The 288,358-nt window shown below is 43.9% G+C and overlaps 3 protein-coding genes across 17 annotated transcripts in view; 1 reads left to right on the top strand and 2 right to left on the bottom strand.

The window, feature by feature from the left end:
- The window catches only part of STRN3 (striatin 3), a 200,768-nt gene extending 136,266 nt beyond the window's left edge, over positions 1 to 64,502 (bottom strand). For 3 of the 4 annotated variants that reach the window (XM_075844282.1, XM_075844283.1, XM_075844284.1), the window contains exons 1-5: positions 63,981 to 64,502; positions 34,584 to 34,687; positions 30,967 to 31,040; positions 3,871 to 3,952; positions 2,366 to 2,542 (exon numbers count right to left, since the gene is read on the bottom strand). In XM_075844282.1, coding sequence (XP_075700397.1) covers positions 2,366 to 2,542; positions 3,871 to 3,952; positions 30,967 to 31,040; positions 34,584 to 34,687; positions 63,981 to 64,205 — 662 coding nt within the window. In that variant the 5' untranslated portion in view covers positions 64,206 to 64,502. Of the gene's footprint in view, positions 1 to 2,365; positions 2,543 to 3,870; positions 3,953 to 30,966; positions 31,041 to 34,583; positions 34,688 to 58,666; positions 58,756 to 63,980 lie in introns of all 4 variants that reach the window. The other variant, XM_075844285.1, reaches the window with a different exon arrangement.
- Positions 64,503 to 96,136: 31,634 nt separating this feature from the next.
- AP4S1 (adaptor related protein complex 4 subunit sigma 1) lies at positions 96,137 to 143,708 on the top strand. The gene is made up of 6 exons (XM_075844286.1): positions 96,137 to 96,269; positions 105,379 to 105,538; positions 111,616 to 111,702; positions 118,971 to 119,039; positions 126,014 to 126,025; positions 142,980 to 143,708. The coding sequence occupies exons 1-6, from the start codon at positions 96,196 to 96,198 to the stop codon at positions 143,106 to 143,108; spliced, it is 531 nt and encodes a 176-aa protein (XP_075700401.1). The 5' UTR covers positions 96,137 to 96,195; the 3' UTR covers positions 143,109 to 143,708.
- Positions 143,709 to 145,718: 2,010 nt separating this feature from the next.
- On the bottom strand, positions 145,719 to 251,303 carry HECTD1 (HECT domain E3 ubiquitin protein ligase 1). Of its 12 annotated transcripts, none has more exons than XM_075843666.1 (43): positions 251,169 to 251,303; positions 224,804 to 225,032; positions 206,161 to 206,395; positions 205,406 to 205,633; positions 205,025 to 205,306; positions 204,662 to 204,932; positions 202,696 to 202,772; positions 202,523 to 202,621; positions 201,937 to 202,051; positions 200,199 to 200,373; positions 199,379 to 199,517; positions 199,069 to 199,248; positions 198,542 to 198,764; positions 198,182 to 198,445; positions 197,849 to 197,917; positions 194,913 to 194,989; positions 194,677 to 194,811; positions 193,673 to 193,819; positions 191,303 to 191,397; positions 190,477 to 190,582; positions 189,860 to 189,994; positions 187,426 to 187,565; positions 185,359 to 185,682; positions 185,043 to 185,209; positions 183,999 to 184,175; positions 182,665 to 183,462; positions 182,218 to 182,436; positions 181,937 to 182,070; positions 181,697 to 181,853; positions 176,903 to 177,125; positions 176,461 to 176,515; positions 175,747 to 175,929; positions 175,135 to 175,345; positions 172,531 to 172,616; positions 160,576 to 160,703; positions 156,348 to 156,549; positions 155,631 to 155,768; positions 151,013 to 151,620; positions 150,642 to 150,720; positions 150,120 to 150,213; positions 149,637 to 149,787; positions 147,366 to 147,510; positions 145,719 to 146,808 (listed from the first exon to the last, which is right to left on the bottom strand). In XM_075843666.1, the coding sequence occupies exons 2-43, from the start codon at positions 224,941 to 224,943 to the stop codon at positions 146,671 to 146,673; spliced, it is 7,749 nt and encodes a 2,582-aa protein (XP_075699781.1). In that variant the 5' UTR covers positions 224,944 to 225,032; positions 251,169 to 251,303; the 3' UTR covers positions 145,719 to 146,670. The 12 variants fall into 12 exon arrangements, with proteins under 12 accessions (XP_075699781.1, XP_075699786.1, XP_075699782.1 ...); XM_075843671.1 differs by having other exon boundaries at positions 182,665 to 183,321; XM_075843667.1 differs by having other exon boundaries at positions 199,078 to 199,248.
- Between the last annotated feature and the right edge of the window lie 37,055 nt (positions 251,304 to 288,358).

The following is a 288,358-nucleotide window of genomic DNA, read 5'->3' as shown; positions in this document are numbered from 1 at the left end:
TTTTTTGTAAATTTTCTCTAAATTTTGCAATTTTTCACAAATAAAGACTGAATATATCGACCAAATTTTACCACGAACATGAAGCCCAAAGTGTCACGAGAAAACAATCTCAGAATCGCTTGGATAGGTTTAAGCATTCCGACGTTATTACCACATAAAGTGAAATATGTCAGATTTGAAAAATGGGCTCTGAGCCTTAAGGCCCAAACTAGGCTGCGTCCTTAAGGGGTTAAATTGGAAAAACGTCCCAAAATCGTAATTTTTTTTTACTGTATACATTTGATTTAGGTTTCATGAATATATGATTGCCACATAATTCAGGTCCCTAATTGATAGACAAAATTCCATCAATTAAATATAAATGTGGATAGGTTACCGGGGCTCTCAATCAGAATGGAGATCCAACCCCTAATAAAATGTAGTGCAAAGTACCATGGAAACTTAAAGGGAACCTGTCACCAGCATTTTAGCTATAAAGCCAGCAATACCTGGTGAAAGTGGGTGAAAAATCATTGTCATCTAAGCTATAAATATCTTCTAAGTAAGCTCTGTAGCTTTAGTATTCCGTTTTTCAGTGGTCCCGAGCCGTATGCAAATGAGCAGAAAAGAGTCAAATCTTCATCCGAAAAGAGTCAGATTTTCATTCCTCCAGCATCTCAGAGTGGACTCCACCTCCTTTTTGATTGACAGCTCCTTAGCCAGTCAGGGCCCGCCAGGTGGTGGCGGTGGGCGGGGTTAACAAGCTGCGTCCCAGAGGGAAAAACAATTACCATAAAAGGCGGGAAGAGTTTAAACGACTACATTTACTGACAGAGGAGGACTTCAGGAAAGAAGTGAACAGGAACGAACTCTGGACAGCTGCGGCCATTGAGGGGTCAGGCGAGTTTAACAGGTAAGATGTTGATGACAGGATCCCTTTAAAAAGGAAATCTATAGCTAGTGGTACACTATGTTTTGTTGTGAAAGTAAAAGCAAAATATCTTTCATCTTGGAGGACAATTTACAAATATAGCGGTGACCACTTCTATTATAAAGAGTACACCAACAAGCTGCTTCCTAGCTCAGGTCCCTATATGTTCTGCCCTATGTCCAGAAAACAGAAGACTCGGTGTAAGACTGCCTGCAAATATTAATCTTTATTAAGAATACAACATATATAAACTCACAAATGCTGGATGGATTAAAGACTAAAAACTTTTCATTGAACAGTCATACAGAATTTTTCAAAAATACTTAAGAAAACCAAGCTTGTCCAAGAAATTCTGCCAATTTTCCTATAAAAGCTCACTATTTGGCAACTCTGCTACATCCAGTGGGAATATGTGTCCAAAACGGGAGACAGGACTACTGGCAGAGTAGGAGAGACCTTTTCTTTCTTTCTAGGTAACAAATCACTATAGAGGTATCCTTCAAGAAAGATTCAACCATTCAATCTTTTTCCTAGGACACCAGATCTCAGTCAAGTGTATAGCTACCATTCGATTATCCAAATTATACTTAGGCCTTGATCACACAGCGCTAAAAAAAAACGCTGACTTGTAAACACGTTTAAAACGCTAGCGTTTTTGAAAAGCGCTTTTTAAAGTAGGGGCGTTCTTGCTACATGTTACGCGTGTTTTTTGGGCGCGTAATTAGGACTCCCACTGATTATGGGAATTAGGCGAGTTTTACGCACTTGGAATTGACCTGCTGCTTCATTTTTTTAAGGAACGCGTTTTTTAAACTCGTGCGCGTAAAAAAACACGTCGTATGCACGACAATGTGTTTTCCCATTGATGTCAAAGGGAAGAATAAAGCATTCAAATTTTGACGCATTTTTCAGCACGTAAAACGCAGCGAAAACACTTTGAATAAACGCCGAGGGAACAAGGCCTTAATGTCTATGGTAACCTTCAGGTTATATTGATTTATAGAGGACCTGTCACCTCTACTGACATGTCTATTTTAGTAATTACTTGTATCTTTCATGAAACAATTCTATAACATTATCAAAGAACTCCGATTTGTGCCATTCCTGTTGTTCCTCCCAGACATTTATGAATAAATTTACAACTGGATGTTCCCCTTGTCAAAGGGGTGAATGTTTACAGTTCCACTGTCAGAACTAATTGAACAGTGTCAGACTAGGGACACACCACCAACTGGTAACACCCAATTGTCAATTTATTCATAAACTTCTAGGGGGAATAACAGAGGAACAGAACAACGTAGAGTTCGAAGAAAAGAAGCTCCCAAATTGTTATTTCATGGGGAAAACATTTCCTAAAATAGACACGTCAGAAGAGGTCAGGTTCTCTTTAACCACATTACAATGCATGTGCATAGATAGATAAACATGAATGAGAAGACAACGTTAGAAGGTTACCTTTTGTTTTCCTGTCCCTTTTGTTGAAGTGAAGCATCTCCACCATTAAGGATCTGTTCTAGGTTCTTCGGTTCCACAGAGCCATTTGGTTCAAAACCTGAAAGTCCGAGCAGGGAGCGTACCCTTTGTGACCGAACATCTAATATAGTGTCTGTATAGCCAACCTCCTGAAGATACCTGCACAAGAAGAGCACAATTAAAAGCTAAAAAAAAATCAAGAGCTGTCCATTCTTAAGTACTGAATATGACACTGACAACAGATGCATTTGTGGAACATCTCTCGATACAACTAAAGCTGCCCACAGAATTGAGATTTTGTTTGGCCGAAAAGGACAATTCAGACCAGTTTCTGCTGACTTCATGACACAAAGGAGAATGACAGATGCAGCCAAAAACCAATATCTTTGGAAAAGTTCATCTGCCATGTTGGATTTTTTGGTTCGTTGTCGGGTGCAGTCTTGTTCAGTTGTTCATGCCAAATGACAGGTCTGCATCCCATCAATAGAAGCCCAGACGAAGCCGCAGAAAACTGGGGATTTGTCATTTTAAGTTGTTATACAAAATGACAACCTTCACAGACCAACCATGAACGACAAGTCATTGAGAAAACGGCCGCCTGAAATCCCTAATGTATAGCCAGCTGGAAGATGAGAGACAGATTATTTTCCTCAGCAGCAGGTGTAGGAGGCCTGTCTGGCTGGCACATATGTACTTTTAAATAATACCCCCCCCTCCCAGAATAAACAAAGTATGAGATATCATTTTCTATGAAGTATTTGATATTCTATTCAGATGTCTGCCTCATTTTGATCTCCTATATAAGAAACATACGCTTTGGGCTTTGGAGACAGACATTAAGGGCAACGATTACAGGGACCATAAATCTGATTATAGAATGTAAACCTGTACAACAATACAGATAAAAATGCCATTCAGGGTAAGTATAAAGCTGGGTCACAATCCCTAAGCAAACTAATGCTGCTTATTAGTGTAATTTATGTAGGAGACAAAAGTAACAGAGCATCTGAATATTATAAGGCTTCGTACAAGGGGAACAAAAAGAAAATTCAAAAATGTTCTTTCATTCATGGTAAAATGCTAGTCAGAAGGACAGGAAAAGCCATACTATATTAAATATAACACGGTCAGGAGTAAAAGTTCAAGAAAGCTCGATCCGATGACATATTGCTAAACAGCTTCACCTGAATGATAGAATATCTCTGCCACATCCTTCAAGAAAAGATGAATAAGCACTCTCTGGTTCATACAGCAGGTCTGGTGTGCAGAGTCTGATTTGTAAAGCTCTGTTTTACTTCACTACCTCCTAGACTTTGTTCCTCTGGAATAAAACCTAGACTTATTTTTCCAAGACATACAGCTCAATGCATATAACATGGTACAATGCAGGAAGAGCATTTGGCAGCTTATAGCCCATAGCTCTGCTTCCCGACCCATCAAGAACAGTATTGAGACGGTAACCAAATCTGCCACATGTCTTTACTTACTGTCTTAACAGCTGCCGGCCTTGTTTCCAGGTCAGCTGACTATTCGCAAGCCCTGGGGAAATATCGGATTCTTTGGTTTCTTCTGAAAGGCAAGAATAAATAAAGACGGATGTCAACAACAAAGACATTACTTATAATACCTTATAAAGACGGTCTGTCAGATCACAGGATAAAAAGGGGTTGTCCCCTTTTGACAATTCTTTTTTTGTTCGAAATGTTCCCTGTCAATAAGCTGAAATCACTTGAAGAAGCCCGCCGCAGGGGTTCAATTTCCGTATATCTCCACCCGAGGAAGAATAAAGCACTACAAAAGTTACCATTGCTGGGATGCAGGAAAAGAGAGAGTCTCCAAGGGCACTGCTGCACTGAGTAAGATGTTTCAATACATGAACTGAATGAAATCACGTAAGCGTAGGAGTAATAAAAGGTTAATTTATTGATAATAAAGCTACGCGTTTCAATGCTGCACCGGCATCTTCATCAGGCCATGGAAAAGTATAAAAACTTCACTGCTTAAATAACCATACTATTAGAAAAAAACCTGCCAATGTGACCGGGATCAAAGAACTTCAATGACGTCATAGGTCAAAGTTTAAACTTAGAATATCGATGTTAGTAAAAACAATAAGCGGTTATACATATGAGGGCAAGAAAAACAATCACTAACAATGCTAAGAGATAAAAACATGAGATATTAGTAAAAAATGACATAATATAATAAAACTCACTTACAATTGTAGCGCGGCACGCTAAACATCCAAAAGGATGTTAAAAACAAAAACATCCATTTGGATGCCAGAGTAACATCCATTAGGATGCTAAGAGACCCATGCGTCCGTTTGGATGCATAATTAAATATAAGACACCCGTTTGGATGCCAAAGTAACATCCATTTGGATGCTAAAACCACAACATCCATTTGGATGCTAAAAGTGAGAGCAACAACTAAAAGCCTAGCCAAACATATTAGACATACTTTAGAATAGCAGAACACAACGGGTCACATAAAAAAGCAGAGAGGGGGGTGATTACACATAAAATAAGGTGTTAATAGGACAATAATAACAAACCGTATAGAGGCTAAACATATAATTTAACAGATTATGATAATACATTATTAAAATTATGTAAAAATTATGTAAAAAGGATATGTATATAAAAATTGAACTAAACAGGGTTATACATATAAAAAATATTACAGTGGGATTTCATTAGAGAAGATATAATAAAGTATAAGAAGTGTAATAATGAATTGATATTGATTCAATAGAGAAACGGAAAAACGGAAAACTGAAATTATGGGGAAAACGAAAAAAAGGGCTAGCTGAATGCTAGAAATTCCTGAGAGATGGTAAATGAATGGGTAGGCATACCTAAATAGGAGACCACTTAAAATTCATATGGAATTGACACAGAGGAAAAGGGGAACAGGACTTCAGAGTGTCGATTTTTCAATTGAAACGTAACATTTATATATGATTTTCATTTCCGGGTTGTTTCCGATATATCGTTCAGACCATCTGGTTGCAGGGTTTTGAGCTTAAATATCCAGTAATTTTCACGCTGTTTCAGCCTGCCAAATCTGTTAGCAACATTAAATGGGATCTGTTCTATAGGTGTAATAAGTATGTCACTAAAAAGGCTGTTATGTACAGAGGCAAAGTGACGGGAGACACGGTGCTTCATAAAGCCCGTATTGATATTGAACCTATGGTTATTAATCCTAGTACGTAGGCATTGCGTTGTGCGACCAATATACTGTAAGTGGCAGGGACATTCCAACATATAGATTACATAGGAGCTTCCACAGTTAAGGAAGCTCTTAATAGTAAAAGATTCCTTGGTTACTGTTGCTATATAAGTGGTTGTTTTGTGAGCCATATTATTGCAACACATGCAACGTTGTCGACCACATTTAAAGGAACCAATTGTCTTAGGGAGCATGGTAGAACTAGGAATCACGGGGCTCCTTAATCTGCTGGGTGCTAGAATATTTTTCAGGGACTTGGAACGTCAAAGTAATAATTGGTCTGTCTGGTAGTTCTGCTTTTAAATAGGGGTCCCTCTTCAGGATATGCCAGTGCTTGTCCAAAATCTCCCTAATGCTTTTATTTCCACTGTTATACGAAGTAATAAAATTGTTACTAAAACTACGGCTCTCTTTTTTATCAACTTTTTGCTCAATGCAGGATGCTTGAGATAATTGGGCAGCCTTAGAGCGTGTTCCTTTAATAAGATTTGAAGGGAAATTTTTTTATTTAAATCTCTTTTCTAATAAATTACATTCTACGTTGAAGTCAATATCAGTAGTGCAGTATTTTCTAATCCTTCTGAACTGTGTCCGAAGGGGACATTTTTTATCCATGGAGGATAGTGGGCACTGTTAAAATTAATGTAACTGTTAACATCCACAGATTTAAAGTGTGTCTTTGTTGCGAACCTATTGGTAGTAGCGTCAAAAGTGATGGTCAAATCTAAAAAGTCGATGGACGTAGCAGAGAAAGTGTGGGTAAAAGATAATCCAAAAATATTCTGATTTAAAAATTCAATAAAGGACGCAGCCTCTGCCTCATTACCCTTCCAAATAAAGAGACGGTCATCAATATAACGTTTGTAAAATAAAATATTATTTCTAAAAGGGTGATCACAATAGATATACAGATCTTCCAAGGATCCCATATAAAGATTGGCATAAGAGGGCGCAAACCTCGAACCCATAGCACATCCTTTGATTTGGTTAAAATATTTGTTGTCAAAACTAAAAGAATTATGGTTAAGAATAAAATCAACACATTTTGTTAAAAATTTAATTTGACTGTCGGGCATGCGGGTTTTATTAGATAGTGCAGACTCAACCTCAAGACCTTTAGAATGGGGAATATTGCTATATAATGCTGTTACATCTGCAGTTAAAAAATTAACGGGGTACATCGAATTGGTAATATTAATTGCGTGAAGCTCCCTTATCACTTGTGTAGAATCTTTTAGGTATGAAGGTAGGCTAACCACTAAAAGGTTGAAGGTGAAGATCGATAAAGTGCGAAAGATTGCTGGTCAAGGACCCAATTCCAGAGATTATTGGGCGTCCAGGAGGATTAGTAATAGATTTGTGCACCTTAGGAAGGTGATACATGAATGGCATATTTGGAAAAGGTACATTAAGAAAGCCCTTTTCTTTTTTGGAGATCAAACCCTCATGAAATGCTGTATCAATGAGATTGACATATTTGAGTGTGTGCGCAGGTAGAGGATTTACTGCTAATTTGAGATAAAAGTTGCTGTCACCAAGGATCCTAAATGTCTCTCCTAGATATTTGTCCCTATCCAGGACTACAATTCTTCCGCCTTTATCGGCAGAACGTATCACGATAGTGTCATCCTTTGCTAGTAGTGTGAGGGAGTTTCTCTCCTGATAGGTAAGGTTGTCCGGTTTATTAATGGGTCCGTCTAAAGATCTGAATTCATTCCCTACTAGGGTGGAGAAAGTTTCCAAAAAGGAACCCTGATGATGCAAAGGGTAAAAACATGATTTGGGCTTTAAATCCGTGGTAATTAGTGCAGAGGATAAATTTAGTGCGGTTGGCTCTGGGATAAGGGTTGATGCTGGGAGAGTTTGAACTATTTTAGAGAGAGAAAAATGCTTGGTTAGGGTTAGCTCGCGGACAAACCTGTTAAGGTCCATGAACAGGTCAAAAGTATTAGGTGGTGTGACAGGACAAAAAGAGAGACCCTTACTGAGCAGACTAATCTCATGTATATTAAACTTGTGTGAAGATAAATTAAACAATTTGGTCGTTACTGGTTGGTCCGATATTTCTTTAGATTTGTTGAAAGGGGTCGTTTTGTTACGCTTACGACCTCCTCTTCTTCCTCTATATCTAACTTTCTTTTGGTCTATATTTTTTGGACCAATGGGAAGAAGTGAGTAATGGTTTGTACTTTGGGGCTTACGAGATATGTTATAAGGTGATCGTTGCTGTTGATGGTTGGCGTGACAGGTGGCATTGTTAGTTGAGAGGGAAGTCCTAAAAAGAAGTGGTAGCATCCATAAATGATGTAGGCGCTAAAAGAGGGGGATCAGATATGATACATGATGAATCATTAGGTGGTGATATTGGATGAGCCCCATCTATGTTAGAAGAAAATTGTCAAAAAGATTAACTGAGGTGTTATGGATCGATAATTGTAGTAACGAAGGAGATAAATCAAGTTCTGATAACGTAATTGAATCGTTAAGAGGTGGTGGTATTGGAGTAGGAATGAACGGATTTTCCAAAGATGATTGGAATTGTAGGAGACGTGTCTCTAGTTCGGAGGATCTAAAGGCATTAATCGGTACTTTAGAAAGACAATATTTGGAGGGTATAGGATCAACCTTTCTAAAGACAATAGAACGGTACTAATCGGAATTGATTGGATGATCCAATCAATGGGCTGTCCATGTATTGGATGTACATTTCAGTACCTTCAGAGTGAGAGATGCTCTTTGTTGCCTCTCTCTGCTCTGGCTAACAGATAAGGGTCCTGAACAGGGATCAATATTAGTTTAGAGATTCCTGATATGCGTTTGAAAATGGGTTTTCTAAACCATACAATAACCTTACCCCTGGATCTATAAGTGTTCTATGACCATTTTTAATGCTCAACAAAGAGCCCTTAGATTTATATGCAGTGTATTTAACCAAGAACTGAGAAACATGATTTTTCTCTACTTACCAGTAAAATCCCTTTCTCAATTAATTCACTGGGGGACACAGTACCATGGGTATAGGCCGCGGACTATAGGTAAATATAAAAAAAAAAAAAAAAAAAGTGTGGCTATGCCCTCTGCTGAGAACTCATCTCCTCCATTTGTATCTAGAGCAGTAGGAGAGCAGAGAAGGTTTTACACAATAGTTTTCCAATGAGAAAAGCAACCTCAAGAAGCGAAAAATATAACAAGAAATAGGGCGGTACCAGTGTCCACCAGTGAATTCAATCAGAAAGGGCTTTTACTGGTAAGTACAAAAAGCCTGTTTTCTCATTAGAGTATTCACTGGGGGACACATTACCATGGGACGTCCTAAAGCAGTCCCTTGGGGTGGGAAAAAAAGAATCATAGCCACGCGAGCAGCCTAAACCACGGCTGATTGCAACACCATCCGAACCAAACTGGCATCGGCAAGGGCCAAAGAACTTATCCGGTAAAACCTCAAAAAATTATGTAACGAGGAACAGGTGACGGCTTTACAGACCTGAAGGGCAGAAGCCTGATGCCGCACCGCCCAGGAGGCCACAACTGCTCTAGCAGAATGAGCAGTGACCTGGAAGGGAGGTTCCATTAGAGTAGTTTTATTTGGGGGGGGGGGGGGGTTTAACAGCAAACAGTATACAGCTGTCAATCGTGGCCTTTGAAGCCCCGGGCCACCCTTACGATGGCCCTCAGCAAAACAACAAATAGGAGGTCTGACTTCCGGAAGGACTTCATAGATGCAATGTAGACTCGAAGGGCTCTAGCGACATCCAAGCAATGTAAGGCACATTTTCATGGATGAGAAGGTTTAGGACAAAACGAAGGAAGAACATTGTCCTCATTAAGATGAAGGAAACCACCTTAGGAAGGAATGAAGGCACCAGACGTAGCACCACATTGTCACTAAGAAAAGCTGTAAGTGGAGGTTTGCAGTACAAGGCTGTCAGTTTAGAAACTCTACGGATAGGGGTGATCGCCACAACGAAAACTACCTTCCATCATAAGATCCTGAGAGAAACTTAAAGGACAGGTGTCGCGAAAAATAAAAAATTTAATATAAATTTGCTTTTAGCGTGTTCTTAACATACTTTTTATTTATTTGTGTTTTAGTTTTTTTTCTTTCTTCTTACTTGTACTTCACTATGGGGGATGCCATTTTTTTTTTCATCTCTGTATGTGTCGATTAACGACACATACAGAGATGGAATATGGCACATAAATCCCCATAGAGAATGCGAACGGGAGACGTTCCATTCACTATAGTGTACGCCGTCTGTGCTTGCGCCGCTCCCACAGAGTCCAAAAGGAAGGTCTTCGGCAGAGCGACATCCGGTGCCATTTTCATGTGGAGCCGAAGCCGCGGCTGGACAGTAAGATGACTACTTCCGGTCGCGACTTCCGGACATATGTTCCAGGCTGCGAAGACGCGAGGAGTAGGATCGAAGGCAGCAGCTGCGGCAGGAGCAAGTAAGTTATGTTTGTGTATGTGATGTGTGTATTATGTTCGTGTTATACTGTAGGATTACCACTGTATCTAATCCTCCTACACTGCGTGCCGCCATTTTCTGAGCGAATGCACTGTGTAGGAGGATTAGAAGATTCAACCACCTCCTTCTACTGGCACTAGCCAGGATAAGGGAGGGGGGGGGGGATTGTGTGAGCTCACTAGAGCATGTGTCTCTACACCAAATTTGCAGCATAAAGCAATGAGGTTGCTTTACCACATTGCAATGCTGCAATTTTGGGAATTGCTCTCTCTAGTGACCAGCACATGGAAATGTTATAAATTAGAATTTAATTTATAATAATATTTCCTGACTTGTGAAAAAATTAAAACAATGTTTAATCACTTAAATACTAACTGTTTAAGTGAAAAAAAAAAAAAATAAATTCTAGCGACACATTCCCTTTAAAAAGGACCAGATTGAGATCCCAAGGTTCCAGGGGAGACGGGTGACGAGGAGTACAATGTGCGACTCCTTGCAGAAAAGTCTTAATTGGAGAGCAGAAAGCCAAAATGCATTGGAAAAGAATAGATAGGGCTGAAACCTGCCCTTTCAGAGTAGCCAATCTGAGTCCCTGATCCAAACCCACACGGAGGAAATCCAGAATTTGCGGGATGGAAAAAACAGAGGTGGTGAAAATAATGGGATTCACACCACCTAAAATAAGCCAACCAAGAACTACGGTAAATCCTTTGGGATCGAGTCTTCCGGACCTTAATCATGGTGTGAATGACTGGATCAGGGAAACCTTTGAACTTCAAAACCACACAGTTTCAACAGCCATGCTGTTAAACGCAGCCGAGGTAAAGCAGGGTGGAACATTGGACCTTGGGAAAGGAGGTCTTGCCGCAGAGGAAGCAGCCACGGGGCGTCTGCTAACAGGTGCATGAGTTACGCATACCAAGCTCTGCGGGGCCAGTCTGGGGCCACCAGAATGGCTGGAACTCCTGCGTCCATGACTTTCTTCAGCACTCGAGGCGAAATAAAGGGGCGGAAAAAGATAAAAGGAGGTTGGACGACTAGGAGAGAACCAGAGCGTCGACTTCTATGGCCTTAGGGTCCCTGGTTCTGGTGACGTTGTTCAGGCATTAGTGATTTAGGTGAGAGGCGTAGAGATGCATGTCTGGGAAGCCCCACCGAATGCATTTTGTGGTGAAAAATCTCTGGCTGAAGAGACGATTCTCCGGGATACAGGCATTCCTGGCTCAGGTAATCCACTTCCAAGTAGTCTACTCCTGGGATATGCACTGCTGAGATTGCTGGGACATTAGCGGATTCCTTCCATAAATCTCTGGCTGAAGAGACGATTCTCCGGGATACAGGCGTTCCTGGCTCAGGTAATCCACTTCCAAGTCGTCTACTCCTGGGATATGCACTGCTGAGATTGCTGGGACATTAGCGGATTCCTTCCATACAGTCCTCCTTGTACCTCCCTGATGATTCAGGTACGCCACTGCTGTAAAATGGTCTGTCTGTATTCTCACTGAAAGAGCCTGGAGACAAGACGTCCAGTGAGACAGGGCCAGGAAGATGGCCCTAAGCTCCAAGATGTTGATCTGGAGCGGAGCTTCAGAGTCAGACCAGGTGCCCCGGACTGTGAGGCATCTGAAGTCTGCCCCCAGCTGGACAAACTTGCGTCAGTTGTGATGACTTGCCAGTGGAGAGTTGTGAAGGGTTTCCCCTGAGAGATGTTGGAGAAAGACATCCACCACAGCAGCTCCTTCTTGACTTCATCACATCCAAGGAGTCCGAAGACTTGCCCAAACTATAGAATCGCCAACTGTTTTGATCAGGAGTAAAATTGAGAAATGGGACGGCTTCGAAGGTTGAGACTTTTATGCAGAAGTGGATGCAGCAACGAGTATTCTTGCTGAGTACGGTCACTCCCAGTCTGAGAGTGGTGATCTTGGCCTGGGTAAGTAAACTCTGACTGCCCGTGTATCCAGGACCATCCACAGAAACTCCATTCTCTGAGAAGGAGTGAGAGATGACTTTGTGATGTTGATCAGCTATCCGAATCTGCGAAGACGATCCAGTTAAATGTTGAGACTGTGCAAGTTGTTCTGTTTGAAAAATGCCTTCACCAGAAGTTCAAGTATGTGATAACCACTATCCCCTAGATCTGAGGAGAGCCATGGTGCCACCATGACCTTAACCCCTTAAGGACGCAGCCTAGTTTTGGCCTTAAGGCTCAGAGCTCATTTTTCAAATCTGACATATTTCACTTTGTGGGGTAATAACGTCGTAATGCTTAAACCTACCCAAGCGATTCTGAGATTGTTTTCTCGTGACACATTGGGCTTCATGTTCGTGGTAAAATTTGGTCGATATATTCAGTGTTTATTGGTGAAAAGTTGCAAAATTTTGAGAAAATGTGGAAAAGATAGCATTTTTCAGAATTTAAATGCATCTGCTTGTAAAACAGACGGTTATACCACCCAAAATAGTTACTAGTTCACATTTCCCATATGTCTACTTTGGATTGGCATCGTTTTTTGAACATTCTTTTATTTTTCTTGGACGTTACAAGGCTTAGAACATAAACAGCAATTTCTCATATTTTTAAGAAAATGTCAAAATCCTTTTTTTTTTAAGGTACCTCTTCAGTTCTGAAGTGGCTTTGAGGGGCCTATGTATTAGAAACCCTGATAAAACACCCCATTTTAAAAACTAGACCCCTCAAAGTATTCAAAACAGCATTTAGAAAGATTTTTAACCCTTCAGGCATTTCACAGGAATTAAAGCAAAGTGGAGGTGAAATTTGCAAATTTCATTTTTCTTGCTGATTTTCAATTTTATTCATTTTTTTTTCTGTAACACAGAGGGTTTTACCAGAGAAACACTACTAAATATGTATTGTCCAGATTCTGCAGTTTTTAGAAATGTCCCACATGTGGCCCTACTGCGCTCGTGGACTAAAACACAAGCCCTAGAAGCAAAGAAGCACCTAGTGCATTTTGAGTCCTCTTTTTTATTAGAATATATTTTAGGCAGCATGCCAGGTTTGAAGAGGTGTTGAGGTGCCAAAACAGTAGGAACCCCCCAATAGTGACCCCATTTTGGAAACTACACCCCTCAAGGAATTCATTTATGGTTGTTGTTACCATTTTGACCGCACAGTTTTTTCACAGCACCTATTTCAATTTGGCTGTGACATAAAAAAAAAATGACATTTTTTCCAATAAGATGTAATCTTTAATCAAAATTTCTTATTTTCACAGGGAACAAAATACTCAATTTTGTTGCCCTATTTCTCCTGAGTGCAGCAATACCCCATTTGAGGCAATAAACTGCCGTTTGGGCCCATGGGAGGCCTCAGAAGGGAAGGAGCGCTGTGTGTTCTTTGGAGTCCAGATTTTGCTGTATTGGTTTTCGGGTGCCATGTCGCATTTTCACAGAACTTATTTGAATTGGGCTGGGAATGAAAACAAAATTATTTTTTTCAAATAATATGTAGTTTTGGCTGAAAATTTCTTATTTTTACAAGAAATAAAATACCCCATTCTGTTGCGCAATTTGTTCTGAGTGCCGCAATACCCCATTTGTTGTGATAAACTGCCGTTTGGGCCCATGGGAGGGCTCAGAAGGAAAGGACCACCATTTGGCCTACTGGGGATTTTCTAGTGCGAAGTCATGTATGCAGAAGCACCTGAAGTACCAGTACAGTTGAAACCCGCAAGAAGTGACCCCGTTTTAAAAACTACACCCTTAAGGCATTCATCTAGAGGTGTAGTGAGCATTTTGACCGGAGACCTACACCCCATAAACTGTAATGTGGGTTCTCCCGGGTATGGCAATACCCTACATGTGGCTGTTATCAGCTGCCTGGGCACACAGCAGGGCTCAGAGGGGGGATAAGCTGTGCGGAGTACATCAGGGTAAGTAAAATTGGGGTAAATTATAAACCAAGGGATGTATGATACATTTTAAAACACTTTCATACAGAGCTCTGGTTATTCGGGACACGTGTCACATTGATATATTGTGTCATCCCTTATCGCCCTCTTATAGCAGACTTTGCACCTCTTTTGACTTTTTCCCTTCTTGCCAGTTTGGGGAACTACTCCTGGAAAGTGTTGCCGCCCTGGTACGATGCGTGTGGCCCCGCTTCCAGAAGTACTGGGTGCCCCCCCTTCTTGGTCCCTAAAGATTAGGTTCTTGAATATCACCTCTTGAAATTCCAGGAAAGTTCCCGTCTGGCCTGCACATCGACGCAGCACGTACGCATTATACAAAGCCATCTGTATGATGTGCACGGCCAGAATTGATCTTACAAGTCCATCCCTCCCATGTACCTATTGTAGTCCAGGATGCAGTCTGGTTTGGGGGTGGCCTTTCCTTCATATATCCTAAACCTGTAGGTATACCCTGATGCACTCTCGCACAGCTTATACATCTTCACGCCATACCTTGCCCTCTTACCCGGCAGGTACTCGCGGAATTGAACCCTCCCTTTAAAATGTATCAGGGACTCATCAATAGAAATACACTTCTCGGGGGTGTATGCTTGGGAAAACCGGGCACTGGAACAGTCTAATAGGGGTCTCCGTTTATACAAACGGTCAAAACTGGGGTCATCTCGGGGTGGGCACGGCTCATTATCAGTATAATGTAAGAAGCGAAGTATTGCCTCATTTATTTATTTTTTTAGGTTACAGTTCAGTTCTGAAGTTGCTTTGAGGGGCCCATATATTAGAAACCCCTATCAAACACCCCATTTTAGAAACTAGACCCCTCAAAGTATCCACAACAGCATTTAGAAAATTTATGAACCCTTTAGGTGTTTCACAGAAATTTAGAGCAAAGTAGAGGTGAAATTTAAATATTTTTTTTTGTCAGAAAATCCTCTTTATACCATTTTTTTTATAACACAAAAGGATTTATCAGAGAAACGCAACTTAATACGTATTGCCCAGATTCTGCAGTTTTGAGAAATATCCCACATGTGGTCCTAGTGCGGTAATGGACTGAAGCACCGGCCTCCGAAGGAAAGGAGCACCTAGTGGATTTTGAGGCCTCTTTTTTATTAGGCACCATGTCCGGTTTGAAGAGGTCTTGTGGTGCCAAAACATTGGGAACCCACCAAAAGTGACCCCAATTTGGAAACTAGACCCCTTGAGGAATACATTGTAGTTTTCTTGGAGTGCATGCAGCTTTTTGATCAGTTTTTATTCTATTTTTAGGTGGCGTGGTGACTAAAAAACAGCAATTCTACTATTGTTTTTTTATTCTTTTTTTTTTTTACAGCGTTCACCGTGCGCTATAAATGACATATTCACTTTATTCTGCGGGGCGATACGATTACGGCGATACCATATGTTTATAGGTTTTTTTTATGTCTTATGGCGTTTGCACAATAAAATACGTTTTGTAAACAATCATTCACTTTTTGTGTTACTTTATTCTAAGAGCCATACCGTTTTTATTTTTCAATCAATAAAGCCGTGCGAGGACTTATTTTTTGCGTAACGAACTGTAGTTTCGATCAGAACCATTTTTCGGTACATGCGACATTTTGATCTCTTTTTATTCCATTTTTTGGGAGGTGAAGTGACCAAACAATTGTGATTGTGGTACGGTTTATTATTATTTTCTTTTACGGCGTTCACCGTGCGGGATAAATAACGAAATCATTTTGTAGTTCAGGCCGTTACGGACGCGGCGATACCAATTATGTATAGTTTATTTGTTTGTTTATATATTTTTATTAATAATAAATGACTGATAAGGGAAAAAGGGGGATTTTTACTTTTAAAACTTTTATTTTCTTATTCTTACACATCTTTTTTTAACTTTTTTTATACTTTATTACTTTGTCCCACTAGGGAACTTGAGGGCAGGAGGCCCTGATCGCTATTCTAATACACTGCACTACATGCGTAGTGCAGTGTATTAGAACTGTCAGCTACTCACTGACAGCAAGCATAGTGGGTCCTGACGTTGTCAGGACCCACTAGGCTTCCGTCTATGGCATAGCCGGACACCATTGTTTGGTGTCCGGTTGCCATAGTCACCATCGCCGGCCGCTATCGTGTAGCAGGCCGGCGATGGCAGCTTAACCCCTAAAAAGCCGCGATCTCTATAGAACGCGGCTTTTAAGGGGTTAATCAGCGGGGACACAGCGATCAGTCCCCGCTGTAGGAGCTGTGAGAGCTGCTGAACAAGACAGCAGCTGTCACATCTCCTGTATGTGTCGGGAGGACGGCCGAAACGGCCGTTACTCCCGAGACGTACTATTAGGTCATGGAGCGCGAACGCTATAGTTACCATGACCTAATAGTACGTCCAGGAGCGGGAAGGGGTTAATGAAGACCCTTGGAGCCGTGGCAAGCCTGAAGGGTAAGGCCACAAACTGGAAATGCGCTGAACCTACTGTAAAGCGCAAAAAACACTGATGTACTTGAGCAATCAGAACATTAAGATAAGCATCCTTGAGGTCTATTGAGAACAGGTACTCGTCGATCTATAAGGAAGCGACCACCGATTGCAACGTCTCCATGCAACACCTTAGAATTTTCACATGTCAATTGAGACATTTTAGATCCAAAATTAATCAAAGAAATCAGTCCTTCTTTGGTACTGTAAAAAGGTTTGAAAAGAACCCCTTGAACAATTCTAGAGTTGGTACTAGGACAATTACTCCTTGATGGAGGAGGCTTTGAATGGACTGAGAGAAAAACCTGGGCCCTGAAGGGGCACCTAGGGGGCGTTGATAGGAAAAAATGCCCGGGAGGGTGAGCAGAAAACTGTTAAGCACACAGGCTTGGAGGTTTTTGAGCCATGTCTCCTGGAAGGAGAGCAACATGCTGCAAAAGAGGGTCTGCCTGAAGCCGCGGCCGCGCTGAAAGTGGCTTTTGCCATAGACTCCACTTTGGCATTAACTGGATCCTTTAAGGCGGAAGTATCTGCAACCGGTAAGTTAGTATTTTCATTAAGCCAGACCTAGGGAGAATCTACCTTGAGATGAGCTGACCATTTGGTAGTAGACTCAGAGAAAAGAAAAAATATAGTCCGCATAGACCTGTGAGGATGTTTCCATGCATCAGAAAACAATTTTTCAAAACCCTTATGATCTGGAAAGAACAGAGAGGGTCGCCTATGGCGATGCAACAACAACTCATTCTGAGATGATTCAGCAGGATCATCCGCAATCTTTTAAAGTGCAACTAAACGTTCGACAAACTTCTGACATGTCATAGTGACATGTCATAAGTTTTGATTGGTGGGGGTCCAAGCACTAAGACCCCCACCAATCGCTAAAACATAGCAGCAGAAGCGCTCGTTGAGCGTTTAGCCGCTTCGTTTCTGTTAGACTTTTTCCAGAAATCAATGTATCGGAGTACGGGCTCAATAGAAAGTCTATGAGCTCATACTCCGATACATCAGCTTTCCGGAAAAAGACAAACGGAGGCCTCATGCACACGACCGTATTTTTTCCCACCCGTAAATACTGGCGTAAATACGGGTCCGGTGTCACACGTATTCCACCCGTTTTGCACCAGTATTTACGAACCCGTGCTCGTAAATATGGGTCCGGTGTCACACGTATTCCACCCGTATTTACGAGCACGTTTTTGGCGGCAAAATAGCACTGCACTAATCGGCAGCCCCTTCTCTCTATCAGTGCAGGATAGAGAGAAGGGACAGCCTTTTCTGTAATAAAAGTTAAAGAAATTCATACTTACCCGGCCGTTGTCTTGGTGACGCGTCCCTCTCTTCACATCCAGCCCGACATCCCTGGATGACGCGGCAGTCCATGTGACCGCTGCAGCCTGTGATTGACCTGTGATTGGCTGCAGCGGTCACATGGCCTGAAACGTCATCCAGGACGTCGGGCCGGATGTCGAGAGAGACGCGTCACCAAGGCAACGGGCGGGAGACCGGACTGGAGGAAGCAGGAAGTTGTCGGTAAGTATGAACGTCTTTTATTTTTATTTTTTACAGGTTTATACTGATCGGTAGTCACTGTCAAGGGTGCTGAAAGAGTTACTGCCGATCAGTTAACTCTTTCAGCTCCCTGGACAGTGACTATTTACGGACGTCGCTTAGCAACGCTGCCGTAATGACGGGTGCACACATGTAGCCACCCGTCATTACGAGAGCTCCATAGACTTCTATGGACTGTCCGTGCCGTTATTACGGCCTGAAATAGGACATGTTCTATCTTTTTCAACGGCACGGGCACCTTCCCGTGAGAAAACGGGAAGGCACCCGTCGCCAATAGAAGTCTATGAGCCCGTTATTAGGGGTCGTAATTACGACCCGTAATAACGGGAGTTTTTACGGTCGTGTGCATGAGGCCTAAGACAAATTCGTTTTAGCGATTGGTGGGGTTCTCAGTACTCCGACCCCCACCAATCAAAACTTCTGACATATCACTAGAACGTCAGAAGTTTGTCGAACGTTTAGTTACATTTTAAGAGGCTCTGTCACCAGATTATAAGTGCCCTATCTCCGACATAATCTGATCGGCGCTGTAATGTAGATAACAGTGGCTTTTTATTTTGAAAAACGATAATTTTTGAGTAAGTTATGAGCAATTTTAGATGTATGCCAATTAGTTTCTTAATAGACAACTGGGTGTTTTTTACCTTTTCACCAAGTGGGCGGTGTAAAGAGAAGTGTATGACGCTGACCAATCAGCGTTAAAAACACTTCTCTCCATTCATGTCCATTTGTACTCAGCACAGCGTGATCTCGTGAGATCACGCTGTGCTGTCACATGTACACCCACATTAACTTTACTGAAGTGTCTTGAGAGTGAATAGACATAACCTCCACCCAGGACACTCCCGTCACTTCGGTAAAGTTTCTGTGGGACCTACTCACACAGCACAGCGTGATTTCGCTGTGCTGTCATTCACAGCGTGATCTCGCGAATGCGGAGTACAAATGGACATGAATGGAGAGAAGTGTATGACGCTGATTGGTCAGCGTCATACACTTCTCTTTGCAACGACCACTTGGTCAAAAGTAAAAAAAATGCTCAGTTAGGCATCTACATTACAGCGCCGATCAGATTATGTAGGAGATAGGGCACTTATAACCTGGTGACAGAGCCTCTTTAAGTATATCTCTCACTGCCTGAATGAGATCCTTTACAGCAGGAGAAGCGGTTTCGCTTCTATTACACTCACACTCCGAGTTGGAGAGAGAGACGTCCCGTGAAGAAGCTGGTTTAGATATATCTTTTAAATTAAAAGAATGAAGTACGCCTGCAGTATGTGTGTCAAAAGTGGAATCAGAGGAAGAATGATATATCCTTGATTTCCTGGGCCGCTGCATTATGCACTATGAGAACTAGAATGAGTACAATCCAGGGAAGAATGTCTGGGGGCCTGAACAGAATGTGGTGCCTGTGAGGGGTCAGAAAAATGGGACGCTAACTGCTAAGAAATGCATTGTAAGGCATCCGTCGTGGGCGAGATTATCAACCGCCTGGGTGAGGGAAGCCGCCCATTGGGGGGGTAATATGTTCACCAACAACGGGAGCTGGGGAATCCTGTGGTGGTCTAGACAGAAACTTTGTACTGCACCGAGTACTTGCAAAGTGCGTCTGGGTTGTCGGGGGGCGGGGGGGTTGGGTTTTAGGAGCTTTGCCCTTTGGAGACTTATTATGAGTCTTTTACAACAAAAAAAATTAAACAAACACTATAGCCTAGGGCTGGGAGATTAATCTAATTAAATTGATTAATTCGCAATTTCAAGTTGGCACAATTCTCACAAGGCCCTGCCCCCATAGCAGGAGAGAAAAAAAACCTTTATTAACAAGCAGACACGCTGCACAGCGCATCTACTTTAATGAATTCCGATAGTGAACAGGAGTAGCAGGACTCGGGTGTACACTTCCGTGTTTCAGTTTCCGAGAGGAAACTGAAACCCGTTCACACTATGTACACGATATTGTGTGTGCCGCACAAGCTATTCCGTGTCCAGCGGTACTCACTGTCCAGGGTGCTGAAAGAGTTACTGCCGGTCAGTGCAGCCCTTTAACTCTTTCAGCACCCTGGACAGAGACTACCGCTGGACATGGAATACCATGCACGGCGCTCCCAATACAGATAAATGGTTCATTAAAAAAAAAAAAACACAACAAAAATAAAGTTACTACTTACCCAGAACTGCCTGCTTCTTCCACAAGTTCGGCCTCCTGAGATGACGTTTCAGACCATGTGACCGCTGCAGCCTGTGAGTGTCACATGGACTGCTGCGTCATCCAGGGAGGTCGGACTGGATGTCAGAGGAGGGACGCGTCACCAAGACAACGGCCGGGGTATGTATGAACTTATTTTTTTTTTAATATCGCTGCGTTCCAGCACTGATCAGCAGCCTCTTCTCTCTATGAGTGCTGACAGAGAGAAGGGGCTGCCGATTAGTGCAGTATCTGTCCGTATGTGTACCTCTGACCGCCCGGTCGTCGCTAGGCAACGGCTCCGTCACACACAGACGGCACACGGATGCCTTCCGTGTGCCTTCAGTTTTTTGACGGCCCCATTGACTCGCATGGGCCTCACGGTCACGGAATCTCAGACCAAAGTAGGCCATGCTCTACTTTTGTTGGAACGGAGCAACGGGACCGTCAAAAAAAACTGAAGTGTGCATGACCCCATTGAAATGAATGGGTCAGGGTGCTAGCCGTCTGAAAAACGGCTAGCACCCTGAAGAAAAAGACTGAAGTGGGAATGAAGCCTAAGGTATGTGCACACGTAGTGACTAAAAACGTCTGAAAATACGGAGCTGTTTTCAAGGGAAAACAGCCCCTGATTTTCAGAAGTTTTTTGAGCAACTCACGTTTTTTCACGGCAGCCCAGTCTAAGTCCTGCAACGGTGTCCCTTGCAGGCTGGAGCCGGGGCTCGGCTGTCTGAGGACAGCCGGGCTCCTGCACCAACGACCACGATCGAAGTTTACTTCGATCGCGGCCATTTAACCCGTTAAAAGGGAGCTCCCTCTGTCACCCATCGGTGGCCCACAAATGCTATCGCTGGCTTCGGATGGTGTGCCATGGCAGCCGGGGACCTGATAAAGGACCCCAGGTCTGCCCTGGGTATATACCTATTAGGACGTGCCGGAGGCTGACAGGTACGGACAGGCAATAATGCCCTGGTATACTAAGTATACCAAAGCATTATAGCAGCAATCTAAAGATCGCATAATAAAGTCCCCCAGTGGGACTTATTAAATTAAATTAGTAATAAATGTAAAATCAAAAACTAAGTACAGTAAAAAAAACTTCCATAAAAAGTGGATTTAGTAAAAAAATAAATAAAATAACTACACATATATGATATTGCCGTGACCGTAATGACCCAAACAATAAAATTAATATGCAATTTAAACCGCAAGGTGAACACCGTAAAAAAAAAACGCAAAAAACAAAGGCGAAATTGATATTTTTTCCCATTGCCTCCAAAAAAAAGTCATAATAAAAAAGTTAAAGGAGTCCCACGTACCCCAAAACAGTATGAATCAAAACTACGTCTCGTTCCGCAAAAAAACGAGCCCTCATATCACTACATTGACGGAAAAATACAAAAATCACGGCTCTTGGAAAGAGACTATGCAAAAAGCAAATAATTTTAGTTCAAGTGTTTTTGTTTTCCAAAAGTAGTAAAACATAAAAAACCTATACATATGTGGTACCGCCATAATTGTACCGACCCACAGAATAAAGGTAATATGTCTACACCGCACAGTGAACAGCGTGAATTTAAAGAGGCTCTGTCACCAGATTCTCAAATCCCTATAGCCTGTTGCATGTGATCGGCGCTGCTATGTAGATAACAGTAACGTTTTGTTTTTTTAAAACTTTCATTTTTGGCAAAGTTATGAGCCATTTTATATATATGCAAATGAGGTTTTAAATGGACAACTGGGTGTGTTTTTTATCGTATGTCCAACTGGGCGTGTATTGTGTTTTTAACTGGGCGTGTTTACTTGTTTTACTAACTGGGCGTTGTGAATAGAAGTGTATAATGCTGACGAATCAGTGACCAATCAGAATCATGCACTCCTCTCCATTCATTTACACAGCAGCATCACGTTCTTACTAGAACACGATCTGCAGCCACATACACAGACATTAAAGAGGCTCTGTCACCAAATTTTGCAACCCCTATCTGCTATTGCAGCAGATAGGCGCTGCAATGTAGATTACAGTAACGTTTTTATTTTTAAAAAACGAGCATTTTTGGCCAAGTTATGACCATTATTGTAGTTATGCAAATGAGGCTTGCAAAAATCCAAGTGGGTGTGTTTAAAAGTAAAAGTCCAAGTGGGCGTGTATTAGGTGCGTACATCGGGGCGTTTTTAATACTTTTACTAGCTGGGCGCTGTGAAAAGAAGTAACATCCTCTTCTCTTCAGAACGCCCAGCTTCTGACAGTGCAGATCTGTGACGTCACTCACAGGTCCTGCATCGTGACGGCCACATCGGCACCAGAGGCTACAGTTGATTCTGCAGCAGCATCAGCGTTTGCAGGTAAGATCGACTTACCTGCAAACGCTGATGATGCTGCAGAATCAACTGTAGCCTCTGGTGCCGATGTGGCCGTCACGATGCAGGACCTGTGAGTGACGTCACAGATCTGCACTGTCAGAAGCTGGGCGTTCTGAAGAGAAGAGGATGTTACTTCTCTTCAGAGCGCCCAGCTAGTGAAAGTATTAAAAACGCCCCGATGTACGCACCTAATACACACCCACTTGGACTTTTGCAAGCCTCATTTGCATAATTACAAAAATGGTCATAACTTGGCCAAAAATGCTCGTTTTTTAAAAATAAAAACGTTACTGTAATCTACATTGCAGCGCCTATCTGCTGCAATAGCAGATAGGGGTTGCAAAATCTGGTGACAGAGCCTCTTTAACGTTAATCAAGTGTCCTGATAATGAATACACATGACCTCCAGCCTGGACGTCATGTGTATTCAGAATCCTGACACTTGAATCTTTTCTGTGAGATTTCCAGCAAGGGAAAACGAAATCTCGTTTACCACGTAATCTCGCGAGATTACGCGTGGCTTGCTGGAATCTCACAGAAAAGTTTCAGGATTCTGAATACACATGACGTCCAGGCTGGAGGTCATGTGTATTCATTATCAGGACACTTGAGTATGTGGCTGCACATCGTTCTAGTAAGAACGTGATGCTGCTGTGTAAATGAATGGAGAGGAGTGCATGATGCTGATTGGTCACTGATTCGTCAGCATCATACACTTCTATTCACAACGCCCAGTTAGTAAAACAAGTAAACACGCCCAGTTAAAAACACAATACACGCCCAGTTAAAAACACAATACATGCCCAGTTGGACATACGAAAAAAAACACGCCCAGTTGTCCATTTCAAAGCTCATTTGCATATATATATAAAATAGCTCATAACATGGCCAAAAATGAACGTTTTTAAAAAAAATATGTTACTGTTATCTACATTGCTTGCAGCGTCGATCACATGCAATAGGAGATATGGATTTGAGAATCTGGTGACAGAGCCTCTTTAAAACGCATGGAACAATGACCGAATTTCTGGGGGTTTGCTCCAATAACAAGGAGCTATGTATGGGTACAAGCACTCCTTACTCCGATCGCTCATCCCCATACATCATCATGTCGGCAGATGTACTGCCGACAACGATAATATTTCAGGCAGCTAAAACGATACGATCAGATGATTGAGAGTCTGCTCGTTCATCTACTGATAGCTGCCCTGTTTATACAGGGCAATTATCTTCAACGAGCGTACTAGGAACGCTCGTATGCCCGATAATTGCCCAGTATAAAAAGGACATTAACCCCATAATGACCAGCCTATTTTAGACCTTAATGACCAAGCCATTTTTTTATGTTTTTCCATCGTCTCATTCAAAAACACTTTTTTTTCCAAAATTATTTGTTTTTGTGTCTCCCTATTTGAAGAGCCGTAACGCTTTTCTTTTTTTAGCCGATGCAGCTGTATGAGGGCTTTTTTTTTGCGGGACGACTTGTAGTTTTTATCGGTACCATTTTGGAGTAGATGCGACTTTTTGATCACTGATCACATTTTTTTTAAGGCTTGATTCAAATAAAACAGCAATTTTTGCATGTTTGTTTTATTTTATTTTTTACGACGTTCACCGTGCGGGCTAAATGATGTAATAAGTTTATAGTTGTGGTCTTTACGGACGCGGCGATACAAAATGTGTAACTTTTTTACTTTATTTTGTTGGTTAATAAAGCAGTTTGTAAGGGGGAAAAGTGGGTTTTTCATTTTTTTTTATTAAACTTTTTTATTTTAACTTTTTTACTAGTCCCACTAGGGGACTTCACTACGCGATTATCCGATCTCATTTATTTTGTATTGCAGTGTATTACGGTCTGTCCGTGTAAAACGGACAGCCATCTGCTAGGTCATGCCAGGGGCATGATCTAGCAGGCATTCGCTACAGGCAGACCTGGGGGCCTTTATTAGGCCCCGGCTGCCATCGGATACACAGACACTCTGCGATCTTATCGCAGGGTGTCAGTGGGATGAGAGGGAGCTCCCTTAAACAGGTGAGATCGATACTAATATCGATCTCACACGTTCAAGCAGGGACGCCCCCAGCCCTCAGCTACCTCTGGCAGCTGAGAGCAGGGAGATTTGACAGCTCCCTGCTTTGTTTACTTATTCCGATGCAGCGACGTAAAAAGTCTATTGCATCGGAATAAGGCCCGTTAGTGACCAACGTAAAAACACTATGGGGCGGTCACTAACGGGTTAAGTGTGTATGTCTGGATCTTTCCATGCGTACACGTTAACCGTAGGAAAAAATCTTGATTCTATTTTTGGCAAAATCCCCCAGCCCTAACTATAGGCAATGGCTATCCTAACAGACCCCCTAGGTGCAGTGTCCCCCCATGAAGCAGGAACGTTTCCAGCGCTGTAAGACCTCAGTACACCAGCTCAGTGTACTATGGCGTTCACTACTGGTGATAGAGTGAAGAGCTTCTAAGGAAAGCAGAAAAACCCCTCCCCTCCAGCCAAACACATGCCACGCTGGTTAGACAGGGCAGGGATTTGACTCAAACAAGAGAAACGGCACGGGAAAGCGGCGTCGCCATCTTGCAGCATAGCAAAAAAACAAACTAGGGCCTAAATTAATGGCGCGGCCAGCGGAGCCCCGTGGCTTGGGTAAAAAAAAACAGGAGATAATGCTGAAAGTATGTCTGCCAGAACATAAGCGTTAGAAACGCCATAGAATGGACAACAAATCAGAATAAAAATCCCCTAATAAGGAAACGGATGACCAAGGCGGAGAATATCCACCAGAGAAGTGGGCATCCACCAAAAAGGTGAGCATCCACTGAAACAGTGGGAATTCCTGCTGCCCAGTGCCCGCAGGGGAGTCACCAAGCGGAACACACGAGGGACTCGCTCCATGCACCCAAAATAGAAATGAAAACAAAAAATAATAATTCTAGCAGAATTACCTGCAGTGCAGAATATGTCTGCCTCCTATGGATACTAGGCTAAAACGGAGGCGGTGAGTGCTCAGCAGAGGGCATAGCCCACTGGGTGGAGCCAAACTTTTTTTTTTTATGTTTACCTAGTGTCAGCCTCCTAGTGACAGTGACCTATGTACTCTGTCCACCAGTGAAAACTTTAATGAGAAAACGATGTAAAATGATAAGACAAGACATTATATCCTATGTCTGAGACAACAGGATTTTTGAGTACTCATCGTAAAAAATCCTCCTCTCGTCCAGTTCATTGGGGGTGACAGACCATGGTATATATTGTTGCTGCTAGAAAGCTTGACACTAAGAAATAAAAAAAAATGGCCCCTTCTACAGGATATACCCTCCCACAGACCCGGAGCTATTCAGTTACTCTGCAAGCAGTAAGAGAAGCAGATACAAGGTAAGAGATGTATATGAAACACTAGAGGAGAATCCAACAAACTGACAACCATGAACAAAAAAACCTTGACAATACAATGGATGGGAAGCTCCAAGTGCTCTGGTAGAGTGGGCCATGACCTGAAGAGGGGAAACCTTACCCCCGAAACCAATAAGCCGCGCAAACAATCATTCAAATCCAGCAAGCAATGGTGGCCTTGAAGGCCAACAAACCATACATAGGAAATACGGGAAGATGAACAGGGAATCCGACATCCGGAAAGAAGCAGTGTTAGAAAGGTAAGTCGGCAAGCGCGAATGACATCCAGGTTGTGGTAAGAATGATCCCTCAGAAGACTGGAAGATAAACAAAAAGGACAGCAAAACTATATGCTCGTTCATGTGGAAAGCCGAAACGATCTTAGGCAAAAAAGAAGGTACCATGCGTAGCACCGCCTTCTCTCAATGAAGAGTCAAAAATGGACAATGATATGTGAGCCATCAACTCAGAGACCCTCTGAATGGAGGTCACCGGAAGCATAAAAAATACTTTCCAGGACAAGGTCGTGATATATGTAAATATATGCTAAAAAGTTATTTATATAAAAGAAAATAACTTATTAAATTATCTCCTGGTATTTTATTCAGTTTATTAAACAGTAATAAGAAAATAGAGATTCAAAAATCGAAAGATCTCCCATAGGGTTGAAAAAAGCTAGGATTCAATTTTGGGCAAAATCGCCAAGCTCTACCCGAAACCTTTGGTTGGAGGGTACCAGAATGATGATCCCTTGAAGGAGCAGAGTAGATTGCTAGGGAAAAAAAGCTGAGGCCCTGGAACGGAAGCCTGGAGCAGCAAACAAAAACGCTCGGGAGGTAGGCTGGCAAATTCGATCTTGTATCTTGAGGATACTACCTCCAGGACCCAGTAATCCGAAATGTGAGAGATCCAGAAGTACTTGAAGCGCAGAAGCCTGCCCCCCACCAGAGATGAATCGAGTGACAGCGCAACTTCAGGCGGAAGTGGCCTTGACCGCTCCAGTCTTTTTAGGTGGAGTTTAGGGTTGCCAGGAGGGGCGAGCCTTAAAGGAAGGTTTGGTCTTCAGGATCCTGGTGAGGCTGTGGTCTGGAAGACATTGAGTTGGAGAACCCACGACAGGACTGAAAATGAGCACCCACCCTCTTGACCTGAGTAGTTTGACCCCGTTTTGAGGAAGATGGGTGCTCTTGCCAACCGTAGCTGCTGAGATAATTTTGTTCAATCTAGGTCCAAAAAGACGGGAACCTGCTAAAGGCAGCACAGTCAGGGACCGCTTGGAAGCTGTATTAGCAGACCAAGGTTTATGCTATGTAGTCCGGCAGAAAGCAATGGAAGAGGCTAAGACAAATCAACTAGTACCTCTGGAGGAGGAGGTGAGCGCAGGCCATGACGCAGTTTGTGCGCCCATTCAGTGATCGCTCTGCTAACCGACACAGAAGCAAAAATCGGGGAATCTTTAAAGGAAGTAGAGTCTGCCATAGGCTAAGTAGTAGCCTTGGCTAAACGAAAAACAGGACCACCCACTGCTGGAGACCTAACCCATTTGGAAGAATGCGCTTCTCTCCATCTCCCAGGTAAACAACCACCAGCAGAAGCACCCACTCAGTGTTACATCCTTTACAGAGGGGACACTGGTGGGAGAAAAGCGAGAGGTGATCCTTAGGCTGATGGTTGACTGGGGATCTGACGCTCTTGTCCCACTTTACTTCATAGGCAGGTTGGACAACAGTGCAGTTTTAATAGGACACTGTGTGCCTGCCAAAGAGGGCACACACATGGAGACTATGTCAAACATGTGTCCCATCTTCATGCTTGATGAAAAAACCATTGCTGTAGACCAAATTAATAAAACGGATATGGAAACGTATGCATACAAACGTCAAAACAACTATTTGTTTGGAGCCACTTTATTATATTAGAAATGTTGGCTTCTTTCACACTAGCTTTACTATATCTTTACCTCTCTTCCGTCAGAGTAAGAGAGGATCGATACATTAGAATTACCATTGATTTCAATGGTAATTCTTTTGCACGAGTTGCTTTCTGTTCGCTAGATTTGCGTTTGCATCACTTTTGTTTCCGTTCAAAAAAACGTACACCTAGCGAACGGAGAGAAACGCAAAGCAACTGATGCAAAAGAATTACCATTGAAAAGAATGGTAATTGTAATGGAACAGTTGCTTTACATTTAATGTATAGATCCTCTCTTCCTCTGACGGAAGAAAGGTAAACGGCAGTGTGAACTAAGCCAAAATCGTATTCTAAACTATTCCTTAATATGCTATCGGAACGGATTCCTCTATCAGCAGTAAAATTCGAATTAAATAACGATCCAGTGAATTATTGCAGGCGTCGTTCACAGCAGTCTATCTTGTAAATGGTGTTTTCACAAAGTATGTAGCAATGTGCTAGCAACGCCATGCATAAAAACAGTTTCACAGAAATGGTGCCTGTATTTTGCCAATGGCACCTGCATTGAAGCGGGAGGAAATAGAACTTTCTTTCCGTTACATTATATTAACCCCTTACATCAACAGGACGCACCGGCATTTCCTGTATTGCAGTGCTTTAAAGGACGGGTGTCGCGGATTTATTTTTTTTATTATATAATATTGCTGTTAGTATGTTATTAAAATAATTTTTATTTATTTGTGTGTTTGTGTTTTACTTTTTTTCTAACTTTTACTTCTCTATGGGGGCTGTCATTTTGTTTTTCATCTCTGTATGTGTCGATTAACGACACATACAGAGATGGAATACAGCAGCTACAGTGCATAGGAGTCAATGAACGGGAGCCGTTCCATTGCTTCTGCTCTCTGGCTCTGTACTGCGCAGACGCAGGTCAGAGTCACACAGAGCAGAGGAGCGGTTTGCAGGGAGAGAGCAGGCGCCATCATGAAGACCAGCTGCATTGCAGGTAAGATGTGTGTTTCTCTGTCTGTCCCTCTCTTTCTCCCACAGACCCCCGCTCTCGTGACCCCTGATGGGCCCCCACCCCTAACGTCCCCCCCCCCCCCTGTATGAAGGACACACAATGCAACTGTACAGGGAAAGCACTGAACGGTAAATCTCTCTAGTTGTGCTGAGACAGAGGTTCATTAGTCACATTCCCAAACCGTCTCAGCACAACTAGAGAGATTTACCGTTCAGGGGTCTGGGAAAGCTGGGTGACCACCATTACCCCTCCCACTGGAGTGTGAGAGGTTCATTAGTCACATCCCCAAACGCTCCAGTAGGAGGGGTAATGGTTGTCACCCAGCTTTCCCAGAAGCAGATATAACCAGGAAAGGGCTGGATGGAAGGGCTGAGGGTGCACAGGGTTTTTGGTGATCCCCCCTCTGTCATGTGATCGGACCTAGGTTACCGGTTCATCAGACGGGGTTTATGTGACTATAAATCTGTCCATAACAAGAGACAGTGTACTCAGGACAAGCCCTGCCCTCATGCCGTAGTTGTGTGGTTCTGTCTGCAGTGATGGCGGTGGGTGGCTCTGACACCCACCTCCTCCGTCGGGTCATCTCAGGACAGAAGGGGTGTCCAGATTGGGGAGACAGCGCCAAAAAGCATTCCGGAGTTGTTACCATATAAAGTAACACGTTAGATTTGCAAAAATCGGCTGTGTCCACAAGGCTACAACAGGCTTAGACACTAAGGGGTTAATTACTTGATACGGGAGCCATTCTGATAACATTATATTAAGCGGTTCATAAAACAGTTCCAAACTATTGTCTGTTCACCTCAAAGGCTTATTAAAAAAAAAACGGTGGGTTTATATAAACCATAACAATACAACAGGAATCCCTAATTTGCGTCGTGTTGGGGCGAGTGTCTGCCTTTCGCTAACAGCTTCCCCGCCTTGGCCCCATACCTATGCAGCTTGGCTTAGTAGTCATGTCTATGCATGGCTTCTTTCTGAAACACCCAGTCATAGAAGTTTTGTTTGGCCTGTATCCAAGCCGGTTTATTTTCTACCGTCGGGTGTGTGAGGCATGTGGTGAATGAAAAATCCAGAATAAAAACCATCTTCTGATATGTCAGGAGATGTCACGAGGGGGACTGTGAGCTTGATCAAAAGTCGACATCCTAACTAATGAGAACATATTGTTAAAGTGGTTTGCCGCTTTAGGAAAATCTTCAGTAATGCATTTTAAACATAATTTTAATAAACTTACTAAGTTGTCTGAAACCACACCCCATTGTTATGACTGCTGTACCTTCTATCTGTCCGCTGCTCCTGTGCAATATTATGGCCGCAGATAGAGGGGCATGTGACCAGACAATTTTGCATCCTCCATTGTAACACACTGCATCTGCGATAGCAACACTGCGTTACAATGGAGGATGGAAAGTGACATGTCTGGTCACATGCTTCTCCATCTGCAGCCATAACATTGATGGGAGCGGCGGGCATCAGGGAGATACCAATTTCATAACAAGGCGGAATAGCTCATCAACGCAAAAGGGACAGAACTTTAGATAGAGATAGTCAGTTTATTAAAATCAAGTTTACAATGCATTACTGAAGATTTTCCTAAAGCTGCCAAACACATTAAGAATCGCGTTTTAGACCTAGTATGACAGAAGGGGTTCATTCTCCCATTTGAACGGACACCATGTATAGAAGAGGAAAAATTTGATTGTAACAATCAATTTGAATCTTATGGAATCCCCAAGGAGGAGGAGCAGGACAATGAAAAAAACAGAAGCACCAGATTCGTTGTATGAAGAACACCATCGGCAGCCGACGGAACCCACTGACTTTAATGTGTTCCGATGGGGTGTCCGTGGTTTTACCAGAAACAATTGTGCAGCATGCTGCGCTATTGTTGCTGGTATTTTCTTCCGGATCTGCAACAGAGGCTTCTAACGGAGATTCCAAAGCAGATGTGAACTGAGTCCAAGCCACAAAGTAAGATAGAAAACAAAACCCCCACAGCTAAAATATTAATAGAATAATGTGCTTACCCGATTCAGTTGATGGCATCTTCATATCTCCTTGACTTAACTCCGTTCCATATTTTAATTTATGATATTTTGCCCTACAATAAACATTAAAAGGCAAATTAAAATAAAATGTCCCAACAATCAAATTTGAAAATTCTGGACCAACTATAATAACTTATGATACACGGATATAGTTTTCAGACCTCACAAATGACTGAAGTATGGGCCCCTTTACACTGGCAGGTTTTCCTCATAGAAACTGCACAATGATCAGAAATGTATGGGGACAAACTATTGTTACTACGATCTTTCGTCTCCATACATTTTGCATCTTGTCGGAAGCATACCTACCGGTTTACACAGGAAGATGCGCTGTAGACATGCATGAAGAATACGATCAGCTGACAAATTAACGGTTCCGTTTGTCGGCGGATCACTCACCCATGTAAGGCATCGTTCACATCTGCGTTGTGGTGTACGTTTTAGTGGTTCCGTTGAAATTTTAAAAAAAATAGACAGACTGATGCCAGACCGAATGCAGCAGATTGTAAAATATGTTTGTGTTTGATGGTTCGGTTTACCAGATCCGTAAAAAAAAACTGACTTTTCTTTCCGTTTGTGTCAGTTTGTCATCAGTTAGGCCTCATGCACACGGCCGTGCCCATAATTAAAGGCCCCACTGATGGCCGTCAGCATTTTCGGGTTGTGCTCCTGGCCCGTAAAAAATACGAAAAATAGGACATGCGCCATAATTCCAGGCAAGGTTCTACGGCATGGACAGCCATCGGTAGCGCTACGGAAAGGTATCCGCGGCAAATAGAACCAATTGGGTCCGTAAAACCGCGGACCGTACTATAGTCCACGGTTTTACCGTCGTGTGCATGGGGCCTTATACTCAGTTTTTGTCTTTGTAGATTTCTTGCTTTAATTTTTAGTCTGCGCATGTGCAGAAATAAAAAAAGGATGCGTTAAACGTAATGCATAACTGATACAAACGAATGGCAAATCAGTTTGTATCCGACATCCATTGACTTCAATGGCTTTTTTGATGGAAACGTTAACTTCCGTTCTTGTGGTCCTCTGACGGACACGCTGGAACGGAAGCCACTATGCAGATGTGAACGAGGCTAAAAGGGCCTTAAGGTCCGAGAAAGTTTTTCACTCACTGCCTTCCAAGAGTCATAAGGCCTTTATTTTTCCATCAATAGAGCGGTGTGAGGGTTTATATTTTGCGGGAGGAGTTGTAGTTTCTAATGGCACCATTTAAAGTACTATATAATGTACTGGGAACCCGAAAAGAATTTGCGGGCTGAAATTGGAGAAAACCGATTCCTTCATTGTTTTTTGGGTTTCGTTTAAACAACAACTTAAGTTTATTCTGTGGCTAAATACGATTCCGGAGATATCAAATTTATATCTATTTTTTTATATTTTGCTACTTTAAAAGAAAGTTTTTATTGGTACATACGACTTTTTGATCACTTTTTATAAAATAAAAAAATTGGGAGCTTAGTTGACCAAAAAACTGCGATTTGGGCGGTTTACGGTTTTTTATGGCGTTTACCGTGCGTGTTAAAGAACTATATTGTAATAGTTCAGACTTTACGGACGCAGCGATACCAATTTTGTTTTTGTTTTTTACATTACTTGAGAGGAAAAATTAGCTGTCTGTCCATATAAGGTTTGTCCCTCGATCGCGGGAGTTATCTGTAATATACTATTGACAGCCGCTGCGAATAGAGCAGGCACAGCTCCGGCGTCCGCACCAGCCACACACCATACATTTATGGCACTATCTACACAGTGCAAGTGCTGTAAATGTACATCCTATGTTGGCAAGGGGATAAAAGGGAAACGCTGGTAAAATAATGTTTCCCTTTGCAATTCTTTCCTAATGAATACTGATCAATTTGCACCACTAGCACTTCTGGAACAGTTTGGTGGTGGCGGAGAAAAAACAAAAACTAGAAAGATACACACGAGGGGGAGATTTATCAATACTGGCACGAAGGAAAAGTGGAGTAGTTTCCCAAAGCAACCCATCAGATTGCTTCTTACATTTTTAGAACAACCTCTGTAAAATGAGAGCTTAAACAGGTTTCGTTTCTATTGGCAACTATTCCACTTATCCTGTGTACCAGTTTTAAATAAATCTCCCCCACAGCGTTTACGATGGCGCTTTGCTTTTTTTTTTTTTTTCAAAACCTGCAGCCAGATGTTACTTTAAAAGCGCACGCGCAGGTTTTTATTTTTTTTTACAAATACTGAAAAAAAAATTGTGTGTGAAGGAGGTCAACTACGTGGATAGACCACTGGCGCCAAAATGTGAGATAATCTACAACATATACAAAATAGTGAAAAGAATATTGATAGGCAACACCATAACAATGAACCGGTAGTGCATACAGAACTTGGTAAAAAAAACAAGACTTGTTAGTGACAGATGTGGCACTTTATATGCTAGATTCAAGTGGGAATGGATTGCAGAATTGGGAGAAGGATAACACTTTCCAAACCTGAGACATGTTCTCTTTTACTTTAAAGAGACTGTCACCACATTACAAGTGGCCTATCTCCTACATAAGGAGATCGGCGCTATAATGTAGGTGACAGCAGTGCTTTTTATTTAGAACAACGATCTATTTTTACCACGATATGAGCGATTTAAGCTTTATGCTAATTACTTTCTTAATGGACAACTGGGCGTGTTTTTACTTTAGACCAAGTGGGCGTTGTACAGAGGAGTGTATGACGCTGACCAATCAGCATCATGCACTTCTCTCCACTCATTTAGTCAGCGCATAGGGATACTGTTAGATCAGTATGTTCTGTCTTATACTAACACATTAACGTTACTGAAGTGTTTAGACAGTGAATAGACATTCCTTCCAGCCAGGACGCGATGTCTATTCACAATCCTGACAATTCGGTAATGTTTCTGTGGTACTTACAGCAGAGCAAGCGTAATCTCGCGAGATCACGCTGTAAATGACAGGTTACAGCGAGATTACGCTTTGCTCTGCTGTAAGTACCACAGAAACGTTACCGAAGTGTCGGGATTGTGAATAGACATCCCTTCCTGGATGGAAGGAATGTCTATTCACTGTCTAAATACTTCAGTAACGTTAATGTGTCAGTATAAGACAGCACATGCTGATCTAGCAGGATCCCTATGCGTTGACTAAATGAATGGAGAGAAGTGTATGACGCTGATTGGTCAGCGTCATACACTCCTCTGTACAATGCCCACTTGGTCTAAAGTAAAAACATGCCCAGTTGGGCATTAAGAAAGTAATTAGCATAAAGCTAAAATCACTTATAGCGTGGTAAAAAGATAGTTTTTCTAAATAAAAATCACTGCTGTCACCTACATTACGGCGCTCATCTCCTTATGTAGGAGATAGGCCACTTATAATGTGGTGACAGAGACTCCTTAAGCTGGAATCATACATGAAGTTTGTGGCAGTTTTTTGTTTTTTTTTTAGCCAAAGCCAAGTGTATCCCAAAAGCAGGAAAAGTATAAAGGAAAGACTAATATGACTTCTCTCTTTTGTATCCCTTCCTGTGTTTTTTTTTTTTGTTTTTTTTAACATACATACATACCAATACACAATGCCACAAAACACAAGGCTGCTTACCGCTCTTGTTTCAAAGCATATTCTAACATTTTTATTCTTCTAACTAGATCCTTCTTCAAGTTTTCTTGACCTTTTCTTTCACCTTGTAGAAAGGCTATACGTGCCTGAAAAAAATGGAAACTTTGTCAGCAAACATCAGTCTAAAAAAAAACAAAGACAAATGAGTACTCGGAGGCACATCCAGTTGTTGACGAGTCATTCCCGTCTCTGACTGCAGCGATCTCTGCTTGTGTGCTTAGTTTAACATTATACTGGATTCAGGAGAAAAAAAGTTCAATTGCGATACATATTTAATTCTTGCATAGTTAGCCCTTTTCTAGGTATAGTAGTAGAAGGTGAAGACAAAGCTAGGATGGCGAGATTTTCCCAGCATTCAAGGTTAGTGCAATGTAATTCAGCATTAAAAAATAATTTTTTAATTTGCCTTATGTTAAAAAATGCTCCAGGTGCAAGATATGACTCTTCCTTCTTCTCTGGGGTATAACGTGCATGTCCACCTACCGAGCTGAATGAGGGTGGATACGTATGCTCAGTTTTACTCTTGAACTCTGCCACCAGCCGAATCTTCTTGACAACCAAGAGAAGAAGCTTTCTTCTCTGCTGGTCAGTAAAGACCCTGACCATTTGTGACCTCTTGAGAGAACACAGCTTGTAATGTAGAAAGGGGACTATGTTTACGGTAGGAGTGGGTTGGGGGGGGGGGTGCAAGAGTACAGTCAAAGAGAACAAAAAGGACTTTTGGAAGGAGGAAAAAAAAAAAAAGGAGAGCTCACGCAATCCTACCCTAAAGCCCACAATAAGGTGGTTCGGCTGTGGAACAGAGGGGTAATACAAGATTCAAGCAAGTCCCCCTTCACATCACGTTTTTGCCCTACGCTAGGCATGTTCACCAAGGGGAGGTCATGACGTACAAGGCTAAACGTGTCCATAGGGCTCCTTTAGGCCAAAGGGGTTGCAATGGTTTTTTGTTTTGAATTGTTTGCAGTCACATCGTACGTGCAACTGCTCAATGTCATTTTGTTAGGATGTGCTGACCAACTATTGTCCTTTTGGCCTCCGTCGGGCTGGAATGCGTCAGAATACTTTTTTATGGAGGTATGAAACAGTGCAGTAGACAACAGAATGCCGTGGTAAAAATGTATACCGAGCGGTATAGATTTTTTTTCAACATGGGAGCCTATGGGAGAGCTATACCACATTATGGCATACGTCCCAGGAATCCGTTAAACGTATACGACAGCTTTCCCTGACATATACATAAGGCTTTATTCAGTGGAACGATGTAAAATTTATCAGGAGAGCTCAATCAGAATTGTGTCAGAGTGCGTTCAGTGTCTCACTTATGGGAAAAATGGAGCCTCTTATTCTTTCTATTCAGTATCTGCCAGCAACCCATGGCATTCATGTGCTGTCAGTTTTTTTTTTTACTGACCCATTGACCTGAATGGTCGAGTCTAGCGTGAGAATTGGACCAAAGTAATCCATTCTGCGATTTTCTCTGCATGGACCAACAGTTAGTGCAGAAAATCGGACAGGTAAATTGACCCATTGACTTTAATGTATCAGTGTTCAGTCAGTGTGCTGTCAATTCTACATGGACAGCATACAGACATGAACAACGCTCGTCTGAATAGGCCCTTAGACGGATGCCATAAAAGTCTATGGATGACGATGAACTGATAGGCATCCGTCAAGCCTACGTTTAACGTTTACATCAAGCGATTTTTTTTCACGTAGGTTACAACCATTATATATCCTATTTGAAAAAAAATTGCATTACATTTCCGGCCACTAGGTGTTTCTATCTTGATATCCAATGCCTGTTGTCAAGAGTAATCTGTCTCTAGCAACAGACACGTCAAGATGGATTACAGGAAGTAGGGAAGGGGCCATGCAAACATTAGACGTGCTCCCGGCCCCTTCTATCTTTTGTCTCTACTCTCTGAAATGAATCCAGCAAATGCACAGAGGAGAGGTTTAGCACGGTCGGCTGCCCATTGGACAATACATGTGCGTGCTACCGAGGAGGCGCAAAGAATGATGTGAAGTCAGGAATGAGTCACTCGCGCCCCCTGTGATGTAGTCAACGGAAAGAAGCTGAGCAAAACGATAATGTCGCTGGGAGGGGGTAGAATACAGGCACGCCCAAAATAAAGCATGGAACAGCATCAGCAGCATGTAAGTAAGCACATTGGGGCAGATTTACTAATGCTGTCTGAATTTTAGAGGTCAGAAAATGCTCTAAATTTATCAAAGTGCTATATGATAAATTTGGCACATCTTGCTAAATGCTTTTCTCTTCTTTAGGTCACCTATTAGGCCCTGTTCACACCGTGTCAGAAAACACGCCAAAAAAGCCTCCCATTGATTTCTCACGGGAAAAAGAAGCGACATGCCTTATCCTCGGGCGTTTACGTCTCTGACCTCCCATTGACATCATTGGGAGGCAGAGAAAGCTTTTTCGCTGCAGTTTTGCAAACAGCACTCAATGGCCGCAGGCGAAAAACACGGCAAACGGCGTGCAGGGAGATCCAAATCTGCCTCAAAATGACGGAATTTTGACGCAGAATTTTATACCTGCAAAAAGCTTTGTGTGAACAGGGCCTTAGTTGGCTTAGTTTACGCCAGTTTTTTTTTCACCAACATTTTGGTGCAGTCACATATTAAGCCAAGCCCTTTTTTCTAGACCATGTTCATTTTTAACGAAGCCACACAACCTTGTGCCCCAATATGTACTCTTTTTAGATTGCAATGAAATGACAGGTACTCTAGAAAAACTGGCTATAGACATTAGGAGTTAGGTTTGTTCACTGCCCCCTCTTATATGGTTGGTCAGAGCAGATATTTGACTTTTGTAGCTTATAAAATAGAGTTAAGACGTCAGGAGTTTGAAGTTGGCGTTACATATTAGATGTACGACAACCATACCCGCCAATTTCAGCGGGACCAGCCGAACATCTAATGTATATGGTGGTATCCCAACTCTACCCCAAAGGCAGATGTTGGAGGAGAGAAGGGTCAGGCATGTTGAATTTCAACATGCCCAATCCTTTTGTTCATTTGGAGATATGCCGCTACCAGAGTGGCCAGAAACTGTCTCCCTTCTTCCTTTTGAAAACACATGCATGCTCAGCTGAGTATATGGGGGTTAGGTATAACAGTTGGCCAAAGCTACCTAAAGTGTATGGCCAGCCTAACAGTCTGAAATAGAGGGAAGGCTATTCTCCCATTTTTCTTCTATCCAAGGCCCAATACCTGCACACATGGCAGATTTTGTGCTTGCTACAGAAACAACCGCATTCACATGAATGGCATCAGTCACAGAGATTTCTGCAACAAAAATTGGAGTGCGTGCAGGGGGCCTAAAGCTGGGCATACACCTCATTTAGCTATAGATAAATTATATCTTGTCCGACTTCACCATGTGCATGAGTGCTCACGTGGGCCGAGTATGCACGCCAACTGTCATAAGGAGAGCGGGTTAAGTGAATACCAGAGAACTCCGGTAGTGATTTTCTCTCACGGAAGCAAAGGTTTGGGTCTGTTGAATATAGCAGGTGTCCGGGATCAGCATGCTGCCCTCATTCACAATAGACTGTCAATAAAACTGGTGGAATTATCTGGGTAGAACCATCTGTAATTTGGATGTATCTTATCTTTTATGAATAATATCCTGGAAGACCCAAAAACCAGTCAGATACAAGATTTTGAAAGACCTACTCATAAAACAACAACCGGGGGACCAAAAAGCAGTTTTTATATGATTGGCGAGACACTATGTTACTCACTAAATTATAGACTATTTTCAAATTCTTCCCATAAGTTAATTCATTTTGGAGAATCATACAATACTTCACAAAATTGTTTATTGTGAGCATTAAAGAAAAAAATCTTCTTACATTAACCCCTTTAGGACGCAGCCTGTTTTGGCCTTGTGGCACAGCCGATTTTTTCAAATCTGACATGTGTTACTTTATATATGGTAATAACTCCGGAATGCTTTTACCTATCCAAGCGATTCTGAGATTGTTTTCTCGTGACATATTGTACTTTATGATCGTGGAAAAATTTGGTTGATAAATTCAATATTTATTCGTGAACACCACCAAAATTTAGAGAAAATTTGCAAAAATTTGCATTTTTCTAAATTTAAATGTATCTGCTTGTAAAACCGATAGTAATACCACACAAAATAGTCACTAGTTACCATTTCCCATATGTCTACTTTATATTTGCATCGTTTTTTGAACATCCTATTATTTTTCTAGGACGTTAAAAGGCTTAGAAGCTTAGAACTTTAGCAGCAATTTCTCACATTTTCAAGAAAATTTCAAAAGGCTATTTTTACAGGGGCCAGTTCAGTTCTGAAGTGGTTTTGAGGGCCTATATTAGAATACCACAATAAATTACCCCATTTTAAAAACTGCACCCCTCAAAATATTCAAAACAGCATTCAGAAAGTATTTTAACCCTTTAGGTGTTTCACAAGAAAAGCAAAGTAGAGGGGGAATTTACACATTTCTCTTTTTTTTGCCGAAATTCATTTGTAATAAAAAAGAAAAAGTGTGTAACACAGAAGCTTTTACCAGAGAAATACAACTCAATATTTATTGCCAAGGTCCTGCAGTTTTTAGGAATATCCCACATGTGGCCCAAGTGCCCTAATGGACCAAAACACCGTCCTCGGAAGCAAAGGAGCACCTGGTGGATTTTGGGGCCTGCTTATTTTTAGATTATATTTTAGGCACCATGTAGAGTTTGAAGAGTTCTTGTAGTGCCAAAACAGTGGAAACTTCCCAAAAGTGACCCCATTTTGGAAACTAGACCTCTCAAGGAATTTATCTAGGGGTATAGTTAGCACTTTGACCCCACAGGTATTTTGCTATATTTATTGGAGTTAGTCTGTGAAAATGAAAATCTACTTTTTTTCTGAAATAACAGACATTTTTATATTTACAAGGAATAAAGAAGAAAATTCACCCCAACATTTGTAAAGCATCTTCTCCCGATTACAGAAATACCCCATATGTGGTAATAAACTGCTGTTTGGACCCACGGCAGCGCTCAGAAGGGCGGGAGCGCCATTTGGATTTTGTAGCACAGATTTTGCTGGATTGGTTTTTAGTGCCATGTCGCGATTGCAACCCCCTTGAGGGAATAAAATAGTGGAAACTCCCCAAAAGTGACCCCATTTTGGAAACTAGACCCTCCAGGAATTTTCTAGGGGTTTAGTAAGCATTTATACCACACAGGTCTTTTGCAGAATTTAGTAGAATTAGGTCGTGAAAATGAATAAGATCGCTTACCGGTAATCTGTTTTTCAAGAACCTATGACAGCACCCCTGGAGAGACGTCCCATCCGCTGGACAGGAAACCTGAGGATATAAAATGTACACCTCTCCACACACCCAGTCTTTAGGAAGAACTCAGGATGAGAAGTAGTTTAGTTTATATGCGTGCTTTTTTTTTTTTGTGAAAGTCCCTCACACCTTAATATGTACAATATTTACAGGGATGCTCAAATTAAAGGTAGCGAGCCAGTTTATGAGGGTCATCTACTACAGACATGGGAGGGTAACAGCAGGGTGCTGTCATAGGTTCTTGAAAAACTGATTACCGGTAAGTAATCGATCTTTTACCTATTCACCTATGACAGCACCCCTGGAGATGTAAAATAGAAAACAATATTTTTAGGGTGGGACCACAGCTTGTAGCACCTTCCTACCAAAGGCCAAGTCAGAGGCTGTATGTAGTTGTAATCTGTAGTGTTTAAAGAAGGTGTGAGGAGAACTCCATGTGGCAGCCTTACATATTTGGTCTAGGGATGCATCTGCTCTTTCTGCCTATGAAGTGGATACGACCCTAGTGGAGTGTGCCCTGAAGAATTCTGGGGGTTTGAGTTTTTTATTTATGTAGGCTAGCCGTATGACCTGCTTGATCCACCTTGCTATGGTAGCTTTGCTGGCTGCTAAACCCTTGTTGTGACCCTGAAACTGGATAAACAAGTTTTGTGATGATCTCAGATCTTGGGTAACCTTTAGGTACTGGACTAGGCATCATCTTACATCTAGGCAGTTAAACTGTTGTTCCCTCTGATTCTTTGGGGAGTCACAAAAGGAGGGAAGGACAATGTCTTGGTTTAGGTGAAAGGGTGAAACCACTTTAGGAAGGAATTCTGGTAGGGTTTTTAAGATGACTATCATCTAGCAGTAGGGTATGTGGAGGAAAGGCAGAGAGGGCCTGGATCTCGCGCACTCTACGGGCTGATGTAATGGCTAATAGAAAGGTCATTTTGAGTGTTAGCATCTTCAAGGAAATAGAGTCTATGGGTTCAAAGGGTGGTTTTATCAAAGCCTGGAGAACGAGGTTTAAGTCCCAGGGAGGAACTGGGGACCTTATCTGGGGTTTAAGTCTGCAGGCGGCCGCTAGAAATCTTTTGATCCAGGGGTGTTCTGCTAATTTAAAATTGAAAAAGGAACTTAAAGCAGAAATCTGAACCTTTAATGTAGTAGGCCTAAGGTTTTTATTTAGTCCCGCCTGGAGGAAATCCAATATTAGGGGAATATCTGGTTTGGTTAAAGGATTAATATCCCTGCCTGCGAAGTTTAAGAATGCGTTCCATGACCTCAGATATATTTTTGAGGTAATCGGTTTCCTACTGGCAAGTAGGGTGGAGATGACGGATTCTGAAAATCATCTCTGCATAAGGATTATCCTTTCAGTTTCCATGCTGTCAAGTGGAGCTTCTGAATGTCAGGGTGTAACACTGGGCCCTGATATAGAAGATCTGGCCTGTTTGGAAGAACCCATGGTTGGTGTGACGACATTTTTCTTAGCCACGTGAACCATGGTCTCTTTGGCCAGAAGGGGGCTATCAGTATCACGCTGGCCCTGTCTTCTCTGACCTTTTTTAAGACTCTTGGGAGGAGGTTCAGGGGGGGGGGGGAGGCGTAGCCTCTCTCTAGACTCCAGCACTGGGAAAGTGCGCCTATTGCTGTTGGGTGGTCTGAGGGATTTAGGGAGAAGAACCTCTGGGTTTTTCTGTTTTTTTTTGGATGCGAACAGATCTATTGATGGGGTTCCCCATCTGAGGATGATCTCCTGAATACTGTGGTGTTCAGGCACTATTCGGATTGGTGAAGCCTTTCCCGACTTAGGAAATCTGCCACCAGGTTGTCCTTCCCTCTGAGATGGACGGCTGATGGAGTCAGCAGGTGGTGTTCTGCCAGAGAAAATATCTGTGTGGCTAGGCCCATCAGCGAGGCCAATCTCGTAACCCCTTGCCGGTTTATATAGGATACTGTAGTTGTGTGGTCCGAATAGATCTTTAGGTGCTGACCTGAGATTGCCTGTATGGATCCCCTCAGGGCCTGAAGAACTGCTGCTACTTCCCTGAAGTTGGAGGATCTGAGAGCGGTCTGTTGGTCCCACTGACCCTGAAGAAAAGATGAGTCGTAATGGGCTCCCCACCCTCAGGGATTCGCATCTGTGGTCATATTAAGAGTAGGGGTTAACCTCCATGGAATACCCCTTGTGAGATTTTCCCTGCTTAGCCACCATCTGAGGGACAGTCTTGCTGTGGAAGAGATGTGAAACGGTTGGTCCAAGGAGAAACTGCTCCTGTCCCATTGGTCTAGGATGTCCCACTGCAGTGGTCTGGACTTGAAGTGAGCCCATAGTACGGCTGGGATGCATGATGTCATGAGTCCTAAGACTGACATAGCTTCCCTGAAAGATGTCGTATGGCTCAGGTAGATCTCTGATATCCAGTCCATCAAGGGCCTGATTTTTTTCTTCTGGGAGGAAGGTCATCTGTTTGGAGGAATCCAGCAGGTTTCCTAAGAATATACATCTTTTCGATGGATTTAGATTCGATTTTTTTAAATTTATGTTCCATCCTAATTTTGTCAGTATGTCCCGGACTACCTGTATGTGTAGGGTCAGAGAGTTGGAACTATTTCTACTACCACCAGGAAGTCGTCTAGATATGGAATCAGGAGAATGTCGTTCATCCTGATGTATGAGGTCATTTCCGCTATCATCTTGGAAAATACCCTTGGGGCTTGAGAGATGCCGAAGGGAAGGGCTCTGTATAGTAGGTGGCATACTGACCCGTTGAGTGTTACTGCTACCCTTAGATACTTTTGATGACGATGACATATGGGTACGTGATAATAGGCATCCTCTAGGTCTATTGAGGCCATCACGCAGTCTCTGGAGAGGAGGTTTATAGTTGACGTGATACTCTCCATGCAGAATTTTTGTAGGTCAGATAGCAGTTCAGTTCTTTTAGGTTTATAATGACCCTGTGTTTTCCTCCTGGTTTGTTCACTAGGAAGAGGGGGGAATAGAAGCCCCGACCTATCTCTGTGTCTGGAACCTGGATTAGGACCTCTTTTTTTTTTTTATAAGTGACAGAACTTCTATTTCTAGGATCTTTTGTTGGACTGGGTTCCTTAGGTCGCTCGTGGGAAGGAATCTGTCTGGGGGAGGGTTGTGAACTCTAGTATGTACCTTGTTTTTATGATTCCCAGAATCCAAGGATTTGCTGAAATCTTCCGCCAATCTTTGAGAAAAAGGGAACCCCCACTGCCCCCTTGGCGTCATTCTTTAGAAAGTGTTGGGAGGGAGGCTAAGATTTGATCCCGAGGGGTCTTGTCTTTCAGATGTACCTCCAGTTGTGCGAGCCACACTTTCAGGGATCTGGCCACGCAGGTGGCTGCAATGGCTGGTTTGAAACCCCCCGTAGAGGCTTCCCAGGCTCTCTTAGAATTCGGCCTTTCTATCCATAGGATCAGACAAGGAGCCTAGATTTTCAAAGGGAAGGGAGTGTTTCCTTGAGATCTTGGGTACTGGAGCGTCGAGCCTGGGGATGTTATCCCAATCCCTGCATGCGTCCTCCTCAAAGGGATACTTCCTTTTGAGAAACTTGGGAATGCTTGTCTTTTTATCAGGAGCTTTCCATTCCTTTTTAATAAGGTTAGATATGTTCCTATGGATGGGGAAGGTCCTATTCTTTTTAGGTTCTAGCCCTTGAAACATAGCGTCCTGGATGGACCGTGGTTCTTTGGGGTCGTCTATATTCATAGTCGCCCTGACTGTTTTTAGGAGTAGGTAAACGTCCTCCGTTGGGAACAGATTTCTCTCTCCCTCCTCCCCACCTGAGGAGTCGTAGGAGCTGTACTCCCCTTCTTCGCCTAGCTGGGGGTCCCCTTCGGCTGAGGAATCGGAATCCATCCTGCTAGAAGAGGCGACCGGAGGATCTCTTCTCTTTCTAAGGGACCTTAGTGAGCTCCTCACTTCAGCCCTTACAATATCCTTAATGCTTGTGGCTAAATTTGTGGACTCGGATATAATATTATCTAGACATTTCTGACAGAGTCTTTTGTTATAGGAAGATGCGAGTTTCTTTTTACATATCGCACATTCCTTGTTATGGGCCTTATCCTGCTTTTTCCTAGGATAATCCCTGGCCTAAACATATGCACAAGAGAAAGGGGAACAGTATTACGTAAGGGAGAGGTTTTTCTCTTACCCCACTCCTGTCGTCCTCAAGTACCGGACTGGAGGACTTGGCATCCGAGCGTTCACTGCGTCCTGGTGCTTCTCCTGACGACTCCATAATGGCAGAAGAAGACTGGAGAACGAGCTCCTGTTGTTTCTGGCCTAAAATAGGCCAAGGATCGGCTGGGAGGCCCTCGCTCTGGACGCTGGAGCACCTCCTCCCCACGTAGGCCGCCGGAACACCGCCCCCTGGAGTGTTGGAATGCGACCTGAAGTGACGCGGCGCGGCGACCGGACATGCCAGTGAGAGCGACGTTTGAAAGCCTCTAACTCTGGGTCTGGTCCGGCCCCTTCCAAGCCGAACGAGCCCCGGGGCTCCGCTCCCCGCCAGAGGAAGGCCCGCCCTGTGGACCTTAAACCACCATCCTGCTTTGCAGCAGGAGGGGGACGATGGACCGGGAGAGGAGGGAGTACCTATCCCAGTTACAAACGCGGTGATACTAAATATGTGTACTGTTTTTTAACGGTTTCATTTTTTTCCTATAATAAGAGAATTATAGGAATTTTATTTTTTTTTTACACTTTTGTAAAACATTTTTATTAACTTTTTATTTTTTCTTTACTTTTTACACTTTCATTTTTTGTTTTATTAACTTTTCTTTTACTTTTTACTTGCAGCTCTGATCGCTGCTAGAATACATTACACTACCTTGGTAGTGTAACGTATTCCAACTGTCAGTGTGACGTCACAGTCACTCTGACAGTTAGTCTACGAGGACCAGCCAGAGGCTGAGCCTCATAGGCTTGCTGACATGGCAGAACCGGGGGCCGTTCTCTGGCCCCCGGGTGCCATCACAAGCATCAGCCCCACAATTGCACGGGGGCTGCTGATGTGCTACAAACCCTGTACATGCGGAGATCGCAATCGAGCCCCGCATGTAACGGGTTAATTCCCGATGCACACGGTCGCCGACACGGTCGCCGACACTGTCAATCGCGAATGGCAGCGACGTCCTGTCACTCTGACAGGAAGTCTATCAGGAGGCTGATCCTGATAGGCTTCCGTACATGGCAGACACAGAGGCCATTACTTGGCCTCCGATCGCCATGCTAGCCATCTGCAAACCTCATGATTTTGTCATCGTGAGGTCTGCCGATGAGCTAGAAACCCCTGAATGCGGTGATTGCAATCGATCACCGCAATCAAGGGGTTAATTGCCGGAATCAGCCGCTGATCGGCATACAGTGGAGTGTCAGCAGTCAGGGACAGCTGGCCTCCCGGTTCCCGATGCACACTGACGGCGAAAGTGTGCACCGGGAACTTTGCAGCAACTTTACGTCCCTGTGCCTTAAGACACTGGCCACAGGGACGTACAGTTGCGTCCTGGTGCGCCTAGGGGGTTAAGTAAAATATTATATTTCTATAACCTGACCATATTCCCAACAAGGAACACAAAGTATGCTTGGCATTTTGACTACAGTGTGTGGGCATGAAAACACATTTACCAGTCCAAGCAGGATCCCTCAAGTGACGACGGTAAAGATCATTCCATTTCTAATGAACCACGTCACACCCTGGCGCATACCTGAGCGATAAATCACTGTGCTATCAAGGGCACAGACGTTTGTTTACTTGGTGCAGAGTTCACTGAACTCCGAGAACATTAAATGGAGACTTTAGTCTCAGCTACATAAGCAAATCGTAGCACAAATGAAGAACAGAGGCCACATCGCTGACATATTCAGCGCATGTTTAAATATATATAACTTGCATTAGTCAGCTTCTATTAAATCTATTATGTGCATACAGGAAAAGATGAACCAAAACTATTTCTGTTTGTGGCGTCCCATACTTAGAACCAAGAACACAGTTCACCTGCCAGTTTATGACCAACTGCAAACTTCAGAAACCATGCAGGGATTTCATGTTTGGTCAAAAATAAAGCAAGAACAGGGGGAGTAAAACACACCCTCAATACAAACAGAGACGCAAATAAACGTTGCATGGAGTTTACCGGGACCAGAAGAAAGGGTTTATAGGGTGGAAGAGGCCCCTAAAACCACATTGCTTCCAGAGCAGAATACCTCAGTAATACCATGCCTTAGGCCCTGTTCACACAGTTTTTTGGAGGCAGAAAATTCTGCGTCAAAATTCCGTCTGGAATTTCGAGGCAGATTTTGATCTCCCTGCACGCCATTTGCCGCGTTTTTCGCCCGCGGCCATTGAGTGCCGTTGGCAAAACTGCCGCAAAAAAAGGCTTTCTCTGCCTCCCATTGATGTCACTGGGACGTCAGAGAGGTAAACGCCCGAAGATAGGGCCATGTCACTCTTTTTCCACGAGCCGGTTTTCAATGGGAGTAATTTAACTGGTTTTTGACACATTTTGTGCCGGTTTCCGCATCCAAAAACATGTAAAAAAAACCTCAGTGTGAACAGGGCCTTCTAGCACCACAAAGAGCGCCTATGTCTTTTGTTGGATCTTGCCGTTTGAAAAAAAAAACTTGGCATGAAACAGCATGTACACATGCAAACCTGGCTAAAAGTAGCATCGAGAGTCTCATGAAAGTTTTTAATTATTCCCATCAAGCAATCTTACTACCAATGAAAATTTACTAACAGCAATGGAAGATTTGCGATAGTCGCAAGACCATTCACTTGGCTTTTTCTTTATCTCTACAATGAGTGTGACCACGCATGCGAGATCACTAGCTTACAAATTTAAAATGGACATCCCTGCTCTCATGGTTGGTGGGGGATCCCATAAATCAGAGAGCAAATGACCCCCTGCAAACGTAACTATAATCTATATACGTTTTCTATTCCTCATCATTTTAGAGATACATAGTTTAGGTCAGTGAATGAAAACATTCTTACTTGCATTCAGCGGAAAACCCACCCTGACCTAGTAGCTCACACAGCTGATCGGGTTGCTACAGTACGTCAGAGTAAGGAGCCTCGCACATGAGCGTGTTCGGTACATGATATACGGTCCGTACGTCCGTCACATTTCCCAGACCAAACACACTGCAGGGAGCCGGGCTCCTAGTTATCTATGACGCTAGGTCACTGCCACGCTGCAGGACAACTGTCCCGTACTGAAAACATGATTGCAGTACGGGACAGTTGTATATCACGAACCGAACACACTTGTGTGTGGGGCTCCTAAAGGGGAGTTCACAGAGTTTTTCATGCATTTGACGAGGAAACCACGACGGGAAAACGCGCCAAAAAACGGGAAAAAGAACGGACATGCCCTATCTTCGGGCGTTTACGCCCCTGACCTCCCATTGATATCAATGGGAGGCAGAGAAAGCGTATTTCGCAGCTTTATTGCCTGCAGTGCTCAATGGCCGCAGGCGTAAAACGCCGCGAAAATCAGTGTGCAGGCAGAGGAAAATCTGCCTCAAAATTCCAAACTGAATTTTCCCTAGGGGGACGAATAAAAAAAAAAATAGTAAAAAATAGTTACAATGAAGTTGTTTTTTTTATGTTCCAAAAAAAAAAAAAAAGGATTAAAGAGGCTCTGTCACCAAATTTTGCAACCCCTATCTGCTATTGCACAGATAGGCGCTGCAATGTAGATTACAGTAACGTTTTTATTTTAAAAAAACGAGCATTTTTGGCCAAGTTATGACCATTCTTGTAGTTATGCAAATGAGGCTTGCAAAAGTCCAAGTGGGTGTGTTTAAAAGTAAAAGTCCAAGTGGGTGTGTATTATGTGCGTACATCGGGGCGTTTTTAATACTTTTACTAGCTGGGCGCTCTGATGAGAAGTAACATCCTCTTCTCTTGAGAACGCCCAGCTTGTGACAGTGCAGATCTGTGACGTCACTCACAGGTCCTGCATCGTGACGGCCACATCGGCACCAGAGGCTACAGTTGATTCTGCAGCAGCATCAGCGTTTGCAGGTATCATCGACTTACCTGCAAACGCTGATGCTGCTGCAGAATCAACTGTAGCCTCTGCTGCCGATGTGGCCGTCACAATGCAGGACCTGTGAGTGACGTCACAGATCTGCACTGTCAGAAGCTGGGCGTTGTGAAGAGAAGAGGATGTTACTTCTCATCAGAACTCCCAGCTAGTAAAAGTATTAAAAACGCCCCGATGTACGCACCTAATACACGCCCACTTGGACTTTTACTTTTAAACACACCCACTTGGACTTTTGCAAGCCTCATTTGCATAATTACAAAAATGGTCATAACTTGGCCAAAAATGCTCGTTTTTTAAAAATAAAAACGTTACTGTAATCTACATTGCAGCGCCTATCTGCTGCAATAGCAGATAGGGCTTGCAAAATCTGGTGACAGAGCCTCTTTAAGGCCTTATGCACATGACCGTAGCCATGTGCACGGCCGTGATTTTCGGGTCGGCTGGCTGCGGAGTGTCACCCGTGAGCTGCGCACATGGCTTTCTATGAGCCTGGACCGCAGAACTCGGCCGTAATAAGACATGTCCGTTCTTTCTGCGGACCAGGCTCCTGGGCCATGCACGGAGCGTGGAAACCACGGTCGTGTACATGGGCCCATAGAAATGAATGGGGCCGAAATTCTCCCGTGGATTTTCGGGGGAATTGCGGCCTTAAAAGCACGTTCGTGTGCATGGTCAAACCTTGGTCAAATTGTGCCAAAAGACTGCCGCACATGCCCTGAATTACATTTATTATTAAGTCTTGTAGAGTGTCTAGAAATAGGGACACGGCAAAGTGGCTTCATAAAAGGCACCAGATTTATTAACAAGTGTGCCATAATTTTGGCAGAAAACAGTATAAAGTAAACCTACCAAAAGGCGCTGTAAGAAACAGAAGTATTTTTTAATCTCTAGCAAATGTGTCAAATAATCACACAGCACATGCCGCAGTGATAATATCGCAGGTCTGGTTTACTTTTTAGCGATCTACAATTCAGAAAGTGAAAAAGCCCCAATGTCTCTTTAAAAACTTCTGCAACCTGAAGGGGACGCCTTTCTATTATTATCTATTAGGGTATGTTCACACGCACGGTTTTCAGTCGTAACTCGGGCGTTTCACGCCTTGAATTATGCCTGAAAAATCTGCCCCATTACGCCTACAAACATCTGCCCATTGCTTTCAATGGGTTTTACGATGTTCTGTTCCCACGAGGTGTAATATTATGCGTCGATGTCAAGACACGGCGCGTAAAAACACGCTTGCGTCAAAGAAGTGCATGTCACTTCTTGGGACGTTTTTGGAGACGTTTTTCATTGACTTCATTGAAAAACAGCGCCAATATAGTCCGTAAAAATACACCGCGAAAAACGCGAGTTGTTAAAAAACATCTGAAAATCAGGAGCGGTTTTCAGGCGAAAACAGCTCCATAATTCCAGACGTATTTTGCTGCTGCGTGTGAACATACACTTACGTTTATCCAACAGCTGTGCTACAGCAGATGACCTAGTAATGCAAAGAAAAAAGTGTGATGTCCTCTGAACCTTCTTGTAAAACAAAGCAAATTTACCAAGACTTCAAAATTGATTATTTACCAGCAGGTAGAGCAGAGCTAACGTTCCAATCCAGAAAAGCAGCATGTGTTACATTCAACTGTGAGCATGCATCATTTTCAACATCTACCATGAGCTCTTCCTTGGAGTTTCACAAACTAGGGATTTCAGCTTCACATAGAAGACTAGAACCAGCTTCAATGTTCTGATGTCAGTGAAATGGAAGTAATCCACGGTCCGCTATTCAAAACATCAGACAAAGGCCAGTTTCACATGAGCGTATTTCGGTCCCAAATCCCGGCCCGACTGTGGGTGCCATAACTCGAAAAAACAGTATCATACGTAGGAGCACCTTTGCTAGAGTAAGTGTACCCACATCAGCAGCAAAATCTGCACAAATGAGCTATGGATTTTGCTGCGGATTTCACCCCTTCCACATTGAAAGGGGTGAAATCTGCAGTGAACATCCAGAACAGAATGAGCATGCTCCGATTTCTGTGCAGAAAACGTTCAACAGCACGTGGATGAGATTTTTTAAAATCTCATCCACTTTCCTGTAAAAGTCTTCCACCGAAGATATTCCACCCGCAAATACAGACAGAAAATCTGCAAAAAATTTGCTACTTGTGCAGGGGGCTTAAAGAGGCTCTGTCACCACATTATAAGTGCCCTATCTCCTACAAAATCTGATCGGCGCTGTAATGTAGATAACAGCAGTGGTTTTTATTTGGAAAAACGATAATTTTTGAGCAAGTTATGAGCAATTTTAGATGTATGCCAATTAGAAGTGGCCTATATTGTACATGATGTAATCGGTGCTGTAATGTAGATTACAGCAGTGTTTTTTTTATTTAAATCTCACATAAACGTTACCGAAGAGTCAGGATTCTGAATACACATCACGTCCTGGCTGGAGGTAATGTATATTCATTGTCAGGACACTGCAGTAACGTTATAGTGTGTTTATGTGGCGGCTGCACATAGTGATCTAGTAGGAACACTATGTGCTGTGTAAATGAATGGGGAGAAGTATATGACGCGGATTGGTCACTGATTGGTCAGCGTCATACACTCCTCTGTACAACGCCCACTTGGTGAAAAAGTAAAACACGCCCGGTTGTCCATTAAGAAAGGCATTAGCATAAATCTAAAATAGGTAAAAAATGATAGTTTTTCTAAATAAAAAAACACTGCTGTAATCTACATTACAGCACCGATCACATTATGTAGAAGATAGGCCACTTATAATGTGGTGACAGAGCCTCTTTAATGCCCAACTGGGCGTTTTTTAACTTTTGACCAAGTGGGCGTTGTACAGAGGAGTGTATGATGCTGACCAATCAGCGTGATACACTTCGCTCCATTCATGTCCATCTGTATTCACAGAACAGCGTGATCTCGCTGTGCTGTCACATCCACATTAACTTTACTGAAGTGTCTTGAGAGTGAATAGACATTGACTCCAGCCAGGACGCAATGTTTATTCACACTCCCGACACTTCGGTAAAGTTTCTGTGGGCCAAAAATGCTCGTTTTTTAAAAATAAAAACGTTACTGTAATCTACATTGCAGCGCCTATCTGCTGCAATAGCAGATAGGGGTTGCAAAATCTGGTGACAGAGCCTCTTTAAGGCCTAAGGGAACTGAACCCGTGTGGACCTGGCCATGCAGCTTGGAAAATAAGATGGGACGATCAGTTTCATTGGGGTTGACCATTAACAAGAGTGCTTATGACATTCATTCATATGCAGAATAATAATCATCAATACTGGATTACGCACAAACATCAAGATCTCGGTCTCTCTTTTCAGACTGCACTGAACTTGATTCTGAACTCGCAGGGTACGAACACACAGGGCGGACACGATGCATAAAAGTACACAGCTGAAAAGTACAGGAAATTTCAGCCACAATACAGCACAAAACTGTGGCACAGTTTTTCGGGTGGAATGTCCGCTGCGGAAATCCTGCATGAATAAAAAAAAGTTTATACTTAGCCCCAGCTGTAGTCATGGCGACTCAGCCCTCTGTTCTGAGCGCAGCCAAGCCTGCTGAGAGGAGGCGGTAGTCCATGTGACTGTTGCAGCCTTTGATAAAAAGCAGTAGTCACATGGGACCACACCCCTTTTTGCATGCTACACCATACGGATGTTACGATATCAGAATTTCAACTTCGATACCGATACTTCGTGTAGTATTGCGATTCTCGATACCAATACGATACTTTGCCAACAATAATAAAAAAAGTTCTTTGATTTTCTGATGTGAGGCACGTGGTATGAATTTTGGACCTCCATGTGCCTCACATTAATAGTAATTAACCCCATCATGTTACTCACAGTCATAATGGACAACATTGGGTTAATGTGTGATGGGGTTAATTACTTTTAATGTGAGGCACATGGAGTTTCAAAATTCATAATAACACGTGCCTCACATTAAGTGAAAAAGCAGTTTTTATTTTATTTTTGAATAGCGTAAACATCATCAATTATCATATCAATTTGTTGTGCAGGTTATTACGGGCGCGACAATTCCGAATATGTGTAAATTTTATGTATTGAGACTTATTTTAATGTGTATTGTAAAAAAATGTGTTATTTTACTTTTTTTTTAAATTTACTTTGTTTTTTACTTTTAAACTTTAATGGGCGCAAGTTGGAGCTTAAAATGAAGGGTGCCCAAACTGGCTTTTGGGGAGCAAATGTTCCAAAGCTGGTTTGCTGACACCATACGACCACTACAGATGTTGTGAATTGCCAAAACACTATGAACACCCCCAAAATGACTCTTTAGGAAATACACCCCCCAAGCTATTCGATTAGTAACATATGAAAGATTTTAGACCTCTATTTTTTTTCCAGACGATTCATGGACTGGGATGAAAAAATTAAAACTGCAATTTTTTTCCAAGTATGAGAATTCAGGTGACTTTTTTTGACATCTGGTGTATGCCAATGGGCAAACACACCTGAATATATATATGGCAACTTCTGCCGACTTAAACGATACCAAAAATGTGTGCATTTCATACACGCTGGGCGCAAGGTGGAGCTTACAATGAATTGTGCACAAACTGTTTTTTGTAGAGAAAATTATCCAAAGCGATCTATGTGCATGCGACCAGTGTCATGGCCAAAGTCGCCGTGTAGCCCCAACCTAAGGCCCCCTGCACACGGCCGTGCCTGTTATCACAGCCGGTAATTACAGGCATGTCCGGGGACAGACACTCGCATTTGTGGACCATAAAATCAGGAGCACGGTTCGTAAAATAAAATAAAAATAGAACGTCTTTTTTTGCGGGTCATTTCTACGGCCCAGATACCTTCCCTTAAAGAGGATCTGTCAGCAGATTATAAGTGCCCTGTCTCCTACATAATCTGATTGGCGCTGTAGTGTAGATAAGTGGTTTTTATTTTGAAAAACGATCATTTTTGATCAAGTTATGAGCAATTTTAGATTTATGCTAATGAGTTTCTTAATAGACAACTGGGCGTGTTTTTACTTTTTACCAACTGGGTGTTGTACAGAGGAGTGTATGAGGCTGACCAATCAGTGACCAATCAGCGTCATACACTTCTCATTGTTCCAGCCCAGCTTCTTTCACTGCACAATCACACTATAGCAATGGGCTGGAACAATGAGAAGTGTATGATGCTGATTGGTCACTGATTGGTCAGCCTCATACACTCCTCTGTACAACACCCAGTTGGTAAAAAGTAAAAACACGCCCAGTTGTCTATTAACGCCTTCCCGCCCAATCACGTACATTTACATGATTAAAGCTGGTGGCTTACCGCCTTTTCACGTAACTGTACGTCATGGAGATGAAGCTGGCTCAGGAGCTGAGCCAGCGACATCACCGCCGGGTGACAGCTGTATGTTACAGCTGTCACCCTGAGGTATCGGCCAGGACCGGAACTAGCATCCGATCCGGCCGATTAACCCCTCACATGCTGCGTTCAATAGAGATCGCAGCATGTGAGGAGTTTATAGCCACCGGCACCCCAGCAACGTGATCGCTGGGTTGCCAGTGGCTGCAAAGGCGATCGGAGGGCTAATACTTATCTCCCGATCAGCCTGTAACGGAATCCTCCTATGCCCCGTCGTCGGCAGGGCCGATTTCTGGCATTAACCCCTTCGATGCAGCGATCCATTGTGATCGCTGCATCCTAGAGGTTTGTAGCAAATCGGCAGCCTTGCCACGCGATGGCAAGGCTGGCGATTGCTACTATGGCAACAGGAGCCCTAACAATGGACTCCTGTCTGCCATTACGTAAGCTGATTAGGCCCCGCCCAGAGGCGGAGCCTGATCGGCTTGCTGTCAGTGAACAACTGACAGTTCCAATACATTGCACTACATAGGTAGTGCAATGTATTAGAACATCAAACAAACAGTTGGACCTTCAAGTCCCCTAGTGGGACTAAAAAAAAGTGTAAAAAAAAAGTGTAAAAAAAGTAAAAATAAAAGTTGTAAAACATACAATAAAAGTTTCAAGTAATAACACAAAACACAATCGCCCTTTTTCCCTTATCAAGTCATTTATTATTGAAAAAAAAAATAAAGACATACATATTTGGTATCGCTGCGACCGTAACGACCTAAACTATAAAAATATTATGTTATTTATCCAGCGCAGTGAACACCGTAAAAAAACTCAAAAACACTGCCATAATTAGTTTTTTTGGTCACCGTCTTCCAAAAATTGAAATAAAAAGAGATCAAAAAGTCGCATGTATCCAAAAACGGTACCTATAAAATCTATACCTCGTCTCGCAAAAAACAAACCCTCACACCGCTCCATCGACGAAAAATGTAAAAGTTATGGCTCTCAACATCGCGACAGAAGAAATACATTCTCTTTCCAAAAGTAATTTTATTGTGCAAAAAGTTATAAAAAAGTTCTATAAATTAGGTATCGCCGGAATCGTACTGACCCACAGAATAAAGGTAACATGTAGTTTATAACGTACGGTGAACGCTGTATATAAAAAAAACAAGCTATGGCAGAATTGCTGTTTTTTTGTCACCTTGCCTCCCAAAAAAAGGATAACAAGTGATCAAAAAGTTGCATGTACCCCAATATGGTACCAATAAAAGCTACAGCATGTCCCGTAAAAAAAAGAGCCCTCATACCACTACGTCTATGAAAATATAAAATAAGTTAAGGCTCCAATAATTCAGGAAAGAAAAATATGCAGTTGTGCCGGCCCGAGGGGAACGTTTCTTCCGTTTCAAAAGGCGATGTATCAAGGCACTAAAATTAGGGAACCAGGAAGGGGAGGGCCCAAACATATCCGCTGGAAGCGACGGTGCCCGTGTTATACTAGGACAACACTTTCCCGGCAAAATTCCCCAAACTGCAAAGGTGCAGAGTGTGGACCAAAAGGGGGATAAGAAAGGACGCCATTTATCAGTGCGACACCAGCCTGTGCAGAAAGGATCGATCACAGCGTAACACACATCTATGGATCATTTTCTTATATTTTTTACCTTATTATTATACCACCTGACTTTGCCCCGATGTACTCTTCCGAGCTCACGTATGCCCCACATTATAAACGGAAACACCAGTGATACTCCAAACAAAACTATTACCAAGCAAATTCCACGCTCCAAAAGCCAAATGGCGCTCCCACCGATCTGAGCCCTACAGCATGCCCAAACAGCTGTTTATGTCCACATATTTGGCATCGCCAAAGCCGGGAGAACCCTTTTAACAATTTTTGAGGTGTGTGTCCTCAGTGGCACAAGCTGGGCACGACATATTTGACAATGAATTGGCATATCTAGGGCAAAATTTTAATTTGTACCTTCGGCAGCGCAATCATTTATGGAAAAGACACGTGGGATGAAAATACTCACTACACCCCTTAATAAATGCCTTGAGGGGTGTAGTTTCCAAAATGGGGTCACTTCTCAGGGGTTTCTTTTATTTCACATCTGAACCTCTGCAATTGTGAACCAATACTTTATACGTCGCCAAATTAGGCCTCAATTTTACACGGTACTCTTTCACTCCTGAGCCCTGTCGAATGTCCAGGCAAAAGATTAGGGCCACACGTAGGGTGCTTCTAAAACCGGGAAACACTGCATAAAAATGGAGAGCTGTCTTGTTATGGTGGCACAAGCCGGGCACCACATATTGGCGTATCTAAGGAAAAATTCCCATTTTCACTCTCCCACATCGTGTGCACACGAATTTCTGCAAAACACCTGTGGGGTTAACATGCTCACTACACCCCTAGGTGAATACCTTGAGGGTGTTGTTTCCAAAATGGGGTCACTTCTGGGGGGGATCCACTGTTTTGGTTCCACAGGGACTTTGCAAATGCAACATAGCGACCAGAAACCAAATGCAGCAAAATCTGTACACTGCTGTCTAAACAGCAGTTTATGACCACGTGTGGGGTATTGCCATACTCCAGAGAAGTTGCTTTACAAATGTTAGGGTTCTTTTTTTCCTTTATTTGTTAAGAAAATTAAAAATTTGGAGCTAAAGCTGCGTCTTATTGAAGAAAAAGGATTTTTTTTATTTTCACTGCCCAATTCTAATAAAATCTATGAAACACCTGTGGGGTCAAAATGCTCACTACACCCCTAGATGGATTCCTGAAGGGGTGTAGTTTTCTCAATGGAGTCATTTTTTTGGCGTTTTCACTGTTTTGGTCCCTTAGGGGCTTTGCAAATGCGACATGGCCTCCGCAAACCATTCCTGCTAAATTTGAGCTCCAAAAGCCAAATGGCGCACTTTTCCTTTTAAGCCATGCCGTGTGTCCAAACAGCCGTTTATTACCGCATGCAGGGTATTGTTTTACTCGGGAGAAATTGCTTTACAAATGTTGTGGTGCATTTTCTCCTTTTAGTCCTTGTGGAAATTAGAAAAAAATGAGCTAAACCTACATTTTCTTTGAAAGAATGTAGATTTTAATTTTCACGGCCTACTTCCAATAATTTCTGCAAAAAACCTGCGGGCTCAAAATGCTCACTAGACCCCTAGATAATTTCCTCAAGGGGTGTAGTTTCCCAAATGGGGTCACTTTTGGTGGATTTCCACTGTTTTAGCACCGAAAGAGCCCTTCAAACCTGACATGGTGCCTAAAATATTTTCTAATAAAAAGGAGGCCCAAAATCCACTGGGTGCTCCTTTGCTTCTGAGGCCGATGCTTCAGTCCATTAGGACACTAGGGCCACATGTGGGGTATTTCTAAAAACTGCAGAATCTGGGCAATAGATATTGAGTTGCGTTTCTCTGGTAAAAACTTCTGTGTTACAAAAAAAATAGATTAAAAATGAATTTCTGCAAAAAAAAAATGAAATTTGAAAATTTCACCTCCACGTTGATTTAATTTCTGTGAAATATTTAAAGGGTTCAGAAACTTTCTAAATGCTGTTTTGAATACTTTGAGGGGTGAAGATTTTAAAATGGGGTGACTTTTTGGCGGTTTCTAATATATAAGGCCCTAAAAGCCGCTTCACAACTGAACTGGCCCCTGTAAAAATCGCCTTTTGAAATTTTCTTGAAAATGTGAGAAATTGCTGCTAAAGTTCTAAGCCTTGTGATGTCATAGAAAAATAAAAGGACGTTCAAAAAACGATGCAAATATAAAGTAGACATATGGGGGATGTTAATTAGCAACAACTTTGTGTGGTAAAACTGCCTGTCTTACAAGCAGATACATTTACAAAAATGCTAATTTTTGAAATTTTTCACAACATTTTGGTGTTTTTCACTGATAAATATTGAATTTATAGACCAAATTTTTCCACTATCATAAAGTCCGATGTCTCACGAGAAAACAATCTCAGAATCGCTTTGATAGGTAAAAGCATTCCGGAGTTATTACCACATAAAGTGAAATATGTCAGATTTGAAAAAATGGGTCTGGTCCTGAAGGCCAAAATGAGCTTGGTCCTGAAGGGGTTAAGAAACTAATTAGCATAAATCTAAAATTGCTCATAACTTGCTCAAAAATGATCATTTTTCAAAATAAAAAACACTTGTTATTTACATTACAGAGCCGATCAGATTATGTAGGAGACAGGGCACTTATAATCTGGTGACAGATCCTCTTTAAATATACGGGAAGGTGTCTGTGGGAAATAGAAAAGAATGGGTCCATACTTTGATCCGCAATTACAGTCCGTAATGGCGGATCAAAATTACGGCCGTGCTCATGGGGACTAAAACTGTACAATATATATATATATATATATATATATATATATATATATATATATATATATTCAAACAGAGAAAGCAGCAGCACTCAATCTCAGTAAGAGAAAGCTTACATATGTGAACAGGTGCCAGCAAGCAGTCCAGATCCTAGGACTTAATCAATATTCAGGAGAAATAAATCTTGCAGCACTCCAACAGGATGAATGAAAAAAACTGTGATTTATTCAAGCCAACATACAGAGGTGCGACGTTTCAGTCCAACATTAGGACTTTTTTCAAGCATGAAAATGTTGGACTGAAACGTCGCACCGCTGTATGTTGGCTTGAATAAATCACAGTTTTTTTCATTCATCCTGTTGGAGTGCTGCAAGATTTATTTCTCCTGAATATATATATATATATATATATTATTAAAACTATAGGTAGAAATCTATTTATTGGAGGTAAAAAAAAAAAAAATGTGTGTGTTTTATTACATACTATTTTTATTCTCCCTCCCTGCCAGTTCGTTCGGATGGAGCAAGGGGGGAGGTGGGTGTCGCTGAGCAGGTTGTCACAATGATCACATGCCCAGAGCTCCGTGATGTCAGCTGTCTGGAGACAGCTGGATCACGGAGCTAAATGCCACCACAGAGCGGAAAAAAAGTATTAACTCTGGAGGACGTTCTAGAACGGCCCTGCAGAGTTAATTGCGGTCCGTCCGGACGTTTATAGTCTATGGGAGGTCCGCAAGTGGTTAAAGGATTAGTTTAATGCATCCGTCAAAACAACGGACAAGAAGCATCCGTTTGCATCCGTTTTATTCAATTGATAATGGATCTTTTTTTTTGGCACCCTTTTTTGTTTAGTTGTTAGTCTGCTGCTAGAATTATTTTTCCCTTGGGGGCCTTTAATTCATCAATTATGACAAAGCTAAAAAAAAATATTCTCTCACCAAACTTTATGTAGATACAGCCCCAAAACGGCAATAGAATGTCTGCTGGGGGTCACTTCCAGTTTCTTCCTATCTCTAGTGGTGTTTTCCTGTCAATAGAATTTTAATTGATTTGCAAAATGCAGTCTGCAAATGGGCAGAGCAAGAAAAAAAAACTTCTATTAACTGATGAAAAAAACTGATGCAAACTGATTACAATCCGCTCGCTTAGTATTAGTTTTACATTGTTAAAAATAACCGATCAGTTATACATCCGTTTTTTTTGAACGGAGAAAAAAAAAAAAGTCCTGTACTCTGCACTTTAAATCCTTAAAAGAAAAACAAACGGACGACTAAGGCTATGTTCAGTTTGTTTCCGTTGTGCGAGGGTTCCGTCGTTTTGACGGGATGAATACCGTAGTAGACTACACTATTGATTCTGTCAAAACGACGGAATCCTTGCACAACGGAGACAAACGGAAACCATTGGCACAGGATCTGTCACCACTGAAATCAACGGTGATGGAAACGGAAACCTATGGTTTCCATTCGTGTCAGTCGGGGCAGTTTCGACGGAAAGCTCCGACAGAAAGTCGGAACAGAGTCCTGACGCAGATGTGAACGTAGCCTAAGGCTTCGTTCACATCTGCATCAGGTCTCCATTGACACAAACGGAAAACATAGGATTCCGTTTCCATCACCATTGAATTTAACGGTGACGGATCCAGTGCCAATGGTTTCTCGTTTGTCTCAGTTGTGCAAGGGTTCCGTCGTTTTGACGGAATCAATAGCGTAGCCGACTACGGTATTCATCCCGTCAAAACGACGGAACCCTTGCACAATGGAGACAAACAGAAACCATTAGCACCGGATCCGTCACCATTGAAATCAATGGTGATTGAAACAGAAACCTATGATTTACGTTTGTGTCAGTGAGGGCTCCATTCTGATGGAAAGCTCAAACGGAACGTCAGAATAGAGCCCTAATGGATATGTAAACTAAGCCTTATATAACGGAAGCAAACGGATGCAATTAAAAATCCCATTAATTTCAATGGGATTTTTAATGCATCCGTTTTTGTCAGTTAGGCCCCATTCACATCACGTTTGTGCTACCTGCCGGGCATATACATTTTTAAACACTAAAAAAAGTTTTGAGAACGTATAGCTCGGTGTATACATAGAATATAATGGGTCAAACGTAGACCAAAATAGCATCCGTTTGGTCTAGGTTTGTCATGGTTTATGTTGGGATACTTTTTTTTTCAAGTACTGAAAAGCATAGCCTACTACGCTATTCTGTATTTTTTTTTAAAATGTATACGCGATGTAAAGGTTTTTTTAGCATTGATCTCAATGGACGACGTATACAAACGTAATGTTATACGTTTGTATCCGTTTATATATAGTAAATCTGTTTTTAATTTTTGTTCCCATCAGTGTTCACTTAAAAAAAAACACCACACTTTTTGGGGGTAAAAAAACGGACAGAAACGTTAACCGACGTATGAGCAAACACGCTATAAAAAAAACAGATGAAAACGTATACAAACGTGTACCATTTTCTGTTTACAACGGGCAACATTTTTATTAAAAAACGTATATGCTCGACGGATAGCACAAACACGATTTGAATGGGGCCTTGTTTTAATATAAAAACAGATCAGAGTAACGGATTATACAACGCAAGTGTGAACTTGGGGCCTGTTCACATCAGCGTTGCTTTCCGTTGAAGGGTTCCGTCTGAGCTTTCCGTGCTTGGGAACCCCTCAACGGAAAGGCAAATGGAAACCTTAGCTTCCGTTTGCATCACCATTAGGGTATGTTCACACGCTGAGAGGCAGTTACGTGTGAAAAGACAGACTGTTAACAGCTGCCTCGTTTCACACGTAAAAGCTCCTCCTCGTAATTTACGAGGCGTCTGAGACGCTCGTAAACCTTGAGCCGTGCTTCATTGATTTCAATGAAGAACGGCTCAAATTACGTCGCAAAGAAGTGCCCTGCACTTCTTTGCCGAGGCAGTAAATTTACGGGTCGTCGTTTGACAGCTGTCAAACGACGACTCGTAAATAACAGGTCGTCTGCACAGTACGTCGGCAAACCCATTCAAATGAATGGGCAGATGTTTGCCGACGTATTGCAGCCCTATTTTCAGACGTAAAACGAGGCATAATACGCCTCGTATACGTCTGAAATTTGGCCGTGTGAACATACCCTTAATCTCAATGGTGACGGAAACTTTACCAATGATTTCCGTTTGTCACCGTTGACCAGTCGATTCTGCGCTATTGATTCTGTCAAAACAACAGAACCCTTTCACAACAGTGACAGATGGAAACCATTAGCAAAGTTTCCGTCACCATGGGGATCAATGGTGATGCAAACGGAAGCTAAGGCTTACATTTGCCTTTCCGTTGAGGGGTTCCCCCGATGGAAAGCTCAGACGGAACCCCTTAACGGTTGCAACGCCGATGTGAACACAGCCTTAGCCTAAGAAAGAAATAGAATAATACTTACTTTCCCAACCATGCAGATTTAGTTATAAAAAGAAAACAACCTTAAAAGAGGCTCTGTGACCACATTATAAGTGGCCTATATTGTACATGATGTGATCGGCGCTGTAATGTAGAATACAGCAGTGTTTTTTATTTAGAAAAACGATAATTTTTGACGGAGTTATGACCTATTTTAGCTTTATGCTAATGAGTCTCTTAATGGACAACTGGGCGTGTTTTACTTTTTGACCAAGTGGGCGTCGTGGAGAGAAGTGTATGACACTGACCAATCAGCATCATACACTTCTCTCCATTTACACAGCACATAGTAATCTTAAAGAGGCTCTGTCACCAGATTTTGCAACCCCTATCTGCTATTGCAGCAGATAGGCGCTGCAATGTAGATTACAGTAACGTTTTTATTTTTAAAAAACGAGCATTTTTGGCCAAGTTATGACCATTTTTGTAATTATGCAAATGAGGCTTGCAAAAGTCCAAGTAGGCGTGTTTAAAGTAAAAGTCCAAGTGGGCGTGTATTATGTGCGTACATCGGGGCGTTTTTAATACTTGTACTAGCTGGGCGCTGTGAAGAGAAGTAACATCCTCTTCTCTTCAGAACGCCCAGCTTCTGACAGTGCAGACCTGTGACGTCACTCACAGGTCCTGCATCGTGACGGCCACATCGGCACCAGAGGCTACAGTTGATTCTGCAGCAGCATCAGCGTTTGCAGGTAAGTCGATCTTACCTGCAAACGCTGATGCTGCTGCAGAATCAACTGTAGCCTCTGGTGCCGATGTGGCCGTCACGATGCAGGACCTGTGAGTGACGTCACAGATCTGCACTGTCACAAGCTGGGCGTTCTGAAGAGAAGAGGATGTTACTTCTCTTCACAGCGCCCAGCTAGTACAAGTATTAAAAACGCCCCGATGTACGCACATAATACACGCCCACTTGGACTTTTGCAAGCCTCATTTGCATAACTACAAAAATGGTCATAACTTGGCCAAAAATGCTCGTTTTTTAAAAATAAAAACGTTACTGTAATCTACATTGCAGCGCCTATCTGCTGCAATAGCAGATAGGGGTTGCAAAATCTGGTGACAGAGCCTCTTTAACTAGATCACTATGTGCAGCCACATACACACACATTAACGTTACTGCAGTGTCCGGACAGTGAATATACATTACCTCCAGCCAGGACGTGATGTCTATTCACAATCCTGACACTTCTGTAGCGTTTGTGTGATATTTACAGCAAGGCAAGAGATTACGATGGAACCTGTAATTTAAAACAAGATTACGCTTGCCTTGCGGTAAATATCACACAGACGCTACAGTAGTGTCAGGATTGTGAATAGACATGTCCTGGCTGGAGTTAATGTATATTCACTGTCCGGACACTGCAGTAACGTTAATGTGTGTGTATGTGGCTGCACATAGTAATGTAATAAGATCACTATGTGCTGTGTAAATGAATGGAGAGAAGTGTATGACGCTGATTGGTCACTGATTGGTCAGCGTCATACACTTCTCTCCACAATGCCCACTTGGCCATATAGTAAAACACGCCCAGTTGTCCATTGAGAAACTCCTTAGCATAAATCTAAAATAGGTCATAACTCCGTCAAAAATTATTGTTTTTCTAACTAAAAAAACACTGCTGTAATCTACATTACAGCGCCGATCACATCATGTACAATATAGGCCACTTATAATGTGGTGACGGAGCCTCTTTAAATGCATTAAATCTGCTGTGTGAATCTGGCCGTACATTTTGCTATATCTCCTTGAGAAGTGACTGATCACATTCAGACAAGTCTTGTAAACAAAGTAATAAAGTTACATTTACAGTTTTACATTTTGATGCAGTTACTACTTAGTGGAAGGAGTTTACGGCACTTGTGACCTAATCTACTTGGCAACAAGTGAGTCATTCCCGGATGTGTCAGCCCATGCTTCATCCTTATTACTCACTATTATTCTATACACTAAGGGCCCAGTCACACGAACGTGAATCTTGAAATAACGCAAAGCACAAGGCCCCATCGATTTCAACAGGGGCATTCCCACATGCGAAAGTTTCCACGCATCGAGTTTGCTGCGTGAAACTCACCGGGTGTCCTATATTGGTGCATTTTCAATAGGTGCGTGAAAACCAGACAGCACACGGATGGAAGTCCGTGTGCAGTCCGTGTTACACGCATCAATAACATTAAGAAAAAAAAAAAGTGCTTGCCACCCGCAACGCACACAGATGCATAACGCAACACACACATGTAAATCTGTCACGCTCGTGTGAACGTAGCCACACGAATGATGGTTGGGGACCAGTAGTTCGGTAACTTCACATCCGATCATAAAACAGTGAAGAACCAGAGAGTTTCTTTCCTGCTACACAGAAACAAGTGCATTCATTGGTCGTGAAACTGCCACAAGATTTCTATGGAGCCTAAATTGAATTATTCGGCAGAACATTTATAGTGGATAGTGGCGGCATCTCCTTATACAGCAGCCTTGGGGTACAGGGTGCAATAAGCCCAAGGTCACCAAGACCTGACACAAGGCTCTCCCACCTCACAGGTAGTGACATGTAGAGGCCCGGGGTCATAGACATGATACACGGGATTAGAAGTCTACAAGAGCCGGCTGAGGTGAAGCTGGGACACGGCACAGAGGCCACACTAATACCCAAGATGGCCTCCAGAGTGACCAGACTGGGCCCAGCTTCCTGCCGTCTCCTGGAGCTGCTCCTTACTCCAGCACTGCCTGGAGTGACACAGAACAGCCGCCTCTATGGCCTAGAGCCGGACCTCGTCCAGCAGTCTCCCGGCTCTCTCACCTGCAGCTCAGCCCTCTCCACTTCCCAGTGCGCTCTCTGCATCTCGAAGCGGGCCCACTCATGCTGGATATAGTGCAGAATCCCCGGGATGGTGTACTGAGGCGGCCGAGCAGGAAGCTCACAACCCGGCTCTGAGGGGACTCCCTGTGTTTGGGCCTGTATAGGACCCCCGACCTGCGGCCTTATTGAAGCAGCCATTGCACCAGCCACCGGGAGATCCTCCATCTAGTGCCAGACCCCCGGTGACTCCGGGTCCGGGGTGGGAGGTCAAAGTTGCCTGGTGAAATCACGTTAAGAATCAGCTCCGGTTGAAGAGTAAGGAACGGCCTCACAACCCGACCCCCTGAGAGAGACAATAATTGTCCGTTCTACAATCTTCGTCTGATCCCTTCACTGTGGGCCGCCATGTTTCAACACCCCCCCGGGCCCGGTAAATCCGTGGGGCACGCTGGGTAACCGGCCTCGTTCGCCGCCTCCCGTTTGACAGCGTTACGACGCATGCGCGAGGTTCGCGAACTGACGTCACAAAGGCAACCTGTGTCACGTGACTTCGCTCCTCCTTCCGGCCGCCTTCTGAAGGAGACCTATGTAGTGACGTCATTGGCGAAGCTGCGCCTTCTGCTTGAGAGTGTCTTCCGGCATCTCCGTGATCTGACAGTGACATCACCGGAGAACAAACACGATATAACGTGACAAGCCGCAGCACAGAGCGTATCAGGTAATCACTGCTAGAAGTCACTGGTTTGCGGAACTGGCCGTTCCAGCATGCTTGCGCTGACAGCGTTTTTCACGTCTTTTGGAGTAGCACATTGCAAAGATGAATGGGTTTTATTTTTAGTCTCCACAACTGTACCCCCCGCCCCCCAGTTATTATAATTGCATCTTTTCTTGTATTTAATGACACTTTCCAGGGATAAAAAAATATTTTACGAAGTTTTCCCATAATCAATATTTATCACCTGGCAACAGGAAAGGTGATACATTGTGTTGTTCCTGTGGACACCATAGGAATGGAAGTGCGCATGCGCGGCCACCACTCCATTCATTTCTATGGGGTTGCCAAAGATAGCGCTCGGCAGCCCCGTGGAAATGAATGGAGCGATGGCCGAGCATGCGCACTACCGCTCCATTCCTATGGTGTTCTCAGGGACAACAAAGTAAGACCGTTCTCTTGATCGGTGGGGGTCCTAGCAGCTGGACCCCCGCGATCAGATATTTATCACTTATGCTGCGAATTGGTGATAAATATTGACTTTGGGAAAACCCCTTTAATTCAGTCTGAAATGCTGAGAAAACCACAATTTTCAATATACTTCCCTTTAGAAATTCCACACCATTCCATCACTGTCGCTGTACAAGTGCCCCGCTGTAGTCCTGTGAACGTACCTTATGATGTGTCATTCGCTTATAATACTTAATCGGTTTTATTCGTTCTGCAATGCACAAATTCGCTCTGTAACGTTTCAGTCATATGACGTGACCTTTTTCAAATCATCTGGGTATAGGATGATGTAAATAGGTCATTTCACTATGAGATGAAGAAAATTCTGCAATACAGTGTAATAACACAAAACATGCTACTGCTACTAACATAGTGACATACAGAAAACCAGACATTTATAGCATGCCATATATCTTGTCATTGTCACAAATAGTATAATGCTATTCAATATAACAGGTAATATTATGCCTAGAAGAGTTATTGTATAGCCAAAATAAATGAAGGCAACCCTGGGTGGGGATATCCCTTAAAGATCTATGCCCTATGTAAGGTCAGTATATTACAGCTACAGGTCGATACTCCCAGCAACCAAAACGGCACAAAAAAAATGCAGTTTGTCTAATAGGATCGCTAAAAAAATACGGCGGACTCCTAGTTATGAGTGCGATGTAGGGGAGCGCCCCCCCTGCTTATATCTCTGGTGACTGACAAGCTCCTGGGTAAACATGCATGCACAGCAGCCCCTCAATCACTGGCCTTAAAGGCAGGGGGAGCACTACCCTCGCGAATGTGACGGACTCCTAACTATGAGTCCGGCATATTATTTTAGTGATCCTATTAGCCCAAGGGTACAAAATGTTTTGGCTACAAGGAGTACGGGCCCATTTAACTGTAATATTCTACCCTTACATAGAGCATCATATTAAGCTGACAGATTCGCTTTTCATATACCCTATTAGGGAACATTGTGTTGCTAGAGGGTTTCCCCTTTTGAGGATCCTCATCTCTTGGCCACAGTGGAGAGCAGCTACAAAGAGCATCTCTTTTGCTCTTGAGAACCTGGCCTGTCCTGCATTAGACAGACAAGCCATTGATATGAATGAGCACTGTGTAATTCTTCATTTCCCCAGTGGTAGCGCTGCAGGGTAGTTGAACGATTACTGCCAGGTTTCCACAGTGATTGCAGCTAATCGAGGGATCTAACAGTGGGACACTTTGTGATATGCTTATTCTCAAGGTATGGATCCAATTCTATTCTAACAAGTGGAGATTGTCCAAAATGGAATACCCCTTTAAGGCTAGGCCCAATAGCGGATTGCCAATGTAAGCAGATGGCACTAATAGAAACTCAAAACGCCTGGAATATAAAGCCATTATGACACAGACCAAATGTGTACATGTAAAGAGAGTCTTATCTAACAGATAATACAAGAACAAATGAATGCAAGGCAGGAACATATGAGCTACGTGTGTAAATAAGAAAAGGGTCTATCAAAAAGACAGAATTAGAGCAGGTAATTATAAGTATATAGGTAATATATAAGGCTTCGTTCACATCTGCGCCAGGGTCCCGTTCCGTCAGAGCTTTCCGTCGGAACAGGACCCTGACTGACACAAACGGAAACCAAAGGTTTCTGTCAGGGCTCCGTTCCGACACAACGTCAGAACGGAGCCCTAGCGCAGATGTGAACGAAGCCTTAGTGGGATAATTCATATGGGCAAACAATAATCACGGGTTGAGAGATAGAATATCAGGATTAAAAAGAGAAAGTGATACAATAAAAAAGTCAATATAAATGGACATCAAGGTAAGCAAATTACCTGACATATGGGCTTTATAGAAAATCAGCTGAAAGTAGGAGACAACTGCCAACAAAAGCTTTGTATTTTATATTCTCTATTAAGGCCATTGGGTTCAAGTGATTGCAGGGTATGGGTCCAATTCTATCCTAATTCTGTCTCCACCACGTCTGGGAATAGGGATCTGTTCTGCACGTGTGAATACACCCTAAGGGCCGGTTCACAGCGTTGGCTTTCCATTGAGGGGTTCAACTGCGCTATTGATTCAGTCAGAAAAACGGAAACCTGCCAGAATGGTGACAAACGGAAGCCATTAGCAACGTTTTCTTCACCATTGATATCAATGGTGATGCAAACGGAAGCTAAGGTTTCCATTTGACTTTCCGTTGAGGGGTTCACCCAACGGAAACCTCAGACGGAACCCCTCAACGGAAAGCCAACGCTGATGTGAACCGGCCCTAAGGATGAATTGGTTATTTTTCGATCTAAAACTGCAACAAAATAACCTAAACAAAGCCTGATCAACACCTGCCTATGCACTTACACCCACTTCACACACAAGTATTTTGGTCACTATTTTGCATACATGGACCGTGACATCAGGAGTTTCCTAGCGCTGGAGTCCATGAGCAGAGCATCCGTTAGCGTTTGCCCGGGGACTCAAGCACTGCTCCTGACGTTAAAAAAACCCAAAACGTTCTACCATGATGTATACATTTTAGGATGGAATAGCGTAGTCTACATGATTCCATCCTTCGAAAAAAAGGTATACCGACGTATACCAGCCTGACAGAGGCCAAAACAACACTCTTTTGGTTTCCGTCTGGATAACATGTTTATCGTGTACATCTGGAGCTTTCCCGACAAACACAATAAATGTAGGGAAAGCGCATGATGTTGATGGGGCCTTACCTTTTATGATATGAAAAATGAATATTCAAACAATCAGAAAACAGAATGAAGTGTTTTCTAATAACATTAAACCCTTTAGGACACAGCCTGTGGCACAGCCGATCTGACGTGTTAATTTATGTGGTAATAATTTTGGAATGCTTTTACCTATCCAAGCGATTATGAGATTGTTTTCTCGTGACATTTATGCTAGTGAGAAAATGTGCTCGATAAATTCAATATTGTTAAAAAAAACACCAAAATGTAGAGAAAATGTGCAAAAATTAGCATTTTTCTAAATTTAAATGTATCTACTTGTAAACACATAGTAATGCCACACAAAATAGGAAGAGTTGTAGTTTCTAGTGACACCATTTAAAGTACCATATAATGTACTAGGAAACTGAAAATTCTTTGCGGGCTGAAATTGGATAAAACTTATTCAACTCCATTGTTTTTTGGGTTTAATTTTTACGGCTTTCAACATGTGGTAAAAATGACAACTTAACTTTATTCTGCGTCTCAATACGATTACTCCAAATTTATATCGTTTTTTTTATATTTTACTACTTTTGCAAAGAAAAAACTATTTGTTAAAAAAAAAAAATTGTTTTGTTTCACCACATTCCGAGAGCCATAACTTTTTTATTTTTATGGTTGATTGGGTGGTGTGAGGGCTTATTTTTTTGTGGGACGAGCTGTAGTTTTTATTAGTACCATGGGAGTACATCAGGTTATAATATGAGGGTATGTTCACACTCACTGTTTTCAGACGTAATTCGGGCGTTTTACGCCTCAAATTACGCCTGACAAAAATTGCTCAATTACGCCTACAAACATCTGCCCATTGCTTTCAATGGGTTTTACGGTGTTCTGTTCCCACGAGGTGTTATTTTAAGCGTCGCTGTCAAAATACGGCGCATAAAAAGACGCCCACGAAAAAGAAGTGCATGTCACTTCTTGGGACGTTTTTGGAGGCGTTTTTCATTGACTCCATTGAAAAACAGCTCCAATAACGTCCGTAAAATACACCGCGAAAAACACGAGTTGCTACAAAAACATCTGAAAATCAGGAGCTGTTTTCGCCTGAAAACAGCTCCGTATTTTCAGACATATTTTGCTAAGCCATGTGAACATACCCTTATAATGCTGTAAATATATAATCCGCAGATGTGTGGCCGGTGTCGCACTGATAAATGGCGCCTGATCTTATCCGCTTTTGCAGCACTCTGCACATTTTGCATTGCCATATTCTGAGAGCTAGAACTTTTTATTTTTTCTCCACCGGAGCTGTGTGATGGCTTATTTTTTGCAAGACAATCTGTAGTTTTTGTTGGTACTCTTTTGGGGTACATGTGACTTTTTGTTCACTTTTTATTCTATATTTTGGCAGGGGTGGTGACCAAAAAAAAATAGTGATTCAGTCATTTTTTTTTATTTTTGCGGTGTTCACCGTGTGGAACAAATAACATTATAGTTTTATAGATTGGGTCGTTACGAACGCTGTGATACCAAATATGTGTACTTTTGTTTTTATTAACGTTTTCATTTTTTTTCCTATAATAAAAGACTTATTATAGGAAAATAAACCGTTTTTGTCTTATTAACTTATAACTTTTATTTTTACACTTTTATAAAAAAAAATTATAAACTTTTTTTTTTTTGTACCACTAGGGGACTTGAAGGCCTGCAGCACTGAGTGTTGCTAGAATACATTACACTACCTAGGTTTTTTAAAGGTAAATTTTAGTAAGACTTCAAAAAAGTACAAATATACATAGTGTATGTAACGTCCGTGGCTGCGGGCTGTCAGCTCCAGCCTCCCGCTGACAGCCGCAGCCACGAGTCGGCAAGCGCTGGCCCCAGCCTCCTCCTCAGGAGACGCCAGCGCTTGCATCCACTCACCTTCGCCGGAGCCCGCAGGGTGCGCGCGCACACTCGTCCCTGCTCTTAAAGGGGCATCGGACATCTTGAACGACCTTTGACCCGTGAGTACCCTGGGCTATAAGAGGGGTCCATCCCCCTAGTTCGATGCCTGAGCGTTGTTCGTTTTCCCAGTCTGTCTTGCAAATGGTCCCTTAGTCTTTCCCGTTCCTGTTGTTACCCGTACCTTGTTCCCCGTTCCTGTTTCCCGTGCTTTGCCCTAGTATCTAGTCGTGCCACGTCCAGAGGAATCTGCCACGTCCTGTGTCATCTGCCACGTCCTGTGTCATCTGCCACGTCCAGAGGAATCTGCCACGTATGGAGGAATCCGCCACGTCCTGTGTCATCTGCCACGTTGCCTGGCATGCTGGCTGAGATGGAGGATCTCCAGTCACGACAAGACCAGCTCCTCCTGTCGGTGAACGCCATAGCCCATCGGCTGCTTGCTCCGTCCACAGTCATCACCGCACCCGTTCCTGCGGTTCCGCCTGCTACACTTCCTGTCTGTACCGGTACCAACCCCCTGTGTTTCTTGCCGCTACCTCCACGCTATGACGGAGATCCGAGGTCCTGCAGGGGATTTTTGAATCAGTGCCTGATCCATTTCAGACTACATGCCAGGTCCTTCTGTTCGGATGACGTCAGGATCGCCTTTATCATCTCTCTCCTTACCGGCAAAGCCCTGGCATGGGCCAATCCTCTGTGGGAACATCAGGGACCAGAGACCCGGGACTTGCAGTGCTTCTTACAGACCTTCCACTCGATCTTTGAGGAACCTGGGAGAGTTTCTTCAGCTGCTGCATCCTTGCTGACCCTACACCAGGGAGACCTCTCCGTGGGCGAGTATGCCATTCAGTTCCGTATCCTGGCTGCTGAATTGACCTGGAACAACGAGGCTTTGGTGGCTACATTCTGGCAGGGACTGTCTTCAGGGATCAAGGACGAGCTGGCTGCTCGCGATCTGCCATCTACCCTGGACGATCTTATCCTACTCGCCTCCCGTGTCGACATGAGGATCCGGGAACGTTCCCAAGAGGTTCTCCGGGGGAGAGAAATTCCCAGGCTGGATTCTGCTGTCCCGCAATCCTCCTCAGTCGTCCCACCAGAGGACCCGATGCAGAGTAATTATGTTAAATTGTCTACCCAGGAGAGACAACGCAGACGCACTTCTGGACTTTGTTTGTATTGCGGCCATGGAGGCCATGTTGTGCGTCTTTGCCCCCAGAGGCCGGAGAGACCCCATTGCCTGGGATTGGTTGGAGAGACAACACTAGGTGGAACAGAATCTAACAGAGGATTCGCTTCCAAACTGACTATTCCTGTGACCCTGGTATCCGGCGACAGGACGCATCAAGTCTCTGCCTATCTTGACTCTGGCTCTGCTGCAAATTTCATCCAGAAAGAGCTTGTGGATCATCTTCAGCTGCCCACAGTTCCCCTGGAGACATCTTTGGCTGTTGCCTCAGTTAATGGACTGCCTCTGCCTGATCCCATTACCTCTAGAACCAAGCCGTTGAAGCTCCAGGTTGGAGTACTTCATTCTGAATTTATTTCGTTCCTTGTTTTGCCCAAAGCCATCAATCCTGTTCTGCTGGGCCTGACTTGGCTTCGACTACATGCCCCAGTCCTGGACTGGAATTCTGGAGAGGTTCTCCAATGGGGCTCCAAGTGCCATGGTCGTTGTCTGCTGCAGATCCATCCTGTCAAGCCTTCTCTGCCTCAGTCGCTGTCGGGACTGCCTCCCCATTTTGCTCAGTATGCAGATGTTTTCAGCAAAAAGGAGGCTGAGACGCTGACTCCACATCGCACCTATGACTGCCCCATTGAACTGGTTCCTAATGCCTCTCTTCCCCGTGGACGGGTATATCCTCTCTCCCTGCCTGAGTCTCTATCCATGTCGGCCTATATAAAGGAGAATCTGGAGAGGGGTTTTATACGAAAATCTTCCTCCCCGGCCGGGGCTGGATTCTTCTTCGTTAAAAAGAAGGATGGATCCCTTCGTCCCTGCATTGACTACAGGGGCCTCAACCTGATCACAGTCAAGAACAAATACCCGCTGCCACTCATCTCTGAGCTATTTGATCGCATACGAGGGGCCAAAATTTTTTCTAAGCTAGACCTGCGTGGGGGTTACAATCTAGTCCGGATTCGCCGGGGTGACGAATGGAAGACGGCATTTAACACCCGGGACGGGCACTACGAATACCTGGTGATGCCCTTCGGACTGTGTAACGCTCCCGCAGTGTTTCAGGAGTTAGTTAACGACATGTTCCGAGATCTACTCTATGTCTGTGTTGTTGTTTATCTCGATGATATTTTAATTTTCTCCCCAGATTAGACGACTCATCGGAGGCATGTTCGTCAGGTTCTACTACGATTGAGGGAGAATCATTTATACGCCAAGCTGGAGAAGTGCGTCTTTGAGAAGAGTTCTCTGCCCTTCCTGGGCTACATCATCTCGGATCAAGGCCTCAAGATGGATCCTGAGAAAGTGAAGGCTGTCCTGGAGTGGCCACGTCCCCAAGGCTTAAGGGCCATACAGCGGTTCCTGGGATTCGCCAATTTCTACCGGCAGTTTATTCCTAACTTCTCTTCTCTGACGTCTCCCATCTCGACCCTTACCAAGAAGGGTGTGAACGCCAAAGTGTGGACTCCAGAGGCAGAGTCTGCATTTAATAGCCTGAAGAGTGCCTTCACTTCAGCCTCGATCCTCCATCATCCTGACGTATCTCGGCAGTTCTCACTGGAAGTGGACGCTTCCTCTGTTGGTGCAGGCGCACTTCTGTTCCAGAGGAGCTCCAAAAGAAAGGCTGTAGTGTGTGGCTACTACTCTAGACTGTTTTCCTCTGCTGAGCGCAATTACTCCATTGGAGATCGGGAGCTGCTGGCCATCAAATTGGCTCTGGAGGAGTGGAGACATCTTCTGGAGGGTGCTGCTCACCCCATCCTGATCTTCACCGACCACAAGAACCTCACTTACCTTCAGTCCGCTCAAAGACTTAATCCTCGTCAAGCCAGGTGGTCGCTGTTCTTCACCCGTTTTCTGTTTGCGCTCCACTACCGTCCCGTGGACAAGAATGTGAGGGCCGATGCCCTGTCCAGATCGTTTAAGACGGAAGACACGGTGGAGTCCCTACAGACCATCATAGACCCGTCCTGCATCATCTCTGCAGGTTAGAGACATCCCTCCTGGGAGGACTTTTGTTCGGTTGGCGGACAGGAGTAGAATTCTCCGCTGGGGACATAGTTCTAAACTTGCTGTGCACGCCGGTGTCCGTAAAACCCGAGACCTAATTGCTCGTCACTTTTGGTGGTCCACGCTGCCTAAGGATGTTCTGGACTTTGTCTCTGCTTGCACGATGTGTGCCTCTAACAAAGTGACTCACACCAAGCCTGCCGGCCTGCTTCAACCTCTGCCTGTACCCAATGCCCCCTGGCAGCACATTGCGATGGACTTCGTCACAGACCTTCCCCACTCAGCAGGATGTAACACTCACTGTCTGGGTGGTGGTGGACCGGTTCTCTAAGATGGCTCATTTTATCCCGCTGACCGGCCTACCTTCTGCTCCTCGTCTGGCAAGTCTCTTCATTCAGCACATCTTCCGCTTGCATGGCTTGCCTCTTCACATTGTGTCCGACCGGGGGGTTCAGTTTACCTCTAAGTTCTGGAGAGCCCTCTGTAAACTCCTGGATGTGAGATTGGACTTTTCCTCTGCCTATCACCCCCAATCCAATGGGCAAGTTGAGAGGATTGAATTATCTCCGCCATTTCATCTCTTCACAGCACGATAACTGGGTACAGCTTCTACCATGGGCCGAATTTTCTTACAACAACCACACAAGTGAGTCCACCACTTCCACTCCGTTTCACATCGTGTACAGTCAACATCCCAGAGTTCCTCTCCCTGTGTCGACTTCATCTCAGGTTCCCGCTTCTGACTCTGCATATGGGGACTTCCTGCAAATCTCGCAACAGACCCGGTCCTCTATTTTGCTGGCAGTAGATCGCATGAAGCGAAAGGCAGATATTAAGAGAAAAGAGCCGCCTCAGTATCTTCCGGGGACTAAAGTCTGGCTGTCCTCTCGGAACATTCGCTTGAAGGTGCCTTCATACAAGTTCGCTCCCAGGTTCCTTGGACCATTCGAGGTCCTGCAGCAGATCAACCCTGTCGCCTACAAGCTTCGGCTGCCTCCTACCCTCAGGATTCCCAACTCCTTCCACGTCTCCCTCCTGAAGCCTGTGATCCTAAACCGCTATTCCAAAACTCCCAGCACTGCGGTTGCTCCCAGCGGCTCCTCGGACATCTTTGAGGTAAAGGAGATCTTGGACACCAAGAGAGTGAGAGGAAAGACCTGGTATTTGGTGGATTGGAGGGGGTTTGGTCCCGAAGAGAGGTCCTGGGAGCTAGAGGAGAACCTCAATGCCCCTACTCTTCTAAAGAAGTTTCTCTCTCGCTCCGGTCCCAAGAAGAGGGGGCGTAATAGGGGGGATACTGTAACGTCCGTGGCTGCGGGCTGTCCGCTCCAGCCTCCCGCTGACAGCCGCAGCCACGAGTCGGCAAGCGCTGGCCCCAGCCTCCTCCTCAGGAGACGCCAGCGCTTGCATCCACTCACCTTCGCCGGAGCCCGCAGGGTGCGCGCGCACGCTCGTCCCCGCTCTTAAAGGGGCAGCGCGCGCACCGGACATCTTGAACGACCTTTGACCCATGAGTACCCTGGGCTATAAGAGGGGTCCAGCCCCCTAGTTCGATGCCTGAGCGTTGTTAGTTTTCCCAGTCTGTCTTGCAAATGGTCCCTTAGTGTTTCTCGTTCCTGTTGTTACCCGTACCTTGTTACCCGTTCCTGTTTCCCGTGCTTTGCCCTAGTATCTAGTCGTGCCACGTCCTGTGTCATCTGCCACGTCCTGTGTCATCTGCCACGTCCAGAGGAATCTGCCACGTCCTGTGTCATCTGCCACGTCCGGAGGAATCTGCCACGTCTGGAGGAATCCGCCACGTCCTGTGTCATCTGCCACGTCCGGAGGAATCCGCCACGTCTGGCGCAACTTGCGGCTCCTGTGTCATCCGCCACGTTTGGCGCCATCTGCTGCACCCATCTCATCTGTGCCAGAGCTGCGGCCACCATCTGGACTATTCAGGTACCCTTGTGCGGGACATTGTATTTCTGGGGTGTCCTGTTTGGCCAGCTGCCTCCCCGCTGCGGCGGTACGGCCTAGTGGGTCCACTAACCCGCTCCGTGACAGTGTAAATGTAACGGCTGCCGCGCCGTTCCCCGTATTTCCCACTGCCTCTGCTTCGGTTCCTGCGCCCCCCATTACCTCATGCTCATGCCGAGCTCCACTTACCAGATCCGGACGCTCTGCTGGCCCTGGGCGGCTTCAGGTAAGTGCATCCCTTACCTCCCTCCGCGGCCGTCATCCTCGATGTGCGGCTACAGTCACTAGAGGGCACGCGCATTTGACTCGTCCTTTCTTAAATGGCCAGCGTTCGCCTTAATTCAAAAGTCTTCCTATTTAAGGATCCTCCTCCCTCTAATCCATGCTTGTTCAACCAAGTTCCCCGTGAGTTTCCCTGTACCCTTGTTCACTGTTTCCTTCCCTTCTGCCTTTGTCTGGATTTCCCGTTGTTGACCTCTGCCTGAACTTGACTATCCTTGCCTGCCTTGACCTATTGCTATCCATACCCGTTACGACGCCTGCCACCTGCCTTGACCTATTGCTATCCATACCTGTTACTACGTCTGCTGCCTGTCCTGACTTTTGCCTTACCATCCGACCGCCTCTAATCCGCTGTGCCAAGCGTTGTCCTGGGTTCCAAGCACCATCTTCCAGACGACACAGAGGATCCACAAAGAAACTGGTGAGAACCGTTACAGTAACGACCACTGGGGATGTGAACCCACTGGACTACTCCGCCGTAACGGAGTAGCAGCTGCCCAGACAGATATAAGACAGTAACAGGTAGATGGTACCTTGGTGACAGGCTGGACACTGTCCGATTGCAGGTATTGGAAGCAGGCTTCTGCTGGATTACTGGAAGCTGGTTTGTGCTTGACACTGAACTTAGGATAATAGACTTGACACGGATACAGGACTTGTCACGGACACTGGACCCAGGATACAGGACTTGTCACGGACACTGGACCCAGGATACAGGACTTGACACTGACACGGGTTTCAGGCAACAGTATACAGAACTTTCACAGACTAGCACTGGGTGAGTAACAACATTGCTCAGGCACTGGGCTAGTGGGCAGGGTTCCTTAAATAGTCCAGGGTATCCAGGGATAGGCTTTTACTGGTGTGCGCACTGGCCCTCAAAGAACAAGCACTAGCTGGGTAGCAGGCAGGTGTAGTTTGTAGGACACAGGATTGATCTGTTGTACAACTTCAAAAGGACCGAGAAATCTAGGAGCAAATTTGTAGAAAGGAACCTTTAAACGGATATTCTTGAAGGACAACAAGACTCTCGTTCCAAGGGAAAATTAAGGTGGTGGCCTTCTCTTTCTATCAGCAAATTTCTTCATCCGTGCCATCGCCTGCAATATCGCTGACTTGGTTTGTTACCAGATTTGGAGAAAGGCAAATGAGGATGTTGGATGTAAACTATGAAAAACTGAGAAGTAGTAGTGAATTCGCTTGTATGATTATTAAAGGTGAATTCAGCCCGCAGAAGTAGTTGTACCCAGTTGTCATGTTGAGTTGAAATGAAATGGTGGAGATAGTTTTCGAGCACTTGAGTAATTCGTTCAACTTGCCCATTGGATTCAGGGTGATATGCAGAAGAGAAGTCCAGTTTTGCGCAGATGTTCGGAAACGTCCGTCACTTTAAGGTTGTCATGACTACTAGCCTAGCTTCTGGGTGGCCCATCGTTTGAGTTGCAGAGCCATTCTCATTTCTCTGTCTGCAACCGATAAGGGCCAAGAGTGTAGTATTTGAATCTGTTCAGTTTTCTCATTGTTGCTTGTGATTCTCTTGTGTATGCATGTTTCTGATCAAGCTCCTGGTTACACCCTGAATCACCTTGACTGTTTGGATTCTTTGAACTGGACTTCAGCTTGTCTTTGAATTTACCCTCTGCTCTCCGATTTGGAGTTTTAGTATCTCCTGGTTTTGTACTCTGCTTGCTGATTACCCCTCTGGTTTGTCTGGTTATCCGTTCTGGTATTGCCTGCAGTTGTACCTCCTGTCCAATTCTGTAAAAGCAACCTGGGTTCTATGCAGCCAAAATAAATCTGCCTTGTGGTGGGCTTTCATGAAGACCATAGAGTAGCCTTAGACTCTGCTGACCAGAGGGGTGACAGACTTGAGGTAGCTGATTTACCTGCACGCTTGATACAGACAGTCTCCAGCTGTCTTTGGGGAATTGCTCATATAGCAATTCCATAAACTTGCAGTCTGGGGAATTGCTCAAGTAGTGATTCTTTGACAACAGAGCTCTCCAGAGTTTGGATGTGAACTGGACGCCACGATCAGAGACGATGTAGAGAGGCAATCAGTGCAGACGAAAGACATGCTGAATGAAGAGATTTGCCAGGCGAGGAGCTGAGGAAAGACCAGACAGAGAAACAAAATATGCCATCTTGGAGAAATGATCTACCACAACCCAGACAGTGGTACATCCAGAAGAGGGAGGTCTGTAATAAAATCCATGGAAATATGATGCCAGGGACTATCCGGAACCGGCAGATGTTGGAGTAGACCCGCAGGCTTGGAATAAGTAGCTTTCTTTTGGGAACACTTGGTGGAAATCCTTGAGTAGCGTGGTCCACCAATAGTGGCAGGTGATAAAATCCCGCGTTTTTCGAATGCCAGAATGACCTGCCAATTTGTTATTGTGAAACCAGGAGAGAATTTTCCTCCTGTCTGCATGAGGGGTGTAGGTTTTCCCTAGAGGAATGTCTTTCATTTGCAGAGGAGTTACAGCTATCATGTGTGAGGGGTCAATGATGTGCTGGAAATCCTCTTCATGGTCTGTTGTCTCAAATGATCGGAATAGCGCGTCTGCCTTGACGTTTTTGTCCGCTGGACAAAAATGAACTTGAAAACTGGCAAAGAAAAGCCACCACCTGGCTTGACGTGGATTTAATCGTTGTGCCGACTGTAAGTAGGTAAGGTTCTTGAGGTCTGTGTAAATGACAACTACCAAACCTTTCAACAGATGTCTCCACTCTTCTAGGGCCAACTTGATGGCTAGAAGCTCACGATCTCCAATAGAATAGTTCCCCTCTCCTGCCGAGAACAGTTTAGAGAAAAAGCCACAGGAGTCAGCTTTTCCCTTTGGAAGAGGAGTGCTCCTGCACCAATGGAAGAGGCGTCTAACTGATGGGAGACATCTGGATGGTTTAGAACGGCAGAGGCAGAAGTGAAGGACCTTTTAGCTCTGAGAATGCAGATTGAGCTTCAGGGGGGCAATCCTTTGCATTGGCTCCCTTTTTGGTGAGGGCTGAGAAGGGAATGATAAGTGAAGAAAAATTAGGGATAAATTATCTGTAGAAGTTCGCAAAACCCAGAAACCTCTGTATAGCACGAAGACCTTAAAGACAAGGCTAATCTAGAATGGCCTTTACCTTTTCCGGCTCCAACTGAAGCCCATGAGCAGAGATAATATATTTATTTTCAAAGATGCATTTCTCCAGTGTAGCATAGAGGTTGTTTCCCCTTAACCGAAACAGTACTTGGCGAACACGTATCCTGTGTGTCGTCAGATCAGGTGAGTAGATAAAGATCTTGGGATCCAGCTATGGGAGGCCATCCTGGAGTTCTATATATTCCAAAACTCTGAATTACCGGACACTCCCAAAACATGTGTATAAAAGATCCATCAGTCCCCAAGCATGGAGGACTGGTGGGTGTGTCTAGTCTTCCCATCCTAAATAATTTAACAGTATAATAAATTTAGGAAAATAATTTTACTGAATAAGGTTGTAAAGGATCTGCCAGGCACAGCTTCGGGGTTAACGCCGATAGATAATCAGTCTGCACCTGCTTCTATGTCTGTGAGACTGACTCCATCTTCCACCACTCAGGGTGGCAGGCTTAGGAGTGGGAGAACCTATCACAGCCTGGCCAGACGGAGCTAGCTTCCGCCCTCTGTCTATTTATAATTAAAATATGATTTTTATTATAGAAAACCTTACTAAAATAAGGGCTAAATAGCCAATTGTACTATGAAGGCGTAAGCACGGTAGACCAGAACGAGGAGGAGCGGTTATAATATTGTTGTTAGCACCATTGCTGCCAACCAACGATTCCCCCTGTCTGAATTATAATATAACACCTGGTCAATCCGTGCCACTAACACGTGTCCCTACGCGTTTCCGCACCGTTATTATCACAGTGCTTCATCAGGGGTACACTGATGTGATTTCAACACATCGATTTAGATTTGTATGGCCGGGAGACACCTATTGCGCGTGTCATTACATTCACCCGGCTTGTGTACGACACTAGTCAGCTGGTCGAACACGAGCCGAGTGAGATGCCGGACATAAATAGTACTAAGCCCCTCCCTCCCCGGAGTGACGCGGCGGCCGGGCGGCCAACCCATGTCGAGCCACGTACATGACACGGCCCAACCAGGGCCGGCCCCCCGGCGTTCGCCGTCACTACAGGAGGGAAGGACAAAAGCGTCCTTGGTAACCAGGGATCACAAGGCGGCCAGATCTCACTGGCATCCAAGAGGTAGCTAAGGAGAGGATCCAGGACAGAGACGCAGCGATCATAGACCGCAGCACTAGCAGACTGTGTCACCGCAATATGACATCCAGATAAGGGGGGACATGGCGATAACAGACATACATCCCCGATCACAATGAGTGTCTCGGGGGGAGCCAGGAAAGGAGGAGGAGAGAGGGCACTGCCCAATCGCCATGTACACTAGCAGTAGGATCACCGCGATAATGTCGCAAGAAAACGGGCTGAAAACAGTAGAGTGACCAGGGGGCAACCATATTGGATAAGGATGAAAATTTACGGTGTACACACAGGAATGTAGCCAATCGGGGTCACAGCAGTGCTATCAGAGGAAACAATTAAACGATATTTGTTCATTGAGACCCGCCGGTTTCATGGTATGCATGCGGAAAATCCATTGGGCCTGTTTTTGTAATATCCTCTTATCCCAATTGCCACCCCTGGCAGATGGCCTGATATGCTCAATCCCCTGGAATTTAATGGCATGGGTGTCACCATTATGCTGTTCCCAAACGTGTCGAGCCACCGAGGTATCGACATTGCGACGAATGTCGCCTATATGGTCCCTTATTCGTCTCCTGAATTCTCTAATTGTCTTGCCGACATATTGCAGTCCGCAGACACATGAGATCAGGTAAACGATGCCCTTTGTTTTGCAATTGATGAATGATCTGTTGTCATATGTCCGACCAGTCGCATGGCTATGAAAATTCTTGCCACATGAAATGGAATCGCAAGCTTTACAAGACCCACATCTAAATGTGACCTTGATATTATGTGTGAGCCATGTAGTGGGGCGAATGGATAGCATGTGGCTATGGACTAAACGGTCCCTGATGTTCCTCCTGTACGTGACCGAAGGTCTAGCACCCACAATGTCCCCCACATCTGGATCAGTCCGCAGGATCCCCCAATAAGTCTGTAGGATTCTGATGACCTCACGATTGGATGAATCATAAGTACCTATAATACGCATTTTGTCGTCGGTCGTGCGTTTTTTAGGATTCAAGAGTTCACTCCTATTACAATGAATTGCATTGCGGTAGGCCGATCCAAGGACATCATGGGGATAACCCCTACGATGAAATCTATTCTGTAGGTCCGAAGCAGCTAGTTTAAAGTCCGTCATGGTGGAGCAATTCCTGCGTACCCTTAAATATTGCCCCTTGGGTATGCCTTTTCTCAGGGGTGCGGGATGCCAACTCTCCCATCGAAGGAGACTATTAGTTGCTGTCTCCTTCCTAAAGATATTGGTTTGTATATATCCCTGTTCAGTCTTAAGTATATTGATATCCAAAAAGGTCATTTTGCTCTCATGAATAACAGACATAAAAAAGAGCCCCATATCGTTAACATTAAGGATGCTCACAAATTCACTGAACTCCTCTTTACTTCCAGACCACAAAATCATGATGTCCTCAATAAATCTTAGCCAAAGGATGATCATGGAGGTCCATCGATCCATCTCCTCCCGAAATACAATCATCTTCTCCCACCAGCCCAGATATATGTTGGCATAGGAGGGTGCACAGGGAGTCCCCATTGCTACCCCCCTAAGCTGGTGGAGAATTTGCCACCGAACAGAAAAAAATTATGTTCGAGAACAAAATGAAGGAGGTTAACTACAAACTCATTGTGAGCCTGGAACTGTGTTCCCCTTTCCTTCAAAAAATCCTCTACAGCCCTACATCCCATGGTATGGGGTATGGAGCTATACAAGGCCTCTACATCCAGTGAGGCCAGATGTACACCAGGATCGCATTTGATGCCCTCTAGACGTCTCAGTACATCCATAGTATCGCGCACATACGATGGAAGGGCCGATACGAATGGACTGAGGATCCGATCAATATAAAGACTAGCATTCTGAGTGAGGTTGTCAACCCCAGAGACAATGGGGTGACCCTTAAAAGGAGATATACCTTTGTGTACCTTAGGTAGGCTATAAAAGGTGGCATATTGTGGATGATCAGTCAGAATAAAGCGTTGTTCATTAATGCTCACCAAATTGAGAGATCTGCCTTGATTTACCAATCTCTTTAGTTGGTTTGAAAAAGTCGGCATAGGATCACTTGGTAAAATTCTATAACAAGCAGTATCGCCCAAAATACGGTGGCACATGTCGCTGTACTTTTTACGATCCATCACAACAATATTGCCACCTTTATCTGATAGTTTAATGACAATATTGTCATCCTGCTCAAGGGCCTGTAGGCCTGCCATCTCATCTCTCGAGGTGTTAAACTTGATGGTATTGGAAGAATCAATTTTCCTAAGTTGGTCTACCACCACCTCCAGAAATACATCCATTGGAGTATTGTCATTAATGGGGGCATTTCTGGTAGATGGCTGCCTCAAATCTGTGAAGGGACCATCACCCACATTTCTCTGACCCTCTTCTAGTAATTGATTAAGTATTCTGAAATGTGGCATATCCTCCTCAGAGATACCCAGTTCAAGGCATTCTCGCCTATCGTGGGTCATGAAAAATTTCTTCCATTTTAATTTGTGCACGAATAGATTCAGATCTTTGACCCACATAAAGAGGTCGAATCTATTCGTGGGCACAAATGAGAGGCCTTTCTTAAGGATGCTAGTCTCCGCAGTCATTAAAGTACGTGATGAGAGATTAATTATCTGCAGGTCATCTTCGTATTTACCACACGCTACATCTCTCTCCTGTCTCTTAGTAGATATTCTAAGGTGAAGGTGAAACCTCCTGACCAATATCCCAGCGTGAACATCCCGAGCGGGTACCCAAGTCCTCTCCTCAGGCCCGTATCCTCTCCAATGGACCAGGTACTGGAGGGAGCCTTGGACCATCCTGCTGTCCACAATCTTGGCCACCTCGAATTCTGCCCCCTCAGGGGTGAGAACAGGGACCGGAGGTTTCCTCGAGTGAGCCAAGGACGGGGAGCAGCATTTAAGGAGGGAGGCATGGAACACGTCGTGTACTCGAAAAGATGGGGGCAACTCCAGTCGGAAGGAGACCGGATTGAGGACTTCAATGACCTTGTACGTCCCTATAAACCGGGGAGCAAACTTCTTGGACGGGACCTTAAGGCGCAAATTTTTAGACGATAGCCACACCAGATCCCCGACCATAAACAAGGGGTTAGCAGAACGTTTTCTATCTGCCTGAGTTTTTTGTATGCTCTGGGACGCCTCTAGGTTCTTCTGAACCTGAGCCCAGACTGTGCACAGTTCTCGATGAACGACCTCTACCTCGGGATTGTTGGAACTACCAGGTGAAACGGAAGAGAACCGTGGATTAAACCCAAAATTACAGAAAAAGGGGGAGACCCCTGACGAGTTACTGACCCGGTTATTAAGGGAAAATTCGGCAAGGGGAATGAATGAGACCCAATCATATTGACAGTCAGAGATAAAACACCTTAAATATTGTTCTAGAGACTGATTAGTCCTCTCAGTTTGGCCATTCGTTTCAGGATGGAGGCAGAGGAGAAGGACAGATCAATCTCCAACTTTTTACAGAAGGCTCTCCAAAACAATTAAACAAATTGTACCCCTCTATCAGAAACAATATTGACAGGGACCCCATGGAGACGCAGGATGTGTTTGACAAACAAGGTAGCTAACGTCTTAGCATTGGGTAGTTTCTTGAGGGGCACAAAGTGGCACTTCTTACTGAAGCGGTCTACTACAACCCACACCACCGACTTGCCTTGAGATGGAGGCAAATCGGTGATAAAATCCATGGAGATATGGGTCCAAGGTCTCTGGGGAATGGGCAAAGAACATAGTAAGCCCGCTGGTCGGGACCTGGGAGTCTTGGACCTAGCACAAACTTCACAAGCGGCGACGTAGGCCTTAACGTCTTTGGGCAACCCAGGCCACCAATAGTTTCTGGCAATGAGATGATTGGTACCCAGGATGCCTGGATGGCCAGATAGTGCAGAGTGATGATTTTCCCTAAGTACCCTTAGCCGGAATTGCAGGGGAACAAACAGCTTGTTCTCAGGAAGGCTCCCGGGAGCTGAACCTTGATCAGCCGCAATTTCAGAGACTAAATCAGAATCAATAGCGGAAATGATTATACCTGGAGGCAAAATACAAGCAGGATCTTCCTTCGAAGGAGGGCTGGCCATGAAGCTACGTGACAGTGCATCAGCCTTAACATTTTTAGACCCAGCCCTATAGGTAACCACAAAGTTGAATCTGGTAAAAAATAACGCCCAACGAGCTTGTCTCGGGTTTAGCCTCCGGGCAGATTTTAGGAAAACCAGATTCTTGTGGTCGGTAAGGACCGTTACCTGGTGCCTAGCCCCCTCCAGGAAGTTGCGCCACTCTTCAAATGCCCATTTAATGGCTAAGAGTTCGCGGTTGCCAATATCATAGTTACTCTCAGTGGGTGAAAACTTCCTGGAGAAGTAGGCACAGGGACGGAGATGGGTGAGGGACCTGGTACCCTGGGACAAGACAGCCCCCACTCCCACCTCGGACGCGTCAACCTCCACGATAAATGGCTCCATTTGGTTGGGCTGAACCAACACCGGGGCCGAGATAAAGCACTTCTTAAGGACCTCAAAAGCCTGGACAGCCTCAGGAGGCCAGTGGAGGAGATCAGCACCTTTGCGAGTGAGATCCGTAAGAGGCTTAGCGATGACCGAGAAGTTAGCAATAAACCTCCTGTAATAATTAGCGAACCCCAGGAAGCACTGTAACGCCTTCAGGGAGGCAGGTTGGACCCATTCTGCCACAGCCTGGACCTTGGCGGGGAGTGAGGATTTGGCCCAAAAATGGTATCTCCTGCACCCCAAACACACATTTTTCGGTCTTCGCAAACAGTTTGTTTTCTCGAAGGACCTGGAGCACCTTCCTGACATGCTCAATGTGGGAGGACCAGTCCTTGGAAAACACAAGTATGTCATCAAGGTACACTACAAGAAATACCCCCAGGTAGTCTCTTAAAATCTCATTTATGAAATTCTGGAAGACCGCGGCAGCATTACACAACCCAATGGGCATGACGAGGTATTCGAAATGACCTTCGGGCGTGTTAAACGCAGTCTTCTACTCATCCCCCTCTTTGATGCGGATAAGGTTATACGCCCCCCGTAGATCAAACTTAGAGAACCATTGGGCCCCCTGAACCTGATTAAAGAGATCAGGAATCAGAGGAAGGGGATACTGGTTCCTTACAGTGACCTTATTCAAGCTTCGGTAGTCAATGCATGGCCTAAGACCACCATCCTTCTTCCCTACGAAGAAGAAGCCAGCACCTACCAGAGAAGTAGAGGGGCGAATGTAACCCTTGGCCAGGCATTCCTGGATATACTCTCTCATGGCTTCACGTTCGGGACAAGAGAGATTAAGTATCCTACCCTTAGGGAGCTTAGCTCCTGGTACCAAATTGATTGCGCAATCATATTCTCTATGAGGAGGTAACACTTCGGAGGCCTCCTTAGAGAAAACATCGGCGAAGTCCTGAACAAACTCAGGTAGCGTGTTCACCACCTCAGGGGGAGAAATAGAATTAACAGAAAAACATGACGTCAAGCATTCATTACCCCACTTAGTAAGATCCACAGTATTCCAGTCAAACGTGGGATTATGCAACTGCAACCAGGGAAGGCCTAAAACCAAATCGGACGATAATCCCTGCATTAACAGTACAGAGCACTGCTCCAAATGCATGGAGCCAACAAGGAGTTCAAAAACAGGGGTATGCTGTGTAAAATAACCATTAGCAAGAGGAGTGGAGTCGATACCCACTACCGGGACAGGTTTAGGCAAATCAATCAAAGGCATAGCTAGAGACATAGCAAATTCCACAGACATGATATTAGCAGACGACCCTGAATCCACGAAGGCACTGCCGGTAGCAGACCTACCACCAAAAGAGACCTGAAAGGGAAGCAAGATTTTATTACGTTTCATATTTACGGGAAATACCTGTGCGCCCAAGTGACCTCCCCCGATGATCACTCAGGCGCGCAAGTTCTCCGGCTGCATTCTTACGCTTAGGACAGTTGTTCACTTGATGCTTATCATCCCCACAATAGAAGCAGAGACCATTCTTCCTGCGGAAATCTCTACGTTGTTGGGGGGACACGGAGGCCCCGAGTTGCATAGGTACCTCTGAGTCTTCCGGGGAGGAACGAAGCAACGGAACCTCGGAAGGCATCATGGGGGAGTCAGAGGAGAAAACACATAAACGTTCACGTTGTCGTTCCCTGAGACGTCGGTCAAGTCGTACCGCTAAAGCCATAACCTGGTCTAGGGAGTCAGAAGAGGGATAGCTAACTAGCAGGTCTTTCAGGGCGTTCGACAGACCCAACCTAAACTGGCACCTTAAGGCAGGGTCATTCCACCGAGAAGCTACGCACCACTTCCTAAAGTCAGAGCAATACTCCTCAACAGGTCTCTTACCCTGACGTAAGGTCACCAGCTGACTCTCGGCAAAAGCAGTCTTGTCAGTCTCGTCATAGATGAGTCCGAGAGCAGAAAAGAAAAGATCAACGGAGGAAAGTTCAGGGGCGTCAGGAGCCAAGGAGAAGGCCCATTCTTGGGGCCCTTCCTGGAGCCGGGACATAATTATACCCACCCGCTGGCTCTCAGAACCTGAGGAGTGGGGCTTTAAGCGAAAATAGAGCCTACAACTCTCCCGAAAGGAGAGAAAAGTCTTCCGGTACCCTGAGAACCGGTCGGGCAACTTGAGGTGGGGTTCAAGAGGTGAGGTGAGGGGGACTACCAAGGTAGCATCAGGCTGGTTGACCCTCTGAGCCAGGGCCTGGACCTGTAGGGAGAGACCCTGCATTTGCTGAGCCAGGGTCTCAAGGGGGTCCATAGTGGTGTCAGGGACCAGGGTAGACTAGGTATGGGCTTGTGATTATGTAATGACGGGGGGTGGGGAGATAGACAAGTGAGCCCTAATCTACCCGCCACTCAGTCACTGCCTACTTGCAACGACCTGCCCTAGGCGACGGGGTACAACTGGGCGACGGTCCCTACGCTCAATAAGTGCACGACAGACAAACAGACAAGGGTACACAGAGCTAGGGGGAGAAAGGGGCAGTTGCCCACGGCAACACTGTGAGCAAAAAGAGAAGTAAACAAGCCGAGTCAAACCAGGAGTGTACGAGTTACCAAACGCAGAGCAGGAGAGTAGTCAGCAAGCCGGGGTCAATATGAAGCAAGGACAATAGTACAAGAAGCTGCAGCAGGGCCAGGAAACCAAACGAAAAGAATCACAAGCAAAGGAGGAACAGGAAAGGCAGGTATAAATAGACAGAGCGCGGGAGCTAGCTCCGTCTGGCCAGGCTGTGATAGGTTCTCCCACTCCTAAGCCTGCCACCCTGAGTGGTGGAAGATGGAGTCAGTCTCACAGACATAGAAGCAGGTGCAGACTGATTATCTATGGGCGTGAACCCCGAAGCTGTGCCTGGCAGATCCTTTACAGTTTCCCTTCCATATTCCCATCCCTTGGTTGAAGTTGATGGACATGTGTCTTTTTTTCAACCGTACTAACTATGTTTAACTAACTATGTGACTCCGGTAACTTGCAGCCAAGTAATTTAACACATATCTACTTGCCTGAATGTTGAGTTGTGCCGATACAGATGCACAACCAAAATAGATGAGCACCTTTTTGCATAAGTTCTGTTTTATGCTATAAAAGTAAACGTTCTGATCTTAGAGGAGCTCCGTCCTTCTCTTTTTTTGTATTTCATATATCGACAGTGACGTCAGGAGCAGACATGAAAGTGCAGCGCTGTTTTCACTGAAGCTGCACTTCACACATTAAACCCCAATCCAGGCTGCCAACATTCATATACATGGCAACTGCACGGCGCATCAGCAGTTGAAACGTATATAGCCATATGGCTGTCTTGAAAGGGTTCATCTACAAGCAGATTTTTGTCTAATCTACATGGAAACGTATTAGGACTCGGATTGCAAGTAAAATGTACAATGCAGCCCATTTTATCACTTTTTTAAATATGCTTTTTATATATTTTCTACTGAGTCTTCAATTGTAATCTGGTGATCAGCAGAGATGTATGCCACACAACTTAGAGCATTACATTTATATATCCACGGTAGTCTAACACAGACCACACTTGCTCATAGTGACACATGGCCCCACACATTTGCTTTCACGCCTGTTGTTGGATTTACACGTCCACCTGTCGGACTATAAATCCCATCATATCCTGCTAGCTGTACTTGTTAATGTGTGCTCAAGTCCAGCTACAAATGTGTCTCACATTATCTCTCATAACTTAACTCTTTCATAACTTTGGTGAAAAGTGAGAGCTATTTTTATTGTCTCCAATTAGACAACATGTAAATTTAGGTGCTTCGCTGTCTTGTTCTTGCTGTTGAAAATAATTCTCAGCTGTTTCTTCGTGGCCGCTTACATATGTAATTTGTCCCTTTCAGTTTCCCTCTGGCGTGTTGCAGAAAAGCCGGAGGGAAAGTGATGCTAGAAATAGATAGAGAAATGTAATAGAGTAATGACGGGGGTGGGGAGACAGACAAGTGAGCCCTAATCTACCCGCCACTCAGTCCCTGCCTACTTGCAACGACCCGCCCTAGGCGACGGGGTACAACTGGGCGACGGTCCCTACGCTCAATAAGTGCACGACAGACAAACAGACAAGGGTACACAGAGCTAGGGGGAGAAAGGGGCAATTGCCCACGGCAACACCGTGAGCAACAAGAGAAGTGAACAAGCCGAGTCAAACCAGGAGAGTACGAGGTGCCAAACGCAGAGCAGGAGAGTAGTGAACAAGCCGAGTCAAACCAGGAGTGTACGAGGTACCAAACGCAGAGCAGGAGAGTAGTCAGCAAGCCGGGGTCAATATGAAGCAAGGACAATGGTACAAGAAGCTGCAGCAGGGCCAGGAAACCAAACGAGAAGAATCACAAGCAAAGGAGGAACAGGAAAGGCAGGTATAAATAGACAGAGGGCGGGAGCTAGCTCCGTCTGGCCAGGCTGTGATAGGTTCTCCCACTCCTAAGCTTGCCACTCTGAGTGGTGGAAGATGGAGTCAGTCTCACAGACATAGAAGCAGGTGCAGACTGATTATCTATGGGCGTTAACCCCGAAGCTGTGCCTGGCAGATCCTTTACAGAAGTATAGTCATAGAATTTTTGCGTTCTCACAACTAAAGTAGATAATATCTCCTGGACAAGAACGCGTAAAAACTGTTTTCATTTTATTATGTCTTTAAAATGGGCTAATCAAGCCAATAATTCCTATAGATACCAGGCTAACCAGGTAGGTAGGACTAGATAAGGATGCCAATGCAATTGGATTAACCCCTTCCTGACCACCCCACATAGATTAACAGGCTGCAGAGCTGGTCCTTGTGCCTGCAGCCCGTTAATCTACGTGTGCTCCTAACAGAGCACACAGGCGCTCCCCGCAGCCTGGCATCTCCCAGTACAGGCTGCTACTAGCAGCCTTAGTGTCATGGCCGCCAGCCGTCAGGCTCACTCGCCTCCTGACACCCGCAGCCATGGATCTGTGAGCGCTGGCCCCAGTCTCCTCCTCAGGAGACGCCAGCGCTCACTTCCGCTCACCTCGGCCGGGTCCCGTAGGGTGCAACGGACTTTTATGTTTATTAGCCCATAGCACCCTGGACTATAAGAAAGGCTCAGCCCCTTCCTCCCATGCCTGAGCGTTGTTGTCGTACCCTAAGTTTATTGTTTGCAAATGGTTTCCCTGTTCCTGTATCCCGTGCTATCCTGGTCAAGTGCCGTGCTGAGCTGAAGTCGTGATGTGCTGTATACTACGCCTGTCATGCTACACCATGCCTGACGTCTACCTGCTGCCTAGTCCCAGCCGAGCCTGCCTTGCTACTGTCCGAGCTGCCACAGGTGCCCTATACGAACTATAGACTGTAACCTGTGCCCTCTTGGCCAGCTGCCATACCGCCAAGGCGGTACGGCCCAGTGGGTCCACGAACCCAACGTGACACTTAGTACTGGGGAAAACATCGGGTCGGATCACAGCGGTAATCCAAACCGATTAACCCCTTAAATGCGGCAGTCAATAGCGACCTCCGCACTTAAGTTGTTACAACAATATCGATATCCCGCTACGCGATTGCAGGGGCCAATTGTTGCTATGGTAACCGGAAGCCTAACAAAGGCTTCCGGTCTGCCATCTATGTAAGGCGGGGACCTGATATGCCTCCTGTCAGTGTGAAACTGACAGGTATAATACCCTGCAATACATAAGTATTGCAGGGTATTATAACAACGATCCAATAATTGGATCTACAAGTCCCTAGTGGGACTAAAAAAAAAAAATGTAAGTAAAAAAAAAAGAAGTTCCAAAATAATGTACAAGTGTAAAAAAGTAAAATTTCAAAATAATAAAATTTAAAAAAAATCGCCCTTTTTCCCTTATAAAGTCCTTTATTATTAGAAAGAAAAAAAACTATGCATAATTGGTATCGCTGCATCCGTAACGGCCTGAACTATAAAAATACAATGTAATTTAATCCCGCACGGTGACCGCCATACAAAAAATTATAAAAAAACGATACCAGAATCGCTATTTTTTGTCACTTCAGCTCACACAAAATTGAATAAATAGGAATCAAAAAGTCACATGTGCTCAGAAATAGTACCAATAAAAACTACAATTAGTTCCGCAAACAACAAGCCATCACACAGTTGTCTTGATCGAAAAATAAAAAAGTTGCGGCTCTTAGAATATTGCGACACTTAAACAAAATAATTTTTTTAAAACCGTGATTTTATCGTGCAAACACCGTAAAATATAAAAAAAACTATACACATATGGTATTGCCGTAATCGCATCGACCCGCAGAATAAATAAAAAATGGCATTTATAGCGCACGGTGAACGCCGTAAAAAAAAAAAGATTAAAAAACAATAGAAGTTTTCATGGCCTAATTCCACTAAATTCAGCAAAAAAACCTATGGGATCAAAATTCTTACTATACCCCTAGATAAATTCTTTTTATGGCTGTAGTTTCCCAAATGGGGTCACTTCTGGGGGATGTACACTGATTTGGTCCCGCAGGGGCTTTGCAAATGTGACATTACACTCGAAAACTAATCCAGCAAACTTGAGTTTCAAAAGCCAAATAGCGCTCCTTCCCTTCTGAGTCCCGCTGTGTGTCCAAACAGCCGTTTATTACTGCATGTCGAGTATTGCTATAATCAGGGGAAATTGCTGTACAAATCTTGGAGTGCTTTTTCTTCTTTATTCCTTGTAACAATTGATAATTTCTAAGTTTTATTGGAAAAAAATTAGATTTTCATTTTTATGGACGAATTCCACTAAATTCAGCAAAAAAACCTCTGGGGTTAAAATGCTCTATACCCCTTGATAAATTCCTTGAGAGGTGTAGTTTACCAAATGGTGTCTTTTTGGAAGTGTTTCAACTATTTTGGCCCCACAAGACCTCTTCAAACCTGAGATGATGCCTAAAATATATTTGAATAAATAGGAGGCCCCAAAATCCTCTAGGTGCTCCTTTGCTTCTAAGGCCGATGTTTCGATCCATAAGGACAGTAGAGCCACATGTGGGATATTTTAAAAAAACTGCAGAATCTGGGCAATAAAATATTGAGTTGTGTTTCTCTGGTAAAACCTTCTGTGTTACAGAAAAATAATGGATTAAAATGGATTTTCTGACCAAAAAAAAAAAGAAATGTGTACATTTCCCCTCTACTTTGCTTTAATTCCTGTGAAACACCTAAAGTAAAGGGTTAAGAAACTTTCTAAATGCTGTTTTGAAAACTTTGAGGGTGCAGTTTTTAAAATTGGGTGACTTATGGGGGGTTTCTAATATATAAGGCCCTCAAAGCCACTTCAGAACTGAACTGGTACCTATAAAAATAGGTTTTGGAAATTTTCTTAAAAATTTGAGAAATTGCTGCTAAAGTTCTAAGCCTTGTAACGTCCTAGAAAAAAAAAAGAATGTTCAAAAAACAATGCAAACATAAAGTAGACATATGGGAAATGTTAATTAGTAACTATTTTGTGTGGTATTGCTATCTGTTTTACAAGCAGATACATTTAAATTTAGAAAATGCTAATTTTTGCAAATTTTCTCTAAAGTTTGGTGTTTTTCACAAACAAATACTGAACTTATTGATCAAATTTTTCCACTAACATAAAGTACAGTATGTCACGAGAAAACAATCTCAGAATCGCTTGGATAGGTATAAGCATTCCCAAGTTATTACCACATAAAGTGACATGTCAGATTTGAAAAAATAGGCTACGTCCACAAGGCGAAAACAGGCTCAGTCCTGAAGGGGTTAAATTATTATGGAACTACTCCAAATATCTAGTTGAAACATATAACATCTGTCCCTACATACACTAGATAACAAAGTGTGCATTCACACCGAGTAAAGATCTGATACCTAGCAGCAGACTGTGTATGAACACTCAGTAGCAGAACGCAACACCCACGACACAGTGTGCATTCACACTGAAATAGGACACAGCACATACATTTCTTATGCATTAGCACCCATAGATAGCAGTACAGCACCTAGAGCAGTAGTGTGCATTCACACTCACAAGGGACTGTACATTTAGACAAAAGTGTGCATTCACACTAGATAGATATGATATGCTAAGTATGCATTCACATCAGATAGATATGGTATATTAAGTATGCATTCACACCAGATAGATATGATATACTAAGTGTGCATTCACACCAGATAGATATGGTATACTAAGTGTGCATTCACACCAGATAGATATGGTATACTAAGTGTGCATTCACACCAGATAGATAGCTATGATATACTAAGTGTGCATTCACACCAGATAGATATAGTATACTAAGTGTGCATTCACACCAGATAGATATAGTATACTAAGTGTGCATTCACACCAGATAGATATGGTATACTAAGTGTGCATTAACACCAGATAGATATGGTATACTAAGTGTGCAGTCACACCAGATCGATATGGTATACTAAGTGTGCATTCACACCAGATAGTTATGGTATACTAATTGTGCATTCACACCAGATAGATATGGTATACTAAGTGTGCATTCACACCAGATAGATATGGTATACTAAGTATGCATTCACACTAGATATATATGGTATACTAAGTGTGCAGTCACACTAATTAGAAAGACCTACGACAGAGTGTGCATTATTGCTGAAATGAGCACCAGCACATACAGGTAGTGTGCATTCACACTCCTCGGTAGCAGCGTAACACCTATAGTAGTAGTGTGCATTCACATCTGATGAATATTTTACGCACGATAACAAGAGTGTGCATTCATACTGAACAAAATTGAACGCCTAATGCGTTTCCACGTCCTTAATTTTTATAGAACGTTTCTTCAGAGGCATGTGTAGTGAAACGGCAGATTAGCACATCAGTTTCTCATGCAATATTATCTGCCAGAACTTCGGCAATGCTCTGGCCAGAGATTCCGCTCCTAAAGGGAGCCCCTGATGTCCCTTTTCATACATGAACTGTGACGTCAGGGGCTCCCACTGGAGGTGCGGTGGGTGGCACTACCTACAGAGTTGTATGAGTGGCACTAACTACAGGGGGCTGGGTGAAGCTATCTACAGAGGGCACTGGGGAATTATCTACACATGAAATTCATCCGTTTTTAAAAAACTGATGCAAAACAGGTCACAATCGGCCTTCATAAACTGAAACACGGACAATGGTAGAAAAGGCTGCAATACCTGTGAATCGCCGCTACATCCGTGTCGACGATTCACAGTGAGCAAGAAGAAATGAAGCGCTGTGAACGAGCGCTGCGGCCCCTTCAAAACACCTGATCGGTGGGAGTCCTGGGAGTCGGACCCTAACCCGTCAGCTATTAATTGCCTATCCTAGGATAGGCCATAGATTTTTATCGACTGGATAACCCCTTTAACAGTATTTAGCTATAAAATTAAATATAAAAGACGAGGACATCTGTATTATTCATTTTTGAAACCTCTATAAATCAAAACTTTTATAAAACAATGTAATTGCGGCTAATAAGTGGTGCACTCATCTGCGTCAAATACTATTTTCAACACTTTACACACTCGTGACTCCAAAAAGCCAAGCCAAAAAGTAAAAATAAAATAAAAGAAGACCGGGCATGAAAAATATATATAATTTTTTTTTAATACATATTGTTAAAGAATACTAATAGTTCGGCCTCCAGAAGCGATTTTGATATTGGGATTATATTACAGAATTGCAGATGAAGTGATTCACTGAGTCTATGTTCACACATTGCGTAAAAATTACACTGTGTAACTGGCCCAAATATCTGTACCAAAATCTGCAATAAAATACGGAAGTATTTCGTTCTTTTTGGTGCAGAAATTAGCCATGGATTTTCATTCCTTGCATTGTAATAAATGAAATCCGAGGTGAAAATCTGCAACATTTCCACAACAGATAGGGCATGCTGCAGACTTGAAAATGACCAGACGTTGCGGAATTGCTCTGGAATTCCGCTGCGGAAATCCGCAGCGTACACGTTTCTCCATTGCTTTCCACAGCTTTTTGGTGAGGTTCGTTTACACGTTGTGGAAAATTCCGCTGCGGAGCATAGGCTGGGGTGCGGAATTTGGTGTCCGCAGCATACACTGGCTGTTGCGGACGTGTAGCGGACTTGTTGCAGACTCATTGCGGAATTTCTCCATTGACTTCAATGGAGAGTCAAAATTCCGCAATGAAGTCCGTAGATGTTATGTGTGCTGCGTAGCGTATTGGTTTTACGAACATGATAGTTTTTCATTCTGGCTGGACCTATGTATTTCTAGGTCTACAGCCAGACTGAGGAAGTCAATGGGGCCCCCGTAATTACGGGTGACTACGTGTGTGGACCCGTAATTACGGGAGCGTTGCTAGGCGACGTCAGTAAATAGTCACTGTCCAGGGTGCTGAAAGAGTTAAACGATCGGCAGTAACTGTTTCAGCACCCTGGACAGTGACTTCCGATCACAATATACATCAACCTTTAAAAAAAATAGAAGTTCCTACTTACCGAGAACTCCCTGTTTCTTCCTCCAGTCCGGCCTCCCGGGATGACGTTTCAGTCCAAGTGACGGCTACAGCCAATCACAGTCTGCAGCGGTCACATGGACTGCCGCGTCATCCAGGGAGGTCGGGCTGGATGTTGAAAGAGGGACGCGTCACCAAGACAACGGCCGGGTAAGTATGAATTACTTTTACTAGGGAAAGGGCTGTCCCTTCTCTCTATCCTGCACTGATAGAGAGAAGGGAAGTACTTTCACCTCAATACGCAACGGCTAGTCCGCATCAATTTAATGCCCATTTTAGGCAGAGCCGCAACAGAATCTGCAACGCAGATTATGTGCGACATTGATGCGGACTGTGGCAGAAGAAATACGCCACGTCTGGTCATGCCCTAACTTGATGAGCTACGCTGTTTCTGTAACTCCCATAGAACTGAATAGTAGTTACGGAAACAGCGTAGCTCGCACGCTACATTGCTTCCGTAACTGCTATTCACTACTATGGGCGTTACGGAATCGGCATAGCTCAGCGAGTTACGCTGTTTCCGTAACTCCCGACCATGTAATCAGGAAGTGGCCGGGAAGCAGTGAGAGCACAAAAAGCTAAAACTGGGTTTAGGGGGCCCTATTCCAGAGGTGGGACCTACATATATCTGACATTTTGAACATATCCTGTGGATATGTCATAAATGTCCTTCGTGGGAAAACCCCTTTAACCCCTTAAGGACGCAGCCTTGTTTTGGCCTTAAGGCTCAGAGCCCATTTTTTAAATCTGACATATTTCACTTTATGTGGTAATAACTTCGGAATGCTTAAACCTATCCAAGCGATTCTGAGATGGTTTTCTCGTGAGACATTGGGCTTTATGTTAGTAGTAAAATTTGGTCGATATGTTCAGTGTTTATTTGTCAAAAATTGCAAAATTTTGAAAAATGTAGTAAAAATTGTATTTTTCAGAATTTAAATGCATCTGCTTGTAAGGCATATGGTATACAACCTATAGAGTGTAGGGTACAATTAACACAATACAAATGAGAGAAAATATGAATTTTATTGAAAATAACAATATTAAAAGATGAGTCATGCTGAGCATGAATAAAAACGTCTGTCAATTGCAGAGGACATATATATAAGAATGGATGACAATGGCATGAACAATATATTGGTATACATCTGAGGCAATCAGTCTGACTAAATTAATAATTACAGCTTTTGTGTAAATGATAACATGTAAAGTGCAATACGTACACAAAAGGATCAGGTCTATCTTGGGAGACTGAGATAATGCTCAAACACAGCGTCAACAACAACCTGGTGCTGGAGACCGTCATATAATACTAAGCTGACAGTGAAGTACAGTCAGTGAAAGTGAAAGCAGTTTAGACGGAGTAGCGTGTTAAAGATAAGGAGCACAACATACCCATAATGGCCCTCTGCAAGGAGAGAACGTCAGTCCCGACGCGCGTTTCGGCGGAATGCCTTCGTCCGGGGGTGGCGTCTCTCCAGCGGGGGCCTCCCCTTTAAACAAGCAGCTGTCCAATCATATACAGGGGAAGTAAATCACATGACACAGTAGGTTTGTTGCTGTTGGCGTCATGTGGCAGGAATGAAGAGGTCTGCCGTAAACCCCCGACTGCGCGTCATCAAGGGGGCGTGGATCAACGGCGTCTGACGCCGCAGAGACACGCCCACCCAGATGCAGACGCGCAAATCGAAGGGAAGCCAAACCACTCTCCCCGACACAAGCGCACGGACAAACTCTACTGAAAGGTAAGGAAACCTATATATCGATAAAGTATAGAATTGGACAAGCTGAACCCGGTTGAATGACTGTGAAATAAAATGTTATTATGCCTATTGATAAAATATATTACATTTGGTGCTCAGGAGCATGATATAGTGAGTAAAAAATACGTGCAGAAAACAATGTAAAACAGTGTGAAGTGAATCTATAGCGAACAAATAACGCAATAGAGTGTTGGTCTGAATAGACCTGTAACAAACCGTGTGTATATATATATATATATATATATATATATATATATATATATATATATATATATATATATATATATAATAAATGTTAGTGATATAAACAGTGAAAATAAAAATATAATATATATTGAGACATAAAAGGTGAAAACTATGCATAGTTATAATGAATAATTGACTGCAATATATATTTAAATATCTTACTCAAAAGATACATATAAATTAGATATGTAAAATAATTTTTATGAACATTAATAAAGTACAAAAAATGTATATAAAAGATTGTTGAGATAGTAAAACAAACATATGTTTACATATCAAATAATTAATATCGCTTATTAAACTCAAAATTAGTGAAATATCTATATAAATATAATGTACAAATAGAATAATAATAAATATTTATTAGATTGTGTGTTTCAAAATTAAAAAAATAAAAAATAATAAATTAAGTGAATAATGTTAAGAAAAGGCTTAAGCCAAAAGTAAGACTTATATAGATGACCCACATAAAGTGTATATGTGACCACAAAAGTGTATGTGTATGAGGAAATATTTTATATATATATATATATATATATATATATATATATATACATACTAAAGAAATAAAATCATATAAGAAAACAAGTGTTGTATATATATCATGCAAACAAAAAAATTAATTAAGAAAAGAAACAATCAAGACAAAATAACAAATAAAATGTCAATAATATGTGTTATTCTTCGTAAAAGTAGACAATTATTCGTATCGCAGCATTCATGGCTCGTTACTCTACGGATTGTATGGAATCAGAAATAATCTATAATAAAAGGGAGGCAATTAGACAAGCACAAAAAAACATAAAACATACTTAAAATGACCTGCTGGAGGTCAATGGTCAAAGAAATGGGGCGAAATTTAAATTCTCATTAAGTCCAAGAGGACGCATTGTCCCCAGAGTCCAGATCCACTTGGATTCACATTTTGCCAGGTTTTTAGAGATGTCACCTCTTCGAATATGTGGTTCGATACAGTCAATTCCTCTTACTTTGAATTTTGTTGAATCACATGAGTGGTGAGCCTTGAAGTGTCTTGCGACAGGTTTCAACGTTTCAGGAGTCTCTATCTCTTTGGCCAAAACAATGTCGCGGACATGTTCCCTGACCCGAGTTTTGAGCTCACGAGTAGTGAGGCCAACATATATCTTGGGGCAGGGACATGTGGCGTACTAAACAACTGCCCTAGTTGAGCAGGTGATAGAATGTGTAATGGTGATACACATATGGTTATACCACACAAAATAGTTACTAGTTCACATTTCCCATATGCCTACTTGAGATTTGCATCGTTTTTTGAACATTCTTTTAGTTTTCTTAGACGTTACAAGGCTTAGAACATAATTAGCAATTTCTCATATTTTGAAGAATATTTCAAAAGTCTTTTTTTTAAGATACGTGTTCAGTTCTGAAGTGGCTTTGAGGGGCCTATGTATTAGAAACCCCCATAAAACACCCCATTTTAAAAACTAGACTCCCCAAAGTATTCAAAACAGCATTTAGAAAGTTTTATTTAACCCTTTAGGCATTTCACAGGAATTAAAGCAAAGTGGAGGTGAAATTTGCTGAATTAAAATTTTATTAATTTTTTTTCTGTAACACAGAAGGTTTTACCAGAGAAACACTACTAAATATGTATTGTCCAGATTCTGCCGTTTTTTGGAAATGCCCCACATGTGGCTCTAGTGTGCTTGTGGACTAAAACACAAGCCCCAGAAGCAATGACGTGCCTAGTGCATTTTGGGGCCTCTTTTTTTTATTAGGCAGCATTCCAGGTTTGAAGAGGGGCCAAAACTTTTGGGAGAATCCTACTGTGACCCCATTTTGGAAACTACACCCCTGAAGGAATTCATTTATGAGTGTTGTGACCATTTAAACCCCACAGTTTTTTCACAGAATTTATGTAATTTTTTTCCAATAAGATGTCGTTTTGTGTCAAAATATCTTATCTTAACAAGGAATAAAATACCCCATTTTGTTGCCCAATTTGTCCTGAGTGCGGCAATACCCCATTTGTGGTAATAAACTTCTGTTTGGGCCCATGGGAGGGCTCAGAAGGAAAGGATCACCATTTGGCCTACTGGAGCTTTTCTGCTGCTAAGTCATGTATGCAGAAGCCTCTGAGGTACCAGTACAGTTGAAACCCCCGAGAAGTGACCCCATTTTAAAAACTACACCCCTTAAGACATTCACCTAGAGGTGTAGTGAGCATTTTTACTCCACAGGTACTGTGTAAAAGATAATGCGCAGCAGATGGTGCAGAGTGAGATTTGCAGTTTTCTATATATATATGCCATGTCAGTGTCCGATCTATTGTCCCCAGCATGTGCCACTAGAGATATACACCCCATAAACTGTAATGTGGGTTCTCCCGGGTACGGCAATACCCTACAAGTGGCTGTTATCTGCTTCCTGGGCACACGGCAGAGCTCAGAAGGGAAAGATGAGGGGGATAAGCTGTGCGGAGTGCATCAGGGTAAATTAAAAATCAAGGGATGTATGATAAATTCTAAAACAATCTTTCATACAGAGCCCTGGTTTTTCGGGACACGTGTCACATTGATATATTGTTTCCTTCCTTATTCCCCTCTTTTGACTTTTTCCTTTCTTGCCAGTTTGGGGAACTTCTCATGGAAAATGTTGCCCTGATACTATGCGTGTAGCCTCGCTTCCAGAAGTCCTGGGTGCCCCCTCTTCTTGGTCCCTAAAGATTAGGTTCTTAATAACCACCTCTTGAAATTCCAGGAATGTTCCCCCCTGGCCTGTACATCGACGTAGCACATACACATTGTATAATGCCATCTGTATGATGTGCATGGCCAGCTTCTTATACCACACCGCATGGCACTGCAGGGCTTCAGGACTTGATCTGACAAGTACACCCCTCCCATGTACCTATTGTAGTCCAGTATGCAGTCTGGTTTGGGGGTCTCTGTACTGGTACGTCGTACAGGTACATGGGTACTGGTATGGCCATGTATTGTTGTCAATACACGGACATCTCTCTTGTACTTGACACACAATATATTGCTGCTAGATTGTGCCCTGCTCTCACCCCTTCTGAGTGTTTGCCCAAGCAGAGTCTTAGGGAGGCCTCTCGGGTTTTTTTCTAGCAGTGCCGCATGCCACAGTACTTCTGGAAGCGTGGCACTTTAAGAGTGGGACACTGGTATAAAAATTATCCAAGTAGAGGTGGTAACCCTGGTCCAGCAGTGGATGCACCAAATCCCACATAATTTTTCCGTTAATTCCCAGTAAGGGGTGGCATTCTGGGGGCTGAATACTGCTGTCCTTCCCTTCATATATTTTAAATTTGTATGTATACCCTGATGCACTCTCGCACAGCTTATACATTTTCACGCCATACCTTGCCCTCTTAGGCTGGATTCACACGACCATGTTACGTGGACGGAACATATTTCGGCCAGAAGTCCCGGACCGAACACAGTTCTTTTTCACGGATTAATTTATAGAGCTTATGGTGTCCCAGACAAATTTATATGCCCAACAGTATATAAAAAAGAACCCCACATCATTTTATGCCCAATCCCACAGGTGGACTCCTGTAGATGCAGCAGAGTTGGGCAAGTTCTGGGGACTGCTCTTGAACATGGGGCTTCTGAAAAAAACGTCCATTAAGACCTACCGGAGTACAGACATCTTATACCACACCCAGATGTACTGCATGGCCATGTCCAGGATGAGTTATGAGGCAATACCTCGCTTCCTACATTATGCTGATAATGAGCATGTTACGTCCGTAATGAACGGAACGTATTTCGGCCGCAAGTCCCGGACTACACACAGTGCAGGGAGCCGGGCTCCTAGCATCATAGTTATGTACGATGCCAGGAGTCCCTGCCTCCGTGCCGGACAACTGTCCCGTACTGTAATCATGTTTTCAGTTGTCCTGCAGTGAGGCAGGGACTCCTAGCATCGTACATAACTATGATGCTAGGAGCCCGGCTCCCTGCACTGTGTGCAGTCCGGGACTTGCGGCCGAAATACGTTCCGTTCATTACGGACGTAACATGGTCGTGTGAATCCACCCTTACTCGGCAGGTACTGGTGGAATTGAAGCCTCCCTTTAAAGTGTACCAGGGACTCCTCAACAGAAATACACTTCTCGGGGGTGTATGCTTGGGCAAACCGGGCGCTGAAATGGTCTAATTGGGGTCTCAGTTTATACAAAAGGTCAAAACTCAAAACTGGGGTCATCTTGGGGTGGGCACTGCTCATTATCAGCATAATGTAGGAAGCGAGGTATTGCCTCATAACTCATCCTGGACATGGCCATGCAGTACATCTGGGTGTGGTATAAGATGTCTGTACTCCAGTAGGTCTTAATGGACGTTTTTTTCAGAAGCCCCATGTTCAAGAGCAGTCCCCAGAACTTGCCCAACTCTGCTGCATCTACAGGAGTCCACCTGTGGGATTGGGCATAAAATGATGTGGGGTTCTATTTTATATACTGTTGGGCATATAAATTTGTCTGGGACACCATAAGCTCTATAAATTCATCCGTGAAAAAGAACTTGAAAAAGTCCATCTCACTGAGCCCTGCCGTATTAAATTTTCCCCCTGGGCTGCCTGTGTACTCAGGGATGTGGGGCTCGTAATTGTCTGGTGTGGTGGTCCAAATGCGGTAACTTCGCTCGGAGGTTTCAACTTCTCTCAGGGGTTCCAACAGTGGTGGAGGTCCTGGGGCGTCTCCTAAGGGGTCCCTCCTCTTCATCACTGGATGAGGAGGTTGATAAATAAAAGAGAGTCTCGCCATCTGACAAGTCAGGGGCAAGGAACGCATATACCTCTTCAAGAGAAAATGAGTTTTGGGACATAAATAATAAAATATGTGTCACACATGTAAATTGTGTGCTTAGACATGTTTATACAGCAAAATGTGTTCTCTTGAACAGTACTTTTAATAGTACTCTTATTAGCACTGGTAGAAGCAATAGGCTGCTACCTAAAACATTTTCTTATATATATATATAAAACGATTCCCTGACACTAACAAACCCTAATACTGGCTGAGATGCTGCAGATAACTAAGTATCTAAACTTTTTTTATCTATATATATATATATATTTATATATCTTTTTTTTTGTTTTTATAGAACGAGTGGACTTCTCTGACACTAAACCTAACTAGGGCAAGGGTTCCTAACACTAAACTTAACTACATTTTATGTGAACTTCCCTGACACTAAACCTAACTACGACGATGCTTCCCTGACACTAAACCTACCTAGATTATTCCAAGCTTTCCGGACGCTAAACCTAACTACGGTGACGGGTGCCTGACACTAAACCTATCTAGATTATTCCGAGCTTTCCTGGCACTAACAACTGATTTTATGTGAACTTCCCTAACGCTAAACCTAACTAAAGTGATGGCTCCCTAACGCTAAACCTAACTACGGTGACGGATTCCTGACGCTAAACCTAACTGTGACTGATTCCTGATGCTAAATTCCTTGACGCTATACCTGACGGTTCCCTGACACTACCTAACCCTAATACTAAGCTATCTGCTGACTTTCTAAACTGACTTTTTTTATTATTGTATTTTATAAAGAAAAAAAAATAATAATCCTCGGGGACCAGGGAAATGTGGCCCTGAAGACTCAAAAGTGGTCAGTGATATAGATCACTGACCAAAAATGTGGATGACATGGGGAACACAAGGACAGGAGTGGGAAGTGGATACAAGTTGGTAAAATCCCCAAAAAAATTTAACTGCTCTGCTCTGACTCTCTCCACAACCGCTCTCTTCGACTAACTAACTCCAACATAGAGCGAGTGCGGCAGGATCTGAGGTCAGAGCAGGAAATTACGTATGCGATCGCTGCTATTGGTCGGTTGTAACTAACTAACCACTGATTGGTCCCTGCACACTGAGCTGTGATAGCCTGGTGTCGGAAACAGTAGGCATCACAGCTCGATGAAACACCAGGGAAAAATGGTAATGCATTTTCCCTTGGATGTACTATTCCGGCGCTGAGCGCGAACGATGCACTTAGCTCAACGGAATAGTGCGTCACTGAGCGCGAAGGGGTTAAGCAATTTCAGTGTCTTTTTTACGTATTTTTGTTTTTTGGTGTTGGGTATGTTCTGTCAGACCCCCCTATTTTATTCCCATGGTGGTTCTTAACTATTAGGGTCATCTACAGGCCAGCTCAACAGAATGTTCGAGCAGGTTCTAGAATATTCTAGAAGCGGCTCATGCCTTTTAGAACGCTTCCTGATTGGTTAATTCAACCTTGGGGCAGGAAGAATTCCCCTTTATAAGTCCGACACTCAGCTGTTTCGGGGCCAGTTGTCCAAGAATTCCTGGAGCAGCGCCCCTCCCACTCTCCCTTAAATACAAAATGTTAAGCTTGTCGCAGTGTTTTGTTTGATGGGGTATAGTCTCCCAGCTAATTCTGGAGGGACTTGGTCATTTATTTAATTCAAGCTAATTGGTTATTTATTGGTGTTTTTAATAATTATTTATTATATTTATTATTAATGTTACCATTAATAAACATCGTGGCCATTTTGTCCAAAACTTCTGGTCTTGTGTTTTTATTTATTAATTTACTATTAATATTTATTTGGCACTTGTGTTACCATGTGTTTGAGACCATCAGTTGTGTTATGCAGAGGTAGGATTGGTACACACTTCCATACTGTGTTTAGCCCTATTCAACTACTGTTCTAATCCACATTATGGCAAGAACCACTTAACTAAGTAAAGAGAAACGACAGCCCATCATTACGTTAAGACATGAAGGTCAGTCAATCCAGAAAATGTCAAGAAAATGTCTTGTTCTTGAAGTTATCCTCAAGTGCAGTTATGAAAACCATCCAATGCTATGATAAAACTGGCTCTCATAGGGACCGCCCCAGAAAAGGAAGACCAAGAGTTACCTCTGCTGCTGGTTGTATTGCTGCAAAAAGGCTACTACTGAGGAACAATAAGAAGAAGAGAATTGCTTGGGCCAAGAAACACAAGGAATGGACGTTAAACCAATGGAAATCTGTACTTTGGTCTGATGAGTCAAAACGTTTTAGTTCCAACCGCCATGTCTTTGTGAGATGCAGAAAACGTGAGTGGATGGTCTCTACACGTGTAGTTCCCACCATGAAGCATGGAGGAGGTGTTGTAATGATGTGCGGGGTGCTTTTTATGGTTGCTGAGGCCAGCGATTGACTGCAGAGGCACATTACCACGACAGGAGTTCTTAGGACTGAAACGGCCGCGAATAGGGTGTTAACGCTGGAGCGGGTGGTGTTTCAAATGGTGAGTATCCGTTAAAAGGGAGATGCTTGATCCAGCGCTGACTTTTTTTAATAAAAGGAAACGATGTTCCAACTTTATTCTGATTTTTTTTAAATAAATCTAATATGTGAAAGGGTTGTATTAGTTGCGAGCCTACGCGTTTCGGACAATACTCCTGTCCTTATTCATGGCATGTGATGAGTAAGGACAGGAGTATTGTCTGATACACGTGGGCTCCGAACTAATGCAACCCCTTCACATATTAGATTTTTTTAAACAAAAATTCAGAATAAAGTTGAAACATCGTTTCCTTTTATAAAAAAAAGTCAGCGCTGGATCAAATCTCTCTTTTTGTCCTGCGATTTCCATCATGTGCCGCCACGTGGATCCGAGCGCAGTCCGCATTTGGACACAGCTGGTGAGCTGGAGGATTCCTCCACTATTTAGTACCTGTTAGTTTATTATTTTATACCCTCCCCTGGTAAGTCTGAAAATTCTGGGATAAATCCATTTAATTGTCAATCGCTGAATGTGAAGTGTCCGGATTCCTCCTGTTATCCCTCCCCAGCCACTCTCCTCTGATCTTTTGTGACGACTCTACTGGTGCTTAGCCTCATATGTTGGGCTCGATTTGTCTTTCCAGCTTTGTTGAGATGTGGCATATTTAATTGAAACTCACAGAAAAATTCTATGTAATCCCATTCAGAAATCAAACTTCATACTCTAAAATTAGATTAACAATTTTTATGCCAGGTGTGGCTTGCTCTGGCAAAAGTAAAGTAATCCTTTCAACAAGAAGTGTCAGAGCAAAAAAATAGAAACGTGCACCTTTTGGGTTCTTGCAAGTGATTTGACACTTGGACCTACTGTCTGAAAACTTGGAAGCTAAGTCTTAGGCTAGGGCGGAACACAGGTCACACAACTAAAGATCGCCATGTCGCGCTGCGACAAGTAATAAAAATGAATGTGGCCACATTGTAACTGCAACACGACAGTCACAAGAAATCTATCAGGTTTAGATTTCTTACGACTGTCGCAGTCGCATGGGTCTCTACGTGGCTGCATTCACTTTCATTAATTATGATGCAGGCAACACGTCAAAGAGATTTTCGGCCGTATGATCTGTGTCACGTCAAAAGTCACCGTGTAGCCCTAGCCTTATGTCAGGCAGGTCTAGGAGCCAGCTCCCAAAAGTTAGCAACAACACTCCATAGGGCTGGGTCCACACAAACCAAGGTGCAGAGCTGGCTGGAAGCTAGATAAAAACAGCCGCTATTTGGCAGCTGTATGAAGCTTCCTGCATCGAGATCCATGTAGGAAGAACACAACAGCACTGTCTTTATGTTTTCTCCACTGTGTGCTTTCTCTGCCCAGAGGAAGTGGTCTGTGCCCGCTTCTGCTGGGAGTGATGGAGCTTGATGCTCCTGTTGACAGCCAGGGATAATTTTCTAGTGGCTATTACGACCTGACAACTGGTTTTTGTCCTGCTCTGTTTTATTTGGGCTTGTGTTCTACAGATTGTTAAATATATCCATATACCATTGAAAGTGAAAAAGATAACTAATTTTCTTTGTCCAAATCTAGGTCTATTTCTTCAGTGGCTGAGATGATAAAATTTTTCCTAATTGTCAACAAGCAAGGACAGACTAGGCTGTCTCGGTATTATGATCGTGTGGAAGTTCAGAGGAGAACACTCTTAGAATTTGAAGTCATCAAACTGTGTCTCTCTCGTGCCAAAGATCAGGTAAGATTGAATTCTATATACAGCCACATACAGTACGGTAAATCTAGGAAAACAAAATGTTTTTCATTATCATTTTTTCCTCCCCGCCTTCTAAAACCCGGTTTTTATTTTATCGTCGACATAGCCCTATGGGGGCTTGTTTTTTGTGGGACAAGTTATAGTTTTTCATGGCACCAATTATTGTACCGCATAATGTAATGGAAAACAGAAAAAAAAATATTTACAGTGAAGGAAATAAGTATTTGATCCCTTGCTGATTTTGTAAGTTTGCCCACTGTCAAAGACATGAACAGTCTAGAATTTTTAGGCTAGGTTAATTTTACCAGTGAGAGATAGATTATATAAAAAAAAATAAAAAAAACAGAAAATCACATATTCAAAATTATATATATTTATTTGCATTGTGCACAGATAAATAAGTATTTGATCCCTTTGGCAAACAAGATTTAATACTTGGCAAAACCCTTGTTGGCAAGCACAGCAGTCAGACGTTTTTTGTAGTCGATGATGAAGTTTGCACACATGTTAGATGGAATTTTGGCCCACTCCTCTTTGCAGATCATCTGTAAATCATTAAGATTTAGAGGCTGTCGCTTGGCAACTCAGATTTTCAGCTCCCTCCATAAGTTTTCGATGGGATTAAGGTCTGGAGACTGGCTAGGCCACTCCATGACCTTAATGTGCTTCTTTTTGAGCCACTCCTTTGTTGCCTTGGCTGTATGTTTCGGGTCATTGTCGTGCTGGAAGACCCAGCCACGAGCCATTTTTAATGTCCTGGTGGGGGGAAGGAGGTTGTCACTCAGGATTTGACGGTACATGGCTCCATCCATTCTCCCATTGATGCGGTGAAGTAGTCCTGTGCCCTTAGCAGAGAAACACCCCCAAAACATAATGTTTCCACCTCCATGCTTGACAGTGGGGACGGTGTTCTTTGGGTCATAGGCAGCATTTCTCTTCCTCCAAACACGGCGAGTTGAGTTAATGCCAAAGAGCTCAATTTTAGTCTCATCTGACCACAGCACCTTCTCCTAATCACTCTCAGAATCATCCAGATGTTCATTTGCAAACTTCAGACGGGCCTGTACATGTGCCTTCTTGAGCAGGGGGACCTTGTGGGCACTGCAGGATTTTAATCCATTACGGCGTAATGTGTTACCAATGGTTTTCTTGGTGACTGTGGTCCCAGCTGCCTTGAGATCATTAACAAATTCTCCCCGTGTAGTTTTCGGCTGAGCTCTCACTTTCCTCAGGATCACGGATACCCCACGAGGTGAGATTTTGCATTGAGCCCCAGATCGATGTCGATTGACAGTCATTTTGTATGTCTTCCATTTTCTTACTATTGCACCAACAGTTGTCTCCTTCTCACCCAGCGTCTTACTTATAGTTTTGTAGCCCATTCCAGCCTTGTGCAAGTCTATGATCTTGTCCCTGACATCCTTAGAAAGCTCTTTGGTCTTGCCCATGTTGTAGAGGTTAGGGTATGTGCACACGATAGCAGGCATTTACGTGTGAAAAGACAGACTGTTTTCAAGAGAAAACAGCTGCCTCGTTTCACACATAAATGGTCCTCCTCGTAATATACGAGGCGTCTGTGACGCTCGTAAATCTTGAGCTGCTCTTCTTTGAGTTCAATGAAGAACGGCTCAAATTACGTTGCAAAGAAGTGCCCTGCACTTCTTTGCCGAGGCAGTCAATTTACGCGTCGTCATTTGACAGCTGTCAAACGACGATGCGTAAATTACAGGTCGTCTGCACAGTACGTCGGCAAATCCATTCAAATGAATGGGCAGATGTTTGCCGACGTATTGTAGCCCTATTTTCAGGCGTAAAACGAGGCATAATACGCCTCGTTTACGCCTGAAAATAGGTCGTGTGAACCCAGCCTTAGAGTCAGACTGATTAATTGAGTCTGTGGACAGGAGTCTTTTATACAGGTGACCATTTAAGACAGCTGTCATTAATGCAGGCACCAAGTTGATTTTGAGCGTGTAACTGGTCTGGAGGAGGCTGAACTCTTAATGGTTGGTAGGGGATCAAATACTTATTTCTCTGTGCACAATGCAAATAAATATATATAATTTTGACTGTGCTTTTCTTTTTTTTTTTTTTATATAATCTATCTCTCACTGGTAAAATTAACCTAGCCTAAAAATTCTAGACTGTTCATGTCTTTGACAGTGGGCAAACTTACAAAATCAGCAAGGGATCAAATACTTATTTCCTTCACTGTATGGGGTGAAATGCGATTACACCATTTTTTTTGTGTCGATTGAGCGATGTGTAGTATTATCGCTATACTGACAGTCTCAATTGATGCCCTGCCAGAGCCAGGGCTTCATAGGAGTACATAGATGCCAGACCTGGTACGACGACAATCGGTACCCAGCGATCGTGTCACGAGGAGGCCGCTAGCACATCGTAAGCGGCCGCCCCCCTGAATCGGCTCCATACTTCCCCTTAATGGCTGCCACTCTACATGTATGTGACATGTGGGTAGGGGTCAAAGAGCATTCTCTCATTCAAGTCTATATTTTTGGGGGGAAAGGGTGACCGCTATTATGGTCTTCTCTCCCAGCTTTTTTGGATTCTAAATATGCATAATCATGCATTGATATGACAGCAAGAGATGTAACTAATCCATAACTAGACAGATTTGTCACTCAGGTGGCTTGGTGATAACCACTGCGGGAGTTGTAATGGATTTCACCCAGTTTTCTCTGAAAAAAAGATATAACTGAGAAATGCCTGACTGGAATTTTGGGTTTTAAGCTGGAAATTAAAAAAAAAAAAGTAATACTGTATAAAAAAAAACAAGGATTACATAACTTGAAAAGTGAGTGTACCCCCACAACCTATGTATTTAGTGAAAGCAGACAACCTGGACATTGTAATAGTTTTTCCTAATAGTTTAGTCATGACCACCTTCATGCAATTAAGCTGATTCTTCATCCACAAAAGGGTCATTCCAAAAAAATAAATTTTAATGCGTGCGATGTTCCTACATAACACACATCTACAGCTACACGCAGGTCTTTAAATTAAAATACCCAAATAGTAGATAGTGGAAGATAAAAATTTGGCAGAAATAACAATGTTAATATAATAGGGATTAAACACCCCAAACTATACATTTCCTAAAAAAGGTCACAATTCAGTTATTGCAGTTGCCTAAACTTGCTGCTTACACCCATGTCCACCTTCATATAACTTTGGGACAAATAGGAATTTGTCCGAAGTTACACCTAAATCACCGCATACACAAAAACAAAACATTTAAAAATAATCAAAGTGTGTAACATTCATATAGATACCACAAGCGTCTACATCAACAAGAGCATATGCTCTCAAAAACGCAGAAAAAGAGGTCAGAAATGTATTAGACATTATTCTATAGCAATAATAGTTATCGCATTGACTGTAGAATGTAACAGGTATCGCTGGAGAAGTGGGCAGAGGATTTTATGCTATAGGGGCAGTGTAAAGTGGATAAACTTTATTGATGCTTAAAGAGGCTCTGTCACCACATTGTAAGTGCCCTATCTTCTACATAATCTGATCGGCGCTGTAATGTAAATAACAACAGTGTTTTTTATTTTGAAAAACTATAATTTATGACCAAGTTATGAGCAATTTTAGATTTATGCTAATTCGTTTCTTAATGCCCAACTGGGCGTTTTTTAAGTTTTGAACAAGTGGGCGTTGTACAGAGCAGTGTATGATGCTGAACAATCAGTGTCATACATTTCTCTTCATTCATGTCCATCTGTATTCACAGCACCGCGTGATCTCACGAGATCACGCTGTGCTGTCCCTTACTCCCACAGTAACTTTACCGAAGTGTCTTAAGAGTGAATAGACTTCGCATCCAGCCAGGATGCTGGAGTAAGTGACAGCACAGCGTGATCTCGCGAGAGCACGCTATGCTGTCATTCGTGTCCATCTATACTCACAGCACAGCGTGCTCGCGAGGTCACGCTGTGCTGTATGAGTAAGTCCCACAGAAACTTTACCGAAGTGTCGGGAGTGTGAATAGACATCGCATCCTGGCTGGAGGTGATGTCTATTCACTCTCAAGACACTTCGGTAAAGTTACTGTGGGAGTGAGTGACAGCACAGCGTGATCTCGTGAGATCACTCTGTGCTGTTAGTACAGATGGACAGGAATGGAGAGAAGTGTATGACGCTGATTGGTCTGCATCATACACTTGTCTTTACAACGCCCACTTGGTCAAAAGTAAAAAAACGCCCAGTTGGGCATTAAGAAACCAATTAGCATAAATCTAAAATTGTTCATAACTTGCTCAAAAATGATCGTTTTCCACCGTTGTTATCTACATTACAGCGTCGATCAGATTATATAGGAGATATTATAAACTGGTGACAGAGCCTCTTTAAAGGGAACCTGTCACCAGCATTTTAGCTATAAAGCCAGCAATACCTGGTGAAAGTGGGTGAAAAATCATTGTCATCTAAGCTATAAATATGTTCTAAGTAAGCTCTGTAGCTTTAGTATTCCGTTTTTCAGTGGTCCCAAGCCATATGCAAATGAGCAGAAAAGAGTCAAATCTTCATCTGAAAATAGTCAGATTTTCATTCCTCCAGCATCTCAGAGTGGACTCCACCTCCTTCTTTTTGATTGACAGCTCCTTAGCCAGTCAGGGCCAGACAGGTGGCAACGGTGGGCGGGGTTAAGAAGCTGCATCCCAGAGGGAAAAATAATTACCATAAAAGGCGGGAAGAGTTTAAACGACGATATTTACAGACAGAGGAGGACTTCAGGAAAGAAGAGAACAGGAACGCACTCTGGACAGCTGCGGCCATTGAGGGGTCAGGCGAGTTTAACAGGTAAGATGTTGATGACAGGATCCCTTTAATGCTGCAGTCCGGACACTGGTAAATATCCAGGTCGTGAAGTCAATAAATGGCCTAAATTAGGCACAGAGGTGTCATCTTTTCACCCTTTTTACATACTCTTTTCCCAGTGAGTATTGCCATTCAGACACCCTACCAGCTGGCTCTGGGGAATAAAAATCAGTACCTTTTTAAGTAATACTCCTTTTCTGAAAAAAAGCCCTCCCCTATATGTGTTGGGCTACATGCACACTGACCCATTCATTTCTATGGCCCATTCACACTACCGTGTTTTTCACGGATCCGCGTGAGTACCGTGGGACGCAAGACTCAGAGCAGGTCCTATTTCTGTCCGTGTTTGCGGCTTGGTTTCTTCTCTCCCATTCAAGTCTATGGCGACGTGAAAACCACGGACAGCACACGGATGCCATCCATGTGCTGTCCGTGTTTTGCGGATGAATTGCTAGGCGACGGGGATCATGGGTTGGCACAAGCCATTGACATAATTTCCTGCCTGAATACGGATGACATACAGATGCAATATGCACCGTGTTTGCGGACTTATGGAACTGATACGAAGGACACACTGATGACACATGGACTGCAAAATCAATCAACGTGTACGTTGTTTACAAGCCGCAAAATACAAACGGTTGTGTGCATGTAGCCGTAATCCGAGATCAAATATGCTCTCTGATTAATAAGGGTACTTGGGGTGATAACATTAACAAGAGTTCAGGTTATCCCTCCGTGGGGTCATCTAAAGCCATACAGGGATAGGAAAACAATCACAGATTCTCCTACTCTCTTTGCGTGTTGTCAGCTTGTCTCCTGCCCCACCCCCATGCTCCTCCACACAGACGAAAGCAGGTGCTGTTTATCTATTTAGCTCCGACTTCAGCCTGCTGTTATCGGTGATGATCGATTTAAAAAAAAAAGTTCAAGATCACGACTTTAAGCAAATTTTAGCTCACACTAGAGCCATTTGTAGCAAAGACGTATCAGATACGTCCTTGGCTACTGAAGTTCGTTGTCTGGAATACACGAGTGGCGTTACATGTCAAATACACACAATGTCTGCATGTCCCATTGTATTTTCTGCATAATTGCCATCAGTAGTATTTGCAGCAAACACCGCAAATTCTTCATCATCATGTGCAATATTTTCTTGTATAGAAAGTGTACTTCCCTATGTCATAATGTGTTCATTTCCTTCCTTCTAGTGTTCCTTCATAGAGTATAAAGACTTTAAGCTGGTGTATCGGCAATATGCTGCTCTGTTCATCGTGATTGGAATAGATGAGTCTGAGGTAAGAGAGATTTCTCTGTCTCTAATGCATATGTGTTCTTTTAACCCCTTCGCGCCATTTCACGTACAGTTACGTGATGGGAGATGGCCTTTTCGCGCATCTCCACGTAACTGTACGTGATGGAGATGAAGCTGGCTCAGGAGCTGAGCCAGCGACATCACCGCCGGGTGACAGCTGTATGTTACAGCTGGCACCCTGAGGTATCGGCCAGGACCGGAGCTAGCCTCCGATCCGACCGATTAACCCCTCACATGCTGCGTTCAATAGAGATCGCAGCATGTGAGGAGTTTATAGCCACCGGCGCCCCAGCAACGTGATCGCTGGGTTGCCGGTGGCTGCAAAGGCGATCGGAGGGCTAATGCTTACCTCCCGATCAGCCTGTAACGGAATCCTCCTATGCCCCGTCGTCGGCGGGGCCCAGGAGGCTTCCGGTACCATCGGCAAGATGGCGCCGGCTCAGCTGAGCCGGCGTCATCAGCAGTGGGTGTCCGCTGTATGTTACAGCGGACACCCCGATCTATCGGCAGGAACCGGAGCTAGCTCCGATTCCTGCCATTAACACCTTCAATGCAGCGATTCAATGCAATCGCTGCATCAAAGTGGTTTGTATGCAATCGGCAGCCTTGCCATGCGATGGCAAGGCTGGCGACTGCTACTATGGCAACAGGATGCCTAACAATGGCTTCCTATCTGCCATTACGTTAGCCGATTAGGCCCCGCCCGGAGGCGGAGCCTGATCGGCTTGCTGTCAGTGAACAACTGACAGTTCTAATACATTGCACTACATAGGTAGTGCAATGTATTAGAACATCAAACAAACAGTTGGACCTTCAAGTCCCCTAGTGGGACTAAAGAAAAGTGTAAAAAAAAGTGTAAAAAAAGTAAAAATAAAAGTTGTAAAACATACAATAAAAGTTTCAAATAATAACACAAAACACAATCGCCCTTTTTCCTTTATCAAGTCATTTATTATTGAAAAAAATAATAAAGCCATACATATTTGGTATCGCTGCGACCGTAACGACCTGAACTATAAAAATATTATCTTATTTATTCCGCACAGTGAACGCCGTAAAAAAAAAAACTAAAAAATACTGACATAATTGCTATTTTTTGGTCACTTTGTCTTCCAAAAATTTTAATAAAAAGTGATCAAAAAGTCGCATGTACCTAAAAATGGTACCTATAAAAACTATAACTCGTCTCGCTAAAAACAAGCCCTCATAGAGCACCGTCGACGAAAAATTTAAACCGTTATGGCTCTCACAACATGGCGACAGAAAAAATCCATTCGCTTTACAAAAGTTATTTTATTGTGCAAAAAGTTGTAAAACATAAAAAGTGCTATAAATTAGGTATTACCGGAATCGGACTGACCTGCAGAATAAAAGTAACATGTAATTTATAATGCGTGGTGAACGCTGTATAAAAAAAACTAAAAAAATATGCCAGAATTGCTGTTTTTTGGTCACCTGGCCTCCCAAAAAAAAAAGGATAACAGGTGATCAAAATGTCGCATGTACCCCAAAATGGTACCAATAAAAACTACAGCCCGTCCCGCAACAAACCAGCCCTCATACCACTACGTCTATGAAAAAATAAAATTAGTCAAGGCACCAATAAATCAGGAAAGAAAAATATGTAGTTGTGCCGGCTCGAGGGGAACATTTCTTCTGTTTCAAGTGGCGAATTATCAAGGCCCCTAAAATTAGGGAACCAGGAAGGGGAGGGCCCAAACATATCTGCTGGAAGTGAGGGCGCCCGTATTATACTAGGACAACACTTTCCCAGCAAAATTCCCCAAACTTCAAAGGTGCGGAGTGTGGACCAAAAGGGGAATAAGTAAAGACCATTTATTAGTGCGACACCGGCCTGTGCAGAAAGGATTGTGTCACAGCATAACACACATCTATGGATTATTTTATTGTTTTTTTTTACCCCACTATACCACCTGACTATGCCCCTTATATACTCCGCCCGCCTTACATGTACCCCGACATTATAAACGGAAACACCAGTAAGACTCAAAACAAAACTACTACAAGCAAAATCCACGCTCCAAAAGCCAAATGGCGCTACCTCCCTTCTGAGCCCTACAGCGTGCCCAAACAGCAGTTTACTTCCACATATATGGCATCGCCATACCCGGGAGAACCCTTTTAACAATTTTTGGGGTGTGTGTCTCCAGTGGCACAAGCTGGGCGCCACATATTGGCATATCTATTGAAAAAACATTTTCACTCTGCAATATCGAGTGCACACCAATTTCTGCCAATCACCTGTGGGGTTAATATGCTCACTACAGCCCTAGGTGAATACCTTGAGGGGTGTAGTTTCCAAAATGGGGTCACTTCTGGGGGGTTTCCACTGTTTTGGTCCCACAGGGACTTTGCAAATGCGACATAGCGCCCAGAAACCAATCCAGCAAAATCTGTACTCCAAAAGCCAAATGGCGCTCCTTCCCTTCTGAGCCCTACTCTGTGCCCAAACAGCAGTTTATGACCACATATGTGGTATTGCCGTACACAGGAGAAGTTGCTTTACAAGTGTTGGGGTGCTTTTTTTCATTTATTTGTTGAGAATATGAAACATTTTCAGCTAAAACTACGTCTTATTGAAGAAAAAGGATTTTTTTTATTTTCACTGCCCAATTCTAATAAAATCTATGAAACACCTGTGGGGTCAAAATGCTCACTACACCCCTAGATGAATTCCTCAAGGGGTGTAGTTTCGTGAATCGAGTCACTTTTGGGGAGTTTCCACTGTACTAGTACCTTAGGAGCTTTGCAAAAGTGACATGGTGTCAAGAAACCAATCCAGCAAAATCTGTGCTCCAAAAGCCAAATGGCACTCCTTCTCTTCTGATCCTTGCCGTATGCCCAAACAGCCGTTTATGACCACAAATTGGGTATTGCCGTACTCCAGAGAAGTTGCTTTACAAATGTTGGGGTTCTTTTATTCCTTTATTTGTTGAGAAAATGAAACATTTTGAGCTAAAGCTACGTCTTATTGGAAAAAAATGTTGTTTTTTTTTATCTTCACTGCCCAATTCTAATAAAATCTATGAAACCCCTGTGGGTTCAAAATGCTCACTACACCCCTAGATGGATTCTTCAAGGGGTGTAGTTTCCTAAATGGAGTCACTTTTTTGTGTTTTCACTGTTTTGGTCCCTTAGGGGCTTTGCAAATGTGACGTGGTCTCCGCAAACCATTCCTGCTAAATTTGATCTCCAAAAGACAAATGGCACTCTTTCCCTTCTAAGCTCCGCCGTGTGTCCAAACAGCCGTTTATGACCACATGCGGGGTATTGTTTTACTCGGGAGAAATTGCTTTACAAAAGTAGTGGTGCATTTTCTCCTTTTAGTCCTTGTGGAAATTAGAAAAAATTAGCTAAACCTACATTTTCTTTGAAAGAATGTAGATTTTCATTTTCACGGCCTACTTCCAATAATTTCTGCAATAAACCTGCGGGGTCAAAATGCTAACTATACCCCTAGATAATTTCCTCAAGGGGTGTAGTTTCCAAAATGGGGTCACTTTTGGGGGATTGCCACTGTTTTGGCGCCGCAAGAGCCTTTCAGACCCGACATGGTGCCTAAAATATTTTCTAATAAAAAGGAGGCCCCAAAATCCTCTAGGTGCTCCTTTGCTTCTGAGGCCGGTGCTTCAGTCAATAAGTGCACTAGGGCCACATGTGGGGTATTTCTAAAAACTGCAGAATCTGGGCAATAGATATTGAGTTGCATTTCTCTGGTACAACTTTGTGTGTTACAAAAAAAATAGATGAAAAATGAATTTCTGCAAAAAAAAAAAGAAATTTGAACATTTCACATCTACTTTGCCTTAATTCCTGTGAAACATCTAAAGGGTTAATAAACTTTTTAAATGCTGTTTTGAATACTTTGAGGGGTGAAGTTTTTAAAATGGGGTGACTTATCGAGGGTTTCTAATATATAAGGCCTTAAAATCCACTTCACAACTGAACTGGGCCCTTTTGACATTTTCTTGAAAATGTGAGAAATTGCTGCTAAAGTTCTAAGCCTTGTGAGGTCATAGAAAAATAAAAGGATGTTCAAAAAACGATGCCAATCTAAAGTAGACATATGGGTGATGTTAATTAGCAACAATTTTGTGTGGTATTACTATCTGTCTTACAAGCCGATACATATAAATTTAGAAAAATGCTAATTTTTGCAATTTTTCGCTAAATTTTGATGTTTTTCACAATTAAATACTTAATGTATCGAGCAAATTTTGCCAGTAACATAAAGTCCAATGTGTCACGAGAAAACAATCTCAGAATCGCTTGGATAGGTAAAAGCATTCCGGAGTTATTACCACATAAAGTGACACATGTCAGATTTGAAAAAATAGGCTGTGTCCTTAAGGCCAAAACAGGCTCAGTCCTTAAGGGGTTAAAGGGTTTATTCATAACTTATAAAGTGATGGCATAAAGCTAGGATATGCCATCACTTTATGATTGGTGAGGGTCTGACCTCTGGGACCCCCACCAATCCTGAGAATTAAGGAGCCGCAGCGCTGATTTAGCGCTGCGACGACTTCAATGTTTTTACCTGTACAGCGGCGCTCTGCTCATCTGCTGTGCAGGGAACTGCAGCATGGCCCTATTCAAGTGAATAGTGCCAGCTGCAGTTCCCTGCACATCTGAATGGCCAGGAGGGAAGGAAAACGCAGTGATAAATCAGCCCTTCATTATCAGGATTAGTGGGAGTTCAGAGGTCGGACCCCCACGGATCACAAAGTGATGGCTTATCCTAGGGATATCCTGAAGATCTAAACCCTATATATTTTCTGAAAGCAGGCAGCCGTGTCCACCTTCATGTAACTTTGTGGCAAACAGGATTTTTTTATTTTTTTTTTAAATGCTGATTGCCACATACTCTCACATTTGGTGGGATTGCCCACAGGTTCAGCCATTCTTGCAAGCTATATTTGATCTGTACAACACGGTCACACATTCAGATGTCTCTCCCTCTAAGGCTCTGGCTCTTCTTTCCCTATGTGACTGCTTTGCTTCACGTTTCAGAAAGGTTTGCTCACACATTTTTGGGCAGCGGCTCAGGGGCATATTTGTAGGTACTGGAAGTCTACAACTCTGCCCCCCATATGTGAATTTGTGGCCGAGTTGAATAATATTCACTGCATGGCGGAATTAGTAGCTCAGTTGTCCATTATAACTGAGATTGTTCTGACACTCCAGTCTCCCTTGTGCGGTGGCTGCTTACTGTTTGCTGTTCTGCTAAATTTGTGATTTTAACAAAAAGCTATGCAGATGATTACACATGAAAACAATGTAAAAATAATAGATCATGGTGTGCAAAGTTCATATATACCACAACCCTTTACATCAACAAGTACTTATATTCTCAAAAATGCTGAAACGAAGGAATATTTGGCTTTCATCCACAAATGGGGTAAAGATATATATACTTCACACAGCAACTACTATTATGCTTCCAATATAAATAAAATTTGAGTGCACAGAATACCATGTATAAAAATAATAATTCATAATGAATAATTTATACACACAACCACCTTCACACAACTTTGCATCATGCATTGATTATAAGCAAAAATTGTATTAAAATTCAACTTTGCAACTAAAATGCGTACTCAAGCAGACCCCTTATGCAAACAAAATCTACTTTGCAAATAAACTGTAAGACGTGAGGAGTACATATATACCACACATGCCGACATTCACAGTGGCGTGTGTTAAAGTAATACCAACACCGCAATACAGCGGCAACCAGTTTTTGTACTTTTTACAGTTAGGCACAGTGCACCATAACAGTGCCAGCTACAGTACTCCCATTAGTGTCAGCCATAAGTACACAGTGCTCCCATTAGTGCCAGCCATAAGTTCACAGTGCTCCCATTAGTGCCAGCCATAAGTACACAGTGCTCCTATTAGTGCCAGCCATAACTACACAGTGCTCCCATTAGTGCCAGCCATAACTACACAGTGCTCCCATTAGTGTCAGCCATAAGTACACAGTGCTCCCATGAGTGTCAGCCATAAGTACACAGTGCTCCCATTAGTGCCAGCCATAAGTACACAGTGCTCCCATTAGTGCCAGCCATAAGTACACAGTGCTCCCATTAGTGCCAGCCATAAGTACACAGTGCTCCCATGAGTGTCAGCCATAAGTTCATAGTGCTCCCATTAGTGTCAGCCATAAGTACACAGTGCTCCCATTAGTGCCAGCCATAAGTACACAGTGCTCCCATTAGTGCCAGCCATAAGTACACAGTGCTCCCATTAGTGCCAGCCATAAGTACACAGTGCTCCTATTAGTGCCAGCCATAAGTACACAGTGCTCCCATTAGTGCCAGCCATAAGTACACAGTGCTCCCATTAGTGCCAGCCATAAGTACACAGTGCTCCCATTAGTGCCAGCCATAAGTACACAGTGCTCCCATTAGTGCCAGCCATAAGTACACAGTGCTCCCATTAGTGCCAGCCATAAGTACACAGTGCTCCCATTAGTGCAAGCCATAAGTACACAGTGCTCCCATTAGTGCCAGCCATAAGTACACAGTGCTCCCATTAGTGCAAGCCATAAGTACACAGTGCTCCCATTAGTGCCAGCCATAAGTACACAGTGCTCCCATTAGTGCCAGCCATAAGTACACAGTGCTCCCATGAGTGTCCGCTATATAGTCCTCAATAAATGCCACTTATAATGCTCCGCGTGAGTATCAAACACTGTTTCCTCATTATTTGTAGCCATTATGTCCCCTATGAATGCTAGCCTTAATGTCCCCATGAGTGTATACTAAAGTAAATACTCGCTCCATCCTCTTCACAGCATAGTTTTAATGGCATGAATAGTTTTTTCTTTGTAAAGGTGGTAAAACCTATAATTTGGTATCGCCGTAGAATAAAGGTAACAAGTTGTTTTTTACCGCACGATGAACGCCGTAAAAGCGAAGACCCAATAATTAATGGCAGAATCGCTTTTTGCCCTTTGCACCCCACAAAGATTTTTTTATTTTACATTAAATTATATGGTAAATTAAATGGTGGCATGAAACACTACAACTCGTCTCCCCAAAAACAAGCCCTCATACGAAAAGATAAAAAAGTTATGGCTTTTGAAAGGCAGGGAGAAAAACAACTAAAATAAAAAAAAAAAATGTGTCTGGTAATTAAGGGGTTAATCACAACAAAAGCCAAAGTCTGTATAGTTTAAGCCTGTGAAAAAGCTGAATGCTATAAGCGTCCCTTCTCTTTTTGCAGAATGAAATGGCGGTCTTTGAGCTGATTCATAATTTTGTGGAAGTATTGGACAAATATTTTAGCCGCGTGGTAAGTAGAAAGAGTTAAAGAGTACCTGTCACCTCTTCTGATATATCTATTTTACTTGTATTCCACATGAAATAACAATTCTGTAACATATTTTCTTAGTATTGTGTGTTGTTCTGTTCCTCTGTGATTCCTCATAGAAATGAATGAATATATTGATAACTGGATGTTACTATTCCCCTTGTCGAAAGGGTGTGTCCCTACGCAGTCTAAAGGCCCTTTTACACTGGGCAATTATCGGGCAGACAAGCATTCATAGAACGCTCGTTGCCGATAATTTCTCCGTGTAAACAGGGCAGCGATCCGCTGATGAACGAGCAAACACTCGTTCATCTCCTGATCAGATCGTATTATAAAACTGAAATCTTATCGTTGTCGGCAGCACATGTCCCTTTGTAAACATGCACTGCCAACATGATGATAATGTATGGGGACGAGCGATCGGAGTAACGAGTGCTCGTCCCCATACATAGCTCCTTGTGATAGGAGCAAACGAGCGCCGATCAACGAGCTGTCTCGTTGGCTCGTTGCACCAGCCAAAATTGGCCTTAAAGGGGTTCTCCGAGATTTTTTTTTAACTTTTATAACCACATTGCACATGTTTACAATTTCTTAATATACTTACCCTTGCAATCTTGCTTCGGTTCTCCACTCTGCCTGCTCCTTCCTGCTCATCACATGACCTCCAACGTCACGTTTTGAGCCTCCTCCACTGTCGTGTCGTATACCCATCACATGTTCTCGGACCAGAGAGACCTCTGAGGGTATACGACGCGTCACTGATGACGTCTCATTTCTGCGGCAGCTTGTACTTTAGTGCCCGCGCAGCTTATCTAGTTGTTCACTGTGAGTTCGCCTGTGCGTGTTTACAGTGATTTTCGACAGCACATGCGCATTACGAACCTGGTGAACGCTTGAGACATCAAGCGATCCGTTCAGTAGCGGAATCCATGACCACAGTGGGATTCCGCTCCTTCGGGGAGGTACAATAGCGCTTGGTGGGGGAGGGGGAGTGTGACATCTACGGAGGTGGGGGATGACATCTACGGAGGTGTGGGGGTGCAAAAAAAATTACTCCTCACAGCGCGAAGTGCATGTGAGGAAGAGGGATTTTTTTTGCACCCCCACCTCCGTAGATGTCATCCACCACCTCTGCAGATGTCACACTCCCCCCTCACCCCACCTGAACCTAGCGCTATTGTACCTCCCCGAGGGAGCGGAATCCGGCAGAGATAAATCACGGCCATTTAGTTTCAGAGGTGTGTCGCGAACTAGATGCTTTGCAATAGCGGAGGGGACGTGAGTGGAGATAGACAGGAGATAGAAGAGGGTTGACGAGGGTTACAGTAGACAGGAACAGGTTTATAAACTTAAAAAGGGAAAGAATAAACAAGTGTAAAATGTGTGTAAACGTAATGGGGGGATAACATTTTGTTACCTTGCTTGAAGAATGTTATCATGGAAACCGCAGTACAGGGAAGGATGTCAGCGGGGACGAGCAAGGACAGCACACATGCACGCTCATTACAGCCTGCAATGCAAAATAAGTATTATCAGAAGGAAACATCAACAAACCGGACCTGGAGTGCATGTAAACAAACGGCGCTAAATTCAAAGAAAATATGGGATAAGTGGATTTTTTTGATACATATACTGGTTTATTGATGTTGTCTTTTATAAGGGGAAATGTATGAAACATTTTTTTTAATATATGATGGTAACTCAGAAAACTCTTTAACTCTAAGGGTATGTGCACACACACTAATTACGTCCGTAATTGACGGACGTATTTCGGCCGCAAGTCCCGGACCGAACACAGTTCAAGGAGCCGGGCTCCTAGCATCATACTTATGTACGATGCTAGAAGTCCCTGCCTCGCTGCAGGACAACTGTCCCGTACTGTAAACATGATTACAGTACGGGACAGTTGTCCTGCAGCGAGGCAGGGACTCCTAGCATCGTACATAAGTATGATGCTAGGAGCCCTGCTCCTTGCACTCTGTTCGGTCCGGGACTTGCGGCCGAAATACGTCCGTCAATTACGGACGTAATTAGTGTGTGTGCACATACCCTAACACTTGGTAGATTGATTATAAATGCTAACAACATTTTTTAGGAAGTTTTCCTTTACTTCATTTTATCTCCAAATAAAATGAACTAGAACCACAAAGCCTTTGGTTTATTACCTGAGACAACCTTGTTGGAGTGCGATTGCATTAGGGATATTATGAGTTTTGTGATTGGCTACAGTGTGTATCAGGCTGTGACACGCAGTAATTGTGTGTGTGCCATTGACCTATCATTGTATTGTACTTTCTAGCTCAATAATAATTGGTGTTTGCTGGAATTTTGTGTAAAGGTCACCAAACAGATTGCCATTAGACCTAAAAACGAAATGATGGAGCAGCAGACTCTGCCACGTGGATCATTTAAAGGGTTTTTCCAGCCAATAAAAATTGATGGCCTATCCCATTCCTGGGACCCCCGCAAATCAACTGTTTTGAAGGGGCCCATGTGCTCGTACGAGCACATCTTCTTCTTCATTTCTTCTTGCTCACTGTGAATCTTCGACACACATTTCTCCTCCTCCTCCTCCTCCTCTCCCTCCTCCCTCCTCCCCCATGAACAGCTGACAATTTATCAGTTTTTAATGGCCATCTTTTTTTACTGTCGTGTGGGTGTAGCCTAAGTGTATGTGCACACGCTTACTTTAAAAACGTCTGAAAATACCGAGCTGTTTTCAAGGGAAAACAGCTCCTGAAATGCAGCCCTTTTTTTTTAGCAACTTGCGTTTTTCGCTGAATTTTTTCAGACCGTTTTTGGAGCTGTTTTTCTATAGAGTGAATGAAAAACGGCTCCAAAAACGGCTCAAGAAGTGACATGCACTTATTTTTTGCGGCCGTTATTTTACGGAGCCGGTTTTCAAAACGGCCACGTAAAAATACGCCTCGTCGGAACAGACTTCAGATTTTTATGGCCCAAAAAATTTCACAAAATAAGCCATGTGAACACACCCTAAATGTTTATGATGCCAGGAGTCCCGTTCACATGTACTGTGCTCGAGCTGGGAAATCGGGCTGACATACGGACTGTTTTTCACGGTCATGTGAATGGGGCCTTAATGTCATTTATTTAACCCTCCATGATGGGGCTGGTACTGCACAGGGTCCTGCTCAGACTTCAGGCACTGTAATGTAAACTCGCTCCAGAGTGCCCGCTCGGCGCTATCTACCCTGCCCTTCTGCAATTTACACTGCTCTCTCCTGCAATGTCAGAGACCGGCTGAGGAGGTGACAGGCAGAGGTTCGATGTTAGTGCATGCAGTACATAATGGATTATACATTCTGTTAACCTGTTCCCTGCCAGGGTACACAGAAGTTATAATCAATTAGATAGACAATTCTCCAATTGTATTTATGATTTTAAAAAAAAAGTATTTGCAGAGGTTAAAAGTTGTGACGTTACGTACAATAATTATAGCAATATATGTTAAAAAGTTATTTACATAAAGAAAATGTATTCAATTATCTCTGGGTATTACTGTTAAATAAACAGAAAAAATAAGAAAAATCTAAATTCAAATGGAAAATCGCCCAAAGGGTTGAAAAAAAATCTAGATTTTATTTCTTGGCAAAATCGCCCAACCCTAACATACACATATAAAATTTTTACCTCATGGCGCAGGGTCGCCGATCAAGGCATTGTCAAATTTATAAACGTCTTATTTTTATATTTTTTCATTCTCCTCAACACACCCTAAAAAATGCTTTAATAATTTATTGATTAACTTTAATGTGCCCCACAATGGTGCCATTGAAAATTTTAACTCGTCCCGCAAATGACAAGCTCTTATACAGCTACGTCGACGGGAAAATAAAAAAAAGTTACGGCCATGGGGGCAAACAAAAAAAAAGTGACAAGTCATCAAAACAAATTAATAAGCAACAAGACAAAGGGAGAGGGATCCCTACTCTTAAGAGCATACAATCTAAATGGAATGGTTGAGTGACACAACAGGTACATGGTGTTTGCCCAGGAGACCTGCCCGCTGTTTTGACAAAGGTAATAGAAATATAGCTGCATGAACCAGTCACCCAGCCATTATCTGAGCCAAAACGCATATGAAGTGCAGAGTGAGGCTAGGATTTCAAGGCATGCCTTAAACTTAGGAGCAAGTCTGATGGTCCAGACCAGTGAGATCTACAGAATGGGAGAATGTAATAAGGAGGGATGAGAGTTGTAGGTCATTGGCTAAGCAGAGCATGACTGTGTAGGGAGATAGAGATGAGGGAGGAGATGTATGACGATGCAGCATTGTGGAGAGCAGTGCGGTCTAGTAGTAGAGTTATGAATTTAAGAAACAGGTCACCGGTGTAATGGGCGAGAGAGCTGAGACATTACTATAAGGCTGGGTTCACACGAGCACATTAACGTCCGTAATGGACGGATGTATTTCGGCCGAAAGTCCCAGACCGAACTCAGTGCAGGGAGCCGGGCTCCTAGCATCGTAGTTATGTACGACGCTAGGAGTCCCTGCCTCTCCGTGGAACTACTGTCCCGTACTGAAAACATGATTACAGTACGGGACAGTTGTCCTGCAGAGAGGCAGGGACTCCTAGCATCGTACATAACTATGACGCTAGGAGCCCGGCTCTCTGCACTGAGTTCGGTCCGGGACTTCCGGCTGAAATACGTCCGTCCAATACGGACGTTAATGTGCTCGTGTGAACCCAGCCTAACCGCTAGACAGAAACATCGACCAGGCTGCTGCGTTCAAGATGGATGTAAGTAAAGCCAGTCTGTTTAATGGAATGCCAGTTGGTAGTAAGTTAAAGTAGTCTAGGCAAGAAATCATTAGGGCCTAGACTAGTGTTATCGCATTGTCAGTGGTGAGGTAGGGACGGATACGAGAGATGTTTTTAAGGTGAAAACTGGATTTGGCAATGGTTTAAAGAGAAAGAAAGGAATATCAGAATCAAGTATAACTTCAAGTTATCGGGCCTGATGTCTAAAGAGGATGGTGGTGCTACAGACCGATAAGTAGGTGAACAGGAGGATAGAGGAAATGGAAGGAGCTTACCTTTAAGAAAGATTAGATGAACATCATTGGGTGGACATGACAACAGAAAGCAATTTTTTTTGTTTCATGCATTGAATATACATTGTTCGGACACCCTTCTGGAATATTTACTCACTGGGAGAGGAGGGGCGTGAGATGTATCGCTGATGTGATGCTGACAGATCTCACTCGACCATTAGAATTCAGAGAATTTCAAGACCAATTTAACTTCTCCTCTCGTGCACGATTTCCTTTCCAGAAGGCTTCTAGCTACGTAAGAAAAATCATACCCCAGTTGTTCGCTGATCTCATCCAAGACCTAGTGGTCAAATTAATCCTAGACTAAAAATGCCAGAAGAATTATATATTATAACTTCCTGAGATCTCCTCACTACACTACACCTCCGACAGGTGCACACTCTTGGTTACAACACTTTCCCACGTTATCCATCAAAGATATTATTGACAGTTTATACACTGCATCGAGGTTTCTTCCATCAGCATCTCACTGAGATATGGCACTGAAAATTGGCCATAGGGCCTACATATCCCCAATGAGAAATTTCTTAATGGGCAGCATTCCTTCATCAGCCTGCCCAAAATGTTCAGAATTGAACACTGACCTCTACCACTGTTTCTGGGGCTGCCCCGTTATCCACCAGTTCTGGAAGAGAGTTGAAACCTTTGCACTACAACACTTAGTTAATTTTGTACTGCTCCCTCCTGCTTGGACAATTTTTGTATTTTGGATTCAGATGCTCCTCCGTGCACTTTCAATGCAAAAAAAACAGCTTTTTATCATTTTGAGTGCATCTCGTAAGACCATCCTACAAGACTGGCTTTCGCCTCAGGCCCCACCCTTAAAATTGTTTTTTGGAAAAACGTTCCCATATTTTTAAGATGGACTGGGTAAAGGCTACGCTGCATAAAGAAACAAAAGTAAAAAAATTATTTTCCTTATGGGAATATTTTATTGACACGCTCCCGCCCAGGATCAAACAAAAACTTAACGACTGCTTTCAATATACCACATGGTATCTTGAGCAATCAGTAGCTGGCGCTCCACCTTATGATAAATGGTCGTATAATCACCTAAACTTTACTACTGATGAATGAGCCTTTTCGCTCACCTGTAAGCGCGTCCTCCTTCATATGCTAAACCTTCTTTCCCTCCCTCCCCTATGGTTGATATATATCTAAATGACACACAGAACTCTTCTCCATACTGTTTATATTGTGAGCATACATACATGATTCTGATTTACCATTATATCGCTCATGTTTGGACATATCTGTTATGATGCTCTCACGGTACGTTCACACGCTTAACAAAAAACATCTGAAAATACCAAGCTGTTTACAAGGGAAAACAGCTCCTGATTTTCAGCCATTTTTTTAAGCAAACTCACGTTTTTCGCTGCGTTTTTCATGGCCGTTTTTTAAGCTGTTTTTTTCTATAGAGTCAATGAAAAGCGGCTCAAGAAGTGACATGCACTTCTTTTTTGCAGCCGTTTTTTTACGTGGCCGTTTTATAAAACAGCCGCGTAAAAAAACACCCCGTCGGAACAGAAAGAAGTTTTTCCTATTGAAATCAATGGGCAGATGTTTGGAGGCGTTTTGCTTCTGATTTTTCAGACTTTTTTCGGACGTTTACGGCCCGAAAAACGTCTGAAAATAAGCCGTGTGAACATACCCTTACTGTTTGAGATATTTTGATTGAGTACCTTATGTGTAAATGTTCGACATCAATATTATTTATGTCTTACCTCCCCTTTCTGCTCCCCTTCCCTTCCCTACCCTTGTTATATTGAAAGCTTTGTCAAAACAAAATAAAAACATTTAAAAAAATAGATAAATGAATATACATTGTTAAGCATTTGTAGATTCTTTCTGACATTTTCATGTTTTTCCTTTACAGAGTGAACTGGATGTATCCTTTTCTAAGTTGGTTGCTTTTTAGGTACTGCATATTTGTGATAAACTACTCCTCTCTATTTAACCCCTTCAGGACGCAGCCAATTTTTTTCCAAATCTGACATGTGTCACTTTATGTGGTAATAACTTCAGAATGCTTTTACCTATCCAAGTGATTCTGAGATCTCGTGACGTATTTTACTTTATGTTAGTGAACAAATTTGGTCGATTAAATTCAATATTTATTTGTGGAAAAAAAACAAGATTTAGAGAAAATATGCAAAAATTTGAATTTTTCTACATTTAAATGTATCTGCTTGTAAACCAGATAGTAATACCACACAAAATTGTTACTAGTTTATATTTTCCATAATGCTACTTTATATTGGCAACGTTTGAACATTTTTTTATTTTTCTAGAACGTTACAAGGCTTAGAACTTTAGCAGCAATTTCTCATGTTTTCAAGAAAATTTCAAAAGGCCATTTTTACAGGGACCAGTTCAGTTCTGAAGTGGCTTTGAGGGCCTTATATATTAGAAAGTCCCCATAAATCACCCCATTTTGAAAACTGCACCCCTCAAAGTATTCAAAACAGCATTCAGAAAGTGTTTTAACCCTTCGGGCGTTTCACAGGAATTAAAGCAAAGTAGAGGTGAAATTTTCAAATTTCATTTTTTTTACCAGAATTCCTTTGTAATACATTTTTTTCTGTACCACAGAAGGTTTTACCCGAGAAATGCAACTCCATATTTATTTCCCAGATTCTGTAGTTTTTAGAAATATCCCACATGTGGCCCTAGCGTGCTAATGGACTGAAACACCGGCCTCAAAAGCAATTGAGCACCTAGAGGATTTTTGGGCCTCCTTTTTATTAGAATATATTTTAGGCGCCATGTCAGGTTTGAAGAGGTCTTGTTGTGCCAGAACAGTAAAGACCCCCCAAAAGTGACCCCATTTTGGAAACTACACCCCTCAAGGAATTTATCTAGGGGTATAGATAGCATTTTGAACCCACAGGTTTTTTTGCTAAATTTATTTGAATTAGTATGTGAAGATGAAAATCAACTTTTTTTCTGGAAAAAAAGTAGACATTTTTACAAGGAATTAAGGAGAAAAAGCACCCCTACATTTGTAAAGCAATTACTCCCGATTACAGCAATACCCCATATGTGGTAATAAACTGCTATTTGGACACATGGGAGGGCTCAGAAGGGAAGGAGCACCATTTGGAGTTTGGACTTCTGATTTTGTTGGAATAGTTTTCAGTGCCGTGTCACGTTTGCAATGCACTGGAGGGAACAAAACAATGGAAACCCCCCAAAAGTGACCCCATTTTGGAAACTACACCCCCTCAAGGAATTTTTCTAGGGGTATAGTTAGCATTTTGACCCCACAGTTGTTTTTGCTGAATTCATTGGAATTTTTCTGTAAAGGTGAAAATCGACTTTTTTTTTCTGAAAAAACAGACATTTTTAATTTTTCCACACCCCAAGAATTGTAAACCAATTTCTCCCGATTATGGAAATACGCAATATGTGGTAATAACCGCTGTTTGGACCCACAGCGGGGCTTAGAAGGGAAGGAGTGCCAAATGGCTTTTTTAATGTCAACATTATTTCCACTAAAATAATGAATTTTTTTCATTTTCATAAAGGAGGAAAAAACACCCCAACATTTGTAAAGCAATTTCTCCTGAGTATAGCAATACCCCACATGTGGTCATAAATGCTTTTTCATTAGAAATGAATTGACCCTTTCCGGACTTTTCTTTTTCGTTTTTTCCTGCCCGCTTTCCAAGAGCCATAACTTTTTTTTACTTTTCCGTCAATGGAGTGGTGTGAGGGCTTATTTTTTGCGGGAGGAGTTGTAGTTTCAATTGACACCATTTAAAGTACCATTTAATGTACTGGGAAACTGAAAATAAAATTCCTTGCAGGCTGAAATTGAAAAAAACTGCGCTTCCTCCATTGTTTTTTTTTTTTTTTCTTACTGCTTTCACCGTGCAGTAAAAACCTCAACTTAAAATATTTTCTGCGACTCAATAAGATTATTTTTTTTTATATTTTACTACTTTTACAAAGCAAAAAAAATTAAATTGTTTTGTTTCACCATATTCTGAGAGGCATCACTTTTTTTTTTTTTTTTTGTCGATTTGAGAGGTGTGAGAGCTTATTTTATGCAAGACGAGCTGTAGTTTTTATTTTGGTCAATACAATCTTTTGATCACTTTTATTAAATTTTTTGGTAGAGCCAAGGTGACTAAAAAACAGCGATTTTGTCGTTTTAAATTCTTTATTTTTTTTGGACTTTATTTCTTAAATTTTTTTTCATTAACCCCTTAATGACCAAGCTAGTTTGGACCTTAATGACAAAGCCAGATTTTTCAAATCTGGTATGTCTGACTTTATCAGAGAATAACTCTGCGAAAGTTCTGAATATCCAAGTAATTCTGACATTGTTTTTTGTATTATTTTAGTGGTAAAAGTAGACTGATACGATTTGCGGAAATTAATTAAAAAATAGAAAAATTTAAGAAATTTTGTAAAAATTAAATTTTTTCCCTATTTTTAACTGCAATATGTCACATATGTACACACATACTGTACAATTTTTTTTATTAAATATATATTTCCATCTATTTACTCTATTTTGGCAGCACTTTTGAAAAAAATTAAATACGTTTTCAGCAATTTAGAGGACTTACAAATTGAATAATAATTTTTTTAATTTTGAAGTACATTTTGTTTTCCTGCACCAAGCCAGGTTTTCAGGGGCTCATAGGTCTGAGAATGATGGAAACCCCCACAAATGACCCCATTTAGAAAACTAGACCCCTTAAGGTATTTATCTAGGGGTGTAGTGAGTATTTTGACCCCACAGTTTTTTGCTAAATTTAATGCATAGCAGGTGAAAAAAAACCAAAAACACTTTTTTCATAAAAGTATCACTTTGAAGACAGATTTCTGTGTAAAGCGACCATAAGAATGAAGAAACACACCCCAAAATCTATCACCCTGTTTCTCCGGTTTTTAAAAATGCCCCCATTGTGACCCTAATACATTGCCTCGAAACTCCCCATAAATGACCCCATTTAGAAAACTAGACCCCTTAAGGTATTTATCTAGGGGTATAGTAAGTATTTTGACCCCACAGTTTTTTGCTAAATTTAATACATAGCAGGTGAAAAAAAATTTAACTTCACTTTTTTCATAAAAGTATCACTTTGAAGACCGATATCTTTGTAAAGCGAACATGAAAATGAAGAAACACACCCCAAAATCTATCACCCGGTTTCTCCTGTTTTCAAAAATACTCTCATTGTTGCCCCAATCTGCTTATTAGACATGTGGCTGGGCCAAAAAGAGAGGGAGCACGCTTTGGCTTTCAGGGCACAATTGAATAAATTCACAGCCCCATATCATGCATTTAGAGGCATTGAGCAGCCTGAACAAAAAAAAAAAAACACGCAGAAATGACCCCATTTTAAAAACTAAACCCCTAAAGGTATTCATCTAGTGGTGTAGTGGGCATGTGGACCAAAAATTTTTTAAAGGAGGAAATAATGGGTTTTATTTCAGACACTATGGGTATATAATGTTTTCTTCAAATTCTTATTACGTTTCCAGATAAAATAGAGGAGACGTGGTAGAAGGTTATTTTGTTAGAAATATGCCACATTAATAAATTTGTGCGGCACAGAATAGAAGTGAAGCCGTGTATTCATAACGGATACATGTCGCTATAGACGTATTTGCCTGTACTTATGACACTGTCTTGCTGAAGAAGCAGTTGGTGCCATTATGATGTCATTGTGGACAGAATTCTGTCCTAATATAAAATCAGTCAGAGAGGAAAAAATAAACTGTACTGGAGTGACGGGCAATATCTTCAAACAAATGGAGGAAAATGTATCCAACTATGTTGCAAACTCGAGTCTGTTCACTAGATAGAAGAACACCTGCAGGGCTGCCATGACAAGGTTTTTTTTTTTTCAGTGACTGGTTGTACAACATCTCTTTAGCTCTATCAATCCCTATATGAGGGACGAACGTGCCAAGTGACGCGGTACACCATAACAGGCCCCTGCCCGGCAAGGTAGGAACAGCTATGTGCACAAAACAACCAATCACCTACAGAATATATAGAGGGGCAATGTCCAAAACCATCTATAGGAACAGTAAAGGATCACTAATCCCCAAAATGATGTCAGTATTTCCATAAGAACCGTAACAAAGCCCATGGTGTATTGATAAGGAACAGCTCAATTATTAGAGATCCTACAAAAAAAAAAAAATCATGCCCGTATCACGGTACAGAATTAGGAATGTAACAGCTGTATGTGGCAGGACGTAATCATAAGAAAAAGGAAATACATCCCCAATTTATTCTTGTAACCATTGCTAAAATGCACGACTTCCACTAATTCAGGGGCCGCAGGTGTTGGATTTATCTACTAATAAATGCAATGCCCACATTTATTTTTTATTTCAAGAACACTTGTGGGGTCCATGTTCTGAATAGACAGATGTGGGCTCCTGCACAATAAACTGTATTCATTTGTGAGTGATCAAGTCCTGGATTTAATTGTCCAAGAATTGTATAAAAAAAATCATAAAGGGGAAATTTAGTTTTACGGTCTGAAATAAATAAACCTCCCCATGAGAATCCCTCCCTCCCTTGGAAAGCCCAGAAACTAAACAAAAAAATATGCATAAATGAAATTGACTCCCTAAAAAGAATCCCCCCCCCCCCGCCCCACCCTTTTTGGTTTTCCCTAAATTATAGATAAAATTTATAATTAGAAACTGTGTGGTAGGTCTCCAAACAGGGGTAGTTGCACAGGCCTGGATTTGAAGGGCACATGGGGCAGTAAAACCGGGAATCGCTCCTCCTTCCGTGTTTACTGCACACCCGGCATCTCTTTTGGGGGTATCTTTGGTTCACAGAGGCAGCGACGGGGTGAAGGAAGTGGCGCTCAGTGAGCCTTTTGACATTCTCTGACACGAAGGAGTCTCTAGGTGCGGGGGAGTCAAACAGGAGGTGCTCTATAATTTTCTCCTGATACTGGAGGAAACTGAGCGTTCCCTGGGTCTTGTACAGCACATAGCTGTTGTAAGTGGCCATTTGGATAAGGTAGATCGCTACCTTTTTATACCAGGCTCTAGTTTTGCGCTTGACCAGGTACGGTTGTAGGACCTGGTCAGATAGATCGACTCCCCACATGAACTTGTTATAGTCCACCACGCAGACCGGTTTCCTCTTATCAGAGTTAGCGCCCCTCTCTCTTACTGCCACTGTAGTGTCCTCGTGCACGGTGGAGAGCATGTACACGTCCTTTTTGTCACTCCATTTGACAGCGAGCAACTGGTCACTTGCAAATGAGAGTGACGCACCCCTTACTAGTCGCCTGGACACCAGTCGTTGAGGGAAGCCGACTCTATTTTTTCGTACCGTCCCACAGGCCCCTGTATTCGCAGCATGGAGGGACTTATACAGGGGGACACTGGTGTAGTAATTGTCGGTGTACACATGGTACCCTTTCTGTAGGAATGCAAAAAAATGGGACATAGAATGTAATTAAAACCACAGAAAAGGCCATACTCACAGATTAGGTGGTGGGTAAAAAAACCCGTTCCAAACAGGACGCAACCAGGTCAGAGAATGCTGTTGAAGGGAAGTGCCCAGGTGTGTTTAAATAATGATAGCCACTCCCACTAACCTTGAGGGGAGTGGTGTGTTGGGCATAGAAGTAAATGTGTAATAATAATAAATAAATAATGAAGTACTGTGTATAGTGTACATGTGAGGTATAGGGGACATGACTAAGTGTAGTGTGTAGAAATCAGGGCTGTGATTGAAACAAAAACGTGAGTGTAGTGTATAAAACATGGAGGCATAGTGTTTGGATAGTGAGGCACAGCATATATCGCCGAATAGCAGCCTATTTAGAACGCCCATACTGTAAAAGAGCGGGCTGCCCTGCGTGCAGCGCCAAACATCCGCACACCAGGCTATCCCAGCATCATAAGACCCGGGCGCGTCCTGAAAAAAAGTATGTACAATGTAAGTAACCATGAAAAAACATGGGGTATTAGTTGTTGTTTTGGCCAAACAGGGCAGGCCGCTCTCTTACAGTATGGGCGTTCTAAATAGTCTGCTATTCGGCGATATATGCTGTGCCTCACTATCCAAACACTATGCCTCCATGTTTTATACACTACACTCACGTTTTTGTTTCACTCACAGCCCTGATTTCTACACACTACACTTAGTCATGTCCCCTATACCTCACATGTACACTATACACAGTACTTCATTATTTATTTATTATTATTTCTGTAGGAATGGAACCATGAGTTCCCAGACAATTTTCCCACTAATGCCAATATCCTCTGGGCATCCTGGGGGATTAAGGTGGCGGTCCCTGCCCTCATAAATGAAAAAGCCACAGGTGTAGCCCGTTGTGCTTTCGCACACCTTATAAAGTTTCACTCCGTATCGGACTCTTTTGGAGGGGATGTATTGGCGAAATGATAGACGGCCCTTGAAGGACATAAGGGACTCATCTACCGCTAGTTTTTGGCCTGGGGTGTATAAATTGAAAAATGAGTCACTTAGGAGGGAGATAAGGGGTCTCAGTTTGTTGAGGCGATCATAGGCTGGGTCACTTCTTGGGGGGATTTGTGTATTGTCAGAAAAATGCATGAAACGCATTAGAGTCTCATAGCGTGTTCGGGCCATAACGGCTGCAAATACAGGGGTGGTATGTATAGCGCTGGTAGCCCAATAGGAGCCGATAGAGGTTTTTTTTACTATGCCAATGTTTAGGGTAATTCCCCCCAAAAAATTTATTTCAGAAACTGTTGTGGGGATCCATCCTCTGGCATAGCAAGACCTGGGATTTTGGGTGCCAAATTGCCTGGCGTATAAATTCGTCTGCTGGACGATTAGTTCCAGGACCTGATCGCCTATAAACAAATGAAAAAAATTATAGGGACTAAAATTTGAGACATCTGCGTTGATGCCTGGAGTTGCTGTAAATGGCAAAACTTGGGGGGAGAAAGCAATTGCAGGATCCCAAATTGCGGGAGGGACTGCAGTACTAGGCCCGTCTCCTGACGCTTGACCGCTGCGTCCACCACCATAGGGCTGGGGGGGTCCAGTGGCAGAAGTAGAACTTGTGTCGCTTTCTGAGCCAAGTTCTGCTTCTGACGCAGTGTCCGTATCACTGCCGGAACCGCTAGAGCACAGCATGGCGTATGCCTGCTCTGCAGAGAACATTCTGCGGCTTCAGCGGTTCATGTTCACGACACAATTATTTTATTTTTTTTAGAAGACAAACAAAAAAACGGGGTGATTACGTGTAATCTGGGGTGATTATTGGTAATCTGGGGTAATTACGGGTAATCTGGGGTAATTACGGGTAATCTGGGGTGATTACGGGTAATCTGGGGTGATTACGGGTAATCAGGGGTGATTACGGTAATCTGGGGTGATTACGGGTAATAGGGGTAATTACGGACAATATTCGGATAATATCGGAACACTGGCGAGTATGTGGTGTATTTTACAGTATAATACAGCACAAGATTTGTATAGTATCTCTCTCTCTCTCCTCTCACAGATCAACCACAGTGAGAGGAGGGAGGGAAAGAGCACAAATCCTGTGCTGTATTTTGAAAATATGGGACTATGGTCACTGTGATATACCTATCTGATCAGGGACCAATTATAACAGTCCCTGATCAGTTTTTATGTACAGGCAGAATAGCTGCCTTTCAGTGACAGCGCATGCGTGTGCCATTTTTATTTTATTTTCCCGGCAGTTGGGGGGTAACGCGTTAGTTTTTTTATCTCCTCTCACCAAACATTCATGGTGAGAGGAGATAAAAATGTTGATTTTCCACCGCTTCACTCATTGTAACGGCGGTCGCCGGTATTCGTTGAATACCGGCGATCGCCGGTTTGGGGACCGCAAACAACGGTCCCCAGACTGTGCTCCAAGCCCTCAGCTACCTCCGGTAGCTGAGAGCAGGGAGCTATCTCTTCACGGTGCCGCAATTTTATTCTGATGCAGTGCCGTGTAAAGGCCTATGCATCAGAATAAAGCCCGTTAGTGACCGCCGTGAAAAGGCGTATTGGCGGTCACTAACGGGTTAAGCTATTCAGGAGTGTAGTGAGCATGCTGACCACTATGTTCTCATAAAGGAGGCATGTCCTGAAAAATTTATTTGCCCGTTGGACTATGTCTTGCTAACAAAGCAATTGTCCCACATTTGTGTCATTCTGATGCCGTTGTGAACAGCATTCTAGTCTGATATATAATAAATTATAATAAATTATAGTGGGAAAAATCAACTGTTCTGGAGTGAACGGCAATAAATTTATAAAAAAATGGAGGAAAACTTATCCAACGATGTGGCAAACTGGAGTTTGTTCACGAGATAAAAACACCTGTAGGGATATGATGACATCTTGTTTTTTATAGTGACTGGTCATACAATGTCTCTTTAGCCTCATCAATCCCTATATAAGGGACAAACGTACCAAGCGACACGGTACACCATAACAGACCCCTGCCCGGCAAGGTAGGAACCGCTATGCGCACTAAACAACCAATCACCTACAGAATATATAAAGGGACAGTGTCCAAAACCATATATAGGAACAGTAAAGGATCACTAGTCCCCAAAATAATGTCAGTATTGCCAGAAGTATTGTCGGGTGTAAGAGATCCAGTAAAAACCCGAAGAAAACTGTAGTAAAGCCCATGGAGTATTGATATGGAACAGCTCGATTATTAGAGATCCTACAAAAAAAAAAAATATGCCCATTTCACGATACAGTAAAACAAATTGAGCTTTGTGTGGCAGGACATAGTCATTACAGGTCATCTTACATTTTGAAAAAAAAAAAGATATGCCATTTCAGTGACAACATAGGGTCACATTTTGAAAGCTATAACCCTTATGCTTTTTATCTAGGTGTGTAGTGAGTATTTAGACCCTGCAAATATTGAGGCCTTAATATTTAGCGTGCCTTTTCTCCTGTGCTTCAAGATATTCATCTAGAGGTATAATGGAAATTTTTAGTTCTATTTAGTGGTTTTACTGGGATGTCAGGATTGCACATCAGACCTCAGAATTGAATGAGTGCCAGGAGGTTTTTAGGGCCCACTTTTTACTCGTAAGATTTTATGCAACACGGGTGCCAGAACATTTAGAAAATTCATAAAATGCCTCCTTGATTAAAATTGAAACTTTCAAGGTATTCATCTAGGGGTATAATGGGAATTTTTCATTTTATTTGGTAGTTTTTTTGTTTTTTTTAAATGTCAATTGGGACAAAATGGGAAATTAAATAAATTTTAGAAAGTAAATACCCAGGCGATAGAAGTCAGGAAGTAAAGGGACTTAATTAAAATCACCAGAGGTGTGGTATATTCGAAAGCACTCTCCAATGCAGAGGCCCGGTTTAGAGGGGCAGGTCTCACAGTAGTGAGTGGTGTCTTTCCTAATGCCCCTCATCGAGCACACTCGACACCTTCTTTGGGGCCTCCTTTTCTTTTCAGTGGGGGGAAGTACGCCAGGGAAATGCTGCCCATGAACAATTCTTGAGCCCACTATTCCAGAAGCACTGCTGCTTCCACTGCCACTCTCCCCTTCCTGGTCTCCAAAAATCAAAGTTTTAATAATTTTTTCTTGAAAATCAAGAAAAGTTCCCCTGTGGCCTGCACTTTTATACAAAACAAAGGAATTATATAGTGCCACTTGTGTCAGGTATACGGCCAATTTTTTATACCAGGTTCTTGTTTTTCTGAGGGCATTGTAGGGTTGCAGAACCTGGTCCAAAAGATCCACCCCTCCCATGAACTGGTTGTAATCCTGGATACACACAGGCTTGATGGTGTGCTCTGTGGTTCCTCGCACTGGGACAGGGCTGGATTGGTCTGCATGGATAGTAGTCAATACAAGGACATCACACTTGTCCGTGTATTTGACAAGAAGCAAATTGTCACTGCAAACAGCCCTGCTTTCCCCTCGGCGCACTGTATGATCTACAAAGTCCATGGGGAGACCCTTTTGGTTTCTCCTGATTGTGCCGCATGCTGCGGTTCCTCTAACAGCAAGGCACTTCAAAAGGGGGACACTATTGTAAAAATTATCAATATATAGATGGTATCCCTGGTCTAGTATGGGGTGCAGCAAATCCCATACTATCTTCCCACTTATTCCTAGGACAGGGGGACAGTCCGGGGGCTCTATTGCAGAATCTTTTCCCTCATAGATTCTGAATTTAAAAGTGTATCCAGATGCGCTTTCACACACTTTATACAGCTTCACGCCATACCTAGACTTTTTGTTGGGCAGGTACTGGCGGAAGTGTAGCCTGCCTTTGAAATGAACCAAGCATTCGTCCACTGCAATGCATTTTTGTGGGGTGTAAATCTCTTTAAATTTTGAATTATAGTGGTTCACTACAGGTCTAATTTTGAACAGTCTGTCAAAACTGGGGTCATTTGTGGCTGGGCATTCCTCATTGTTGTTATAATGCAGGAACCGTAGCAGGATCTCGAAACGAGCCCTAGGCATGGTGAGGCGGTAAAGTGGGCAATGGTGTAGCATATCAGTGCTCCAATAGGAGCGAATAGAGGGCTTTTTTGTAATGCCCATGTTAAGTAATAGGCCCCAAAATTTCAGTATTTCATTTGAATTGGTAGGGGTCCATTTTTGGGGCCTGGCATAGTAACTGTTGGGATTGCGGGCAATAAATTGTGCCGCATAAATATTTGTCTGCTGTACCATAAGACAAATTAGTTCATCAGAGAAATATAATTTAAAAAAAATCTATCTCTCTGAATCCAGTAGTGTCCACGTTGGTGCCTGGGTTGGCAGTAAATTCAGGCACCTGGGGCATATAATTATCAGGGGCATCTGAATTTGGTTGTGCTTGCGCACTAGCCCTAGAACGTCTACGGGGGGGGGGTTCATCACTAGATGTGTCACTTGAGGATGACGACATCAAAAATGTCACCTCATCTACACTGTCAGACTCTGACTCTGCACAGAATAAGGCGTACGCCTCTTCAGCAGTGAACACCCGCTTTGTCATTATAATAGTTTTTAACTCCCTGAACCTCTAACCCTAATTAGCCCTACCTAATACCCTAATGCTATATTATTTTTAACTAGCCCTGACAGTACCTAACCTTACACCACGTACACTCTAACAAGCTAGTCTGATACTATCCCTAACTAATTTACTATCCCTGTCGCTCACTAACAAACTTTTTTTTATAGGTTTATAAGAACAAAAAAACTGAACTGATTCAGTGATGCCTGTCACTAGGCAACAGACGATACTGATTGGGTGATGTGGCACACTGGGGTGCTGATGAGGCAAAAGGATTTGCTGATGGGGCACAGGAGGTGACTGACTAGCTGTGGGAGTGACTGGTCAGCACAGGGGGTGACTGATCAGGCTGTGGGGGTGACTGATCAGGCTGTGGGGGTGACTGGTCAGCACAGGGGGTGACTGATCAGGCTGTGGGGGTGACTGGTCAGCACAGGGGGTGACAGGTCAGCACAGGGGGTGACTGGTCAGCACTGGGAGTGACTGATCAGGCTGTGGGGGTGACTGATCAGGTGGTGGGGGTGACTGATCAGGCTGTGGGGGTATATTTCATTCACAAGTAAAATTAGAATCCGTCTCTGATCTCCTCTCAAAACCAACAGAGGAGCTCAGAGACGGAGACTATAGAAAAACAAGTCCTGCCTACGTCACACTAACTGTGATTCGTCTGTCTGCACTGACAGACCTATCACAGCGATCGCCGACAGGGGACCACTTTCATTGGTCCCCTGTCGGCTAGCTCTGTTGCTAAGCTGTCTCGGACAGCAGTTTGCAGTGAACTGTCACCTCGCCCCGCGGCGCTGTGACAGTTTAACTGCATCACGTACATGCACGTGGGAATGCGCTAACCAGCCGCATTCCCCGACGTGCATGTACGTGAAAATGCGGGAAGGGGTTAATAATAACTATTTACTTTTATTTTTACACATTGTATTAGTCCCCCTAGAGGACTTGAACCAGCAGTCAGCAGATAGCTGGTACAATACACTGCGATACTAATGTATTGCAGTATATAGTCTTTTTTACAGGCTCCTGTAGCAGTGCGATCGCTGTTCCTGTCCGTTATTCCCAGGTGTCAGCTGTAATACACAGCTGACACCCAGAGCGTATGGCGCGGGCTCAGTGCGTGAGCCCACTCCATACATCACCCCCCACACCACGACATGCTATTAAGTCGTGGTGCACGAAGGGGTTAATGCGCAGCGGATGGTGCAGAGTGAAAATTACAATGTTCCACTGATAAGCCATTTTAGTGCATTATATGTTGTGCCAAGTTTGTGCCACTGAAGAAGACAAATACCTCATAAAATATTAACCCGGGTTCTCCCGGGTATGGCGATGCCATATCTGTGGACGTAAACTGCTGTTTGGGCACGCTGTAGGACTCAGAAGGGAGGGAGCGGCATTTGGCTTTTGGAGCGCAGATTTTGTATTTCAGTTTATAATGTGGGGGCATATGTAAGCTGTGCGGGGTACATCAGGGCATAATAAGAGGGTATAATAATGGGGTAAATAAATAATAATCTGCAGATATGTGGCCAGTGTCGCACTGATAAAAGGTGCCCGATCTTATCCGCTTTTGGACACTGCACATTTTGCATTGCTATATTCTGAGAGCCAGAACTTTTTTTCTTTTTTCTTCACCGGAGCTTTGTGAGGTCTTATTTGTTGCGGGACAATCTCTAGTTTTCATTGGTACCATTTTGGGGCACATGCGATTTTTTTGATCTCTTTTTATTCCATTTTTTTTGCAAGCAAGGTGACCAAAAACCATAAATTCTGACAATGTTTTTTAGTCTTTTTTTTTTTTTCTTTACGGCGTTCACCCTGGGCTATAAATGACAATTGTACTTTATTCTACGGGTCGATACGATCACGGTGATACCATACGTATATAGGTTTTTTGTATGTTTTGCTGCGTTTGCGCAATAAAATCACTTATTAAAAAAAAACGTATTCTGAGAGCCATAACTTTATTATTTTTCAGTCCAAAAAACTGTGTAAGGGCTTGTTTTCTGCGGGATGGGTTTTAGTTTTTATTGGTACTATTTTGGCGTACATGCGACTTTTTGATCACTTTTTATTCTATATTTTGGGAGGGGTGGTGACCAAAACATAGTGATTCTGGCATTGTTTTTGTACTTTTTTTTGCGGTTTTCACCGTGCGGGAAAAATAACATTATAGTTGGGTTGTTACGAACGCGGTGATACCAAATCTGTGTACTTTTTTTTTTTTAATGTGTTCACTTTTTCCCTATAATAAAAGATAATTATTTGTTTATGTAACTTCTAACTTTTATTTTTACACTTTTTTAAAACAATTTTTTTTTTTTTACTTGTCCCACTAGAGGACATGAGGACTTACGTAGTGTAATGTGTACTAACTGTCATTGTGATTTGACAGTCACTCTGACAGGAAGCCTATGAGGTCCAGCCTTTTTAATCCTGGACAACCCCTTTAGGCTGAAATCAGACACAGCGGTTTGCTGCGTTTTTTTTAGTGCAGCCAGATCAGGGGCGTAACTAGGAATGATTGGGCCTCCTTCCCCTGCGTGCCACACACAGCCCGCCCTTGTAGATAGTTCCCCCTTGTAGACAGTGCTATACAGCACTCCCTGTAGACAGAGCTATACATTCTCCCCATACAGTGCTATACAGCCCTCCCTGTAGACCGTGGTATACTTTCAAGTATCACAGAGGGACAACTGATGCGGCTTTTTTTTTTTAAGCCACACCTCTTTCCCCACCCATACACACCCGGTTCAGCCCACACAGTATCATGCTCCCATAGTTCCTCCCAAAAAGTATAATACCCAGGGGCATAACTAGGAAACACTGGGCCCCCCTCCCCTGGGTGCCAGACACAAGCCTGCCCATGTAGATAGTGCCCCCCTGTAGACAGTGCTATGCAACCCTCTAATCCCACCCAATCCCCGCCCAGACACATCCGGTTCAGCCCAGAGTATCATGCTCCCATAGTGCCTCCCACACCGTATAATACCAAATAGCTGCTCCTACACAGTATAATGCCCCCTAGCTGCTATCATACAGTATAATGCCCCCATAGCGGCCACCATACAGTATACTTACCCATAGATGCCCCATACAGTATAAAGCCAACACATGCCCCCAGTTTAATGCCCACACAGATGCCCCCATGCAGTATAATGCCCACACAAATTCCCCCATACAGTATAATCCCCCGATAGCTGACCCATACAGCATAATTCCCCCATAGGGTATAATGCCCCCTTAGCTGCCCCTAGTGCCAGTGCTCTTGTAGATAGTGCCACAGTGTCTATGTAGATAGTGCCACACCACCCCCATCAAGATAGCATGGGCCTGGGATTCTGCTCCTAGAGGGAACCCCGTTGCCGACTCTGGCCGGGGATTCAGCTCCAGGAGGAGCATCTAACGTCAATGTCCATATGAATGTCCATGAACAGTTACCACAGGGGTTTCCTCTAGGAGCCGAATCCCCAGCCAGATTATCGGCAATGGGGATTCCGCTCGAGTAGCCACTGACGTCACTGTCCATATATGGACAGTGACATCAGGGCTTCCCTGAGCACAGCTCTTAAAGTAGCACTGTGCCCGGGGAGTCCTCGGCGGTCCCTCTGCTTTGAACTAATTCTGAAGCAGGGAGCTGATGGTTAATTCCCAAGCCCCTACCCTTAGACACTAAGGCCTCATGCACACGACCGTGTTTTTGCGTCCGCAATTCCCCCGCAAATCCACGGGAGAATTGCGGACCCATTCTTTTCTATGGGGCCGTGCACACGACCGTAGTTTTTGCGGTCCGTGCACGGCCCGGGAACCCGGACCGCAGAAAGTACGGACATGTCCTATTATGGTCCGGAGTTGCGGTCCGGGCTCATTGAAAACAATGGCCCGGCCATGTGCATGTGCGGGCGGCTTGCGGCTGACAGTCCGCTGACAGTCCGCAGCCGGCCGACACGAAAATCACGGGCGTGCACACGGCTACGGTCGGGCTACGGTCGTGTGCATGAGGCCTTAAGGCTCCAGTTAAACTTAGGAGCCTCACACATGAGTGTGTTTGGTCCGTGATATACGGTTCGTATGTCGGCCGCATTTCCCTGACCGAACTCACTGCAGGGATCCGGGCTCCTAGCATCATCGTTATCTATGTTAGGTCACTGCCCCGCTTGCGGGAATCATGTTTTCAGTACGGGACAGTAGTTCTGTGGAGAGGCAGTAACACCTAGTGTCATAGATAACTATAATGCTAGAAGCCCGGCTCCCTGCAGTGTGTTCGGTCCGGGAAAAGCAGCCGACATACGGACCGTAGATCACAGCCCAAACACATGCGTGCAGTGTTCTGTCCCCTATAGGACAGGTAGGTTGGTAAGATTCTCTTACGACCAGGTAAGTAGCAACCGTGATAGTAGATTGTAATGGTATTTTTTAATGGTCTTTTGCACCATCGCTCTGTCCTTCAGTTTTAGTAAGATGCCCAGCCAGTGGTTGTGAGGAAAAGCATCCCCACAACATTTTCAGTTTGCAATTTTAGATTTAAAAAAATCTGCTCACAAATTGTGACTTTGCAAAGGTAAATGAACACTTAGTATAGAAAATACACAAAAAAAACAAAACCTAGAGATTTCTCAATATCCTCCCATCCTTTTGATCATATTCTTATATTAAAATTTAAAAATATAGAAAGAATTCTTCTATGTGTCCCAGGAGATCAACCATTTCCTCCTCCTCACAATCGTGACTGGTTGCTGCAAGACACATCCCCCACTGCAGTAGGCGACAACAAACGTTAAAGGGGTAGTCCATGCAGTGGGCGGTTTTTCACAGGATAGGTCATCAGTATATGATTGGTGGGGGTCCATCACCCAGACTCCGGACCAACCAGCTGTTACGGACAGCTGCCTCCGGAAGTAGATAGCTCCAGTCACTGTATAGCGGCCGTGCTGGGTTACTGCAGTATGGTCGTTATACTGTGACCGGAGCCATCTGCTTCGTGCACCGACCACTGTATCGCTGCCAGCAGCCGGAGCAGCTGATCGGGGTGGAGTCCAGGTGACAGACCCCCACCAATCATATACTGATGACCTGTCCTGTGGATAGGTCATCAGTTGAAAAACCTGCCCCTGCCTGGAAAACCCCTTTAGGGTATGTGCACACGTAGTGCCCAAAAAGTCTGAAAATCCAGAGCTGTTTTCAAGGGAAAACAGACCCTGCTTTTCAGACATTTTTTTACCAATTTGTATTTTTCGCTGCGTTTTTCGCGGCGTTTTTTACGTCCGTTTTTGGAGCTGTTTTCATTAGAGTCTATGAGAAAACAGCTCCAAAAACGTCCAAAGAAGTGTCCTGCACTTCTTTTGACGAGGCTGTATTTTTACGCGTCGTCGTTTGACAGCTGTCAAACGACGACGCGTAAATAACAGGTCGTCTGCACAGTACGTCGGCAAACCCATTCAAATGAATGGGCAGATGTTTGCCGATGTATTGTAGCCCTATTTTCAGACGTAAAACGAGGCATAATACGCCTCGTTTACGTCTGAAAATAGGTCGTGTGAACCCAGCCTTAGGCTTAACCCTTGACTAAGTCCCACCCACAGAGCTATTTAAGTAAGTTTTTAAGAGTTTCTGCTGCAGGAACATACAAAAAATAATCTTGCAGACCAACTAATACTGGGGACAAAATTTGCAGTTTACTTTTAATTATTAATTTCTGGGTTTAGTGTTCCTCGAATGAGAAAGAAACAGATTAAGAGACAGTTTGCTGTTTTTCCCCCTAACAAACTCTGTATTACCATTTTAATGACATGCAGGCAATATCCTTTCCTTCACTCTTGACGTACAGATCATGTTCAATCTCGACAAGGTACATATCATTTTGGATGAGATGGTGTTAAATGGCTGCGCAGTAGAAACAAACAAGAGTCGGATTCTGGCACCACTCCTAGTGCTTGATAAAGTCGGAGACAGCTGAGTTTCCCGGACGTGCACACAATGCTCTCTAGCTGCATACATATACTTATTTATCAAAGCTTATACAATATTTGAGGAGTTAAAAGGCAACCAGAAACAAAGACATTTGGATGCTTTTATATGTCCAGACTGCACGGTTGCTGCAGGTTTATCATGGATTCCTTATTCTGGCAGAAGTAGAATTGGGTTTAAGTGACAACCACTTTTCTGCGGCACAAATCTGTAGAGAGCACTTCTCTAAGATAAGCCCACTACCCCCTTGGTGATTTTAGACATCGTGAGTATCACAGTTTGCAATCACATTACAATATCGCAGGTTTTTGCCATTCATACTCTATGGAGGTCCCGTAAACAAAACCCTAAATTTCATGTAAACCCCCATAGGCTAATACTATTGGTAATAACTCCGAATATTTAACTACTGTGGCACACCAGAACAAAGCATCGATTCCAATTGGGGACTGAACTGCTATAAAAGATGGATAATAAGTATCATGGTATTCACATGCCGCATGTAACCAGACCTACAAGGCTCTCAGCCAGAGTTGGGCTTCTATAAGGGTATATTTACATGAGACTTTTATGATGATTTTTTTGGTGGGGTGGGGTGGGGTGGGGGGGGGGGATTCCGTGTTTTCAAAAATGACAAGAAAAAAAAAAGCCTCATGTTAATATATAACCTTATTAAAGAGGATCTCTCACCACATTATAAGTGCCGTGTCTCCTACATAATCTGATCAGCGCTGTAATGTAGATAACAGTGTTTTTTATTTAGATAAACAATCATTTTTGAGCAAGTTATGAGCAATTTTAGATTTATGCGGATTAGTTTCTTAATGCCCAACTGGGCATTTTTTAACTTTTGACCAAGTGGGCTTTGTACAGAGAAGTGTATGACGCTGACCAATCAGCGTCATACACTCTCCATTCATTTGCTCAGCACAGCGTGGTCTCACTGTGCTGTCACATACACCCACAGTAACTTTACTGAAGTGTCTTGAGAGTGAATAGAAATTGCCTCCAACCAGGATGTGATGTCTATTCACACTCCCGACACTTCGGGAAAGTTCGTGTGAGACTTAATCGCTGCACAGCGTGATCTCGCGAGATCACGCTGTGAATGATAGCATGCTGCTCATTGAGAACTAGCTCCTATACTCCAGGGAATAGAGTTGGTATTCTATCTACCTCAGGTCACACACGCTCAGCAGCCATGTACGTACCTATTCTAAGTTCAAGACTATCCCCAGCACCAGCGCTTTAGAGTGGAACACATGGCAGGGGCACAGCTGTATGCTTCCCTGCAGGAGAACAAACGAATGCAGAGCCCGGCCGTGCCGCTCTTCCCTGCCCGCCTCCCATTCACGTGTTCAGCCCTCAATCACAAGCGGCCGCTGCTCATTGTCGTGTACTGCATGTACCCTGAGCGTGGCCATTGTGTGGACAATCACGGAGGATGGAGGGAATACTCAGCAGCAGTGTGTGTGTGTGTGTGTGACTAGTGAGAGGAGGCTAGCACAGTGGCATTGACCGAGCGATGTACAGGACCGTCACATGTAGCGCTGGGACAAATATAGAAACGCTTTGAATTTTATACAACGTGACGGTCCCTCAGGAGCATGAGCTCACAGCCATTGTCTGCTGTACACTCCTGACATTTCGGTAAAGTTTGTGTGGGACTTAATCGCTACACAGCGTGATCTCTCTGTGAATGACAGCATGCTGTCATTCACAGCGTGATCTCTCGAGATCACGCTGTGCAGTGATTAAGTCCCACACAAATTTTACCGAAGTGTCAAGAGTGTGAATAAACATTGCGTCCTGGCTGGAGGTGATGTCTATTCACTCTCAAGACACTTCAGTAAAGTTAATGTGGGTGTATGTGACAGCACAGCGTGATCTCGCGAGATCACGCTGCGCTGAGTACAAATGGACATGAATGGAGAGAAGTGTATGACACTGATTGGTCAGCGTCGTACACTCCTCTTTACAACGCCCACTTGATCAAAAGTAAAAAAACGCCCAGTTGGGCATTAAGAAACGAATTAGCATAAATCTAAAATTGTGCATAACTTGCTCAAAAATGATGGTTTTTCAAAATAAAAAAAACAACTTATCTACATTACAGCGCCTATCAGATTATGTAGGAGATAGGGCACTTATAATCTGGTGACAGAGGCTCTTTAAGATTAAGGTTGTCAGTTTCTTAGGGTCCTTTTACACTGCCAAACATATGCCAGTAAATGAACACCGATCAACGATATAACACTTGGATCGGCGGTTGTTTATTTCTATTTATATATCATTGTACTGTATGGTGATTAAAGAGATAGTTAGTCGCCATACAGTTTGTATCATTGTCGGTAGCACATCCAGTTTACACGGGTGGATGTGCTGACAACGATTTTTATGACCACGTAAAAAGCGGCTCAGCCGGCAAATAGGCGTTGCTTGCTTGTCTGCTGACTGCTGGGCCCTTTTATATGTCCGATGCTTGGAAACTAGCGTTCTGTTCCCTCGATCATCGGCCTGCGTAAAGGGGCCTTTAGTGGCAGCAATGTATGTGCATGAATCAGTTTTGTAATCATGTAAACAAAGGATTGAGAAGGGCTCATGTTTCAGACTGCATATATTTATTTTTCACATACTGGAAATGTGTTGTTTTAAATTCTTTATTAACTTTTTTATTTTTTACTTCAAACTGCAACAAGTTAAATAAATGTTTATAATATACAAAGAAAATACAAGAGAGCGATCTTTTTTTTTAACCCCTTAAGTGCGAGGTATGGCCTTCTACACAGGAGTTGAAAGTTACCCTGAACAATGAAGGGGTAGAATTGGCTCTATGCCATTGTACATTGTTGTAGATATTGAATTATAGCATTGAAGATTTATTTGTATTTTGCACAAATACTTCAGTTATCTGCATAGCAGGGGCTTTAAAAAATTCCAATCCTTCCAGATTAAGGAGGACACTAATAACAAAAGGTGCATGGTTATAACATAAGGAGAAAGAAAAATACTAAGTAAACACTAGGGGCATTTAAATAGTGCAGGCACCATTACAAATAAAATGGAAAAATAATGAAGAAAAAAGAAAAGCATCAGGTGTCCACGTTTCATGTCAGCAGCTTTCTGGCATGTTAGTATAAAGCTAGCAAAATGAGAGTTGGATGCAGGACAGCGGGGACCAGGAGATGCTAACGTAGTGTATTATGTTCATACACTTTTACAATGTCTGAGTGCTGACAAGCAGTGATCCTAAGAGGCATATATGAGAGGCTTTTTCTGCCCTCCAAACCAGCTGCTGCCAGGATGAAGGGGCAGTCTAAGTGTTTTCAGTCAGTCATGCCAGGAGAAGAGACCATTTTATCATTAGCAGCGAACAAGAAAACAAATAACAGAAAAGGCATTACACCCACTCTCTCACTTAAAGCCTCGCAGAGGGAGTGTAAGAAACACATAGCGAGAAGAAGAAAGGCCATGTCTTTTCTCAGCACACGAACACGAGAGAGGGAGTGCCCCAAGTAACCATTCATTGTCCTGTCTGCCCAGGGTGACTCTCAGTTCAGATGGAATCCTTTCTCCATGGTAGCAGCAAGCAGGCGGTCTCTCATGATCTCCTCCGAAGAATATTCCGGCAATTTAAGATAATGCACGCAGGTATTCACAGATGGATAGCTAGAATCAGTTGCATCAACCTTAGAAAAAGAAGAAGTCCACAAATTAATTCTGTCAGATTCCATGAGAAATATAATCAATGAAAGTCTGCAAAGATTGCAAAATAACGAAACACGTCAAGATATCGGCAACAGGTAACCTGGCGGAATAAAAGGAAAACCGCTTTGCTGCAGGATTTTCTGTATGCCACAAAAGAAAAAAAACACTGTAGCAAAGCAAATTTCCTTTGTTTTCTCAACTGCATCTGAGTAAACCCACCCAAGGACTTGTGGCACATTGATTTCTAAAAACTCTTTATGGGAGAAACTTCATCCTGGACCTTTCACAAAGACATGTCACAATTTAGCAGTTCATTGGTTCAGGGCTTGGTACACCCAAGGATTTAGGAGCACTATTAATTCTTTTTATTTTTGGCCTAAGTATTCCTTGGCCAGTTTCTTATTTTGAAACAAAATAATGTTCACTGCCCTATAATATCTTTATTTTTTTAACTCCAATGTTCTGAAGTGACATTTAGTCGTAGCAAGATCATAGTTTAAGACAAAAAAAATAAATAAAAATATCTTGCAGAGCTCACCTTTCTTACAACTGTTAGGCGTGGGTGCAGATTGGCTAGTCCTCCAGGGGGCAACGTAGAGCAACCAGTTGTAAATTGTAGAAAAGCCTTCCTCTCATCAGAGGACATGCCGCAGAGGACTCGTACAAAACGAAGGAAGCCCGGGCTACAAGAGAGGAAAGTTCAAGAATAATTTTGTCAGTTCACTAGAGAACTACTTGAAGTCTTTATAGTTCCCAAGTAGTTGAACAAATAGAAATCTGAAAGGTTTTAAAAATGTTTTTTAGTTATATAAATAAAGCTTATTCATTGTATATGTGCAAATTTCTAGTATACTTTATCTTTAGAGATCACCACTTGCCGTGAAAATCAAATTAACTTACATTTAGAGGCTGAATATCTCAAAAACTCTGTTAGAGTATCAGAGCTATATCTAATAACAAGCTGCGCCCCTGTGTGAACAGGACTAGATAAGGACAGGCTTTCTGCCACTAAGTGTATGCAAGAATTCTGATCTCTCTCTATTCAGTGACTGCAAAGATCTTTAAAATGTTGAGAAATTCAATTTAGAAAGTTGCACAAATTTTAGTTATACAATCAATAAAACTGTCAAACGAAGCTCCATCGTTGAATAACATTGTCAGCACATATATTATAACAAGAGTGCTAGATTATATAACAATTACATTTTTTTCTATTTTGACTCGTTTGTTGCTGTCTGTATATTTAATCCAGCTCAGTTGGACACGTTTCTTAATAGTTTTTATGTAAAGAGTGGTCAGAAATGAGCCCACAAAATGAAAAATAAAAACACAGAAAACATGATTTGTTAGGCTATGTTCACACGGAGTATTTTGGGGGAGGAATATCTGCCTCAAAATTCCATTTGGAACTTTGAGGCAGATATTCCTCTCCCTGCACGCCGATTTTCGCCCGCGGCCATTGAGTGCCGCGGGCATAAAACAACGAGAAGTACGCTTTCTCCTGCCTCCCATTGAAGTCAATGTGAGGTCAGAGGCGGAAGCGCCCGAAGATAGGGCATGTCGCTTCTTTTTCCCGCGAGGCAGTTTTACTGCTCGCGGGAAAAAGACGCCGACGCCTCCCATTGAAATCAATGGGAGGCGTTCTCGGGCCGTTTCTGCCGAGTTTTGCGACGCGGTTTCCGTGTCAAAAAACTCGGCAAAATACCCCGTGTGAACATAGCCTTAAAACGAAAATTCAACATTTCTTACAGAAATGAAAGCAATGTAAATAACAATAAAAAACATCTGAGTTATTGAACATAAATTCAACTCTATCCTTCAGTGAGCAAATAATCACTAACCTTGACCTTTTTATACTACGGCTTAAAAAAAAGTAATTCGACTTAAAGCGTGGAGCTCTCTCCAGCAGTGAAATACCTATGAGACGTTAAAGAGAATGTGTCGCTAGAAATTTATTTTTTTAAACAATTATTATTTAAGTGATGAATTTTTTTACATTTTTTCACAAGTCAGGAAATATTATAAATTAGATTCTAATTTATAACATTTCCATGTGCTGGGCACTAGAGGGAGCGGAGTACTTCCCAAAATTGCAGCATGGTCAATGTGGTAAAGCAACCTCCTTGCTTTATGCTGCAAATTTGGGGTAAACACACTCGCTCTAGTATCCTCACACAATCCCCCCTCCCTTATCCAGGAGGAGGAGGGGGTTGAATCTTCAAACCTCCTACACTGTGTGCCGCCATTTTCTGAGCGAATGCACAGTGTAGGAGGATTAGATACAGTGGTAATCAGACAGTATAACACGAACATAATACACACATCACATACACAAACATAACTTACCTGCTCCTGCCTCCGCTCCTATTCCTTGCGCCTTCGCAATAGGCCGGAAGCCGCGGCCGGAAGTTGTCATCTTACTGTCCGGCAGCGGCTTCCGGTCCACATGAAAATGGCGCCGGATTTCGCTCTGTGAACGAGCTTTGTTTTGGTCTGTGTGGGAGTGGCGCATGCGCGGTTCCCACACAGACGGCGTACGCTGCAGTGAATGGAACGGCTCCCGTTCCCATTCTCTATGGGGATGTATGTGCCGTATTCCATCTCTGTATGTGTCGTTAATACAGAGATGAAAAAAAAATGGCAGCCCCCATAGAGAAGTAAAAATAAAAAAAAGTAAAAAGTAGAACACAAGAACATAAATAAATACATTTTATTTTTTTATCATACTAAAAGCAATATGATTAAAAAAAATAAAAATATATGTCATGACACCTTCCCTTTAACATTTTTCCCATGAATAATAACATACCTTTCTCTTGTGTAGCCCAGCTTGGGTTCTGTGTAATTGATAATATCTTCAGCAGACCAGGAGGGAGACTGGTTTCCACAAAGAATCATCTGGACCTCCTCAGGGCTGAAAGAACCCAGTTTCTCCATAGGGAATACTTTATTAAAGCCATCTAGGGAAAAGACAACGTAAATGTTTTTTTTTACTCTATTTATGTAGACCATTAATATATTGGGTAGGGCATGTAATTTCAGGAAAGGAAATGCCTTGATTTTCAGGAACTCCTGGAAAATAGCAACAGTAAGGGCTTGTCCACACGTAACGGAATTGGTGCAGACACTACTACATATCAGGAGCAAACTTCATATCAAATACCACATCATGTAGTTTCCGCAGAAATGATAAATCCACTTTATATTCCAACCCCACTTTATATTCCAACATGACTAATGTAAAACACATTTATTGTGTAACGATCATGTACATTTACCGCACTGGACTTACTTCTAAATGCCTCCATTTGTTTTTGAACACCAGTCTGCATGGAATAGTCAAACATCAGATCAACATATTCCTCAGCATTGTCTATAGTCACCATCTGCAAGAAAGAGTTAAATGAGTGCTAGCCACATATACAATAATGGAGTCCATCTAATTTAACCTATTCTCCCGCAGTGAAAAGTGGCACAGATTTCTAACGCACTTCCTGCTTCAATTTTGTTGATAATAAGCCTGACACAGCAGTACGCCTCGGTGTTGGAGCTCCCTTGTAATGAGGAGAACACGTGTCAGTTGGTTAAGAACAGGATGCATTTTCAGCTGCTTGCTCTAAACACAAATGTTTCTATTCACTGACTGTAAGCAGTGTGTATGAGAAATCAAAACAATGTATAGTAGAAGAGTTTTCATAGCTTTCCATGATGCAACGATTACATTTTATTGATATAAAAACCATAATTTCTTCTTAATAGATAAGGAAAAAACTGCACATTTTTGTAGAAAAATAAGTAAATCTGATTTGCTTACCTCATCCTCACCATTCGGTTTCAGGTCTACTGCACTGAAGCCATAAACACGAGATGAAGGACAGAACTGGAAATTAAGCCTGAGTGGAAAAACAGTCCAAAGTCAAGATATTTTATGTACATGTGGAGGTTAACAGTGCAATGTTATAAAAGAATGGTAGAGAGAAAATGTTTGATGTACAAAGTAAGAACCTCTGAAAGCAACTGTTCAGGATGAATGTCCTATATAACAATTGATTCAGGAAAAAGTCTTTCATATGAAGGTGTGCTTAAATCCCAAGAACCCTCCCCCACACCAAAAAAAATATCTTCCTACAGCTCTTCTATAAATCTCACAGTCCCCTCAGACTATAAACGTTCCCCCAATCTCACCCTAAGTCTTCAATGCTGACTGGAGGTCCAGAACCAGATGGATTCTTTAGCATTAACTCTTGGAGTTGTGTATTTTTCTCATCCTCAGACAAGCTGCGATTGCTTAGAATGTGTCTCCTTTTTACAGCCAGTTCACGAATATCTCTGAGGAACCGTGCACGGTGTGGGTTTACAAGTTCAAAGTCCTCCGATGTCAATATACCCTGGAACCAAGCTGGTGGTTTTGGCTTTGGTGGATCCAAGATGAACTCAGATTTGGAGTCTTCCTCAAAGCTTCCCACGGAGAAGGCATCATGTCCATCTTCTGTGGAGGCTTCAGATTGACTTTCAGTACAGTGATCACTTTCCTCACCCCTAGAGGCATACAACAGTTTGCTCATATTGCTTTTGATATCCCCCATACACATGAGCCTGAAGAAGGGCTTAGAAATAGGCAAGTCTACTAGGCGATTGTCCTGTATGCATTTTGCCAAAAATATACCCAGAAAATGACAAAGCCTGGTCACCCTATCCAGTTCTTCACTGTCTTGAGGATAGGGAGCTACAAAAAGTCCACATGACCGCTGCACATAATATCCAGGAGGTTTCAAGCCACCACCCAAGTCAACCTACGAAATAACACAAAGGTTAGATATTAGTGTTTAACTAGAATCTTATCCTACTATGAGGGTATGTTCACACAGCAACGCCAATTACGTCTGAAATTACAGAGCTGTTTTCAGGCAAAAACAGCTGAATTTCAGACGTTTTGACAAGTGCACGCGTTTTTCGCGGCGTCTTTTACGGACGTAATTGGAGCTGGTTTTCATTGGAGTCCAATTACGTCCCAAGAAGTGACATGCTCTTCTTTGAGGCGGGCGTCTTTTTATGTGCCGTCTTTTAACAGCGGCGCGTAAAAAAAAAACCTGTCTGCACAGAACACCGTAAGGCCCATTGAATTCAATGAGCAGATGTTTGCAGACGGTTTGGAGCCGTTTTTTCGGCCGTAATTCGAAGCGTAAAACGCCTGAATTACGTCCGTAAATAGGGCGTGTGAACATACCCTAAGGCATACCGAGAAACTACAATTCTGACATAATATATATTTCTATGAACACAATAACTGCTTGAGTTTTTCAGTAGCCCAGGCAGTTTCTCAACCGAAATGCTGGGTGGCCATCTATGGGGTAAACGGAACTGCTTGGTTTATTTGTTTGTTGGTTGATCTAACTGACAACTTTGTTCTTTTATCAAGTGGATATCCAACCAAATATACACTCCTCAACACTGAAATTGCAACACCAAGAAGGACAAGTTTTGGAATTGTGAAAATCACAGGATTGATAGACATGTTAATGATATGCAAATGATACAAAAAATGAAAACAAAATACTCCAAAACATCTTGATTTATTCAGTATAGAGTATGAGCGCCACGCACTTATACGCCTTGGCATGCTATCGATGAGGTTATTAATCGTTGTCTGAGGAATGTGCCAGGATGAATGCACTTGGGCACACAAATAATTAAGTTTGGCTGCTGGCAGCTCCCCTTGCAATTGCCGACAGCTAATGTCCCAGATGAGCTTGATGGGAGACAAGTCCAGAGACGCTGCAGGCTATGGTAGCACATTTAGGCCAGGCAGGCTGCTCACAGTAGCATGAGTAAAATGCGGCCGGGTGTTGTCCTGTTGAAAAACGGCTTCTAGGACACTTTGGAGAAATGGCGTACCACTGATTCCACGATCAAATCAAAGTAACGCCGAGCTGTTAATGTACCTGAAACGAAGACTAGAGGGGTCCAGCTACCGTACATTATGCCACCCCTCACTATAATCCTGGGAGTGACGTTCCATTGTGAAGGCCTCTTCAGACCACTCTCCGGCTATCATTGAATCAGAGACAAAAGCAGAACTCCTTGCTGAAAAGGATAGACCTCCATTCCAGCCTCCATTGCCGTCTTGCTGTGCACCATGATAGCCTTTGAGAGCGGTGGCGTGTGGTCAATAGAACACCTGTAGCTGGATGTCTCGCTCGTAGCCCAATGTCGCGCAAACGCCTTCTGATGGTTTGTTTCGACACTAGCTGCCGCCCTAGGCTTGCGATGTGACGTCCAATTTCACTTGCAGTTCAGAATAGATCACTACGCGCCATTCTTCCTAAAAGACGATCTGTCCGTGGAGAGGTTCACCTCTGTGCACTTCTTGCTGTCATTCCAGTTGTTGTTCTCCCAACCTCCGGGACACGCAACGTTGAACAGTGCTGACATCTCGGCCTAGGCACATAGCGATCTGCCGGAGTGATAAACCAACGTCTCTCAGTTCAAGGATTCTGTCCTTCTCAGTTTGCGACAAGTGGCGACAACTGACACGTCGACGAACAGGAGGCATCGCACAATCATCCCAAACGACATAATACAGGGGTCTCAAGCACGCGGCCGGTGGGCTGCATGCGGCCCCTGGGGCTGTCATCTGCAGCCCGCGGGACACAGAGCCGCTAGTACAGACTCTCCTCCAGGACTCTGGAATTCCCTGACATCGCTGTCCACATATGAACAGCGATGTCTGGGGCTTCCCCAGAGCCGGAGTCCCATGCAGAGCGCTAGTATACTCTCTGCTCCGGGACCCTGTGGAATTCCATGACATCGCTGTCCATATATGGACAGTGTGTCAGGGTCTTCCCCAGAGCAGAGTCCCGGGCAGAGTGCTGGTATCGGCTCTGCCCCGGGACTCTGTGGAATCTTCTGACATCGCTTTCCACATATGGACAGTGTTGTCAGTGTCTTCCCCAGAGCGGAGTCCCGGGCAGAGCGCTAGTATAGTCTCTGCTCTGGTACTCTGGGCAAGCCTCTGACATCGCTGTCCATACAGCAACAGTGATGTCAGGGGCTTCCCCAGAGCAGGAGTCCCAGTGATGTCAAGAGTACAGCTGGAGTCCCAGGAAGAGCCTGCTAGCGCTCTGCCCGGGACTCCAGCTCTGGGGTTGCCCCGGACATCCATGTCCATATATGGACAGTGATGTCAGGAGCAGAGCTGGAATCCCAGGCAGAATGCTAGAAGCGGCTCTGCTCCGGGACGCCAGCTCTGGGCAAGCCCCTGACATTACTGTCCATATATGGAGACTGATGTTAATGGCTTCCCCAGAGTTCTGGCGCGGAGCCTATACTAGTGCTCTGCTCCAGGACTCCGGCTCCGGGGTTGCCCCTGATATCACATTCCAGTCCAGGAGGATCCCCTGACATCACGTTGTATGGACAGTGACGTCAGGGGCTCCAACAGTAGAGGAATCCCCAGCCAAAGCGTCGGCAACGCTCTGGCTGGGGATTCAACTCCTAGAGGGAGCCCCAATGGAGCCATCTACTTGGGGTGTGTGTGGCAGCAGCCACAGAGGGCACTGCGGCAGCATCCACAGAGGGCACTGCGGCAGCATCTCTAAAAAGGGGCTGCCCAATCTTGACATGTGTGTCTGCCAAACACTGCTAACTGAGCCGTCGGACTGCATTTAGCGACACTTGTTATAGTAGTTCAAATAACTAATTGATTAACAATAATTTTGTATTGTATCAAATTTGAAAGTAATGCGGCCCGTCAACTTCCCATTTTTTCTATATGTGGTCCACTTACCCGGCCGAGTTTGAGACCCCTGACATAATACAATTTTTAAAGGTTTCATGTGGCTAAAAAAACCTTTGCTTTTAATCTGGCTTTCATGCCCATCCCACATGCCAGATTGGAGCTAGGAGCTTGAAAATTAGATGATTTGTAGATCTTCACGAAACACGCTACTTTCTCAATTTGCATTACCTTACGGCTTGTCATTCTTGGTGTTGCAATTTCAATGTTGAGGAGTGTAGTTATTTAAATTTTATTTGATAAATTACAAATATATTCAAATTTTTTTCTCACAAGATTTGAGTCAACATACGGTTCTTTTTAAAAATAAATATATGAAGTTCATATTTGGATGAGTTTACTATTAGAATCATCTTTTCAACAAAAATACTGCCATTTTATTAACAAAATACGATGTTTGAAAATACGTAGATAAACAATATGCATGTTTCTGATGGGACAACCCCAGTCCACATGCCCTTATAGGGCATATAGACATCACAGAGGGGGTGTCCCCCCTTGCTTGGGAGCCCCTCTGTAACAGCAGTCCCAGTGCATCCATGCATTACATGGACATCATTAATTTGGCGGCCACTGAAAAAGGCAAATGTGTATCTGGCCCAGCTTCCCCCACTATAGTAGCTGATCAAGGAGAAAAGAGAAGCCAGACCCACGGCAGTCCGGCTTCTCTTTGAAAGGGAGTTGTCAATTCCTTTTTACATGGAAGTCAGCGCAGTGATCAGCGGATGGACACAGTTCTCTAAACCCCATTAAATAAGCCGTTATTGCAGGGAAAAGCCGCATCTGGCCATAAATTTGTAGCATACATTAAATGCTGGCCATTAAAAATGACTTGTATTTCAAAGTAAAGGCCAGATACACCAGAACAGGTCTCCATTCTGACTCAGAGGGGGGCACACCCCCTCCACCTTCTATGATGTCCATATGCCCTAATGGGGCATGTGGGCTGGAGTTGTCCTGGTGGGACAACCCCTTTAAATTGTTTCATCTCCAGTCTGTGCTTGTTACCTGTCGAGATTCATCATCTGGGAAGTCATCATCACACAGCCAAATCCCCAAGTCTGTTTTCTGAAACTCTGCTGCCACCAGGGCATAAAATTCAAGGGTAGGTCCCAGCCCAGTCCCTTCCTCTCCAAGAAATTCCACCTGCAAGAAATACAGTGACAATTAGGTTAAGGCCCCCTAAAACGGCCCTTTACCTGCAAGATCATGCGGCCATTAATTAATTAATACACCCTTTATGGGCGTAAGATTTTACAGGTCAAGAGCCGTTTTACCCACAATAACGCGTGGGCATTTACAGGAAATTTGACAGCCATGCATAACATGGAACCGACGCAGTTGTTGACCGCATTGCGGCCAGGTCAGGGCCTTTAAGATGGATGAATAAACTATTGAGTAAACAAACACAAATATACAGAACTTAGGCTATGCTCAAATTAGCGCCAAGGCTTCTGTTCTTAAAGGGGTTGTCCAGCATTAGAAAGACATGCTTTCTTTCAAAAATAGCACCACACCTGTCCATGGGTTATGCCTGGTGTTGCAGTTCATGGGTCGGAGCTGCAATATCACACACACATACAACATGTGGACAGATGTGGCACTGAATTTAAAATAATTTTCTAATCCTGTGCAACCCCTTTGATGCGGCCATGACAGCTACAGTACGTCTCACTTTATACAGAGTAACAGAAAAACATTGGAATGGAGACCACAAAGGTTTACCTCAAGCACAGACTTCCGGTCTGCATGAATCTGCATGACATTCTCCGCCCATTCCATCAATGATTCCCCTCGTGGAACCTTTACTCTCTCGTGCTTCAAACGTCCAACTCTAAATTCGCCAGGGTCATCCCTACGAACTGCACTGGCTGTCCTACTCCTCTCCACAGTGGCCTCCCGTCTGTTCTGCAGCCACACAATAGCTCTAAACCAAATAGAAGAAAGCATAGTTCAAAGTAGGGTAATGAACCTCCAGTAAACATTTAATTGCAGGGGACGATGATCTATATGTATATATATTAGAGATAACGTTATTTTACAGCACATTGTTGTAGGGTTGTCACGATACCAGAATTTGGACTTCAATACCGATACTTTGTGTAGTATTGCGATACTCGATACCAAAACAATACATATTTACATAGTTAGTACGGTTGGAAAAAGACATGTCCATCAAGTTCAACCAAGGGATGGGAAAAGGGAAGGGAAAAATTTCTACACATAGGAGCTAATATTTTGTCATTCCAGGAAATGATCTAAGCCTTTTTTAAAGCCATCTACTGTCCCTGCTGTGACCAGCTCCTGCGGTGACTATTCCATAGATTCACCGTTCTCACAGTAAAGAAGGCTTGTCGCCTCTGCAGGTTGAACCTTTTTTTCTCCAGACGGAGGGAGTGCCCCCTTGTTTTTTAAGCGGGTTTTACATGGAACAGGATTTCACCATATTTTTTGTATGTGCCATTCATATATTTATTTAAGTTAATCATGTCCCCCCTTAGTCGTCTTTTTTCAAGGCTAAATAGGTTTAATTCTTTTAATCCTTCCTCATAACTTAGATTCTCCATGCCCCTTATTAGCTTCGTTGCTCTTCTTTGTATTTTTCTAGCTCCTGGGCATCCTTTCTATGAACTGGAACCCAGAACTGGACTGTATATTCTAGATGAGGCCTCATGTAATCGCGGGGTAGGGAGACAGACAGGTGAGCCCTAATCTACCCGCCACTCAGTCCCTGCCTACTTGCAACGGCCCGTCCTAAGCGACGGCGTACAACTGGGCGACGGTCCCTACGCTCACTAAGTGCACGACATACAAACAGACAAGGGTACACAGAAGCTAAGGGAAATGGGGCTGTTGCCCACGGAAACCCTGTGAGCAACAAGAATAGTGAATGAGCCGAGTCAAACCAGGAGTGGACGAGGTACAAAACGCAGAGCAGGAGAATAGTGAACGAGCCGAGTCAAACCAGGAGTGGACGAGGTACAAAACGCAGAGCAGGAGAATAGTCAGTCAAGCCAGGGTCAATATGAAGCAGAAGACAAGTAGTAAGTAGCAGCAGCAGAGCCAGGAAACAGACTGAAAGAATCACAGGCAAAGGAGGAGCAGGAAGTGAAGGTATAAATAGACAGAGGGCGGGAACTAGCTCCGTCTGGCCAGGCTGTGATAGGCTTTCCCACTCCTCAGCCTCCCAGGCTGATTGGTGGAAGAAGGGGTCACTCGACCAGACTTAGGAGCAGGTGCAGAGTGAGTAACCACGGGCGTCGACACAGAAGCTGTGTCAGGCAGATCCTTTAGGGTATGTTCACACGGCCTATTTACGGACGTAATTCGGGCGTTTTTGCCCCGAATTACGTCTGAAAATAGCGCCTCAATAGCGCTGACAAACATCTGCCCATTGAAAGCAATGGGAAGACGTTTGTCTGTTCACACGAGGCGTATATTTACGCGCCGCTGTCAAATGACGGCGCGTAAATAGACGCCCGCGTCAAAGAAGTGACCTGTCACTTCTTTGGCCGTAATTGGAGCCGTTATTCATTGACTCCAATGAATAGCAGCGCTAATTACGCCCGTAATGGACGCGGCGTTCAAGCGCCTGCACATGCCGGTACGGCTGAAATTACGGGGATGTTTTCAGGATGAAACATCCCCGTAATTTCAGCCGTAACGGACGCCCTCGTGTGAACATACCCTTACACCTCACTAATGCTTTGTAAAGTGGTAATATTATATCCCTGTCCCGCGAGTCCATGCCTCTTTTAATACACGACAATATCTTGCCGGCCTTTGAAGCAGCTGATTGACATTGCATGCTGTTATTTAGTTTATGATTTACAAGTACACCCAGATCCTTCTCAACAAGTGACTCCCCCAGGATAGCTCCCCCTAGGACATATGATGCATGCAGGTTGTTGGTACCCAGATGCATAACTTTACATTTATCTACATTAAACTTCATTTGCCAAGTTGATGCCAAATCACTTCGTGTGTCCAAGTCAGCTTGCAATTTACATACATCTTCGCCAACAATAATAAAAAAAACAACGTTCTTCCATTTTCTGATGTGAGGCACGAGGTGTGATGAAATTTGAACCTCCATGTGCCTCACATTAATAGTAATTAACCCCATCATGTTCCTCAGTCATAATGGACAACATTGGGTTAATGTGTGAGGTACATGATGGGGGTTAATTAATATTAATGTGAGGCACATGGAGGTCCAAAATTCATAATACCACGTGCCTCACATTAATAAGTGAGAGAAATCAGTTTGTTTTCTTTAACAGCGTAAACATAATAAAATTACGCTATCAATTTTTTATTATGGTCGCAACACTACCGAATGTGTATATTTTATGTATAGAGATTTTTACTTTAATGTTTATTGTAAAAAATGTGTATGTATGTATGTATGTATGTATGTATGTGTATATGTATATATATATATATATATATATATATATATAAACAAAGAGAAAAAACAGCACCGTTCCTTCCGTGGGGGGTGCAAAAGATTCCCGTTCGGACACTTGACCAGTGTCTCAGTAATCAATAACCTCCAAAATACGAGACAGCACTCCGATATTTGTGAAAAATAGGATCACTTTAATGCGACGTTTCGGCCCTGCTCCATGGGGCCTTTCTCAAGCTTGAGAAAGGCCCCATGGAGCAGGGCTGAAACGTCGCATTAAAGTGATCCTATTTTTCACAAATATCGGAGTGCTGTCTCGTATTTTGGAGGTTATATATATATATATATTTATTTTTTTTTACCTTTTTATTTTTAAACTTTAATGTACTGGCATATATCTGTATGCGAGTAAATTAGCCTGTGTACTGATAATTCACAGGCAGTTGTTAGGACATACTTAGGTATTTCCTAACAGGAAATATGGTCAGACAGCCCTGGGGTCCTTCAATGGACCCTGGGTTGTCTGCCTATATAAGGTATGTCCCTCGATCGCGTCACAGGGATTCCAATGGGCATCCCCACTTCTCATTTCCCCCTGGAATGCTGCGGTCTGCTTTGATCGCAGCATTCAGGGTAAAAGCGGCAGAGAAAAGAGGTTCCTCTGATCTCCGCCACTAGGGCGGGGCTGCGGCTGTGTAATACAACCATTGCCCCGTTCCTGACAATAAGTGTGTGCGCGAGGTCAGTAGGAGGTTATGCGGCCGGCGCTGCACTAATGAGTGGCGGCGCTGGCACTGAAGACAGAACATGGGGGTGTTTTGCAGGGCGCCAGCAATGTTCTCTGTCTTCAGGGCCGGCACTCAGTGGTGCAGCGCCGGCCACATCACATAATGCTCACCGGACAAGCATACTTGTCAGAAACAGGGCAATGGCTGTATTACACAGCCGCAGCCCCGCTCTGACTACATTCATGTATTACAAAACGGAGCTGTGCGCTGCACAGCTTAGTATCGAAATACATAAAATAACGGTATTGAACCATTTGGAGGGTGTGCAGAATCAAAATAGTATCAATATTTCGATGCATCGTGCTACCCTACATTGTTGCATATCTTCCACAAAACATAAGCCACAAGTGCTCATGGCCCAAACTTTTCAGTATAAACTTTATGAGGAGTTCAAACCATGACTGTTGGACAGCAGTGTATGCATGAAGACATTTGTGTTGAACACACTTATTGGTAAAACTCAGTAGGTGTTGGCACAGATTGCTATAGCTACGGTATGTGGATTGGGTTATGTGTGTCTTATGCTCAAAGCACAGCACAACCTAAATTAAAGGTGAATGCAAGATAGGGATGGACAATATCAGAAAGTTTATTACAATAGATACAAAAATAGTGATATCTAAAAGGAATTAATATTTGTATAACACTATTAAAAATATAGTGTGTGTAATACATTAACCCCTGATAATGACACCTAGGTCTCTATCTGTAAAAGTGTGTGTGACAATGTGCATATACCATGTGATCAATTTATTACCTTGATGCTCCAAATGCTGTACAAGTGAAATAAAGCTGTCTTGTCTCAAAAGGGATTAGGAAGGGACATTTGCTGGTTAATTGTTCACACCAATCCGGCAACGCTCCACTAGCCAAAGCCAGTGGCTCCTGTAATGGTAAAGAAAATTCCAAAATATATTTCTGTTCCACAAAGATAAGCATTGAGCTTCTTATGTAAAATTGTGTTGATATCAGCTTGAAGACCACCTTTGCAACCAAATATCTTTTTTCTGTTATAGTCCCAATGCATCTAAAATGAAATCAACTTTGCAATAGATCTTAGTTAAAAGCTATGTAAACATTTGAATGACCTTTTTATTTAAAAAATAAAAAAAAATTGCCAGTCAGTGTGATTGGTGCAACTTTATAAATAGTTTTTGTTAAAATATTACGCCATTTTTGGGAAGGTTGTTTTTACAGCGTCCATCAGGCGGTAAAAACTGTTCATCTTTTTCTACGGGTTAATACTATTCCCGCGATACCAAATTTGTGTTTTGTTTTGAGTTTACCACTTTTATAAAAAGAAAACCTATTTGTTTAAAAAAATAAATAAATACAAAAAAAGCTTTGTGTCGCCATATTCTGAGGGCCATAACTTTTTTACAATTTTCCATCAATTGAGCGATATGAGGGCTTATTTTTTTGCAGGGGCGTCCTGAAATTTTTATTAATACCATTTTGGGGTACATGCATCTTTTTTTTTAATCACTTTTTATTCCATTTTTTGGGGACCAAAAAACAGCAATTTTCGTGTTAAATATATTTTTTTACAGCGTTCACCAAGCGGGCTAAATAACGCTATATTATAATAGTGCAGACTTTTATGGACGCGGCGATACCAGTTAAAGAGGCTCTGTCACCAGATTTTGCAACCCCTATCTGCTATTGCATGTGATCGGCGCTGCAATGTAGATTACAGTAACGTTTTTATTTTTAAAAAATGAGCATTTTTGGCCAAGTTATGACCATTTTTGTATTTATGCAAATGAGGCTTGCAAAAGTCCAAGTGGGCGTGTTTAAAGTAAAAGTCCAAGTGGGCGTGTATTATGTGCGTACATCGGGGCGTTTTTACTACTTTTACTAACTGGGCGTTCTGACGAGAAGTATCATCCACTTCTCTTCAGAACGCCCAGCTTCTGGCAGTGCAGACACAGCCGTGTTCTCGAGAGATCACGCTGTGACGTCACTCACTTCCTGCCCCAGGTCCTGCATCGTGTCGGCCACATCGGCACCAGAGGCTACAGTTGATTCTGCAGCAGCATCAGCGTTTGCAGGTAAGTAGCTACATCGACTTACCTGCAAACGCCGATGCTGCTGCAGAATCAACTGTAGCCTCTGGTGCCGATGTGTCCTCGCTCGTCCGACACGATGCAGGACCTGTGAGTGACGACACAGCGTGATCTCTCGAGAACACGATGTGTGTCTGTGCACTGCCAGAAGCTGGGCGTTGTGAAGAGAAGTGGATGATGCCGATTCGTCAGCATCATACACTTCTATTCACAACGCCCAGCTAGTAAAACAAGTAAAAACGCCCAGATGTACATACACAATACACGCCCAGTTGTACTTTAGAAAGCCTCATTTGCATAAATATAAAAATGGTCATAACTTGGCCAAAAATGCTAGTTTTAAAAAAAACAAAACGTTACTCTTATCTACATTGCAGCGCCGATCTGCTGCAATAGGAGATAGGGGTTGCAAAATCTGGTGACAGACCCTCTTTAAGAAACTAATTAGCATAAATCTAAAATTGCTCATAACTTCCTCAAAAATGATCCGTTTTTCAAAATAAAAACCACTGCTGTTATCTACATTCCAGCGCCGATCAGACTATGTAGGAGATAGGGCACTTATAATCTGGTTACAGAGCCTCTTTAAAGCTGTTTTAAGATCCTGATCTCTAGTAATAGGGCTTCGTCAATTATTATGTCGATTTCTTTTTTTAAATAGTTTGTTGGGTCACCTTTAAATTTTTTTAAATATTCCAGTCTGATAATTGACTCAAGGTTTCGTTGCGATAAAAGTTGATGTCCATAATGATGGTTGCTCCTCCTTTGTCAGCCCTTTTTATTATGATGGAGTCGTCATCTTTTAATAGTTGCAAATTCATGTTTATTGAAGTTGGAGTGTTTCTTGTGGGAAATAGTGTCCAATTTAAATGTAGTTTCATTCGTTTCTGCTTCCAGGAAAGAAGTGAACAGATGGCTTACTATTTCATGATCGAATTGACTATTGGCCTGCAGGGAATGTGGAATTTCGTTAGTTTTAGACTTTGTTCTTGGATTTATTCATGAAGTACATACGTAAACGCATGTTGCGGCAAAAGCGGTGAAAGTCCACTATGAAATGTAATTGTCTGGTATCTTGTATCGGGACAAATCCAAGTTCGGATTCTGTCATGGCCTTAGACTAAATATTTATAGTTAGGTCGTGCCCAAACAAATGATATTTGCAAGGAGTTGACCGCTTTAAAAATGAAATTGGAATGGCAATCAGAAGAGCTTGGAACAAGCACAGGAGCTTCGGTAAGACATTCATTTTGAAGATGGTACAACGTCTCATCCAAGAGAATGTACCCTTTTGGCCATCTGGTGCAGTCAGCCTGGATGTCAGCAATGAGAGGGGGGGGGGGTTTAATTTGAAAAGGCCCTTCAAATCAACTGGGATTTTAACCTCGAAGTATTTGAGGGCCACCATGTTCCATTTAAAGCCAGATTAATGCTCTAAGGTAAGTAATAAGGGGAGAGGGAGAGAAATGTTCATGGCTTCCGATTTCGAAAAGTTAATTTTGAAATGAGAAAGTTTGGAGAACAACTGGATTCTTGCATTAGGTTCGAGAGGGATATGGACAGATAGGTCAGGAAAAATAGAAGGTAATCTGCATAGGTTGCAACTATATCTTCTTTCATGGCCTTTTTGAGGACCGTAATATCAGGGTTTGCTCGGATAAGTCAAAAAAATGGTTCTAAAGTTAAAATAAGAATTAAGGGAGATAATGGGCAGCCCTGTCTGGTCCCATTGTGAATTGTAAACTCATCTGAAATGATGCAGTTCACACAGACTTAAGAAGGGGAACAAGAATACAAGGACATTATCCAGCGCAACATGTGGGATTTGAGGCAAAGTCAAAGAAGAGTTTCTTCCATGCAAGTCCAGTTAACTCTGTCAAAAGCTTTTTCAGCGGCGGTGGACAAAAGCATGAGTGGTATATCCGTTATCTTAGCTTTGTAAATGAGATTTATTGTCTTCATAGTGATGTCGCGTGCTTCTCTGCGCGTCATAAAGCCAGCCTGGTCCGTGTAAACGACATCCCCAACAACGCTGCCAGGCGCTCAGAAAGAATCTTTGCCAAGAGCTTTAGATCTGCGTTGAGGAGGGAAATCAGTCTATAGCTTGCACATTGGGAGGGATCCTTACCAGGTTTAGCAATTACTGCTCTGAGGGAATCAGGAGGGATAGTAGAGGAGGACAATGAGTTAACGGAAGCAAGAAGGTGTTGGCTCAGTGTGTTTAAGAATTTTTTATAGTATGGAGAAGTAAAGCCTTCAGTACCGGGAGTTTTGCCCATCAGAGTGTTTAAGAGCATAAGACAATTCTTGTGCGGAGATCGGGGCTTCTAGGGCAGTTGTATTGTAATTATTTAAGTAATTATTGTAAGTAAATGTATCAATGTCAGCTGATTTGAGGGATCGAAGAGCTTGGTGTTTAATAAAAAAAAATAAAAAAAAAAAGGAGGTCGAGTCTGGAGTAAGTGTAGTGAGCCGAAGAAAAGAATGAGAAGTCTGTCTGACGGGTGCAGTAAACTCCAAGTATCCATGAAGTGGTGATCATGAAGGGCCCGTTTAATATAACGAACCTGAGAAAGCAAGAGTACAGCGGCTCTGGTCAAAACATCTAGAGCAGGTTCCAATGCTACGTTAAAGTCCCCATAGAGGACAATGGCACCCTCCCCAAACTCCTGAAGAGCCTCCAAGAAACCAATACGAGCCGTACTTTGGCCAACATTAGGTAGGCATAGCGAAGCAAATGTGTAGACTTGGGAGGCGATAGAACCCTTGAGTAAAAGCATCCGTTCACAAACCATCACTGCGAGAATCGAGGAATCCCCAGGGAAGGGATCGAGAGATGAGGGAGGATGCTTGTCCCCCTGGATTTCGGATCAGGAGTGTAACTATGTTAAGCATGCGGAAACCATAAATTAGATCATTTGAAAGGTTTCTGTTCACATAAATGGGTTTCTTTAAGAAAAGCGACATGAAGATGTCTACCTTTTAAAAGATTAAGAAGGATTGAGCGTTTTTCAGGGATATGAAGGCCCCTGAAGTTAAAGAGGCTCTTTCACCAGATTATAAATGCCCTATCTCCTACATAATCTGATCGGCGCTGTAATGTAGATAACAGCAGTTGTTTTTATTTTGAAAAACGATCATTTTTTAGCAAGTTATGAGCAATTTTAGATTTATGCTAATTACCGTACGTTTCGGACTATAAGACGCAGTTTTTAGCAAGAATAAATCTTACTAAAAAGTCAATGCGTCCTATAGTCCGCAGGCAAGGGACCCTGCATCGCCGGGCCCCCTGACCGCTTCATTACTTGACCCATTCCCGACTCATGACGTTCCCTCCACATCATGGAGCACGGGTTATGTAAGGCGCAGGCTCACGCGCCCAGCCCGCTCCATACACTGCAGGTGTCAGCAGCTGACACGCTGCTCTGAAGACCAGGAACAGAAATTTCGCTGCTCCAGGAGGTTTAAAGGGGTTGTGCCATAAAACACATGTATCCCCTATCCACAGGATAGGGGATACATGTGTGATCGCTGGGGGTCCGACCCCCAGCGATAAGGAGAACGGGGACCGAAACTCACCAAGAGCGCTACATGACAAGTTTTGGCTTCCACGTTGTTTCCGGCAGCTTCGTAGAGATGAATGGAATTATTCTGCGCATGCACGAGCGGCTATGCATTGATCTCTATGGAGCTGCAGAACAAATAAGCCAGACACAGAACCCGGAGGTCCAGGCTTTTCATGTAGCGCTTTGGGTGACTTTCGGTCCCCTGTTCTCCTCATCGCTGGGGGTCCCAGTGGTCGGACCCCCAGCGATCCCACATTTGGCTTCTATCCTGTGGATAGGGGATACATGTGTTTTATGGCAAACCCCTTTAACTAGTTAAATGCCGCGGTCAATAGCAACCACAGCATTTATAAGGGTTTTTCTATGAAGGACATTTGACATATCCACAGGATATGTCATAAATGTCAGGTAGATGCGGGTCCCACCTCTGGGACCCGCACCTATCTCTAGAACGGGGCCCCTAAACCCCATTCTAGCTTTCTGTACTCTCCCGTAGTAGTTACGGGAACAGCGTAGCTCACATGCTACGCTGCTTCCGTAACTGCCATTCACTACTATGAGGGTTAGGGAAGCAGCGTAGCTCAGCGAGTTACGCGGCCGCTGGTTCAAGTCCCCCAGGGGAACTAATAAAATGTGTAAAAAGAGAAAAAAAAAAAGAAGAATGTGGTGAAACAGAATAAATAATTTTTTAACAAATAATTTTTTTCCTATTTTTTGTTGTCTAAAACCTGGGTGCGTCTTATGGTTAGGTGCGTTTTATAGTCCGAAAAATACGTTCGTTTCTTAATAGAAAACTGGCAGTTTTTTTACTTTTTACCAAATGGGCGTTGTACAGAGGAGTGTATGACGCTGACCAATCAGTGTCATACATTTCTCATTGTTCCAGTCCAGCTTCTTTCACTGCACAATCACGCTGTGCACAATCATGCTGTGCAGTGAAAGAAGCTGGCAGTGGCGGATCCTCATATGGGCGGTTCGGGTGGCCCAAACCGCACACAAGTTTAAAGGAACAGTGTCATCACAATTTTTTTTTTAATATGTTAAAGATGTTAGTGCTTTATTAAAAACGTTTATATTTATTTGTGTGTTTGTGTTTTACTTTTTCTTATTTTTACACTTTTTCTTCCCTATGGGGGCTGCCATTTTTTGTTCCATTTCTGTATGTGTCGATTAACGACACATACAGACATGGAATACGGCAGCCACAGTACCATAGGGACTGCGAACGGGTCCCGTCCCATCCACTTCTGTGTACGCCGTCTGTGTGGGAACTGCGCATGCGCCGCTCCCACACAGTCCAATTTGAAATTGGCGCCGTCCGGCGCCATTTTCCTGTGGACCGGAAGTCGCGGCCGGACAGTAAGATTACTACTTCCGGTCGCGGCTTCCGGACTTGTGCACTTGGACCAGCGGCAGCAGACGGAGCGGACGGGCCGGAGGGAGCCGCGGCGGCAGGAGCAGGTAAGAGATTTCTATGTATGTTCGTGTTTGTGTACGTTTACTACTGTATGTAAACCTACTACACTGTGTGTTAGCTCAAAAAATGGCGACACACAGTGTAGGAGGTTAGACCGTTCAAACCCCTCGTTTATCCCGGCACTAGCCAGGATAAAGGAGGGGGGGGATGCTGAGAGCTCACTAGAGCGAGGGCTTTTTACCCAATTTTGCAATGCTGCAATTTTGGGAATAGCTCCATCTAGTGACCAGCAATGGGAAATATTATAAATTAGAATCTAATTTATACTATTTCCTGACTCGTGAAAAAAATAAAAAAAATTTGAACAATGTTTAATCACCTACACACTAAATGTTTAATTAAAAAAAAACAAAACATGTTTTTCTGGCAACACATTCCCTTTAAAAAAAACTATCCAGGGCTGCTGCCGGCCGCATTCTAGCGGTCATCGGTCCTACATGCTGATGACGAGGAGGGGGGGGGGGATGTGCAGGGGGAGCCAATTGCGGCCAGGGAACAGGGGCACAGCACATCAGCTGTGGAGAGCAGACTGTCAGGTGCTGGAGTCTACCTGACAGTCTGCTCCTCTGTGCAGCTGTACACTGTCCCTCCTGTCTAAACCTCCAGCAGCTGCCTGATAATGGCAAAACTGCAACTAGAAGGTGAAGGACCTGTGGTGACGTCACAGTCACATGATTAAGGTCCTGAAGGCAGCCAGAGCACAAGCACAGCAGAGGAAGAGGCTCTGGTGTGTGTGTGTGTGTGTGTGTGTGTATATAGAGTTTATAGTGTCTATAATGTAAGTCTATAAAGTGTGTGCGTGTAGTGTGTGTGGTTTGAATATATAGTGTGTGGTGTTAGTGTGAATTGTATATAGGGTGTTTAGTTTCACATTTTTTGTGTGTGAAATTATTTCCCACCCATAGAGCTCTCTGCAGTAAGTCGGATGCTCAGAACCCCCACCCCCCCCCCCCCTTGCAGTATAATCTCCCCCATAGAGCCCTCAGTAGTTATTATACAGCAAGGGGGTGGTCAGAGCGTCTGATTGACTGCTGAGTGTTCTATAGGGGGATAACTCCTTTCCCCCCAGAGCCATAAGTGTCAGAGGCTTAGACCCTCCCAAAGAGCACTCAGCAGTCAGTCAGATGCACTGGGAAGGGGTGTCTGACTGCTTAAAGGGTAACTAACTAAACTTTTAAAAAAAATTACATGTCATAGTGACATGTCAAATGTTCTAATCGGTGGGGGTCCGGGCACTGAGACCCCACCAATCGCTGAAACAAAGTGGCAGAAGCGCTCATGTGAGTGCTGTGCCACTTTGTTTCTGATCGGCTTTCCTCTGATAGCCGAGCAAAAGGTGTATGGGCACAATAGAAAGTCTATGAGTCCGTACACCGCGCAGAGGAAAGACAATCAGAAATTAAGTGGAACAGCGCTCACCCGAGCACTCCTGCTGCTTTGTTTTAGTGATCGGTGGTGGTCTCAATGCTGGGACCCCCATCGATCAAAACTTCTGACATATCACTCTCACTATGACACGCCAAATGTTTTTTAAAAGTTTAGTTACCCCTTGGGGACTGAATTTATTGGTTTAAGTTAATATATGGGTCTGGGGTCTTAATTTGCTTAGGGGTCTGGAGTATAAGACAATTTAGGGTGTTTCATTTCTGAATTTTTATGTTGCTATAGACGCTGAAAATGGCTACAGAATCAAGGGGAAAAGATTTCTCATCAGGAAACTCTGCAGTCATCAGGAGAAATCGCCATAACGGTCTGTGTCAGATGGAGAAGAGAACGACCCATCAGTGAAGACATCACCTGTGAGTCATTGCATTTATAGATCTGTCACCTCTCCTGACAGGTCTGTTATCGGAAATCCTTGTATTCCAAATGCGTGTTACCATTCCCATTGTCAGGAGGATGTATCCCTACACAGTGTGATACAGTCAGCGATGGTTGGAGACTGTCAGTATGTAGGGACACAGCCCTTTGACAAGGGGAATCGTAGCACTCATTTGTCAATGCTCACACAGAAAGGTGGTGTTTAATATAGACACGGCGTGGCAGGGCGGCGGTGGAGAAGGGGGCTTAAGCTTGTGAAACCGCCCAGGGCCCATGGGCTACTTAATCCGCCACTGGAAGCTGGGCTGGAACCATGAGAAATGTATGACACTGATTGGTCAGCGTCATACACGCCTCTGTACAACGCCCAGTTGGTAAAAAGTAAAAACACACACAGTTGTCTATTAAGAAACTAATTAGCATAAATCTAAAATTGCTCATAACTTGCTCAAAAATTATAGTTTTTCAAAATAAAAACCACTGCTGTTATCTATATTACAGTGCCGATCAGATTAGAGATAGGGCACTTATAATCTGGTGACAGAGCCTCTTTAAGCGACCCCACTACTAGATCTGTTTGTATGTTATGTGGCATATCTGCCTAAAAAAAAAAAATAAGATAGAGGAAAGGAGAAGAAAAAGATAGAGTAAAAAAAAAAAGGGAAGAGTAGCGTAGAAGCGCAAAGGCCGATTCCTCAGTCAGAGAAAAGTCCTGAGGAGAAAAATAACAAAATTGTGGAAATTAGGAAAATAATAGGGGCCTCACAGACCGAGAACAAAGAGATAAATATAAACTTCCGCCACTAACCCCTAAGACAGGCAGCGGGGTGGAGGTAGAAATGTTTTCAAACTATGGTGACGAAAATAGCGAGTAATAAATGCTTCTCAAGAACAGATGAGAAGAAGATGTATGTTTCCTCGTAGGGAAAAAGATTGATAGCCAACCGTAATGATAACATTAGAAAAACCTTCACTTCTTGCGTTCATTAACCATTTTAGTCAAATATAGAACCTGTTCCCCCACCCAGCTATATCCCCAAGGCTGCAGAATGGGACAGGGAGGGGAGTAAGGAAACTGAGAGAAAGAAAGGGAGAACTATGGGAAGGGGAAGGACAGGAATGAGGGAGGAGGGGCGGGCGATCAGTAAGTACATAGTCAATACTGTTCCAAGAGCGAGTATGATAGCAAAGACCATATGTGAATGTATTTATGATTCTTGACAGGACTGTGATTCTTTCATATTTGAAATCTATTGACTTTGTTGTGCGGAAGGAATAGGGAAAGGGAGGGTAAGGGGAGAGGAGGAAGAGGGAAAAGGAAGAAGGGGGAGGCGGGCAGCAAAAACATAAACATTACCAGTTGGAAAGAAAATGACCGTGTCCAGAGTGTGTCTCCAGGAGGTACCCAGGGGAGGCGCCATAAGGGGTTATGTAGGCATGACGTTAAAGTCAAAGATGGGATCCCCAGGGCCCCAATCTGAAGCACAGTCAGGCATAGGGAAGAATGCATACAGTACAAGATCTAGGAACACAGTAGAAGTAAAAGTGCATTAGGACAGATTAATAATTTTGTCTATCTAAGAAAACCCATTGGGTCAAGAACGGCAAACCAAAGTATACGTGTAGGTAAACAGGGTATCACGAGATAATATAAGGTGCAGTCCAACAGAGAGCAATATATGAACATCTGGAGAGCACATATGCTATTGACAACAAAAACTAGAAGGCTAAAGAAAACCTGACAGTGAGAGCCTGGCGAAGAACATGTAGATGTTGCACTAGTATGCTCCCAGTTGTCCATCTGGCCCAATGATAAACAATGTCAGGGTGTCAAAGGCAAGATATAGATAACGCATAAGCAAGAGAGAAGCGTTCATAGTCGGGTACAACCTGAGTGGACCGGTACTGTTTAGAGGAACCAAGTCAAGTTGTGCATGATGAGATCCATGTAAAGTAGAACAAAAGTTACGCCTCAGGAGGGATCCTCAGGGAGAGGTCCAGATGTTGATCCAACAAGGAGGACCGGTTGCTGGAGGGGTGTCTGGAGCGACGCAAACGTCTTGTGGGTCAAATCTCTCCAGTGTTAGCCAGTCAGGAACCGGGAAGGGATTAATTTGCAGGAAGTGAAACAGATCGTCGAGCTCCATGTGATGGCGTAGCAGGAAAGCGTCTGAATTGTTTTTGATGATAACATGGAACAGATGACCCTATCTATAGGTAGCCCCTATGGTTTTAATTTTCCCTAGGAGATGGTGTAGAAGGCGTCTCATATATAGCGTTCTGGAAGAGACATCAGGTTGCACTTTGACTATGCCTCCTTCAATGGATAAGCTCCTCGCACAATCACGTCTTTGTCGGTGTAATAGTGGAGACTACATAGTACATCCCTCGGATTAGAGGGGTCGATCTGGCCCGAGCGAGATACCCTGTGTACTCTATACAAAAGGAAGGTGGCATCTGGAGGTCTTTTAGTAAGAGTGTAAAAGATAACGGAAACCCTCGTAGGGAGATCATCTTGTGGGCCAAGTTCAGGGAGGCCTTTAAGGCAAACGTTATTCCAACGTCCCCTGTTTTCTTGGTCACCCATCTGGAGGGCTAGGGTTTACAAATGCGATCTGTTCATGGCGGCCTCTCTTTCAAGTCAGGCCACTCTGGCATCAACGGCGGACACATTCTGCTCTGTGATATGTGTTCTGCTATCCAGTCGTTCGACTTCGGAAGGCACGTCAGACAGGGCTTGCTGATGAGACGGCTCAATTCCAGAAACAAGCGAGTCCAGGGCCTGAATTAATTCACGCAGGAGGTGCAGATCCGAGTGGAGGCCTGATTGACCTGGCTGTTCCTCCATCATGGTAGGTAATTCCAAAATGGCAATAACAGTCTCAGCAGGAGGGGGCTGTAGAGGTTTCTTTATTTACCTCCGTAGGTGAACACCAAGTCAAGCGATAATCCGCAGTTTCTCATGGCGATGAGGACCGAGATATCCATTGGGAGCAGACGTCAGGTAGAGAAAAAGGGGAGAGCGGCGGCGCCATATCTTCCATGTTGGACGATGCCGCTGGAGCACTAGGCTGCAAGGAACCTGGAATGTGTGCGGGAAGGTGTAGACGAGGGTCCTCTACGCTTCCCGGGCGTCGCCAATAGGATTTGCACGATGTAAGATGCAGGTTTTGTACTGGTGCAGTGGAGCTCCTCCAAGATGCGTGTTCACAGCGCCATAGCTAAGCCACGCCCCAGGTGAAATATCTCTTACAGTTTCAGCAGGCATAGTACATGATCAGGAAATAAAGGGTGAAGGGGTCTGAGAGTAAAACATTTTAAACTCACCCTCCGAAGTCTTTTGGTGTACAAAGGGTCACCTCTTTAGTAACCTTTTTCTTGTAAATTCATTGGGCGACAAAGAACCATGGTGCGGTGTGTCTCCCCTCCCCCCCCCTATTATATTAATGAGAAATGTCATATTTTATTTCTACAGCAACTATGCTGACCCATGTATTTCCATGGTAACAGACAAAAATTCTGATTCTGTAGTCATATTGCCTTTCATCGATCCCCTACTTCTTGCTAACATACATTCAGTAGGTTAGCAAGAAGTAAAATACAGATTGAAAAAAATAAAAAAGTATCACTGCAAGATCAGACTACACAGACTAGAGTTTGTTTGTGGTCTGTTACCATGGGGCTACATAGGTTTGCGTAAGAGCTGTAAAAAACAAAACTATAGAAATTTCTATTAAAACCTAATGCAAAGTTGCTTCACATTACAGCTCTCCATAACATACCTCAATTTGCTGCAGGATTTTAGTTGTGATTTTTTTGCTGGTGAATTCCTCTGGAGAAACACTGAATAATAGCATTTCATCACCTTCTGAAGAGAAAAAAAAAAAAGTGTAAATTAATTGTTTTTAATACATTCATATTATCTGTTTCCCATAGCTTAACCACCTTATTGAATTACCCCTTCAGTTATAACAAACATCATAAATGCACTGGATAAACATGAAACATCTCCATATACTCCACAGAAGTAGATCCAGCAGATGACCTTTTCAGGGGAAATGTAATGCAACACCCATTCAACTGAACAGGGGGACAGTAAAATATATCGGCAGCCAAGTCCATCAGAGCAGGAGTCACCCTTTACATCAGCACTCTATTGTAATTAATATAGAAGGGATTCCCTGAGTGTAGGACCCCAGACAATCCCTTATCTGTGCTTCGATAGTTTAATACTGAGCACCAGCATTCTACTGACATTTCCTAGTGGCCATTTCCATTATAATGAAACGTATCCCTAATCAGTTTGGTTACCAATCAGGTCATTTGGAGCACTGGGAGAAATGTATTCAGATTTTTACTTTGTTTGTTCTTACCTGTAGGAAGCTGCGATAACATGATTTATGTTATTCCAGTGTTCCTCTGTGTGCAGATGACAGATAATATTGATCTGATGTCTGTGGCCATTAGCTCACTATTAACAGTGATCTGCATACAGACGATTGCTGGAAGGACACAGATCACGTCCTCCCAACATGCTTCTCTCCCCCATCAGACTGTTGGAAGCCTGTTGCAGCGGCCGGAATACAGGAATGAAGCTTCCTGCATACTGGATACATTGCAGAACACAGAGCTTATTTTGGACTTGGTGTTTTGTGTATTTTGCGACAGGGAACTGATCATTTCACTTCAGGAGGATCGGACTGACACCATGTCAGCCGGATCTCTAATGACTGAGCGCTATACAGTGCGTTTGCCATTAAACAGAGTCAGGTCAATTCACATCGCTGCAGCATTAAGTATATGCTGCAGCGTCGCAAATAGCCAGATTGACAATGTGAGAGGGTTAATAGGCCATCTGACATGGCAGATTGCTGTGCCATGCTGTTTTCGTAACTCATATTCACTTCTACGGGAGTTACGGCAGAAGTGTATCTCAAGAGAGCTAGGCTGTTTCCGTAATTCAGGTCACCTTGCCACTGATTCTCCGTCTGTTTGCAGTGATCAGCGGCCATCTCACCAGGCGGAGTAGGGGGATGCCGGTTTTCGGGATAAGTATGGGTCCCGGTGCTGGGACCCACATCTATCAAACAATTATGGCATATCCTATGGATATTAAAAAAGGCAGCCGACCAGGAAATTTGTAGCCACAAACCTCCACAAGTCCAGTGAGCCTCTCCTCAACTCACTTATTCAACCAGATAACACAAACAAAATGAGAACAATTAAAGCTTCTTTTTTCTTGTTTTTATACATGCCAAAATTTTAAAGCATACAACATTTAAATACATCAATGCATGCCTGAGGAAGAGGGCGATCACCCCCGAAAAGTCGCATCAGTGTGCACCGGCACATTATTCCCTCCAGCAGCATCTCCATATGAACGTATAAATTGAATTATTGGCTCATGTAAGCCAAAGTGATCACTGAAAATGATCTGCGATTGATGTATACAAAAGTTTCATTTGGTAATTTGGCATATATAATATCAAGACGACAAAAAAAAAAAAAAAGCTTTAATTATGCTCGTTTCATTTATGCATATGCATTAAATGTATGAGATGGGAATACCCCTTTAATGATGTGCTATTCCTAAGGTTACATTAAAGCATCACTATAGTGCTATTTTCCCGTATGATCTAACGTTGGGTGTGGAGAGATGCAAGAACTCGAAGAGTTTCGTGCACAGGGCCAATTCTAATTAATAGGAGCCTTGCATAGGACTTTTCAGACATTGTACGGTTGCCTCCAACAAGCGTGCTCTCTGTCTCTCTCCAATTCTGATATTAGATTAAGAAGGAGAATAGAATGATAACATTTTAAGGCCCCGTTCATATGTCCATGAAAATGACATGAATTTTGGTGCGGATTCAAAGTCTAAATTTGAATTAAATTTGCTAACTATGCGCCTCCATTTAACTCAATGGAAAATCTTTGACACCATTCAGACAAATGCTCGTTACTTTTTTCGTAGGTTCCACATGGAATCCATCCATTTGGATTAGCCCCATTGGACTGAGCTAATGCAAGAGGGGATATGTGGCACATTAGCTGCACATCCGCAGCAGAAATCAGAGTGCCAGGTTTTTGCCAAGTTCCCCTAGTAAATACTTGCCAGCTTTCGATTTCCACTAAATAGATGCATCAGACAAAAGTAATAAGAAAGGTGTAGGGGGGAGAACTGATTAGTAATGAGTTATTGTATAAGACCTCTCACAAAAGGCCATTTTCCATGGACACCACACCCTTTCAGAACACAGATACACAATATTAGGACTAATAATTACCAAAATGTTATAAAGACTGTTTGTCAATATAACTCCACAAGGGTGAGTAATAATAGTGATATGAACGATAATATAATGTGAAATAAATGAAGAAAAACTCACCTTCTTGTAGTGTCCTAGCAGAGTAAGGATCACTGGCGACAATATAAAGGATGCGAAGAAGCTGCAGGACGTCCTCCACACCACATGAATTCTGACCACTGCCTGCCTTAGCTTGTGGCTGCTCCCGGCCATGGCTTAAAATGTCAGAACTCTGTATCGTGCCAAGAGCAGCAGGAATCAAAGCAGACTTGCATCCATTCTCACAGAAGTCCTACAAGCAAAACACAATGATGTAGAAGAAGACAAAACAGAAAACAATGTGCCCCATTGTTTCTCTGTGGACTACCCCTATGGCCTCAATACTAAGGAAGCATATATAAATCAATTCTAGCAGAGCCTGTAAAAGTACATGAGGTTAAAGCTAAAATTAACCCAAAAAACCAGCATGAATCTGCCGAGATCTCCTCTTCATGTATCTATCACATATCAGAAGATCACATTAACTGGATTTCCTCTTCAAGTGTCCTTAAAATTGAACAAATTATATTTCCAATTTCTCTTGGATCTTAAAAGAAAAAAAAATAGGAAAAGGAAAAAAAAAAAAGAAGAGAAAAAACAAACACACAAGCCAAGCATTAACTAAGTTTACAAGCCACCCCAGCCCCGCTTTACTTTGTAAGCAGCAATAAGCTGGGAGCAGTTGCGGTTCTTTCGGATGCTCTTGTTAGTTCCAGTCAGTTTCCAGCGCCGCAAGAAGCTAGGATCTGCGTTCCTCTGCAGATAGGTGATCAGATCATTCTTTGGCAAAGCATCTGTACCCAGTGATTGCTCCACATGTTCCACGGACCAGCAGCCCTGAAGAAGGGAATGTGGTATTAAGGGATATCTCAGCTCTGAATATCACAGCTGGACAGATCTGCTCTACTACTGGAAACTGAATGGAATTTTTGTTTATTGGAGGGGGGGGGGGGGTAACTCAGTCCTAAATGCAGTGCCTCCTACCACTAAACTAATAAAAAGACTATAGTAATTAGCGCAATAGACAAAGCAGCCGTAGTGCCAGTTAGGTGGCATTACCTGGCCATGTCAAGAAACCAGTTGTTAATAGGAGTTACTGACAACAGCATCATTTTTTCGTTTAACCATCAATCCAAAAAATTCACAAGGTACTGTATGTTGTTTTGTTTTTTTAAAATATTTATGCATACATCATATATAAAATGGCAGGGTACTACCAACATGCTGACCCAACTCATTGTCAGTTGGCTGCAAACCTATACATTTGTAGTAATCTTCATTCTCAGGTTCTAAAGGAAATCATTTATTAAGGTAATTAAATAGGATTATCATATAAGCTATCTAAATTATCCATCAGGTGAAACTTACCATTCTGCTCGACTGCTTCTGTTTATCAGATTCCTTCATTTCCCTGTACATAATTCTGTATCATGAAATAAAGTAGATCATCTATAAACCGTTGCATATTTATTCACACAAACAATGAGCAATGTTTAACACTCATAATGTATTTCTTATTAGCTGTATTTACGGATATGCATGAAACATGTTCAATGTTGCCACAAACTATACAATACTATTCAAAACATAAAACCACCCACCGGCAAACTACAAAATTAAAAAATAAGCTATACTGTAATGACCAATGGAGAAGTCGATTTTTCCAAATCATTTTAGTCACTGATGAGATAAAAGAATATATTTCTAAGTTTTATACTTCAGCCCATGGTCACCAACTACCGTCAGCAGAGTATATGAGAAATAAACGGATTTATCTAGTGTCCCCTAACACGAGCAATGCCCCCCTTACGTGTATGTAGGTTCCCATATCCTTCTCAGTTTGTCCGATTTGACGGCTCCATTACACGATAGCTGCAGCAGTTTCTGCACATAGTAGAAGATGGTGGAACGGAAATTACTGAGAGGAAGCTCTACTTCACGTCCATTTCCTAGGCCTGTCACCTTCAGAGTGAGAGCTAGCCTAGGAGCTGGAGCACATTCAACTTCTTCCAGGAGTTCTAAGTGGGGCGTTCCTGCAACAAATAACCAGTTAAATCAAAGTCTGTTAAAAGCATATACTCCTAGATATAAAGGTGTAATACCACTAATGATGAGCTTTATTCCATGAGCGACATTTCGGCAGATGCAATGGCCTTTTTCAAGCAAATGTAGAGCGTAATGATCCCATATTTATACAGGCCAATCAATAAAGCCAACAAAGATACAATTATGTACAAAAATTGATTAAGGCCCCATGCACACGAACGTGCTTTTGCGGCCGCAATTCCCCCGAAAATCCAGGGAAGAATTGCGGCCCCATTCATTTCTATGGGGCCATGCACACGACCATAGTTTTTATAGTCCGAGCATGGCCCGGGAGTCCGCACCGCAGAAAGAACGGACATGTCTTATTAGGGCCGTCTTCTGCGGTCCGGGCTTATTGAAAATAATGGGCGCGGCCATGTGCATGGCCCACGATTTGCGGGCGGCTTGCGGCTGACAGTCCGCTGCCGGCCGTGCACACGGCTACGGTCGTGTGCATGAGGCCTAAACAAAAATCCACATACATCTAAAAACATATTGTGTTCACAGGTAATGTAGCTTATAGTGCAAGGAACGTGTCCAGCAACAATATATAAAATAAGTTTTATAAATATACATGAAAAACAAATATTTATAAACAATGTGATGTGCACATGTGAAATATTTTCAAACTCACCAATCGGGTCTACCTGGGTCTGATCGTTCCACATTGCAACATGAATGCGCACAGTGTAAGGAGATACCACCGGTGCCACATTAGTTAGGGGAAACCGTGTGACAGTGTTTACCACTAACCAATATGGCGCCGCTAGTATCTCCTTGCAACGCGCATTGTAATGTGGAACGATCAGACCCAGGTAGACCTGCCCAATAATTTGACATGTGCGCAGTTAGGCGTCTAGGACACCGAGTACATGCTGCTTGTTAATAAGTCTTATATGGGGACCTTTTTTTAGCGACTGATTAGTGAGTTTGAAAATATTTCACATGTCCACTTTATCACATTGTTTATAGATATGTTTGTATATCATGTAGATTCATAAAACTTTTTTAATATATTGATATCCAGGAGTGCTGCCTATTGTTTTCGTATTGTATTCAATAGGATATAGCGTTTGTCCTTAGGTGTGCAGCCACCTATGCTCTTTTTTTTGTATGGTGCTGCTACAGACTTTTTGCTAGAGAGAAATAAATAAATAAATATATATATATACACACACACACACACACACACACACACACACACACACATACATACCATACATACACACACATGTATATTTATACACTGTAACAATTAGTGCTTTCTCTACATCAGCCATGGTCACTGTGAGGGGAGGATGAAGAATGGCAAGAGTTCAAAGCTGCTTGAAAACATTGTTTAAAACCCCTTAATGACCAGCCCATTTTAGGCCCTAATGACCAAGCTATTTTATTCGTTTTTCTATAGTCGCATTCAAAGAGCTATAACTTTTTTTTTTTTCGTCTACATAGCTGTATGAGGACTTGTTTTTTGCAGGATTAGTTGTACTTTTTGATAGCACCATTTTTGGGTACATATAATTTTTATATTAACTTTTATTAACTTTTTTTGGGGGGATTAAAAAAACAAACTGAAATTCCGCCATTGTTCTATGCGTTTTTAAACTGACGCCGTTCACTATGCGACGTAAATAACATGTTACCTTTATTCTATGGGTCGGTACGATTACGGCGATACCACATATGTGGAGGTTGTTTTATGTTTTACGACTTTTGGACAATAAAAACACTTTTGAACTAAAACCATTTGTTTTTGCATCGTCGCTTTCCAAGAGCCGTAACTTTTTTATTTTTCCATCAATGTAGTGAATATTTGGGCTTGTTTTTTGCGGGACAAGACGTAGTTTTGATTGGTACTGTTTTGGGGTGCACGGGACTTATTAATTCATTTTTATTATGACTTTTTTGGGGGGCGGTGGAAAAAAATTGCAATTTTGCCATTGTTTTTTGCGGGTTTTTTTATGGTGTTCACCTTGCGGTTTAAATTACATATTAACTTTATTAATTGAGTCATTACGGTGAATTTACAGAAATGTCCTATACCTGTTACTCAAATGGCTCATTTTACACACAGATATTGTAGTTAAAATTAACAATTGTGCATAAGCATTCTCTTTTTGCTTTGAATGACAGCACTATTTGAAAAATAAAAATAGGTGGTACACAGGCTACATTTATAGGGGTGGCATACAACAGAAACAATTGAAGAAGTCACAAAACTATGGCATGAGGAATTCGGACGGCAATGGAAGATGAATATATCTAACGCCTTGGCCGCAGCCAGTTTTAGTTTTTTTCCTACACACCTTCCGGGAGCGAAATGTTTTCATCGATATAGCCGTAGGAGGTTTTTTTTTTCCAGGACGAGTTGTATTTTTTGATGTCACCATTTATGTGCCATATAATGTACTGAAGAACTTGTAAACATTTTTTTTGTGGGGTGGAATGGGAGGGAAAACGTTATGTTTAATTTTTATTGGCAATTTTTTATTTACTACCGTTAACTGCAGCATCTTAGTGGTTAAACAGCCGGGATACGAGAGATCTCCTAGCAATTTTTGTGCACGTGGTGGTTTAATAGCCTTAAAGAGGCTCTGTCACCAGATTCTCAAATCCCTATCTCCTATTGCATGTGATTGGCGCTGCAATGTAGATAACAGTAACGTTCTTTTGTTTTTGTTTTTAAAACTTTCATTTTTGGCCAAGTTATGAGCTATTTTATATATATATATATATGCAAATGAGGTTTGAAATGGACAACCGGGCGTTTTTTTTTCGTTATGTCCAACTGGGCGTGTATTGTGTTTTTAACTGGGCGTGTTTACGTGTATGACGCTGACCAATCAGTGACCAGTCAGCGTCATACACTCATCTACATTGATTTACACAGCAGCGATGTGCAGCCACATAAACAGAGATTAACGTTAATCAAGTGTCCTGATAATGAATACACATGATCATCCAGCCTGGACGTCATGTGTATTCATAATCCTGACACTTCTGAATCTTTTCTTTGAGATTTCTAGCAAGGGAAACGAAATCTCGCGAGATTACGGAGGTAAACGAGATTTCCCCCACACTTTTTTAGGCTCATATATTATCGATTTGGGTGGTGTGTGCTCTGCCATTCAGGGGGGTACACCAGGCAAATCCAATAGAGGAGCTCTGTACCTTGAGAGACAGAAGCCAAGCACCTGACCTACTCCTTAAAAACAGGTTTAAAGGACTTATCCAGGTTATTAAAATTGATGGCCTATCCTTAAAGTGTACCTGTAAAAAGTTTTTAAACTTCTCATTGCGCTTTTCTAATTGAAAATATAAGCATATTCATACTGTAAAGTTATATCTGATATACTATGGTTTTCATCCTGTTGTCCCATCTTTATTCCTATCTCCTTCTGGTTTGCCTGCCTTTACTTGAGTGATGAATGCTCGTTGTCAATGGGAATCCGTATCCAGCTCTTAACAGAAGCCGGATACGGATTCCAGGGAGAACAGATGCATCTTGGGAGCCACAAAGGAAGCATGTGTGCTCCCGATGCAGGCTTCTGTTAGTATAGAATAGTGTCCGTTACTGGCCACCGAGAGACAGATACAGAAGCAGGAGCTCCTGAACTCTGATTGGATGCCCTGCTGAGTGCGTTCATGAGTAGACGCGCTCAGCTGCACGGGAACTACGCTGGGCACAGTTCCCTTAGTTCATGTCAGGACACGGACGGAATTGACCGCCAATTTACACAGCCAGCCATAGCTAAATGAACATCTATAGCTGGAAAAGGACCATGGGGGATAACTACGGACAAGGTAGAAACACTATTTTTAGCGTTTTAATAATATTTTCAAGTAGGATTAAGCTATGAATTTTATTATTTTTGGGTACACCTTAAGATAGGCCATCAATATTAGATCGGTGAGGGTTCGACAATCGGCACACCCGGCAGTCAGTTGTTTGAAGGGACCGCGGCGCTCGCCCTCTTTATTGTTTACATGGTTCTTCTTTCTGTTCGTACCTGCGCGCACCGTTACAGTTCTATCAGACGTGCAAGGTATTGCACCACTATCCCATTTTACTGAATGGCATGAGATTGTATAGAATCTGTATCATAACAAATTGTTTAACGCTACTTTCACATCTGCGCCATAGGAGCAGAAAAATGGAAAACCGGTCCACTACAACTGCCACATAACGGAAAACAATGGCGACTAAATATACTGACTTTAATGGGTTCTGTAGGGGTGTCAGTCGTTTAGCAGGACAAAATAGCGCAGCATGCTGCACTATTTTGTCCGGCAAAAACGACGAAATCTGCGACGGGTGTCCCTAACCTCCGATGAAGATGGAAGCAGATCTTTACTTAACACAATTCAGGAAAAGCTACGGGTGGATGCATCGGTGTGTAAAGTTGTAAATCCCATTATAGTTATATTATACTTTCGGAACTATACCAATTTTAAGTCCACATCTATACCACAGCATCATACAAGTAATCGTAAAAGCTTAATCCCACTTGTGACATACCTGGAGCTGGTATTTCCAAGTCTGTGGTCTGCTGAACATTTGTTCTCCCAGGACGAGGATCAAAAGCTGGTACCAGAGCGGAGAACTGTCTTTTTAGCACATAATCATCATCCCATGTTCTGCGGCGGCCACCTTTAGTCTCATATTCTTCCTCCTCCTAACCACAAGTAAGGATGTTAGAATAAATACAGAATAAACAATACCCCAACTAAGCCAGTTTAGCTTCCAATGATAACTCACCATTACTTCTTCATACTCCTGTTCTTCCTGGTTGTCATCTTCATTTTCATCATCCTCTTCATCTGGCTCTGGAAGGTCCTCATCATCATCCAATTCAGCCAGAAGAGTGCTTGCCCGACAACTGTCCAGGAAATCTGTAGTAACACAAGATACAGAAGAAATTACTTGATGTTAAAAAGTTGGGAAAATAGTCAAACCACTTATAAGACAGACCATAAAACATAGTTAACCCTTCATTAAAATGAATTTTAAAACACTTTTCATTATAATCTCAAATTTACCATAAAGGGAATATTCAGCCTCCTGGCCAGTGTCACTTTCACTGGATGTGGACGTTAGGCTGGTTGTTAGAGTATTGCTGAGGGACTGACCAACAGAAAGGCCTGTGGTGGCGGTTGCCACATTGCTGCTAGTAACACTGGAAGTAGACATTGTAACAGTAGACGTGGTTCCCGTTGTAGTCAAATTAGGGAAACTCTGTGCACCCATAAGTGGAGAAGCTGGGGAAATAAACAGAATGCAACAATGTTTAACAGATCAAAAATAGAAATTAAACCCCATCTACATTTCCCAACATATCCATAGGACACAAAACCAGATCTTACTATGTATTCAGTTGTCAACGTCCATAAATGATTGACGTAGCACAGGTGTCACATCACTATAAATATTTCAAAGAAAATCTGTAATATAGCTATTCCCCAAACCAGCTCCCCATTAATACTCACTGGCAGAGCTCACTGCATTTCTTCCCAGAGTGTTGGTGTTGTTATCGCTGCTGCTTCGACTAAGGTTCATGTTATTGGTAGCATTCGTCCTTGCAATGTTTGCAACTCTCCTTACAAAGGATTCTAGGCTTGACGTCTCACGTGACGATAGGTTGGGAACACTGGCGCTGGAACTCATTGGAGCTCCAGCAGCAAGCAGGGAACTGACAGAAAGCCTGTTGCTAGCAGAGGACCCCAGTGGTCTAGGGACAGCAGCCTCCTTGTTGCTTAGCTCGGACACAGAACTGACATCAGGTGAGCTAATGCTGACCATGCCCAGTGATATAGCAGGTGCTTCACCGGCCTTTCGCTCTCCTTCTCCCACTTGCTCTCCTCCTGGTGGGCAAGTTGAAGAGCCAGCGGCTGCTGGGTTAGAAGACAGTACAAGGATTGGATCAAGGTGTAGGTCAGAGCCTGGTTCCTCTGTCCTCCTCTCTGTCTTGGCACAGGTCACACTGGCATCACTGCTGCTTGCCACACTGCAGACAGAGCTGCTGCTCCCTTTGCGACTGCAGGAACCAGTCACACCTCCAGCAACTGTGTAAGTTGAAGAGGAATGGGGAGGTGCTTTGTCAGGACAGTTGTTTTTCACCAAGCTGCTCCAGGAAGGTGGTGTGCCTGCAACAGTGGATGAAACAGGTTTGCATGACGCCGCAGATTCTGGGTCATAACCTGGGGCCAGCTTCAGGTCAAATTTTCCTTCCGCGCCCATGCGGTAAGAATTAGAGCCACCGGCATCCCATATGACATCAATCCAGCCTGGAAAGGGATAGTAGCGTGTAAGACGGAAGAGCAGACAGCAAAAAAGATTTGATTGGAATCAGGCAGAAAAAAGCCAAAGCAAGCCCTGAACCTCTCAAAAACAAGCCCAAGTTCAGCATTCAAAAGGGATCAACACACAACTGCTAGACAACACATGCACAGAAGCAGAATATTCATTTTAACATGAAACAATGGAAATTATTGGATTTTGAAACTGGTGCAACATTGCAGATCAAACAGGCTCTAAGTTCATGTAAGAATCAAAATTGTATTATAGATGAAGAATTTGTTCCAAAAATGAAGCATAAATCTTAATTTCATTATAAATGAAGCAGCAAAAGTATCAAGAAACTGAAGCATGAGAAGGAAAGATGGCATATATAGAGATGTTAGGCCAATCCATACCAGAAAAATAAGTAGCACTCTAAGTCCTAAGAGCCAACAGTGCATCACTTTTGTTTAAAAACAACAGAAACACTAAAGCACTTGGTTGCGTGCCGAGACTAAATAAGCAGTAACAAAAGTATACATACCATTGTGCAAATCTCCTGTTACCGTGCCTTCTCCCTGAGCACTGCCATCCTGGTCTCTCCATTTCCAATCAATGCCGCGAATTACTCTTGCTCCAGGCACCATATATTTCAGAACTTGGGAGCGCACCAGACGTCGCTGGCGTCTCAAGTTGGCTTCCGCTTCCTTAGCTGCTTTACCTAGGCAGGGTGGTAAAAAGGTGGTAAAAAAAAATAAAAAAATAAAAATAAAAATATATATATATATATATTCTAATAATTTGTGGGAGCACAAATATAATATCATACAAAACAGTGAATACCACAAGCGGTTACTAACAAATCATCGACACTTTTGTTGACGCTTAAAATGAGTTGTTTCAAGAAGATAACCCCCTATCCATATGCCATATTAGGGCCCATGAACATCATGGAGAGAAATCCCCCACTCAGGACTCCTGAGACAGAACAGGGGGCTGCTCTGCAAGAACAGCTCCCGCTCTACATTGAGAGTCCCAGCGATAACAGCTGAATGCCGCCCTAGCTTCCATTAAAAAAAACAAGTGAATATTCATATTATCAGCCTAATCTCATGTTTTACTGATAATATTGTCCATACGTCTACAAGTGGACAGTCTGTAAAAAAAGTAGATGTCCATTTACAATTCACACTAAAATGTGGATCTATGTAAATAGCTGTTTATGGCAGCCTGAGTACTACCTATGGAGCAGCAGGCACAGACTTTGTAAAATCTAAGTCTTCTTACTGGCTTACGGAGAAGTTATTAAGAAGGGAGAATATGAATGCCATCTAGCTTCCCAGTTCTATCATCAGATTTCAATTTAGATAATAGGTATATAATAGAGGGAATCGTTATTCATGCCATTTTCTAACCTATTGTAGGTTAAGAAACAATCTATACCAGACCGCAATTTAAATTGCATAACTAAACAAAACTAGTAAAGGCCGATACAGCTCGCTAAATCATGGAACACCTAAAGTGTGGTGTCAACTATATAAAAGCATTGCAGTTAATTCTCATTACCCATAATCACTTGCGAACATACCTAACTGGTCTTCGCATACTCCAGTAACAGTGCCATACAATTCAAACCCAGAGAGGGATAAGTAATGGGTCTGCCCACTTGCATTCTTCCCAGTCTGCTTAATTCTAATATGCCGCCAACCCTGCTTCTCCTCCCTTGGTGGGTCCAATGGCCATGTGGCAGTAGAACTTAAAGAAAGAAAACAACACAAATGTTCATTTACACATAACATATTAACAGATGCTAATAATAATTTCACTACAATAAATCACAAGTATGAGCTCCTAATAAACCTGTTAGTTATAAAAATCTATATTAATATTAAAATGTAAAGTACCCTGGTTCATTTAGGCTGCAGTCATCTACATGGGTGTATAAAGTTGTCCAGTTCTGGCCATCCTTAGATACTTGGAATACCCAGTTCCGAAGTGCAGATCGGCCATACCCACGGGCATGACGCAGAGTGTAGGCAGATGGTACAATCCACAAGCCAAGATCAATGGCAAACCATGCGCTCTTGTCATCATTGGTATGGCAGTTTAGGGCAGAACTATCACGACTTAAGATGTCTTCAAGTCGTCCGTATGGCAGGTTGCGGCCTTCAGATGATGTTACTACCACCAAGCCATATGCAGCTGGATTCACCCATTCATATGCGGTTCTGAAATAGTACCAAACATAGCAAACAGTCAAACAAAATCAGTCCGCATTAACCCCTTAAGGACTTCGCCTGTTTTGGCCTTGAGGACCAGCCCCATTTTTTCAAATCTGATGTGTCACTTTATGTGGTAATAACTTTGGAATGCTTTTACCTATCCAAGCAATTCAGAGATTGTTTTCTCGTGACGTATCGTACTTTATGTTTGTGCAAAATTTTGGTCGATAAATTCAGTATTTATTAGTGGATAAATACAATTATTTGGAGAAAATTCATTTGTAATACATTTTTTTCTTTAACACTGAAAGTTTTACCAAAGAAACGCAACTCAATACTTATTGTCCAGATTCTGCAGTTTTTAGAAATATCCCACATATGGCTCTAGTGTGCTGACACGCTGCTCTAACGGCCAGGAACAGTGATCGCGCTGCTCCTGGACGTTTACCTAGTTAAATACCGCGGTCAATAGCGACCGTGGCATTTATAGTGGTTTTCCCATAAAGGACATTTATGACATATCCACAGTATATGTCATAAATGTCAGATAGATGCGGGTCCCACCTCTGGGACCCGCACCTATCCCTAGACCGGCGCTCCTAAACCCCGTTCTATCTTACCCGGCTCTGCTGTCTTCCGGTCACTTCCTGGTTACATGGTCGAGTTATGTAAACAGTGTAACTCGCTGGGCTACGCAGTTTCTGTAACTCCCATAGAACTGAATAGTAGTTATGGAAACAGCGTAGCATGCTACACTGCTTCTGTAACTGCCATTCACTACTATGGGAGTTACGGAAACAGCGTAGCTCAGCGAGTTACACCGTTTCCGTAACTCATCCATGTATTACAGTGTATTGTACAAGCGATCTAATGATCGCTGGTTCAAGTCCCCTAGGTGAACTAATAAAATGTGTAAAAAATAAATAAAAAAGTTAGATACATTTTCAGGAGTGTAAAAAAATGTAAAAGTTAAAAAAAAAAAAAAAAAAAAAAAAAAACTTTTTCCATTTTTCCCCAAGCACAATGTAAAAATAAAAAAAATTATAAAAACATTGGTATCGCTGCGTCCGTAAAAGTCCAAAACTACCGTATTACAATATAGCATTATTTGACTCACACAGTGAACGGTGTAAAAAAAAACAACATTTAAAACCCCAGAATCGTTGTCTTTTGGTTACCATAGAGCTAAAAAGAATGAAATAAAAAGTGATAAAAAAAATCGTATGTACCAAATAAAAACTACAGCTCGTCCCGCAAAAAATAAGCCCTCACACCGCTCAAACGATGGAAAAATATAAGTTGTGGCTCTCAGAATGTGGTGAAACCAAACAAATAATTTTTTTTAACCAATAGGTTTTTTCTTTTTTAAAGAAGTAAAATCTAAAAAATGTTCCTATTTTCTGTTGTCTAAAATCTGGGTGCGTCTTATAGTCGGGTGCGTCTTATAGTCTAAAAAATACGGTACATTTAGACAAATTTTCACTACAGGTACAGATATAGCTCACAGTAGATAAAGATTAATTAATATATAAAAAGACTATAAAGAATACGAATGAACACTATACTTAACAGCACAAGAACTACAAAAGTGCAGCTTATAAAAACATAAATGTGTATTTTTACCCTATAGAAACATTCCTGCACATGTATTCTATTTGTACAAAAGCGTAATAAACACAAACTTACCTGAGGACTGAATGGCTTATGTGAACGCTACCAAATAATACAAAACATGCACTCAGGACTTACTTTGCATTTGTTCCAATCCAATACATAATTCCATTATCATCAAAGTCATGCTGGTGTCGGAATATACAACTTTGCCCTTCACGCAGCTTGCGCACAAATACAAAGGATGAGCGATCAAAGTCATACCATTGTTTAGCCACCTGCAAAGGTCACAAAATAACCCATTAGGAGTGTATTTAACACTGGATTGCTGGGATTATACACAGCAATTCATAGCCTTAGGGTATGTTCACACAGCCTATTTCCAGACGTTTTTTGGGCCGTAAACGCCCCGAAAAATGGCTGAAAATACCGGGGCTGAACGCCTTCAACATCTGCCCATTGATTCCAATGTGAAAAACGGTGTTGCGTTGGGGCGTTTCTTTACACCGCCGTTTAAAAAAACGGCCTGTAAAAAAACGCCTCGTAAAAAGAAGTGCATGAGCTTTTTTTGGAGCCTTTTTATTGGGTCAATAGAAAAACCGCTCCAAATACCGCCGTAAAAAACGCATCAAAAAAACGCTTGATGCTTAAAAAAAAGGCTCAAAATAAGAGGCGGTTTTCCCTTGAAAATAACACCATATTTTACAGCCGTTTTTTATTTAGCAAGTGAACATAGCCTTAGAGAGGAAGAGTAAAAGATCGAGAAACTAATGACTCCTGTACAGATATTTGAAAGCGTGGGAAACACTTTAAGGCTATGTTCACACGGGGTATTTTGCCGAGTTTTTTGACGCGGAAACCGCGTCACAAAACTCGGCAGAAACGGCCCGAGAACGCCTCCCATTGATTTCAATGGGAGGCGTCGGCGTCTTTTTCCCGCGAGCAGTAAAACTGCCTCGCGGGAAAAAGAAGCGACATGCCCTATCTTCGGGCGCTTCCGCCTCTGACCTCCCATTGACTTCAATGGGAGGCAGGAGAAAGCGTACTTCTCGCTGTTTTATGCCCGCGGCGCTCAATGGCAGCAGGCGAAAAACGGCGCGAAAATCGGCGTGCAGGGAGAGGAATATCTGCCTCAAAGTTCCAAACTGAATTTTGAGGCAGATATTCCTCCCCCAAAATACTCCGTGTGAACATAGCCTTAAGGGAATAAAAAAAAAAATGGAAATGGAGTCTTATGATTGGACAAATAATCCATTTTGACACCATGCAAAATGTAAAGAATTTGCAGTATGAGTCTCCCTGATCTCCGTTGTTCTGCTGCCCACTAACTAGAATGTAAGTAAATTACATTTACATTTTTAGTTACATATTTACATGCAATGTACACCAATTTTATAGTGCAATTCCTACAACTGAATCATTAGGTTGCTCCAAAGTCAATGGACTATATAAGAGAGTATAATGAACATCCAGTGGAAACATTCATTGCACATCTGACTTTCACTTGGCAAGTATGTCATAGATACACGAGACAAGATCACACTGGTGAAGTCTGATCTTGTACTGCCGCTGAAAAGTAAAAAAGCCTCTTAGGCTTCGTTCACATCTGCGCCAGGGTCCCGTTCCGACTGAGTTTTCCGTCAGAACGGAGCACTGACTGACACAAATGGAAACCAAAGGTTTTTCGTTTCCATCACCATTGATTTCAATGGTGACAGATCCTGTGCCAATGGTTTCCGTTTGACTTCATTGTGCAAGGGTTCCGTCGTTTTGACGGAATCAATAGCGTAGTCGACTACGCTATTCATTCCGTCAAAACGACGGAACCCTTGCACAACAGAGACAAACAGAAACCATTGGCACCGGATCAGTCACCATTGAAATCAATGGTGATTGAAACGGAAACCTATGGTTTCCATTTGTGTCAGTCGGGGGTCCGTTCCGACGGAAAGCTCAGTCGGAACGGAGCTTTGACGCAGATGCGAACGAAGCCTTAAGCGTGCATTAACACTTTTGGCAAAGATCTGAGATTTCTGTTGCAGAAAGTCTGATAACATTTTAAGCAAACCATCATTGATGGGAACAGTCCTTTAATTTGAAAGTTGTGTCGGCTTTCCAGAAACCCTATTAGCTTCTTTTTAGAAATCAGTGTCCGTCCAAGATCACAGATTTAATTTCACCATGTATTTAAGACATCAGATTATTTTGACTACATTTCCAAAGGAACTTACAAGATGACTAACTACATAGCCACCAAATCAATTTTCAATACTACTCCTAATAGAGGAGTGAAGAATGAGAGAATCCCTAACAATCTGGAGGCTCACTCCACAACATGCTCTGAGCTACGAGACTTGTTAAACTGCAGATAGTCACGGCTTCGCTAATGCTGCAACAGCCTAGGATAACAATTCAGCAGGATGTAACATACTACCTCCTACAAACTTAGAACCCATTATCTTAACCCTTTATGAACATCTTGTAGATACAGTCATTTAAGTAACATCTAATGACAGTTGCCGTTTAAAGCATTTTAAGTTTGCCAAGTATCATTCATCAATTGTTAACCAACCATTTTAAGCAAGTACTGCTCTAGGGACTCCACAGTCGCCAGTGGCTCCATCTTTAGCATGCGACCCGTGCGGTCAATAAGAGATGTTTCTCCAGGGGCACGCTCCAGTCTAAACCGAAGCCTGCGAGTTAAAATCTGAGCATCGAAACAAATAGATAAAAAAAAAAAAAACATTTAATTAGTCATTAGATGGGAAATGTGTACCTTAATAAATAAAACTATTTAAAAAACCAAACAAAAAAAAACAACCTATGTTTCATTGACAAACATATATTTGCTTCACAATTTTCCTATATTACATTCCACATTTTGTGCTACACACAAAAAAAAAAAAAGGGGGTTCCTCCTACAGCGTATGGCTTTCCTGCCAGCAATGTTTTGCTAAACCTTATAGCAAAAAAAGAAATAAAAAAATTGTATTCCCTCCAAAGACTTGTTTCAGTGCAGCATTAAATGTTGAGGACGTCGAGTACTTTATTAACAGCTGCAAAACAGAAAACCATAGAAGAGGTATCTGAAAAAAAGCATGCACTTTCCAAAATCCCACCTAAAAAGTTGAACTTGTTTTTTTTAGGGTCAGTCCCCTTCTAATTCATATTACTGTTACTGTCATTTACCTGCAGGTTATAATTCGATCCCGGTGTATCATACAGATGTAGTGGTAACCGTTCTATAGATTCAAGCACTGCAATCAATTTTCTGACCAGTGCAATTGCTGGTTGGCTAAAGAAACAAAGAATATCATGAGCAAATTGAAAACCAATACAATTCATTAAATACAGTTATTGAGTTATCGGACCACAGCTGTTTAAAAAAAAAAAAAGAAGAAGACGGTAGATTTTTAATTTAAGAAAAATACCAAAACTGACAGCTGTGAAAAGACGCTCATAAACGCTGCCCAGTAGACGCCCGGAGAGTATCGCTCATGGGTCCTATTAAATCAGAATTGGACCCATGCCCAATACTTTATGGGTCTCCTACAGCTGTTGGAGCAACTGTACTGCCCAGCGTGCCCGAGGATCTCTCCACATCGGATTTCAGGTCAGGCTGGGGATCACGAGGGAAGGTATACTTTATTATGAAAGCTTAATTACTGCAGAATTGAAAAGTTATGCAACTTTTTAATATACTTTGTGTTTCAATTTCTCACCCTTTTCAAGTCATTTGTTTGCAGTCAGTAAATGAGAACATTTTTGTTTACATTCACAAGATGCAAACCAGTACATATCCAGTCCTGCTCTCAGATGAGATGTGGATACAGCTGTATACGGTTTAGGCAATGCTCTGTGAGCTACAAGGTTTGGATTCCAGACTGATACATTGTAGCAAACTACCAGAGAGATTTGTGCAGCGGATATAATTAGCGGAGAGAATTACCTAGACTGTATACAACTGAACCGGAAAACACTTTCAAGGTTTGAATACTTGAAATAATACACGTACCTTTCATCGTCCTCATTTTCACTAAATGCCGTTTTAAAGACATTCAATCTTTCCACCAACTGTCCACAGTCCTGCTTCAGATCAAAATCTTCACTCTACAAGACAAAGTTGTTTAAATCAATAACATGACCGAAAATTCAGCAGTTTATCACCCTGTACCAAATTAAATAAACATGCACGCTCTGCAGAATGTCTGTCCGACAGCCATCTTGGTAATATGGACCTATTTCTGCATACATATATGTGATCAACATTTCCCCGGATATTTAAGAAGGTAGGTATATTCCAGACTTGTACTCCTTAGCATATTTCTGCTAAGGTAGGGAGCTTAATAGTGAGATACGCTGCGAGTGGACAGATCGGTTTCATCCATGGACTATTCAGTGTATTTGTGGTCATGTGTTTTGCTTCCCCCCACAGAGGAAGGTTGGGAGCTTTCTACGTCAGGTTCACAGGTTAGCTGTAACACTATACCATGAGCACACATCTCCAACGGATGTTCCACCAGTTTTCAGGGTAATTTGACAAGGAGTAGAGAATGGAAACAGGTGGTTGTTTTGTTTTTTTCCCGAGACACTCTTATAATGAATAAAACAGTGACTAAATGACTATGGCACACAAAATGACTCAAGCTAGAAAAAGTCAGGCTGTTCTAGTAAAGATGTGTTTCTATCGTACTCCATGTGCTAAAAGGGTCATTAAAAGATCAGCTTTGTTAACAGACATAAAACGGAGTAGTAAAAATCTTGTTTTGGCCGGTTCATAAAGGAGGGGGCATAGGGAGATTCTCTGTCCATTTCAGTTACACATCTGGGTGTATCCTACTAGTAATGTATGCATGCTTTCTTATCTCTTAAGGTGTAACACTACTACTACGATTGGTGATCGATGCCCGACCGATGTCGAATGAGAAGTGTTGTGTCAAATGATGCTCTAAAATGTACTCCCATTCTGCTATACAATAAAAGAAGGGGTCTGAGAGAACGTCCTTAGTGATTCTATAATACAGCACTGTGTCTGTTTGCTCTCCGACAGCTGTCCTCCATTACAGTTAGGAACAAAGGGTGAACTGATTTGATAGAATTTGTCTATCACCTAACATTTGGATTACTCGAACACGGTCAAAACATCAGTGTGAAACTGTATCAACCCCTTTTGACGGCAGGCGGTGCATGTCCTTAGTCTACAGCGACGTCTTTTGGCGTCGATCTAGAAGAGGCTGAGTGCTCCTGTAAGTGCTCATCCTCTAAGCAGGAGCTGTAACTTACAGCTCCTGATCTTAGAGTAGCCTGCTGAATACAGCTGGGGTCAGAAAACATATGGACCCCAGCTCTTTAACCCTTTCACAGCCGCGGTCTGTGACCACGGCAAGATCAAAGGAAACTCTCCGCTTTGATGTAGTCATTGGAAACCCAGTGACGTGATCAAACACCGGGGAATCCCTCTGCAGTCAGCACTGGGGACCTAGAAAGGACCCCAGTGCTGTCTGTTCAGTTTGCCTGCTGTTAGGGTACACTATGTGCTGCCCTAACAGCAGCCTGTGTCATAGTGACACAGTATGATGTATTAGCATACAGGAGTATGCTAATACATTACAAGTAAAAAATAAAGTTATAAATAAAGTTATCCTTTAATGCGATTAATAAATAAAAAAAAGTCATTATTTTGCGTAAAATATATTTTATTGCCCCTACACTAAATAAAAACAAAAACCAACACATAGTAGGTATCTAAATGACCGTAATAACATGAAGAAAAACGATGCAGAGAACCGCTTTTTCTTATATTCACGGCGTAAAAATATTTTTTTTCGACCGCCAAACTATGAAAAAAAATAATACAATTTCTCCCGCATAAAAAAAGACCTCATACGGCCACGTCAACGAAAAAATAAAAAAAGTTATGGCTGCTGAAATGCAGAGTTAAAAACTGAAAAATGTAGCTGGTCATTAAGACCTTTTTAGGCCCGGTCATTAAAGGGTTAAAGTATGCTGAGATCAAAGTGGAAATAAACTTTTATTAAACTTTTGAAACCCCCACCGATCGCTAAAACTAAGTGGCAGAGGCGCTTGGGTAAGCGATGTGCCGCTTCGTTCCCCAGAAAGCCGAGCAAGTAGTGTACAGACTCATAGGCTTTCTATTGTGCCCTCCCCGTACACCGCTAGTTCGGCTTTCCAACTAAAGTCAATTAGAAACAGAGCGGCACATCACTTACCCGAGCGCTTCTGCTGCTTGACTGTGCTTGGACCCCCGCTGATCAAAACTTCTGACATGTCACTATGACGTGTCAAAAGTTTTATCAAAGTTTAGTTACAGTTTAATCATTTTAAAATCAACTATAAATATTTAAATAAATTCTGAAATACATACATTGTTAAGCACCGTGAGCAGAGCCTGCACCAAACCACTACTGCACATTTCATAAGGAGAGATGGTATTTTCATCCTTCAGCAGCACAATTAAGTTTTCCAGGGCTGTCTTCATTAGATCTCTCCAAGTATTCTCCCCTTCAATACACTGAAACAGACATAGGAAAACAAAAAATCATCATCTGATCACTACAGTATGTTCACATTATACAGAATTTTCCCACAGCACCACCCGAAGGCTATGTTCCCACACACTGGATACGCTGCAGATTTTCTTCAACAGAAAATCTGCAGCAGAATCTCTAGAAAAACGCTGGTAAATCGGTCACAGAAATCCGTACCAAATAGTGCGTTTTTCCTGCTCAAGTTGCTGCGGAAAAAGCGGATTTAGTGTTAAACATTGGTTATAGCAAAGTATATGTGCACCTGTGGAGTTCTAGTGGTTTTTGCTGCGTAAACGCTGTAAAAACCGCAACAACAAATCTATTGCAGAATTTATGCTCCCCATTGAAGTCTATATGCCAAAGAGGCAGCACAAATTGACAGGCTGCGGAATTGAAAAACGCACCGCAGAACACTTTCTGCACGACCTTTGTGCGTGTTTTTTTTCCGCATTAATTTTTCTCATTCACTTTACTGCTACTGTAAACGCTGCGGTGTTTCTGCACAGAATTCCGTAGCGTTTACGCTACATGGGAACCCAGCCTAAGGAGGAGAAGAAAAAAAAACCTGCATATAATAGCATGCAAGTTTTACTGCAGATTTTGCCTGGGATTTCACATCTCACAATACAATGGGTTAAATCTGCAGTATGACCTCAAATCTGCATGGAATGGGTCTGCAGCGTGAATAGCGTTTGTGTTGTGGATTTTTGCTGTGGAATCTGCACCATAAATCCACAAATCATCCCCACATGTGGACGTAGTCTAAAAGTTCTGCATAGCAGACAAACTACTAGTCACAGGTTTTCTAAAGCTTGGAGACCAGTCACCGGTTTGTACAGACCTGTTTGTTTGTGTGAAGCTCCCATGAAGACTCCAACTGTGTGGCAATATTCCGCAGGGTGACCACCACACCACGTGGCATGCTTTCCACTGCTTTGAAGTGATCATCATACAAGTCCCTCGCCATTGTCCGTACCTGTTCGGATAGCCAGCAGTAGTAAATATATATATATATATATATATATATAGAGTGCTGTACTCAGATAGACATACACAAACAAATAATGGTTTACATACCTTCTGCTTTGTTTTCTCCAACTTGGACTTGAGCTTTCTACCCCTCTTTCCTGTCCAGCCTGTAACAAACTCTGAACCTGAAACACAATGGTTTTGATAAAGTCAGATGCACATGGACACTTTGCTCTTTTTTTTTTTACTTTAACAGACATATAAAGAGTAGCGTTTAGAGTTTGGTTATTTTATCATAGGTTTTTTACACTCACTCCAGCGTTTGTTTTTTTTATTGTGGCCCACGTTTGTAAAGTACACCAGGTAAAAGGTAGGGCAGGTTATCCTCTTACCGGGTGTTTTGTTGCAGAATTATCCCGGCTGCAATTCTATCATGTGACCGGCCGATACCTACAGCGTCAGCTGTGTGGACTGGAAGTCTCTTTCACTATGTATTCAATAGAGAGCTCCTACGAATGCATAATGAAAGAGACTTCCGGCGCCACAATGAGACCATTAAAAACTGATCATCTGTATGTTTTTTTTTATGGCTGTTTTGCATCCAAATTTTCATCCATTTCCAATCTGACACGTTCTTAGCGGCGATTCACAGGTATTGCAGCCTTTTCTCCCATTGAAGGCAATGTTAGAAGGCTGCAATACTGTGAATCACCGCTACATCTGTGTCGACGATTCACAGTGAGCAAGAAGAAATGAAGGGGAAGCAGCGCTCCTTCCAAACAGCTGATCAGGGGGGTCCTGGGAGGTGGACCTTGAGCCATCAGCTACTGATGGCCTATCCTTAGGATAAGCCATACATTTTTAGGGACTGGAAAACCCCATTAATGCCCCTACATGATAACACTTAAAAATCCTCACATATGTCATTCTACCATTATGTCCTATGATACATGTAAATAAATACACACAAAATTCACTCCATGTATAAAATGATTGTTGAACAGAATACCTTAAAGGGGTTTTCCCATGAGGGACAATTATGACATATCCACAGGCATTGTCATAAATGTCAGATGCGGGTCCCACCTGTGGGACCTGCACCTATCTTTAGAACAGGGCCGCCTAAACCCCCTTCTAGCTTTTTGTGCTCACGCTGCCTCCCGGCCACTTACAAATTACATGGTCGAGAATTACGGAAACAGCGTAACTAGCTGACCTACACTGTTTCCGTAACTCCCACAGAACTGAATAGTAGTTAAACAAACAGGGTAGCTTGCATGCTACGCTGCTTCCGTAACTGCCATTCACTACTATGGAAGTTACGGAAACAGTGTAGCTCAGCTAGTTACGCAGTTTCCGTAACTCCCGACCATGTAATCAGTAAGTGTCAGGGAGTCAGCGTGAGCACAAAAAGCTAGAACGGGGTTTAGGGAGCCCCATTCTAGAGCTAGGTGCGGGTCCCAAAGGCGAGACCCGTATCTATCTGACATTTATGACATATCCTGTGGATATGTCATCAATGTCCCTTAATGGAAAAACCCCTTTAATGCTTGCGGCTTCTTTTAAAGAGTAACTAAAAACTTTCAAAAAAACTTTTGACATGTAATAGTGACATGGCAGAAGTTTTGATTAGTGGGGGTCCGAGCACCACCGATCACTAAAACGAAGAGGAGCTCGGGTGAGCAATGCGCAGCTTCTTTCCTCAGAAAGCCAAGCGAACGGTGTACAGACTCAGATCTTCTATTGAGCCCGTACACCACTCGCTCGGCTTTCCGGCTAAGGACTAGTGCACACTTAAGTCTTTTTCTTCAGGGTGCTAGTCGTTTTTCTGACAGCTAGCACCCTGACCCATTCATTTCAATGGGGCCATGCACACTTCAGTTTTTTTTGACGGTCCCGTTGCTCCGTTCCGACAAAAGTAGAGCATGTCCTACTTTGGTCCGAGATTCCGTGACCGTGAGGCCCATGCAAGTCAATGGGTCAGTCAAAAAAACCTGAAGGCACACGGAAGTCATCCGTGTGCCGTCCGTGTGTGACGGAGAAGTTGCCTAGCAATGGCCGGGTGGGCAGAAGTACATTACAGATATATTACACTAATCGGCAGCCACTTCTCTATCCATCATTGATAGAGAGAAGAGGCTGCTGATAACAAATAAAATAAAAAGCAGTTCATACGTACCCCGGTCAATGTCTTGGTGACGAGTCCCTCTTCTTCCTCCAGTCCGACCTTCCTGTATGACGCAGCAGTCCATGTGGCCGCTGCAGCCTGTGATTGGCTGCAGAGGCGGTCACGTGGGATGAAGCGTCATCCCTGGAGGCCGGCCTTCTGACGTCATCCAGTCCGGCGTGACCGCCACTACAGCCTGTGATTAGCTGCAGCGGTGATATGGGATGAAACGTCATCCCAGGAGGCCGGACAGGAGGAAAATGCAGGGAGTTCTGGGTAAGTATGAAATGATTTACTTTATTAAAATTTTATTTTGCGAGCGCCGAGCATGCTCATTCTTCAGCGCTAGTCACTGTCCAGGCTGCTGAAAGAGTTACCGCTGATCAGTGCAGCCCATTAACTCTTTCAGCACCCTGTACTGTGACTAGCGCTGAACAACCCTGCTCTTTCAGCACCCTGGACAGTACCATGTTCAGCGCTCGGAAACACAGAGTGCACACGGAACTCACACGGCCGCTAAAACAGGTACACGGATCCGTCAAAAACGGCCGTAAAAATGGTGATGGAAGTGAGCACGGGGCCTAAAGCCGATCAGAAACAGAGCGGCACATCACTTCCCCGAGCACTTCTGCTGCTTCGTCTCAGGTGAGAGCTGTGCCGCTTAGTTTCTGATAGACTTTCCTCGGAAAGCGGAGAAAGTGATGTATGGGCTAGACTTTTTATTGAGCCCATACACTGCTCCAAGAAAAGACGTTCAGAAACTAAGTGGCACGGTCATTTAAACACGATTAGTTTTAACGACCGGTGGGGTTCTCATCGCTCGGACCCCTCCCGATCAAAAATTCAATGTCAAAAGTTTTTTTGAAAGTTTAGTTACCTTTAATGCATTGAATGCCACCTGTTTTTCTTTTACTTTTTCTTTCTATGGTCTCTGACTGCTGAAATTCTTTTAAATTAAAGTTTAATAAAATGTATTGAATATTAAAAAAATAACAATGCATCTACTTTACATTTTGTATTTATCATAAAAAGACCAAAATCGAAAAAACTAGTTCTAGTTATTAAATTACTGTAATTTTAGTTTTCTTTATAGATATTCAGAAAAATATATATTTTAGACTAGCCTGAACAATGGAAATGTAATGATAGATAACATAACACTATTAAAAGCTGCATGAACTTACAGCTCAGAAAACCATTTTGCACTTACCCAATGAGGTCTCTGCAGTGAAAGAGTGCTTGGTTCCCCTATTTGACTCAAACACAAAGCCTGGTAGGTCTTCTTTCAGTATGGTTGCCTGTTGACCATCAGAGTTGTGGATAGCAATCTCTCCATCTTTCAAGCAAGTGAGGGACCAGTTACCCACAGTCAGCTTACCTGGTCCAGGAACAGATAAAAGAGGCTGGCTGGAAGTGGAGGGCTTCACCTGGCCACGAGCTCTCTGTAGTTTCTCCAAAAACTCACTTCTGCTTTCTATGCATAGAGAAGGGGGGCAAACAAACAGTGATGTTACAAGGTATTCTATCAGCTAAAACCACACAACAAATACAGGGGAAATTTTGCACTTACCTGAGCTGTCTGAGCCTCCTTCTGGACTACCACTTGAATACATAGTCGCAAGTTTTCCATCTAATATAAAGCGAAACCAGCCATTGCTGCCATTGGATAATTCTAATGCTGCAGCATCACTCCAGATGTACAAACAATCCCGTCCTCTAATTACAGACCAGTCCCTCCAGTGATATGGCCTGCCCTGCTGCAATTCTTTGGCATCTTCCTGTGGTTCATCCTCCTAGAAATGATAGTGGCACAATCAAGCTTGCAAATAATTATTTACATGGGGGGGGACGGGGACGGGGGGGGACTTGAAAAAAAAACAACAAAAGAGGTCGTCATCAGTTTAGGAGAACCAATTCCATGAGACAGCCCTCCCACCTTGACTATCTGCACATAGGTTATCATCAGGAGTTATAGGAGAGAATACTGATTGAGAACCCGCCTTCATGTACCCCGATATTACAAAAGAAAAAAGGTTGTTTAAAGAAGAATTCTTTAATAGAAAACTAAAAGTAATTATTCAGATTCCTAGTAGTTACCTTACTCACCTTTTCTGGTTTGGGATCTTCCTCATTCTCATCATCAGAGGTAGGTCCAGCTAAAGTTGACACTTTACTTATAACACCAAGTCTTGCTAGCTGGTCTAGAAAGAGATCGTCACCTTTATCTACTAAGTCTCGGATGATCTGCAGTGCTAGAAGGTGACCATCGTCATCATCCTGATCACAGGGAAATGCAAATGACAAACGTTTGGTCATATGCAAGCACTTTTTTACAGCCCTAATAAAATCACTGAATCCCACAAAAAAAAAAAAAAAAAAGTACTACAATATTCGTAATAGAACTCACCTCCTGATCTAAAACAGTAGCAGTAATCTCAACGAGAATGGTGGGTAGATTGTGCCCAGCATCTGAATCACAAACTTCTTTCAGCAGTGCTTCGGAGCAGAAATGGATCATCTTTCGGATAAGAGCAAGGCTAGCTTTCCTATTAGAAGAAAAATATCCTAAATATTCACTTATGGACAAAAGTTATCCTCTAATTAAAAAAAAAAATAGAACAGATGAGTCACAATCGTTGAGATGTTTAGCAAATGGATAGGAATACCATCATGAAGAGGTGTATGGGAAAAAAACAAAACCTAGTGCGTACATAATTATGATGACAGAACAATATTAGCCATTCATTTTTATTGACGTGGCTATAGGAGTCTTTTCTAGGTCCCCAGGGCTGACTGCATAGGGCTCCCCTAGTCTTTAATCGTGTCACCGGGTTATTGGTGATGCCATCTAAGAGGGGAGTCCCATTTGATCATGCTGCAGTCAGGGGTCAGAATGTTTTCCAACCCAAGCTGTATTAGCAGGCTGCTCTAAATTACAGCTCCTGCGAAAGAGGATGAGCACTCATCAGCCTTTTCTACAGCAACGGCAAAAGATATCGGTATAGACTGGGGAGCCACACCGCCTGCCGTAAAAAGACAGTGGGCGGTCGGGAAGGTGTTAAACTTCTCTATCCTGAATTTGACGTACGTAAAAGATTAGCTCCCAAATCAACATATAAAGAATATTTGATCAATGCATAACACGTGATGACTGTCATTTAAAAAAAATTAAATATGTATATATATATTTATTTTTATTTACACACATATACATATACACGCCGTACCTGATTGATGGGAGCATAGTCTGCTGAAAAGTTTGAGCAAAAACAGGTAGCAGCCTCTTCAAGTAAATTGGAGCCATTTCTGGGTCCCCCTTTGGCTCATTACAATCTTCTTCATCACGATTAGAGTCTTTTTTCTTCTTTTCATCTCCTTTATTAACAGGACACATCCAGTCCCCTGAAACACATAAAGGCTTGTGAGATGTCTGTTTAATTAAAAATGGCGATGTGGCAGGTGCTCATTTGTGGAAAGAACATTTTATTAGAAAAGTGATGGTTATTAATATATCTTTACTTTATATAAATGTGTTCAGATGTGGCAGAATTTTTTTATACCCCTGATAAAAGGGGTTTTCTTAGAATCCTAAATGATCCCCTATTCACAGTATAGCACTGTACTCGCCTATTTCCGGCATTCCTATGTACTTTGAGTAGAGCAGAAACGTGCACACTCGACAGCCGCTCCATTCGAGCTTATTCTCACTGCGGAAGGGGGGGTGCAGTGAGGAGGAACTGAGGGTTCAGAACCCCCATCCTCAAGATCTGTGGGGGTCCCAGCAGTGGGGCACCCAGCCATCAGAAAATGATCACCTATCCTGTTTTGGTGCCAGCAGATGGCACCAAATTTCTCTTTATTTGCTACTGTGCTGATCCATCTCAGTTTTCCTTAAAGGGGTGGTCCACTTTCAGCAAATTAATGTCATTTTTTAATTAAAAGCTATACAAGCTTCCAATATACTTTCTGTATTAAAGGGATTTTCCCATCAGAGGCATTTAGGACATATCCACAGGATATGTTATAAATGTCAGATAGATGCGGGTCCCACCTCTAGGACCCGAACCTATCTCTAGAACGGGGCCCCCTAAACCCCGTTCTAGCTTTGTGTGATCACGCTGCCGGCCACGTATGGATTATATGGTCGGGAGTTACGGAAACAGCGTAACTTGTTGAGCCACGCTGTTTCCGTAACTCCCACAGAATTGAATAGTAGTTACGGAAACAGCGGAGCTACATGCTGCGTTGCTTCCGTAACTGCCATTCACTACTACGTAACTTAGCGACTTACGCGGTTTCTGTAACTCCCGACCATGTGATCAGGAGTCAGCGTGAGCACAAAAAGCTAGAACGGGGTTTAGGGGACTCTGTTCTAGAGATAGGTGCAGGTCCCAGAGGTGGGACCCGCATCTATCTGACATTTATGACATATCCTTAATTCTTTAATTTACTTGCAGTGGATAAAACTCTGTCCATGGTCATGTGATGGACACACAAGTGCTGGAATTGTAAGTAGAGACAGCTCGGATACACATACTGGAACTGTAATGAGCCGTGCACCTGTGTGTCCATCACATGACCATAGACAAAATTGTATCCACTGGTAGTAAACAATGCATGACAACAAGCAGAGATCTTAAAAACTGACGAATTAATACAGAAAGTATATTCGAAGATTGTACAACTATTTATAATACAAACAATAGCATTATTTTAGGATAGTGGACAACACCTTTAAGTCTCAAATCGGAGGTAAAATCCGCCTTGGTTACATACAGATGTTGCCACCATTTTGCAGCAGAGTCACATTTTGCACTACAATATGCCTTCACACTGCTATGTGTGAATTGGGTTTTAAAAACACCATTTACAAGAATTGTACGCTTTATCACAGATTTTCTTTGTATAGCGCTGCAGAATATGTTGGCTGTATACAAGCACCGGGAAGAAAAATAAATGGCAAACCTGGAGATTGTAAGATGGCAACCACCTCGCTATGCCCACGCTCCCGTGCTTTGTCCAGTGGAGTCTTTCCATCCTCATCACGCAGGTCTGGATTGGCTCCATGGCGTAACAGGGTCTAGAAGGCAATTTAGAAACTCATGAAAATGTAATATATGTTAATAAACTGGCAGAGCATATTTACTGGCGTATAAAGCAACACATGAGCCAGTTGCCTCATTAAGAATTTATGAAATATTATGTACATGAAAATCAGAGAGAGGTTTGTAATCAATATAGTTCTGTGTACCTATTAAGGAATGTAATTATATAGAAAAAAAACTGCTTAAGACATTTGACAAATACATAACATTTCGATTCTACTTTATCTGCTTGCCATTGATCTCTCCAGATAATATTGCAGCAATCGCAATGCGAGATCACACTGTCAAGAGAGAGGTCACGTGTATTATGTAGCTTTGATGTGCCCATTGAAAACTTTGACCACCCTGGAAGGCTTTCCTAAAGCTGTGTCATCCGATGGCCCAATTCCCTGTGATGGGTACAGTCCAGAGATGAATCCACAAGTTTCACTTTCACATCTTCCTACCTTTGCCACCTGAGGTCGCCCGAAGCAAGCAGCATAATGTAAAGAAGAGGACCTCTGACCTCTGTTGACATCAGCCCCTCGTTCACATAAGAATTCCACCTGAAAGAAACCCCACATTGTCATAAACAGTTAAACACCTCTCAGTTTTGTAATTATTCAAAGTATAAACTTACCATTTCCTGAGTGCCAAAAGCAGATGCCCAATTCAAAAGGGTCTGTCCAACATCATCCATGAAATTCACTTCAAACGCTGAAGGAAGGCGAAACAAAAAAATCACCTTATTTGTCTCAAACGGGCAAATCGCTTTCAATACTATAGATCTATACAACAAGCCTCCATCGATAGCTTACCTACCTACACAAATACAACTATATTTTTGAAGAGTATCTGTCGCTAAACAGGGCCTTTAATGTTAAGTGTAGCTAAACGTTTGACAAACTTCTGACATGTCACAGTGACATGTTAGAAGTTTGGATTGGTGGGGGTCCGAGCACTGAGACCCCCACCAATCTCTAGAACGAAGCAGCTGAAGGGCTCATGCGAGCGCTCAGCCGCTTCGTGTCTGTTCGGCTTTTTCCGGAAAGCTGATATACTGGAGTACAGTCTCATAGACGTTCTATTAAGTCCATACACCGATACTTTTATTTCGGGAAACAGCTGAATAGACACGAGGCGGCTGAGTGCTCACGCGAACGCTTCAGCTGCTTCGTTCTAGCGATTGGTGGGAGTCTCAATGCTTGGACCCCCATCAATCCAAACTTCTGTCATGTCACTATGACATGTCAGAAGTTTGTCAAACATTCAGCTACACTTTAAGGGAATGTATAAAATGCTTCAACAGAGAGATTTTTAGAGTGTGTATGAGAAATATGCTTTTTTACTTAACTATTTTTTTCTGGTAATATAGTCATACCCTAAAATAGACCTTTTATTTGTGATAGTCATTGTCTACCGTGAATTTTAATATATTACATGTCTATTTTAGATAGATTGGATCAAGGATAGCATTACGACAATGATTGGCGGAGGGGGGGGGGGGACTTTTTTTTGGGTGGGTATTTTGTGTATTTATTATAAAAAAAAAGTTTTACTTTATTTTATTTTTATCTTTTTACTATTATGGTCTGTCCCCCGAAGGGGGACTTTATTTTTTTTCTTCTTTTACACCATGTTTTTCCACTGTAACTGGGGCTGCACACCAGCCCCAGTTACAGGGGAAATCAGCCCTCTTATAGTGACTATTGTCACTAATAGGGCTGTACTGGGTCTAATAAGACCCAGCAGCTGCCAGCCACTTCCGGCACCCGGCGATCATGTGACCAGTCACATGATCACCGAGACTGCGCGCTGCCTCTATTCATTTACACAGCGCTCATTGAGCGCTGTGCAGAAGAGATCAAAGAGAGAAGCAGCGAAAGCTGCCTCTGTCTTCTCCTCAGGGTCCCCGGAAGTCACTGACTGCCAGAGACCCGACATTCAGCAGCAAGCTAAAGCCCGAGCCATAAATACTCTATGGTGCAGGGTTTAAGGACCCCGACCGCAAGACGTATATACACAGCCAGCCGTCGAGGACCGGTTAAAGATTGTGGTTGTCAAATATTACTTTGTTATTTTCTGGTAGACCATAGTGGGTACCAGTAGATCTTGATGTTAGATCTCCAGGCAGTTCTGTTGCTGGCTTCAACATAGCAGTTAGAAAGCTGCATCCTCGTAAGTTCATGTTATAATGCACCAGTCACCACCCTTTCCTAGTGAAAGGCTCATTAGTGAATCATATATAGAGACGTATGTCTTAACCAGTGCGATTAGCTGCTGTGGGTCTCACACACTTCCGGACAGCTAACATACACTTTAGCATAGAGAAAGGCAGTGGGGAGGAGCACCATTGTCATGTATGACGGTATGGCTGTGGAGATTGTGCAATAAGTAATTTACTGTGGTTGCGATTACCATTATGGGGGCACATAGGCATATCAAAAAAGGGCATACAATCTCAGCACCATGTGTGCCAGTACCAGTCCCCTGGTAGATCATCTAACTCATGCTCTACAAAAAGTAGACCCCATACTGCAAAAAAGATTGCACACTTCTGCTATAATAAGAGCGCATTTTAAATCATCAGCACCACAAATACTTACCTCCTGTGTCAATGGCATCTATAAGTGCATCTGTATCCTTACTACGAATGCAATCAATAAGCTGACGATGGGAGCGTTCCCCAGAGCTGTCTAGTCGCCTCAAACCTGGGATGCGGCCAGTGGACCCAGCACTAGATTTAGGCAAAGCCTTGCGGCCTTCAAACAGCAGCACCAGCAGCAAGTCTACAAGTCGCATGGTGTCAAGTACGCATCTTTCATCACCTTGTAAAGCACTCTCCATTGAATCTAATAACTCAGCCCGGAGCAAGTCCTATTAAGAAAAACAAATGTATTCAAAATTAACCTAAAACTTGTATATTAAAAAAAATGTAAACAACAAAATGTCTAGTCCTTAAAACATACATGAGTAACTACCGGTGATCCACGACAGAGTGTTGACAGTAGGCTGACTATTGTGGAGACCTGGTTGCTGATCTTAGAGTCTCCTGAAGTTGAAGGGCCACCGGTAGTACCACGTCCAGGTTTGCAAGCTGAGGAAGGACCTGAAACAGTACCCCCGGCTGCTGCCATACGAGACAACAGTTCTTCAGTGAGTCCATGCTGTGCCAATGGTGCTGGATCAACACCTCGGCGTGTAAACCGATCAGCCAGAGAAGCAAAACAACGCAGTGCACCATCCGACACCTAGAGGGTTTTATATAAAGGAGAGATATATAAATGGAGATCACTTTTGCAATAAAATTTTCTTTCCACAAATCAGCTCCTGCCAAACAAAAAACTCACTTGATGATCCTCATGCTTCAGAAGGCTAGAGAGAGACTCAACACAGGTCTCTAAAGATGCATCCTGTGGCTCCATTTTACCACACAGCCGGGATACCACTGCCATAGCAGAATGCAGGGTATCCTTGTGAACTAAATGGCCACTGTCCCGTATAAAAGTTAGGACACAATTCAAGCCACCTGCTTCAAATACTGCTCCTGATTCACGTGTACAAATCAGTTCCAACACCTGGAGAGGACAACAGAAATTAGAAAGTTCAGCAAGGAGAACTGCAGCTAGCTCTACTTTATAATCTATAATGCTTCTTCCTGATGAGGTATGGTGACAGACATGTGGGAACTAGTAGTGTGGACCAGGTAAATATCCCAATTCGCTTACTAGATTGACCCACCAATATACTCAGCAGTACAGTGGCTCAGCGGATTGCACTATTGCATGGAATGCCGTCGGTCCTGGATTCTAATCCAACCATGGGCCACATCTGCATAAAGTTTGTTTGTTTTCCACATGTTTGCAAGGGTTTCCTCTGGGTACCCTGGTTTTCTCCAACACTCCAAAAACATATTGATAGGTTAATAGGTATTCTATTGAATTGGCCCCAGTGTGTGTCTGAGATAGGGAAATCAGATTGAAAGCCCCATTGGGTGCCGAAATTGATATGTATAGTAACAATCTCTGTAAAGCTCTGCAAAATATATTGGCACTATATAAATAACAGCAAATAGTTACTTTGTATGTAATTAATTATTTCTCACCTTCACACACTGCTCAGCTAAATCCCGACTCGTACGATTATTCAGCTCTACCACCACGAGTCGATTGCAGAGTGCTTTTATGGCTCCTTCAACACCTACAATGCGCCTGGTACATTCAGCAGATACATCAAGGTAATATGTTATAGCACGGGCGGTGACCTCAAGTACATTGTCTGGGGCACTCTCATCCAGAAAGATCTTGCATAAAGCTGGTAGAAAAGTACGAGGAGGACACCTAAACAATACATAAGAATAATTAGCAGTGAATCTGGTGAGGGGACATTGCAGGAGATTTATGAAATCTGGTGCAGAGGTAAAACAGGATTTATTTGAGTACTCGCTGTAAAAACCTTTTCTCGTCCAGTTCATTGGGGGGACACAGACTGTTATATTCTTATGCCACTTGGAGGCTTGACACTAAGAAATAAAAAAAAGTGGCCCCTCCTACAGGATATACCCTGCCCACAGACACGGAGCTAATCAGTCTTAGCTTCGGGTCCGTAGAAGGCAGACACTCCAAATTTATTTTATTTTACATTTTCAGCAAGAAAGATGGGACACAGTTTAGACAGCTTCCCTATAGTTCCCTCCTTGGCGGGCGCACGGTGTCATATTGAAAATGGCCCCTCCTACAGGCCTACAAATACTGAGTCTGTCCACAAGCAGTAAGAAAAGCAGATACAATGTAAGAAAAGATATGTTAAACAGTAGAGGAGAATCTCTCAAACTGACAACGAAGCCTGAAAAACACAATTGGCGGGAGCTGCCCCCCCCCCCCCAATGAACTGGACAAGGAACACACACCATGGGACGTCCTAGGAACAGGACAAAGGACATTGTCACCTATTTCACAGATGCCTGAAAGACCTTGCGGATCCAGGATGGAGTCTGTAGAGGCAAAATGTGCACCTGATAGAACTTGTCAAAAGTGTGCAAAGATGACCACGTGCTGCCTTGCACAACTGAAAGGTAGGGGTCTGATGGAGCATAGACCAGGAAGCTTTAACCGCTCTGGTAGAGTGGGCTGTAACCTTAAAAAAGTGGGAGCCTTGCCCCAAACCCAAAAAAGCTGGCAAACCATTAATTGAATCCAGGATGCCAAACCCTTCCCTGGGACCCTCTGGGAGGATGAACAAGCAATTCGACCTCCGAAAGGAAACAGAAAGGTAAGTCTGCAATGCGCTGCCGACATCCAGGTTGTGGAGGGAACACTCCCTCGGATGTCTGGGAGATGGACAAAAGGTCGGCAGAAAAATGTCCTCATTCATGCGAAAAGCCAAAACAACATCAGGCAGAAAAGAAGGCACCGAGCGGAGCACCGCCTTGTCCTAATGAAGAGTCAGAAAAGGTGAAAGACAAAGACCCTCCAAATTGAGGTCCCCGCTTTCCAGAACAGAAGGCGAAGAGAGATGTCTCACAAGGGTTCAAAAGCAGTAGACTGTAAGAGCTCCAAAACCAAATTGAGATCCCAAAAAGGAATCGCAGGGTGATAAAGGGGAACCGCATGATCAACGCCCTGCAAAAAAAGGTCTTGACATCAGCCTTAGATACCAACTGGCAACCGAACAAGATGTAAAGTGCAGATACCTGCCCCTTCAGGTAGCTGAAAGCCAAACCTTAATCCATGCCACTCTGCAGAACGGAAAGAATTCTGGAAAGAGAAAAAGACGCAAGGGAGGAAGATTGCGATCCTCACACCATCGAAGGTAGGCCTTCCAGGTACAATGGTAAAATGGGCTGATGAAGGTTTCATAGCCTTAAGCATGGTAAGACGGATACTCTCTGAGAGACCTCAAGCCCTCAGAACGACAGCATCGACAGCCACGCCGTTAAACATAGCGACCTCAATTCTGGTGGAGGAGAGGTTTCCCGAGAGAGAAGGTTGGGAAGGAGAAGTAAGGGCTAGCAGGGACACGAGGTCCATGTACCAACAGCAGCACGGCCAATCAGGGGCTATCAGGATGCCTGGAAACACCTCTGCCATGAGGCGTCAGAGAAGCTAAGACAGGAGAGGCAGAGGAGGAAAAACGTACAGGAGACTGAAGTCGAACCATGGAGCCAAGAGAGCATCCATGGCGCAGGCCTCCAGATCTTAGGCTCGGGAGATGAAGCAGAGGACCTGACAATTGCATCCGGAAGCAATCCGGTCTATGCTCGGAAAATTTGATCGAAGATCTCCTAGTGAAGAGACCATTCCCTGGGATCCACCTTTTCACGACCGAGGAAGTCTGCGACTCAGTTGTCGGCCCCGGGAATGTGTACTGCCGTTAAGAGATAAAACATGAGCTTCCATCCAGGCCAGAATTTTCGCGGCCTCGGCCATCACAGTCATGCTGTGAGTGCTGCCCTGGTGATTAAGATAAGCCACATCTGTGGCAATGTCCGTTTGACCCCACACCGTATGTCAGTAAAGCGATGATGTCCAGTGCAGCAGGCAAAGAAATAAGGCTCTAAATTCCAGGAGGTTGATGGGAAAGGAGGTTTCCTGTGGAGACCACAGCTACTGAGCCATTGGGTTCTGAAATGTGCCCCCCAGCTTCTGAGACTGGCATCTGTGGAGAGGATAAGCCAGTTTAGTAAGGGAATGAAGGAATGACCCCAGGGAATGGCCGGGGTGGAGTTTCACCACAGAAGAGTCACGGACTGCGAGGGGAAGGATGAACTTTAGATTCAGGGAAAGAATTGCCCGCTTAAGAGGGCGTGTGGGGAACTGCGCAAAGGGAATTGTCTCGATTGAGGCCATCATGGTGCAGAGAACCCTCATGCAGAGGTGAAGTGAAGTCAGAGCGGATATCTGCAATCAACGAATCCTGTCTCGAAGGATCGAGTGACGAAGGCGACACCCAGGAAAATAATCTTCTGGGATGGAGACAGGCAAGACTTGGAGGTTGATAATACAACCGAACAGACTTAGGGTGTCCAGATTGATCTGGAGTGCCGTCTCTCTATCCTCCCTGGAGGGGGACTTGATCAGAATGTTGTCCAGGTATGGGGTGACCGACAACCCCCTGGTCTGAAAGAGCGCCATCACGACGGAGAGAACCTTCGTAAAGACTCAGAGAGTAGTGTCCAGACTGAAGGGAAGAGCCACAAATTGGTTTGGACAGCACATAAAGCAAAGGAAGCGCTGGTGAGTCTGGCACACAGAGATGTGCAGATACGCGTCCTTTATGTCCCCTGAGGGAAAAAAACTCCCCCCTTTGCCATGGAATCGATGACAGACAGGAGGGATTCTACCCGAAAATGACAGACCTTGACACGAGCACTTAAGATCCAAAATGGGCCGAACCGAGCCATCCTTTTTCGGTACGACAAAAAGGTTGGAGTAGAACCCCTGAAACCTTTGTGTCTGAGTTACCCAAATGATGACCACTTGCAGAGTCAATTGCTCAAAAAAAGGTGGCCGTCCTGGAAGGGTAATATGGAGCAACGGACTGAAATAAAACGCTCTTGTGGGAGGTTGTTAAATAAGATCTTGTATCCAGAGGATAATACCTCTTGGACCCAAGCGTCAGAAATGTGCAAGAGCCAGACGTCCTTAAGGTGCAGAAGCCTTCCGGGTGCACCTTCAGGCGGAAGTGGCCTTGCCAGCTACGGTCTTTGCAGGTGGAGGTTGGGGTCGCAAGGAGAAATGCGATTTAAAAGCAGGTTTGGCCTTCTGATCCTGGCAAGACTGTGGTCTAGACGACGTGGCGTTGGAGAACCCACGAAAGGATTGAAATCGAGGACCCATCCCTTTGACCCTGTTTTGGGGAAGATGAGTGCTCTTGCCACCCGTATCCACTGAGATAATTTAGTCGAATCTAGAGCCCAAAAAAGGGAGCGCAGTCTGGGACACGTTGGAAGCCGTATTAGCAGACCAAGCTTTTAGCCAGGTAGTCCTGCGGATAGCAACGGAAGAGGCCAAGGCCTGATATAAGAGGAATAGGCCCATTCTAGATCCAAACCCACCATACATACCAGGGGTGAGCAATATTGGGGGTAGCAGGGGTGCAGAAGCCACAGGCGCTTGGCCAAGAGGTCGGCATGCATTACATGGGGAAATAGACTGACCACATGGAAATTAAGTATTGCACTTGGAACATGCATAATAAATTGTAATGGTTGTCTGGCGTGAGGGTTCTCCCTTCGGGTCAGTCATTGCAGTAGAGGAGGTTATTAAACCATACGTTGTACAAGTGGGAGTAAAGAAACCAATGGAACTGCTCAGGACTGCAGCGCAATAGAAACCCCTCTTTAGGCTGGGTTCACATGACCTATTTTCAGACGTAAACGAGGCGTATTATGCCTCGTTTTACGTCTGAAAATAGGGCTACAATACGTCGGCAAACATCTGCCCATTCATTTGAATGGGTTTGCCGACGTACTGTGCAGACGACCTGTCATTTACACGTCGTCGTTTGACAGCTGTCAAATGACGACGCGTAAAAATAAAGCCTCGTCAAAAGAAGTGCAGGACACTTCTTTCAGACGTAATTTGAGCTGTTCTTCATTGAACTCAATGAAGCACAGCTCAAAATTTACGGCTGTCGGAGAAGCCTCGCAAAATGCGAGGAGGAGCATTTACGTCTGAAACGAGGCAGCTGTTTTCTCCTGAAAACAGTCTGTCTTTTCAGACGTAAATGCCTGCTATCGTGTGCACATACCCTTAGGGAGTAATAGCTGCCTTCACCTAGTTCTGCTAGGATAAGCACACACTCATAAAGGGAGTAAGCTCAGTGACTAAGGCTACTGTAGGTGGAAGTAGAAAAAGTCCAAAGGCCGGTCCTATCCGGTTTTAGAATGTCTGATGGCCCTCCTGAGGCAAAGATGCAGCAGCACTGATCAGGAGGTCCTGTGTCCTCCCCGTCCTCCCCGTCCTCCCCCCCAGCAGCAACCGTCCAAATGGAGGAGAAAGAAACACATAGGCTCCGCTCCCAGAGAGCTAGGATTGTCCGCCTGCGGTCATGTGAGGAGACTGGCCATTCAGGGGTGGAGGCCGAGTCCCCCATTAGGGGTTAGTGAAAGAAGTGCGTTGGAGCGTGATTGGAAGTGGAGGAAGGACCCGCTCCTCTGCTTGTACCATGTAGCAGGAAACGTCACCGGCCATAGTGAAAAAAATTTCGCCACCAGAAGTAGACCAGTAGAAAAATGGCGCCCACAGAGCAAAAAATGCCATAGAACCCCAGAAAATCTATGCTACCGATGGACAGGTCCAGCACACCTTAACTATATACAAAGAGTGGCCTGGGGGGTGGGGGTGTACTGGTTAATACTCACTATGACCTTAACGCTTTCCTCCATCTCCCAGATGAGCAACCAGCAGAAGCACCCCTTAAGTGTTTCATCCTTTACTAAAGGGACACTTCTGCATTTTCAGTAAGACACAGTGAGCCCGCCAAGGAGGGGACAACAGGGAAACTATGTCAAACATGTGTCCCATCTTTATTGCTGAAAATGTAAAAAATTAAAAACAAAAAATTTGGTAGAAGTGTCTGCCTCCTATGGACATTGATCTGAGACTGAATAGCTCAGTGTCTGTGGGCAGGGTATATCCTGGAGGAGGAGGAGACCACTTCTTAATTTCTAAGAGTTAAGCCTCCGAGTGGCAACAGATATACCACGGTTTGTGTCCCCCCTTGTAACAAACGAGAAAAGCCCTTTGATCAGTGAGCGTCCCAGAGAACAGGGGATGCATGCCCCACATTTTCATAAGCAAGTTGGCCACATATGCAGAATCATCCCTACATATACGGAGTGGGAAAAACGTAAACTTTTGTGGTTATTGCATCGTCCATAAACCACAATGGAGAGTGAACGTCTCCACTGAATACAGGGGAAACAAGACATTGAATGCCCACAATCGGTGTATCCCAATGTAACGAATGAGAAAGTAGCGCAGTTGGCAATAGCAACCTATCAAATACCAACGTTCATTTTCTCAGAGGATCTTTTGAAAAAAACTGCAACCTGTTTGGCTGCTATGAGAAACGGCTCCACTTTTCATTTGACCTAATTTTGATCAGTTTAAATAGTAATGCAAAAAAAAATTCTGATTATTTCTCTAATTTCTTACATTATTGTTGTTATAAAATTTTCAGATGTTTGCAAGTTAGTATCCAATGGGATTCTATATTAAATTTTAAAATATATGTGCGCTTCACAAAAAAATTCCGTTGTAATTCTTCACCGCCATTTGCAGCGCTCTATATTTTGGCTAATAGAGAGGAGTGCCCTGAGATGGAAACCCCCTCGATGACGTCCATATGCCCAAATAGAACATATGGAAAGGGCATAAGTCTATACAAAGCAAATTTGTAAATCCCTTATTCTCCATTTTGGTTATACCCCATGATGCATCATTTCCATGTGACATTTCTACTGCTTGTCTGTATGTTCATTACCCTGCACATAAACCAATCACGTTCTCCGAATATTCACAGCGCAACCAATCTGAAAGTTTACAGTGCTTGGGAATAAGTGACTGGGGCAGAAGAGGATGGAGGCGCAGCCTTATATAGTGGATCGAGCGGGTTCCCCAGCAGCATTTTAAAAAAAAGGATCCTGACCTGTCCAGAGTTTAAGGCAGCACAGAGTATTTCAGGAGATGAGCGTGCGGATCTTGTGCGGGGTGGTGACTTGCCAATCATGTGAAGGTGTTATCGAGGACAGGAGTGGAGGAGAGGTAACAGACTGAGAGCTACGTAATGGTAAGAGCAGAGTTCACAGCAGCACAGAATATTTCAGGAGAGGAGCGTGCATATGTTGAGGAGTGTATGACGCTGACTGGTCACTGATTGGTCAGCGTCATACACATAAACACGCCCATTTAAAAACACAATACACGCCCAGTTGGACATAACGAAAAAAAAAACGCCCAGTTGTCCATTTCAAAGCTCATTTGCATATATATAAAATAGCTTATAACTTGGCCAAAAATGAACGTTTTTAAAAAAACAACAACGTTACTGTTATCTACATTGCAGCGCCGACCACATGCAATAGGAGATAGGGGTTTGAGAATCTGGTGACAGCCTCTTTAAACAACCATACAGCCATGCAGTAAATGCAGCTACATACTGGATCACTTTTTATGCAGATGAATTATGCATCTTCTTAAAAGGTGTTGGTTTTTTTTTTTTACACTGGACGATTATCGGGCAGACGAGCGTTCATATAACGCTCGTTGCCAATAATTGCTTTGTGTAAGCAGGGCAGCGATCAGCAGTTGAACGAGCCAACGCTCGATCATCTGCTGGTCGTATCGTTTTGAAAAAGTAAAAGATAGTTGTTGGCAGCACATCTCCCTGTGTAAACAGGGAGACGCGATGTCGACATGATAATAATGTATGGGGACGAGCGATCAGAGTAACGACCGCTCGTCCCCATCCATAGCTCCATGTGACAGGAGCAAACGAGCGCCGATCAACAATGACTCGTTGATCGGCACTCGCTGCACCGGCTGAGTGTCGGCCCGTGTAAAAGACCGTTTGTGAGGGCCCTCTGTTCAGGATCCTTGTCAATTGCTCAGAATGGAGAGTGGTTACAAATAGTGTCTCCAGCTCTGGAGGACCTGTCCCGTATTAAGCAGACAACCCATTGATTTGAATGGGCACTGTGTGATGATTAGTTTAGATTAAACACATACTGCCAGGTTTCCCCATAGATTTCAGCTGATTGCTGGGGGCACTTTGTGATCTGCTTATATTCAAGGAACTAAAGAGAACCAAAGCGGAAAACCCCATTGACGTGAAGCCCCACAAAGGAATCATTTTAGAGAATAGATCAAGGTGTTCCTTAAAGTGTGCCTCCAGTAATAACAAAAATATTATATATGTTTGGGATTCACCATAAAAAATAAAAAAAACTCTTAAGCATTGATGCTCAAATCAAATACTAAACCCAGAAGATTAACTTGCTCACACTGCCAATCTGCAGTATTTTCAGTATGTTCCTGAAACAAACAGTCTTGTAGAAATCCTGCAATGAACAGAGGGATTCATTCAATGCTCATCTGTTCCATTTTCAACTGTGAATGGCTGATAGGGCTTCAAAAAAGTTTGTGCGCCCCACTGCAGACAGGGTAGAGGGGGTAGACTCCTAAAAGCAGGTGATTAAGGAAGAAATTGCGGAGATATTTTTTGTTACATTTCTGTTTAACTTAGAGTAACCCCCTTGACGTCACTGTCCATATATGGAGTGACGTCGGGTGCTTCTGCAGAGAGCTACAATGGAGCCATTGAGTTTTACGGGAGCCATCCGGCAGTGAAAACTGCCAAATATAGGACATGTCCTATCTTTTGCCAGCCGGTATTCACGAGACGTTAAAAAAACAAAACAGCCGTGTGAATGCACCCTCATGAGACGGATGTTAAAAAAAAATGGCCATTTTTCACGGTCGTGTGAATGTAGCCTAATTGTTACAGAGCTGCAACATCGTGTATATATCTATATACATATAATATAAATTCAAAAAATATATTTTTCACATTTTTAGTGGAAGTCTATGGAGAGCAGAGGGGGAATCAGGAGGAGGGATCAGGGAGAGGAGAGAGACAGACAGACAGAGACATGCCACCCATAGAAGTCTATGGAGAGGGGAGCAGAAGCAGAGAAATTGATTTTTTTCCACAACAGGGGATGGACAGCAGATTACAGGAAGGGAAATACCCTAGGGGAGAGAAGGAGGCAGAAAGAGGAGACACAGGCTGTTGTTAAGGCCTAACTCACACAAAAAATTTTGTAGGCATAGAACAATGTGCCTCAAAATCCCTTCAGGAATTTTACAGGGGTTTAGTCTATTTGACAGCCACACCAAACATGGCTCGACGCTGCTGTTGGCGGCAACGTTGCCGGGTCAGTGCGGCTCCGTGTGGCCTTACCTTCAGACCTCAGACCTTGCTGGGGCTGTGTACTAAGCGGTTAGTATGTGATTAGCTAAAAGGCTGAACATGACGAGAGGGGGCCCTAGAAGCAAAAATGACAGCATAAGGAAATATTTCATTATAGACTGGGAAGTTGAAGTGTTAAAACTTTACCACTGTAAGACTTGCCAATTCGGTCTCCGAGAGCTGCTTACATAGAGATCACTGTAAGGAGCTCGTCTTTAGAGCCATGCAAACAGGCAGTGTAAACAAACGCTGCCACCTCCTTTGCTACAGTTCCTGGAATCTACTGTCGGGGTTTAAAACTTTTAACAATGCGCTAAAGAACCTTAATAAGGTTTTGCCCACTACATACATTTAGAGCACATTCATAGTACAGTATATCCCATAAATATCTTATATTTGTTTGCACTGTTTACTAAAACGAAGGCACTGCATCACTGACCTATGTGTCCCTTCAGCCAGATTTACCTTCACTTAAGACAGGGGTATCAAACTCGGCCGGGTAAGTGGGTCCCCATATAAAAATAATGGGAAGTTGACGGGCCGAATTACTTTCAAATTTGATACAATACAAAATTATTGTTAATCAATTAGTTATTTGATCTACTATAACACTATATTACTATAATAATAATACTACATTACTATAATAATACCGCTAGGTTTAAAATTTGAGATATTTCTCCACGTGCTTATTTCAACAATTCAGTTTTCCAGTTTAAGTGTCACTAAATGCAGTCTGGCCGCTCAGTTGGCAGTGTTTGGCAGACACATGTCAAGATGAGGCAGCCCCTTTTTAGATAGTGCCACAGAGTCCTCTGTAGATGCTGACACCGTGCCCTCCGTAGATGCTGACACCGTGCCCTCCGTAGATGCTGACACCGTGCCCTCCGTAGATGCTGCTACACACACCCCAAGTAGATAGCTCCATTGGGGCTCCCTCTAGGAGTGGAATCCCCAGCCAGAGCGTTGCCGACGCTTTGGCTGGGGATTCCTCTACTGTTGAAGCCTCTGACAACACTGTCCATACATAGTGACATCAGGGGATCCTTCTGGACCTGAATGTGATATCAGGGGCAACCCCAGAGCTGGAGTCCCGGAGCAGAGCACTAGTATAGGCTCTGCGCAGGAACTCTGGGGAAGCCATTAACATCAGTGTCTATATATGGACAGTGATGTCCGGGGCTTGCCCAGAGCTGGAGTCCCGGATTAGAGCCGCTTCTAGCACTCTGACTGGGATTCCAGCTCTGCTCCTGACATCACTGTCCATATATGGACACGGATGTCAGGGGCAAGCCCAGAGCTGGAGTCCCGGGCAGAGCGCTCGTAGGCTCTTCCTGGGACTCCAGCTGTGCTCGTGACATCACTGGGACTCCTGATCTGGGGAAGCACCTGACATTTCTATCGATGTATGGACAGCAATGTCAGAGGCTTCCCCAGAGCAGAGCCTATACTAGCGCTCTGCCCGGGACATTGCTGTCCATATGTGGACAGCGATGTCAGAAGATTCCACAGAGTCCCGGAGCAGAGCCGATACTAGCGCTGTGCCCGGGACTCCGCTCTGGGGAAAACCCTGACAACACTGTCCATATATGGACAACGATGTCAGGGAATTCCACAGAGTCCCGGATCAGAGCCTATACTAGCGCTCTGCCCGGGACTCCGCACTGGTGAAGACCCTGACACACTGTCCATATATGGACAGCGATGTCAGGGAATTCTACAGAGTCCCGGAGCAGAGCCTATACTAGCACTCTGCACGGGGACTCCGGCTCTGAGGAAGCCCCAGACATCGCTGTCCATATGTGGACAGCGATGTCAGGGAATTCCAGAGTCCCAGAGCAGAGTCTGTACTAGCTCTGTCTCCTGCGGGCCGTAGATGACAGCCCCAGGGGCAGCATGCGGCCCGCGGGCCGCGTGTTTGAGACCCCTGACTTGAGAGAATTACCGTATTTTTCTGACTATAAGATGCAGTTTTTCGAAAAACTAAATCTTGCTAAAAAGTCCCTGTGTCTTATTAGTCGGCAGTCAAGGGACCCAGCAGCGCGAGGCCCCCTGACCGCTCCAAACTTAACGCCTTCCCGACCCACGATGTGCCGGCACATCATGGAGTGCGGAGGGGATGATGCTTGGAGCAGAGAGTGCTCACGCGCTGAACCCGCTCCATGCACTGCAGGTGTTAGCAGCTGACACGCTGCTCTAACGGCCATGAAACAGCGATCACAGTGTTCATGGCCGTTTAACTAGTTACATGCCGCGGTCAATAACTGGAAGGACACTTATGACATCCAAAGGATATGTCATAAATGTCAGAGAGATACGGGTTCCACCTGTGGGACCCGTATCTATCTCTAGAACGGGGCCCCATTCTATTTTACCCGGCTCTGCTGTCTTCCGGCCACTTCCTGGTTCCATGGTGGAGTTACGCAAACAGCGTAACTCGCTGAGCTACGCAGTTTCCGTAACTCCCATAGAACTGAATAATAGTTACGGAAACAGCGTAGCATGATACGCTGCTTCCGTAATTGCCATTCACTACTATGGCAGTTACGGAAACAGCGTAGCTCAGTGAGCTACACTGCTTCCGTAAATCATCCATGTTTTGCAGTGTATTGTACCAGCAATCTAATGATCGCTGGTTCAAGTCCCCTAGAAGAACTAATAAAATGTGTAAAAAAAAAGTTAGATCAATTTTCAGGAGTGTAAACTTTTTTCAAAAGTTAAAAAAACTTTTTTTTTTCCCCCCCAAGCACAATGTAAAAAATTGGTATCGCTGCGTCCGTAAAAGTCTGAAACTATTACAAGGCAGCTTTATTTGACTCACACAGTGAACAGCGTAAAAAAAATAAAATTTAAAACCCCACAATCGTTGTCTTTTAGTCACTATAGCGCTAAAAAGAATTAAATGAAAAGTGATAAAAAAAATCGTACGTACCAAAAAAATGGTGCTAATAAAAACGACAGCTCGTCCCGCAAAAAATAAGCCCTCACACCGCTCAAACGATCCAAAAATATAAGTTATGGCTCTCAGAATGTGGTGAAACTGAACAAATTATTTTTTGAACCAATAGTTTTTTCTTTGCAAAAGTAGTAAAGTATGAAATTTTTTCCTATTTTCTGTTGTCTAAAACCTGGGTGCGTCTTATAGTCAGGTGCGTCTTATAGTCCGAAAAATATGGTAGTTGGCCCACAACTGGAGTTATAATCAATATCATATTACAATACAGTCTAGTGAAAGTATTCAGTTTTCATGAGGTCTCTTGCATTTTTAAAGTGTATCTAAACGTTTGACAAACATTTGACATGTCATAGTGACAGGTCAGAAGTTTGGACTGGTGGGGGTCCGAGCACTGAGACCCCCACCAATCGCTAGAACGAAGCAGCTAAAGGGCTCGTGTGAACGCTCAGCCGCTTCGTGTCTGTTCGGCTTTTTCCGGAAATAAATGTATCGGTGTACGGACTCAATAGAAAGTCTATGAGCCCGTACGATGTGAGCGTTCAGCCGCTTCGTGTCTGTTCGGCTTTTTCCAGAAAGCAGATGTATCAGAGTACGGGCTCATAGACTTTCTATTGAGTTCGTACACAGATACATTTATTACCGGAAAAAGCCGAACAGACACGAAGTTTGTCAAATGTTTAGATACACTTTAATGTTCTGTTGAGCCATTTTTTGTTTTTAGGACATTTTACTTTGGTGGGCTAATGTACTAGAATTGTCCAAGGGAAGCGGCAGCTCCCCCTCCACCCATTCTGATTATTGAGATTGACAGATTGTTCCCTACACAGGGACAGATAACAAGTCACAGGCCGCAAGCAGAGCAGCAATAAAAAAAAAAAGCAGCATGTTAAGGATACATTCACACGACAGTGAGTTTTCGCAACGGCAATCACACAGCCATTTTCATAACAATAGAGTTATATGGGCGTATTCACCTGGCCGTTTTTTTAACGGCTCCCATAGATGTCAACGGATACGTTTTTACCGGACGTTTTTTATTAATCAATTCTTGTAAAGGCCGGTAAAAACGGATACTGGCCGAGGATTCCCCGCACACCACGCTACTTTGAGTGCTGAGCCCGGGGAAGTCTTTGACATTACTATCTTTATATGGACAGCGATATCGGGCTTTCAAGTGTGGAGTCCCCAACCAGAGCATCGCAAGATCAATGACCGGGGACCCGTCTCCCTCGGACTCCCCCGTAGATAGCGATACCCCCCTCCCCCATAATGGCACTCCCCCTCCAGATAGCGCCACTGTAGCTCCTTGAAGGAGCGAAATCCCCTGCCGACGCTCTGGCCTGGGGATTGCGCTACTGGAGAAGCCCCTGGCGTCACTGTCCATTTATGGACAGAGACATCAGGGGCTCCCTCTAGGAGTGAAATCCCCAGGCAGAGGGATTCCGCTCCTACAGGGAGTTATGGTGCTACAGGGGTGGTATCTACAAGGGGGTTGCAATCTACAGGGGAGGGGGGTGCAGATATCTACAGGGGTATAGTGCTATCTACATGGGCCCTGTGACACTATATAGTGGTGTGACTATCTTCATGGGCACTGTGGCACTATGAGGGCGCTGGCACTTTATTTGTGGGTACTATGTCACTTTATATGTGGGCACTGTGGCACTATCTGCAGTGGGCACTGTGGCACTATCTACAGAGTAATTGTAGCACTATCTACATGGGCACTGTGGCGTTTTCAGGAGGTTTGGACAATAGAACCGACAAATTAAATCCATCAGTTTTTTTTTTTTAACAGCCATGAAAGACGGATGGCAAACAGTCATTAAAAACGGACAGACGGACTGGAAATGGATGAAAATATGGAGACACACTGATGCAAAATGGCCATGAAAAACTGGCAGTTGATCAGTTTTTAATGGCCATTTTTTTTCACTGTCGTGTGACTATAGCTGTATTCAACTCTCCGTAGAAGCAATTCTAGGAACAGATTTCTAGTCTCTTTCAATAGTTTACTATTAGGCTACATTCACACACAGTGAAAAAGTGTGCCTCCAGTTTGCCCACATATAAAGTGTCATAGTGCCCACATATAAAGGGCCATTGTAGCTAGTGCCAATGTCCCCTGTAGATTGTGCCACATCCCCCCAGATAACACCCCCCTTGTAGATAGCACCCCCACCCATGTAGATGGCGCCACTGTAGCTCATTGTAGGAGCGCAATCCCTCTGGTGGAGCCCCTGACATCTCTGTCCATATATGAACAGTGGAGTCAGGAGAGCAGAATCCCCTGATGTCACTGTCCATATATGGATAGTGATGCCGGGGGTTTTTCCATGAGCGAAATCCCCTGCCAGAGCAGGGGATGGGGGGGGGGGGGGGGGGTTTGCCATCTTCAGGCAGGGAGGTGCTATCTACATGGAGGTGGTGCTATCTACAAGACTGGAGTGTCCAGTCAGAGATCTTGCAATGCTCTGGCCGGGGATTCCATTGCTGAAAGCCCTGACTTCACTGTCGTCCTATGGACAGTAATGTCAAGGGCTTCCCCGGACTCAGCGCTCAAAGTAGCGCTCAAAGTAGCGCTGTGTGGGAGGGGGGGTCCTCGGCCAGGATCAGTTTTTACCGGCCCTTACAAAGAGTTTCCTGAAAAACAGCCGGTAAATTCTGATCCATCGACTTCTATGGGAGCCGTCTGGCCATGTCCTATTTTTTGATGGCCAATATTCACAGGCCGTTAAAAAAACGGCCTTGTGAATACATCCATAGAACTTCATTGTTCTGAAAACGACCATGTGACGGCCGCTAAAAAAAAAAGGCTGTCACACTGCCCTTTTTCACTGTCGTGTGAATGTAGCCGAATAGTAAACTATTGAAAGAAACTAGAAATCTGTTCCTAGAATTGCTTCTACAGAGAGTTGATGAATACAGCTAGATTCACACGACAGTGGAAAAAAATGGCCTTTAAAAACTGACCGTCAGTTTTTCATAGTCATTTTGCATCAGTGTGCCTCCAAATTTTTATCCATTTTCAGTCTGTATCAGTTTTTAATTGCCGTTTGTCAACTGTTTTTCATGGCTGTTACAAAAAACTGATAGAATTAAAGGGGTTTTCCACCTTCTGACAACTGATGACCTATCCAACCGGATAGGTCATCAGTATGTCATCGGCGTGGGCCCGACACCCGGACCGATAAGCCGGTCCAGTGGCTTGCGGGCACCGGATGTTGTTGCACATAATGCTATGTACGGAGCCCGGAAGTAGTTGCCAAACTGCAAGTCTGCTCCTATTCACTTGAATAGGTGCAGAACTGCAGTACTGCCACTCGGCCACTATTCCGTGGTTGGAGCCAACTGCTTCCGGCTTGTACGTCCGATGCACGGAGGCATCGGACCAGCTGGTCTGTGTGTGGCCTGGGTGTCGGACCCCCCACAGATCAAGTACTGATGACCTATCCGGTGGATAGGTCATCAGTTGTCAGAAGCTGGAAAACCCTTTTAATTTGTCATGGTTTTTTTTGTACATACCCACTGAAAACACCACAGTGCCCATGTAGATAGCTGCAGACACCCCCCCCCCCCCACCCTGTAGATCGCGCCAGACACCACCCCCCCTGCAGATGGCGCAAAGGCACCACCCCCCCTGCAGATGGCGCCAGACACCAACCCCCCCTGCAGATGGCGCCAGACACCAACCCCCCTGCAGATGGCGCCAGACACCAACCCCCCCCTGCAGATGGCGCCAGACACCAACCCCCCCCTGCAGATGGCGCCAGACACCAGCCCCCCCTTGCAGATGGCGCCAGACACCAGCCCCCCCTGCAGATGGCGCCAGACACCAGCCCCCCCTGCAGATGGCGCCAGACACCAACCCCCCCTGCAGATGGCGCCAGACACCAACCCCCCCTGCAGATGGCGCCAGACACCAACTCCCCTGCAGATGGCGGCAGACACCAACCCCCCCTACAGATGGCGCCAGACACCAACCCCCCCTGCAGATGGCGCCAGACACCAACCCCCCCTGCAGATGGCGCAAGACACGAACCCCCCCTGCAGATGGCGCAAGACACCAACCCCCCCTGCAGATGGCGCCAGACACCAACCCCCCCTGCAGATGGCGCCAGACACCAACCCCCCCTGCAGATGGCGCAAGACACGAACCCCCCCTGCAGATGGCGCAAGACACGAACCCCCCCTGCAGATGGCGCAAGACACGAACCCCCCCTGCAGATGGCGCCAGACACCAACCCCCCCTGCAGATGGCGCCAGACACCAACCCCCCCTGCAGATGGCGCCAGACATCAACCCCCCCTGCAGATGGCGCCAGACACCAACCCCCTGCAGATGGCGCCAGACACCAACCCCCCTGCAGATGGCGCCAGACACCAACCCCCCCTGCAGATGGCGCCAGACACCAACCCCCCCCTGCAGATGGCACCAGACACCAACCCCCCCTGCAGATGGCGCCAGACACCGCCCCCCCCTGTAGACCGCGCCAGACACCGCCCCCCCCCCCCTGTAGATCGCGCCAGACATTGGGGGCTCCCTCTAGGAGCGAAATCCCCAGGCTGACTCTCTGGCCGGGGTTTCCGCTCCAGTAGGATCCCCTGACTTCACTGTCCATATATGGATAGTGACGCCAGGAGCACTTCCAGGAGCAGAATCCCTGGCCAGAGAGTCGGTAACGCTCTGGCTTGGGATTCCCCTCCAGGAGGATCCTCTGTATGGATGGTGACGCCAGGGGCTCTTCCAGGAGCCGAATCACCGGCAACGCTCTGGCTGGGGATTCCGCTCCAGGAGGATCCCCTGCCGTCACTGTCCATATATAAATAGTGACACCAGGGCCTCCTCCATGAGCGTACTCCCCGGCCGTCGACAACACTCTGGCCGAGGATTCCGCTCCAGGAAGATCCCCTGACGTCACTGTTCATCTGGGGACAGTGATGTGGGGGGCTCTCTCTAGGAGCGGAATCCCTGGCCAGAGCGATGGCCGGGGATTCCGGCAATGTAGCCAAGGGATTCCCCTGGCTCAGCGCTTAAAGTAGCGCTGTGCCCTGGGAGTCCTCTTGGACGGGATCAGTTTTTAAAGGCCGTCACAAAGACGGATTCCTGAAAAACGGCCGTTAAAAACTGATCCATTGAGTTCTATGGGGGTCGTCTGTCCGTAAAAAAAGCCCACTAATAGGACGTCTTATTTTTTGATGGCCAGTATTCACGGGCCGTTAAAAAAAACGCCACGTGAATACAGCAATAGAACTACATTGTTCTGAAAATGGACGTGTGACGGCCGTTAAAAAACGTTTTTCACGGTCGTGTGAATGCAGCCTTAGTAAAAAAAATTATAAATAAAAAAACATCCTTTATATGCGGTTTTAATATTGCCGTTTTTTCCATTGAAGTCAATAGTGAAATATTGTTGAAAAACCTACAACACTGTAAAAGATATGGCCAGCTTTGAGTTTTTTGTGTCTTTAAAGGGGTTGTCCACTTTCTCAAAACTGATGACCTATCCACCAGATAGGTCATTAGTATATGTTCGGTGCGTGTCTGACATCCGGACTCCCGCTCCGATTCGCCACTCCGGCTGCCGGACGATGTTGACGGAAGAAGATGGTTCCGGTCAAAGAAAAGCGGTCAAGCTGCAGTACTGCAGCTCTGCTCCTATGCAAGTGAATAGGAGCAGAGCTGCAGTTGTGCCGAACGGACGCTATGCAGTGGTCGGAGCCATCTGCTTCTGGCTCCAACTACTGCATCCCGTTCCAAACATCCGGTGCAGGAGGCAGCCGGAGTTGCGGATCGGTGCGGGGTCCGGATGTTGGACACGCACCGATCATATACTGATGACCTATCCGGTGGATAGGTCATCAGTTTTCAGAAAGTGGACAACCCCTTTAAGTTTACGGCAAATCTGAAAGAAAAAAAATGTACACACGGCGCCACATCGTGCAGATCAAAACAGTGTGGAAAGGAGTGTATGGCAAGTGAAGGTAATGCCGCTCGCCTTGTGTCGTTATACAAATACAATGCTGTTGTAGGCAGTATATGAGTCAAATACTCAGTTGCAGCTTTCCCCAAACCGGTGGACATCCAGTGTCACCGCAATCATCGGGTAAAAGGAGGTAAAAAGCAACGCGTTTCAAAGCCCGTCTGGCGACTTCTTCATGCCAGACCGGCGTTGAAACACATTGTCACTACTCTGCTGTTTCATGAGGCTAAAATAAATTAATCATTACTATTACCATCATTGTGTGATTTATCTGGATGTCAGCAGTCCTGAAATTCTCCCTTTGTTTTTACCTCCTTTTGTCTTTTTTGAAATTTTCAGCCTCATTGTGTGAATAAGGTTTTAAAAAGATCCGTTGCTACAATAGTAAATAAGGTCCCTTATGTAAAATACCACAGCAATTAAAACCGTGGCAAAAATAGCAAACGTGACTCAACCATAAACACTATTATGTGTTCAGACTGACAAAAATAATATGAAAACAGCAAATATGGGATGTAACTGCTTTTCAATATAATATGAGGTTATTGCTATCTAGATCTGTAGAACAAATATACATGAAATCCAAGTGCAGTAACAAGTAGAATAAAGGAGGTTGCCTGGCTTTAGAAAAGTGTTTGCTTTTTTCGAGAAACAGCATCACTCTTATTCATTGGTTGTGACTGGTATTGCAGCATTCACTAGAATGGCGCGGAGCTGCAATAACAGACATAGCTCATAAACTCCTGTACATTCCTTTATAGAAAAAAAATGTTTTGGGGAAATTCAATAAACATGTAATGTGAAGAGGAAGAGAGGGAAATAGCAAAAACTCACGTTTCAAAACAGCGGTCTACATTATCAGACATGAGTAGCAGCATGCAAAGTTGTTCCAAAGCAATGAGCTGCATGTCTCTCTCATCCCCCTGCCCCATCTGCAGCCATTCCAGCAGCGTATCCGGATCTACGTCAGCCATGACGGCTCTGCCTGGAAAGCAGCTTCCACAGGTCTATTATTCAGCACTTCGTCTCAACAGAGTCTTGATCTGTCTGCTGGGGCCCTCACCTGCAGGGAGAAGGAGCACAGAAAGGTCATGGGTTATTAATGTTACCAATAAAACAGGTTAATCCCAGCCTGGCCAGAGGAACACAGGCGCTTGTGAAGTGTGAGCCTCTGGTATAAGCGGATTATGTATGTTCTGAACTCCATCCTGGTAGGTGACGGGAAGAGGACACAGACAATCAGCGTAACACTCAATCCATATAGATACATATATACCCCTCACATCAAAATGTCTACTTTTCCAAACAAAAACATTTTTAAATCCTCACGTTCCCTATCCATTGCAGATTTTGCACTATTCACCCAATACAACTAAACAGTAGTCCGAAAGCCAATTTAAAATGCAGAAATGTGTGGATGTCGGGCAGAAATTTCCAGTAGACATCGACAACACATGAACATACCACCTGTAATGGCGGGGTAGGGAGACAGACAGGTGAGCCCTAATCTACCCGCCACTCAGTCCCTGCCTACTTGCAACGACCCGTCCTAGGCGACGGGGTACAACTGAGCGACGGTCCCTACGCTCAATAAGTGCACGACAGAGAAACAGACAAGGGTACACAGAAGCTAGGGAAACGGGGCAGCTGCCCACGGAGACACCGTGAGCAACGAGAGTAGTGAACGAGCCGAGTCAAAACAGGAGTGCACGAGGTACAAAACGCTGAGCAGGAGAGTGGTCAGTAAGCCAAGGTCAATAACAAGCAAAGGGTCAGTAGTTCAAGCAGCAGCAGCAGAGCCAGGAAACAAGCAGAGCAGAATCACAGGCAAAGGAGGAACAGGAAAGGCAGGTATAAATAGACAGTGGGCGGGAGCTAGCTCCGTCTGGTCAGGCTGTGATAGGCTCTCCCACTCCTAAGCCTGCCATCCTGAGTGGTGGAAGATGGAGTCAGTCTCACAGACATAGGAGCAGGTGCAGACTGATTACCCACGGGCGTCGACACAGAAGCTGTGCCTGGCAGATCCTTTACACCACCCTTGTGCAAACATTTGCTGCTTGTTAATTTATTTGCACAGAAATGTGTAATACAAAGACAAGGCAGGCTGATTCCAAAGAGTTCCTGTCTTAATGTCCTAGCTTCGTATCCGGAAAAAAATGTCTCCTGCAAAGAAGGGGGTCGGCCGTACACAGAACTGGCTGAAACTATATGGGATGGCTTCAGACCCAGTTAGCAGTCTGAGGCCTCATGCACACGACCGTATTTTTCCCCACCCGTAATTACTGGCGTAAATACGGGTCCGGTGTCACACGTATTCGACCCGTTTTGCACCAGTATTTACGAAACCGTGCCCGTAAATATGGGTCCGGTGTCACCCGTATTCCACCCGTATTTACGGGCACGTTTTTGGCGGCAAAATAGCACTGCACTAATCGGCAGCCCCTTCTCTCTATCAGTGCAGGATAGAGAGAAGGGACAGCCCTTTCTGTAATAAAAGTTAAAGAAATTCATACTTACCGGCCGTTGTCTTGGTGACGCGTCCCTCTCTTCACATCCAGCCCGACATCCCTGGATGACGCGGCAGTCCATGTGACCGCTGCAGCCTGTGATTGACCTGTGATTGGCTGCAGCGGTCACATGGCCTGAAACATCATCCAGGACGTCGGGCCGGATGTCGAGAGGGACGCGTCACCAAGGCAACGGGCGGGAGACCGTACTGGTGGAAGCAGGAAGTTCTCGGTAAGTATGAACGTCTTTTATTTTTTACAGGTTTATTCTGATCGGTAGTCACTGTCCAGGGTGCTGAAAGAGTCACTGCCGATCAGTTAACTCTTTCAGCTCCCTGGACAGTGACTATTTACTGACGTCGCTTAGCAATGCTGCCGTAATGACGGGTGCACACCCGTCATTACGAGAGCTCCATAGACTTCTATGGACTGTCCGTGCCGTTATTACGGCCTGAAATAGGACATGTTCTATCTTTTTCAACGGCACGGGCACCTTCCCGTGAGAAAACGGGAAGGCACCCGTCGCCAATAGAAGTCTATGAGCCCGTTATTACGGGTCGTAATTATGACCCGTAATAACGGGAGTTTTTACGGTCGTGTGCATGAGGCCTTAGCAACATACTATATGCTTTATAAGCTAAAACAGGGAACCCAAGGACCCATATATACCTGGAGAAAACTACATCTGGATCTAACACAATTTAAACATAAAAACAATAACACTATGAAAAAGTGATTTCATCTACCATAGGTGGATTGAAACTTTTGTTTCGATCCTTGAAAGGGAAGGGTTTGCATATATTAATAATGGTGTATTTTGCGTCAATGAATGCGTAGAAGATAGTTGGCGAGAATGGCGCCAAATTTATTAAAAGGAGCACACCTCTTTAGAAATCCAGCGAATTTTAAATTGTTGGTTTCAATTATTTTTTTATGTCTCCAAGCATCAAAAGAAGCCATGCACTTGTGCCACCAATTTGCACCTCTTTTAAACCTTTGCCTTTGATAAAGAAGTCTAAATGAAATATTAGAGACTGACCAAGCCCACTTTTCGCGCCGGTTTTCTTTTTTCAAGTGAGAAGACAAATGTCACAAATTTAGGCCAATTTTAGATGAAACTTTTTAACCTGAACAATTTCTGCCAAAATCAGGTGTAAACTAAATATTAAACGTGAACCATTGAATCTCAGTTAGAAAACCCCTATCTAAGGAGGATCATTTTTACTAAAATCTAGCATGTCCATGAAAACCAGATATATACATTAGGTAAGTACCTTAAAGAGGCTCGGTCACCAGATTTTGCAACCCCTATCTGCTATTGCAGCAGATAGGCGCTGCAATGTAGATTACAGTAACGTTTTTATTTTTAAAAAACGAGCATTTTTGGCCAAGTTATGACCATTTTTGTATTTATGCAAATGAGGCTTGCAAAAGTCCAACTGGGCGTGTATTATGTGCGTACATCGGGGCGTTTTTACTACTTTTACTAGCTGGGCGTTCTGACGAGAAGTATCATCCACTTCTCTTCAGAACGCCCAGCTTCTGGCAGTGCAGACACAGCCGTGTTCTCGAGAGATCACGCTGTGTCGTCACTCACAGGTCCTGCATCGTGTCGGCCACATCGGCACCAGAGGCTACAGTTGATTCTGCAGCAGTATCAGCGTTTGCAGGTAAGTAGCTACTTCGACTTACCTGCAAACGCTGATGCTGCTGCAGTATCAAATGTAGCCTCTGGTGCCGATGTGTCCTCGCTCGTCCGTTTTTTAAAAATAAAAACGTTACTGTAATCTACATTGCAGCGCCTATCTGCTGCAATAGCAGATAGGGGTTGCAAAATCTGGTGACAGAGCCTCTTTAAGGGTGCATGAAGAAAATATCTGATACTATAAAAAAAAAAAAAAGTATTAGGCCCCGTTCACATCGCATTATTGCCTTCCACCGGGAGGACTTCAGACCTATAACTACGACGGGTCTCACTGGTCAAGGACTCTGGCCTTGGGGAAGCCAATGACGTCAGGAGCTTCCCAAATGGTCGGAGTCCCCGGCTGCTTTTCATCTCCCCGGGAAGCTACTTCACAGTTTCGTCACTGGAGCTACTCTAGGGGAGATAAAAAGCACACGGGGACTCTGGCTGCTTTGATGAGGAAAGCCAGGCCACTGCGGGTTGGGTGTGGGATACAAAAGCCATGGTAGTTGGGCTGGGGGAATCAAGAGAGGGGAGTCACCTGACACCCTCTACTGAAGAGAGGCCAGAACGCAAGCAGCATGGTCGAGAACCTTGGTGCTGCCAGCGGCCGTGTGCTGGTAGCTCCAGTGACATAACTGCCCTCATAAGACAGGCCCCTAAGTGAAAAGATTTGCTCCAATCAATCACAGCTAGCGCCCAACAAATGAGGGACTCGCTTTCGCTCTTGTGGTAAGAATGATTCACAGCAGTGTACTCCAATCCCGCAGCGCTACTGACCGGCCAATAGGGGACTTGCTTTCGTGCCTGCGTAGAAGGAGATTTTGCCGGATAGATAATTATGAAAATCAGTTCACTGCGCATGTCAGCAAACTTAGAATTTGAAGCACATACGTACTTCAAGTAACAGTATAGAGATATATGTCACAGAAGTAGCAGGTATAAAAGAAAAAAAGCCACAGTAACTATCAGGACTTGAATGCCGGAAGGCAGTGGAAAATAAAAGTTTAAAGAGGCTATGTCACCAGATTTTGCAACCCCGATCTGCTATTGCAGCAGATAGGCGCTGCAATGTAGATTACAGTAACGTTTTTATTTTTAAAAAACGAGCATTTTTGGCCAAGTTATGACCATTTTTGTAGTTATGCAAATGAGGCTTGCAAAAGTCCAAGTGGGTGTGTTTAAAAGTAAAAGTCCAAGTGGGCGTGTATTATGTGCGTACATCGGGGCGTTTTTAATACTTTTACTAGCTGGGCGCTCTGATGAGAAGTATCATCCACTTCTCTTCACAACGCCCAGCTTCTGGCAGTGCAGACACAGCGTGTTCTCGAGAGATCACGCTGTGTCGTCGCTCACAGGTCCTGCATCGTGTCAGACGAGCGAGGACACCGGCACCAGAGGCTACAGTTGATTCTGCAGCAGCATCAGCGTTTGCAGGTAAGTAGCTACATCGACTTACCTGCTAACGCCGATGCTGCTGCAGAATCAACTGAAGCCTCTGGTGCCGGTGTCCTCGCTCGTCTGACACGATGCAGGACCTGTGAGTGACGACACAGCGTGATCTCTCGAGAACACGCTGTGTCTGCACTGCCAGAAGCTGGGCGTTGTGAATAGAAGTGGATGATACTTCTCATCAGAACGCCCAGCTAGTAAAAGTATTAAAAACGCCCCGATGTACGCACCTAATACACGCCCACTTGGACTTTTACTTTTAAACACACCCACTTGGACTTTTGCAAGCCTCATTTGCATAACTACAAAAATGGTCATAACTTGGCCAAAAATGCTCGTTTTTTAAAAATAAAAACGTTACTGTAATCTACATTGCAGCGCCGATCTGCTGCAATAGCAGATAGGGGTTGCAAAATCTGGTGACAGAGCCTCTTTAAGTACATAGGAAAGATTGATTATAATAAGAGATGACAATATTCAACTATCAATACATTTGTATCAATAACCATCTCACTAATAGAGTATCTTATAATTATTGGCAAGGCAATATAGAAAATATTAGTAAATATTTTGAACAGGTCTCTACTTGGTAGGAAAACTATCAAGAATGTAAGGAAGAGATCACTACATATATCAATGAGCTTAGATATTGCTCAATAACAACAACAACCATATCACCAATAGATTAGGGCATATAGATGAATTATCAAAATAAAGATCTTTATATGAATATATATGTAAAATTCTGAAAAGATCTGAGAATAGCCTTTAAATATGTACACACATCGCTGATGTCTCCAATTTTCAAGACAAAGTATTAGTAAAGTTTAATATGCGAACGCGACCATATTGGAACGGATTTGTAAGATTAAACCAGTATTAACAGTATTTGAAAAAACAAGAATTATTTAAAAAAATGCAAAATTGTCTGTAGAGCTCATAGGGAGTTCAGGATCTACAGGTTATTTATATTATTATTCACAAGAAGGCTGCAAAAGTGAAGTCCTCATTAAGTCCACCAGGACTAAGGCCTCATTCACACGACAGGGTCCGAGTGTCGGCCGGGAAAATCGTCAGTTTTTGGCCGATTTTCCCGGCTGGTTTGCATCCGTTCCGATTCTGTTCCAGACCCCTGTAGGTAATGCCACCCAGACCCCTGTAGGTAATGCCACCCAGACCCCTGCCCCCTATAGGTAATGCCACCCTGCCCCCTGTAGGTAATGCCACCCTGCCCCTTGTAGGTAATGCCACCCAGCCCCCTGTAGGTAATGCCACCCAGCCCCCTGTAGGTGACGCCACCCAGCCCCCTGTAGGTGACGCCACCCAGCCCCCTGTAGGTGACGCCACCCAGCCCCCTGTAGGTGACGCCACCCAGCCCCCTGTAGGTGACGCCACCCAGCCCCCTGTAGGTGACGCCACCCAGCCCCCTGTAGGTGACGCCACCCAGCCCCCTGTAGGTGACGCCACCCAGCCCCCTGTAGGTGACGCCACCCAGCCCCCTGTAGGTGACGCCACCCAGCCCCCTGTAGGTGACGCCACCCAGCCCCCTGTAGGTGACGCCACCCAGCCCCCTGTAGGTGACGCCACCCAGCCCCCTGTAGGTGACGCCACCAAGCCCCCTGTAGGTGACGCCACCAAGTCCCCTGTAGGTGACGCCACCAAGTCCCCTGTAGGTGACACCACACAGCCCCCTGTAGGTGACGCCACACAGCCCCCTGTAGGTGACGCCACACAGCCCCCTGTAGGTGACGCCACACAGCCCCCTGTAGGTGACGCCACACAGCCCCCTGTAGGTGACGCCACACAGCCCCCTGTAGGTGACGCCACACAGCCCCCTGTAGGTGACGCCACACAGCCCCCTGTAGGTGACGCCACACAGCCCCCTGTAGGTGACGCCACACAGCCCCCTGTAGGTGACGCCACACAGCCCCCTGTAGGTGACGCCACACAGCCCCCTGTAGGTGACGCCACACAGCCCCCTGTAGGTGACGCCACACAGCCCCCTGTAGGTGACGCCACACAGCCCCCTGTAGGTGACGCCACACAGCCCCCTGTAGGTGATGCCACACAGCCCCCTGTAGGTGATGCCACACAGCCCCCTGTAGGTGATGCCACACAGCCCCCTGTAGGTGATGCCACACAGCCCCCTGTAGGTGATGCCACACAGCCCCCTGTAGGATGACTTCTCCTGGAGAGGAATTCCCTGCCACAGGTCGGGAATTCTGCTTCAGAAGTGAGTGACGTCACTGTGTCCATATATGGACAGTGTAGTCACTCACTTCTCCTGTAGCGGAATCCCCGGCCATAGAGTCGGGGATTCCGCTGCAGAAGTGAGTGACTCCACTGTGTCCATATATGGACAGTGTAGTCACTCACTTCTCCTGTAGCGGAATCCCCAATCCCTGGCCGGGGATTGGGGATTCAGACTCCTACAGGGAGCAAAAAAAGACCCTCCTCCTCACATGCACTCTGCACTGTGAGGAGGAGGAGAGAGAGCGCGAGCGACGGTAGACCTGGCCATCACTCGGCACACTTCTATGGGAGCCAAGCACCCGTCCGAAAATAGGGCATGTCACATTTTTTGACGGCCGGTTTTCCCGGCCCGTCAAAAAAATCGGTCGTGTGAATAGACCCATTAGGGGTCTTTCGTTCCTAATGCAGCCGGGTGCCGGCCGATTTATGGACGGCCGGCACCCGGCCGGGAAACCCTGTCGTGTGAATTCCGCCTAAGGCTGTTTAGGTGGTAGATCCACCGCGCTTCTTCTTGTAACAACCTACGGTCTAAATTACCTCCTCTGGGACCAGGTTTCAACAGGGTGACACCCCAAAATTTAATGGATCTAGTATCAGTCTTGTGCACACATCTCATGTGTCTAGACAATGGGGTATCTTCTTTTCGCTTAATAGAACTTACATGCTTAGATTTTCTTCTAAATTGTTGAATGGTTTTGCCTTCATAAACTTTAGGGCATGGGCATGGCGAAACAGATACAACTCTCATACTCTGGCAGTTAATGAACTGTCAAATCTAAGAAAATGAACACTAAAAAATTTAAAGGACGCGGTCCTGGAAATCAAACATTTGCAAACACTGACTAGTACGAAAACAGAACCTGTACTATAGTCCTATAGAAAAACAACACAGATTACACAAAGCAGAAGACACATTCCAGAACATGGAGGCGTAAAGCAGAACAAACGGTCACCATTAAATGTAGTCACATGGAGGACTTTGCAGTTCCACACTCATGATGAGTTTCCGCCTTGGAGAAACAATGTTTAGGAAGATGTGGTGTAAACATATAATTAACTTCCCAGTAATAAGTGCTATTAATAAGCACAAAGGTGTCACCTTTATCAAAATAGAAGAGCTGCCCTACCAGGAATAACTCGTCTCCTGCATGTGTCATAGATACTTCGGCTAGCGCCAAGTAGCAATATATTACTGTAGATGAAAACAGGACGATGATGGATTAAATGATGACAGCTGTGCACCTGGATGAAGTCCCCTTTCGAGTTGGAAATTTGTTTTGTTGTGGACAGGACAACACAAAACAAAAAGGTGTGTTGCCCCAACCACATTAGAGCCTGTTCACATCAGCGTCACCCTTCCGTTCATGGGTTCTGCTAGGGCTTTCCATCGGAGGAACCCATGAACGGAAAGGCAAACGGAAACCATAGCTCCTGTTCGCGTTACCATTGATTGTAATGGTACTGCTTCCGTTGCAAATGGTTTCCGTTTTTCTCCGTTCCGTAAAGTTTCAGTTTTTTTGGCGGAAACAATAGCACAGTCGACTTGCTACATCACCCATCTATCCTTATACAAGTCAAGTGATTAGGGCAGAGGTTATAGTAGAAATTTGTATAAAAGAAAAAAAAAAAAGAAGAAAAACAGTAGGTAAGGGCCTGTTTACATAAGCGTTGCGCTTCCGTTGAGGTGTTCCGTCTGAGGTTTCCATCGGGTTAACCCCTCAATGGAAAGGCAAACTGAAACCTTAGTTTCCGTTTCCCTCACCATTGATCTCAATGGTGACGGAAACGTTGCTAATGGTTTCCGTTTGTCACAGTTGTGACAAGGTTCCGTTGTCTTGACTAAATCAATAGCGCAGTCGACTGCGCTATGGATTCCATCAAAACAGCGGATCCCTGTCAGGAAGGAAGGGCGACACTGATGTGAACACGGCCTAAGATGTATCAAGAGGACCTTATCTGAAAGATATCCATAAAAGGGAAGAAACAGCAGCTGCCAAGAAGACTCCCTACACAGCACCCCAAACAGCAGCTTGTCCCTATTTTCACCTACCCACAGAATCAATCAGCCTGGCAGAGCAGTGTGTGGGAACCCCTATTTCCCTGCTCTCAGCTGGTCAGGACATATGGTATTGACAATTTTGGTTGCTATGCACTACATATTTATATGCAATGAAAACTAATTATATATACGGTACATTTCTCTGAATCATTAAAGGTCATGTAAACCTTTGAAAGGGATTTGTTTATATAAAAAGGTCAGTGTGTTTGGTGAAACTTTAGAATTAGTTTTTATTAAAAATTATTTTTACTTTCTGAGATACAGCTGCTCTGCATTCTGCATACAGAGAATGTGTATCGTGCGCTAAGACCACAATCCTTCAGTCCCGCGGACCTGACCGGTTCAGTGTCAGCGGGTCCTGGGTGTATCCACCTCTAATCTATTACATCTTAGTTATGATAGATAACAGATGGATCCTGCGTGTCAGACACACAAAACCTGCTGTCACTAAACTAGTCAGTCCCACGGACTAGACGGGAACAGGATTTAGCGAACTATACAGCTGCTCTGTATAGAGAATACAAAGCAGCTGTATCTCAAAAAGTAAAAAGAATTTTAATAAAAACTAATTATAAAGTTGCACCAATCACACCGATTGACCTTTTTATTGAAAAAAAATATCCCTTTCAAAAGGTTAACATGGCCTTTAAGCCATTTCATATTCAGTGCACTAGATAAGATGAGAATAGTGGACCATCAATGGAAACATTCATTGCATATGCAACTCTCTTGGAGGGTGTTTTATGGAGGCACACGGAGTACTTACAGTTCTGTACTATGGAACCATAGGCACTCTGCGTGCTGCAGTGTGATGCCTCCATATGGCAACTATTACAGAAGTATTCTGCCCTGAAATCAATTCTACCAGAGGAGGATACTTATGTAATATGTCATCCATAGAACATGCTGCAATTCTTGACTGTCAGATTCCGAATGAATCAGAGGAAAAACCTCTGCATGAAATGACGAATATGGAGGTATAGTTCGGACCTATACATGGTGTATTATGGTTTCGTACACCTCGAATATGGCTGTGTGCACATAGGTTTGGGAGGAGGGGGGTGGGTCGGATGTTGCATCCGGAATACAAACAGTAAAGGCCCATTTACATGAGCCAATGATCGGGCAAACGAGTGTTCATATAAACGCTCATTCTCGATCATTGCCCTGTGTAAACAGGGCAACGATCAGCCAATGAACAAATTATTATCGCTGTCGGCAGCACATCTCCTTGTGAGGGAGATGTGGAGCCGACATGCTCGAAATGTATGGTAGTAACGATCGTTCGTCCCAATACATTAATTGGCGCTTGTTTTTACGAACAAAATTGGCCGGTGTAAAAGGACCCTTACATACGGATACAAGACAACTGTCAGATAAAGACCTAAATGAGTCTCTAAAAAGGCAAACGTCTGGTAAAACAACCACCTTACCGATATGAACCACAAACAACAGCCGACATTTACTAGTGCTGTCTGATCAAGTAAACGTAGACCAGGCAGTTCTAAAATGCGTCACATTTATCATAGTGGTGCATAATTGTAATTGATATTACTGCCTCTCACGATTCATTGTAGTGAAAGGGAGATCCCCTGAGAGAAATGACCACCACGGTCTCATGTCAGTTGTACTTTCTAGATGCCAAGGAGATAATGATCAGTTGTCTTTACCCTGTAATATACCAGTAAGGCTCTGTTCACACATCCATCGGGCTTCCGTTGATGTGCGAAAGCCAGAATAGAATAGAATGCTGGACAACCTCATGAAAAATAATAATGGAGACCATATGGATCAATTAGGCCACATTCACACATGTAACGAAGTACAGTATAATCTGAGGGCATGCTGTGGATCCGCACCACGCACGATTCTACTACAGATTTCTTTTAGATTTACCGCAGACGTCACCCATTTCTATACAAAGGATGAAATACACGTCAGAATATGGCATATATTTAAAATCACCTAAATAAGACCAAAGTAGCTGACTCAATTTTGTAAAATAACTTAAAGAGGCTCTGTCACCAGATTTTGCAACCCCTATCTGCTATTGCAGCAGATAGGCGCTGCAATGTAGATTACAGTAACGTTTTTGTTTTTAAAAAACGAGAATTTTTGGCCAAGTTATGACCATTTTTGTAATTATGCAAATGAGGCTTGCAAAAGTCCAAGTGGGTGTGTTTAAAAGTAAAAGTCCAAGTCCAAGTCCAAGTCCAGAGGCTACAGTTGATTCTGCAGCAGCATCAGCGTTTGCAGGTAAGATCGACTTACCTGCAAACGCTGATGCTGCTGCAGAATCAACTGTAGCCTCTGGTGCCGATGTGGCCGTCACGATGCAGGACCTGTGAGTGACGTCACAGATCTGCACTGTCACAAGCTGGGCGTTCTGAAGAGAAGAGGATGTTACTTCTCATCAGAGCGCCCAGCTAGTGAAAGTATTAAAAACGCCCCGATGTACGCACATAATACACGCCCACTTGGACTTTTACTTTTAAACACACCCACTTGGACTTTTGCAAGCCTCATTTGCATAACTACAAAAATGGTCATAACTTGGCCAAAAATGCTCGTTTTTTAAAAATAAAAACATTACTGTAATCTACATTGCAGCGCCGATCTGCTGCAATAGCAGATAGGGGCTGCAAAATCTGGTGACAGAGCCTCTTTAAAGATAAAATTACTTTGAGAAAACAAAAAGACAACAGAAAAAATAAACGTCTGCATTTTAGGGTATGGATATCATTATCATTTATTTGGCTGAAGAGGGGTCTGTGTAAAAAAACAGCATGCAGTGATCCAAATCCGATAGGAATAAAAACTGACATGGGACAAAGTACGGACTGATAAATGCTGTGTCTATGGAGCTTTGTTTTAAAAGTTTTCTTTCTTTACCTATACAAAAAAAAAAAAACAACATATACAGAGCCTAGCAAGAAACCCTTATCTCCAATAAGCCGGGAGGAGAAAGGGATCAATTTACCAAGCAACTGGAACGTCCAACAGGTTCTAATTAATACTCATCTAAGTAATGGCCGTCCGTGTGTACAAAAACGTAACCATAAAGAAGATTTCCCAGGCTTTACATTAAAACTCACCATTAACAATAACTAAATAAACTGTCCTCTCAGCAAGAGGTTAAAAAAAAAAAAAAAAGCAGTAACCTAAGGTAATGATTCCATGTACGGCATGTTCTGTTTACATAACAGCATAACCATCATGACTATGCAGTCACCGTAAAGGGAGGAGGAGCCTGATCCAGGGCGCAGTACACGGCACGACATCGGGGGGAGACCAAGATTCCCTGGCACGCCTGCAGATCATATACAGACTGGCCACCAGCTCTTCTTATAGTCTACATCCACTCAGTCACACAAGCATGTGAGCATTCCTTACCACAGCTTGTTGTATAGCTACAGAAGGTCATGTTAATCTCCCAGGGCCGAGGTTTAGCAGGCAGTTTGGCCAATAAACAATCGCAAAAAACATAAAAAAAATAATATGTACATGATCTAAACACAAAACATATTAAAAGCCATAGATTCCCCCCCCCCCCCCCTACTACCACCACATACATAACATTTTGTTTTTCGCCGTCTTTGTGGTCAGTGGTGGGTTTTGTTTTTTATCAAGCCACAGCATGCTTTGGATATGGCATTTGCCATTTTCCCCATAGGCTTCACTATAATGATTCAAAAACGCCATAAAAAAAAGGCATGCTACATTTGAAAAACCGCCGGCGCTTTAACATATGTTTTTTTAATGCAGTTGAAAACACCAAAAAAATAAAATAAACATGTGGGAAGGAGGCCTAACTGCTAACATTCACAGACTACTGAAATGGCAAAACTATATAGTGAGACTACATTCAGACCGCCATAATGCGGCTCTACACAAGAGAGTGTATCGGATCCCATTGTGTATAATAAGAATAGCGGTATAATTTTTTATTTTGGAAAAGGCTTTCGTAATTACAAACGATGGGATCCTGGTTTTGGTTCTAAATCTACGGCTCCCGTGTGAAGCCGCATTTTGCTTCTAAGGAAGAATAGCTCGGTAACATGGCATCCTATGGAACATGCCAATCTCTTTTTTCTGTCGCATTCACACGTAAATCGATACAAAACCTCTGTATGAAATCGCAAGCATCCAGAGAGTACTGGGCGCTGTATTATGGCTCTGTAGGAATCGGAGCTTGTATGGAGCCGTAATACAGAAGATTTTAGGTAGAACGGTCCTTTACAGCTCACATTTTATATATTATAGTAAGTAAGATGACTGTTTTCTAGGAGACAATAAATATCGGGAAGGAAAAGCCTTGCTGCATGATGTAGGAATAGCGACTACTCCTTCTAATACAACTTAAAGAGGCTCTGTCACCAGATTTTGCAACCCCTATCTGCTATTACAGCAGATCGGCGCTGCAATGTAGATTACAGTAACGTTTTTATTTTTAAAAAACGAGCATTTTTGGCCAAGTTATGCCCATTTTTGTATTTATGCAAATGAGGCTTGCAAAAGTCCAAGTGGGCGTGTTTAAAGTAAAAGTCCAAGTGGGCGTGTATTATGTGCGTACATCGGGGCGTTTTTAATACTTTTACTAGCTGGGCGTTCTGACGAGAAGTATCATCCACTTCTCTTCAGAACGCCCAGCTTCTGGCAGTGCAGACACAGCGTGTTCGAGAGATCACGCTGTGACGTCACTCACTTCCTGCCCCAGGTCCTGCATCGTGTCGGCCACATCGGCACCAGAGGCTACAGCTGATTCTGCAGCAGCATCTGCGTTTGCAGGTAAGTCGATGTAGCTACTTACCTGCAAACGCAGATGCTGCTGCAGAATCAGCTGTAGCCTCTGGTGCCGATGTGGCCGACACGATGCAGGACCTGGGGCAGGAAGTGAGTGACGTCACAGCGTGATCTCTCGAGAACACGGCTGTGTCTGCACTGCCAGAAGCTGGGCGTTCTGAAGAGAAGTGGATGATACTTCTCGTCAGAACGCCCAGCTAGTAAAAGTAGTAAAAACGCCCCGATGTACGCACCTAATACACGCCCACTTGGACTTTTGCAAGCCTCATTTGCATAAATACAAAAGTGGTCATAACTTGGCCAAAAATGCTCGTTTTTTAAAAATAAAAACGTTACTGTAATCTACATTGCAGCGCCGATCTGCTGTAATAGCAGATAGGGGTTGCAAAATCTGGTGACAGAGCCTCTTTAATATTGTATTGTTTTTCTCATGTGTCATTCTGAATCAACTTAAACATGAAAGCTTTGGTACGGACAATCATTGTGTACCAGCTAGGACTATACATAGTCTGTACATTGGCAGTTTTTGATTTGTTTAATTTATCATTTATTGTAATAACGTTCAAAACAAAAAACATCAATGTAAGGGGAGATTCACACGAGCGTTGCGTTTTTGCGCGCGCAAACAACGCGGCGTTTTGCGAGCGCAAAAACCATTTGACAGCTGCGTGTGTCATGCGTGTCTGATGCGCGGCTGCGTGATTTTCGCGCAGCCGGCATCATAGAGATGAGGCTTGTCGACGCCCGTCACTGTCCAAGGTGCTGAAAGAGCTAACTCTTTCAGCACCCTCGACAGTGAATGCCGAACACAACAGCGAAAAACCTGTAAAAAAAAAAGATAAAGTTCCTACTTACCGAGAACTTCCCGGCCGTTGCCTTGGTGACGCGTCCTTGGTGACGCGCCTCTCTTGACATCGGGCCCCACCTCCCTGGATGACGCGGCAGTCCAAGTGACCGCTGCAGCCTGTGATTGGCTGCAGCCTGTGCTTGGCCTGTGATTGGCTGGAGCTGTCACTTGAACTGAAGTGTCATCCCGGGAGGTCGGACTGCAGGAAGGAGACGGGAGTAATCGGTAAGTTAGAACTTCGGTTTTTTTTACAGGTTCATGTATTTTGGGATCGCAAGTCACTGTCCATGGTGCTGAAACAGTTTAACTCTTTCAGCACCATGCACAGTGAATCTCTCCCGACGTCGCGTACCGATAATTTTTTTGCCGGGATCGGCCAAAACGAGTTTGGCCAAACCCGGTGAAGTTCGGTACGCTTGTCCGGCTTCGCTCATCGCAAAGACACTCCGTTTGGATGTTCGGAAACAGAAAAGCACGTGGTGCTTTTCGGTTTTCATTCATCCTTTTCACTGCTGTTGCGCGAATCACGCTCGTCCCACGGAAGTGCTTCCGTGTGGTGCGCGTGATTTTCACGCACCCATTGACTTCAATGGGTGCGTGATGCGCGAAATACGCAGAGTTATTGAACCTGTCGCGCTTTTTGCGCAGCAGACAAACGCTGCGCAAAAAGCACGGACTGTCTGTACTGCCCCATAGACTTGTATTGGTCCATGCGTGCCGCGTGAAAACCACGCGGCCCGCACGGACCGAATACACGCTCGTGTGAATCCCCCCTAAGGGTCACGAGGATACATATCCTCAGATCGCTGAACTTGATTACAATACATTAAGCACACAGGAAAAAAAATAAAAGAAAGAAAAAGGCTATTATTTCAGTCAGGAAAAAATATAAAGATCTTGCTTATCAAATAGAAAATTCATCAATTTTTCCCAGTATTTCCTCTGAACTCCTTCATTCTGATAAATACGTAGCCATTCTAAAATAGTAAAAACTGTAAGCATGAAACCCCTTCCCGCTTTGGCCACTTTTGACCTTCCTGACAGAGCCTTATTTTTCAAATCTGACATGTGTCACTTTATGTCGTAATAAACTTTGGAATGTTTTTACCAATCTGAGCAATTCTGAGACTGTTTTCTCGTGACATATTGTACTTTATGTTACTGGTAAAATTTGGTTGATACATTCAGTACTTAATTGTGAAAAACACCAATATTTAGCAAAAAAATTGCAAAAATTTGCATTTTCCTAAATTTAAATGTATCTGCTTGTAAGACAGATAATAATACCACACAAAATTTTTACTAGTTAAAGGAACAGTGTCACGGCCAACTTTTTTTTTACTATGTTATGGGTTTTAGTGTGATAGATAAAGAAATTTTATTAATGTATGTTGTTGTGTTGTACTTTTTTCGTTTTTAATTCATTTACTTCTCTATGGGGGCTGCCATTTTTGTTTCCATTACTGTGTGTGTCGATTAACGACACATACAGACATGGAATACGGCAGCTACAGTCCATAGGAGTCAATGAACGGGACCCGTCCCATTGACTTTGCACTATGGCTCTGTCCTGCGCAGAGCAGAGCAGCTGTTTGCAGGGAGAGAGCAGGCGCCATCTTGAAGACCAGCTGCACTGCAGGTAAGATGTGCGTCTCTGCATGTCCCACTCTCTCTCTCACAGACCCCCGCTCTCGTGACCCCCGACGGCACCCCCCCCGAACGGCCCCCCCCCCCCTTGTGTGAAGGACACATGAAGAAACTGTACTGGGAAAGCACAATTAGAGAGATTTATCATTCAGGGGTCTGGGAAAGCTGGGTGACCACAATTACCCCTCCTACTGGAGTATGAGAGGTTCATTAGTCACATCCCCAAACACACTCCACTAGGAGGGGTAATGGTGGTCACCCAGCTTTCCCAGACCCCTGAACAATAAATCTCTCTAGTGCTGAGACTGAGAGGTTCATTAGTCAGATCCCCAAACAGTCTCAGCACAACTAGAGAGATTTACCGTTCAGGGGTCTGGGAAAGCTGGGTGACCACCATTACCCCTCCCACTGGAGTGTGAGAGGTTCATTAGTCACATCCCTAAACACTCCAGTATGAGGGGTATTGGTGGTCACCCAGCTTTCCCAGACGCAGATATAACCAGGAAAGGGCTGGATGGACGGGCTGAGGGTGCACAGGGTTTTTGGTGATCCCCCTCGGTCATGTGATCGGACCTAGGTTACCGGTTCATCAGACGGGGTTCATGTGACTATAACTCTGTCCATAACAAGTGACAGTTCACTCAGGACAAGCCCTGCCCTCATGCCGTAGTTGTGGTTCTGTCTGCAGTGATGGCGGTGGGTGTCTCTGACACCCGCCTCCCCCGTTGGTTCATCTCAGGACAGAAGGGGTGTCAGGACTGGAGACACAGCGCCGCACCTGTCCTCAGGTCGTGTCTGGTATTGCAGTTCACCTCCATTGAAGTGAATAGGACAGAGTTGTAATACCACACACGACCTGAGGACAGGTGCGGCGCCATGTTACACCTCGATTTACGCCTTAAAAGACGGCTCCAATACGTCGGCAAACATCTGCCCATTCATTTGAATGGGTTTGCCGACGTACTGTGCCGACGACCTGTAATTTTACGCGTCACTGTCAAAAGACGGCGCGTAAAATAACAGCCTCGGCAAAGAAGTGCAGGACACTTATATACATTATATGCAGGACACTTCTTTGGACGTAATTTGAGCCGTTTTTCATTGAATTCAATGAAGAACAGCTCCAAATTATGGCCGTAATTGACACCTCGCAAAACGCGAGTACGAGCAATTACGTCTGAAATGACGGAGCTGTTTTCTCCTGAAAACAGCTCCGTCATTTCAGACGTAAATGCAGTTAGCGTGTGCACATACCCTAAGGGTATGTTCACACACAATGTTTTCAGCTGAAAAATCGGAAGCCTACAAGCATCTGCCCATTGGTTTCAATGGGAAATACGGCGTTCTGTTCCGACAGGGCGTTTTTTACGTGGTAGTTTTCCAAAAACAGCACGTAAAAAGACGCCCGACCAAAATGAAGTGCACATCACTTCTTGGGACGTTTTTTGAGCCGTTTTTCATTGACTTTATAGAAAAAGCTCAAAAAACGGCCGTTAAAAAACGCGAGTTTGATTAAAAAATGGCTGAAAATCAGGAGTTTTCCCTTTGTTTAGTAAGCGTGTGAACATACACTTAGCCTTTTGGTGTGTCCTAGAACACACCCAAAATGGCTGACGGACACTGCTTAGCAATTTGAAGACACCTTTACCTGGCTTGTGAGAGGGGGGGTGAGGTTCCCTCCCACATTTACAGCAGCTGTGAGTCAGGTTGCTTTGCCTTATTCACCTTGCTGTAATTCTGGGAAGTGCTCCCCCTGGTGGCCAACATTGGAAAACATGTCAAATTATTATTTAATTTTTAATACTTTCCACCATACGGAAAAAAAAAATAAATACAGCAAAAACTTAAAAAATATAATAGAAATAAGTAACAACACTTAAAAAAAAAAAAAGGTTTAATTTGCGACACATTCCCTTTAACATTTTTCATATGTCTACTTTAGATTGGCATAATTTTTGGAACTTCTTTTTATTTTTCTAGGATGTTCCAAAAGGCTATTTTTACAGGGATCAGTTCAGTTGAGAAGTGGCTTTAAGGGGCCTATACAATACAAACCCCCATAAGTCACTCCATTTTAAAAACTACACCCCTCAAAGTATTCAAAACATTTGGAAAGCTTCTTAACCCTTTAAGCGTTTCACAAGAATTAAAAGGGTTTTCCCACGAGTGACATTTATGAAATATACACAGAATATGTGATAAATGTCAGATAGACACGGGATCCACACCTATCTCTAGAACAGGGCCCCTAAACCTCGTTCTACCTCTTTGTGTGTCAGCTGATTTCCGACCATAAAGGTGAAAACAGCGTAGCTCGCTGAGCTGCGCTGTTTTCTTAAGCCCTGTAGAACTGAATTGTTTTTACGGAAACAGCGTAGCTTGCATGCTACGCTGCTTCCGTAACTGCTATTCACTACTATGGGAGTTACGGAAACAGCGTAGCTCAGCGGTTTTCGTAACTCCCGACCATAAAGTCAGGAAGTGGCCGGGAGTCAGTGATAGCAGACAAAGCTAGAATGGGGTTTAGAGGGCCCCGTTCTAGAGATATTGTGGGTCCCAGATAGTTTCGATGCCGTGCATCCTAAAACGGTTCGATACCGTCATATCATGTATTTTGATACGAAGCAGAGCGGCCGCACAGCTTAGCATCGTAACACATGAATGTTGTTACAGCAGGGCTGTTTAATACAGCCATTTCCCTGCTCCGGAGTCCTGACAAGTGTGCGCAGTCAGCATGAGGTGATGTGACCAGCGCTGCACTAATGAGCGGAGGGACTGAAGACAGAACAAGGCAGGCGCACTGTAAAACACCCCAATGTTCTGTCCTCAGTGCCTGCCACTCATTAGTACAGCGCCGGCCGCATCACCTCATGTTGATCGCATGTGCACTTATTGTCAGGAGCGGGGCAATGGCTGTATTACACAGCCACAGCGCCCCTCTAAAGGCGGAGATGAGAAAAACGTTTAATCTCCGCAGCTATTACCCTGAATGCTGCGATCAAAGCGGACCACAGCATTCAAGGGGTCAATGAGAAGGGGGATGCCCCTTGGATTGCGTCACAGGGAATCCCTGTGACGCGATTGAGGGAGATACCATATATGGGCAGATATCCCAGGGTCCATTGAAGGACCCCAGGGCTGCCTGACCATATTTCCTGTTGTTAGGGCATACTTAGGTATGCCCTAACAACTGCCTGTGTACTATATGCCAGTACATTAAAGTTTAAAAATAAAAAAGTTAAAACATAAAGAAATGTTAAAGTGTAGCTAAACGTTTGACAAACTTCTGACGTGTCATAGTGACATGTCAGAAGTTTGGATCGGTGGGGGTCCGAGCACGGAGACCCCCACCAATCGCTAGAACGAAGCAGCTGAAGCGCTCGTGTGAGCGCTCAGCCACTTCGTGTCTGTTCGGCTTTTTCCGGTAATAAATGTATTGGTGTATGGACTCAATAGAAAGTCTATGAGCCCGTACTCCGATGCATCGGCTTTCCGGAAAAAGCCGAACAGACACGAAGCGGCTGAGCGCTCACAAGAGTGTTCAGCTGCTTCGCTCTAGCGATTGGTGGGGGTCTCAGTGCCCGGACTCCCACCAATCCAAACTTCTGGCATGTCAATATGACATGTCAGAAGTTTTTCAAACATTTAGCTACACTTTAAATTACAAAAAATACACATACACATCTTCTACAAGAAACATTAAAATCTCAATACGTAAAATATACACATTCAGTATTGGCGCGGCCGTAATAACCTGCACAACAAATTTTTTGCATCATTTATGATGTGTACGCTGTAAAAAAAAAATTTTATAAAAAATACTTTCTTTCACTTATTAATGTGAGGCACGAGGGGTGATGAATTCAACCTCCATGTGTCTCACATTAATAGTAATTAACCCAATCATGTACCTTACACATTAACCCATTATGACTTGGAAACATGATGGGGTTAATGTGAGGCACATTCAAAATGAATCACATCTCGTGCCTCACATCAGAAAATGGAAGAACTTTTTTTTTTTTTTATTACTGTTGGCAAAGTATCGTTTTGTTATCGAAAATCACAATACTACACAAAGTATCGGTATCGAAGTCCAAATTCTGGTATCGTGACAAACCTAGTCCCAGAGGTGGTACCCAAATCTATCTGACATTTATGACATATCCTGTGGATATGTCATAAATGTCCCTCGTAGGAAAACCCCTTTAAAGCAAAGTGGAGGCGAAATTCACAAATTTTACTTTTTTTTTTAAAGTAATGCATATTTAAATAATTTTGTTATAAGTTAGACGTGAAAATGACAAATTTACATTTTTTACAATAAGATGTCGTTTTAGCTAAAAACAAAACAATGTCCACAAGGAATAAAGAAGAAAAAGCCTCCCAACATTTCTAACGCAACTTCTCTGATATACGGAAATACCCCACATGGGGTCATAAACTACTGTTTGGGCACACTGCAAGGATCAGAATAGAAGGAGCGCCATTTGGCTTTTGGAGCATGTATTTTGCTGGATTGGTTTCTTGACACCATGTCGCTTTTGCAAAGCCCCGGCCTCATGCACACGACCGTAGTGTTTTTCTGGTCCGCAAATTCCAGGACCGTGTTCCGTGAAATGTCATCCGCAGTTCATCCGTATGTAATCCGCAGTTCATCCGTATGTAATCCGCAAAATGCGGATGAAAAAAAAAAAGCCTAGGTAAAACAGGATGACGACAGAACTCATTCCCGGTCGTCGCCTAGCAACACTTCCGCAAATCCGCAAAACTGCCGATGACACACGGAGGTGTATCCGCAATTTCCACGGGCCCATTGACTTCTATTGGCATGTCCGCATCGAATTTGCGGCCCGTAATAAGACATGTCCTGAGTTTCTGCGGCACGGATTTGCGGAGACCCGTGAAAACACGGATAGTGTGTATGGGCCCATAGAAATGAATGGGTCCGCAATTCTCCCGTGGATTTGCGGGGGAATTGCGGACGCAAAAACACAGTCGTGTGCATGAGGCCTAAGGACCAGTACAGTGGAAACTACTCAAATGTGACTTCATTTCCGAAACTACACCCCTTGAGGAATTCATCTAGGGGTGTAGTGAACTTTTTGACCCTACAGGTGTTTTATAGATTTTATTAGAATTGGGCAGTGAAAAGAAAAAAATTGTTTTTCCTCAATAAGATGTAGCTTTAGCTCAACATTTTTCATTTTCTCAACAAAGAAAAAAAAAAAAGAACCCCATCATGTGCAATGCAATTTCTCCCGAGCACAGCAATACCTCATATGTGGTCAGAAACTTCTGTTTGGTCATACAGTAGGGCTCAGAAGGGAAGGAGTGCCATTTGGCTTTTGGAGTGCAAATCTTGCTGGATTGGTTTCTGGGCGCTATGTTGCACTTGCAAAGCCCCTGTGGGACCAAAACAGTGGAAACCCCCCAATAGTGACCATTTTGGAAACTATACCCCTCAAGGTATTCACCCTGGGGTGTAGTGAGCACTCGATGTTGAAGAGTAAAAGTTGGAATTTTTCCACAGATATTCCAATGTGTGGTGCCCAGCATGTGCCATCATAACAAGATTCACAAATGCAGGGCTCTGATGTAAAATAATAAAATAAACCCCTAAGGAGTGACCCCATTTTGGAAACTACACTCCTCAAGGCATTTAGTAAAGGGTCTAGTGAGCATTTTCACCCCACAGGTCTTTTCCATAAATGAACACGCTGCGGATGGTGCAAAGTAAAAATCTTAATTTTTCCCTAGATATGCCATTTCTAGAAAGGCATCCAGGCCCTCGTTGAACCTGCCCAGTGAACCAATCATCACAACATCCTGTGGCAGAGAGTTCCCTAGTCTCACTGCTCTCACAATAAAGAATCCCTGTCTGGGATGATGGTGAAACCTTTTTTCCTAAGCCGCCTTTTTTCTAAACTCAATAGCCCCAAGATTGATAACCTTTCTTGGTACTGCAATCTGTCTATTCCCTTAAAGAGGCTCTGTCACCAGATTTTGCAACCCCTATCTGCTATTGCAGCAGATCGGCGCTGCAATGTAGATTACAGTAACGTTTTTATTTAAAAAAAACGAGCATTTTTGGCCAAGTTATGACCATTTTCGTATTTATGCAAATGAGGCTTGCAAAAGTACAACTGGGCGTGTTGAAAAGTAAAAGTACAACTGGGCGTGTATTATGTGCGTACATCGGGGCGTGTTTACTACTTTTACTAGCTGGGCGCTCTGATGAGAAGTATCATCCACTTCTCTTCAGAACGCCCAGCTTCTGGAAGGGCAGACACACAGCGTGTTCTCGAGAGATCACGCTGTGTCGTCACTCACAGGTCCTGCATCGTGTCAGACGAGCGAAGACACATCGGCACCAGAGGCTACAGTTGATTCTGCAGCAGCATCGGCGATTGCAGGTAAATCGATGTAGCTACTTACCTGCAAACGCTGATGCTGCTGCAGAATCAACTGTAGCCTCTGGTGCCGACACGATGCAGGACCTGTGAGTGACGTCACAGATCTGCTCTGCCAGAAGCTGGGCGTTCTGAAGAGAAGTGGATGATACTTCTCATCAGAATGCCCAGCTAGTAAAAGTAGTAAACACGCCCCGATGTACGCACATAATACACGCCCAGTTGTACTTTTGCAAGCCTCATTTGCATAAATACGAAAATGGTCATAACTTGGCCAAAAATGCTCGTTTTTTAAAAATAAAAACGTTACTGTAATCTACATTGCAGCGCCGATCTGCTGCAATAGCAGATAGGGGTTGCAAAATCTGGTGACAGAGCCTCTTTAATAAGCTTGGTCGCCCTTCTTTGCACCCGTTCAAGTTCGGCTAGGACTGGGCGATTAATCAAATTAATTTGATCAATTCACCCTCAATGACTCGCACGATTGTTTTTTAACGTAGAATCAATTCTTTAGTGGCGCCGTTGCGTCATGCTGCGGGAGGAAGCTCCGCCCCACAGCCTCGTCACTTCCTGGTCCGCCCCGTTCTGTCTCTGCATGGAACTGCTGTTCTGCACTGAACAAAATGATACAGCACAGAACAGCAGTTCAATGGAGAAGCAGGGACTCCTAGTACATAGCCACACCGCCCTGTAGATACCACCCCTTGCCGATCGCAGCAGCCCCCCTTGTACCTTGTAGATCGTACCAGAACCCACCCCCCTTATAGATCGCACCGCTGTAGCAACCTCTGGCCGGGGATTCAGCTCCTAGTGGCAGCTACAGCAGCGCGATCTACAAGGAAGTGGGGTGTAATCTACAAGGGGTGGGGGTGGTGCTGCTATTTACAAGGGGTGGGGGTGCGATCTACAAGGGAGGGGGGTGGTGCTGTGATCTACTTGCGGGGATGCTATCCACAACGGAGGGGGTGGTGCTGCATCTACAAGGTGGGGTATGATCTACATGGGGGTGCTATCTGCAAGGAGGTGTGGCGCTGTCTAAATGGGCACTGTGATACTATAATGGGGGGGTGCACTGTCACTATATGTGAACGCTGTGGGCATGATCTACCCTGACAAATGAAATCCATCTTTTTTTTTTTTTTTTTTAGAGCAGCCACAAAATATGGACTGGAAATGGATGACACACTGATGAAAAATGGACATGAAACTCACCATTGATCAGTTTTTAATGGCCATTTTTTTTCACTGTCGTGTAATTGTAGCCTAAATGACTATGATGCCAGGAGTCCCATTCACATGTACCGTGATCGGGCCGCGAAATCCGTCTGACACATGGTCCATTTTTCACGGACCAAGCACAGTCGTGTGAATCCGGCAATGTCGGGAACTGGTGGTGACGGGGAGAGAGGGATGTTGGCGCACGCAGTGCCTCATTGATTATAGATTCTGTTAACCTGTTCCCTGCCGGGGAACACAGAAGTTATAATCAATTAGATTAATTTTTCCAATTGTATTTATGATAAAATAAAGTATTTGAAGATGTTAAAAGTAGTGACGTTACGTACAATAATTATAGCAATATATGTTGAAAAGTTATTTATATAATGAAAATTGTATTAAAGAGGCTCTGTCACCACATTATAAGTGGCCTATATTGTACATGATGTGATCGGCGCTGTAATGTAGATTACAGCAGTGTTTTTTTATTTAGAAAAACGTTTTTGATGGAGTTATGACCTATATTAGCTTTATGCTAATAACTTTCTTAATGACCAACTGGGCGTGTTTTACTTTTTGACCAAGTGGGCGTTGTGGAGAGGAGTGTATGATGCTGACCAATCAGCGTCATACACTTCTCCCCATTCATTTACACAGCACATAGTGATCTTACTAGATCACTATGTGCAGTCACAAAAAAAACAAACAAACAAAAACACACACACACACGTTACTCAAGTGTCCTGAGAGTTAATAGACATCGCTACCAGCCAGGACGTGAGGTCTATTCAGAACCCTGACACTTCGGTAACGTTTGTGTGGGATTTACAGCACAGCAAGCGTGATCTCGCGAGATTACGCTGTAAATGACAGCACAACGTGATCTCGATGTGCTGTGCTGTTCAGCCATGTCCTTCTTATACACAGGAGCCCAAAATTGTACACAATATTCCATGTGTGGTCTGACTTGTGATTTATATAGAGGCAAAACTATGTTCTTGTCACGAGCATCTATACCTCTTTTGATGCGTCCCATGATTTTATTTGCCTTGGCAGCAGCTGTCTGGCATTGGTTGCTAAAGGTAAATGTACTGTCCACCAATATTTTTCCGTAGCCGTTTTATCCAGTGTTTTACCATTTAATGTATAATTGTAAAATTTGTTTCCTCAGCCCAAGTTCATAACCTTACATTTATCCACATCAGACTGGTGAGGCGGCCGCTGGCCGCAGATGTTTTATCTGCTTTGTATAGATGGGGCATATTCACGAATACTACACACACTTACAGTATAGCACTAGTCATATTCCCCGACATGCCGCACGTCTACTGCCGACCACGGGGCACACCATCTCAAGAAAAGTTCCCCACTACTTTATCTGAAACTAAAGCCATAGCCCCCCCCCCCCCCCCCCGTCCCCCTATTTTGGTGTTAGATAGATAGATCTTGACACCATTGTTTTTAGCGCAGGTTCCTGCCTTAATTGCATTGATAAAACTCCCGTGCGTGCTATAGACACCCTATTTTTCTGTGAATTACTTTGTATAGCGAGCACAGTGCCCCCCACACACACTATGCACGGAGTAGAGGTTCCCTTTAATAAAATGGTTTAAACTAATTAAGAGTAAACCGTTGAGGTTCACCGCCGCGGCATCATCTTTCCCATCGCGGTTTACAACGGTAGCGATATAACAGCAATTATGATTTGCGATCCCATCACATTGGTTTGGTCGGGTCACCCGCAGCGATCATGGCTATCGGACGGTATTATAAATCACCATGCGTAACCAATCCGGGCCCTGGACCTTGATTTCTGGAGCACAATTGTCATGATTTTGGGCCCACAGAAATGACAATGTGTAGAGGCCAGATCAATATAGGACTGTCCTATGTGTGGGATTATACTGGGGACTTATTGTTTGGTCGTGGGTGAGGTACAGGGAACTGGACATGTGAGGGTTAATGGTCACATTCATCTTGTTATAGGATATGCTGACCACAAGACTCGGAATCCCGGAGTAGGGGAGATATGTTGGGCCAGGACATTGCAACCAATACAGACACGCTCACAGCACTACAATCCCCAGGGTCATCTAGTTCTGCCATCGGGGCCGAGTAATCGACTAATCGCTCTGGGTATGACTAGAGTCCGAGCACCGGCTACGATAAATTTGCCTCATCCCATGATCAGGCCCGGTCCGCAGCCTAGAGTTTAAGGCCTGTTACAGTGGAACTCCATGGAGACAGCTATGTCAGTACGCGTAACCGTGGACAGATTATAGACTGTACAATAGAGATGGACATTCATGATCTTACCGTGTCCTTAAGGAACGGGGTCTGGGCCTCACAGCTCCGGTCGATCCCCGGAGTCACACGGAGCGTGTCACGGGCTCAGGCCGAGACTCCGCCCGCTCTGCTGCCCGACAACCGGCAGAGGGCGCTCTGACGCATAGTCCTAGGCTGGTGTGGGTAGACCACACACTCGACAGACTACTTTTTGTTTCACGTTCCCGGCTGAAGAAAACACAGTTTACAGGATCGAAACCTATGCTCAGTTTTCCCCCCGCCCACGTGACTTGCAACCATAAGATAAATAGAGCAATGTCGTTACTAATATGACCTCCCTCTTGTGTTCCTTGTTTAAGTTTAATCGACAAACAAAATATTTACTGTACATATTGTAATTATTTTCTCCAGGAGTTCCGGACACCTAGATAGAGATTCTGTGAATAATTGCTAAAAAAAAAAAAAAAAAAAAAAGATATAGTTACCTTACTAATATATTTGTATGGTTACTAGTTACCTGTGAACAACAAACCCCTCAAATGGTTGTGAATTTCATTATAAGGCCAATTTCAGGCGGTCGCATTGTAGTCACATTTTAGCTTCCATATCACATCCAACACCCGGCCAAAACAGCGGTTCATTTCATGCTTCAATCATTTTAGAACTCTAAACTGGGTTCCCACGGACCGTCAAAGCTGCAGAATTTCCGTAATGGAATTCTATGCGGAAACTCCGCAGCATTTACAGTAGCAGCAAAGTGGATGAGATTTTGAAAATCTCATGCCCACGCTGTGGGAAAAATATGCAGCTAAAACGTTAGTAAACTGACCTGTGGTGCAGAAATGTAAGCATTAAATGTCAATTTATGCTGCGTTTTCACTGCTTTTCCCCATTGTATTCAATGGGGATGCAAAAGCCGCAACAAATAGCCAAGTGTTGAGACTTTTGTTGCCGAATCACAGCGATTCCGGCACAAAAATCGCAACTCAGAAAAAAAATAATAGTTTATACTTACCCAGAACTCCCTGCTTCTTCCTCTAGTCTGGCCTCCTGAGATGACGTTTTATCCCATGTGACTGCTGCAGCCAATCACAGGCTGCAGCATCATACAGGGAGGCCAGACTGGATGTCAAAGGAGGGATGTATCACCATGACAACGGCAGGGGTAATTATGAACAGTTTTCTGTTTGTTTTCTTCACCCGAAAAACTACATTATAATGTGCTGCGGGTTCCAGGACGGATACGACCCGTGGAAACCCGACCTAAGGGTATATTCAGATGGTGCAGTAGTTGCCTTGCAGCTTAGAACTGCTGCAAAAAACGTTTGCGGTTTTACAACTAATTGGTTCCGCAGCTAGCACAGGCAAATCTCTTCAATCTGTGGTAAAACTACACGTTTTTTTCCCTTGTGGTTCCCGGATGCGTGGCAACAATTGCATTTATACCCTTAGTGTGGTTCAGTAGAACTGCGCTCTAGATCCAGGTATTGCGGCTGTGATATAGACACTAAAATGTGGTCGTATAATGGTCATCTGAAATTGGCCTAAGGCAAACTTCAAGGCGACTTATTACATGCAAAACCTTGCTTATCTCGTACCATAGAATCGCATGCTATAAGTATAATGTGGCTATTTTGCAATATCTGCGATTTAGGGGAGAAGCCTTCTCTACTGAGATCTAACAGAATCATATTCGTGAAATAACCAGAATTAATGGCCGTGGATCCATGACCTAAACCAATTATCTTCACATCTGCTCAGGGTCCTCAGTCACAGATCCGGCAGGGTTTGCCGGACTTTACCAGAGACAATAGCGCAGCATGCTGCACTAATGTTTCCAGTAAAATTACGGACACGCCGACGGAACTCATTAAAGTCAATGAGTTCCGTCGGCAACCGGCGGTATCCATTGTGCAACGGAACCATTGGTTCTGTTATTTCCTTGTTCTGCTCCTCTGACAGAACAGAACAACGGAACACACCAACCCAGGTGTGAACCTAGCCTTAGGGTGTGTTTACATCAGCATTAGGGTTCAGTTTATGGGCTTCATCAGACTTTTCCGTCGCAGGAACCCATTAACTGGAAAGGCAAATGGAAACCATACCCTCCATTTGCATTACCATTGATTTCCAACTTTCATTGCAAATGGTTTCCGTTTGCCTCCGTTCCGTGGGTTTCAGTTTTTTTTGCGGAATCAATAGCGCAGTCGACCGAAAAGGTCTAACGGAACTCATCAATGGAACCCTAACGCTGACCCACATTTCAGTGCCAAGCATTTCAGAGCCAAGTAACAGAATGCAACCACATAGTGACAGCATATGGTAATGCTACATAGCGGAATAATATTGCATACTAATTACAGAACATAATACTATATACTAGTACCAGAACAGTAGTATCAAGAATATTGTAAAACATTGCCGCCCACATAGTTATGACAAACAGCAGCAACGAAGATCCCCCATCAACAGTAACTTTAAACCTTGTACAAGCACAAAAATATTATCCAATTGCAATTATTTCAAAAATCCAATTGAGGATCTTGCATGCAATATAGTAATGGCTGCGGTCACAGACCGCCGGCGTCACTTACCCTCCAGTGGCCACAACTGCAGACCAGTGAACTCTAGTCGGTGTCTCCCCCCCCCACCCTCTGAGACTCCGGCACGCATTGCTGTCCTCGGCCACTGCTACAGCTTTTTTCCAATTTCAACCTGCAAACTATTTTATTTTCAGTTTCCCAGTACGTTATATGGTACCTTAAATGGTGTCAATAGAAACTACAACTACTCCCGCAAGAAATAAGCCCTCACACCACTCTATTGACGGAAAAATAAAAAAGTTATGTCTCTTGGAAAGCGGAGAGGGAAAAGCGAAAAAGAAAAAGAAAAAAATTTATCAGTTCGGAAAGAGTTAATTAATTTCTAATAAAAAAAACATTTACGACCACATGTGGGGTATAGCCGTACTTGGGAGAAATTGCTTTACAAATGTTGGGGTGCTTTTTCTCCTTTATTCCTTGTAAAAAGTTTTTTCAGAAAAAAAAGTAGATTTTCATCTTTACAGACTAATTCCAATGAATTCAGCAAAAAAAACTATGGGGTCAAAATGCTAACTATACCCCTAGAAAAATACCTTGAGGGGTGTAGTTTCCAAAATGGGGTCACTTTTGGTGGGTTTCCACTGTTTTGGTCCCTCCAGTGCATTGCAAATGCGACATGGCACTGAAAACTATTCCAGCAAAATCAGCGCTCCAAAATTCAAATGGCGCTCCTTCTCTTCTGAGCCCTGCTGTGGGTAACTTTTGGGGGTTTCCACTGTTTTGGCACCATAAGACTTCTTCAAACCTGACATGGTGCCTAAAATATATTCTAAAAATAAGGAGGCACCAAAATCCACTAGGTCACCTTTGCTTCTGAGGCCGGTGCTTCATTCCATTAGCACACTAGGGCCACATGTGGGATATTTCTAAAGACTGCAGAATCTGGGCAATAAATATTCAGTTGCATTCCTCGTGTAAAACCTTCTGTGTTACAGTAAAAAATTTATTACATATTTTGTAAATTTCACCTCCACATTGCTTTAATTCCTGTGAAACGCCTAAAGGATTAAAACACTCTCTGAATGCTGTTTTGAATACTTTGAGGGGTGCAGTTTTCAAAATGGGGTGATTTATGGGGACTTTCTAATATATAGGGCCCTCAAAGCCACTTCACAACTGAATTGGTCCCTGAAAAAATAGCATTTTGAAATTTTTTTGAAAATGAGATAAATTGCTGCTAACGTTCTAAGCCTTGTAACGTCGTAGAAAAATAAAAGGACATTCAAAAAACGCTGCAAACATAAAGTAGACATATGGGATATGTGGAATAGTAACTATTTTGTGTGGTATTACTATCTGCTTTACAAGCAGATACATTTAAATTTAGAAAAATGTGAATTTTTGCACAGTTTCTCTAAATTTTGGTGTTTTTCACAAATAAATATTGAATTTATAGACCAAATTTTTTCACTAATATAAAGTACAATATGTCACGAGAAAACTGTCTCAGAATCACTTGGATAGGTAAAAGCATTCCGAATTTATTACCACATAAAGTGACACTTGTCAGATTTGAAAAAATCGGCTTCGTCCTCAAGGCCAAGACAGGCTCAGTGCTGAAGGGGTTAAGGAACCAGGCCGAACTTCTTCTGCACCTGCCTCACTTCTGACTCTCAACCAAGGGGAATCTACAGTAGGGGAGTACGCCATCCACTTCCGTACCTTGGCAGCGGAATGAGCCTGGAATAACGAGGCCTTAGTGGCAACTTTCTGGCAGGGACTAGCCTCCCGAATAAAATACGAGCTGGCGGCTCAAGAGCTTCCATCTACCTCGGATGCCCTAATACTCCTGGCTACTCGGTTCGACAAGAGGATCCAAGAACACACCCTGGAGATTCGCCGGGAGAGGAGGTCTTATCAGCTGGTGCCCAGATTTCAAAGACCTCTACTGCCCTCTCCAATTGTATACCCGGAGGAGTCTATGCAAATAGACAGGCTCAGACTCTCCAACCAGGAGCAGCAGTGCAAACATTCAATTAGATTGTGTCTGTATTGTGGCCACAAGAGTCATTTCGTGCGTCAATGCCCTCAGAAGCCGGGAAACTCCAGCACTTAGGTTTGATTGGAGAGACAATCCTAGGTGAATCGACACTGAATACTAAATTTTTTCCCAGATTTTCTATTCCAGTGACTATCATCACCAGTGAAGAATCTCAATCTGGCCCCGCTTATTTGTACTCTGGAGCAGCTGCAAATTTTATACAGCAGGACTTGGTAGATCATCTCCACTTGGCCGCAGTTCCTCTAGAGAAACCTCGGGCGGTTGCCCAAGGCAGGACCTAATAGGCTAGCAGTCAGTTGAAAAATGACAATTACAATACACTGCACTACATAAATAGTGTAGTATTGTACAGGGGATCAGAAGAACAGGACTAGTAAGTGTAAAAAAATAAAAATAAAGTTTTGAAAAATAAATAAATAATAGTTTTAAGTAATAAACAATATTCCCACTTCCCTGATCAAGTTCTTTATAATTGGAAAAAATGGGGGACCTGAACTATAAAAATATCATGATATTTTTCCCGCATGGTGAACACAGAAAAAAAATAAAATAAAAAACAATGACAACATTTATTTTTTTGGGTCACCTTGACTAAAATAAAAATGGAATAAAAAGTGATCAAAAAGTCACACGTACCCCAACATGGTATCAATAAAAACTTTGTTATGGAATCGCTAGTTGAGCAATTCCCAGAGTGAAAAATGATGAAATTGCTAAGTGAGCGACTCCCCAAAGGCAGATGGAGACTGTCTGGGACAAGCGTGCTAGTAAATCTTCTACCTCAAGTCCGTCACTACTCTGATCAGCAGAGTCTAAGGCTACTCCATGTTCATCACCAGAGCCCACCGCAAGGCAGGTTGGATATGGCTGCATAGAACCAAGGTTGCTTTAACAGAGTTTGCGGTTGGACAAGAGATGCAATGCAGGCAATACTAGAACAGATAACAAGACAGCCAGAGGGAAAGCAGAAAGCCCAAATCACAAAGTTAGAGGATATCAGGAATAGTCTAGGTCAAAACCAGCCGGGAGCAGAATGTCCGAATCAGTAAGCAAAAGGTAAATCCAGAGACAAGCCGAGGTCCAGTTTCAAAAGTCCAAATAGTCTAAGATACAGAGTATAATCAGAAGCTTGATCAAACACATGCAAACAAGGAGAATCACAAGCAAAGAAGACAGAACCAAACCAGATTTAAATACTCCACCTTTCAATTTGATATGAAGGAAGACAGAGACGTGGGATAGGCTCTGCAACTAAAACCAGAGCCACCCAGTAGCTAGACTAGTAGTCATGGCAATCTTAAAGGGATGGACATTTCCTAACAAACTACAGTTCGTCACGCAAAAAAACAAGCCCTCCCACAGCTCTATCAACAGAAAAATAAAATAGTTATGGCTCTCATAAAATAGTGACACTAAAAAATGTTTTTGTTTTTTTTTTTTTAAAAAAGAGTATTTTTCTTGTGGGAAAGTAATATAAATGTAAAAAGAAACTATATAAATTTAGTATTGCTGTAATAGTATCAACCCACAGAATAAAGTTAACATGTTGGTTATACTGCAGCTAAAAAAAACAACAAGAAAAACTGGTAGAATTGCTGTTTTTTTTGTCTTTTTGTCTCCCGAAACATGGAATAAAAAGTGCTAAAAACTAAATAAATCGCATGTACCCCAAAATGGAACCAATAAAAATTACAGTTTGTTCTACAAAAACCAAGCCCTCACACAGCTTGACGGCCCTTGCACTGATGGTGTATGACCTCACATATGCCCCAAGACTGCAAGGATCGATATGGTAAGATCGAATTGGTATGTCCCAGGTTTTACAGCTGATGCTGCTAAATTCTGTTAGAGCTGTTTGATTTGCCTACAGAACAGTCCTGGCAGACCGGTGCCAACCTTATCATCACACCCGCCTCCCACGAAGAGAACAGAACTTGAGAGGCCTTCCCAGGTAAAACGAACCAGAGTAGGGGGGGGGGGGGGGAATTGGTTTGAGACACTTGTCAGATAAACATGTGGAATCCGTGTATATTTCTGTGAATAGGAGCTGTTCCAGTTAATCAGCAGAGAATAAGATATAAATCCTGCTGGAAAGTGTAACACCAAGTGCAAATACAATGTACCCAGTAATTACACATCTTCTAGGTGCCCTGTCCAGTGGAACAGAGAAGTTATTCTTATATAAAGGTGTTTGATGTGGTTTAACCCCTTCCCGACATTTGACGTATCCATACGCCAAAGTCGTGTAGGGGAAGTATGGAGCGGGCTCACACAGTGAGCTCGCTCCATACGATGGTGGGTGCGGCTGTATGTTACAGCCGACACTTCAGAGTAACTAGCGGCATCGCGCTCGAGCGCGATCCCGCTAGTTTAACTCGTTAAATACTGACCGCAGCATTTAAATCGTCAGAAAGAGGGGGGCGACCCCCTCTAACAGCTCATCGCGCCCCCGGCAACGCAATCGCGGGGGGGCGATGGTTGCTATGGCTGCCTGGGGGCTTAATGAACGCCCCCAGGTCCGCCATCTTTGTACACCTATTAAGCCTTGCCTCCGGCAGGGCTTAATAGGTGCCTGTCAGAATCACGATATACTGCAATACATTAGTATTGCAGTATATCGTGCAAGCGATCTAACGATCGCTGGTTGAAGTCCCCTAGGGGGACTAATAAAAAAAGTAAAAATAAGTTAAATAAAGTTTTTTTTGGTGTAAAAAAATATTAAAATATTAAAAGTTCAAAAAACCCATTTTCCCCCTAGAGCATAGTAAAAAAATAAATAAATAAAGATAATTGGTATTGCCGCGTCCGTAAAAGTCTGAACTATTATAATATTTTGTTATTTAACCTGCACAGTGAACGCCGTAAAAAAAAAATTGTAAACGCCATAATGTCTATTTTTTGGTCACCTAATCTCCCACAAAAAATGAAATAAAAAGTGATCAAACCGTCGCATTTACACCAAAATTGTATTATTAAAAACTACAACTTATGCCGCAAAAAATAAGCCCTCATACCGCTTAATCGACGGAAAAATTAAAAAGTTGTGGCTCTCGGAATTTGGCGACGCAAAATAAAATTTTCTTTTTTACACTTAGGTTCTTACATGTAAAAGTAGTAAAACATAGAGAAAACTATATATATATGGTATCTCCGTAATCGTATTGACCCGCAGAATAAAGTTAACATGTTGTTTTAATTGCACAGTGAATTCCGTAAAAACAGTGCACAAAAAACCATGGAGGAGTCGCTGGTTTTTTTCATTTTCTACCCAATAAATAATTTTTTTCCCGTTTCCTAGTACATTATACGGCAAAATAAATGGTGCTACGAAAAACTACAACTCGTCCCGCAAAAATCAAGCCCTCATAGTACTATATCGAGGGAAAAATAAAGACGTCATGGCTTCTGGAATGTGGGGAGGAAAAAACGAAAATGAAAATCTGAAAGTTGTTTACGACGGGAAGGGGTAAATGGCCTGTCATTGTTATTGTATGTACTTAGAACAACTTTTATAGTGCATGCTGATGATGTTATCACCAGATTAGTATCTATTTTAACAATTGACAAGTGTTGGGGGTCCCCGGCAAGTGCCAGTAAACATGAACTAGAAGACTTTAATATGATGAACTCCATCACTGAGATGCGGCAGGCGCAGCCTGAACCAATACAACGCGTTTGTCAGGAACTGACGGCAGTGTCACAATTCTAAGCAGCCGCCCAGACAAGTAACTTACCGGAGGAAGATGACAGATGCGGAGGGTTTGTGGTAGTCACAATAAAACTCCACTACTCCGTCTACGTGGGATCTCACCCCAGGCTCACAGCATGAGGTGCTATGTACAGCCCGGTGACGTATACTAAAAGAGACAGTGTCAGAAAGATTAGAAGGACCAAACCAAGTCCTGATGACATCAGCGAAGTAAAGTAAAGACCAAAGACCTGAGTGAATCCGTCAGCAGTATCAAGTCTTTTAATAAGTAAGTGACCAGGGGGGGGGGGGTACTAATAAATCCCCCATTGGATACCACTGTGCAGTCTGACTCCACAATTGTGTGGGTTACCCTAAGGGTGACAGTCAGTGAAGAGTAGAAGACAGAAGATGACGATGATGTACAGGAATTTCAATGAACTGATGGGACCCAAAACCTGAGGGTGATAGCATGAGATTGGTGATAGCATTATATTATTAATTGAGGCCCTATTGTTTATATTGTCTGAGGTTTATAATTATAATGTGTGTAAATATGCCACGGTGCTGCAAATTACAATCTGAGGAGTTTTATGTGGAGTGATGAGGTGAAGGTCACTGGTTGTTGTCACTCATATGTAAGAAGTACATGGCAGCAATGAGAGCCCGGAGGTTATGTTACCCGGGTGTCTTCAGGTTTGGGGAAGATGCTGCTCATGAACTGTTATTTCTGCAGGTGTAAAAGTCCCATTAGGACAGTAAGTGACAGTGCGACAATTATTACCATTAATAAAAATGTAGACTGGATTAATTATATATATTACAACTAGCAGCAGTAATGATGGGGGTAGGGAAACGGACAAGAAAGCCCTAATCTACCCGCCACTCTGTCCCTGCCTACTTGCAACGACCCGCCCTAGGCGACGGGGTACAACTGGGTGGCGGTCCCTACGCTCAGTAAGTGCACGAGACAAACAGACAAGGGTACACAAAGATAAGGGAAATGGGGCAGTTGCCCACGGCAAAACCGTGAGCAACAAGTGAGGTAAACGAGCCGAGTCAAACGAGGAGTGTACGAGGTACCAAACGCAGAGCAGGAGAGTAGTCAGTAAGCCAGGGTCAGTATGGAGCAGGATCAAATAGTAGAAGCTGTAGCTGGGCCAGGAAACCACACGAGAAGAATCACAAGCAAAGGAGGAACAGGAAAGGCAGGTATAAATAGACAGAGGGCGGGAGCTAGCTCCGTCTGGCCAGGCTGCGATAGGCTCTCCCACTCCGAAGCCTGCCATCCTGAGTGGTGGAAGATGGAGTCAGTCTCAGAGACATAGACTCAGGTGCAGACTGATTACCTATGGGCGTATCCACAGAAGTTGTGCCTGGCAGATCCTTTAGAGTACCCCCCCTTTTATGAGGGGCCACCGGACCCTTTCTAAGTGGACCTGGTTTATTGGGGAAATAAAGGTGGAACTTCCTGACCAATACCCCAGCGTGAACATCCCGGGCGGGTACCCAAGTCCTCTCCTCAGGCCCGTATCCTCTCCAATGAATCAGGTACTGGAGGGAGCCTTGGACGATCTTGCTGTCCACAATCTTGGCCACCTCGAATTCCACCCCCTCAGGGGTGAGAACGGGAACAGGAGGTTTCCTCGAGGGAGCCAAGGACGGGAAGCAGCGTTTAAGGAGGGAGGCATGAAACACGTTGTGTATTCGAAAAGATGGGGGCAACTCCAGTCGGAAGGAGACAGGATTGAGGACTTCAATGACCTTATATGGCCCAATAAACCGGGGAGCAGACTTCTTGGACGGGACCTTAAGGCGCAAGTTCCTAGACGATAACCACACCAGATCCCCGACCATAAACAAGGGGTTAGCAAAACGTCTTCTATCAGCCTGAGTTTTTTGTATGCTCTGGGACGCCTCTAGGTTCTTCTGAACCTGGGCCCAGACTGTGCACAGTTCCCGATGAACGACCTCTACCTCGGGATTGTTGGAACTACCAGGTGAAATGGAGGAGAACCGTGGATTAAACCCAAAATGACAGAAAAAGGGGGAGACCCCTGACTAGTTACTGACCCGGTTATTAAGGGAAAATTCGGCGAGGGGAATGAATGAGACCCAATCATATTGACAGTCAGAGATAAAACACCTTAAATATTGTTCTAAAGATTGATTAGTCCTCTCAGTTTGGCCATTAGTTTCAGGATGGAAGGCAGAGGAGAAGGACAGATCAATCTCCAACTTTTTACAGAAGGCTCTCCAAAACAATTAAACAAATTGTACCCCTCTGTCCGAAACAATATTGACAGTGACCCCATGGAGACGCAGGATGTGTTTGACAAACAAGGTAGCTAACGTCTTGGCATTGGGTAGCTTCTTGAGGGGCACAAAGTGGCACATCTTACTGAAGCGGTCTACTACAACCCACACCACCGACTTGCCTTGAGATGGAGGCAAATCGGTGATAAAATCCATGGAGATATGGGTCCAAGGTCTCTGGGGAATGGGCAAAAAACCCGCTGGTCGGGACCTGGAAGTCTTGGACCTAGCACAAACCTCACAAGCGGCGACGTAGGCCTTAACGTCTTTCGGCAACCAAGGCCACCAATAGTTTCTGGCAATGAGGTGTTTGGTACCCAGGACGCCTGGATGACCAGATAGTGCGGAGTCATGATTTTCCCTAAGTACCCTTAGCCGGAATTGCAGGGGAACAAACAGCTTGTCCTCAGGAAGGTTCCCGGGAGCTGAACCTTGATCAGCCGCAATTTCAGAGACTAAACCAGAATCAATAGAAGAAATGATTATACCAGGAGGCAAAATACAAGCAGGATCTTCCTCCGAAGGAGGGCTGGCCATGAAGCTACGCGACAGTGCATCGGCCTTAATATTTTTAGACCCAGCCCTATAGGTAACCAAAAAGTTGAATCTGGTAAAAAATAGCGCCTATCGAGCTTGTCTCGGGTTTAGCCTCCGGGCAGATTCTAGGAAAACCAGATTCTTGTGGTCGGTAAGGACCGTTACCTGGTGCCTAGCCCCCTCCAGGAAGTGGCGCCACTCTTAAAATGCCCATTTAATGGCTAAGAGTTCGTAGTTGCCAATATCATAGTTACTCTCAGTGGGCGAAAACATCCTGGAGAAGTAGGCACAGGGACGGAGATGGGTGAGGGACCTGGTACCCTGGGACAAGACAGCCCCCACTCCCACCTCAGATGCGTCAACTTCCACGATAATTGGCTCCATTTGGTTGGGCTGAACCAGCACCGGGGCCGAGACAAAGCACTTCTTAAGGACCTCAAAAGCCTGGACAGCCTCAGGAGGCCAGTGGAGGAGATCAGCACCTTTGCGAGTGAGGTCCGTAAGGGGCTTAGCGATGACCGAGAAGTTAGCAATAAATCTCCTGTAATAATTAGCGAACCCCAAAAAACATTGTAACGCCTTCAGGGAGGCAGGTTGGACCCATTCCGCCACAGCCTGAACCTTGGCGGGGTCCATGCGGAATTCATGAGGAGTGAGGATTTGACCCAAAAATGGAATCTCCTGTACCCCAAACACACATTTTTCGATTTTCGCAAACAGTTTGTTTTCCCGAAGGACCTGGAGCACCTTCCTGACATGCTCAATGTGGGAGGACCAGTCCTTGGAAAACACCAGTATGTCATCAAGGTACACTACCAGAAAAATCCCCAGGTAATTTCTCAAAATCTCATTTATGAAATTCTGGAAGACCGCAGGGGCATTACACAACCCAAAGGGCATGACGAGGTATTCGAAATGGCCTTCGGGCGTGTTAAACGCAGTCTTCCAGTCATCCCCCTCTTTGATGCGAATAAGGTTATACGCCCCCCGTAGATCCAATTTAGAAAACCATTGGGCCCCCTGAACCTGATTAAAGAGATCAGGAATCAAAGGAAGGGGATACTGGTTCCTTACCGTGACCTTATTCAGGCTACGGTAGTCAATGCATGGCCTAAGACCACCATCCTTCTTCCCCACGAAGAAGAAGCCAGCACCTACCGGAGAAGAAGAGGGACGAATGTAACCCTTGGCCAGGGATTCCTGGATATACACTCTCATAGCTTCACGTTCGGGACAAGAAAGATTAAATATCCTACCCTTAGGAAGCTTAGCTCCTGGTACCAATTCGATAGCGCAATCGTATTCTCTATGAGGAGGTAACACTTCGGAGGCCTCCCTAGAGAAAACATCAGCGAAGTCCTGAACAAACTCGGGTAGCGTATTCGCCTCCTTAGGGGGAGAAATGGAATTAACAGAAAAACATGACGTACAACATTCATTACCCCATTTGGTTAGCTCCCCAGTATTCCAGTCAAACGTAGGATTATGCAACTGCAACCAGGGAAGACCTAGAACCAAATCGTACGATAATCCCTGCATAAACAGTACAGAGCATTGCTCCAAATGCATGGAGCCAACAAGGAGTTCAAAAACAGGGGTATGCTGTGTAAAATAACCATTAGCAAGAGGAGTGGAGTCGATACCCACTACCGGGACAGGTATAGGCAAATCAATCAGAGGCATAGCAAGGGACATAGCAAATTCCACAGACATGATATTAGTAGAGGACCCTGAATCCACGAAGGCACTGCCGGTAGCAGAACTACCACCAAAAGAGACCTGAAAGGGAAGCAAGATCTTAGTACGTTTCATATTTACGGGAAATACCTGTGCGCCCAAGTGACCTCCCCGATGATCACTTAGACGCGGAAGTTCTCTGGCTGCAATCTTACGCTTAGGACAGTTGTTCACTTGATGCTTGTCGTCCCCACAGTAGAAGCAGAGACCATTCTTCCTGCGGAATTCTCTACGTTGTTGGGGGGACACGGAGGCCCCGAGTTGCATAGGTATCTCTGAATCTTTCGGGGAGGAACGAAGCAACGGAGCTTCGGGAGGCATCATGGGGGAGTCGGAGGAGAAAACACATAAACGTTCACGTTGTCGTTCCCTGAGACGTCGGTCAAGTCGTACCGCTAAAGCCATAACCTGGTCTAGGGAGTCAGAAGAGGGATAGCTAACTAGCAGGTCTTTCAGGGCATTCGACAGACCCAACCTAAACTGGCACCTTAAGGCAGGGTCATTCCACCGAGAAGCTACGCACCACTTCCGAAAGTCAGAGCAATACTCCTCAACAGGTCTCTTACCCTGACTTAAGGTCACCAGCTGACTCTCGGCAAAGGCAGTCCTGTCAGTCTCGTCATAAATAAGTCAGAGAGCAGAAAAGAAACAATCAACGGAGGAAAGTTCAGGGGCGTCAGGAGCCAAGGAGAAGGCCCACTCTTGGGGCCCTTCCTGGAGCCGGGACATAATTATACCCACCCGCTGGCTCTCAGAACCTGAGGAATGAGGCTTTAAACGAAAGTAAAGCCTACAACTCTCCTGAAAGGAGAGAAAAGCCCTCCGGTCCCCTGAGAACCGGTCGGGCAACTTGAGGTGGGGTTCAAGAGGTGCGGTGAGGGGAACTACCAGGGTAGCATCAGGCTGGTTGACCCTCTGAGCCAGGGCCTGGACCTGTAGGGAGAGACCCTGCATTTGCTGAGCCAGGGTCTCACGGGGATCCATAGTGGTGTCAGGGACCAGGGGTAGACTAGGTATGGGCTTGTGATTATGTAATGGCAGGGGGTAGGGAGACGGACAAGTGAGCCCTAATCTACCCGCCACTCTGTCCCTGCCTACTTGCAACGACCCGCCCTAGGCGACGGGGTACAACTGGGCGGCGGTCCCTGCGCTCAGTAAGTGCACGACAAACACGACAAACATACAAAGGAACACAAGCAAGGAAAAGGGGCCGTTGCCCACGGCAACACCGTGAGCAACCAGAGTGGTGAACGAGCCGAGTCAAGCCAGGAGTGTGCGAGGTACAAAACGAAAAGCAGAAGAGTAGTCGGTAAGCCAGGGTCTGTATGGAGCAGGATCAAAAATAGCAGGAGCTGTAGCTGGGCCAGGAAACCACAAGGAAAGAATCACAAGCACCGAGGGACAGGAAGTGCAGGCTTAAATAGACCGAGGGCGGGAGCTAGCTGAGTCTGGCCAGGTTACGATAGGCTCTCCCACTCCTAAGCCTGCCAGCCTGAATGGTGGAAGCAGGAGTCAGTCTCAGGGATGTATTCTCAGGTGCTGACTGATTAGTTCTGGGAGTTAACCCCGAAGCTGTGCCTGGCAGATCCTTTACAGCTGCTTGATGTTTCTGTCCATATATGGACAGTGACATCAGGGGAAACTCCTGAAGCGGAATCCCCGGTCACAGCATTGCAGACTCTATGACCGGGTATTCCACTCCAGGAGAAGCCAATGACGTCATGGACACAGATGACAGGAGCTTCTCCTGGAGTGGAATCGACGGTCATAGCGTCTGCAATGCTGTGACCGGGGATTCCGCTTCAGGAGTTTTCCCTGATGTCACTGTCCATATACACCGTGTTCCAAATTATTATGCACATTGGATTTAAGTGTCATAAACATTTAATTATTAGTTTTTCAATTAAACTCATGGATGGTATTGTGTTTTAGGACTCTTTGGATCATTGTAATCAATCTCAGACACCTGTGATAATTAGTTTGCCAGGTGTGCCCAATCAAAGGAAAACTACTTAAGAAGGACGTTCCAAATTATTAAGCAGGCCACAGGTTTCAAGCAATATGGGAAGAAAAAGGATCTCTCTGCTGCCGAAAAGCGTGAAATGGTGACAAGGTATGAAAACATTGGATATTTCAAGAGAACTTAAGCGTGATCATCGTACTGTGAAAAGATCTGTGGCTGATTCAGAGCACAGACGGGTTCGTTCAGATAAAGGCATAATGAGGAAGGTTTCTGCCAGACAAATTAATAGGATTAGGAGAGCAGCTGCTAAAATTCCATTGCAAAGCAGCAAACAGGTATTTGAAGCCGCTGGTGCCTCTGGAGTCCCGCGAACCTCAAGGTGTAGGATCCTCCAGAGGTTTGCAAGTGTGCATAAAGCTATTATTCGGCCACCCCTAAACAATGCTCACAAGCAGAAACGGTTGCAGTGGGCTTAGAAATACATGAAGACTAATTTTCAAACCGTGTTGTTTACTGATGAGTGCCGTGCAACCCTGGATTGTCCAGATGGATGGAGTAGTGGATGGTTGGTGAATGGCCACTGTTCTGTCCATGGCCGGGGGTCACCGTTCTAACTCACCCCCTGACGATCCCGGCCATGGACATCTCTCTGCTCGGCGTCCTCCTCCTCCTGGCAGACGCCGGCACTCTCTCCTGGGTCCTCGTGCTGTTTCCCGCAGGGCGCGTGCCAGCACGCGTCCAGCTGTCAAAATCAATTATCAGCCCAAATGGCTGCTGGACTATAAAAAGGGGCTCTGCCCACTGGTTCCTTGCCTGAGTGTTATTGTATACCCTAGTCTGTCTTGCTAAAGGTCTCGCAGTGTTTTCCAGTTCCCAGTGTTACCCGTTCCTGCTGCCTGTACCCTGCATCCCGTACTATCGTTACCTGCTGTGAAAGCCAAGTCGTGTCTTCCGCTGCATCCGCGGCGTCACCTGCTGTGAAAGCCAAGTTGTGTCTTCCGCTGCATCCGCGGCGTCACCTGCTGTGAAAGCCAAGTCGTGTCTTCCCGCTGCATCCGCGGCGTCACATGCTGTGAAAGCCAAGTCGTGTTCCTGCCACTGTTTACATTGCCAATAGGAGATTGCATAACATAACCCAATGTCAGGTAAGGAACAGCGCATGCGCACTGATGTACGCTGGGCAGATAGTGTAAATGGTGGAGGTTAGATCAGCGCAAGCGCGCTAGAACTAAAAAGAAGAAAGAGAACCAGCAAATGCAAGCTCATGCCCAAAAGAGGGAAGGAATGACTTCAATTAATTCCGTTAGATAGCAAGTAATGGGGACCAGAGACTCGGCGCTAAGCGCAATCTGCAGAGATACAAACTTAGTACAAGAGTCAAGTCCTATCATAGATACCATTGGTAAGTATATAAAGATAATTAATATCAGAAAACCGACACAGAAGCCCCCATAAAGGAAATGTACATAGTTCAATTAGGATACATTGAGACAGACACATTATAGAGAAGTAATAATATAAAGAATGAGGATAGAGAGCCGCCATAATTATATGGTCAAGTCATAAATATAATTTATAGACATGTAGAACTTGTGTGGTATGGTAAGAAACAACCACTCTATTAGGAGAGGTAATGGTATATGAGGTATGTAATGCAGGTGTAATGTCCGTGGCTGCGAGCTGTCAGCTCCAGCCTCCCGCTGACAGCCGCAGCCACGAGTCGGCAAGCGCTGGCCCCAGCCTCCTCCTCAGGAGACGCCAGCGCTTGCATCCACTCACCTCCGCCGGAGCCCGCAGACATCTTGAACGGACATCTTGAACGACCTTTGACCCGTGAGTACCCTGGGCTATAAGAGGGGTCCAGCCCCCTAGTTCGATGCCTGAGCATTGTTAGTTTTCCCAGTCTGTCTTGCAAATGGTCCCTTAGTGTTTCCCGTTCCTGTTGTTACCCGTACCTTGTTCCCCGTTCCTGTTTCCCGTGCTTTGCCCTAGTATCTAGTCGTGCCACGTCCTGTGACATCTGCCACGTCCAGAGGAATCTGCCACGTCCTGTGTCATCTGCCACGTCTGGAGGAATCCGCCACGTCCTGTGTCATCTGCCACGTCTGGAGGAATCCGCCACGTCCTGTGTCATCTGCCATGTCTGGAGGAATCCGCCACGTCCTGTGTTATCTGCCACGTCCGGAGGAATCCGCCACGTCTGGCGCAACTTGCTGCACTCATCTCATCTGTGCCAGAGCTGCGGCCACCATCTGGACTATTCAGGTACCCTTGTGCGGGACATTGTATTTCTGGGGTGACCTGTTGTTTGGCCAGCTGCCTCCCCGCTGCGGCGGTACGGCCTAGTGGGTCCACTAACCCGCTCCGTGACAGCAGGTTTATTATCAAGACAAAACCACAGGGAGATTCATACTACCCGAAATAAAATAAGAAACATATATACACAGCAAAAGAGGGATCATAAATAGGATCACAGAAAAGCACTGAAGGTAAACCCATGGTGTTCAAACGGTGGATCCACCGTGCCTCCTCCTTGCAGGAGTCTGCGGTCTAAATTGCCAGCCCTAGGACCTAACTTAATCTGGGTGATACCCCAAAATTGAAGTAGTCTAGGGTTACCCCCATGAAACTTATGTGTATGTCTTGAGAGAGTGGTGTCTTCATTGATTAATAGTACTAAGATGTTTAGACACTCTCCTCCTCAGTTCCTGCAAGGTCTTACCAACATATAGCTTAGGACAGGGGCATCTGACTACATATATGACCCCGCTACTTTGGCAGTTTAAGAACTGTTAAATATCGTATGATTTGCCATCAGTTGGATTAATGAACCTCTTGACCGTTGGCATCAAGGGGCAAAAGGAACATCTGCCGCAAGGGTGAAATCCTTTAACAGGTGATTTCAGCCATGTAGATGGAGTATTGGATGATGTTGAATAGTGGCTGTGTACTAAGAGATCCCGCAGATTCTTACCCCTGCGGTAGGTGATGGTTGGGTTAACAGAAATAGCGTCCTTCAAATCAGGATCATCAGTAAGAATAGACCAATGTTTTTTCAGAATATTGACAACCTGGGGAGAACACACATCAAATGTGCCTATACACCGAATGGCACTGGATGATACTGATGCGATAGGTTTGGTACCTCTATCAGAGAGTAAATCATGCCTGTGTAGCCGCTTTTTGGGATACCCACGTGCTAAAAATTTATGATAGAGTCCATCACACTCAATTTGAAAAGATAATTCGTTAGAATAATTACGCTTAGCCCTAAGATACTGGCTATTGGTATTCCTCTCTTAAGGGCTGGAGGGTGATGGCTGTCCCAGTGTAGAAAACTATTGGTGGCAGTGGCCTTCCGAAAAATATCAGTCTGGACACTGCCACCAGGGTCCAGAGAGATCTTGAGGTCAAGAAAGTTGATCACCTGATCATGTATCTCATAGGTGAACTTCATACCGATAGAATTATCATTGAGCATAGACATGAAGTCAGTGAATGTATTGACATCCCCATCCCAAAGGATGAGAATGTCATCAATATATCTACCCCAAAAAGAAATATGTGATGTGAAAAAAAGTAAATCATCAGAAAAAAACAATAGTGCCTTCCCACCACCCCAAAAAAAGATTAGCGTAAGTAGGTGCACATACAGTGCCCATGGCTGTGCCCTTTATTTGGTGATAATATTTGTTATCAAAAGTAAAGAAATTGTGTGTGAGCAGAAAGCGTAGGAGAGACAACACAAAATCATTATGTCGTTGAAATTGGGTGCCTTTGGTGCTCAAAAAATGTTGAACTGCAGTGAGACCTAAATCGTGCTGAATGTTAGTATATAATGACTCGACGTCTATGCTCGCTATCATGGTGGTGGGAGTAACATTGATCTCCTGGATCCTGGTAACAGTGTCCTTGGTGTCCTTGAGATAGGACGATAGAGAGGAGACAAAGAGGGATAGTATTTCATTAACATAGAGGCTAATCCCCTTTGTCAGGTTGTCATTGCCCGACACAATGGGCCTGCCAGGGAGAGGGCGGGTGGCTTTATGGACCTTTGGTAAGGCATAGAAAGTTGCCAAAGTAGGAGTGGAATTATATAGACGTTTAAATTCGTCCATAGTGATCAGATTATTACTCTTAGCGTCAGTAAGGAGAACAAATAGTTCAGATAGGTAACTAACCGTGGGGTTACCCCTCAGAGTGACATAGGTGGTATGATCATCGAGTAATCTGTGGACCATGCCGAGATAGTCAACATGGTCCATGATCACTATATTGCCTCCTTTGACGGAAGGTTTGAGGACCAAGTTATCATTATTGCATAGATCATCCAGTGCCACTCTTTCATTGTCACTAAGATTACTGAAAATCATTGATCTATCGCCTCTAAGTTTCTTAAGGTCATTACAGACCATCTTGACAAAGATGTCAATATGACTGTATTGAGAAAAGGGGGGAGTGAGCTTAGATTTCGGACGTAGGGATGAAAAAGGACCAACAGCATCAGTAGCTCCAAATTCATTCTCGTGAAGTAGACTTTTAAGATCCCTCAATGTATTAGATTCCTCACGATTTTGACAAATACTATCATGTATGGTGCCCTTAAAGTGTTTATGTAGGGCTAGTTTTCTGGCAAAAAGATTGATATCTTTTGCCCATATAAACTCATCAAAAGGGGGGACAGGGGTATATGAAGGTCCCTTCCGTAATAAAGTCAACTGGTGAGGGTTCAATTGGTAGGAAGATAAATTAAATATCAGCAAAAGAGTGATCATAAATAGGATCACAAAAAAGCACTGAAGGTAAATCCTTCGTTAAGCCCAATGGGGGTCATGGTGTTCAAACGGTGGATCCACCGTGCCTCCTCCTGCAGGACAAAAACTAAATGGAGACCCTAGGTAGTTGGCAGGTATAATACACAATCAACAGAAAGAATGGCTGCAGGCAAACAAACCCTTTTTCCCAACTACCCTAAAGATAGGAACAATATTTTATTGTGCTACGTATAGCAAAAAAAGACAGACCACATATATGATTATTAAAATTGTCACTGCCAAGAGCCGGACATGAGAGTAATCAGCTGATGCAAATACAGCGCTGTGCCAACAGACATGAGAACCGTCATTCCTAGTAATTAAGTTAGAGTGTAAAGGATCTGCCAGGCACAGCTTCGGGGTTAACTCCCATAATTAATCAGTCAGCACCTGAATCTACATCCCTGAGACTGACTCCAGCTTCCACCACTCAGGCTGGCAGGCTTAGGAGTGGGAGAGCCTATCGCAACCTGGCCAGACTCAGCTAGCTCCCGCCCTCGGTCTATTTAAGCCTGCCCTTCCTGTCCCTCGGTGCTTGTGATTCTTTTCGTGTGGTTTCCTGGCCCAGCTACAGCTCCTTCTATTTTGATCCTGCTCCATACAGACCCTGGCTTACTGACTACTCTTCTGCTCTTCGTTTGGTACCTCGCACACTCCTGGCTTGACTCGGCTCGTTCACCACTCTGGTTGCTCACGGTGTTGCCGTGGGCAACTGCCCCTTTCCCTTGCTTGTATTCCCTTGTATGTTTGTCGTGTTTGTCGTGCACTTACTGAGCGCAGGGACCGCCGCCCAGTTGTACCCCGTCGCCTAAAGCGGGTCGTTGCAAGTAGGCAGGGACAGAGTGGCGGGTAGACTAGGGCTCACTTGTCCGTTTCCCTACCCCCCGTCATTACATAGAGCGTCTAAGTGATATATCGGTAAGTACGGCTTGAGGCAGGAATTAAAACAAAGAAAGCCCCCCCCCCCGACATGTTTCGCTAGCAAGTAGCGTCCTCAGGGGTACATGGGGCTAATGACGGCGCGGCGAAAAAACTGATCCTATTAAAGGTGTGTCTGATGACGTATGTACAGGGGGCGTGTCAAAACGGACGGCCAATCAAATGGGCGAAGGGTGTACAGCCGTCTGAAAGTACAGCTTGGCCAATAGGAGATTGCATAAAATAACCCAATGTCAGGTAAGGAACGGCGCATGCGCACTGATGTACGCTGGGGAGATAGTGTAAATGGTGGAGGTTAGATCAGCGCAAGCGCGCTAGAACTAAAAAGAAGAAAGAGAACCAGCAAATGCAAGTGCATGCGCAAAAGAGGGAAGGAATGACTTCAATTAATTCCGTTAGATAGCAAGTAACGGGGACCAGAGACTCGGCGCTAAGAGCAATCTGCAGAGATACAAACTTAGTACAAGTGTCAAGTCCTATCATAGACACCATTGGTAAGTATATAAAGATAATTAATATCAGAAAACCGACACAGAAGCCCCCATAAAGGAAATGTACATAGTTCAATTAGGATACATTGTGGCAGACACCTTATAGAGAAGTAATAATATAAAGAATGAGGATAGAGAGCCGCCATAATTATATGGTCAAGTCATAAATATAATTTATAGACATGTACAACTTGTGTGGTATGGTAAGAAACAACCACTCTATTAGGACACCCCGCGTGCACCTGTCCCACGACTTATCAGTGTTTACACCCCGCGTGCGCCTCTACCATGACTTATCACACGACTTATCAGTGTTTACACCCCGCGTGCGCCTGTCCCACGACTTATAAGTGTTTATACACTCCGCGTATAAGACAGGTTATATGTTCTATCTAGTCTCTATTTACCCAGAGGATGGTTACTCGGGCGCGACTAATTTCTCACGGGTTCGTGACCATACAGCGGGGATGTCGCTCCTGTCGCTTGAGCTAATCCAGCCAACCGACAAGGGTTATGCAGATTCCCACAAGACCGTCCACTAACACAGATAAGTCAAAGATTTATAAAATCAACTGACTTACCTTGTTATTGTGGAGGTGATCAGGCTCCTTCAGTGGGCAGTCCCGGGTCGTCTGTTTCACCCTGTGATTGTCGGTTGTCCGGATTCTGAGATCCCCTCGAGTGTAGCCCCACGTTTGGGTGCCAATTGACAGGGTAACTTCCTTCTCCCTGTTATTGCACACCGAATAGCCACCTCTGTAAATTGGAAACTGAGTGCATGCATGGAAGAAATATACCAGGCAGAATAGTGTTGGTACAGATCCTCCCTCAGTGAAATAGGAAGGACAACTGAGCTTTATTGAACAAAGAATTTACAAATCTCCTCTCTAAAGATGTGGAACGTGCTTAAGCCCTATTGGCTCTATTCAGCTGTAAGTTCATCTGTACACTCCTCTTGCATTCCAGGGGTGGTGTCTGCATAGGCGTGTTCCTGATGCAGGCTCCATCTTGTTTCATTCAAGTTCTTTGTGGATATTTACTTCATATAAAGTAATAATAATTTTGCAAGCAATATACAGGCTAATGATCCCCGACACTAGCAACGCCACCGGGCATGAGGGGGCCCATGTTGCCCAGCCCTTAAATACTAGGAGCCGGGTGGCGCAAGCCCCGTAGTGGCGTCGCTACCGCTGTAGCAGCCGTAACGGCTGCTAGTGGCGCCACTGGGCATGGGAGGGGCCCGCATCAGCAGGCAGCACAGGCCCCATAATGCCGCGGGCCCAGTAGCAGCTGCTATGGCTGGTACAGCGGTAGTTACGCCACTGTAAGAAAGCATAACACCTACTGAGACAATTGGGCAAATACATGCATATAGCAAACCTCATGAGCTGTCTGACGTATGAATATGAATACCTATATAAGAAATCACACATGAACCATTTCTAGAGAAAAACATACAATGTTTTATTAAGAGACAAAATAGTTAAAAACAAGTACATTAGCAGTAACATTACCAATCAAAGAGGATCCCCACATAGGTCAGGTCCCAAAGCCTCATATGATAAAGTACAAATAGTGCATATAAGAACCGGTACATATATCAAAAAATTTAAAAGACAACATCCAAGAAAAAGGACTAGTATTATATAATGAGAACCAGATCACAAAAAAATGTATTAAGAAGGCATACAGACCAAAGCTATATGGGGATCCAAACCCCAACACCTGTTTCGCACGTAGCTTCTTCCGGGGGCTATACCAAGGGTCAAGAATCTATGGGTATATAATGCACAACCCACCAATGAACGACAGAACATACAGCTGGTAACATAGGCGATAAATTACCTTAAAGTCTTACAAGATGTAATCCCACTAGCAAACTCCTCCTCAGTAGCACTATTTAGGGTTATGAGAGCGTGAGTATGTAAGGCTGCGTAGCATCTACCAGGTGCAGCTAACCATGATCACACAGGTCCGTCCCTCAGTGAGGGAGGGGCGGGCGAGTAGGAGCACGGTAAAGCGCCAATCATAACAGCATATCTGGTGTGTAAGTGCTAGCCGTTGGAACGTGCTGGAACGCAGACAACATGGCCGCCATCCCCAGATGCCCACCCCACCACTAAGGTGGGGGGAGGGGCAAATGGGAGAGCGGCAGAGGTGCCGCACAAGCGCACTTGTGTCAAAGAGTAGGGAGGCTCAGAATGAGTGATGAAATAAACACAAGATCTAAGCACATCAAAGGTCATGACAACCAATGAAAGGAACGGAGATGAAAAAAGCATCCCCTGACACCTAAATATAAAACCTATGAAATTTAGTGCGGTCATTATTATGTATGAAAGCACACTAGTACAGACAAAATAAAAATAGATATAGAGAACCACGTACTAATACAAAGAACACCGTCATTAAACTATCATTCAATATACATTATATATGTGTAAAGGATCTGCCAGGCACAGCTTCGGGGTTAACTCCCATAATTAATCAGTCAGCACCTGAATCTACATCCCTGAGACTGACTCCAGCTTCCACCACTCAGACTGGCAGGCTTAGGAGTGGGAGAGCCTATCGCAACCTGGCCAGACTCAGCTAGCTCCCGCCCTCGGTCTATTTAAGCCTGCCCTTCCTGTCCCTCGGTGCTTGTGATTCTTTTCGTGTGGTTTTCTGGCCCAGCTACAGCTCCTTCTATTTTGATCCTGCTCCATACAGACCCTGGCTTACTGACTACTCTTCTGTTCTTCGTTTGGTACCTCGCACACTCCTGGCTTGACTCGGCTCGTTCACCACTCTGTTGCTCACGGTGTTGCCGTGGGCAACTGCCCCTTTCCCTTGCTTGTATTCCCTTGTATGTTTGTCGTGTTTGTCGTGTTTGTCGTGCACTTACTGAGCGCAGGGACCGCCGCCCAGTTGTACCCCGTCGCCTAGGGCGGGTCGTTGCAAGTAGGCAGGGACAGAGTGGCGGGTAGACTAGGGCTCACTTGTCCGTTTCCCTACCCCCCGTCATTACAATATGGGAACAAAAATAAACAGTGAGACAAACAGTGAGTGAAAATTATAAAAAAAAAAAAAGGAGGAGTGACCAAAATATGAGCCAAAACCCAAATATCAACATATAAAGTATAAGACCCAATATAATGAAAATATATTATTACCAAATGAAACATATTACCACCTTTCATTGGATATATTTTATCGAGGTCCTGCGCCATCTACATCATACACGTCTAGTAGACACAAAGTTGGACAAAAGAGAAGAGGAGGAGCCATATTGACTTGTATAGATCTGTAGGACATAAATAGAACAAATACAAAGCACAACAATTAATACAATTAAAAAATATGAAAACAACTTCTTGGAAATAGTGATATGGATCATCAGTAATATAGATTATATCAATCAAATATAAGCATACAAGGTGGTTATGAATACTAGGAGCAAAAGGAGCCATTAGGAAGGATACCACAAGCCATATCAAATTGTGACAACATTAGATAGGTCATGTTAGAAACTGATTTTTTTAATTTAATCCTTTAGGGGAAGCAGTATCAAGTATGTGAATCAATCTGGCCTCTTTCTGGGCCAAGATTCGCTTCCAATCACCTCCCCTGCCATTGATTAGTACACGATCAATACCTCTTACCTGCAAATGTTTACTGTTGCAGCTATGATGTATCTTAAAATGCCTAGGTAGAGTCTTCTACTTCGATAGATCAGTTTAATTTTCTGCTGCTTCAATATCCAAGACATGTTCCCTCACATGACGTCTTAATTCGCGTGAGATTAGTCCGACATAAATTTTATCACACGGACTAGTCGCATAGTATATTAGACCGATTTTGTTCCATCCAATAGAATGTGTGATTTTAAATTTTTTGTTCCAACATGAATTGAGCAAAATATCAGCAGTTTCCACATTTGAACATGCAACACACTTCCCACAGGGCTTGCAGCCCCATTTGGGGCCCTTTGTCCCAAAGATTTTACCTGGGACCTTACCTGGATAATAACTCCAGACCAACAGATCTTTCAAATTCTTCGATATGTTATCGACGGTACCCTAGGTATATATCGGTTCAATATCTCATCTGTATGTAAGATATCCCAGTATTTGTTAAGCGCTGCTCTCATTTCACGATATCTGGAATTATATGGGGATATGAATCTTACAATGTCAGGTTGTTGTTTAGGAATTCTTCTAGGCATCAGTAGGTCATCCCGTCTTGAGGTTTTTACTCTTTTATAACCGTGTCTTATTCACTATAGCCACTGTTCTCAAAATGCCTTCTGAGTTCAGTGGCTTGATTTTCAATACTACATTCATCAGAACAGATTCTTCGTATTCAAAAAAAATGTACCTATGGGTATACTGTTAATCAAATTGGACGGATGAGATGATTTGTTACTGAGGTCGACTTCCTATGTACACCAGTCCCTATTTGTCCATCGTTGGTAACATGGAATTGTACATCTAGGAAATCCATCTTAGTTCTTTCAGATTTATATGTTAACTTTATATTCATTGAGTTGTTATTCAAAGTATCCATAAAATATTTCCATTCCAGGGGTGTCCAATGCCAGATAAAAATGACATCGTCAATTTGCCTTTAGAGCCTTGCTTTGTGGGGTATTGCCTTACTTGTGAGAAATTGCGTAAGAAATTTTGGGGTGCCTTTTCTTCTGTATTCCTTGTAAGGGTATGTGCACACGATAACTGCAACTACGTCTGAAATTACGGAGCTGTTTTCAGGAGAAAACAGCTCCTGAATTTCAGACGTAATTGCATGTACTCGCATTTTGCGGGGCGTCTTTTACGGACGTAATTTGGAGCTGTTCTTCATTGGAGTCAATGAAAAACGGCTCCAATTACGTCCCAAGAAGTGTCCTGCACTTCTTTTGACAGGGCTGTATTTTTACGCGCCGTCTTTTGACAGCGACGCGTAAAATGACAGTTCGTCTGCACAGTTCATCGTAAAGCCCATTGAAAGTAATGGGCAGATGTTTGCCGACATATTGGAGCCGTTTTTTCAGACATAAATCGAGGGCGTAAAACGCCTCCATTACGTCTGAAAATAGGTCGTGTGAACCCAGCCTAAAAATGAAAAATGTTGAGCTAAAACTACATATTATTGGAAAAATGTAGATTTAAATGTTCCTGGCCCATTTCCAATATAAACACCTGTGAGGTCAAAGTGCTCACAACACCCCTAATTTCATTCCTTGAGGGGTAAAGTCTCATATTGTAATATCGGGGTAGGGAGACAGACAGGTGAGCCCTAATCTACCCGCCACTCAGTCCCTGCCTACCCACAACGACTCGCCCTAGGCGACGGGGTACAACTGGGCGACGGTCCCTACACTCAATAGGTGCACGACAGACAAACAGACAAGGGTACAAAGAAGCCAGGGAAATGGGGAAGCTGCCCACGGGGACACCGTGAGCAACAAGCGAAGTGAACGAGCCGAGTCAAACCAGGAGATGAGCGAGGTACAAAAACGCAGAGCAGAAGAGTGGTCAGTAAAGCCAAGGTCAATCACAAGCAGAGGATCAGTAGTTCAAGCAGCTGCAGCAGGGCCAGGAAACCAGCAGAAAAGAATCACCAGCAAAGGAGGAACAGGAAAGGCAGGTATAAATAGACAGAGGGCGGGAGCTAGCTCCGTCTGGCCAGGCTGTGATAGGCTCTCCCACTCCTAAGCCTGCCATCCTGGGTGGTGGAAGATGGAGTCAGTCTCACAGACATAGAAGCAGGTGCAGACTGATTAACTATGGGCGTCGACACAGAAGTGGTGTCTGGCAGATCCTTTACACATATGGTTTCAAATCTGGGGATTTTCTACTGTACTGGTACCTCAGAAAGCTCTTCAAATACGACATAGCTCCCAAAAACCAATTCAGCAAAATATGCGCTTCCATTCTGAGCCTTGCCGTTTGTCCAAACAGCTGTTTACAATCACATATCGGGTATTGTTGTACTCAGGAGCTAATGTTTCACAAACATTGAGATGCTTCTTTCCCATAGTCCTTGTTAAAATTATAACATTTTGAGCTAGAACTACATCTTAGGCCTCATGCACACGTACGTATTTTTGTCCTCCCGTAAATACTGGCATAAATTACGGGTCCTTTGTCACACGTATTCAACCCGTATTGCACCAGTATTTACGGACCCGTGCCCATAAATACGGGTCTGGTGTCACCAGTATTTCACCCGTATTTACGGGCACGTTTTCGCTGCAAAATTGCACTGCACTAATCGGCAGCCCTTCTCTCTATCAGTGCAGGATAGAGAGAAGGGACAGCCCTTTCCGCAGTAAAAGTAAAAGAAATTCATACTTACCCGGCCGTTGTCTTGGTGACGCGTCCCGCTCTTGGCATCCAGTCCGACCTCCCTGGATGACGTGGCAGTCCATGTGACCGCTGCAGCCAGTGATTGGTCTGTGATTGGCTGCAGCGGTCACATGGGATGAAACGTCATCCCGGGAGGCCAGACTGGAGGAAGAAGAAGAAGAGTTCTGGGTAAGTTAACTTTTAATACTATTAACTCCAGCGGTAGTCACTGTCCCGGGTGCTGAAAGAGTTACTGCCGATCAGTTAACTCTTTCAGCACCATGGAAAGTCACTATCCCCTGACGTCGCCTAGCAACGCTCTCGTAATTACGGGTGCACACACGTAGCCACCCGTAATTATGGGAGCCCCATAGACTTCTATGGGCCTGCCCGTGCCGTGATTAAGGCCTGAAAAAGGACATGTTCTATATTTTTCAACAGCCTGGGCACCGTCCCGTAAGCAAATGGGAAGGTACCCGTGGCCAATAGAAGTCCATGGGCCCGTAATTACGGCTCGTAATTACGGGCGTTTTTACGTTCGTATGCATGAGGCCTTATTGGGAAAAAATAAATTATTTTTATTTTCAAGTCCCAATTCTAATAAATTCAGCAACAAACTGTGGGGTCAAAATGCTCACTATACCCCTAGATTAATTCCTCCCGGGACTCTGTAAATGCAACATGGTGCCCAGGAATCAATCCAGCAGTTTATGACCACATATGGGGTATTTCCCTACTCTGGAGAACTAGCTTTACAAATGTGGGGGTGTTTTTTCTTCTTTATTTGTTGAAAAAACAAAAAATGTTGAGCTAAAGCTACGTCTTATTGGAAGAAAAAAAATTTCATTTTCATTTTCACTGCCCAAATCTATGAAACACCTGTAGGGTCAAAATTCTCACTGCAACTGTAATGACGGGGGTGGGGAGACAGACAAGTGAGCCCTAATCTACCCGCCACTTAGTCCCTGCCTACTTGCAATGACCCGCCCTAGGCGACGGGGTACAACTGGGCGACGGTCCCTACGCTCAATAAGTGCACGACAGACAAACAGACAAGGGTACACAGAGCTAGGGGGAGAAAGGGGCAGTTGCCCACGGCAACACCGTGAGCAACAAGAGAAGTGAACAAGCCGAGTCAAACCAGGAGAGTACGAGGTGCCAAACGCAGAGCAGGAGAGTAGTGAACAAAGCCGAGTCAAACCAGGAGTGTACGAGGTACCAAACACAGAGCAGAGCCGGGGTCAATATGAAGCAAGGACAAATAGTACAAGAGCTGCAGCAGTGCCAGGAAACCAAACGAGAAGAATTACAAGCAAGGAGGAACCGGAAAGGCAGGTATAAATTGACAGAGGGCGGGAGCTAGCTCCGTCTGGCCAGGCTGTGATAGGTTCTCCCACTCCTAAGCCTGCCACCCTGAGTGGTGGAAGATGGAGTCAGTCTCACAGACATAGAAGCAGGTGCAGACTGATTATCTATGGGCGTTGACCCCGAAGCTGTGCCTGGCAGATCCTTTACAGCAACCCTAGATGAATTCCTTGTTGGGTTTAGTTTCCAAAATGTGGTCTTTTTTTAGGCGTTTACTTTGTTTTGGCACCACAAGACCTCTTCTAACCTGACAAGGTGCCTAAAATATATTCTAATAAAAAGAAGGCCCCAAAATCCACTATGTGCTCCTTCACTTATGAGGCCTGTGTTTCAGTCTATTAGCACACTTGGGCCACATGTGTGATATTTCTAAAAGCTGCAAAATCTGGGCAATAAATATTGAGTTGTGTTTTTCTGTTAAGACTTGCTGTGTTACAGAAAAAAATGGATTAAAATTGCATTTCTGCAAAAAAAACAATAACAATTTGGAAATTTCATCTCCACTTTGCTTTAATTCCTGAAAAACGCAGAATACTTTGAGGTGCGCGGTTTTTAAAATGGGGTGATTTATGTGGGTTTCCCAAAATATAGGCCCCTAAAAGTTACTTCAGATCTGAACTGGACCCTGTAAAAACAGGCTTTTGACATTTTCTTGAAAATGTGAGAAATTGCTGCTAAACATATAAGCCTTGCAACGTCCTAGAAAAATATAATAATGTTCGTAAAATGATGCCAACATAAAGTAGACTTACAAGCAGATACACTAAATTTAGACATTTTGCAAATTTTCTTTAAATGTTGGTGTTTTTCACAAATAAGCAAACCAATCTCAGAATCGCTTGGATAGGTGACAGCATTCCAAAGCTATTACCACATAAAGTGACATGTCAGATTTGAAAAATGGGGCTCTGTCGGGAAGTCCAAAAGTGGTTGCAGCGGGAAGGGGTTAAAGCATGCAACTGATTTTATCTTTTGGACTAACACATAAAGGGAGCCAGAGAAGAAGGCATGTTACAAACTGGTGGAGGTAGGGTTAGTCACCTAGCAGTATATGAGAAGCCATGTTTCTGCTTTACATACACTGCCTCTCCCTTTCCTATGCTGTGCGTAAAGCCGGAGACTTCATTGAATGTTACATGCAGCGGCCACAAAAGAAGCCCAGGTCACTTAAACCAAGTAACACACCATCCTCTTTCTGCTGCGCACTAGATGCTAAAATTCTACCCCTTCATCCCAAATGCATGCGATACGTATTACAGGCAGATTTGCAGCGTGGACTTTCCTGCGGCAAATCTGCAGCGTAACACAATACCAGCAAAGTAAATAAGCAAAGTAATCTCCTCTATACGTTGCAGAATTTTTTCGCACGTAAGTTGACCTGCGGTGGGTATTTTAAAATCTGCAGCATGACAATTTATATTGCATTTCCGTTTCAGAATTGTATCTCTGACAAGTTTATAAAAAACGCACCATAATCTGCAGCATAAAATCTGCATCTGTTTCCGCATCAAAATGTAAAAAACGTACCTAAAAACGCATTTAAAAAACGCATCATTAAGTGCAGACTTTATCTGCGAATTACCTGAGTTTATCTGCGGTTTTGAGGCGGATTTTATGCACTAAATTACACAACGTATGCATGTAGCCTCATGCATCCAATGTGCTGTCCACTGCGGAATGTGATGTACTAGATTCCAGCTCCTTCAGTATGCAGCAAAATGATTCATTTTATTTATTCATTTTTAATTATCCCTATTATTAAGGTTCGCAGGCCGTGTGTGTGGGACCGCTGCTCTCCATCTATTATATAACCGAGAAGGACGTGGTGTCCGAAGCTCACATAGAGCTCCGCCCACATAGAGCTTCCCCCATAGCCCAACCGGCCAGTTAGCTCCGCCGACAGCCAGAAGACTGAGGAAGGAGATGTGACTGCAGGGGTGGGATCCGGCCGGTTCACCCGGGTTGTCCAGAACCGGTTGTTAAAATTACAGCCGGTTTGCAGAACCGGGTGAAGCGGGAAGCCAGAACCGGTCCCCTGCACTCAATTGTATCCACGTCCTTAGGACGCGGATACACTTGCACTGCCCTGGTGAGGCACATGATGCCTCGCCATCCGGCACTTTAGTGATTTTGTAGACGGCGAGATGATGTCATCGCGCTGCTGCATAGTTCCGCTGGAGGAGGACTGGCGTCGCTGGAGGATGGCACGGGAACGGGACAGGTAAGCATATAATGTGTTTTTTTCCTTCTCCTTCTACTGTGGACAGCGTTGGGGGCCTTATCTATAGGAGACTTTACAGGGTAGAGTAACTACAGAGGACTATATAGGGAACTAACTACAGGGGACTATATAGGGAACAGTAACTACAGGGGACTATATAGGGAACAGTAACTACAGGGGACTATATAGGGAACTAACTACAGGAGACTGTAGGAAACTAACTACAGGGGACTATATGGAAAACAGTAACTACAGGGGACATTATAGGGAATAGTAACTACAGGGGACTATATAGGGAACAGTAACTACAGGGCACTACATAGAGAACAGTAACTACAGGGGACTATATAGGGAACAGTAACTACAGGGGACTATATAGGGAACTAACTACAGGGAACTATATAGGGAACAGTAACTACAGGGGATTATATAGGGAACAGGAACTACTGGGGACTATATAGGGAACAGTAACTACAGGGGACTATATAGGGAACAGTAACTACAGGGGACTATATAGGGAACAGTAACTACAGGGGACTATATAGGGAACTAACGACAGGGGACTATATAGGGAACTAACTACAGGGGACTATATAGGGAACACTAACTACAGGGGACTATATGGGGGCCCTTTTCTACAGGGAACGCCTCAGGGTGCCTTATCTACAGGGAACGTCACAGGGGCACAGGGGGCCCTAACTACAGGGAGCGCGACATGGGGTCATATCTTCAGGGACCACCACAGGGGGTCCTATCTACAGGAAATGCCACAGGGGGCCCTATCTACAGGGGTCACTATACAGGGAACGCTACAGGGGGCACTATACAGGGGGCTCTATCTACAGGGAACGCTACAGGGTGCCTTTTCTGCAGGGAACGGTACAGGGGGCACTATCTACAGGGAATGCTACTACCTACAGAAGGCTCTACTGGGAGAACTTTCTATAGAGGGCTCTATGCGGAGAACTATCTATAGAGGGCTCTACTGGGAGCACTATCTACAGGGGGCACTGTGTGTTGTGCATTACTTTACAGTGTATGACAATTTTATTCAGCGGCACAGTGTATTGTACTATTATATTCAGGGGCACAGTGTGTTGCGCTATTATATTCGGGGACACAGTGTATGTGTAACGTCCGTGGTTGCTGACCACAAACTCCTTCCTTCAAGTCGACGCCCTTCTCTCCAGAGATGTCTGCACATACGGACGTCCTGTTCCACAGTGACCACCAGGGTGTGCTCGTGAGCTCAGTCCAGATTGAAGAAGCCAAAGCGCACGCAGGTGGAACATTGAGCCGATTGCTCCCCTAGCACCCTGGGCTATAAGAAGGGTTGTGCCCCTCCCTGCAATGCCTGAGCGTTGATTGTCATATCCTAGTTTATCTATGCAAATAGTCTCCTAGTGTTTTCCAGTTCCCAGTGTTCCCCGTACCTGTATCCTGTATCCCGTGCTATCCTGGTCAAGTGCCGTGCTATGCTGTAGTTGTGCTGTGTTCCACGCCTGTCCTGCTACTCCACGCCTGACGTCTGCCTGCTGCCTAGTCCCAGCCGAGCCTGCCTTGCTACTGTCCGAGCTGCCGCAGGTATACTATATGAACTATAGACTGTGACCTGTGCCCTGTTGGCCAGCTGCCATACCGTCAAGGCGGTACAGCCCAGTGGGTCCACGAACCCTACATGACAGTATGATCAGTGGCGTAGCTATAGGGGTCGCAGCGGTCACAGTTACAACCGGGCCCCCAAGCCTGGGGGGCCCACGGGCCCCCGTTGCCATACAGCACGCTTCCTAAATAAATCTTCTGTGCCCTGAAGCCGGCACTTCCTGGTTACGGTCACATGGTACACTTAGTGTACCATGTGACCGCGTTGTCACGTGACAAGTCCTCCAGACAGAGCAGTGGAAGAGTCGGTGCGGAGGACTCCAGGTAAGCTGCAGTCTGTAATGTATTGTGTTGTGTTGTAATGTAATGTATTGTATTGTGATGCCTTGTACTGTATTGTGTTGTATTGTGCTGTTTGCGGTGGAGAGGGGGGGCCCGTTAAATCACAGCCCCCCCTCCACCGCAAACTGCACAATACAACACAATACAGTATAGTAACACATGACTATGAGAGCGGGGCTGCGGCTGTGTAACAGTCACTGCCCCGCTCCTGAGTCCTGACATGTGCGCGCCGTCAGGAAGATGAGATGCGGCCGGCGCTACACTAATGATCTGCGGCACTGAAGACAGAACATGGCGGGCGCACTACAAAACACCTCCATGTTCTGTCTTCAGTGCCTGAACCGCCGCTCATTAGTGCAGCGCCGGCCACATCACCTCATGCTAGCAGCGCACACACTTCCTTTCAGGAGCGGGGCAATGACTATATTATACAGCCACAGCCCCGCTCTATAATGGCGGAGATCAGAGAAACCTCTCATCTCCGCCGCTATTCCCCTGAATGCTGCGATCACAGCGGACTGCAGCATTCAGGGGAAAATAAGAAGGGGGGATGCCCCTGGATCGCGTCACAGGAATTCCTGTGACGCGATTGAGGGCCATACTGTAAAGGATCTGCCAGACACAGCTTCTGTGTCGACGCCCGTAGTTAGTCAGTCTGCACCTGCTCCTAAGTCTGATAGAGTGACTCCTTCTTCTACCACTCAGGCTGGGAGGCTGAGGAGTGGGAGAGCCTATCACAGCCTGGCCAGACGGAGCTAGCTCCCGCCCTCTGTCTATTTATACCTTCATTTCCTGCTTCTCCTTTGCCTGTGATTCTACTTCTTCTATTTGCCCTCTGCTTCATTTTGACCCTGGCTTTACTGACTACTCTCTTGCTCTGCGTTTGGTACCTCGTACACTCCTGGTTTGACTCGGCTCGTTCACTACTCTTGTGCTCACGGTGTTGCCGTGGGCATCTGCCCCTTTTCCCTTAGCTTCTTTGTACCCTTTTCTGTCTGTCTGTCGTGCATATAGTGAGAGTAGGGACCGTCGCCCAGTTGTACGCCGTCGCCTAGCATGGGCCGTTGCAAGTAGGCAGGGACTGAGTGGTGGGTAGATTAGGGCTCACCTGTCTGTCTCCCTACCCCGTCTTTACATACTCACAGGCCCATATACCTTTTCTACCCTGGTCCCTGACACAACTATGGACCCCCTTGAGACCCTGGCTCAGCAAATGCAGGGCCTCTCCCTACAGGTCCAAGCCCTGACTCAGAGGGGCAACCTGCATGATGCTACCCTGGTAGTGCCCCCCACCTCACCTCTTGAACCCCACCTCAAGTTGCCTGACCGGTTCTCAGGGGACCGGAAGACTTTTTTTCTCCTTTCGGGAGAGTTGTAGGCTCTATTTTCGTCTAAAGCCCCACTCTTCAGGTTCTGAGAGCCAGCGAGTGGGTATAATTATGTCCCGGCTCCAGGACGGGCCCCAAGAATGGGCCTTCTCATTGGCTGCCGACACCCCTGAGCTTTCGTCTGTTGACCTTTTTTTCTGCTCTCGGGCTCATATATGACGAGACTGACAAGACAGCCTTTGCCGAGAGTCAGCTGGTGACCTTACGTCAGGGTAAGAGACCCGTTGTGGAGTACTGTTCGGACTTTAGGAAGTGGTGTGTAGCTTCTCGGTGGAATGACCCTGCCTTGAGGTGCCAGTTTAGATTGGGACTTTCGAACGCCCTGAAGGACCTGTTAGTTAGCTATCCCTCTTCTGACTCTCTAGATCAGGTAATGGCTTTAGCAGTACGTCTTGACCGACGTCTCAGGGAACAACGACTTGAACGTTTTTGTGCATTCTCCTCTGGCTCCCCCATGATGGCTCCCGAGGTGCCGTTGCTTCGTTCTTCCACGGAAAACTCGGATGAACCTATGCAACTCGGGGCCTCCGTGTCTCCCCAACAACGTAGAGAGTTCCGCAGGAAGAATGATCTCTGCTTCTACTGTGGGGATGACAAGCATCAAGTGAACAACTGTCCTAGGCGTAAGAATAAGCAGCCGGAAAACTTCCGCGCCTAAGTGACCATCGGGGAGGTCGCTTGGGCACACAGGTATTTCCCGTGAATATGAAACCTAATAAGATCTTGCTTCCCTTTCAGGTCTCTTCTGGTGGTAGGTCTGCTACAGGCAATGCCTTCGTGGATTCAGGGTCTTCTGCTAATATTATGTCTGTGGAATTTGCTATGTTTCTAGCTATGCCATTGATTGAATTGCCTAAACCTGTCCCGGTAGTGGGTATCGACTCCACTCCTCTTGCTAATGGTTATTTTACGCAGCATACCCCTGTTTTTGAACTCCTTGTTGGCTCCATGCATTTGGAGCATTGCTCTGTACTGGTGATGCAGCGATTATCGTCCGATTTGGTTTTAGGCCTACCCAGGTTGCAGATGCATAGTCCCACGTTTAACTGGAATACTGGGGATCTTACCAAATGGGTAATGAATGCATGACCTCATGTTTTTCTGTTAATTTTATTTCTCTCCCTGAGGAGGTGAACACTCTACCTGAGTTTATTCAGGACTTCGACGATGTTTTTTCTAAAAAGGCCTCCGAAGTGTTACCTCCTCATAGAGAGTACGATTGCGCAATCGATTTGGTACCAGGAGCTATGCTCCCTAAGGGTAGGATATTTAATCTCTCTTGTCCCGAACGTGAAGCCATGAGAGAGTATATCCAGGAATCCGTGGCCAAGGGTTACATTCGCCCCTCTACTTCTCCGGTAGGTGCTGGCTTCTTCTTCGTAGGGAAGAAGGATGGTGGCCTTAGGCTGTGCATCGATTACCGAAACTTGAATAAGGTCACTGTAAGGAACCAGTATCCCCTTCCTTTGATTCCTGATCTCTTCAATCAGGTTCAGGGGGCCCAATGGTTCTCTAAGTTTGATCTACGGGGAGCTTATAACCTTATCCGCATCAAAGAGGGGGATGAGTGGAAGACTGCGTTTAACACGCCCGAAGGTCATTTAGAATACCTCGTCATGCCCTTTGGGTTGTGTAATGCTCCCGCGGTCTTCCAGAATTTCATAAATGAGATTTTGAGAGACTACCTGGGGGTATTTCTTGTAGTGTACCTTGATGACATACTGATGTTTTCCAAGGACTGGTCCTCCCACATTGAGCATGTCAGGAAGGTGGTCCAGGCCCTTCGGGAAAACAAACTGTTTGCTAAATCCGAAAAATGTGTGTTTGGGGTGAAAGAGATACCATTTTTGGGTCAAATCCTCACTCCTCATGAATTCTGCATGGACCCTGCCAAGGTTCAGGCTGTGGCTGAATGGGTCCAACCTGCCTCCCTGAAGGCGTTACAGTGCTTCCTGGGGTTTGTTAATTATTACAGGAGATTTATTGCTAACTTCTCGGTCATCGCTAAGCCTCTTACGGATCTCACTCGCAAAGGTGCTGATCTCCTCCACTGGCCTCCTGAGGCGGTCCAGGCTTTTGAGGTCCTTAAGAAGTGCTTTATCTCGGCCCCAGTGCTGATTCAGCCTAACCAAATGGAGCCATTCATCGTGGAGGTTGACGCCTCCGAGAGGGGTGTGGGTGCTGTCTTGTCCCAGGGTACTAGGTCTCTCACCCATCTCCGTCCCTGTGCCTACTTCTCCAGGAAGAAAAAACTAAAGTGCCAGAGGCACTAAAAAACCCATTTTCCCAGTTACCAACAGATAGTAATAATATTTAACTTTTATTGTTGTATTTCTAAAAAGGTCCAGGAGGGACAAGAGCACACACAGTTAAAATTAGCTAGAGACCAGCGGCAAAACACTCTATGAGATTACTGCCACACGAGGCAGAATTCAGTGAATGAATCCTATCACAACAGGAACGTTAAGTCAGCAGCTGCAGACTGCCTGACAGTGCAGGTGGCACGGTTTGCAGTGTATTAGAGATAAGAGCCAGTGGATCGTAGCAGTTAAAATTAATATAGCCCCCCCGACATGTTTCGTTGTCAACACAACGTTCTCAGGGGATAACCCCGTTGTGTTGTGTTGCGTCTCAGAGCATCCAAAAGACGTTCAACTAACCCCCTATTTGTGGTCGGGGATCTGGTGTGGCTGTCTTCTAAAAATTTGCGCCTTAAAGTTCCGTCCAAGAAATTTGCTCCCCGGTATACAGGGCCGTACAAGATCATTGAGGTCCTCAACCCTGTCTCCTTTCGGCTGGAGTTACCCCGGTCTTTTCAGTTACACAACGTGTTCCATGCCTCCCTCTTGAAAAGCTGCTCCCCATCCTTGGCTACATCGAGGA

This window comes from Rhinoderma darwinii, chromosome 12 (genome assembly GCF_050947455.1).
Source record: "Rhinoderma darwinii isolate aRhiDar2 chromosome 12, aRhiDar2.hap1, whole genome shotgun sequence".
NCBI classification, from domain to species: domain Eukaryota; kingdom Metazoa; phylum Chordata; class Amphibia; order Anura; family Rhinodermatidae; genus Rhinoderma; species Rhinoderma darwinii.
The sequence above is the reverse complement of the archived record's forward strand: the minus strand, read 5'-3'. Positions and strand labels throughout refer to the sequence as shown.

What these genes read in the sequence shown, in the direction of transcription:
- AP4S1 (XM_075844286.1), top strand. Translation starts at nt 96,196, where the DNA reads ATGCAGACGCGCAAATCGAAGGGAAGCCAAACCACTCTCCCCGACACA. An exon ending in TCTCTCGTGCCAAAGATCAG is followed by an intron (nt 105,539 to 111,615) that starts GTAAGATTGAAT and finishes CCTTCCTTCTAG; the next exon opens with TGTTCCTTCATAGAGTATAA. An exon ending in TTGGAATAGATGAGTCTGAG is followed by an intron (nt 111,703 to 118,970) that starts GTAAGAGAGATT and finishes CTCTTTTTGCAG; the next exon opens with AATGAAATGGCGGTCTTTGA.
- HECTD1 (XM_075843666.1), bottom strand. Translation starts at nt 224,943, where the DNA reads ATGGCTGACGTAGATCCGGATACGCTGCTGGAATGGCTGCAGATGGGG. An exon ending in AACCAGAAAAGGTGAGTAAG is followed by an intron (nt 198,765 to 199,068) that starts GTAACTACTAGG and finishes TATCATTTCTAG; the next exon opens with GAGGATGAACCACAGGAAGA. An exon ending in AGGAGGCTCAGACAGCTCAG is followed by an intron (nt 198,446 to 198,541) that starts GTAAGTGCAAAA and finishes CTCTATGCATAG; the next exon opens with AAAGCAGAAGTGAGTTTTTG.